The sequence below is a fragment of the Lonchura striata genome, chromosome 13 (assembly GCF_046129695.1).
Source record: "Lonchura striata isolate bLonStr1 chromosome 13, bLonStr1.mat, whole genome shotgun sequence".
NCBI lineage: Eukaryota > Metazoa > Chordata > Aves > Passeriformes > Estrildidae > Lonchura > Lonchura striata.
Window position 1 is genome coordinate 21985844 of NC_134615.1, and position 285618 is coordinate 22271461.

At 47.8% G+C, this 285618-nt stretch overlaps 1 protein-coding gene across 1 annotated transcript; it reads left to right on the forward strand.

Moving 5' to 3' along the window:
• The first annotated feature begins 6492 nt into the window (after positions 1-6492).
• Positions 6493-128773, forward strand: BANP (BTG3 associated nuclear protein). Its single transcript, XM_077786391.1, has 13 exons — positions 6493-6594; positions 17597-17737; positions 18540-18634; positions 19822-20021; positions 32846-32968; positions 34930-35105; positions 42500-42739; positions 66115-66282; positions 72587-72717; positions 74796-74858; positions 77163-77207; positions 123905-124048; positions 128002-128773. Exons 2-13 carry the CDS (start codon positions 17668-17670, stop codon positions 128071-128073), a joined length of 1527 nt encoding a protein of 508 aa, XP_077642517.1. The 5' UTR covers positions 6493-6594; positions 17597-17667; the 3' UTR covers positions 128074-128773.
• Positions 128774-285618: the final 156845 nt, after the last annotated feature.

Here is a 285618-nt window from a genome sequence, read left to right on the forward strand (position 1 = left end):
TCTTCCTCCAACTGAAAAAAAAATCCACATCAACGGCACAAACACATCCAAGTCAGAGCTGCAATTTTTCAGGCCAAGCACAGAAAGGAATTATTCCCATAAAATTTCCCAATATTATTATTGCCAGCCAAATAGGAATGAAAACAGGGAGCCATTGAAGATGGAATTATCCTTTCCAAGGACAGGGAGTCAATGATAACCAACACAGCAAAGGGTCCCTGTGAGTGGCAAAGTGAAAAATCACATCCAAGGTCCAACCCAGGAGCACAGGAAAGAGGAAAAGGAAAGAGCAGCAAAGTCAAGTAGCAAAAAACATCCCAATTCCTTCCCAGAAACAGAAATAAAAACAAACCTAAAACTAAGAGCCTCAGCAGCAGATCTGAGGCTTAAATGGGCTCCTGGCCCATCGTGGTGGGTGGAGGCTGCAGGTGAGGATTATGGAGGTCATTAAAATTTAATTTAAAAATCCCTCTGGCTCATGACAAAATTAAAGTATTTACACAACCCATGTGCTTATTTTTCTCTATTAAATACCTGAATGGGTATACTTCAAAAACTCCAGACTCCATCAATGCTAGAGCAAGGAGAGATAATGACAATGGTAACATTCTGCCATTAAATCCTCCTCTTTTTTTTAATTCATAAATTAAGAAAATGAACCCGTGAAATATTTTTCAATGGCTTTGATTTATGTTCTGTTGGTGTTTTTTTTTTCATTTATTTGCTTTTAGCAGATAGGTGTTTTGAATTAGAAACTTTTTTGGTGATATTTTCATGAAACATCTGCCTGTCTGCCATCTCTTATCACACAGGGTGTCAGGGCAGGGCTCGGGCTCAGGGAATCCTCTTTGGTAGCCTGAAGTGGCCAGCTGAGCTGTGCTATTTATTATTCCAACCCCTCCTGTTTAGCAGAGTCTTCCTTCCCGCTTGTCATTTATTCCCTAAGCTGTCAGCACTGCCTGTACTGTCAGCTCTGAGTTCTGCCCAAAAAACTGAAACATCAACTGTTCTTCATAATTGGGTAATGTGGGTGAGCAGTGTGACTGTACACAATGAAAATGGGCTTCTTTTTCTTCACGGAAATGAAACAAGGGAAAATTTAGAATTTTCTCGCTGTCACCCATCTGACTTTTGCTGTCAGTGCCTCCAGACTGAGCAGAGGGGATCAATAATTGAGGTTTTTTCACTAGAGCATTGCCAGCACTTAGTTGCTTTTATATTACCATTGTTCATATTAATTGTGTTATTGCAGAGGGAGAATCACCTCCTCACTGCAGTGTGTCCAAGGAATCTGATCCCCAGGCTTCCTGCTTGCAAGGGTGTTCCTGCCCTGGTTTGTAGGTCAAACCCAGCAATTCAGCAAAAAATACAGTGTTACAGCTTTACTGTAACTCGATATCATGGAAGTGATTTAATAATGAACATTTTCCTCACCTAATTATTGTCTAATTGGCAGGACACTCAGGTTGTGGGAAGCTGCTTGGGAGTTTTGCTGCTGAGGAGTGGAAACCTCTGTGGAGTGACTAAAAATGTCACTTATTGTGACAGGAGCCAGGCCATCCCTGGGTGGCTTTGCCCCTCGTTTCCCTGGGGATTGGCTCACACTTCCCATGGCCGATTTTTATTTGAGGAAAGCTTTTTTTTTTGATGTCCACGTTTTGCTGGGACAATTCATCCAGCTGAGCTCAGCAGCCTGGGAAGCACCTCTGTTTGTTCATTGTCTCTCCAAACAGGACAGAACATTCCAGATCCATTCCCATGAGTGCTCAGCAGGGGGAATTCCTGAGATGTGCTGGGAAGCTCTGTCTGATACAGCCCGTGGACCTTCATCCCTGCCAGGGAGCACTCCAGGATTTTCTGAGGAACACCTGGAGTGGGAGAAAAACTCTGTCTCCAGAGCTTTGCAGTGCCCAGCTTGTAGGGAAATGCAGGATTTCACCATCCCAAGGGTTGGAATTTGCCTCTGGATGAGGTTCTGGCTGACCTGGGTTGCCCCGAAGAGCAGCCCTGCCCTCCTGCCTCTGCCACGTGGAGCTGTGTGGAAACCTGCTCAGGGACATTCTGCCACCCTGGCCACAACTGGACATCTCCACTCAGTTTATTTTACCTCTCACACCTGCAATGGTAGAGCTAAAAATAATTTTGGATGTGTTGAAATGGATGCACGTCCAGAATGAGGAGACGGTCAAATTCCGCTTAGAATCATAGAAGGATAAAATCCTCTAAAATCTGTAGGTGGAATGAATACCCTTCAGGCTTTGACAATCCCCCCAGAAGTACTCAGCTATTAATACCTGACCAAGTAAACGTGGTCTGGGGCAAACATGAGCAGAGCTGGGCAAACCTCAGCTGTGTGGGGAGCTGTGAGAGATCCTGGAAGATCCCAGCCAGGCAAGTGTAAACACAGGGTTTGTGCCAGGGGGACATTTCTCAGAAGGGAAGGAGCCTCCCATCATTTGATTTTTTTTCCCAGGTTGTGTCCAGGGAGGTGGAGGAGTCTGTAAAAATAAATAAGAGAACATCAAGATCATGCCTGACCCTTCTCACCTTGTTCCTCAGACTGGCAGAAGGGACCCTACAGGACCATGGACTTTGACCAGACGGGTGGCAAAACGTGTCACAGCTTCTCTCTCTGCTGAGGGAATGCAGGCCCTTTTCTTCCATCCCTGTTCGTGAAAATTAGGAGTATTTTTATTGAACAAAATGGAGTTTACTCAGCAGAAACCAGAATGAGATCAGAGTACTGATACAGAGGTAGCTGAAGTAGGTCCAGGAGCAAAACCCACTTGGTGCTGCCTTGTTTTGTGTCATAAACCATAGAAAAATCTGAGGGGATTGAAAATGGCTGTGGCATCTGAAAATTAAATGATGAGCTTCTCCTCATATGCTGCTACAGCACATTTACAAATAATATAAATATTCTCTTGGTTAAAGAGGTGTTTTATATAAATTTTTCTTAAGCATCACTGTCACAACATAGGACAGGCTGTGTTCATAAGGCTGGGTTTGTTTCCCTTTCCAGTTACAAGAGATATTATAGAGAAAATTAACAAACCTAAGCAGAAAGAAAAGAATAAACAGGGGACCTTCAAGTACTCTTTTTACTTGGATGTAATTGAGGATTTTATCCTTTGGAAAGAAAATGATTCTTCCAGCAAATACTCTGGAGTGCCTTCTGTGCCCTGCTCACATCTTCCCCATCCCTTTTTCCTGTGTCCTCATGCTCAGCACTGAGGATAATTATGGATGTCTGTCACTTGTTTAAACAAAAGCTTTGTTTGGCAACCTTTATTTTTCTGCTGCAGCTGCAAAACTGTGTGCACAGTGTGTTAATTTTTTACCTTTGATGCTATGGGAAGGGTTTTTTTCCTTAATGAAAAAAAAACAAGGAAACCAATGAATGAGTTCCCAGTCTCTCCTGATCCACACAAAACATGTGAAAGCAGCAACTTCCTTAGAAAACAATAGTAAATGAATGCTGAGAGCAGGGTGAAATAAACTGGATACTTCCTGGAAGCAAATTACTCCTCCTAACATGGCAAAGCACAGACATAAAATGCAAGAGTTCAGAAAAAAAAGAGCACGAAAATGTGAGGAAATAAAACAACAAAGAAATCCCTTGTTTTATTTGGGACAACAGACTAACAGGGCAACAGGGGGTATTTTCTCCTGTAAAATTAAAAAATTAAATTATATATTAGCAGCCTGAAGTTTTCAGTTGCTTTTATATGAGGACAGGAAATTAAGAAAATTAGAATGGATTTGATGTAGGCATTTGAGCAAATTATCATGGTTTAAATCAGAATAAACCTTCCAGTGTATCAAGTTCTTCTTGGCATTTGCTCATAGGCAGACCTATCCCAGGGTAAAGTGAAACCCTCATTCACTAAATGGGGATTACAGTGAATTTCTTTCAATTATTGCAGAAATAGTCACAGGAGCTCAGTTTTGGCAGCAGCTGAAGCTCAGGAGATTGTGAAGGAAGCAATTACCCTTTGGTCAGTCACTCACTGGTACTGGGAATCAAAAACTGAAAAGCCAAATCTGGGCCTCCAGATTTAACAGAAAGATCCTTTTCCTCGTGTTTGCAGTCAGACTTTGTGCTGCACAAAGTGTTTATCACTTCTGGCTGTGCAGTCTCAAGGAAACACGAGGTAAACCATGATAAAAGAGTCTGTCTGTGATTTAGTGGTGTCATCCATAATTTAAAAAATAAATGCCTTCTGGTTTGGAAAAAAAAAAATCCAAATTAATTTCTCTGGTAAAGAGGGAAAAACTCTTCCAAGGGGTGAGGTAACTGTGGATTCTCAGCTGCTGGATCAGAGTGGATGGGCAGGAGGAGGTGCTGCAGCCTCCCTTGGGGATAAATTGTTTTATTTGTTTATTCTGCTGTTATCTCTGATCAGAGTCGCAGACATCAGTCGGATCCCGCCAGTATTTCCTGCAGTTAATTTGAGCCAAATTAACTTTGGGTAAATACCATAACTGGTTTATGACCATGCCAGCTTTTCTGTTTGTGTTGGGAAAGGATTCATGGCTCTCCAGGGCAGAAGCACCTCACACCTCCAGCAAACAGGAGTTTATAATCTTTGGGATGGTAATATGATGAAAATATGAGAAAGCAGGGCAGCTTTTACCATGGGCTGGTTTAGGGTGGCAAAAGCTTTTACCAGTAGCTCCCACAGCAGCTGGTAAATATTTGTATCCCTGTTTTTCCAGCTGGGACCTGCAATTGCTTGAGTCCAGCAGAAACCCTATGGCAAAACTGTTGCAGGGCAAATTGGTGTAGCAAAGCGTGAAATAATCTGGTGTGAAAAGTCAGATTCTAAGTAGTTTAACCTTTGAACTGCCTAATCTGCTTGTGAAGGGGGAGAACATGGTAAATAAATCAACAGCTGCATGAGGGAACAATTTCCCAACACACCAGGCCTGCAGGTGTCTGGAGAACCTCTTACAGCTGAACCAGAGTGGATCCAGCTGTGTGACATGGCACTGGAGAACCCCATTAAGCATCTCATTTAGGAATCTTTATTAATCTTATTTAGGGAATGCTTTAATGCAGAAGTCTGCAAGTCGCTGCTAGCTACGGTGAAGCTGAAAAGTGAAGCGTGGTTGGTCTTTATTGGGCAACACTGTGCTATAAAAAGACAGAAATTTGCCTAATCTTTGTCCTCTTTGCATATGCTTCCTCCGTGCTTCTTTTTTGGAGGCTCTTTGCATATTTTTATCGTGCCCAGAAGGTTCCCGGTGCATTCCCACCTTCACCCAGCCCTCCTGTTCTCGCAGCACGCACAGCAGTGACAGAAGAGCGAGGCTGACGAGCCAATTTAGCAAATTCCCACTTGCTGCCTGCTGCTCAGCCTGCTCCGGGCACGGTGACGTTTCTGTCCTTAGCACGACAGTGACATCCACGAGGAGTCTGATGGAAGCAGCAGATGATGGGGAAGGTGTGAATGATTTTGGAGGTGCAGATTCCTGTTCAATCTGCCGGCTCTGCTGGCTGAGCGCTGTGGACGTTGAGGGGCTGGAGCGTGTCCAGGGAAGGGAACGGAGAATTCCTAAGGGAGATGGGAAGGAAATGGAAAAAGGCTGGAGAATTCCTGGGGGAGCTGGGAAGGGGCTGGAGAATTCCTGAGGGAGCTGGGAAGGGGCTGGAGAATTCCTGAGGGAGCTGGGAAGGGGCTGGAAAATCCTGAGGGAGATGGAAAAGGGCTGGAGAATTCCTGAGGGAGCTGGGAAGGGGCTGGAGGATCCTGAGGGATTTGGGAAGGGCCTGGAGGATCCTGAGGGAGTGGGAAAGAGGCTGGAAAGTTCCTGAGGGAGATGGAAAGGGGATGGAGAATTCCTGAGGGATGTGGAGAATCCTGAGGGAGCTGGGAAGGGGCTGGAGGATCTTGAGGGATTTGGGAAGGGGATGGAGGATCCTGAGGGAGCTGGGAAGGCACTGGAGGATCCTGAGGGAGCTGGGGGGCTCAGCCCGGAGCAAAGGAGGCTCAGGGACCCTCCTGGCCCTGCTCAGCTCCTGCCAGGAGGGGACAGCCGGGGGGTCGGGCTCTGCTCCAGGAACAGGGACAGGAGCAGAGGGAACGGCCTCAGGGCCGGCTCAGGGTGGGCAGCAGCAGGAATTTCCCCATGGAAAGGGGCTCAGGGATTGGAAGTGCCCAGGGAGGGTTGGAGTGCCCATCCCTGGAGGTGTCCCAGGAATTCCTGGAGGCGGCACTCAGAGCTCGGGGATGGGGCACAGAGTGAATTCCACGATCCCGGAGCTCTTTTCCCCCCTCAACGCTCCCGGGATAAACCCTGCGATTCCATGATTCCCTGACTACACTTCCCGGCACGCCCCGCGCCACCCCCGCGCGTACTACAGGTCCCGGCGTGCTCCTGCGGGGGCGCGCGCGCTGCCCGCTGGGACTCGTAGTCCGTTCCCCCCCCCCCCGCTGCGGCGCCTCGGCGGCGGGGCAAGGGCGGGGGCAGCGCGCGGGCGCGCGGCGCGTGCGCGGCGCGGGGCCGCCGGCCGGATCTCTCGCGAGGAAGGACGCCATTATCGCAGCCGCCGCACAAAACACCACGAGAACTCGGCGCCCGCCTCACACGGTAACGCGGCGCCCCCGCGGGCGGCAGCTCCGCCGCGCCGCCGCCCCCCCCGGCCCCGCACGGCCCCGCACGGGGGGCACCGCGCACACACACACCGCGATCCCCACACCCCCACCCCCCCCGGGCCCTGAGCCGGCGGGGAGGGAGCGGCCGAGGCGGGGGGACCCCACTCCGCCTCACCCACCCCCCATCCCTCTGTTCATCCCCGCCGTGGTTCCATAGCGGGGAGAAATCCTGCCCTCAGTGAGGGTGCTGAGGCCATGGCACGGCGTGCCCGGAGAAGGTGTAGCTGCCCCCTGGCAGTGCCCAAGGCCAGGTTGGACAGGGCTTGGAGCAGCTGGGGTATGGTGGAAGGTGTCCCTGCCGTGGCAGGGGTGGAGCGGGATGAGCTTTAAATCCCTTCCACCCGAAGGTTTGGCTGTGCTCCTCCGCGGGGCTGTGTCCCCTGTCCCCCCGGGCTGGGCTGGGCTGGGAGCGCTCCTGGGAGCAGCAGCGTGTGCTCCTGGCAGGGTTTGCACATCCACAGCAGCGCTGCTGGCTTCTGTCCCCTTCACAGCAGCCAGCTGTGACACGGAGGGCTTCAGATGGGATGTGAGAAGGAATTCCTCCCTGTGTGCCTTTCCCTGGAGCTGCCTGGGATAGTGGAAGGTGTCCCTGCCGTGGCAGGGGTGGAACGAGATTTAAAATCCCTTCAAAATCCCTTCCCACCCAAACTCTTCCAGGATTCTCTCAACACACTCGTATCCCTATGCCCTTATTTGCAATTCAAGCGTTGCCTCCTTTTCCTCCCTCTCCTCCCCATTTTTTTTTTTTTTTGTTTTATTTTTAAATCCATCCACAGTGGCAAGTTGTGTACTTCACCAAATATAGTCATTTTATCCTGCTATGGCACGGATAGTTTATGGATCAGTTTATTTTTGGAGCTCTCCAGGGAAGACTTTTTGAAGTAAACAAGGGTTATTTGCAACTGAGAGATTCCTTTGGTGGAAGCAGCTTTAAAATGGTATTTTGGAGTGTTTTTTGGTACTTTCTTGCCTTCTGTGTGAGGATACCTGAGGTGTGGTGCCCTGTAGATTCCAAGAGAGGCAAATCTGACATCTGTGTGACTTCAAATATTTCAACCAAGATTTTAAAATATCAAACAAAAAAGTGTCTGAATTTCACAGAGAAAACCGAAAATTTTCTCTGCTAGGAAGTTTATATATATATATATGATTATATATTTTTAAAACAGTTGTTTACAGAAATTCACCAGAATAACAAGCCTTTGATTCTGAAACCCTGAGTAAATTTCCCCGCAATAAACGGAAGTAGTTTCATTTTCAGTAATAGATGTTAATAGGAAAGATTAATTAATTTATTGAGAGAATAAAAAGATGGAGGTTAGATTTGTGAAACATTCCATCTTCTCCAGAGGACAAAAAGATTTTATAACTTTGTTTTTTCAGTTTATGATCTCTTCTACAGCTGGGTGTTCTGTCTGAATCACCCAGCCATGTGAAAGCTGTGTGCTTCCAGAGCAGGTGTTAATTAAGGTTCTTTTAAAGGGCTAATTGATTAATAACATCCAGAGTAATTTAATAAAACCATTAAAGGTGTGCTGCTAATTAGCAATGCTCACAGCTGCAGCTTCCAGAGGCACCTGCTCCAAGAAATAAGTTTGGAAGAGGCTCTTTTCCTGCCTGTGCTGCTTTTACCCTGCTTTTTCTGGAATTTTGGGCAATCAGGTGAGGAAAAATGAGCATTTATTCAGAGCTGCTGCCTGTGGATTTACCTTGGCTTGGGAAGGAGTGGTGGTGTCCCATGGGATTCACACCCAGGGAATTCCAGGAGTTTGCCTCTGGATTTTCTCTTGAGCTTCCTCCCCATCTCATAAAACTCTGTAGGTGCAGGAACAGCACATATCTTTATTGTGTCAAAATTCCAGGATTTTCTTTTATTTTATCAGAATTCCAGGTTTTCCTTTATTGTGTCAAAATTCCAGGGTTTTCTTTTATCAGAATTCCAGGGTTTTTCTTTATTGTGTCAGAATTCCAGGGTTTTCCTTTACTTTTATCAGAATTCCAGGGTTTTCATCTCTTTCCTTGGAGGAACCCTGGAACTGGAAATGCTGGGATTGAGCCACTTGTAGGAGGAGACAGAGCAAAGCCAGTGGTTGGAAATAAACCACAAAATGTCTTTGTATGCAGAACTTTGCCAATAAAATTTTGGTCACAGGTCGATTTCCTTTAGTTTGAAACTCAATATTTAGTTATTGACAGTTGAAATAACCTTATTTTCTCCTTTATCCATACTTGTTGAAAGGTTAATTATCACTTCCCCCCCCCCCTCCACTTTCTTTCCCAAGTAAAATAAAAGGAATAAAATATCTTCACAGTCACATGAACTACTTGTTTCCTTGCAGGTTTAGGTTTTTAAAGTGCTGGAAAATAGTGAATTTTGCAACCAGTTAGACTGAAAAGCATACAAAAAGGTTTAACTTCATCACACCCTTGGTATGTGGGACTTGAAATAAAATAATTTGTGGTGGTGTCTGTTGAACAGAATCATTTGATGTTGCTTCCTGTTTGTAACCCCTGATTTAGAGCTCTGGGCTGGGGACAAGGTGGGGATGGGGCACAGGGTGAATTCCACGATCCCAGAGCTCTTTTCCACCCTCAACAATCCTATGAAAATAACTTGGATTTTGAAGAATTGCTCAGTTCGTGTTTCCCTACTGAAATGATGCTCCTCAGTTTATTTTCATTCCTACTTTTGGCAAGAATTTGAGAATCCTGCTGTCTCTCTGTTACACAGCAGTGCTAAGGTCTGGTTTGGCAGCTGGAATGGTTTCTTTTCCTTGATGCCTGCAGCAGGAAAATCCATTAGAAGACTTTGGAGTGAGCAGGTTGTATTTGATGTTGGCTTTTCTGCTTTTTTTTTTGTAGTAGCAGCAGCCTATGCCAACACCAGGGGCTGTCCTTGTCTCTCTCCTCTGGAATTGCTGGATCAGAAACTTTTTTTCCAGTGTATTGAGGACTAGTTGTGCACATATTAGGAAAAAACGAGGAAAAAAACCCTATAAATTATTATTATTAATCTCTTGTTGCTAAAGGTAAGCTGGCAGGCCAAGAGGGAATGGCCCTAAGCTGAAGGAGGGCAGGGATAAGTGGGATATTGGGAAGGAATTCCTCCCTGTGAGGATGGGGAGCCTTGGCAGAGGTGCCCAGAGCAGCTGTGGCTGCCCCTGGATCCCTGGCAGTGCCCAAGGCCAGGCTGGATGGGGCTGGGAGCACCCTGGGATGGTGGAAGCTGGATGAAACTAATCCTGGATGTTTGAATTTCCTGGAATAATGGAATTCCCTGAGCTGGAAGGGATCATCCAGTTCAGGACATTCCCAAAATCCCACCCTGGGCATCCCTGGCAGCGCTGTCCAACCTCTCCTGGAGCTCCTCACCCTCGGGCTGTGCCCATTCCCTGGGGAGCCTGAGGAAAAACCTTTTCGTAATATCCACCCTAAACCTGCCCTGGAAGTCCGTGCAGGATTTTTTGGAGCTGTTCCCAATAAAAATCCTCCATCTAGTGGCTGAAAACAAGAAAACAGCAGGACAGGATTTGCTCTCTGGGCAGCTCTGCTCTCACTTTTGCTGCTTTTCAGCAAATTCTACAAATTGTGCCTGGTGTGAATGATCCCTGTCGGGAATAATCCCACCAGGATCCCCAATTGCAGCCTCTGCTTTAAGACCTGCAATCTGCAAGCATTTAGCTCCTTCCCGGGCTGGGTTCAAGGGGATTAAATGGCTGTAAATTGAATTCAGGCCTCTGTGTGTGTGTGTGTGTGTGTGTGTGTGTGCTGGGACACGTGTGAACATTTCCTGCCCAGCTCCTGGGGAACAATCCCATCCAGGCTGTGCCACGGGGGGCTGGCACAGGGCACCGGGGTTTGGACAAGATCCACAGGGAATTTGGGCTGCAATTCCTGCTCTCCGTGACCACCCACTGCCCTTCCTCGTGCCTGGGAGGCACGGAAGGCATTCCTGGATTATTTGTTGGGTGTTGTGTTAGGATTGGTGCCAGGGTTAGGAGATTTGGGAAAAGACGTCCAAGCAAAACCGTGCCTTGTACCAGGTGGAATGAAAAAAAAAACCAAAAAAAAACAAACCCTAAAAAGCAAATATTTCTGAAGGGAAAACAATAAACCAACAATAATAATAGGAGCTTTTGTGGTAATACTTGAGAATTTCTGCCTGCCTGGTAGGTTTTCTACTCCAGAAAGTTTCCAGCTCCTTTATTCCTGGAGCAAACATTTCCTTTTTTTGATTGCTAGCTGAATTTTACCACTTGCACTGGAGTTTATCACCATAATACCACTGTGAGTGATATTTATTTGATATATCCATCTCCAGAATGTTGTGGCTGGTGTTCTGGTTTTCCCAGATAGGGAATATTTCTATCATTTTTTTGGGAGAATAGACATGTTGCCTGATCTTTAGCTGAATCAAGGTTGCTTGTCTACTATTACACTCATTTTTAAGCTGTTAAAACTGAAATGTTTGTGTGGTTTTACTATGAAGTTTAATTGAAACACTGTGTTTTTCCTTTTCTTTTAAGGTGGATTGAGGATAAGGCTGACAGCCAAACAGATGCTAAGAAAAAATTATTCTCTTTTGTTGTTTTGGGTAGCAAGAAGGAAGTGTAAATCCAATCTCTTCCTCCTAAAATGAGTTTTAATTCACATTGTGAAAGGCTGCAGAGAGCTGGGGCTCAAAGGAGGCTCTTGGATTTATGGTGCTCTTAAATTGTGTTTTATTGTGTTACATTTGCACTGGTGTGGCTTTTTTGGGAATTGGTGCAGGAAGGCTCTGTTCCAGCTGTCACCCAAAGTGATTTTATCATGGAGGAAAAGCCAGGCTCTGGGCTCGAGAATTGGTGCAAGTCACAGAGAGAGACTGAAAGGAGAATTGTTGTGTCCTGAGCTCTGCAGCTCCTGGGAATAACTTCATGGATGGAATTATCCCAACGTTCCCACTTGTGCCCTTGGAGCTGCTCCAGAGGTTGCTCCCCAGGACGCTCCAGAGGGGTCACAGCTGTGCCAGGGGTTTGGAGCCTCCAGAGGGGGATTCTTCTTCCTGGAGACCTTCCCAGGGACAATCCTGTCCTGCTTTGCTGGGGTTCCATAGTTTCCTTCCCAGCTGGAGTTAGTGGGGATAATTCCTTGTCCAGAGACAGCTCCGTGCCCCTCTGGGCTGTTTCCCTGCAGGGATGAGACCTCAGGGATTTAAATAAAAACCGAATTAATGAGTATTTTGTCCTCTGCATCGTCCCTGGAGAGCGTGGATGATGTTTGTACCATAATCCCTGTGCAGCCTGAAGTTATTTCTCTGCTCCTGGAGATCAGCCCTGGCCTGTGCTGGGTTTATTCCTGTCTCTGGGCTGGGCTTTGTGTTCACCTGCTTTGGAAAACCTTGGAAAGTCTCATTAAATCAGAGGTTTTGCAGAATAAGGACCTTTGGCTCAAAAAAAAAAAAAAAAAAAAAAAGGCAGCTGGGCTCAATTAATTAATTAATTAAATTCATTTGAGGGGAATGGCTTTCCATGGACAGGGGCAGGGAGAGATGGGCTATTGGGAAGGAATGAGGGTGGTGAGGCCCTGGGGTGGATTTCCCAGAGCAGCTGTGGCTGCTCCTGGATCCCTGAAGTGTCCAAGGCCAGGCTGGACAGGGCTTGGAGCACCCTGGGACAGTGGAAGGTGTCCCTGGGGTGAATGTTTGGATCCAAAATGTGAGGAACTCTCACAGGACTTTGGGCCTGTAAGCCAAAGCTTAGAATTAAACACAGGTTTCCAAACGGAGGTGCCAGAAGTGAGAATGTTGATTTATAGTTAAAAGCAGAGACACGTTGAGTAAAGGAAAGTTTAGAGTTTTAAAGTTTTAAGATACAGAAAAAAATAAAAGTAAAATAAAAAAATAAAAGTTCCAGAAGTAAACAAGGAGTTTAGAATGCAGCACTGTAGGTTTGTGTGTCTGAACATGATTAGCTAAGAAATCTTACAGTGTAACATGGGTCCATAAGGCAAAATATTTAAGGATTGGGTCAAAACCATAAACATCCTTGTTGGCAGTGTTTTATTGGTCAAAAAATCCTTAAAGGGTCTTGCAGCTGAGGGTCTTGTGGCCTTCTGAACCATGCAGTGAAGATGTGAGCTGAACTCACCCTTCCTGCCTGTGTAGAAGATAAAATAAACCACATAATCTAAAACAACTCAGAGGTCCCATCCCAAATTCCTTCCAAAATTCCCCACAAGTGAATTATCACAGGTGGAATGGGAGCATCCTCAAGGTCCCTTCCCACCCCAGCAATTCCATGATTCCAAATGTGGTTGGATAAAGATTTTTGGAACAGAGATTCCATATTTGAGCATTGCCTTTAATTGTTTAGAAGGAAGAGTGGGATGAAGAAGAGGAAGAATTTTTGAGGCTCTTGGGCTGGGCAGAGGGAAATGGCATTTTCCAGCTTTTCCCACACAGCCAGCAGGAATATTTGCCACAGTGCAAGCTGGAATCTGAGGAAATTTTTTTCATTTATCAATAGCCCTGCGAAAAGTCCAAGAGAGCTCAGCTGCTCCAGCCAGAGCAGTGCAATTCCACACTCCAAGCAGAACTTTGGAATGTGTTTGGATTTTTTAAAAGATGGTGTTTACCCTCGCTAATTAATGTGAGAGAAGGTTTCTGGTTTGTGTGTGTTCTCCTGTGTTAACGAGGCATTGGATGGGTTTGATTATCCACTTTGGAATGCTGCCCCGTGACTCAGGAAAGCCATCAGATATTTCAGTAAATAGCTTTGTTTACAAGGGACTGCTCAGAAGAATTATTTGGAATTAATGTTTTAAAATAGATTAATTAAATTACATTAAACTTGTGTGTGGAAAAGCTAATCTGGAATTCAGGTGAATTTAATTTAGTTGCTTACAAATATTAATTTACTTAATTAAACAAAGGCTGATTGAATTCTGTGTTAAGTGTATCAATTCTGAGCAAGAGTGTTGGCAGAGATATTTAATGTAATTTATCTAATCAGCTTTAAATTTATATCTTTGGTTGTCTGTGATGAGTTTTTTTGAGTATTCCAGTCCTGGAGCTGCTTCCAGACAAGTGCTTACAGGGATGCTCAAGGCTTTTTGCTCCTGTTTTTGAGGGAAAATGAGATGATTTTTAGTTGTAGTTTCATTTACCCAGCAGGAGCAGGTGTCTGCTGGGATTATTGGATCAGAGGAGCAAAGTGGGGTCTGACCTGGGGTGGGGAAAGGGGGACAGTGGAAGAGCTGCTCTGGTAATGGGCTGCTCTGAGGGGTTAGAAACGTTTGGGGAACCTGGGATTTGATTATTGAAACCACAAATTGATTCTTGAGGGTGGGAAGAAGCTCTGGGATCACCCAGCTGTGCCCAGTGCCCACCCTGTCCCCATCCCCGAGCTCTGAGTGCCACCTCAGGGATTCCTGGGACACTCCAGGGATGGGCACTCCAACCCTCCCTGGGCACTTCCAAGCCCTGAGCCCCTTTCCATGGGGAAATTCCTGCTGCTGCCCACCCTGAGCCTGCCCTGAGGCCATTCCCTCTGCTCCTGTCCCTGTTCCCTGGAGCAGAGCCCGACCCCCCGGCTGTCCCCTCCTGGCAGGAGCTGAGCAGGGCCAGGAGGGTCCCTGAGCCTCCTTTGCTCCGGGCTGAGCCCCCCCAGCTCCCTCAGGAATTCTCCAACCCCTTCCCAGCTCCCTCAGGATCCTCCAGACCCTTCCCAAATCCCTCAGGATTCTCCATCCATTTTCTATCTCCCTCAGGATTCTCCATCCCCTTTCCATGTCCCTCAGTAATTCTCCAGCCCCTTTCCAGCTCCCTCAGTAATTCTCCAGCCCTTTCCCATTGCCCTCAGGATTCTCCATCCCCTTCCCATCTCCCTCAGGAATTCTCCAGCCCCTTCCCAGCTCCCTCAGGTTCCTCCAGCCCCGTTCCATCTCCCTCAGGATCCTCCAAATCCCTCAGGATCCTCCAGCCCCTTCCCAGTTCCGTCCCCTTCCCTGGACACGCTCCAGCCCCTCCACGTCTGCTTTGGAGGACTCTCCAAACCTGACCAGAGCCCCAGGTGTGGTCTCAGCGGTGCCCAGCACAGGGGACAGTCCCTGCCCGGGGCTGTGGCCATGCCAGGGCTGGGGCCAGCCAGGTGCCAGTGGCACACCTGGGCTCCAGTTCAGCCACGGTCTCCAGCATCCCCAGTCCTTTCCCAGCTTTCCAGCCTGGAGCTCCAGGCTTGTTGTGGCCCAAGGGCCCTGTGGAACCTCATGGATCCAGCCTGGCTCCTTTTGAGGGAATTGGGAGTGGAGTGGGGAGGAAATCCCTCCAGGACACACCATAACCTGTTCCTCATGTTCAGAGTTGGAGGAGCCCCTGGAATTCTCTGGGAGAATCCAAAAGTGCAGCTTAGATCCACCAAAAACACTGGGCTGGAATTGGTGTGAGCCTGGCTGGCCAGGAACTCTTCTAATGGGATATTTTCCACTGCCTGGTAGAACCTTCCTCCCCATCCCCTGCCCCAGACAGGGGCAAAGTGACCCTAAAATAGTCTTGTGTTGATCCAACTTCCACGTGCTGCTTGGGGAGAAGTTCCTTGGCCTTGCTGTGGTTTATCCCCAGCTTCCTGGCTTTCTGCTAATATTTCTTTTTTTTAACTTAAAATTTGTTCCTGGGAATAGTTCAGCAGTGGTGGCTCGATGCCAATGTACATACACTTAATTTAGATTTAATGGGGACTAGAGTTTCAGACAGGAGGTGGAAAAAAGGGGGAATATAGAGGAAATTTCAAGAAAAGGAGTGTTTTACGTGAGGAAACGCTGGTAAATACTTCACTGAGTAAAGTACATGGAAACCATAATGGCAAAGTTACTCTGAATTTGTTGACTGAAGCTTTTTGAAGCTGATAAACTCCTCTAACTCTCATCCTGTTGAATTTTATCAGGCTTTTCCCCTTGGTTCTGAAAGCAAGGTCAGCCCACCAGTGGAATTTACTGTTAGAAATGGAAATGGTGAATTTTGGAGAGGGACTCTTTATTCAAGGTGTGAGAACTGCAGTGGCTGCAGCTTTCCTGGGCATTGGTTTCCTCATCAGGATTCCCAATCCTAACCTTGGGCATTGCTTTCCTAATCCCCAGGATTCATAATAAATTTATTTGTTTTCCCCTTTATATTTTGATCCAGGATGGCAGCAGAAGGGAATTTTATCCTGGCTTTGAAAAGGCAGAATTGTGGCTGATTTCTTCCAAGCTGTCTGACTTAGTGAGATTGGGATAAAATTTGTTTAAATGGAAATAAATATTGATGTTATGAGCACGTTTCTCTGTGTGTGTTGTTGGTGGTGGTTGTGCCCTTGTTTCAAGACTCTGGGACAGAATATTTGGGTATTCCTGAGGTGAAGCTGAACTTTCTCCCTCTTCACTTTCAGCTATGTCCCGTGAGAGGTGGACAGTGGGTGCTGGAAACAGGAAATCATTTGAAGAAAGGTTGAATTTAGTAATTTTTAAATTTAATCTTTAAGGCACGTGGTTGTATCTTGAGTTGTCTGTGCAGGGCCAGGAGTTGGATGATCCATGTGGGTCCCTTCAAACTCAGGATTTTTTGTGCTAAATCTGTGAAGTATAAAAGCGGATTTTATATATTTATTGCAATTTAATTGCAATACAATTTTTGCAATTCCTTCAGAGGAGAAATTTATTGCTATGAGTGGTTTCAATGCAACACGTGCAGCATCAATGAGCCCTGTAATAACAAAGCAAATTACAGTGAATCCTATAAATAATACGCTTTTTAACAGTTCTAATTTATTCTAACTTGGCCTTTTTTTTAGTGCTTGGGGTGGTGGATGTGTCCCCTCTCTGGTGCAGGCCATGTGTGACAGGCTGGAACAGCACAGCTGCTTTGTTCTGCTCAGCCTGGCCGGGCACCAGGACTTCTGAGAAATGGCAAATTTGATTTGCCAAAACGGCATCCACAAGCACGGAAGGACTGCCAGGTTTTTTGGGCTTGCTGCCACGCTCTGTGCTGGCCCAAAAGTCTTTCACCATGAGCAGAATTTCAAGTGACTCAGTGCTGGCAGTGCTGGTATTTTGGGTAAACAGTTTGGAGATGTGGAAGACTCCTCAGAATCCTTCTCTAGGTTGTGTTGCTCTCCTCAAAATTTATCCTCTCCAAGTCTGGCCTGATGGATTTCTTGGGCTCAAGTGGAAGAGGAAAATCATTGTGCATAGTTGGATTTGATTCCACGTTCGTGTTAATGGATGAATTATCATTTCCATCAGTAAATCTCCATTTATCTCTCCAACGTTTTTTACTCCAGGTTAAAAAAGGGGAAAAAAATATCCACTCATCTCTTGGTATTCCTTGTCCAGCCCTTTGTAAACTGGGAGAAAGCACAGTTAGGAGAGATTGTAGTGATTTTATTTCAATTTTACAGGTTGAAGATTTCTCTTAAAACACTAATAAAGAACCTGGACTGAGAATTCCAGGAGAGCAAGGCTGAGAAATATTTTGACTTTAAAATCAGGACCACATCCTGGAAAAGGTTTCATCGGAGCTGAGCTGTAGAAAAACTGGGCAAGTTCATCCTGAAGAAAAAAGTCAAGTTTTGCTTGAGTTGTAACAAGATGTGAGGAAATTCCTGTTTCTCGCTGAGTTTAGGAGGCCTGACACGATTCAGAATTTGCAGTTCTTGTGGACTGGAGCTTTGTGAGTGTGAAAATTCTTCTCCCTGGGAATGTGCAAGGAAAGTTTCAGCTCCTGCCTCAGCCCTGGGGCAGGGAGGTTCCTCTGGAGGGGCTGCAGGAGCTGAGCTGTGGATGCCACTGGACAATCCCTTTGTAGCTCGGTCATTTCTCTGAGAACTGAATCTTTCAATAAAAGGAGAATGAAAAGCACAAGGCCTTGATGCTGTCTGAGACATTTCACAAATATTAACCCTGTGCTTGCTGCTGTGTTGCAGGAGTGCATGCCGGGCCAGCTCTGCCCTGGGGAGCTGCAGTGGTGCCTGAAGGGTTTTGCTGCTGGTTCTGAATGATGTCAGAGCAGGATTTGGCAGATGTGGTTCAGATTGCTGTTGAGGACCTGACTCCTGATAATCCAGGTAGGAAGAGATTTACAGCAGCGCTCATTAACTGGAAATCACCGCTGAGCTTTTCTTTAAAATACAAACCAGGTTTTTATTCCAAAAGGTGCTTTTGAAGCCCATATCCCATGTTTTCCAGAGCTTTACTTGTGTATCTCCAAACCGTTTAGATCAGATTATTTTATTTATTTCACTTTTCTCTTAAAGGCTTTCTTGCCTGTTTGTTTTTTTGTGCAAGGGTAGACTAACTCCAAAACCAATTAAATATTCCTGCTGTCTTGTTTTTCTCCATGGTTTAGTCTTTTCCTTCAATGGGAACTGCTCCCCATGCATTAGGGATTGTTTATGTGTAAGACACTTTGTCTCATCCATTATTAAAATTCTTTGGACAGTCAAATTGAAAAACACTTCTGAAAGCAAATATTTGGATATCACTTGCTCAGAAATTGACTTCCTGAGTGAAAATATATTGAGATGTTGGTCCTCTGTGTCTATTGCAAGTAAGAACAGTAATGGAAATGAGAGACACAGGCCAAAAACTGCTTTTCTGATACAAAATGAAGAAGTTAATCAGAAATGAGTTGGAGGAGAAGCTGGGAACTGCCAGTGCTTCAAAAGTCTTTGCTTGGTAGAGGAACTCAAACCTGGTCCCATCACGACTGTCAGAGATTTGAGAGAAACCCTGAGCAAGTGTCAAAGAACACACTAAATATCTTAATTAAATGGACATGCTTTTGTTTTCTCCACTTACTGTATTTTTAATTTGAGCTTTGTCCTCTTGGGCTTTGAACTCTGGCAATGTTTTTTTTTTCCTTTGCAGTTGTGTTGGAGAACCATGAGGTGGCAGATGATGATGTGGAACCTGCCCTGAAACGTCAGAGGATAGAAATCAACTGCCAGGATCCCTCTATCAAGGTTATTTACTTCCCTTTCCTGGGTTTCATTTTAATGCCAATTCAATTTAGGGAAAGTTATGACAAGAATATAAAAGAAACTGTTTATACCTAATACCGGAATTATTCTGGTAGATACTTGTTCATTTTTAGGCATAAATTTATAAATCTGGATAATTGTGTAATTCTCTCCAATGTAGAAATAGTAGCAAGAATTTCAGATGCAATGTAAAATAAGAATGAATTGCACTGACCCAAAACATCACTGCTGGGGACATTTTTTTATAAAGTAAATGAAGCTGACCAAAAAGATAAACTTGAGGATGTATTTGTATTACAATGTGTAGATACTTTCAGCATATTTGCAGCTATTATTTGAAGCTAACAGCATTCTCCTGATAGATAATTAAAATTTAATTTTGGCTCAGGAGCTCAGCAATCACCCTGCTGTGATTTGGGGTTGGTTTTTGCCCTGGAGTGTGAGTAGCTGATGAGCATTTCAGTGCCACAGACACTGTCCTGTGTGATTCTGTATTTTTGGGGTGATCCCAGGGGCTGGAGCTGTGTGAAGGAGGGTTTGGGGTGCTCTGTGACTGCAGGGCCACAAGATGGCACAGCTGCTGTTTGCAAAGCACACAGAGAGCAGCTCTTCCCTCTCATGGCCTGTTTTCCCAGGAGAACCCAAGTGGAATATGTTTTCTTTTCAAAAAGATTGCTTAGCAAAACAGATTTTATTTATTTGCTTTTCTTGATTTGCTGTTCAGCAGGAAGCTGAAGTGAGTGGCATTAATTGTCTCTGAGATTTTTTGTGTTGATACAATTTCCACTGCAATTTATCTGTTCAGGCAGGAAAAAAAACTCGCTGACTTTATCCAGGAGGATGCATCCAGAGATTTATAATCCTTTTGTTTTCACATGTGGACTGGAAGGCTTTGGCAAGTCACTAGAAATGATTTTGCAGTGGATGAAATCATCCTGACAAAGTGCTTAGGTGCAAATGGCTTTGGCTGGGCTACTTTTGGCTCCCAAATAAAGATCTGGAAGAATCTGAGCCTGCTGAAACACTCCTGGATGTCATCAGGGGTGGATTTTGTCACTAGACAGGCTGTGAGTTCCTTTAGGATTGCTTCCCAGTCACGTTTCTCCAGAGCTTCCTCAGGAGTGGGGATGAACTCGGAGCGCTCAATGCTGGTTCTTCTCCCTCCCCAGTCGTTCCTGTACTCCATCAACCAGACCATATGCCTGAGGCTGGACAGCATCGAGGCCAAGCTGCTGGCCCTGGAGGCCACCTGCAAATCCCTGGAGGAGAAGCTGGACCTGGTCATGAACAAGCAGCACAGCCCCATCCAGGTGCCCATGGTGGCCGGGTCCCCGCTGGGCGCCACCCAGACCTGCAATAAAGTCCGATGGTAAGGACACAGCACTGCCACTGCCCCAAAATCCCCTAAATGCCCCTAAAGCTGGGCATTCCTCCTCTCTGTGCAGCTGGCAAGAGGCTGCTGGTGAAGGTAGAGTTCATTTCTCTTCTTGAAGGTGATTTTTGTAGCAGCTTTGTGATGTTACTCAGAAGCAGATGCTGGTTCAGGGACAGTTTGCAGCTCTTCCCACATTTCATCCTGACTTAAACCAGACTCTTTCATCCATCCCCTGGAAAAGCCTCAGCAGCTCTTTCAGACAGGTTTTTGAGACTTGCTCTGCTTTTATTTATAGCTGTTTTGACTTAATGAGTTCATCATCATTCTAATTGCTTCTCATTTTACTTCTCTTCACCAGAAGTACAATGGACTATGTTTTATGATCTTGTTTGCTAAAGAATCCAGCTAGAAAAATATCTCTGCTTATTTTGGAGTTAAAAGCTGGAGATGGAAAATCTGTTGAATAATCTAATGCACTCTGCTGAAAGAGCAGGCTTGACCTGCAGTCCCTTTGTGTCTCACTCCCTTAATGTGGTTTTAAATACCTAAATCTTGATGTATCTGTCATCTTATCATCGAGGTGATCCCAGCCAGAGAAATCTGCTTAACAAAAGACTCTTTTCTCTAACACTTCTTCCTCCTTTTTCATATTTTTATAGCTGCAACACACTTCATACTGCTCTGAATAACTGCTTTTTACTCTCCATTACAAAGGTGTGCAGGCATTTAATTTTTCTTTTAAGCAGGTGCCGTGTCTGCTTTTACCTCTGCTTTTGAGGGCTTCATACACTGAAAAGATAAATTATGGCTGTGTTGTGTAATAACAGAAACATGGAATAAGGACTTGGATCATAGAGGAACTGACCAGAGTTTTACACCAGGGCTTTTGCTAAATAACTCTTTTCTCAATAATTATTTCTTCAAGAACCTTCTTGAAATCTGGGCTGAATGTTTTTGTTGTTAATTTAGAGATCTTCAAGTTCTTGTGCACAAGCTGAACTTTTTGCTGTGGTTTGTGCACAAAAGGCTTCAGAAACCTTTTCAGGAACCCACGGTCCCTTTGGGACTCTATTAATTCATGCTCAGTGAATGCTTTCCTCTGTAAATTGTACTGTTTTCAGTTTCTGAAGGAATTTGTCAGACCTGGGCTTCTTGGTTTGGTTTGTTTTTAAATCTCTGCAGCCATCAGAAATCTGTCCTGGCTGTTGATGGTGCTTCATCTTTTGGTTTGGGTTACAAATTTTTGCTAACAGCTCCTCAGCCAGGCTGGCCATCATTTAGATAGAAGTCTTGAAGAAAGCAGGAATCTCTGCCCCAAATATTTGTTGCTGTTGGTCTGAAGTTGCACATTATCAAAGGTGTCATGCCAGGAGAGCACTGAGGGCTTTTTGTTCTGGAGCAGACTGTGGCCTGTGGGACTCAAGAGAAAATAGGGCTGGACGTGTTGAATTTGGCACTGGGGACACTCCAGTTGCACAGGGACAGAATGTTTCCCTGAATTCTCTGTCTTTCATCCATAAATCCCTTTATCACTTGTTGATTGTTTCCAGTTAAAGGCTGTTTCATTGTACCAGCTCTGTGTCCTTCTCTCTTCCCCATCCATCACAGAAGGCAGAGCTTCCCATAACTTTGGGATGGGGATTTTCAGATTCTCCACAGGAATGGGATTCTCCAGCCTCTTTCACCTCCTCCTGCCACCAGACTCATGCTGGGTTTGCTGCTGTAACAAAAAATCGTGGTTATTAAAGGCTGTCAGGGAAGATGGTGCTGCACTGGCAGGAGAGCAGCTCTTGGATAAAAAATGGGAATAAATCCAGTAAATACCTCAGGATCCTGGCTGAGAATTGGGCCTGGGGGAGTCCATGAGCTGGGGGTGCTGGTGGGTGGGGGACTGGCCTTGATTCTGTCCCTCAGGTGAGACCTCACCTGGCCCAGCCCAGGGAGGAGCTGGAGCTGCTGCAGAGAGCCCAGAGGAGGCTCCAGGAGGAGCAGAGGATGGAGCAGCTCTGCTGGGAGGAAAGGCTGGCACAGCTGGGAGTGTTCACCTGCACAGGAGAAGCTTTGGGGTGACCTCAGTGTGGCCTTCCAGGACCTGAAAGAGCTGCAGGAAAGATGGAGAAGGGCTTTGGACACGGGATGGAGGGACAGGACACAGGGAATGGCTCCCACTGCCAGATGGAAGGGCTAGGTGGGATAGTGGGAAGGAATTCCTCCCTGGGAGGGTGGGCAGGCCCTGGCACAGATTCCCAGAGCAGCTGTGGCTGCCCCTGTGTAGGCACAGAGTTTTTGGGGATTGGGATGGGGCTGGCCCAGCCTCGTCCCCAGTGGGTGCAGCTGTGAGGAGCAGGTGAGCAGCACTGACAGCAACGAGCCAGGGAGGGCCCAGGTGTGCTGGCAGGGACACAGGGAGCAGAGAGGACACAGTGGACAGAGGGCACACCAGGAGCAGCTCATGAGCCATGAGGGTATAAAAGTTAAAAGTTATGCTGAAGAACAAGCAGGGCAGATTCTTGCAGCTTTCTGAGGTTGCTCTGCATGGGCAGGCACCTGAGGCCTTCTGCTGAGGAATGGTGTCACTGTGTGTGGACCTTAATGCCTTCTGGAATTTTGTGGTGCCACTCTGTATATCATGGGACATGCTGTGCCATGTGCTCTGACACCTCTGGATCCCTGGAAGTGTCCAAGGCTGGGCTGGAGGTGTTCAGGTGTAAATGGAGGAAATCCAGAGGTAAATGGAGCTCAGGTGGTTTCCTGGACCCATTTTTTTTTGCTACAGGTGACCACAAACATCTGGTTCTGTTCCATATGCATTTGTGGCTAATTGACAACAAGTATAGAGATAAAAACATTTATATTTTTGTATTTAATGAGAGTGGGACAGTAGTAAATGGAACTGTGGATTAATTGCACTCAATTAACAAGCCGAAATCTATCCTGGTGTCCTTGAGCAAAACTTGTTGGGGGTTGAATGTTGGCTAATTAATGTGGCTAATTAATCCTCAGATGCAGTTTTGTACCAGATGGGATGTTTGAATTTGCTGTATTTTTGTAGGTGTGGATCATTGAAATGTTTGTTTTACCATTGAATTTAATCAGCAGAACGATTTAATTGAATTTGGAGAACAAGACTTGTCCACCCACTTTGCAATGTGCCATTTGGCAAAGCCTCCTTGGCTCCACATCCCCCAAATTGCAGAGCTGTGTTCCTGCTGATTGTTTCCTTGTTTACAAGTGGGTTTGGGGTCAAATAATGCAAAGCTGAGAGTCGAGATGATTTGAAATGAGGTTGTAAAGCAGAGAATGTGGTGTGGAATGAATTGTAGGGGGACTGTTCTAGATTTAGCAAAAATGCTGTTGCTCTTGCATAAAACCTTTAGGAAAACAAACAAACCTAAAGAAATATAATCAAGGTATTGGTGTATAAACCCTAAAATAGCCAGAATTCTATTTTTTAAATTTATATATAGCTATATATTTATTCTTTCTGTGAGTTACAAACCCCTTGGCCAACCTAATTGCATTTTTATCAGGAGGATTTTTACTGATTATAATAAAGTATCCCACTATGCTAATCCAGACTTTTAGAAGGAATAATAATTCCTCAGCCCTTATCAGTGAGCAGTGGCTGCTGAGTCTCTTCCCTGTGTTCACTGCAGTTGATATTATAACTCATTAGGGGATGTAAACCACTTTATATCCTTTTATTTCACTCAGTGATAAATAAATTAACATTGGGAACCTTCAGGATTTTTGCTGGTTTTAACTCAATTTAAGAGCTAATTGTTCCTTCTTGGAATTGCTTCTGAAGACCCTGAATTTGCAGGAAGATTTTAATTGATTTATTTGGAAACCAAGCATGGATTGAGGAGCAGAGGATCAGGCAAGGTGAAGAGTTTCTTTTCAAGATGCAGATCCATGAATCAGCCTGGAAAAAACATTTCCTGGAAGCAGATTCAGCCCTGGAGACAACCCAGCAGTGCCTGGGAGTGAGAGGGACTCGGATACAGAGTCAGGAATTTGGGGTGAGCTGTCAAGGTTTGATTTGGAGAAGCTTTGGAGTTGCCCAGGTTTGCAGGAATGCTGCAGCAATCCAGGTTTATTTCTCCTTTAATTATCCTTGGCTTTTCCTGAGGCTTCAGCCAGCAGCAAATGTGCAAACAGTGAATTCTGGACATGACCACAGCTGGACTTTTGTCCTTGCTTGGGATGGAACCTCTGGGATGCAGCAATTCCCAACCTTTCCCTGTCTGTCAGCAGTCTTTGGAATTGCACAAATAATTGCAAATAATTATTTGGAATATTTGAGTTCTGGGCTCACAGTTGGGATTCTCCCAGGTGGAATTCTGGGGCTGTTTTCCTGAAGGATTGAGGAGGAAGGGGCTGCAGGAAAATGGCACAATTGTTTGGGATCCGTTCTCACCACCTTCATTTTGGTTACACTCCCAGCTGGGAGACAGAGTCAATATTGACAATGAGAAAATCATCATTAACACTTCATGAATTAAAAGATTCTCTTTGGAATCACGAGATTTTTAAAGAGCGCAGAAGAATTGGAAGCAAAATTTGGATATTTTTGAGCAAAATAATTTGGTAAAGTGAAATTTCAGTTTAGGGGGTAAGAATTTGAATGCTTTTTCATAATTTTTTCATAATTTCATGGATTGGGCCACAAAATTTTTGCCTTTCCAGCCTTTTGAGGCCCATTTCCAGTTCTGATAAAGGGATCAAGGGTTTTCCACACGACATTTGTGCATGAACACTCTGTTTTCAGGTTGAGTTTGTGAATTGTGTTTTGTGTGGTTTTGTACATGAAGGAAGTCAGTGTTTGTCCCTTAATGCCAGCACTGAGCAGTGTTTCAGCCTGCAGGAATTGTTGTGCCTTGGGGTATGTGGTGAAAACCCCAAATTCCTTCTTGAGGTGTAGTAGAGAAATTTCTCTGAAAATTGCAGTTCTGTCATGCACTCAAAAATTGATTTTATAAGCAGAACAAATGAAATAAAGGCATTATTAGATTATCTGTCAGCTCCTTTTTCTTTATCCAGAGTTCTGTTGTTTCTTTGGCTGTGGAATGGAAAAAAAACCCAAAAAGCCTCCCAAAACTTGACATTTTTAATTCCTTGGAAAACATGACAGTGCTTTCCAAAAATCTCCTAATTTGTCAACAAAACTTGTCAGTCTCAACCTCTTGAGGTTTAATTTTATTTTGCCTTCCTGGCCACGTGGATTTCATGGAGAAGATTTCTGTGATCCATTCTATTTATCAGCAGCACAAGTTGGTTATTGAAAATAAGCTGATTATTGAAAATAAGGGTTGGGATTTTTATTAATTCCAAATAATTCAGGATTAGGAGGAAGTAGCACCTTGCATTAAAGAGCTCTCAGAGCAGAGTTCTTGTGGAATTTCACATTCCAGGGGTGGTGCTCTCAGATATTGGGGAGCCAGGTGCCCAGGAATTTGTTGATAAATTGGGAGGCAATGTCTGACCTGCAGCATTTCAGGGGAGAGGGAAAAGTCAGTTATGGAATGAAACCAACAATTTACCATCATCCTTTCAGCTGGGTTTTGGAGAGTTCAATAATTCCTGCACAGATGGGGTGGAATTCATTTATAAAACTTTTCAGACTGACCAAGATTTGAACTGTGGATTCCTTCTCCCCACTGCAATTTTTCTAAAGTTAATTGTTTCTGATGAAATATCATTTCTGAGAGTCCAATAATTCAAGTGAGAGCTGAGCAAGTAGCAGCTGATGATTTAATGCTGAGAAAAGGATGGAAAAAGTGTGCTTTGGATCTTTTTAATTGCAGTGGTGCTGTTTCAAATGTGCCTGTCAGGCTTGAACCACCAAAATGAACTTTTACAAAGAGGTGGTTTTGAATTCTTAAAGAGAATTTACACTGAAAATCAGATTTTAGGTGATAAAGCTCCTTCAGATTTCAGATGTGTTACTAGGTTTGATATTTTACTCTTTTGCTAGGAAATTGTACATTTTCCCCATTAATTTATTTCATTTGGGAGGTTTGCAGGATTGCTGTTCACTCTTAGCCACGTGTGGATAAACAATTTATTTATTCCCACTCAGCTGAAACACTTGCTTTGGGTCAGAGACCTCAGGGAATCCTTTTAGTTCCATTCAGAATCAACATCCTTTATTTGTAAGGGTTTCTAGGAATGGTAAAAAACAGGAATACATGAGAATCAAACAGGATTTGGACTTAGACACAGATTAGGGGGACATTTACCACTCTAATTACTGTCTAAGAACATTTAAAATCAATTATAACATACTAAAATGTGGGTTAAGCTTGCCAAATCCCATCGATGAGATGAATTCCAGGGAAAGCAGAACATTGAATTCCATGGCTCCATGAGCACAGCCAGGAAAATTAAAGTAAAACAAAGTAAAGTAGAATAAAGTAATAATATTATAAAATATAATATCATTATAATATAATATAATTCCAGGAATAAATGGAAAGGTGCAGGACATGGAGTTTGGTTCATGCCAAACACCTTTGTAGGGCTCATCTTTGCTTTCTGCCTAATGAAACAATTAAAAATTCATTATATTTCATGAAAGTGTGCAGGTTTTTACCTCTTGGATGTTGGAAAATGGGATCATGTTTAGTGAAACTCTACAAATCTTTATCAGTGTGAAGCAGAGCACTGGGTTGTGAAAGCCTGTGTTACACACAATATATTTAATTTATCGAGCAGACAATAAACAGAAGGGGGCAGAAAAGCTTTATTTATTCTTTTGGGTTCCAGCCTGGCAGAATTTAAATATTTTGAATGGTGGAGTCACTGGGAATTTGAAAATCCAGCAGTAAAAGCAGTCCCTGGAATCTTTTCCTGTAAGTTAGGGAGTTAATTCTGCCAGTGCAAATAAATGAATGAAGAGGAGAGCAGGTAATCAATTAGTGATCAAATCAATTAGTGACAAAGTTTGGAAATGTCAGGGATTTAGGTGTATAATTTGTGAACCAGTTTAGAGCAGTTTAGAATACCACTATCAAATTTTAAAATTGCAAAAACTACCAGTCTTGCTTTTGGAAAATCATATAATAATTGAAATTTAGTAATTTCAAACACTCGAGTTCAAGAAAAGAAAGAATTTATTTCTTTCAGTGGGTTTGGAGGGCCCCAGTTTTACTTGAAGCAGGATGGAAAGGAGGGATTCCCAAGGATGAACCACCCTAAAAGGTTGGAATTGCTGATCCTGGAGATCTTTTCCAACCTTTGTGGCTCCAGAACCTCTCCCAGATCTCACTGAGGTTGGAGCCTCTGTTCCATCTGCTCTCCTTGGCAGCAGCTGCCACTTAACTGCTGCATTTCCACCCTAAAAACCCCTAAATACCCTTGGAATGTCTTTCCAAACAGCATTTCCCCATTTTTTTTTAAGGAGCTGTACATTTTTGCATATCTTGAGCTCCATCTCTTTGTTCCATGAGCAGGAAATCTGCTCCCAATAACTCCCAAAATTGTGTTTTTCATACCAAGGGAAGAGCAGGATTTCAGGAGGGTGCCCTCAGGGTGTCTGGAAATTTAAGATTTAATCCCTAATTTCATTCCAAGCATCCTTGGAATGACTGGAAAATGTCTGTGGTGGTGGCAAGGGCACAGAGCTGGCTGGGAGCTTGGAAAAGCAGAGTTACCTGGTGGGAATTATTGACAAAACCCCCAGAAAGAACTCAGGGGTGTTTGCAGGAACCTGATATTGTATTTATTTGTTACCTGGTAATCGATGAGGCTTCACTTCCTTTAATTATTATCTTGAAATCCAATTTATAGCAATGCCTCCTCCACCCCCCAAGATTTTACTGCTTAAATTTAATTTAGTGCTTGGACTTCTGCTGATACCAGAATTTATCAAAAAATCAGGAAAATCATCTCAAAGTAACTAATTGCATAACGAAGGATTCCAAGTCTTTCCTCCTGATTCAACCTGTGTTTTCTAAACATCCAGAATTTCTGTTGGAATCAATAATTTCCCTCCTGGAACCTGCTGAGGATCAGGACAGCTGCCTCATTTCCCACCGAGCACAATCTCCACTTGCTGCTCCTTATCTGCCTCAGGAAGTTAAGGCTCAAAGAAGGGTAATAACTGTAAATTTCTTTCCAGACTGCCTGAAAACAAGATATCTCTGCTGTTGTATTTTTATGAGTACATTTATCTTCCAAAAGGGTGGTATTGACCTACTGGTTATGGCATGACCCGGCCTTTTCTTAGTCATAATCAAAAGTAAAAGATTGATAATTAATGTAATTTCTCACTTTTCAGTCCTGGTTATGTCACACATTTCCTGGATGGGTTTTCCCCCCTCATTTTTCCCCCTCATTTTCCCCCATTTCCCCCCATTTTTCCCCATTTTACCCCCATTTTATTTTTTTCTATTTTTCCTTTTTTTCTATTTTTATAAGTTTTTTCTATTTTAAAAAAAAAACATTTCTATATTTTTTTCTCTCTTTTCCCTTTTTTTTTTTTTTTTGTATTTTTTCTAATTTTTTGGGTATTTTTTCTGGTTTTTTCTGTTATTTTTCTTAGTTTTCTGTATTTCTTAAAAGCAAAACATTCTTTGGACCCTGTGTCTCCACGTTTAACTTTTACAGTTTCAGTTGTGTTCAAAATGAGATATTTTAAAATTTTGTTGTTAGTTTTTTTTTAAACCAAGATCTAAAATTATTTGTGTCCCTATTGAGGTGGTGGAAAATCTGTGGAGGAGCAAGCCTGGCTTGGGAGCAGGAGGGTTTGAGTTGATGAACTCCTTGGAAATGGGAGTTGTCCTTTTGGAATTTGGTTCTCCAGGTGGGTTCAGCTTTTCTCAGAGCACAATAATCCCCAGGAGAGTTTTAACAGCTTTAAAAATTGGATTAAAATTAAAATTAAATTTTAAAAAATTAAAATTAATCTTAAAGCTGGTAATTGATGTTTTCCTACCTCCAGCCAACCAGAGGCTCCTCTGCAGGTAAAGATGGATTTTGTAACTTGGAAAATCTCTGCTTTGTACTGAGATGAGTTGAAAATTCAATGTTGACTGTGTTCAAATTGTTCCTGAGGTTTTACTCTGGGGAAATCCAGAATCCAAAGAGAACTTTTAATCCTCAGCTCGCTGAAAATGATGGATGCCACTGGTGATTTTTTGGCAATTGCCTGTGACTGGACCATGAATTTGGGAATTGAAATTGTTGAGGTGCCTGTGCACAGTGTGCTTGTTGACAGGTTTGTTCTCTGCATTCATTTTGGGGCATAAATTCTTTGGAATTTGGATTCTTTGCCAGTTGGTGGCTTGGTTGCAGTGTGAGATCCTCAGTGGGTTTTTCTCTCTCCTTTTTGGACAGGGATCCTTAACTCTGCCAGCAGCAGGCCAAGGAAGCAGGTGGCCATCAGGAGGAAGGAGCTTTGTGACATTATCTTCCTAAATAATGATGAAAAGATGTAAAAAGGGGCTCTTGTTAAGGATGAACACGAGTGTTAGTGCAAGATAAGCTGGGGATAAAATAAGGAAAACAGCACATTGTACAAAAATATTTGTTATATTTAGATTTCTCCCTGCTAGGGATAATTGTGATATTCCTCCATGCGTGAACTGTGCATCTAAATTTTAATTTAAACTGGGAAATACCAGAGTTCAAGGGCTCGTTTTCAGCCTGGCTTTCCTTTAGGCTGGAGAGTTTTCCAGCAGGAATTCCAGCTCCTCTTCCCATTAATGCTTCTCTGTGAGCTGATCCATGGGAGTGAGGACAAAAGGAAGAATCTGTCTGAAAATCTCACTCCAAATAATTTTCAGTTATTTTAGAGAAACACTTTTGATCCTCATGGAAGAGAGAAATGTCAGTTCATTCCTCGTGCCTGATTTTTCTCTCTCTTCAAATGGAAAGCTCAGCTGGGGAGAGGAGGAGAGGATGGTCCTGGCATTGCCAAAAGTTCTTTTCAGTCTCTGGCTGCACTCTGGGTGATTGGCAGGTTATTGGCAATGGAACCCCAGCCTTTAAGATGAATGATCAGATCTGACTCACACATTTTCCATACTGAAAATGACCTTTGGCAGCAATTTCTTCATGCAAAATATAGACTGGCCTTTTGTATTTAAAAAGAAAATAAAAAAATCAGAGGCTAAATATGCAATCATTAGTTGGTACGTTTATTTTAAGGAGAATTTTCACCTGTAATTTGACAATTTATTCAGTAAACTGCTTTTAAAAATTCCCAAATATCTGCAGGTTGCATGCATTTAAATTTTTTTTAGAGAGTTGTGTCCAAGAAGAGGCAAATTGCTGCTCCAGTCTCTCCAAGTCTTAATGCTTGTGGGGAAAGGAATATGTGAGCACAAATGGAAAGTTCTGGGGCCTGTGCAGGCACTCTGGGTTTGTGAAACTCCCCCTGACCCCTGGAATATTTTCCTTCCATCTTCCCCCTGAGTACTGGCAGCACTCAAAATTGCTTCCCTTGGGGTCTGAGGGAATATCCAGAGCTTTCCTCCTCCTTCTCCTTTGTGTTTTCTGTGTTTTAGTACAAAAGGAATGGTTAAAGCTGTTTCATCTTCAGAAAGAGATGAAGAGATTGAAGAAAGGAATTGCAATAATCCAAGGATGCACTTGGCTGTAATGAATTTTAATGATTTTTTGTCAGCTTGGCCCAGTATTTTGACTTTATGTAGAATTCCATTTTTGATTTTGTGTCCGTTCGTCAGATTTCTAAATAAATCTGAAAACAGGGGCTGGAACATCTCACAGGGAAGCAAATTCTCTATCACCCTCCACAAGTCCCTGCCAGGAGGGTGCAGGCAGGTGGGAATTGGGCTCTGCTCCCAGGGAACAGGGGCAGGATGAGAGGGAGCAGCCTCAAGCTGCTCCAAGGGAGGTTCACATTGCACATCAGGAAGCATTTCAAGCATGTCCATAAAAATGAACATCCCTAAAACAAAGCAACCCCCCCTCAATTCCTTTTTTTATGCCAATTTTTAGTGCTAAGGCTTTTTTTTTTTTTCCAGATATAAACTTAATAAGAGCAAAATGCTAAGGACTTTCTAAATGTAATTTTATTGCATTTATCTCTCCAGTTGAAATTAATTATTCAGAGTCTTCATTAAAAAGAAGCTTTGGTAAGTGGCATTTTAAACAGGCCTTCAGAAGTGATTTCAAGGGAGATGCTGATAAAGAGCAGTGTCTGAAAGGAAGTGTAAAATACTTGGACATTTTAAAATGGAATGTGAGAACTTCCAGGGCAGCTGTTTGGATAATTTGGGACATGTAACGAGCACACACACGATGCTGCTGGCCTGGGAACTGCCAGCACTGCCACATCTCCCAGTTTTACCAAGTGTTTGGTGGGGTATTTCAATGTTGGTGCAGAGAAAAAGAGATGGAAGTTGTCTTTTTTTTTTTCAAAAATAAAAATGTGGCGGTCTTTCTCCTTGGACTGGAAGTGCCCTAAATCCTGATTCTCCAGAGAATAAGAGGAAAGCAACAGAAGCCCCCATTTCTTTTTTTCTTTCTGAAATCTGAGCTCCACGTGCACATGAAGAGCCTGGGATGAGCCAAAATCTCCCAGAGGCTCCCCAGGGATCCTTGGCTTCCCTGAGGAATCCCCTCTGCTGCCAGCAGCATGTGCAGTCCCTGGCAGTGGGAGGCAGGGCATTGCAGCCTGGGGCTTCTGGAGCCAAAAAATCCAGGGTCAAGCATTTTATTTATGCCAAAATTGGGATCCATTCATCCTCAGCTCCACGACAGGGCCTTATCTTTCCTTGGTGATGGATAATTCAGCACTTGAGACTTACACAGACACGAGAATGTTCAAGTGTGTGCTCTGCTGCAGCTGCAGGAAATACACTTGCTGTCAGCAGATTGGCTTAATTTGTGTTTCAGCAATTAGCCAGGGGAAAATAAATGACCCCCAGTCACGTTTGGGATGTTGGAGCAGTGACAGCAAGAACGAGCTGTCAAAGGGGAGCTAAACCAACATTTCTCTCCCTCAGTTCTCCCTGAGCACAGCTGGAGCAGTTTGAGTCTCAAATCCACACCTGGGAATGCTGAATGCTGGTGTGGCAGCATTGTGAATAATCCCTGCAAACTGGTCAGGTGCCCACCTGCAGGTGGAGGCAGCCATTTATTTAATATTTCCTTCTGCACTCCAGTGTAAACTTTGCATGGCTTGAGTTTTCCTTTTCCATTGTCATCAGGAGTGATAAGTGAAGCTTTTTCTGGTTTCTCACACATGTGAAATGATTTTGATGTTTGGTTTTAAGTTTTTTTAATGTGTGAAATGCACACAACAAGTAGTTTAGTCCTGTTTTTATTCAGTTACAGTCTGGTCCTGTTTGCTTTGATGCTTTGTGTGCTGCTTATCTCCCCACCCTGGAGGACAACACATGCCCTTTTACAGGCTCATCATCCACTTTTACAGTAAATCCTTTCAAATTCTCTTTTCCTAGGAAATACCCTACTGCAGCTGGGGCATTACCACGTAAATTGGCCACGGTACCTCTGCAAACACTCAGATTCTCCCAGAAAGACTTTGGTGGAGCTGTGATTTACAGACTTCCCCCTGTGTGTCCTGAATTGATGAATTCCTTATTGCTTCCCCAGGGGTCGTGGACTTTTATATAATTCCATTGGAGCCATCCATCCTCTGGAAAAATCAGAGTGCTCGAGGTGGTGTAGGTGTCAGCCTCGATGGATTGCTGGAGTCAGCGGTGCCAGGAGAGGGACGAGGCCCAGACCCTCCCTGGATTACTTAAACCAAAACCCTCTTCATGGATTATTGATAAGCTTTGCTCCTTTACATTCCCATTCCCTCTGTGGTTATTTTATTTTTGCAGTGTTGTCCCTCAGACCACAGTGATCCTCAACAACGACCGGCAGAACTCCATCGTGGCCAAGATGGTGGGGCAGGAGGAGCCGCTGAGCAGAGCTGCAGATTCCCTGGAGAACATCCTCAGCAAGTGAGTGCCATTCCCTGGAATCCTCCCTCCTTCCCTCCCTGGGCAGGGCCACTTCCAAGGGCAATTTGAAAGGAAAAACGAGGAATCCTCGAGGTAATAATGGGGGAAAGATTGAACCTGGGCTTGGATAGATTCTCTTGCTTCCCTCTTGATGGGAGAGAACATCCTGGAGGAGCTGGGATTATCTGTGTTTAGTTGAAGAAGGGTTTCCCATAGCTTCCCTTCCCGTAGGAGGGTTTCCCATAAAAATCCCATGGATTTTTACATGGATGCACAATCCCCTGGGAACAGGAGGAGGGTTTCCCATAAGAATCCCATGGATTTTTACATGGATGAACAATCCCTTGGGAACAGGCCAAAATCCTGTATTTAACCAGCTGAAGGAGGTCCACGGAAAACTTGGACTATCTAAAGTGAATTTTAAACAAGCACACCTGGAGATTCTGGGTGGAAAATGGTCATAATTAATATATTTTTATTAATTACTTGGATATTTCTTTTGTTTTGTACATGGAGCCTAGACTTTTCCATTGAGGCAGGTGTAGGAAGTTGATACCTAAGATTTTTTATATTCCTTCTGCTGTGTGTGATCCAAAGGACACAGTCTTAACCTGCACAAAGGGAAATTTAGGTTGGACGTTAGGAAAAAGTATTTTGTTGAAAGAGTGATGAAGTACTGGAGTTGTCTGCCTGGGAGGTGTTGGAGTCACCATCCCTGGATGTGTTTGAAAGAAGACTGGATGTGGCACTGGGTGCCATGGTTTAGTTGAGGTGATGTTAGGGCATGGTTTGGACCTGATGATCTTTCACGTCTCTTCCAACCTAGTGATTCTGTGTGATTTTTATTCTGCTGGATAGCTCCGAGTTCCACAGCAGCAGAGTGGTTTAAAGGAGCTGATTTTATCCAACACATTTATTTTGTCAATTAGCACTTTTAATTCTCTCACAACGTTGTGCAGGGCCATGAGCTGAACCAAGTGACGCTGGAATTTGGATATTCCATGCTCACGTTCCTGCTGAGGGGCTGTTCTCTGGAGGTGACCAGTGCTCCTTGCCCACAGTGTGTGATGTTTTTTTATTTTGCTGGATAGTTCTACAGGAGTGGAGTGGTTTAAAGGAGTCCATTTTATACAACACATTTATTTGGCCCTCACAACAACCTGCAGGGTCACAAGCTGAACTGAGTGATACTGGAATTTGTATATTCCTTGCTCATGTTTCTCCTGAAGGGATTTTCTCTGGAGGTGACCTGTGTTGGCCCTCACAATGAGGTGCAGGGCCATGAGCTGAACTCAGTAACTTTGGAATTTGGATATTCTTTGCTCACGTTCCTGCTGAGGGGTTTTCTCTGGAGATGACCTCAAAATAATGTGTAGGGCCACAGGATGATGTCAGTAACTCTGGAATTTGGATATTCCATGCTCGTGTTCCTTCTGAGGGGTTTTCTCTAGAAGTGACCCGTGTTGGCCCTCACAATGATGTGCAGGGCCATGAGCTGAATTGAGTAACTTTGGAATTTGGGTATTCCATGCTCATGTTCCTTCTGAGGGGTTTTCTTTGGAGGTGACCAGCGTTGGCCCTCACAGCAATGTGCAGGGCCACGAGCTGAATTGAGTGATGCTGGAATTTGGATATTCCATGCTTATATTCCTTCTGAGGGCTTTTCTCTGGAGGTGACCCATGTTGGCCCTCACAGCGATGTGCGGGGCCATGAGCTGAGCTGACACTGGAATTTGGATATTCCATGCTCATGTTCCTTTTGAGGGATAATTCTCTGGAGGTGACCCGTGTTGACCCTCACAGCCATGTGCAGGGCCATGAGCTGAGCTGACACCGGAATTTGGATAGCCCATGGAATTCAGATATCCCATGGAATTCGGATATCATGGAATTCGGCTATCCCGTGCTCACACCCCGCTGGGGGCCGTTCCCTGGAGGTGACCCGTGTTCCTCGCCCGCAGCGCGGTGCCGGGCCGCCGGCAGAACACCATCGTGGTGAAGGTGCCCGGGCACGACGACAGCCACAACGAGGACGGCGAGAGCGGCTCCGAGGCCAGCGACTCCGTGTCCAACAGCGGCCAGGTGGGCAGCCAGAGCATCGGCAACAACGTCACCCTCATCACCCTCAACTCCGAAGGTACGTCTGCTGCCAAGGGCGATTTTGCCTTTTCTGTCTATGTTAACTCGGTACTCCAACTGTGCATACTTGTGGTTCCTTGGGTTTGAGAATTTAGCGCAGTGCTGGTGTTCTGTTAGGCTTAACACCCTAAAGGCCTCGTCGTGTGAGGCTGCAAAGCCCTAAAACCATCTTGAGAAACCAATGGTGCCTTGAGAGGCTGCCTAGAGCAGAGTTAAAGGAATAAAGTAGGAATTTATTAAAAAGCCTTCAAAGGATACACCTTGTCTGGCCATGGGGTCGGGCTGTGCTCCAGGAACAGGGACAGGAGCAGAGGGAACGGCCTCAGGGCAGGCTCAGGGTGGGCAGCAGCAGGAATTTCCCCATGGAAAGGGGCTCAGGGCTTGGAAGTGCCCAGGGAGGGTTGGAGTGCCCATCCCTGGAAGTGTCCCAGGAATCCCTGAGGTGGCACTCAGAGCTCGGGGATGGGGACAAGGTGGGCACTGGGCACAGTTTGGACTTTGATCCTGGAGTTTTTTTCCAGCCTCAGTGATTCCCAAATTTTTACTGCTCTGTCAGCTGTGCCAGGAGCCAAGCTGCCAGCACCAGGAAGATGTTTGTTGTGTGATTCCTTTTCTGCCTTGGTCTGGCACAGATTTGCACAGACAAACGTGATGTTTGAGCCACTGATGTGCATGGAAATTCTGTAGAAACACCTAATCCATTAATGTCTGCAGATCTGATTTCCCTCAGACCTCTGGAACACTCATCCATTCAAAATCTCTGAGATTGATGAATGCTTTGAGGATCAGATCAGTGACCCCCCTCCACCTGCCCTTGCCCTTGCACGGGAGGGAATTGCTAAGTGACTTCACCTGCAGGGTGGCACAAATTCAATTATTAATAAAGGAAGAGATGGAGAATTGCAGGGCTGGGGTGCAGAGGGAGGCAAAGTCACAGCAGCCCTTGGCTTTCATCAGCTGGGACAGAATTCCAGGTGACTCTGAGGTGGAAAACCTGGCTGGACATCCCAAGACTGAGACCAAGCACCCAGTGTTCAGGACAGCTCCACTCTGTCATCCTGGCTCTGGAAAGCAAAACTAAACTTTGCTTAGAGTTGGGTTTATCTGACACTGAGCTGTGGCTATTTCCAGGATTTAGGGAATGGATTTCTGTAAAGGCGCTTGTTGCTTTCATGTAATTTGTGATAATTAAAAAAATAGTGTTATTGCCTTTATATCCCTGACAAATAATGATTCAGGAGCTTTGAGCCCAGTTCCAGTAATGTAGAACAAGGCTGTTTTTTTGCTGACTGAACACTGTGACTTCAATCCGTGTGTTTTTTAAAATCCAGTTAATTTTGGCATGCTTGTGTTCTTACTGGGAGTTTTGGAGTGCAGCATCTTCTCACTTCAAACACAGCAGTGCATTTTATTTAATTGTGAACATTCTAATTAGGCTTAAAAACAATGAGCTTTGTATAGTTCAGTGTCTTGTGCAGAACACAAGCACAGAGCACAGGAAGAGCTTTTTTAGTTTCACTGACACACTTTTGGAGCAGCAGATCCATTAAATGTAATACACTAAACATGAGGAAATTTCTTTTATTAAGGTTTATTTTATAATGGTTTATTTTATAATGGTTGTATGGGATGGGTGTGATGTTCCAGTGTTATTTTCCTCTTCAATTTTCACACACTGCCCTTGCACCTTCGGGGTGGTAAGAGAAGGAAAAGTTTGCTCTGTTCAGTCTTTTTAAGACTCTTTTTCTGTGCTTTCCAGAGTTCTTGTGCATTTTTAAAGTTCTGAAGATTCTGAATGCTGCAGCTGGTGCTTAGTGTCCTCCTTGCACAGAACTTCATTTGTGAATCAATTCTTTGGGCCTTCATAGCTGTGAAGAGATGGAATCATGGAATGTTTTGGGTGGGAAGGGACCTTAGAGCCCATCCAGTTTCAACCCTGACACCTTCCACCATCCCAGGCTGCTCCAAGCCCTGCCCAGCCTGGCCTTGGGCACTGCCAGGGATCCAGGGGCAGCCTCAGCTTCTCTGAGAAATCCATTCCAGGGCCAGCCCAACCTCACAGGGAGGAATTCCTTCCCAAAATCCCATCTAGCCCTGGTGTGAAACCATTCCCTGTGCCCTGTCCCTCCAGTTTCTCATGCAGAGAACCCCGAGCTGGAAATGTGAACATGCATTTTTGGAGCAGATAATGGACGCTGGGTGTTAATTAAGGGATGACTGATGTTTTTTCCAGAGAAAACTCCTCAGTCACGTCTTGTCTCCTCGACTTGGCATCTGAAGCAGTCATTTGATAATGGCAGCATTAAACAGCACTCAGGATTTGCTTTCCAAATGGGAATCCGAGCAGCCCTTTGTCCCAGACTTATCTGTGCACAGGATTTTCCAGCTCAGGGCAGGCTCAGATCTCACCCGTGGGATGAGCACTTGGAGCTCTTTCCTGCCAAGCTCCTCAGGACAGGCACAGACAGCGAGAGGAGCTGGAGCAGAGCAGGAGTGAACCTTTTGTACCCTAAAACAAAATGATGTGGTGCTGATGTGGAGACACTGATGAGGATTCGTGAAAGCCAAAGAAAATTATAAAAATTGAATTGCTTTGGGGGTTGTTTTTCAATTATTGGGAGCCAGCAGATGAACAAGTTTTCTTGCAGGTGTCTGCCACAAGGATATTTGGAGTTAACGCTCCAAATATAACAAAGATCTATTAAACAAGGAAAAAAGGGCAAAATCCACATTAGAAATCTGATTTTCTGACATGAAACACATTTTCCAAGGTTTTAAAAAGCCCTTTGAGTCCATGGGCTTTAGTTTTCTGAATTTTTTTCAGGTTTTGCTGAATGTGACTTTAAAGCTCTTTAACCTTTCTTTCAGCACAGCTTTCAATCCCACTGCTGGATCTGGAGGTGAATTTACAGCCTGGTTGTCCCTCCCTTCCACAGACTTAATGATTTTTAATTAATAAAGTCAGTGCTCTGGAGTCTCTGCCAATTAATCACTGCCCCTGTGAACTTCTGCTAATTGACAGGAGCTCATTAAAAGATCACAGACTCATGGAATGGTTTGGCTTGGAAGGGACCTTGAAGCTCATCTCGTTCCAACCCTCCACATGATGCTGGTGTTGAATCTTCTGTACATCAGCCAAAACATTATTTAATTTCTCTAGAAATGGAGGTTTATTTTTGTAGGTTAGGATTTGTTTTTTCGGGGTTTATTTTAATTTTTTAAAGATTAATTCATTTTTCTGCCTCTCTGCACCTACCAGTCTTTTGCTGCCACTGCCAACTTTGCACCCAGCCTTGAGAGTAAAATAAACACAACTTCTTGGAGTGATGGAACATGTTAACTCCAGTAATTCTGTGGGCAGGTGTTTCCTTTTGTTTTCCCTAGTTTTAAAGGAATGACTGACAGCTCCTGGGGATGGAGCAGAGCCTGGCTTTGCTTTTAGGCTCATGTCAGACCAGGGGAGCCTATCCCAATGGAAAAATGCAACAGTTCAGTGTCTGTCCCTTCCCTGGGTGGGAGAGCACGTCCAGAGCAGCCCCTGTCTGGTTTTTGTTCTCTTGACAGGGTTTTTTTTTGCTGCTGACCCCAAACTGGCTCCTCCTGTTCTCAGAGAATTCCTGCTTTGCGTAGCAGCCCTCAGCACGTCCCCAAACAGGGGTGGATGGTCAGCTGTGCTGGGAGATAAAAGAAATGCAGCAAAAAAGAGTCAAAAGCAGCACTGGAAAGCAAACTGGGTTCAGTAGAATGGAGATAAAGGCAAATTTTGAGATGTTGAAATAAAAACAGTGAAGAGGAATTAGAAATTGGTGTGTGGGGAAAATGAGTGCAGAGAGGGACTCGGATAAAGCTGGCAGGGCTTTCTGCACTGTGAGGAGAAATGATCAGGAGCCACTTCTGTGGTGATCTGCTATTTGGTGTAAAAAAGGGCAAGGGAGCTCCTTTCCCCTGGAAGGGCAGCAGGGTCCTCAGGAAAATTCCCAGAATTAGGGAATGTCTGGGGCTGGGAGGGAGCCCTGGAGATCACCCAGTGCCAGGCAGGTGACACAGGGACACATCCAGGTGGGTTTGGGATGGCTCCAGTGAAGGACACCCCACATTGTCCCTGGGCAGCTGTGCCAGGGCTCTGCCACCACCCAGGGAATGAAGTTTTTCCCCAGTTAATTAAAGAAAGAAAAATAGGATAGAATGAGAAGGTGTGTGATGAGCTGAGCTCCAGGTGAGTGTGTGCAGTTGTGCTTCAGTGAGCTGAAGGGAAGGGAGTTCTTTGAGTGTTCTCTTCCTCCCCAGCTCACACTGACTGAGTTTTTGGAAGTCTTTAAGGAGCAGCAGCAGCAGGTATGGCTGTGCAGTGCTGGGGGTGGAGTCTGGCTTTTAGAGTGCGTGTACCAAATAACCCACCTCCTCCAGATTCCACCCAGACATCACCTCTAGAGCCTGAAAATACACCTAAAGAACCATTCCACATGCATTCAAGGGTATTTCAGTGCTGCAAGACTCCAGTGATCCAGATTTAGTCCACAGTGTTTATGTATTTAATTGCTCAGAGGGAATTCCATCCAATTCCCAATCTGTTTTCTCCTTCCGTATCCATTCTCCTCCACACCAGAGCTCAGGGGACTTGTGCCTCATTCAGGACTGGCCCTGGATTTCCTCTTTCCACCAGATTTTTGGGTGCCAATCCTGTGTTTGCTCCCTGCGAAGTGCCAGATGTGTTGGCAGCCTGGCAGGAATGATTTTGATCTAAAATAAGGAATAATTCAGCTTTTGCGCCCTCACGGAGCTGCAGTGGATTCATGGTTAACTTCAGTCATGCTTAATGCAAAATAGTTATAAAATAAATTCCCTTTCTGTTTGAAAGGAGGAGGAAAATGCAAGAGATAATTTAGTGGGGGGATTGTGGTCATAGGTCAGAATAACAAGATAATGTCTTTTTTTCCAGGCTGGGAGCAATAAAAGAACAGTTGCATGTGGTAAAAACAGTATGTTCTGGACTCTGTGCCAGCAGAAAAAGGAGAGGATTTTGCAAATTGAACAAAATCTTTGGTTCATGTAGGTTAACAACGTTTGTTAAAAAAGTCTGCAGGCAAAAGGTGTTCCATAAGGAATGAAAAATTCCTATATCCAACAGCAGCTCTGTGAGCTGTAAGGCAGTAAGGCTGTGATAGGCTGCAGGATAATTTATTCAGGCTTCCTAGAATTTCTTTGAAAAACGTACACGTTGATCCAGAGATGTTTTTGCTTCGCCAGATCTGCCCAAATTTTTCTAACCCAGTCCATTTATCTTGAGGAGCAGCCTGTTGTTTTCCCTGATAATGGTAACCAGACTTGTGGTGAGGCCAGACACAGTGGCATGCAAAACAAGGCACAACTCATCCAAACCACTTTATTTTTCAGATGGCACCTGGTCCTGGGAGCAGAAAGCAGCCAGTGTGACCTATCCTGGCTGAGGATTAAAAAAGAAAGGATCAAATTAAGGAAAAAAATACAAACACTTTGCAAGTGTATAAAAATATATTCAGGACAGGGCATGAAGTTCTGATTTCAGCAGAAAAAAAAAATTGAGGGATGAGTTGCTACATATGTCAAAAATAGTTTTCTTTGCAAGTTACTGAATATAAGGAAGAAATTCTTCCCTGTGAGGGTGGGGAGGCACAGAGTGCCCAGAGCAGCTGTGGCTGCTCCTGCATCCCTGGCAGTGCCCAAGGCCAGGCTGGACAGGGCTTGGAGAAACCTGGGACAGTGGAAGATGTCCCTGCCATGGCAGGGGTGGAGGAGATGAATTTTCAGGTCCCTTCCAGCCCAAGGCATTCCCAGGTTGTGTGGCTGTGCTCTTGCTGATAATCTGCTGCTTCCAGTGATAAATCAGGATTGCACAACCCAATGTTTGCCTCATCCTGTCGTTACTCAGCGCTGCGAGCTCGGCCCTGACATGTGGCATGACTCAACCCAAAGGTCGTGCTGGAAAAGCAGTTTGGAGTGTTTGGAGTTGCTTTTATGTTATATTTTATTGAGTTCTTCTGGCTAGTAGTCTGATAAACCCCAGGGCAGGATTTGGAAATCCAGATGCTGCTTGCTCCGGGTCCTGCGCGGTGTGAAAAGGAAACGCTGTTTGACCTGAGCTCTGTCACCTTCTTTGGGGACTGGAAGGGTTATGGAAACCAGGAACTGGGGACTTTGTCTAGATCACAAAACTCTGCTCTAAGATCACTTAATGAAAGAAAAGTCATTAATGTAATTGTAACTGAACGTTGTTCACTATAAATTACTGTAAAGCTCTCTGTGGAAGGGCTGAGCAACTCCTCGGTCAGCAAACCCTGTTTTACTCCACAGTTGAGCAAACATGGAAATCAATCCAAATGTCCATGTCAGTGGACACTGAAATATTGCTGGAGTGTTTCCTACTCAGCTCCTGTTGGCAGTGTGAGGAATTCTGGAGGTTTGGTTTATGTCTGGAATGGGAGTCTCATCCTTGGCTGTGTGTTCCATCCTCCACGTGAGGTGGGGTTGGTCCTGAGCTCTGTTCCAGTTTCTGGTTAGTCTTGAGTCCATCAACTTTTGGCATTGTCTGCACAGGTTAATTGAAGTGAGTGCCTAATATTCCTTTGAATTTCATTTATTTATTTAATTAAATCCCTACTATTCCCTTTTTCCCCCTGAGAAACTGGGAAAGAAATAAAAAAGCTTCTTAATATATTGAGTGTGTGTGTAATTATGTATAGCTGTGGTACTGATGGTCTGATATTTGAATAAGAGGGAAGATGATTAGCGATTGAATAATTATCCTTCTGCTGTGCCTATTCCTTGGGAAACTATTATTTAGAAGATAATACAGCCAGTAAATATGAGGAAAAACCCAAATTATGTTTGGGATCTCTGGTTACATCCTAAATTATTGTAATTGGCTTGATGTACTCCTTTGAAATGGTTAAACAAGTTAGTGTTCACTATTGATTATAATTCCCTAAATCTATAATCTTGTTTAGCCTTGCTTTAATCTCATGGGTTTGAGGTTGGGGAAAAACAAGGTTCAAAGCTGTTGACTGCTTGAAATTTGCTTTGCTTTGAGAATATCCCAGAATTGCAGTAACCTTCATTTTTAGGGGATGAGAGCACTGGGCCTGGAGTGGTTTCTCAATGAAAGAGATCCCTGAGAGTGAGCTGGACACCTGGACTGGCTGCTGTGTAGGTCAGAACGTGACCAACAATAATTTTTGGTCACCGCTGGGGCGAATTTGGTTTTCTTCCTCTCAGCGGCCGCCGTCGCGATCCCGCTGCGCTCAGCCGGGAAAGCCCACGGCCGGCAGGAAGCAAAGCAGGGGGGGAACCATGCAAACTTGAGAAATTCCGAGCCTGCCTCCTTGCTGAGCCTTTGCCCCCGTGTGTGTGTTTCAGAGGATTACCCCAACGGGACGTGGCTGGGCGACGAGAACAACCCCGAGATGCGGGTGCGCTGCCCCATCACGCCCGCGGACATGCTGCACATCAGCACCAACTGCCGCACGGCCGAGAAGATGGCCCTGACCCTGCTGGACTACCTCTTCCACAGGGAGATCCAGGCCATCTCCAACCTCTCGGGCCAGGGCAAGCACGGCAAGAAGCAGCTGGATCCTCTCATGATCTACGGGATTCGCTGTGAGTGAGATGTGGGGGTTTAACGTGTGGGTAAGGCAGAAACGATGTGTTCAGTGGGATTTTAGAGTGTGTTTGATGTGTGGTGAGATGTGCTGGTGGCTTTATGAAGTAGGTTTAGGGCTTTCAGGAAGAAATCTTGATGGGCTGGTTTACTTCAGTTGGTGGGTATTCACCAGAAATTCCTCACTCTTTCACTCTGAATTCTGACATCTTCGCAACTGCCAGCTGTGAGTGTAGTAAATACTGCAGAAATAATTGGTAACACAAATTTCAGTACTGTTCCATGCTCAAATCAGCATGGTCTTGAACTGTAGTTTTGGGCTCCCCATTTATGTCTTTTTTTTCAAAAGTCTTGCTGAAGTTGTGATGGGAAAAGTTGGCAATCTCAGGATCATAAAATCTGGATTCACAGCAGGAATGGCAGGACGCTGTTGGATTTCTGTCTGCTCCATGCACACAAGTCTTTGGATTATTTAAGCTATTTTGGGGCTGTGAACTGATATTATTTGTGTTAAAGGCACGATATTTGTTAATTTAAAAGGAATCAAATGTGGTTTCATGTAGAACAAAGGCACAGCCACTGGTTTGAAATGAAAAGAGAAATCTGGACGTGAGCATCGTGTTCTGCTGTGGCGATTTCTAGTGAATACATTGAGGACAGCCAAGTCTGTTCCCTGTGCTTTATTTCCAAGAAACTAGCATAACCAGGATTTTGGGAGAAGTTTCCTCTGCCAGGTGGTGGTTCAGCACTGGAATCAGGGAATGGGCATGGCCCTGAGGCTGCCAGAGCTCCAGGATACTTGGAGAATGCTCCCAGGGACAGGCTGGGATCACTGGGGAGTCTGGGCAGGCCCAGGAGTGATCCTTGAACTGGATTCTAATAAACCTGGAGGCCTTGTTGTTACAGGATTCTTTATAGTCACATTTTGTTTAGTCACCAGTGGATCTGGAATTGGAGTAATTTGTTCTGTTGGTGAGTTTTCTATGGAATTGGCAATTTGAAACTCCAGGTAAGGCTTAAGAAGAGGTCAGCAAGGGATTATTTGGGGTGGTGTTTGGAGAAGTGGCTGTGGGATAGTTACAGGGAATGGATGTGGATGATGTTTGGTGTTGGCAGGAAACACGTTCCTCTTATCTGCTGCTGTTTCCAGTAGTTTTCAGGCTATTTTTGGGGATACTGAAACCAAATCTAACCCACTCAGGTGGCTGCACTAGGGCAATTTTTGCTTCATTATTTACCTGAAGCAGAAGACTTCAGGCTTCTTTTACAAACACATTAAATATGTATTTTTAAGAGAGACGGCAATTCAAATTAATGCTGATCTCCAAAGCCTTCTTGTCTGCTGATCTCATCAGCACCAATGATGCTTTTAAAACATGGATTTTTGTTAAAAGCTTTTAGAAATACTAAGAAATTGATCTTGGTCCAGTGTTAAAGCAATTCCCAGGCAGTTCTTTTCCCATCCCTCAAATCTGAGAGCACAAATCACATGGGTCAGCTTGTAACTGATTGTGGAGGAAGATGAGATGTTTGCCAATGTGAGCATGGGGAAGGAATGTGTCCATGTGAGCAAGTGCTCAAACTGGGGATTATGTCATTTCTGTGAGGCATTCTGACCATGAAAATGCTGGATTGTGGAAACGGTCCCTGCAGCTGGAGAAGGTCTGGAATGGCACAGATGTGAGAGCAGATCGTGAGCAGCAGTCAGTGTCTGACTTTGGTGGCATGAGCACGGTTTGGGATCCAGGTATCTGAAACAACTTCATTCCTTCCTACTGTTGGCCGCTGTGTTGTTTTCTTTTGGGAGCCAGGCCATAAAAAACTAGGGATTTCTGGAAAAAAATAGCCCCTGTGTGGATCTGGCCACAGAAGACTGGTTTGGGCAGTGAAATGTTGATCTGCTACCAGCAAGGACAAAGAATCCTGTGGCAACCAGCAAAGAAAACACACAAGAACTTGATGGAGCAGCAAATGTAACAGTGAGAACAGTGGTCCAGGAATGATGATTTCACTTAATAACCTCATGTTTCATCACTGGGAGTAATTAGGTGGGAGTGGAGTTGGATTCCAGCAGCCTGGTGAGGAATGTGGAGCACTCAGCTCTGGAGGATGGGACTGTGCCCACGCTCAGAGTCTGTGTGTGCCATGATTCCATCCCTGCATCCCTGCCTGGGAAGAGCCATCCCAAATCCCCCTTCCCAGGCCACACACATCTGCTTTTCATCCCTGAAGTGTTCTCCCAGAAAATCACCCCAAAGCCGACTTTCCCTGGCATGGGAACCCCCTCAGTGCTGGTCCCCACTGTGGGATTTGCTTCTGCTCTGAGCAAATGATGCTTTGATGACTTAATTCAACCAGAAATGAAAATTCCAATGTCATCAGCCTGGCCTGTGCCAGTCACAGCCAGAGGGGGCCAAGGAAAGAGAAAAGATTTTATTTTTCCTTTCGTTTCAAGTTTCTTGCAGTTTGTCAGTGGAAAGATATTCCATCTTTTTTTTTTTTTTTTTTTTCTTTCTATAAGAAAAACACCAAGCAAACCTGTATTTAATAGAGAAGGTATTTTGTGTAATATGCAGAAAGTATAGAAAATGAAGAGATGTGTTTATTAAAAATTCTTGATGCTCTGCACAAGGTTTACCACAAGAGGAGAGGAAAGTTTATCTTTGGAAGTCTAAATTTTCACTTGTGGTAGGAATTTGCTTGTGGGGTGGCAGTGGTACTGAGGGGAATTTTTGGGCAAAAAACCAGAATGATTTAAACACAATCTCTGTCATTAAATAGCTCATTACCTCAGCCCTGCTAAAAATGGAGAGTTTTGCTGGTGAAATACAATCCAAGTATATCCTCAGTTGTAATTTTCTTTGCCTAACAGAAAATACAGGTTTAGCTCTTTGGAGATTTTACAGCAATTTCCACGAGCCAGTTGAAAAAAAAAAAACAGATTCCCAAATTCAGAATTTTGCAGTTATAAGAAATGGTGTAAGTGAAAAGATGATTTTCCATGGCATGCTGGAAAAAACGGAGAGGGGATTTCTGAAGCTCAGAAAAGAAAATTTATCAGTAGTTCTTATTCTTCAAAATAATCAAAGTAACTAAATGAAAACAAAATATGATTAGTTACTTATAATATATATTTGTATATACACATATTTTATATATTATTGTGTGTAACTTTGTGTATTATTTCTGTGCAAGCCCCTTGCTCTGTGCATGGATTTTTGCAGACTCTCATTTTCCCACTTATTTGTCTGTTCTGGTTAATTATTCCAAGAGGATGGAAGATCAGAACCTGCAAATTTAATGCAGAATTTCTGGTTGTGTGGAGGAACGAGATCCAAACTCACGAATTGCATTAAGGGGAACCTGTGCCCTTGTGTTACTGGATCCCAAAATTCTTATTTTGGCTCCAGGCAGATCTGATGCTCAGGGAACAATTTATGCACATGGAAATAAATCTCTTGTTAGGGACAGGTTTGTTGCTGAGAAAAAAAAACAACTCAAAATCAGAAATCCCCCACCCAAACCCTCCAGTGCTCACAGAGGGAAGGAAACTGTGCTGAAAAAATTGGATGAATTTTCCCATGTGGTCCCAAGACTCCCATAGAGTGAATTTCCCATTTCCCTTTAATTTCATCCAGAATCCATCCTTGTCTTTTAAATACCATAAAACAAAGTGTTAGCTGAGAATACCTAATGATAAAATCAGATTTTTAGCTCTGAATGATGCATTTTAAAAATGCCAAACAACTTCACTTTTTAAGACATAAAAACCCAGCACAGAAAGAAACCCTTCATCAGAGCTTGGTGTTCCTGTTATACAAAACATTTCTTCCAGTAGGGATGGGAGCACTTCTCCTACTGCAGGAGTTGAAAGAGATGTTAATACACTCTGAAAGGACTTGTGTCCTCAGCAGAGGCCAAGTGGAATTAAACACTGGCTCTGCTTCCCAAAAATCCACACACCAGCTCTGGAGCTGCAGCCCACACACGGCTGCTTAATAGGAAACACATTTGGCTGTGGAATTGATGTCAGTGGCATGAGTTTATGTGTGGAGAGAGGAATAGAAATCGAAATATTGCTGCCCACAGCCACAGGTTGGGCTGGTTGAAGCTGCCACTGGTGGCGTGGAAAACGTGTGGGGGACCCAGCACTGCTGCTCCAGCTTTTCATGGGGAGTCTGAGCTTAATGACAACAGGATCAGCAGCAAATAGATCACATTTCTGTCCTTCTGGGGGATTATCCTGCTTGGAAATACTGCAGGAAGGGCAGGAAGTTCTCATGGAGGAGCTGAGCTCAGATGTTTCTCACCAGAGGATGTTTTGTGGGACACTCCAGGCTGGTGCTGTTTTTTAAGATGTTTATCATGGAATCCTGGAGTGGTTTGGGCCGTGTGCATCAATTATTTGTATTTATATTATTTATATCTATGGTTATATTTATATGATCCAGTGCCACCCCCTGCCATGGCAGGGATACCTTCCACTGTCCCAGGCTGCTCCAAGCTCCAGTGTCCATCCTGGCCTTGGACACTTCCAGGGATGCAGGGGCTGCCACAGCCTCTCTGGGAATCCATTCCAGGGCATCTTCACCCCTCCCAGGGAATGATTCCTTCCCAAAATCCCACCTAACGCTGTCCCTGGCAGCGGGAGCCATCCCTTGTGTCCTGTCTCTCCAGACCCTTGGGAATCATCTCTTTCCAGCTTCTGTCTCCTTCAGGTGCTCTAAACAAACATTGCAATTACTGAGGGCATGCACTATAAATACAGACTGTCATCAATATTTTCTATTCTTTCACTTTCCCGCTTCCAAAAGCCTTTTTTATTACTGCATTTTTATTAACTCGACGAATTTTCCCTTTTTTTCTTATTTCCTACCTAATATTTGTATGCTTTTTGGCATATTTTCTGTGTCTTCCTTTCATTTCCTGTTTATAATTTTGGGCTTCTCGTGTCTCATTTCTGAATAACCCACAAGTCTCTGGCTGTTAGGGTATTGAATAACATCCCATGGTTTAAAAGTGTCACACCAACATGCCACAATCCTGAACATCAGCAGCTGTAGAGACGCATCCAAACCTTGGATTCCATCTGGAGACTGCTGGAGAGCCTGAAGAAAAATGATCCAAATTGGCATTTTGTGCCGTGTCTTTAACATTTCAGCAGCAGCACAAACTGGTGATTTCTGTGATTTGGATATTGGTAATTGTTGTTTTAAACCCTCCCCAGCTCCCTCAGGAATCAGCCACGGATGCTCTGGAGGTTTGGGGTAGTGGCAGAGCTCAACTCAGCAATTTCCTGAGGATCCCTGAGCTGCTGCACCCAGCTCAGGCTCCCTCATGCTATAGGATAAGAACTCCTCTCCCCAGCCCTGGTAGCCTGAACAGGAGTCCTGTGGTTTGTGTCTGATGGATGAGCTAATCCTGTGGTCCCTGGAAATACTTTTTGCCAACATTTTCTTCTCCCAGTGTTAAATACCACGGGCTGTAGTTCTTGGGAAATAAAGAGTGACTTTGGGCAGTTCCTGTGGTGTTATCACAGCACCCTGGAATTGTTTGCTTTGGAAGGGACTCCAATCTGTCCTTTGCAGCTCCTGGCTGGGCAGGACACTCTGCAGGTTGCTCAGATCACCCAGTGGGACATTCCTGCTCCTCGGCATGGCTCAGATTTCGTTGAAGGCTGAAGGGTTGAGTTTGCCCAATTCTGCAGCAGCGTGCCCGGGGCAGATTGGGGGATTTGGGCAGGTCCTGCTGAGCTTTGTGCTGCCACAGCCTGAGCTCTGAGCCCTGCCAGGGGCTCTGCTCCCCCTGGCAAGCTGGGCTGGCTTGGCTGGGAAGGTCATGAGTGGTGTCACCTGCTGGGGACTGTGGCAAGCACATTGCTCTCCCTCTCAGGATTTTTTATAGAGGTGCACAAAAAGAAATGAAAGAGAAAACAATTTCTGTTTCTGCTCCTTGTTTTTCTATGTGGAATGTGTTTGGAGCATTGTTTACCTGGGGTGATGCTTGGTTGGATTCTGGTGAGGATTGTTTGAGCCTGGTGGCCAATCCAACCCACCTGGGGCTGGGCTCTCAGAGAGGGTCACGAGTTGTGTTAGAGTCAGAGAAAGTAGTATATAGTTTTAGTATCCTCCTTCTGTACAGTATATTAATGTATTTTAGCATAGTTATAATAAAGAAATCATTCAGCCTTCTAAATTAAGTCAGACATCATCATTTCTTCCCATTAAGTTCACCTCTGTTTACAATAGAGGACAAAACCAGGGAGAGGCTGCAGAGCTGTGGAGCTCTCTCCTCCTCAGGAGCAAAGTCTGAGAGTTCAGCACATCCTCAAAAAGCAAGAAGTGAAAGCAATCCTTTCTGCTGGGCTTTCCTCCTCTCTGAAGAGCTTTAATTTCTGTGGGCCTCGTGCTGCTGCTGCTGGCACACGTCGTGTCCCTCGGAGCTGCACGAGCCTGGCTCCAGCTCCACGGAGCTGCTGCTTTGTGAATCAATTAAATGCTGCCACATGCAGGGCACTGATAACCTCCTGTGGCTCTCGCTTGCTCCGTCACAGGGATTGTCTACGCCGGCTAGCTTATCCCCTTCAGGTGACCGGAGGGAGCCACGAGTGTGGCTGCCCCCAGCTCCTGTCTCAGAGCGCTGGGTGGCAGTGATTGCCTCGGCGTGGGTGACGAAGGCACGGCAAAGCCACGATGATCCAAAGCAAAGGAATAGGGAGCGGACACCTGTATGAGGTCTGCAGAGCTTTTATTCTCCCAAACCGGGACAGTGACAGATGTCCAACAACCTGGGGTCTGACAGGGGGTTATAAAGGGTGTGGGCGTGAGGGGGATGAACACAGAACAGCCAACAGGAAAGGATTACATCACTGCAGGGGGCCAATGAGGAGAATTTAGGGAGGGGAAAGGCTTCCAGGGACCAATACTGACAAGAACAGGGATGATTGACATTGAACTTTCTAGAAGAAAATGGGGGTGGTTTCAGGGATTGACAGGTAAAGAGGGCAGTACCACTTGGACTGACAGGGATATTCCTAGATACTGAGGGAGATTGACAACCCTGTGGCAGGAAAACTTTTGTGGCCAGCAGATAGGGAAAGACCATTCTAGGGAGGAATAGGGGACACATGGAACATACCAACATAACCTATCTAACAATTAATTTCTAACTTAATCACCAAAACCCTTATAAACCCTTGTGAAACTACCACGCCACCACATCTCCCCCTTTTTTATTTTTTAAATTTGAGGGGACGCTGGAGGTAGGTTTAAACTTCTGTTTCCGCCTGCCGGTCTCCTTCCCACCATTCTTCTTCTGTGGAGACTGCGGCGGCGACTACAATTTTTGGAGTTTTAGTTCTAGTCGAGGTCGTGGCGGAGGTGATGACGCGTTTAAGGATTCCAAATGATAGGGAGACTAAGAAAATTATTATAATAAGGTAGGCAATGTCTTTGATAATGGAAATCATCCACCCTGATAAATTCCAGTTTTTAAACATGTCTCTAAACCAGTCTTCATTTTCTTGTTGTACTGTCCCAATTAAGCTCTTCATCTCCTTGATGGATGCGTGGACGCTTTGGCTCTTAGATGACAAATTAAAGCAGCACAACCCCTCAAAATCTTGGCACCCATGCCCATGAGCCAGCAGCAGAAAATCAATGGCTGCCCGATTTTGCAGGGTAGCCTTCCGGGTTATTTCTTCGTCTTCTAGGAGGTTACTTAAGGCTGTCGATGTCAAATTTGCCTGCTTCGTAACCCAACATTCTAAATTGCCCAATTCACTCAATGCTTTGGCTGCTGCCACCCACGGTAAAAACACGGAGACAGCAATCCTTTTAGATTTGGCCCAATGATAAATCTCGGCGTCACAATGTTCGTCGAATTGGCTTGCACTCCGTTTTGAAATTTTAGTTACCCTTTTGGCATGCCGAATTGGAATTTGGGTCATGTTGGGAGAAGCCAGGGAAAGACGCCCCAGAGTGCAGGGACCTCCGAGGAGACGAGAGGGGATTCCAGGATATGCCCTATCTCCGCAGATTAGGAACATTCCCTTTTCCAATTTTCGTGCATATGAGTCATCAGTTGAAGGAGCCCCCATCTTAATAATAAACTGGCACCATTGTTTTGCTTGAAATTCGATCTTATGTTGTTTTACATCTTCATATAAGTCCCTACGAGAGCTGGGCTCATATTCAAAATGTATGCAGTATATTGCTTTTGCAGAACCCAATAGTTCAAATTCTTGAGGCTCCGCATACTCTTCCGTATAGGGAAGATCGTACACCCACTTCCTCCAGAGTTGTAAGGGATTGGTAATGGGCGTTTTGGCAGTATTGACGACTCCCCAATACCTAAAGATTTCAACCCATTTATTCGGAGGGTTTTCATTGTTAATCTGATTTTGGATGGTGCGCAGCGAGGTGGGATACTCCTCTAACTTAAATGGAATCCCCACCAGGCAGGTGGACATGGGATTCTCTGCTGCGGACGAAGAGAGACAAATATGATCTTGTTTGAGGGCATGGGCTAAGGTTACCCATACATTCTTCCGGGGTTGTGGAACGACCCACGCGTCCGAGGACTGGAATAGAGTCAGAGGGTAGAGCCAGAGAAAGACCAAAAGTCCGAAGGGTAACATAATTGTTGCCTGAGGGGAGAGAAGAGAAACATAACACATTAATGCATAAGAAAATAATTTCGCCTGCTGACCATCTGGGAAGGCTGAAAAAAGGTTAGGGAACTCTTCCCCCCTTGCGGCGCCTTCGGTTGGATGCAACACTATCATCGGTGGGGTCTTCCATCGTGTTGGGGGAATCACTCTGTATCTGTTTTTCTTGTTGTGTTGATGTGTATGGTTTGACCCATTTTTTGGGGACCCATTTGACACCTGAGGGCGTGGACACGCAGGCGTATCCACGTCCCCATGTGACCAGTTGGAACGGACCCTGGATTTTTCCAGAGTCTGGATCCCTTACCAGCACCGGAGGCCGTTCTTCTGGCCTCAGGTGATCACTTCTCCCAAAATGTCTCAGGATTGGTGGATCTGGCCTGTCGAAGGAACAATTGAGGAAATTGATGGTAAAGAGGGCCTTGCAGAGCCTAAGTTGTGGTGATAGCATCTTGGTATCTCCCCGCTGGCGCTGGAGGACTTTCTTCAAAGTTTGATGTGTTCTCTCTACCACAGCTTGGCCGGTGGGGGAGTATGCAATCCCTGTCCGATGTTGAATTCCCCACTCTTGTAAAAACTCACTGAACGCCTTAGAAGTATAAGTAGGGCCGTTGTCGGTCTTAATGGTATTAGGGACCCCCAAGACTGCAAATGCCTGCATAAGATGGTTCTTGGCATACGCAGTTTTCTGCCCTCTGTGGGCTGAGGCGAAGACTGCACCAGAGAAAGTGTCCACTGACACATGTACATGCTGGTACCTTCCAAACTCTTTTACATGTGTGATGTCAGTCTGCCACACTTCACAACTGCGGAGTCCCCTAGGGTTCACTCCGGAAACTACCGTTGGAAGTGAGGACTCCTGGCAGTTGGGGCAATTGGCCACAATTGCTCTGGCCTGGTCTCGCCGCAGGTGGAATTGGCGGACCAGACCCGGAGCATTTTGGTGGAACAACTGATGGCTCAGCTTGGCCTGTTCGACGATGTTGGGCCGACCAGCCAGCTGTAAAGGGGCGGCCAGAGCATCCGCCTTGCGATTGCCCTCAGCAATGAAGCCAGGGAGGTCGGTGTGCGATCTCACGTGCATCACGAAAAAGGGTTGCTCTCGGTGGGAAACCAGGTAAATTAATTTCGAGAGCAAGCCGAAGATCACAGGGTTTGAGACTTCCTTGAGCACTGCATGCTCAGCCCTGGACACCACACCTGCAACATATGCCGAATCAGTAACAATGTTGATGGGTTCTGGGAATTTTTCGAAGGCCCTGATGACTGCGTCCAACTCAGCAACTTGTGGAGAGCCCTCCACAACCTTAACATCGGCTTCCCACTGCTGAGTTTGAGGGTCTTTCCAAGTCATTACTGACTTGTGCGATCCTCCGGACGCGTCTGTGAAAATTGTCAGTCCCTCTAGGGGCTTTTCGCTTTGAATGCTTTTTGGAATTAGGTCGAATTGTGTTTCAAATAATTTGTGTCCTGGATGATTAATTAGAATTTGTCCAGTGTAACTGTCCAGAGCGAATTGTAAACATTCATTGGTATGAAGCAAATGCTCAAGGGTTTCCTTAGTTAATTTCCCCGTCGATGTTTTAATGGGAAGGTGTATGCACGTAAAATCACACCCCGCCAACACTCTCAGGCGAGCCCTGGCCCGCATAATCAGCTGAGCCATCAGCTCCTGCGGAGTTGTAATGCTCTTGGACATTTGGTGACCAAGGAACACCCACTCTATTATCAAGAGAGGGTCCCGTTGGTCTTTGTCCCATTGAAAAATGAGCCCGTGAAGGTGTGGCAGTTTTCCTAGAACAATAAATCTGAATGTGAGGTCTTCACGACAGCGATGGGCTTGTCTGCCCACTATGGTGGACTGAACTTTCTCTAATGCGGTCCTGGCCTCCTGGGTCAGCGCCCTCGGGGAATCTAGGTCTTCCCTCCCCTTCAATAAGTTGAAGAGAGGGGACAGGTCCCCCGTGGTGAGCCCCAGCCAGGGCCTGATCCAGTTCAAGGACCCACAGAGCTGGTGGAGGTCACGTAAGGTGTTTGGGTTATCACTAATGATAATTTTTTGAGGTGTTATGGTTCTCTTACTGATTTCTAGGCCCAGATACTTCCAAGGCGGCAGCCGTTGTACCTTTTCTTTTTGAAGCTCAAATCCGGCCACCGACAAGGCTGTGATAGTGTCCTCCAGTGCTTCTGCAAGTACGTTGTCACTGCGGGCACAAACAAGGACATCATCCATGTAGTGGTATATGATACAATTTTCCCACTTGGCGCGCACCGAGGACAGAACTTTGGCGACATACCACTGGCAGATGGTAGGGCTGTTCTTCATCCCTTGCGGGAGAACTCGCCAGTGGTAGCGCTTCATGGGAGCTTCTCGGTTGATGGAAGGCACCGAGAAAGCAAAACGTGGCGCGTCAGCTGGGTGTAAGGGAATATGGAAGAAACAATCTTTTATGTCTAAAATTGCCAATTTCCAATTTTGGGGGAGCATAGATGGGGATGGCATCCCTGGCTGGAGAGACCCCATGTCCTCGATGACATTATTGATTCTTCTCAGATCGTGAAGGAGGCGCCACTTGTCTTTCCCCGGCTTCTTGATAACGAAGACTGGAGAATTCCAAGGGCTATTAGTCTCGACAATGTGGCCTTTGGCCAGTTCCTCCTCCACGATGTGATTGAGCGCCTTTAATTTTTTCTTACTCAGCGGCCACTGCTCTACCCAGACAGGTGAATCTGTTAGCCAATTAAGTTTCTGGGTGAGGCGCTCCTCAGTGGCCGCTCCTAAAAATCCTGAGGGGCCGGCAGTTCCAATTTGGCCCCCCACTGGGACATGGCATCTCTCCCCCAGAGAGTAAACTTAGAATTTAACACGAATGGGCGTACAGAGGCTAATTGCCCATTCGGCCCCTTAATTTGTACTATGCTCTTTGACTGCCTTGCCAATTGCGTGCCCCCTACGCCTAGGACTGCGCTATCCACGTCCTGCAACTCCCATTGTGACGGCCACTTGTGTGGTGGAATGACCGTCACATCTGCTCCCGTGTCCATCATCCCCTGAAGTTGGATGGAATGCCCCTCGTTCTTAAGGCCACACCATACGAGGGGCTTCTCCTCTCCCAGAATTTCAGTGTAAAAAATTGAGAGGTCTAGGTCATCGCACAAAAACTGAGGCACTGGAATGGCCTGTGCAATGACCTGTCCCTCCGGCAGGAAGAGGGGGGGGTGGACACAGCGCGCCATGAGGTAGAAAGTCTTAGGATCCGATGTAAGGATTGCTGGAGGAATTTCTACCTCAAGCGGGGTGTGTTTGGTGTCCCCAATGACAAGGTACTTGCAGTTTAGAAGATCCTTGGCCCTCTGAGTCTCACAGTTGGTAATGCGGGGTAGAAGCTCTGGCGATGCAACGATGTAGTGCCAATCCTGATTGGAGAGATATACAGATTTCGTTATTTTAAGCAGGTAAGGTTCTACAGTACTGTCTGTATAAACTTGGCTGCTGATACTTGGAATGATGGAATGGATTGCAGCCCTAGCAGTGATGTCCTGATTACCGTGACCTGCCCCATTTGTGTCCTCACGCGGGGTAGGTCCGCGCTCCCCCTTTAGTTTTTTTGATGCTGTTTGTCAGATTTCCCCTCCCCTGTGTTCCCCCGTTGAGGCGGTGCCCTTCCAATGAAGGGACATTGAGCTATAAAATGTCCTTCCTGTTGACAATGGAAGCATCTACGCGGCTTTGGTGGTGTAGGTTCTGGAGGTAATGCCGTCGAAGCTACTACTTTGTCTCGCGATTTTTTTGCTAGATCTTCTGCGAATAAAATGGCTTTTCGTGTGCACTCCTCAATCAGTTGTTCTAGCGCTGGCGGAGGCGATGCTGGAAGTGCCAAGATGACTCGTCGGCACGCCTCATTTGCATTGGTAGTAACAATCTCTCGGATTAGTTGATCCTGTGCTTCTTGACCTTCCACCCTTTTTTCTACAACTTCTTTTACTCGGTCCACAAAATCAGTAAAGGGCTCTGTAACAGATTGCTTAAGAGAAATGTAAGAAATAGCAGGTTCCTTGGATGGCATGCTGAGAAAGGCCCGCTCAGCAGCATCTTTGGAGAGATCTAATACTGGCCTCGGGATCCCTGCTGCTTGTTTCTGTGCTTGGCTCCAATCACCCTCACCAACAAGGTGGTCTAAGGTAATAGGATTTTGTTCTATGTCGGTTGCATACTCGGGGCTCTGCAAAATTTCTGGAAGGAGGTCACCTGCTAATCTCTTCCAGGTTCTTTCCCACATTTTATATTCAGAGGATGGGAGCAGGCAACTGAATAAACGCTTTAAATCTGCAGGGACCATGATATTTGAATTGAACGTTGCCTTTAAAATGCTCCGGAAAAATTCACTTTTGGATCCAAATTCTCGCTTAGTTTTGCAGAGATCCTTGATGCAATCGTACGAGAGGGGTTCCCATCTTGGGTGTTGCCCTCTTCCATTATACGTGACTGGGGCCAGGAACGGAAACTCGTTGTTATCATCAGCTTTCTGCTTTTTAGGCCCATTACTCCCAGCCCCCACGTTATCGTGGGAACCGGAAGTGAGGGCGTGGGAAACAGGAAGCTGGAGGGCAGGGTCCTGGAGGGCGGAGCCCTGACCCGAGGTGACGTGGCTTGAGGGTGGTACTGATGGTGTTATGGGAAAAGGGGTGGGCGTAGATGACGTGGCCTCAAGGGGTGGTGCTGAGGGTGGAGCAGCATGAGAAATTGTGGGAGGGGCCTGACTGGCCGCCGCAAAGGAAGAGGAGGGGTCCGGAATAGGAAGGGAGGGGTAGGAAGGAAGGGGTAAAAATGGATTCTGGGGAGGAGAAGCACCCGCCACGAGGCGACAGCCATTTTGTGATGTTAGAGAGGGCGTTTCTACAGCGCCATTTTGTGGTGCTTCTCCAAAGGGACTAACATAGGGAGTAGGAGAGTCGAGGAAAGGATTTGGGGGAACAAAAACTCTTGGCAAGCTTTTAGGACTCGCAACTCGGTAAGAGGGACTAGGAGAAAGGGCAGGGACAGGATCTTCGACAGTGTGGCCAGCACTGCCAGAGCAAGGGTACCGGAGGGACCTGGGGGAGCCAGGGAGAAGGCGGCAGCTCTGTGGCTGCTGCAAACATTCTGCTCCCTGCGCCTGTTGCTGGCGGTCAGCTCCCCCCTGTATCTCCAGTCTAGGGGAAGCGGGAATCGGAGAATGCGGTAGGGAAACAGACCTAGGGAGAACTGGGGACTTTGCAGATGGATTTTTCACCGCACTGTTATCCTTAACGACATCCCAAATGAACACAAACAGCTTCATATACCCATTTTTGACTGAAGGGTCACCCCTCCTGGTGCCCTCAGTCAATAGTAAACCAACATTTCTCCAAAATTCCCGATCTCTAACGCTCTCGACAGAAACAGTGGGAAAACGAAAGAAAATCCATCTGACAAATTTTTTAACTAAATTTTTTGAAACACTTCTAATTCCCTCCCTCAACGAACATCCCTCCCTCAGGAGTCCCGCAACCTGGACATAAATCTCCCTTTGTTGTGTGGACAGCCTAACACCCATTCTGCCCACACAACTTAAAATTCCACCCACCTACTGCAGGAAATGTAAAACGTAAAAAATAGAAAGGGTCTAGAACGCCAGCGGCGGCAGTCTGCTCACGCTGTGCACAACGTGTCCCCTAACCTCGGGAGCGCAGCTGCCAACCTAAGGAGCCCCCCCCCGGTACCAAGGAGACTCACCAAAAACCGCCGACGCCTAGAAAGAAAGCTGCAGTAGGGGTCCTTGGATCAGGAGGCGTCCTCCCTGGTGCTGGAAGGATTGTGCTTCCTTCCCCTGGGAGCACCACCGGACAAAAATCGGCGTGCTCACACAGGGGCGATGGTGCAGCCAAACTGTAAAATCCCTGGGCCGATGCCCAAAGGCAACAGTCTTTTCGTGAGGCTAGCTCACGTGGAGTCCGACGTTCCTCGACGGTGTCCACGCTCTGGAAAAGCCGCACGTTGGCGCGCCACCTGTGGCTCTCGCTTGCTCCGTCACAGGGATTGTCTACGCCGGCTAGCTTATCCCCTTCAGGTGACCGGAGGGAGCCACGAGTGTGGCTGCCCCCAGCTCCTGTCTCAGAGCGCTGGGTGGCAGTGATTGCCTCGGCGTGGGTGACGAAGGCACGGCAAAGCCACGATGATCCAAAGCAAAGGAATAGGGAGCGGACACCTGTATGAGGTCTGCAGAGCTTTTATTCTCCCAAACCGGGACAGTGACAGATGTCCAACAACCTGGGGTCTGACAGGGGGTTATAAAGGGTGTGGGCGTGAGGGGGATGAACACAGAACAGCCAACAGGAAAGGATTACATCACTGCAGGGGGCCAATGAGGAGAATTTAGGGAGGGGAAAGGCTTCCAGGGACCAATACTGACAAGAACAGGGATGATTGACATTGAACTTTCTAGAAGAAAATGGGGGTGGTTTCAGGGATTGACAGGTAAAGAGGGCAGTACCACTTGGACTGACAGGGATATTCCTAGATACTGAGGGAGATTGACAACCCTGTGGCAGGAAAACTTTTGTGGCCAGCAGATAGGGAAAGACCATTCTAGGGAGGAATAGGGGACACATGGAACATACCAACATAACCTATCTAACAATTAATTTCTAACTTAATCACCAAAACCCTTATAAACCCTTGTGAAACTACCACGCCACCACACCTCCTTTGAGGCCAGGCAAGGAGATAATGGGAGAACCCATTGAGTTTATCTCAGCACCACAGTTCTCATCCATGGCATCAGTGCTGGCCTTGCTTTCAGCTGGAACTCGCTGCTGCCTGCAGTTTGCTTCTTTCCTGGGCACTTCTCTTGATTTCAATTATTTTCCTGGCTAGGCCATGTTAATAAAATGAAAAAAAAAAAAATAAAGGCAGCAATTTTAGGGAAAGAAAAGAAATGGTGTGTTTTCTCTCTCCTCCTCACACTTCTCTTGCTGTCCTTGCGTTGGACAAGTGAGGAATTCAATTTTCCATTCTTGGAAAAGCCGTGGTGGGGCTGTCAGTCCCCGCTGCTGTGTGGAACTCCACTGTGTGTGACGTGCTGCTGAGTGCTGGGCTCTCCAGAAACCAGCAAATGAATGTATGAGGTCACTTGGACCATCTGTTTCCCCACTCCTTCCATCCCTGAGTGCTTCTCCCTTTTGGCCAGACTCGGTTCAAGTACGTGCTGCAGTGTGCAGGTCTGCCCTGCTGGAGAGGCAGCTGAAACAAAGCTGAGTTTGGGGATGGAAAAGCAGATTTTTCAGGCCTTTGAGGGCTCTTTCAGGAGTGTCGAAAGAAGAACAGGGTAGCTTTGAAGATTGGCTCTTTGGGAAGGTTTCTGCTGCAGTTGTTGGCTTCCCTTTTAAAAATGGGGGATAAAATAGGAATAAATGCAGGATATATTTTTTTTTTAATTATGGAAAAAACTAGAAGCAAATGCCATTTGTCCAGTGTCATCACTCTGGTGTAACTTGGGACCTGGAGCAAGGCTGGAGTAGAGAACAGGAAGAGTTTTCTCTTTTCAGATTATAAACCCTCTGATTGGTCCAGAATTGCTTTCTTGTAGGGGTTGATGGATTAATTTATAATAATTGTACTCAGGTTATTAAACAGTGGATGTTTTGTCACCATCAGGAAAGGGATTGAAGGATGGGAATTCTGTAACACGTGGAATTCCAGGGACATCACAAATACTCTGTTCCTGCGGGGATTAATTAATTCTGCAGGGATTCATTAATTAATTCACCCCAGCCCCTCCCTGCTCCTGCAGCTCCATAATCTTTTGGAGCACTCACTGTGTCCTGTGGGGCGTTGGGATGGAGCAAAGCCAGGAACTGATAAAAATCCATCTTTTCCTGCCACACTGGGAATTTGACACCCCACTAGATGGCAATATTTGAATGCTGATGGCTCCTTCCATAAATCAGAATAAACCAGGGTCTGCTTGCTGTAAAATAGGTAAAAATAGCCTGGCTGGTTTTCCAGAGAGGTGCTGAGGTGTGACTGAGTGGAGGAGCTCTCCTGCTCTGGAACAGGATCCCTTGGTGGAATTTGGAGATTCTAGATCCAAATTAACATTAATTTTTCATTTTTAAAACTTCTGGTAGAGTTCTTTTAATTCGAAGAACGAAAGCTTTTAAAATAACTTAAATTTTCATGTCTCCTCTGAATCTGTGACTTGTTAAAGATGAAATATTCAGACAAATATCCTCAATAAATATTAATGAACAGAGTAATGACTTGGTAGCTGAATTTGCCTTCCCTCCTCCCTCTCTCCAAGGTCCCAGCAGCTCCTCCTGTCTCTTTTTTGGACGTTGTGGGTCAGAGCAATGTCATGGAAAGGGATTTTTTGGTGCCAGGATGGATTTTCCAGGCGTGTGACATTGGAGGAGCCTCCAAGGCTCTGGCACTCCTCCCCTCCTGCATCCCAAAGCTAAACATCCCAAACTGAGCAGGGGGAAGTGCCTCTCAGCTGTGCACATCATCCCCCAGCTGTGGAGGAGTAAACAATTCCTGCTTTCCAATGATTTCAATATGGGCAGGGCAAGCCCTGGATGAGCTCTGGGGAATCAAAGCCCGAGGCTCAAGGAGGAATTCCAGAGGTGCTTCAGCTTTTCCTCTGCTCCCTCCGTGTTCAGAGCAGCAGATTTTGCTGTCATGTGCTCTTGGTTTAATCAAAAAGACTCCAAATGGATGACCCTGCTGAGAAAAAATGAATTTTGGGAGCCAAAGCCCTCCAAAATCAGCCCCTTCTCCTCTCTGAGCAGGCAGGAGCTTGTTTCTTGTAGGATCCATCATGTTCCTGTCAATTTAAAAGGATTCTGTCCATCACTTTAATATTAATTCCCCACCCTGGTGCTTTTCTTTAGGTTTTAATAATTAGAGCAATTTGGAAAATGAAGGAGCAGTGACCCAAATCTGCTTGGATTCTGTATTTAATAGAAATATATTTGTATTTTATATATGTGGTATTGGATTCTCTGGTGCACTTTCCCTAATCTTTCCAGATGCACCAAATCCAGCAGGAATTTCTGGGCCAACTCAGCCTACTCTGCTGAGTCCACGAAAATATTGATTTACCTCAGAATTTTCCAAGGAAATCCGTGATTCCTGGAGAACGGGAAGCAGCAGAAACTCAGAGTGTGCAAATGAAACTCCTGCCAGGGAGTTTGATTTTTAGGGGCTGGTTCTGAATGTGGGATGAGGATGGAATATTTCATGTCTGGTTTTGATCTTTTCCTCCTCAATTTGTTCTTAATTTGATTTCTTTACAGTTTCATGTTCTGTGGGGATTGTTTTGTCTTTTGTTCCTTGACTTCTGACCTTTGAGAAGGAGAGGATTACTTCCTCAGGAACGTGATTTTCCTGGGATTTTCTTAGTTTATAATTAATTATGGTTTTTAGGAAACCCCAACCCTTTCTCTCCTTATTTTATACAGCAGATCTTCCAAAAAATTGTGAGTGTTGAATCATTTCAGACACCACCTCTGTGTTTTTACCAAATCAAATACTTTTTCCTTTGCGTTTTTGAGCTTGTTTTGCTTTGTATTCCCAAGCTTTTTTTCCCCATTTGCATTTCCTAGTTTTTATTTCCCTTAAAAACCACAGAAAGATTTATTTCTGCTTGTGTTGCTCTTTTTAATTTTAATTGAACTCCCCCAGATCTCTCTCTGTCTCTGAGCCATGCTGCACCTGTTGCCTTTCAAAGCTGACTTGAATTTTCCCGATTTTTGCCTTCTTCCTGAGCTTTTCCTTGCTAAGATTGGAATGTTGATCCTTGATTTCCCCTTTTCTCCCCTGTGGCTCCCTGAATCCTCTTTGCAGCCCTTTTTGTCTCCCAAGCTGCAGCCAGCATCTCTCTGTCTGTATAAATCACCCAAACTCCTGCAATTTATGAAATCACTGAATTATTTTTAAGTCTCTGGTGTGTTTTTCATAGAAAGCTTCCTTCAGGAAATGAGATTCCTCCCCCCAGAAAAGCAAACTTTGGGTTTTTATTGTTTTAAAATAAGGACTTTTTCTTTTGAGGCACCATTCATGAAAAGATCACTAAAAGCACACTCAGCCAGTCTTAAATCATCTAAATCCTGTATTTACTCTTCTTTTATGGGCATCTATCTTCCAAATCATTGTCTTTTGGTCCAAGTGCTGATTTATATTCCTGCCTGGATTTTTCTCTGTGATGTTCTGTGGCTCGTGGATGCTGTGCTGTGTAAAACGTCAGCGTCTGATACAGCTTTTGACAGTAAATGATCCAAAAAAAGGTCAAACCCTTCTCCCTGGAGCATTCCTGCCTTTTCTCTCCTCTGGATTTCCCCAAGTGAGAGGTCTCATTTCCAATATCCTGCTTTTCTGAGTGGGCTGGGTGTGGGACATGCTGAAATGAGGCAGCTGGGAGCTCTCCTGCCTGGAATCATTTGTGGATAGGGAACAGTCAGCACACTCCACCTCTCTGCTATTGTGTGCACATGGTTGGGGAATTTCTCTCTCTTCTGCAGGTAAATCATGTTTTTAATGCCACTGGCAACTTTTTATCTGCTTAAAAACTCCTCCAGTGCCTTTAGGTTGAGATTTTTCTTGGTAGGAAATTGTCTTGCTAAGGACCTGGTTGTAAAACAACATTTTAGATTGTGACAGCGATTGCACAGATTTTACGTCTGAAATTCATTTTGGTTTTTTATCAATTAGCTTTGTGCTTTAGGGTTAATTTTTCAGGCCTGTTTTCCACATGACCAGGTCTGCAGTTGTAAAAACCTCTGCAAACAGCACTGCTTGTCTGAAGCAGCTTGACACCCTGACAGCAACTGGGAATTTCATGAATTAAGGGAAAGAAATGAGGATGCCTGGCTAGGAAAATCTGTCCCTGGTGGTTTAGGGCTCTGTAGCCTAAATTTCTCCTGTCTGCCCCTGTCCTGGTGAGGCTGTTGTCTCTTTTCCATGGTTTCCTCTGGAGCTGCTCTCTCCATGGAGTTGGTGGTGTCTGCCAGCATTTCCTGGCCACTCCTTAGCACACTGATCATTAATTAGTGAGGATCAGGATCAGGGGGGTGAATTATGGAGTGGGTTGGGATGAAGTGAATTAAAATTTATTCAATCCCAACCTTGCAGTATGCCAGGTTATTCCAGCCTGGCCTTGGGCACTTCCAGGGATCCAGGGACAGCCACAGCTGCTCTGGGCACGTGCCAGGGCCTGCCCACCCTCACAGCCAAAAATTCCTTACCAAAATCCCATCTAAACCTCCTCCTTTTAAGTTTTCTGAAGATGTTTTCCTTCCTTCCCTCAATCAAGCACTTTTGGGGATGTTTTGTGTCCCAGCTCTGGTGCTCAGCCTGTTCCTCACGCTGCACCTGAGACTCCTGTCCTGAGTAATTGATATGACTTGGATTTCTCTGAGTCAAGTGGCACTCTGGAATATCCTGTGGATTAAATCCAGTGGCATCCTGGAATGTCCCATGGATTAAATCCAGTGGCACCCTGGAACATCCCAGGATTAAATCCAGTGGCACCCTGGAACATCCCAGGATTAAATCCAGTGGCACCCTGGAACATCTCAGGATTAAATCCAGTTGCACGCTGGAACATCCCAGGATTAAATCCAGTGGCACCCTGGACCATCCCCTGGATTTCAGTGGAACAGTTCCAATTCCCAGGCAGCTTTTCCCTGGGATTTTCTCTGCCTGCAGTGCAGCCATAACACAATAGGAAAGTCACTAAAATGCAGTTGTGAGTGAAATCTGGATTTTTTTCCTCCAAACTCAGCGTGAGGCTGTGCTGGTGTTCTCTGTGGGGCTGCTGGGGCAGCACTTCAGGCACTGCTGGCTCCGTTGGCTGTGGGAACCCAGGACACCCCTCTGGCTGCCTCCAGACCCTGGCACAAACTCAAAAATACCTGTGGCTTCCATTTTAGCCCATGGAAAAAACTGCCAGCTTTGTGTGAAGGTTTGAGTTAATGTAAAACAGGGTGAAAAAGTAGAATTTTGGGGTTTTTAGAATGGGGTTCAGGGGGTAAGATGGAGGAGTTTGGGTGTGTCTTGTCCTTCTTCTCCTTCTTGTCCTCCATCTTTCACTGTGATGGTGACACTTTTTATTGGTTTAGAGTAGAGACACACTGTCTAATGTAGGTGATAGGTATTGGGAATTAATTGTAAATAAAGTAGTTTTTGGTATAAAATGCAAACACTACCCTGAGGGCAGACAGAATGCCATGGCCAGCCTGCTGGACAGAGCGCAGCAGGTCAGAGAAAGAATGTTATAGATAAGGGAAAATAAACAGCCTTGAGAAGCAAAACTAGCTCATCTGGACTTCTTCTCTGGCTGTGGGGCTGGGAGGAAAAGACTTGATGATTTCAGGGATATCTTGACCACAGAACCCTGAGAATTGTCTCCCCTGCAAGCACTGCTGAGCATTCCTTGCTCTGGGAATGCACCTGGGGAACGGCTGAGGCCGAGCACTGTGCACTCAGGGGTTAATCCAGAATGTTCTCTGCTTTTGCTGACACCCGTGGGAAGGAACCTTTCACAGCAGCAAATGGGAATTTCAGCCCATTTTCCTCCTTTCGCAGTTTGGAGACACCACACAGGGCTGTAAACTTCTCTGGGTTCTCGCTGTCACTTAAAAGTGAGAAACCTTGGGGACTTTAAAGCACTTTTGAAGTAGATTTTGGGGTCCAGTGCTTTCTTCTTGTGTGTTCTCACCTTTATTTCAAATTGCTCCTCCCGCAAAAAAAAATTAAAGCATTGAACAAAAAAAAATATTTTAAAAATTGATGCCACGAGAGATCAAGTTCTCCACTTGGCTTTGCTAGAGCCTGCAGATTTCAGACTTTGAGGACTCTGGGCTCATTTGTAATGCAGAGGAAACAATGGAGCTTTTAGTTTGTGCAAACCTGGAATTTTGTGGCTCCAGGCTTCAAATCATTTGTCTTGCAGGAGCAGCCCATATCCTGTTCTTTAGGTTCTATATACAACAGCTTAAGCAAGTCCTTCACAGGATTAGGAGCCCATCTGAGAGGAAGATGGAAAGCCCAGTAAGTGGAAAAGTGGAAAAGATTATTTTACTTTGCAGGGTAGGAAAAGGAAAATGAGAATTTTAGAGATTCTTGAAGCTTTGTCCTGTAGAGTAAAAGCATCTCTGGCAGCCTTGGCTTGTTCAGTGTTGCACCTCTGAATTCTGAAGTTCTGAGGAGTATTAGAATATTAAATGTTCAGAGACTTCTGATTGAATTTAGGGAGTTTTGATGAGAGAATCCTGAGATGGTTTGGGTGGGAAGGACCTTAAAGTTCATTTAATTCCAGCCCTACCATGGGCAGAGACACCTTCCCCTGTCCAGGGTGCTCCAGCCTGGCCTTGGACACTCCCAAGGATCCAGAGGCTGCCCCAGCTGCTCTGGGAATTCCATCCCAGCCCCTCTCCACCCTCACAGGGAAAAATTCCCAATTCCCAATATCCCACCTAACCCTTTTCTTGGTCAGTTTAAAGCCATTCCCCTTGTCCTGTCCATGTAAAAATCCACCTCCCTCTTTTGTAGATGGGCAAATAATGGATTTTTCAGGTGATTTTTTTTCATTCTGCAGACGTGGGGGCTTGGAGTTTTTTTGCTCTCGAGTGTTGGTGCTTTAGGAAAATCCAAACCCCTCAGAAGCTCCACTGAAATGGTGAAAGTGTTGAATAATTCAAGCTGACAGTGCACAACATTCCCAGTTAAATTCCCAGTTTTAAAGCCACTCCTCGCCATGTTTATGGAACACTTTGGCAACTTAGCACCAGGGGCTGCAAAGTTCATCCTGAGGCTCTTAAAGTGCCTGAATTCTGGGAGCAGCTGTGAGAGGATCCTCATTTTGGGTTGTGTTTTTACTGGATTCCGATCAATTTTGAACTGAGCTTTAAAAGAGTTGTTTTTTTTTTTCTTTATATGGAGTTTGCTGCAGTTTCCTTCTTCAGCAGGAGGCAGTTTTGTACATCAGACTTCTTGTGGGGTACTGTCAGTGAGGAATAATCCTTGCTCCAGCTTGGGCTCTGGAGTGCTGGATCCTCCTCTTGGTTTGGCACATAAAATTCCATGCACTGCTGGCACTTTTACATCCAGACCTGTGCAGGTGAACAATTACTGACTTTTGGGAATAAGTTTTGTTGAAGTCCTGTCACTGCTCAGCTTTGGGGCTCTTTGCACAGGTGCAGAGCCTGGTCTGTGGGACTGCATGTGTCCTCTCTGTGTTTTCTGGAAAATACAGGTTTATGTTGATTGTTATTGTCAGATTAAGCCCTTTTCTGACCCAGAGACAGAGCAACTGAGAGGTGTTTTAAAAACTTTTCTTCCGTTTGCAGTCTCATGAGAAGGGTGGGACAATGCAGATGTCATAATTCACACCATCACAGTTAGAAGCTAATTATTTCCTAATTACAATATACTGTGAGTGTTTCTTGGCCTATCAGCTATAGATGCCTTAAAGACAATAATCTGAAATTACCCCTTATGGATCCTACTCCAATGCATCTTTCATAGTTTTATTTCTCCAAAATATCCAGTCTTATTTGCAAGGCCATTTGTTGAAACATTTTTCTAGTTCCATTTCTCCCTCAACAATGACTGTCCTATTCCATGATTTTTCCTATGGTATCTTTGACTGTATTTCTACAGTTATCTCTTTTCTTCCATCATTCCAGGCCACCTGTTTTACAAATTTGGCATCACAGAGTCAGACTGGTACCGCATCAAGCAGAGCATCGACTCCAAGTGCAGGACAGCCTGGAGGAGGAAGCAGCGAGGGCAGAGCCTGGCTGTGAAAAGCTTCTCCAGGAGAACCCCCTCATCCTCCTCCTACAATGGCTCAGGTACAAACCAAACCTTCCCCCTAAATCACAAATCCCTCTTGGGTTTCTGACGTGCCTGAATTTTAGTTTAGCTGCCTGGCTTTGCTGAAGTGCTGAGAATGTGGAATCCTGGAATGGTTTGGGTGGAAGGGACCTTGAAGATCATCTAATTCCACCCCTGCCATGGGCAGGGACACCTTCCACTGGCCCAGGTTATTCCAGCCTGGCCTTGGGCACTTCCAGGGATCCAGGGGCAGCCACAGCTCCTCTGGGAACCTCCCCCCCCTCACAGGGAATAATTCCCTCCCAAAATCCCACCTAACCCTGCTTTCTGTCCACGCCCACGGGTTCAGCTCCTGCAGCTTTGCGCTGTGTTTTTGTATTTTTACCACACTCAGTTCTTTGAGGAGAAAGTCCAAATATCCTTCCTTAGAGGAATCAAGTGACTAAATCCTTCCCAGTGTGTTCACACCGTTCAGTGGGACGTGCTAAATGCTGTTCCTGAAGTGTTTTCCTCCACAGACATGAAATGTGCTGTAGGTGATTCCATATTTCCATCTAGGTATGGAGGCCTGGATAACAAATGAAAAATCCTGACCTCAGGAGTGTTCTCTGAGGACATTTCTGGCTCATGCTTTTAATATAAAGCAGTGTTCTGGGACTTTTGTACATTAGATATTAAAACCAGGGCTTTGGAAGGCAGCCCAAAGAAAAGGAAGTCAGTTTATTTGCCTGCATAAAATTTTTGGTTGCATGTTAACACTAACCACTGTATCTCATGCAAAGAATGACAAAATCTGCTTTCAATGGAAAATTTTATGTGCTGGAACAGGGAATCCCATCCAAAAATCTCAAATTAAAACAACTAATCAATGTAATGATAACCATAAGCCCTCTATGTTGATGGGATTTTTACTTTCAGTCTTTCAGCAATCAGTATTTCAGGGTAAAAAGGCAGCAGTAGGTGGATATTACAGCCTGTGCTCATTAGCCTGTACTCCTTGAGTGGTGTTGAGTTTTATTATTCAAATTATTCATCTTCAGTCTGTTTTGGAGGTTTGGAGACACCTGTAGAGATGGAGAACTCAGAGTCAGTGGATTCCTGTCTCCTGAAGGCTGTAGGATCATGACTTTGGGTTGGTTTCTTGTGGTTATCCCATGGAATCCCAGCCTGCTTTGGGTGGGAAGGGCCTTAAAGCTCATCCCATCCCAGGGTGCTCCAAGCCCTGTCCAACCTGGAACACTTCCTGAGGTATTCCCAAATCCTGGGCACTGCAGTGCTGGGAACCCCTCCCTATGAATGGGAGGACTGGGATTTTCAGAATTGTTTTTAGCAGCAATTAATTTGCCTAATAAAAAAAAAAAATATATAAATATGGCATCCTGAAACTCACTCAGCTGTGCCCTGACTTTGGTTCCCCTGGCTCTGAGGAATTTTGGGGATAACTGAGCACAGTAAGAGGTTTCCACCACCCCTGGAGACATCAAAATCCACCTGGGTGCAGCCCAAAGCCACCACTCCTGTTGCCCATATTTTGAGGAAGGACATTGTGTTAGATCATCTCCAGAGGCCACTTCCAACCTCATTTATTTGGGATTTTAGTTTTTTTAATGAATTCCTGCACACACAATTAATAATTCTGAATTATTTGCATCACAGCGGGATCGTTGTTCAAACTCACTCCTCTTGCACTTGTTGGAAATGCCAAAGCTTTGAGGCTTTTCCTGCTTGTTGGGATCAGCAGTTCCTGGAGCACGTGGCTTTGATTGGAGCGTGGTGAAAAGTGACAACAGATTTCCTCCCTGCTCTCTTCATCACGTGGCAAAATTAACTCTGGAAACGACAGCAAAGCAGGAGGCTGAGCCCACAGACCCTCCAAGGCTTTGGAATTTGGTGTTCAAGAGGGATCAATCTGCAGGGAAAATCATGGCTGGGGAGCCTGGTGGGAAAACACAAATGGATTTTCTTTGTCCTTTGCCCCCAGAGATGTTAATTAAGATTTTTTTACACTTAACTGACTGTTAAATTCAGGCAGAAGTTGCTTTTCCTGATTTTCCCTGGCTGTTTGCTTGAATCCATTGATTTTTTTTTTGGAAAGGAGGTGTTGATTGCTGTGGTTGGCTCTGTTCTTGGAGCAAACATCTCAGTACCTAAAGGGTGTTTTCCCCATGATTTTTCCCAAGCAGAGACATCCACATGGCTGCCACGATAATTTCACTGGATGTTCCTTTGGAAATGTTGGAGTCTGTGCAGGGAATGCTGTAGGAAATGAGGGGTTTGGGAGGAGGATTAATTGAGAAGTGCCTTCTTGCTTTCTTTTCATTTCTCTTCAGATTGTTCAGGCTGTTATCACAATTTTCCATGTTGGAATTTTTTAATTAGTTCCCTGATTTTGGGATTTCTCTGTAGATTCAGGCCTATGCTGAGGTGTCATATTAAAAACTGGATGTGCAGCCAAATCTTCAAAGCTGTTCCACACAACTGGGGCTGAGGCAGGGGGGAGGTGATGGTTTACAGCTTTATTTCCACTGTTCTGGAATGGTTTTATCCTGCTTTTTTTGGGGTTTGGGGATGGTTAATCCATCCATTACCCTTCCCTTGCTGGGACTACAACGAGGGGATGCATCCCCCTGTCTGTGAGGAGACGTGTGAGGGTGGAGCTCTGGGCACCAGGGAAACAGTTTTTAATTCCAGAATTCCTAAGTGTGAATCCCTCCTGCTGTGGAATCTGTGCCTTCTCCCAGGGAACAAGGGGCAGGATGAGTGGAGATGTCCTTAAAGTTGCACCAGGAGAAGTTTAGGTTGGAACCAGGAAGAATTCCTTTGTGGAAAGGTTGTCCAGCATTGGAATAGTTTGTCCAGGGTGGTGGTGGAGTCTCCATCCCTGGAAGTGTCCAAAAATCCCATGGATGTGGCACTTGGGAACGTGGTCAGTGGTGACCATGGTGGTGGTGTTGGACCTGATGATCTTAAAGGTCTTTTCCACCCTTAACAGTTCCATGATTCCATGAAAATGAAAATCCTCAACAGATAAATAGGAACAGATGAGAAAGCACCAAAGATTCTGCCTTAAAAAGTGATTTTAGCTGAGAACTGAACCCATACATCCTTGAAGGTTCTTTGGGAATGTGCTGCAGGGTTCGTGTCCCAATTGCCCCTTGGGAACTCGTGGAAAATTCTGGAATTTAGCTGTGGCTCCTCCTTCCAGGAGTTCTCCAAGAATCCCAACTGGAAACGTGAGGCTCGATGGTTTCCAGGGATTTCTCACTGCTGACAGCTCCTCTCCCCAAGCTGGGTGTGCTCCTCATGGTTGTGTTTGTTTGGAGTGGGGAATGTTTATAAAAGTGGATAAATATTCCCTTTGTCTGCCCCGAGATGAAGAGAAGAAAAACAGGACTCATAATGGATGTTTTGTTTTCAGATATGGCTGAATCCTGTCTTTTCTTTCACAAAAAAATCCAACAAAATAGAGAAAAAAACCCTCAATTTTGGTTGTTGCAGTGAAGCCAATTTTAAATCTATTTATAGGTGAGAGGAGAGGTCTATCCAGGCTGTGGCTCCACATGCACCTTCAAAAAGCACAATAATTTCTGTCCTCTGAAGCCAAAAATGGCTTAAAAATCAAGACTTTTGGGCCTTTTAGTTAAAAACGCATTTTATTATGTGAATATCATAAATATATAAAAATACGTATTTCTCTGCTGCAGGTTTTATTTCTTTGATAATCTTTTATCGCATAACTTAATCAGAAAATAAATATTATAAATGAAGGATTCTGTATTTGGACACTGTGGTTTGGTAGAGGTTGAGTCGTAATTAGATCAGTTGAATTCCATAGGGAAAAACTGCGAAACACAAAGGAAAGACCAAGCCCGAGGGAAATTATCCCTCAGAATCCTGGAGGAATTTGTCCAACAAAATCTTGAGGGAATTTGTTCCTCAAAATCCTGAGGGAATTTATTCCCCAAAATCCTGAGGGAATTTGTTCCCCAAAATCCAGAGGGAATTTGTTCCTCAAAATCCTGAGGGAATTTGCTCCCAAAATCCTGAGGGAATTTATTCCTCAAAATCCTGAGGGAATTTGTTCCCCAAAATCCTGAGGGAATTTGTTCTTCAAAATCCTGAGGGAATTTGCTCCCAAAATCCTGAGGGAATTTATTCCTCAAAAATCCTGAGGGAATTTGTCCCACAAAATCCTGAGGGAATTTGTTCCTCAAAATCCTGAGGGAATTTATTCCTCAAAATCCTGAGGGAGTTTGTTCCCAAAATCCTGAGGGAATTTATTCCTCAAAATCCTGAGGGAATTTGTTCCTCAAAATCCTGAGGGAATTTCCTCTCAAAATCCTGAGAGAATTTGTTCTCAAAATCCTGAGGGAATTTGTTCTCAAAATCCTGAGGGGAATTTGTTCTCCAAAATCCTGAGAGAATTTGTACTCCAAAATCCTGAGCTGGGAGCCCTGAAGGAGCTCAGTCATCCCAAAAAAATGCTATTTCTAAATTAAAAAAAAATATATAGGGAAGTGAATTGCATCAAATATCATAAATAAATTAAAGGAAATTAGTGAAAAAGTGAAAGACAGAGGCTCAGATAAGGATTTTTTCAGGATCTCCATTTTTTCTGGTGGCCATGACAAAGCCAATGGTATCCCAGTTGGAAAAATCCCATTTTTATTTGGTTGATAAATGCCATTTATCAGTTATTTGGTTAAAAAATGCCATTTTTATTTGGTTGATGGGACAGTTTTTTTACAAAGTTCAGCACTTTTCATCCAGTTGCGATTCCTCAATCCCACCTGGAATTCCATGCAGCAAATTCCACCCTACAGCAGTTGAGGAAAAGCTGGAATTGCACAGGGAGCACCAAGGCTGCATGTAAGGAATTCTAAAAGCTCTGCAGTCCCTTGCTGAGATGTGAGGGATTAAAGGTGTGCCCAACAGGCAGAAAAAAATTGGATTTGTTGTGTTTCCCTGGGTTCCTGTGGAAATTTGTGGCTGGAATTCTGTGTTCCAGCTCGTTAACAGAGTCAGAGCTGCCTGAATTGTTAACCAACCCAACTTTTCAACAAATAAATAAATATTAACTTGGTGGTTTGGAGTTCCCATTCCCATGCTCAGACCTAAACCTCAAAATTATCTTCGTGCCCAAACATTTGCAGACAGGAGGGGAAAAAAACCCCTTAAATGGCTGATTTTATTAAAGAACATTCCCATTAAAATATTTGAGTGGATAAAGCTCATTCCTGCAGAACTAACAGTGTGTTTGCAAAATAAATCTTGGGAGTATTTAGTGGAGATATTAAAAATTAATGGTTTCTGTCATTTTTACTTGCCTTTTGCCTCTTCTGTTTAGAAGAATCCTTTCCCTGCAGCTGGAAAACCTCAAAATGGATCTATGATGTGTCCATTACAAGTTTTTACCCTCTGGAAATCCCACTGAGGTTTTCCTGGTGGTTTTTGTCCCTGTTACATGAAGATAACTCCCATTTTTTATGTTTAACCTTCCCTTTTCGGGGGCATTTCCACTCAGCAGTGTGAGTTGTGTTTAAATTTAATAAATCAAGATATCCACCTGTCATTTTGCGGTTCAGAAATACAATTCCAGACCTCACGTGTGTCAGTATGAATTGTAGGGGATGGATCTTGAAAAACAATTGTGAGATTCCCTTTATTTACTATGATAAATTATAAATAATTTATAATTATTTAGAATAATGATTATTAATTGGTATAATAAGTAAATATTAATTATTAAATAGAATTAATAGTTAAGAACTTTAACGATTAACTATTATTATAATATTATTATATAGTTAACTATTAACTATATTATAATAATATTGATATTATTATAATATTAACTATTATAATAATTAAATATAAGACTTAAACATAAATGATTATTATTTCTATTATAATTATAAATCATTATAATATTATATAATTTCAAAATTTCATTTCTCAAAATAGGCAGGACGGGTTTTTAAAGGTGTCCTTGGGGTGGTGGTGGCAGCAATTGTTCTCAGGTGAACAAAAACCATTGAATTGCTCAGGAAACCTCTGGGGTTTTGTTATGATGGGCTTTTTCCAGCTCCAGAATCTGGGATTTAGACCCCAAAAGGTGCTTTTTTTTTTTTTTATTTTCAGCAGGAGCTCTGCCAGCCTTTTTGGAGTTCTGTGGGCTCTGCAGCAAGCACCCACCGTGCCGGGGAACGTTGAATGATCTGTGCCCGGGGACTGGGTTTGGTTCCGTGGGGCTTTAGGAACGCTCTGGGGGAGGCACAGAGAACAAAGCTGGAATTTGCTTTATTTCCTGGTTTCTTGCAGAGGGGGCGCAGAGCTCGGTGGCAGCCTCCAGCGAGATGCAGCAGAACCAGCCCCAGGCCCTGCACTACGCCCTGGCCAACGCTCAGCAGGTCCAGATCCACCAGATCGGAGAGGATGGACAAGTCCAAGTAGTATGTCCTCACCTTTTCCTAAACCCTCCTCCCAAACCCGCCAGAACCCTGCTCCAGCTGCAGTGTGAAATCACAACCTGCCAGCGCTTAAGGTGTCCAGAAAACAAACACTGGAGGCTTATGGAAAAAAAAAAAAAAAAATTAGAGTTACGTGACAAAAAAATTCCACGCAGGATTTCCCCACGCAATCAATGGAAATCAATGCACTTTGGTTGTTATACAGAGAATTATCAGCCTTTTCCTGGCTGTGTTTACTTAGTGATTTATACTTCAGAGGTAGTTCTGGTGTGATTTCCACAACAGAATCACATTTATTTATTTGTTTTTCTGTAAAACTGCATTCTCAGGCACTTTTGAACATCTGGGAGCTGAATCTTTCCCATGTGTGTTTGTGGAGCTCTGTGTCTATCAGTGAAAGTTCTAAATATTGACATTTTTTAAGCCTAATACTCCCACCACCACTTAGGCCTGATGGTTTTTATCTGTGGTTTTAGTGTACTCTGAAAAAAAACCACCTTCACTTTAATTCCTGTGTCCCACTGGGCACTACAAGGATTATTTGAAATTCAAATTCTTTTTAAGAAGTGTCCTCAGTGAAACAATTCTCTTTGTGCAGGAGCCGGGTGGAAATCTTCCTTTTCCACTTCACTTTTGCCATAACTTTTCAATATTATCCTGGGAATTTCTTTGTCTTTTGAATCCCATGAATATTTTAAAAGTGGATTTTCCTGTGGATCTGGGGGTGAGATTTAACTGGTGACTGAAAAGTACTTTTCAAGTCTTGAAAGACAAGATAGAAAGGAAAATGACATAAAATAAATGACTTTAATAGAACAGATGGTTCATTTATAGATGGAAGTGATAAAAACTTGCCTCATTAAAAGACCTGGACATATTAATTATCCTTCAAATTGTGGAATCCAGGAAAAAACCTGCTATAAACGGATCTTCTAAACATTCCATCTTTTTCCTGGGAGCACTGAGAGTTGATGTGAAGGAGGGAAGGTGATTTTAATCTCCCCCTGGGCTGGGCAGTGCTATAATTTTCTCTCCAGCCCCTATTGTCAGAGGGACACTTTCAGTGTGGTTTTTCTCCCTATAAATAGGCAGTTTCCTTCCAAAGGAAATGAAACTGTTGGAAATAGAGGGATCTGTGTGTCTTTGAAAATCACAGGCAATTGTTCTTGTGTTATAAAATCAGAGGGGCCTTTGACAGAATTCCAAATGATTATCTTTCATCTCATGCAGGCATATTAAAATGAACACAAAGCTTTATAAAAACCTCTTGGAGGTTATTTAGAATCCAATCTCCCCTCAGGTAAATCACAGTGGCTGGCCTGGGCAGGATGCACAAGGAATTCCAGCCACTCTCCTCCTTGCTGGCAGCAAAGGGGACCAGGAGAGTGGTGGGAATGGGCAGCAATACCAAATATTACAGGATTCAAACCATCAGGGCAGATTCTCACCAATATAAATCAGGGGAATTGTTCAAATTAATGATTTCCTGCCAGATCCCAGCAGCTGAGAGTCCTTAGCGTGGTCTGTGCTCCAGTGAATGAGCAAAAATAGGTGGAAAATGAGATACCTTTGGAAACCTCACTCTTGGAGATATTTACTGTTGGTTATTATCTGTTCTAGAACGGTATTGCTTATTATCTGTTCTAAAAGTGAGTTTTCCAGATATTTAAATTGAATTAAACTTTCAGCCAACAAAGCAAATCAACCCCAAGCTTTGTGTACCAGTCAAAAAGGCAATAGAAAAACACACTTGTTAGAAGATGATGATGATGATGATGATGATGATTATTATCATTATTATTATTATTATTATTCCTGCTGTTTTCCTTCCCCTGTAGTGGAAGTGAAGCAGTCTTTGGTCCAAGTCCCTCTGCTTTTGCTCCCATCCAAAGCTGGGGCAGCCCAGGTGCACTTTGCATTTGAGAAGCTCCTCAATGGTTTCACTGCCCGTTTTGCTTCTCTCCATGGAACTCTGCTGCCTGCGAGGCAGGAGCTGCTTCCTGGAGCTGTGATTTTCCTCTGATGCTCCTTGGTGTTTTCTTTTGTTGTGGATCCCACAGGGCCATCTCCACATAGCCCAGGTGCCCCAGGGAGAGCAGGTGCAGATCACGCAGGACAGCGAGGTGAGCAAAGCCTGGGGCTCCCAGGAACCTGGCAGCTGAGGGGGAACGAGGCTGGAACCAGCAGAAAATGTGCTTTAGAACCTGCTGCTCCTGTCTCTGGGCTCTTGGGGGATTCTTTTTCAGTAGTATTATTGATATTTATTTTATTTTTTTTATTTTGGCTTATTTTTCCCTCCCCCCTTATTATTATTAATATTATTATTATTAGTAATAATAATAACAACAACAATATCGTTATTATCATTATTATTATTTGTATTCTTCTATTTTTCTATTTTTTCTATTTTTTTTATTTTGATGGTTTTCCCTCCTTCACCACCCAAAACAGCTCAGTGTGTGTTTATTGGATTTTGTCATAATTATTATTTCTATTTATTTTATTTTTATTATGTTGATTTATTTTCCCTCCCTCACCAGCCAAAACAGCTCAGTGTGTATTGTTTCTTTTTCATTTTTATTTTATTTTATTTTATTTTATTTTACTTTATTTTATTTTATTATTTTATTTTATTTTATTTTACTTTACTTTATTTTTTATTTTATTTTATTTTATTTTTTATTTTATTTTTATTTTTATTTTGACTTATTTTTCCCCCCCCTCACCAGCCAAAACAACTCAGTGTGTGTGTTAATTGTTGCATAAGGCTGATAAGCTTTGGCAATTTAGTACTGATGGAGTTTAATAGAAAACCAGGTGCTTGCACTGCTTAAAAATGAAATTATTCTGTTTAGGTTGATGAACTAAACATGGTCAGAACATTCAGGGCCTTTAATGGTTGAACAGGAATCGCAGAAACCTTCAGCCACCATCTAATAAAGGAATATTCCAGAATGAATTTACCCTTAATTCCTGACCAGTTTATCTGGCACTGCAGCATTTGCACTGCTTCGTTTGTTTTCCAGAAAAAGAATTCAGTGGAATGGGATGGATAAATGGATATGGATAACTGGAAATGGATAAATTCAATCCCAAACCCTCCAATTTTGGCTCAGCTCCCAAATCCAGGTGGATTTCCCTGTGTATTTGCTGCAGTTATTGGTTATTTAAAAATCTCCTGAGTGCTGAAACTGCTCTTGGATTTCTGCTGCACTTTGTTTAAATGCAGAAAGAATAGAAAAATCAGGTTAAACATTAATCCAGGCAACAATTTGAATCTGTCCCATTTCCCTGTCAAGGTTTTTCCCTCGCTGGGAAGTGGATCTGCCTGGCTTGGTTTAATCCCTGTCCAAAGAACCCAAATCACAGCTCATAAAACCACTTTGTGAAGGAATATTGTTAACACAGGCAGCTACTGGAGAATAAATATTATCATAAAAATTCTATAAATATTATAGTTAAAGGCTTGTCCTTTGAAGGGCCTGTCAGGCCTTGAGAGAGAGAAGAAAGGATTAAAATATCCTGGCTCTGGTGTGTGGTGCTGCCATAAAACGGAAGGGGTTTTTGGGTAAAGAACCACTGAAAAAGGGATGATTCAGCAGAGATTGCTGGAATGGATCCTGAGGTTCCAGCACACCCTGGATCCTTTGGCTCTTCTTGTCTGTGGGGCTTTCAAAGGCTGCATTTGTCCCTGACAGATGAAAACATCTGGTTTTAAATTGATGACAATGTACACAAGTGAGAGAGGAGCTGCCAGCAGGAGCAACTGCACAAAAATGGGGATTTTGTCCTCCAAAATGTGCTGTTTCACTGCACGGCTCTTTTGGGAAGCTGCCTCTCCTTAATCCAAGTGTACTTTTGGAAAGACATCTGTGAGCATGTGAATAAAAACTTCATGTCATAAAGATTTCCTGATTGGACTTTGGAGCTTAAAATACTTGGTTTTATTGAGAATTTTCTTTTTTTTTTTTTTTTTTTTTTTTTTTTTTTTTTTTTTAATAGATGTAATCCCTGTAATAGAACTGTGTTGGTTTTCAGTATGGAATGTGGATAAATAAAAAGCAAATAGTAAAAGTGTTAGATTGCTAGTTCTGGGATAGTAAGGGCTGGATTTCAATTTGCAAGTTTATATAAAGGAGGAAAACCAGAAGTTTTACCTCAAAATTTTTTGCACAAAACCAGATTACCTTTGAATTTATAATTAAAAAATGATGAATTTTGGAAGTTACTGAACTTCAAAAGCAAAACATTCTGGGTGGGAAAATTCCTTGCTTTTGAGGCTGAGTGGAGCTGGATTGCCTGAAGAACCTTCAGCAGAATTTCCTAAATTCACGGATTTCCTTCCTATTGAAACAGATTTTTTTTATTTTTTTTGCAGTTTTTGCAATGCCAAACTTGTGCTGACTGTCCCTTCTCTCCTTTTCCAGGGAAACCTGCAGATCCACCAAGTGCACGTGGGTCAGGACGGGCAGGTAGGAGCGGAACTGGGGTGAAGCAGCATTTTCCTTGCTCTTTGATGGAGATTGGGATAATCCCCATTTTTAGTGCCTGTTTTAAAGAGCCAAAACTGCTCTGGTGAAAGAAATAACTTGCAAAGGGATAAAACCCGATGGAAATATTTCATATTTGGCCCAGCTTGGTTCAGCATTCCTGCAGGGATGTTTTCTCCCTCTGTTTTTTCCCTCCTTTGGCCTCTCCCCTGCCCAGGGTGTTGTCTGCTCTCCTCCAGTCCCCAAAAACCCAACATTTATCCAAGCAGTTACTCTTTTTTTTTCCCATTTTATCCTTTTCCATGTCCTGAGGGAAGCAGATCTGTTCTTGTTCTTGCTGAGGAGCAGATTTTTTGAGGTGCTTCTGCAAACTCCAGGTGAGGAAAAGCAGCTTTTCCTTGGCTGAGGAGTCACTGACCATGGAGCTGAGCTCGGGATTCTCACGATTCCCAGAACTGCTCACGTTTGATCTCAGACACACTTGAAATGTTAAATTCTGCTAAAACAGAGCACAAAAACCCTCCTGCAAGGAGCTTCCAGGCCACAGGAATCAGAGTGTGATTATTATTATTATTATGTTTGCTGTTGTTATATCTCTTTTAAAACTGAGTTTTCCAGATATTTAAATGGAATTAAGTTTCAGTCAACAAAGCAAGTCAGGTTCACTAGGAAATTTTGGTTCCTGGTGATTCTGAATAAACTGGGAGACATTTGGGATCCTGCCTGGGATGGAGGCTCTGCCATAAGCAGGGTTTACATTGCTGGGAAATTTTAAAATTATGGTTATTTTTTAGTGAATTTTTAAAGTTATGGTTATTTTCTGGTGGATTTTTCATTACGGTTATTTTTTAGTGGATTGAAAAAAAAGGAGCAAGCAAATATTTAAGGGATTTTTAGCTCTGTTCTGCAATAATTACTGAATCAGAGTGTGAGGAATTGTTTGGTTTCTGGTGAATCTGAATAAATTGGGAGACATTTGGCTGCCTGGGATGGAGGTTCTGCCACCAGCAGGGTTTGGAGCCCCCAGCACTCTGAACTTGGCAGTATTTGCATTTCAACAAGAAAATAAACCCCTGGAAATGTTCTTTGCTCAGGGCTACATCAGAGGTGCTTTTGCAGAATTGAATCTTGGAAAGGTGATTTTTTGGAGATGTTATTTTGGTATTTATTGCTTTTTTTTTCCTTCTCTGTGAAATACTGTTGTCCAAATTACCCCTTGATATTGGGTGGTTTTATATCTCTCTGAGTGTGGCACGTAGATTAAATTGAATTTATTTGTAATTAAAACCTCAAAACATTCTTTTCCCCTTGCATTTTCTATTCCTGTGGAAATTTGTGTGTCCACATCTGTGCATGGCCAGGGCTGTGTCACAGATGTGAGCTAGGGAGGAAAACCATGATTAATTCTCTTTTTTTGGGATTTCAATGATGTTATCTATCTATCATTACTATCACTCAGATTTGGGATAATCTCTCTCCTGCCTCAGTGGTTGTTGGGTGTTCACTTACGGATGGGAAATCAGTTTGACATCCAGTTTTTAGGGAATTTTATTTAACCACCTGTGCCCTGAGCTTTTAAACTTTGCTTAAAACAAAGGACAAAGTGCTGGGATTTTGTTTTTTCCTCACTCACTCAGCTGCATTGTGGTGTGAAGGAATTTCAGTGCCTTGAGCATCACCAGGAACATTCCCAGGAACATTCCTCAGCTCCTCCAGAAGATTTTGCTGGGTATTTTTGAGCGGATTAAAAACCAGGAGCAAGCAGATATTTAGGGGATTTCTATCATTAATTACTGCGAGCTTCCACAGCAGCTGGAGCACTGGAGGGGGGTGAGCAGAGCTCTGGGGCTGCTGGGTGGGAGCTGTGAGCCCCCAAAATTCCCCAGGAGGAGTTAAACCAGCTCAGCTAAACCCTGCCGGTGGTTTAAGGCTGGGAGCTGGAGCTGATCCCTTTTCCTTGGGATGGGAGCAGGGAAACACAGCACAAAGCAGCAGCTTCCAGTCAGCTGCTCCAAGAAACTCCTGGAATTTTCCCACCTGTCCATTATTTTCCAGCCTTTTTCCTGGATCTTTTGAAGGCTAATACGGATACTCAGGAATATGGATAATCAGGGATAACGTGGGGGCTTCTGTGACTGAGTGTTTTCATCTGAATAATAAATACATCCTCACTAAAGGATATATTTATTGAATATGGATTTATGAATCTGAGCCTGGCTGCTGAATGCTCCCTGTGAATATTTCCCAGAGAAAAATTCCTTGGTTTTTCCATGATTTTCTGGGCACAGAGCAGCCTGCTGGGGGTTGCCCTGTGCAGGTGAGGTTTGGTGCTGCAGTTTCTCCATCTCCATCAATTCCAAGTGAAACGTTCACAGAGCAGGAACCTGGGAAGTTCTGGGAGCTGAGGCAGAAAACAGCACAAAACTCAATGAGATGGTAGCAAAGAAATCTCCCAGGTGTTCAGGTACCAAACTTTGGCTTTTCTGCAGGATTTTCCTGATGGGAACTTCTCCTCCCTCTTGCCTTCTGTGTCCTGGTGGTTGCTCTGAGCTCAGATTTTGTTTTTCTGGCATCCCTGTGCATGGAATGAATGAAATCATTCCAGAGGAGCTCTGTCTACCTCCACATGTGTTCTATTAGCTGCAAGTTTCAGATTTCAGTGCACGTTTAATAAAAACCCCGAACTGCAAAAATAATTAAGGCTTCACATTAGCTGAGCCTTGAAACCTCAGAAAAGTGGGAATTTCTTTTTTTTTGCTCTGTGCATTTTATCCTTAGGAATTACCAGAAATTTTCATTTATTTCTCCTCTGATTACCTGCCCTGCTTCTTTCTCCCCTCCATTCTTTATTTCCTTGGAGTTTTGATCACCCCAGGAAATGTTCATTGTGTCCTGTGCTTCAGGGACACACCTGGGATGTAAAAAACAGGACAATTCCAGGAGTTTCCCACTCCTTAATTCTGTTTTTTAGCCATTCTATGTTCTACACCCTCACTGCCAGTGTTTCTCCAATTTAGGGATTAATTAAATGGCACCAGAGAAATGGTCTTTAATTATTGCCTGGTTCTTAAATGGAAAAGTTGATGTCCTTTAAAATCTAAAATGGGATTTTGTGCGTTCAGGGAGAGCCAACGATTTGTTCTGCTGCAGGAATGAAAAACTGGGGACAATTGCATCATTTAATTCACTGTAGGGGAATGGGAAAAAGCAGGAAAATCCAGGATGGCTCTGGCAGGAAAAAGCCAGCGAGTGCAAAGAGCTTTGGTAGGAGATAAATCTGCAGGATTGCTTCTGCCACGTTGTTTTTCCAAGAAGAAAAGTTGGGATTTTCGGAGTTGTGGCCACAGGTGTGTCCCAGGTGAGCCTGGAATCAAAGGGATCCCATCCATCACTTCTGCTGATTGAGGAGCCTTTTGGATGGAGCAGGAATTGCATTTTCTTTTCCTGAACTTTGCCCCTCAGGACTTCAATAATACACTATTATCCAAAATGGAATATGTTATCCTAAAACTCCATATATAACCCCAAACTCAATATATTATCCCAAAAATCAATATTATTGACTTTTTAAATTCAAAGTGTTCCACTCCCACACCTGTTTATTCCCATGTTTTTATTCCAGTCTGGAGCAGGGATCCATAGGCACTCCCTTGAAGTAATTTAAACCTCTCGAAATTGAACTTTATTTCATTTACCAGGATGGGTAAATATTCTCAGAGAATTCTTTTCCAGATATTAAAATATTATTAAAATATGCCTATTTAAATGATCCAAAAATAAGACAAGAACCTCCTAATGCAATTTTTTGCACAAATTTAATTTGCACAAATGACATACAAATTTGATTTGTATATAATTCATTTAATTGTAATACTCTAGATTTAAATACACTTCAGTGCTTTATTTGAGCTGCTCAGTCACTAATTAATCCAAGGGAGGAATTTTTTCCCCATCCCTAATCCAGGAGCAGCAGAGGGCAGTAGCATTAAGATGATGCTCAGTTGTTTTCTGAAGGAATGGGAGGGAATTTGAAGAGGGAAAAAAAGAGCTGCTGGGATAATTTCTGTGGAATTCCAAAAGGTTTTCCCAATTCCAGCACAGCTCCTGGAGTAACACACACAGAGAAATGGTTCTTACAAGAAAAAAAAAAAATCAATTAAAACCTCGATACAGCTCAGCTGGAGCTTAAAAACTCCTTGATTGGTCTAGAAAAAATTAATTATTATTTGTAACTGATAGTTGTTCAGGAATTGTAGTAAATTCTCCTAAATTTAGGTTTTAGGAGTAAAAAGGAAAAGAATAGTTTGGAAACAATTGTGCTTTGTGCAAACTCCCTGTGACATCCCAGAGTATTTATGGATAAATAAAAGTGTTTAAGTATTTAATTATACTTAAATAGAAGCATTTTGCAGGCAGATTTTTGGGCTTGCTTTGGGGATTTTTGTGCACAAACTTTTTAATTTGATGTTTGTAGAGTTGGTCCCTATTTTGTCCCTCAGAGTAATTAATCCAACTGTATTTAGTTCTGAAAATTTAATTTTTAGGCAAAGTAGTATTTTAGCAAATGAAAACGGAGACGTTTTCTTTTAAAGCAATCCTAAAATTTAGGATTAAAAAAAGGCTTGAGGGAAAATTCTCTGACTTGGTGATCAATATCATCCAAAATATCTCCAGGAAAATTAATGTTGTAAAGAAAACAGGAATATTTCTGTTAGATCTGGCTTAAAAAAAGAAGTGTAATAAAATATTTATATATACTTATGTGCATGTAACACAGATTCCTGCATGATTAATTTGTAGCTTCACTGCAGAATTTAGGATGGGTTTGGAGAAAGTTTGCATTTAATTTGGAAGCTTAAAGCAGGACAAAACAGTGCCCAGGAGGATAAAAACTGAGCTCCAAAACTGAAACAAATTTGTCCCATTTTAAAACCTATTATTTGTTATTATTATTACTAGTAGTATTAATTCTTTTATTAGTTTATTTTATTATTGTATTTTATTTATTATTTAATATAATAATACCTATGATGTAATCTTTATGATTTATATATTTATTGTTTATAATATTTATTATTTAATAGAAGAATATAATAATATTTTGGCCTTTCTGGCAGGCAGCTTCTCCAGCTCCATTCCCCACCCGGAGTCCCTCTCAGCTCACAGACTCTCCTTTTTCTCTGCTTTTCTGATCAAAAGCAGCAGAATGTGCAGAGAGGTGGCAAAATCCGCTTTCATTTTCCTTTGCTATCAAACAGGAATTTATTTGATCCCCCCAATGACTTTTTTTTTTTTCCATTTGTGGAACGTTCAGGCTGCTGGGAAGGATGACCAGAGGTGATTTGTTAATCTGTTACAGGCAGTTCTTTGATAGTCCCTCAGTTCCCAGTGATCTGTGCTTGTAAAACAAGATTTTTTTAATGAAGCCTTTGGAAAAGGAGAATATTTTCTGCCTATTTTTTGATTTTTCTCCTCAGAGAAAATGGGTTTGTTCCATTAAAATTCCATTCAAGCAGACAGGAGCATTTATAATGCTCCAAAGAATACATTCTCTATTTTGGAGTATATTATGTTCTTTATTCACCCAAATCTTGTTTTAATATTGCTGTAAACTTAATAAGAAGAGATGAGATAGGAAGTGATAATCTTTTAAATATAAGGAAAAATCATTTTCTCCACCTTGATAGGAGGCAGAGGTCTAAGCTGCCTCTTATTAGAGCTGTTGCTAATAAAAATCTCTGCTTGTAGGCTGGCAGTGCTCACAAAGCTATCAGGGCTCATCTGGAGAAATCATTTCTTTTTTGTTTTGTTTATTTTTTTTTTTCCCTGCTCTTCATTTATGATTTTTCTCATCATGTGATGCCAGCCCTGTCCCGATGCTCCACGTTTCCCTCATCCCATTCCTGTGCTCCGCTCTCATTTATTTGAAATATTTGGGGTGTCTTGGAGCATCCCCTGCCTGGGAATCACTGCCCCGCATCCCAAATCCCAAGCCAGGCGGGATTTGGGAATTTTTAACCTGGAGAAAAGGAGTTCAGGGGAAATTCCCTCTCCCTTCCCACTCCAGGAGACCCCACAGGGAATCCTGAGGAGTTCAGGGTTCCCACATTTGGTGTGGCAGGGTTAAATGGGATTTTGGGGTGGTCACAGCTTTGGGAATCTGTGATGACCAAAAATGGGAAATGGCTCCTCTTTTTCATCTTCTCTCTCTTAAAACAGTGGATTTTTGCCAACTTTGGGCACCAAACTATCCCTTTTAAAAATTCAGCCCCAGCTGAAGGATCAGTTTCTCTTTCTCAAAGCAGACTTGGTGTGATTTACAGAGTTTTTTAACTAGGCAGTGTTAAATACACTGAAATTGGACAGTTGATTAACTTTTGTTTGTGTTCAGAGATTTAATCCTTCACGTAGTTCAGCTCCATTTCCAGGCCAACTTTATAGAATCCTTCAGATATTTCAAACTAGCTGAGCAATAAATAAATTTTATCTACAGAATTCTGATAAATGGAAGAAGGATGATCCAAGATCTGAATTTGGGATTAAGTTTGCACATCTATTAAAATAAAACCCTACCAGATGAGCACTGTAAGATGCTTAAAGATGATCCTCAGTTGTTTTCTGAAAGAGTGAGGAGGGAATTTGGAGTGGGAGAAATGAGCTGCTCCTTGATTTAGACATTAAAATCTCCCCTCAGCAGCCCAGTTTTAATTCCTGCCCTCAGCTGCTGTTTTAATTAGCTGGGATAGATTGCCTTTATTCAGGGGGGAACATTTGGAAAGTCTGCTTGGAAAACCATCCTCTGCAGCCATTTCTTTGGTGTCCTGTGCCCAGAATTCCCCTCGTGGAGCGAGGATTTGAAATGCTGAACTTGCTCTGTTTGATTCCCAGTCTGCTGGGATTAATTGGCTCCTGCTCCATCAATTATCCACTCAGAGCTATCAGTTCCTGCCTGGGCTGGAAGCAAAAGCAGAACTGCTTCAGCCACTTTGCCTTTGATACAAACTCTGCGCTTCCACCAGGCCTGGCTGAATGAATCTCTTGGAAAAAATTGCCTTTTGATTTTATTTTTAAATTTTTTTTATTTTTTTTAAGAACAACAATTTTTATTCCTGAAATCTGTCACTCTGGAATGCTGCTAAACGTTTGTGCTGAACAGCACGAGTGAGTTCAGCAGGAGGAAGTGTTGGGATTATTGAATTTCCAGTGAGCTGGCACTGCCCATGAGGGACTCATCCCACAGCATTGGCACAGGAGAGGTGCCAGGGGAACTTGGACAGGGTGACAGGACACAGGGAATGGCTTCAAACTAAAAGAGGAACAGCTTAGATGGGATATTTGGGATAAATCCTTCCCTGGGAGGGTGGGCAGGCCCTGGCACAGGTGCCCAGAGCAGCTGTGGCTGCCCCTGGATCCCTGGAAATGTCCCAGGCCAGGTTGGACACTGGAATTTGGAGCCCCTGGGATGGTGGAAGGTGTCTCTGCCCATGGCAGGGGTGGGGACAACATGGATTTTAAGGTCCCTTCCAACCCAAACCATGCTGGGATTGTCCGAAATCCAGCCCAGCCTGTCCTGCATGGAGTTTGTGATGCACCAGCGGGTGTAAGAGCTGGGAGGGGAAAATGCTGAGAGTGTAGGAAAAAGTCCTAAAAATGACTAGGACCTGGGAGATTTTTGGTCTGTGAGTTCAGGTCAAGGCCAGGAGATGGGTGAGGCTGGAAGTGTGAGCAGGGAGATGTTTGTGAACCACATCACTGCCTTTTGGGGTCAGCTCGCGTGGGGTCGTGTTCTCCTTGCAGGTGAACGGCATTTGTGATGGATCCGTGCATCAAAAGTGTTCTCAGAGCTTAAAATAGGAGCAGAGAGATCAGAATGAGTCTGCGTGAGGCCTCAGAGCCACCCCACAAGTCAAGAGAGAGAAATTATTTGAAATGAGTTTGTTTTTCTCCTGCCATCCCTGCGGGGTGAAGTCACCCCAGGAACGGCCCCTGAGCCCCTGGGTCTGTCCCAAGAGCAGGATGTGACCCCCCAAACCCCTGGGGTGTGTTTGTCCCTGGCCTGGGGATGTGACAAATCCCTCCTGAATCCCACAGTGGTCTTGCAGGACCATTTGTGGCAGGTTAGAAAAGCCCCAAACTCAGGGAACTTCTCTCCTTCTTCCATGGGGATTTTCCAAATTCAAATAATTTGGTCTCCCCTCATTTGGGTCCTTTTACTGTATTTGGAGTAGAGAAAAAGTAGTGGAGGAAATCTGGGATTATGGATGCTGGAAATCCAGGATTCTGGATGACCGACCTTGAAATGGGTGGATAAAACTGTCCAGGAGTGACTTTCTCCTGGTCTTTGTGAAAATATCATTATTTGGAGTAAGGGAAGTAGCAGCTGAGGAAATCCAGAATTCTGGGTGCTGGAAATCCAGAATTCTGAATGATGGACCTAAAAATGAACAGATAAAACTTCCCAGGAGTGACTTTCTCCTGTTCTTTTTGAAAATACCATTATACAGAACATTTTTGAGGTACTTCAGTTGTAAAAGTCTTCATTAGAGGTGCTTCATTGTGAAGATTTAATTTAGAGGCTTTTCTTTGAAGTCTTTTCAAAAGTTAAAGATTATTTTATTCAAGGTGGGGTTATTTTATTGAAAAAAAGAAAATCCTTTCATTTTCCATGTGTTGAGTAATGCCTTGTTTGTTTTAATGGGAAGCCAGTGGAATCCATTTGGAGTCTGCTGTCAAAGTTGATTTCTTTCAACCTCTGTCCCTGATCTTTAAAAAAGCAGAATTTGGTCTCACTGATGACAGTTGGATAATGAAAAAGGAATGACAGCCCTCCAGAGCCAGAGCTTTCCAGAGTGAACATTCCATGTTTTTAACAGTTTTAATCTTATTTCCTGTTCCATTAATCAGGCTCAGCCAGATTGTTTTGTAAGCATTTATTGTTAGGTTGTTTTTTCCTTGCCTGAAATATCAAATAGGAAGCGTTTTCCTTTCAGCCTCATCTCTCAGATAAATATAAATTATCAAATTACAGCAGTGGGATCCAACTTCCCAGACTTTTGTCAATACTGAGCTTTTGACATTCCTCATTTTCACTCCTTAAATTATTGACATTTCCAGGGAAATCTGTGGGTTTATCTCTTCAGAATTTCCTATAACAAAAAACTCAAATCCTTTTAACTGTGGATTAGTGCATAAGTGTAAAAAAGGGAAGTGAATTAATAAAGAAAATAAATTATATTTAAATTATTCTCAAGGAGTGACTGAGATCTCATTAAATCTGCTTTGCTTAGATGGGAAACCACAAATCAGAAATTGATTTTCCCGATGATTCTGCATCCATGGCATCCATCAGCCCTTAATCCAAATATTTCCAAGCAGATGCTGAAGAAAAGGACTTTAAAAGTCCCATTCTTGAGCCATTGGGCTGGGCTTTATTAGCCAGACCTCACTGTCAGTACAAAAAATGCCATTCCTTGTGAATTTTTTCTGAATTCACTCAAATGCCAGATGAATTCCAAATGTTGGTTTTGTGAGGGATGGTGTTTTCTGTGTCAAGGCAAACATTTTGTTAAAATCATAAATGGCTTTGTCATCTGTTTGCATTTTGCCTGTAATTATGATTAAAGCAGAAATTGGTGAAAAGTTTTTGAATCAATTAAAAATCACTGGGTTCTTTTCGACCCAACAGAGTGCAAAAAGGAAAAGCTACAAAAATTCCCAGACTTCCTTTTCTTTTTTTCCTAATTTGGAAAGTTATTTGTTTCAGGGAGGGAAAAACTGCAATATCATGGAATGGTTTGGGATGAGGTGATTTTAGGCAATCAAGTTCCACCCCTGCCATGGGCAGGGACACTTTCCATTATCCCAGATTTTTCCAGCCTGGTCTTGGACACTTTCAAGGATGGGACATCCACCACTTCTCTGGGAGGCAATAAAAGTAGGGAAAGAAGGCACCAAAACCACAAAAAAGAATTGATTTTTCAATATCCAACCCCAAACAGATGAGAATTAAATATTCTGTGAGGAGAAAAATGAAAGTAAAAATTATTTTCAGCATTAAAAAGAATTAAAAATCCAGTTGGCTTCAGAATCATCCTAAAAAAGGAGGAGGGATTTGGGAGCAGCTGCCTGGGATTAAATGGATTAAATTAAATGCATTGAATTTTCTGGCTGATCTGACATTATCTGCTCCAGGTATCCTGGCAGGAATCAGCCATTCCAGGCTCGTGGCCAGGAGTCTGTGTTGTTTTCTCCTTGGAGCTGGGATGCAGGTGGGCTCAGCTGTGTGGAGCTGGAGTGAAAATCCCAGGAAAACAGCAACACTTGTGGCATTTTCTGACCTATCCCTAGAGAAAATTGCTTTAAAATTCAACTTTTCTTCTCATCTCTGCAGTTTTGGGCAGTGCAATGGTGTAAGTGTAACAAAGAGAATTGTTGGGAGAATTGCTCCTTTGAAAGGAAAATTTGGGAGCAACAATTCCCATTGTTTTTCTGAGCAATAAACAGGTACTGCATGGAATTAAAAGGAGAATATTTGGTGTCAGGACTGCGTGTGCTGCTCCAATTAAACAGAAATATTTTGTCTCACTGAGCAAAGTTTGACAATTAATTAAATGAGCTGGAGGTCATCACAGACTGGGATCCTGGAGCATCCCAAGGAATTCACATTCCTCAGCAAGGGAGGTGATTCTGGCTGGGATATTTTGGAATGTAAACGTTTTCTAAGCACTCAAATATCAGAGTTCAACAGCAGCAATAGCAGAGTTCAGCCCAGCCCTTGTCAGTGATCAATAAAATGATGCTCCCTCCATTAGTAAATCCTGGAAATATGTAACACTTCAATAGATATTTGTAGATATAAGAGAATTTGAATTCCAAAGAAAAAGCCCAGGGTTTATTTTTGGGGTTGAACTCAGTGCTGACAGGCAGCAGGAGCCTTTGGGTTTGAGAGCTGACAGGGTTTTTTGGGTTGACAGAAGCCACTTCTTTGGTTTACTCAGATTTTTTGGGACTCCAGTATTTTTTTTTCTGTGTGAGTACCTTGTTCCGTATTCAATTTTTCAAGTTGGTTTAGAATTATTTTGATGCTGGAGTTGTTTTACCTGTGAAAAAACAGGTAAAAATGGATTTTATATTCTTAGGAATATCTAGAACTGCCTTGAGAAATGTGCTTGAATAAACCCTTCAGTTTTATCCCATTCTTTGACCTTTCTGAGCTGCTCATTTGAGATCAAACCTCAGACTCTCTCCACTCCTACATTTTATTTACAATATTCATCCATATGTTTAATCAGGGCTTGGTTTCTCCCTCGGGAGGTTCTTTGGCATCTTTTTTCTTGAGTTGCTCCAGGAAAAATTTGGCTCCTGAAGGATCTTTCTGTGTTCTTTACCCATCCCTGCCTCCCTGCCATTCCTCCTGGAATTCCTGCTGGAATTCCTGCTGCTTTTAGCTGGGAATTCCTGGCCGTGCTGGGTTTGGAATCTGCTCGTGCCATTTTTATGGGACACCTTGCAAAGACCTCACAGCTTTTTGTAAATTCACTGGGATTTGGGCAACTCCTGTCTGTGGTGATTCCAGGGAAAACCTTTGATCCCAGAAAGGTTCTGGCACAGCAGCACAGATGTGATCTCACACGATGACCTCATGTAAAAATCACCATGTTGGGAAGAGATCAGGAAACACCAGGATACCACTGGGATTTTTCCTGCTCATTTTCCACGTGCTGGTTTGATATTCCCGTGCTGGTGGCGTTTCCACTGAATTATTTGAGGTCATTTTCCTCATCAAGAACAGATTTTTTTATCATAAATCAGCCCTGTCATGTTCTATAATCAATCCTTCTCCCACAGCTTCATTTGGGAGCAATGTGAGACCTCTAAAATCTTTATTTCAGGAAAAATCTGCATTGTGCAAGCCACCCCCCTCCACCAGCAAGGTGCAATATTTTTAAAAGCTGAATTTTTGGGACAAAATAACCCAGAGAGAAGGTTATGTTGTGTTTTTCTTGTGAAGCCAATTTGGAAGAGGAAATACAATTTTAAAAAAGCCCAGCCCAAATGTGCACATGTGATTTTTCAAGGCTCTGATTGATGCCTGAATTCCATGTGGTCCAAGGCATCCAAGGCAAATCGAGGGATATCCTCAGTGGGAGAGCAGAGGATGTTGAAACATGCATTGGAGTGAAAATTTGGTGCAGGAGAAAGCTGAAAGAAGAATGGACTGAACCCAGCTCCAGGGAATAGAACTGGGCAGGTCTTTATGCTTTGGACACACTTGAACCACTTAATTTACTTTTAACTCTGAAAGGAGAAGGTAACTGGGAAATTGGGTCAAAGAAAGGGGAGCAGTGCTGATTCCAGGAGCATCTGAAACACCAGGAGATGCATTTTTACCCTCGAAGGCAGGAGGTGCTAAAAGTGGCTGAAACCGCAGAAAACCCCGGGACGAGCAAAATTCCACAAGTGTTTTTTCACTTCTGAAGGGTTTTTTTAATTGTTTCTGTGGGAAGAGATGAGGTTGTGATAACGAGCTCATGGGAGAGCCTCAGGAGCAAAATGCTTTTTAAAATATGGGGATTTTCCATCAAAACGAGGCACTGGGATAGGGATAAAACTGTGGCTGCAGCTCCAGAATCAGGGAATGCTTTGGGCTGGAAGGGACCTTAAAATTCATCTCATTCCACCCCTACCGTGGCAGGGACACCTCCCACTATCCCAGGCTGCTCCAAGCCCTGCCCAGCCTGGCCTTGGGCACTGCCAGGGATCCAGGAGCAGCCCAGCTGCTCTGGGAATTCCATCCCAACCCCTTCCCATCCTCACAGGGAGGAATTCCTTCCCAACATCCCATCTATCCCTGCATTCTTTCAGTTTAAACCCGTTTTCCCTCATCCTGTCATTCCATGCCCTTGTCCAAGCCCCTCTCCAGCTCTCTGGGAGCCCTTTAGGTGCTGGGAGGCTGCTGGGCTCAAGGAGGAATTCCAAATACTCCAGGGAAAAAGACCTGGAGCCACAAACCACGTGGATCAGAGAGCTGGAGCTGAGCAGAAATAGATTTGTGAAATAATTCATTTTGAATAATCCAGCAGCTCTTCCTCCTCACGAGGACAGAAGGGTCACAACAACATCCCCTGAGAGGCACAATTATATTTTTATTTGTGTTTTAATCGCTTTAGACCAGACAGTTTTGTCAGATTCTCATTGGAGCTCAGCTCAAGCCCTGTTGAGTTTTGCAGCCTGGTTTTGCTCACATGGAGCAGCCATGGCCAAGGGACAGCCCAGGGGGACAGCTGGGGCTGCCAAAAAGATTTCTGGGCTGGGTTCATGTTTGTTGGGATCTGTAGTGTTGGGTTAGAAAAATCTCCGTTGAGCCTGAGCAGCACTGTCACTATTTTGGAAGTGCTCTCAGATGGGAGGAGTGATAAATAATGCCCTGGAATGATGCTCAGTGCAGGAGCTGCTGTGGGGTTCCAAGGCAGGATGTCCAGGTTGGGACACGGGAGAGGTCTGGAAGCAGAAGGAAAGGGGGATCCTGGTGTGGGGTGAGCCTGGGGCAAAGAGTGAAAGCAGGGAGGAGCAAGGAAGGAGCACTGATTTTCCATTATTCAAAAGAGGTGTGAAATCTCTTCGGAAAGAACCTGAGTTTAAAGTTTCAAAAAGGGATCAGGAAGGAATCTCCATGGATTTCAGCAAATCCATGGGTTGGATCTGGAACCCCCTTGGAGAAGCTCAGCAGAGGGTGCAGAAAGGTCACCCTGGAGGTGTAGCTGCCACTCCTGGGCTGGCCTAGACAGGGGAGAGATGCAGAAGAGATTCCTATGTCTGGATCAGCAGCCAAGGAATGTGAGGGATAAAGATAACTTGTGGGATAATTATAAATCCACAAATTCTTCACCCTGCTCCCCTCAAAGCACTGAAACACAGGAAGCACCCAGACTGAGACAGGACCAGAATGGTTTAAAATTTCTGCCTTTTTTGTATTTTGTCTTGGTGTAATCAGGAGCCAGAGCTCAGGAACTGGGGTGTGGAGTTGGTATAATTTCAGGAGCTGGGGTGTGAAGTTGGTATAAAATCAGGAACTGCCGTGTGGAGCTGGTATAAAATCAGGAACTGGGATGTGGAGCTGATATAAATTCAGGAGCTGGGGTGTGAAGTTGGTATAAATTCAGGAGCTGGGGTGTGAAGTTGGTATAAAATCAGGAACTGGGATATGGAGCTGGTATAAAATCAGGAACTGCCATGTGGAATTGGTATAAATTTAGGAGCTGGGATGTGGAGCTGGTATAAATTCAGGAACTGGGGTATGGATTTGGTATAAAATCAGGAACTGGGATGTGGAGCTGGTATAAATTCAGGAGCTGGGGTGTGGAGTTGGTATAAAATCAGGAACTGCCATGTGGAGTTGGTATAAAATAATTGTTCAGCAGTGCAGTGAAGAGGAGAAGGAGGGTTTGGCTGTGCTGCAGCTCTGGAAAAGTCTCCCTGCTGCACTGGGAGAGTCCAGCTGAGGGCTGGCCATGAAGAGCAGATGGGTGATACCCCAGTGGGATATGGGGGTTGCTGTTTTGACTGCTTCTCCAAGATTCCCAGTGAAGCACAGAACTGGGAGACGCTGGATGTTTGCAGACATTGTTCCCGGAGCTTTTGCCAAGGGCTCAGTGGAACAAAGAGCAGAGTTAAATTTAGTCCATGACAATCTGATCAAAACCAACCCCACAAATGCAAATCCTGTCCAGCTCCAGGCCCAGCGTGGCCTCCGGAGCTGCCAGAGCTACCACAGGGTTGGGATCTTGTGGAAAATCTTTCCAACTCTTGCAGCAGGAGGCTCAAGGCAGCTGCTCTGCTGCTCTCCAGTGTCAGTGTGAGCTCAGGAATGGGAATGCCTAAAGATTTTATTTAAGGTAGAAACCCAGAGGTTTTGTGGAATGGTTTGGTTGGAAAGAACATTAAAATTCATCTCATTCCACCTCTACCATGGCAGGGACACCTGCCATTATCCCAGGGTGCTCCAAACCTCATCCAGCCTGGATTTGGACACTTCAGGGATCCAGGGGCAGCCACGGCCACTCTGGGCACCTCTGCCAGGGCCTCAGCACCCTCCCAGGGAACAATCCCTTCCCAAAATCCCACCTAACCCTGCCCTCTGGCAGTTTAAAGCCACCCTTTCCATGGGGAAATTCCTGCTGCTGCCCACCCTGAGCCTGCCCTGAGGCCGTTCCCTCTGCTCCTGTCCCTGTTCCTGGAGCAGAGCCCGACCCCCCGGCTGTCCCCTCCTGGCAGGAATCTTTAGGGAGCAGAAAGCCCCTCCAGAGTCCCATTTTCCCTTCATGGCTGCAGCGGTGGCACAGAACATTTTCCTTCTCAGACGGCGAATATTCCACGTTGTGTTCGTGTCGGGGCTGAAATCAGCTGGAAGTGCCTGGGAGGGGGGACGTGATGTTCAGGGCCTGGAACAGCTGGGCTGGAGCCTGGGCAAGGTGCTGGGAAAGGCTTCCTTGGACACAGAGCCAGCTGGAAAGGCCAGCCCTCGCTCCAGCAGCGCTGTCAGCACCGAGGGAACACAAAACCACCATTTTCCTCCCATTTCCCCCTCGAGCCGATCCTTTCATCCAGGAGAACCAGCACCTGTGCTATGCTGGCCCTTCCGAGCGCTGCCTGCCTCTCCTCAGGAGGAGAGGATGACACTTCTGGAGGTCTTCAGCCTCTAAACGAGTTCAAGCTGCTGCTGAAATATTTCCCCTTGTTTTGTGTCAATTAACACCGGGAGGCTGCTCTCCGAGACAGCCTTTATCTCCTGCATCTCCAGGGCCGTGTTTGTGCATCAGGATTTGTCAGGAATTGTCTTCCCCACAGCCTGGGCATCATCTCTGGAGCAGATTTTCTTCATTAGGCCCAGAAGTGCTGGGAGATGCAGGATTCCACAGGGGAGTAAACAAAGGCGGGTTTGTGGCGAGCTCTGGCCCCACGTTCCTGTCAATGCTGCGGTTCCCATTCCTCACTGCAGCGGGCACGGTGAGCATGGCAGACACCACAAATGGCTCAGCTTTTCAGTGGCAATCATTCCTGTCTTGGAATAACTTTAATGGAAAAGCAGCATCCAACCCGATGAAAAAAACGTGTGAAAAAAAAACTTTTCTTCCTTTTCTTGTTTGCCTCGTTGAATTTTTTTTTTTTTTTTTTTTCCAGACTATTTTTAGCCGTGAGTGCTTTGAGAAAACTTTGAAACTTTGGAGTTGTAGCATTTGTGGAATTAGAGCACTTGGAGGAGGTTTTTTTTTTAAGGAGCAGTAAAGTTCCAGCCAATTAGAAAAGAAAATTATTTGTGTCTGGGATAGTTTGCTTTAGATTTTAAACAATTTTTGCAGCTTATGGAGGGTTAGGAAGTGGTTGGATTTCCTTCTGAAGAGATAGAACATCTTTTTTAATAATTTCCCAGCAACATCAGATGTTAAAAACCTAAGAGGGTTTCTAGCTCAGCAGTGCAGTCAGTAATTCCCTGGTTTTGCCTGAAGCACTGGATTATTTTCCCTCACATCTTCCCCAGTTACTCTGTCATTCCTTGGACGTTTGCTCTTGATGATTTCAAAACATTGAACAAGTGAAAACCACGAGTTTTTCACCAGTTCAGTAAAGATCAATTTAGTGACTCCCATTTGTAAGAGGAATATTGACACACTTTGTTGTTTTAGGACTTGGATTTATGGTTCTTGGGGATGGACTCCATTCCTTAATGCCATATAATCCATGGAGCGTTGGTCACAAAGCCAAAAATTGCTTCTGCTGCCACTGCAAAGTGTAACTTGAGAGAAGTCCCCTCACTGATGGTCTGAGGGAGAACAGCCACCAAAAGTGGTCACAAAAAGAAAAAAAAAAAAGTAAAAAAAAAAAGAGGTCTTGGAGCTTCTTAATATGTGATACTTTATCAGTTTAAAAGCTGAGTGTGTCAAAAAGTGTACATGTAAAACATGAGCCCACACAAAGTGCAGCCTATGGCAGGGAGTGAGGGTTTAGTTTGGATTTTAGGAAGATTTCCATATGGAGAAGGTTGTAAAACAGCTTCTGTGGGCAACCCCAGGCAGTGGAGGATTCCCCATCCCTGGAAGTGTGGAAAAAGCATGGATGTGGCACATGGGACAGGGTTAGTGCTGCTGGGTGATGGTTGGTCTTTTCCAGCCCGAACAATTCCACAATTCTCTGATTATTGTCCTTGAATTCATTTTGCCAGGTGGGATTATTCTGGCCATTTGAAGGAATTGGGAGCAAAGCTGATACTTCATAGAAAAACTGAAATGCTAACACTCCTGACTCTGGAAAGGACCTTGATGCTGCTCTACCCCAAATATCTGGGCTTCCCTGGTGCTTTGAGTTTGGTGATGTGACCCTGTTAATAACCAGGAGATTGTTCATCTGAATTCCACTTTTGAGTGTTTTTTTTTCTCTCTGAGTGTCCATAACCAGTTTTTAACTCCATGGGATTATCCATGGATTTTATGCAGCAGTGAAAAGAGAGCTGGAGGTTGTCCTGTGCCAGCTGAGTTCCAGGGAAGGACAAATTTTGGCCCTTCAGGCATTTTTTGTGGGAATTTCCTGTGGCTCCCCCATTTACTCCCAGTTTTTTTGGCCTCTCAGGTTGCCCGGTGCAAACCCCACTGCAGAAAGACCTTGGAAAAGGCTTCCCTGCACCGTCCCATTTTTAGGGCACCTCAAGATGTGTAGAAAAAATCAGGAAATACCCAATGTAGGAATTCATAAAGACCAAAGAAAACGGAGCAAAAATTCCCTTTGATTCACAGGTTTACAATGATTTTCCCCACACAATCTTTTACTCCTCCGTGTCAGGCACTCGAGACAAAATCCTGTCTTTGCTGATGAGACTTGGCCAAAAGTCAGCTGGAAAACTCTGCTATTTATCCACTGAGGAAGCAGCTTTTACAAACTTTCCTGAAGGAATTCAGCTAAGTGTTTTCTTTAAATGAATATATTTCCAGAGCCACGTTGTTACAACATCTCGGGCTTCTGGAGCTGCTCCTTCCAGCTCCTTGAAGATCTCCAGCAATTAGGCTGCACTGATAAAGCCAGGGGGGCTTATCTTGTCTCTTCTTTTAGCTCAGAGGAAATAATTTGTGCATTTTATCAAGGATAAGAAGTGGGAATTGTGAAATCTGATCCCACTCCTGCCACTTGGTGACCCGGAGGAAATTGGTTCCCCAGAGCATTTCAGCCCTGCCTGTGTGATAGGTGCTGCTGGGCTCATTTTCCAGGGAATTCTGCAGCTCCTCCAGGATTTCAAACCAATCCCAACCCTTTTTGTGCATCACTTTTATTGAAATAAACTAAAAATGAGGTTATCTGGAGCTTACAATAACTGTGAAATCTTTCTTCTGGAAATCTGTGTGTCCCATTTGTTTGGAAAGATTTTCTCTTCCATTATTCATTACAGGGGCCTTAAAATTATACTCCAGTGACAAAGCCTCTATTTATTTTTAGACAATTGGCATCCACTTCTGGCTGACCTAGAATGTTTCTTTGATGACAATGCCTGTGATCCAGCTGGGTTTGCTGAATGGTTGCATAAACAAAGGCAGATAGTAAAATGTGGGAAAGAAAAGGCTATTTTTATTGTATTAGAGACTGTCCAGCCAGCTCCAGGCCCAGTTTTAAATGTCATGTCTGTAGCACAGCACTTCAACTAAATGCCCTGATCATCTCCAGAATATCTCTGGAATTTTATCATTATTGGATTGCAGGGTTAGGAGGAGGCTAAGAGGAAAAAAGTTCAGAGTGGAGGTGATGCACAGAAAAAGACAATCACTTTGGTATCCGGCCTCTTCCTTCCTGAAGAATGTAGGTTAAATACATGGAACTGGGAGGGAAAGTCTGAGCTTGATGTTCTCTCCAGCCCCGTTTATTCATTTGTTGGCCAATTCATGTTTCATTGCAGCAGCTTCATTTTTAATGAATAATGACACTGCCTGTGGGCAAAGAATTCCAGGTAGGAGAACAAAGAGAAGTCTCATTTTAACTTAAATCATGGAATCACAGAATAACTGGGGCTGGGAGGAGTATTAAAGCTCATCCCATTCCACCTTGCACTGTCCCAGGTGGCTCCAAGCCCTGTCCAAGCTGGCTTTGGGCACTGCCAGGGTCTGGGTGCCAGGGCCTCTCCACATCCCAGTAAATCCAAAGAAGAGCCTGAAATAGTTACTGGGACAAGAAGGTGTCAGAGGGCAAAATCTGGCCACAATTCAAATCCCAGTGTAAATTTAGGGGAAATGCCTGTGTTAATGAGACTTTGAGACCAAGTGGCAGAGAACTTCCTTCCATGGATTTAAATCTGTGTTTCACATTATAGATAATAGTACTGGGAAGAACATCCTGATATTCCAGTTCTAGTCTCTCAATTGTCAGGGTTAACCTGTGTCAAGGGGAGATTGGTTGGATTTTAGGAACACATTCTTCCCTCAGGGAAACTGGAACAGCTGCCCAGGGAATGGTCAGGTACCAGAGCTCAAGAAGTGTTTGGAATTTTGGGATTGTCCAGAAGTTGGACTCGGTGATTCCTTTCCAGCTCAGGGTATTCCATGAGCACCTCCAGGTTCTCCCTGGAGCTGCCAGCAGAGGAGACCCAGCAAATCCCGGCCTCCTCCAGGTTCTGGCCACACCTTGGGCCAAGGAAAACCATTGCTGCCACTGGAAAAACCAATGGCACAGCCCAGGAGTTCCAGCAGGACTTTCAAAAGCAGGAAAAACCAGTTGGTTTCCCTGGTTTTTACACGTTTGGATAGGGATGTTTGTAGGATGTGTGGATTCCCCAGAAGTGCCCCAGCTTTAACCGCGACCCATCAGCAGAGATTTATTCCTACCCCATAAAACAATGAAAGCACCCAACAATGCTCTGCAGGAGCATCCTAAAATCAGAATGATCCTGTTTGTCTTGGATTGGGGACTTTGCAGGATTTATTTAGGAGCCTTTTTGTTTATCTGTTAAAAACAGCCTTTCAGTCAATGCTAAGCTCGATGGCTTCGGTGTAATTTTCCATGGTTCAGACTTGCTGAAGTAATAAATAAAATGTAATAAGAATAAATTATAAATATTTATAAGGCTATTTTCGGCTTTTATGAGGTTCTTAGGATTTTGAATTTAATATCCCAGCCAAAGCTGCACTCAGAGCTCTTCTCTTCCACATCCAAATGCCTGCTCAGGGTTTTGCAGCCGGATGGAGTTTGGCTGCCAAAGCTTCACCTGTGGGGATGCCAAGGAAAGCATCCAGTGGGACAGAGCAAACCTGGCACCCACACCAGGGCACCGAGTTCACCTCCCCCAGCCCTCACTCCCACAGACCTGGGCACACCAGGTGTGTCAGAGAAGGTTTCCTGAAAAACAGAAGGGGAGAAAAAAGCAAAAAATAATTGTAAGCTTTCTAGAAAAGTTGTTTTTATAAATGATTTTTTTCTGTGCTTGTGTTTTAATCACGAATAATTCCACACAATGTGCTCTAACCAAAATTTTCTGTGTTTTTCATTTAAATTTGGGCTTGATTTAGCTGGAGAAAAATGCGGGGGGTGGTGCTAAAAAAGCAAAAAGCACAATCTCCATTTTGGCTTAATTGAAGGACCCAGTCCTTGCAGAAGGACTCTTGAAGAAGATGATTGCATTCACTGTTAATTAATAATAAGCAGAGGGTTTAAGGTGAGGAGTGGCCATGAGGCAGGTCCTGGTTGGAAGGGGCTGAGCTCTGAGCTCCCAAATCCAAACCATTCCCTGAGATGTTTGGTGATGGATCCCAGCAGAGCTCCCACCTCCCCCTCCACTTGGGCAAACAAGATCCTGTCCCACGGATGGAAAAACAGAATTCTCATGTTCCAGAATTCTCCTGGAAAAAGAGATTGCTGGAGTTCAGTCCATCATTAAACCCCAAATCTAACAAACAGCTGATTTTTCATGTTAACCTTTATTTGGGGAAAATAACATCCCACAGCCTACGTGGAAAAAAAGGAACCCTTGGCAATACCCTCATTAAAGCTGATTTTTTGCAAAGCTTCAATGAATTCCTGCCAAAGAAGAGAGCAGGTTGGATGCTTTTTATTGTTAAGAAATGGGAAAATAACAAATGTTTCCCTGATCCCTGAAGTAATTCATTTTCTGGGTAACATTCTTCATTGATAACTGCATTTTTTATTTTGAAGAATGATCCCAAACCAAGCCAGAAGTTAATAGATGAAAGGAAATTTGCAGAAATACCCTACTGAATACATGGTCTCTGTTAGGATTTGCCTGTTTGTTCATATTGTGCATAAAAGTTTTTAAACCCACGTGGGTGGAAATAGGATTTTAGTGTATTGGTAAAAGCCATGGAGTTACATAAAAATACTCTCTAATTTACTACCAGGGTTCTATTGCTGTATCTAAGCTGAAGGATTTTGAATTCTTGATGTCAAACAGATGTGTTAAAAACATTTTTAAAATTATTTTTTCTGTGGATTTTACTGATAGAGGGGATTTTTTGATATGGATTGAACTTTGTGATTTTATCTGATATTGATACTTGTCAAATATGGGGGTTATGGGCTTTGAAAAAGTGTTATCTGGATATTTCTTCAAAAAATCATGACATAGAGGAGGAATGAAATAGTTTTATTCAACTTGATGTGATTTTTCTAATCTTTTTCTCTTTTAGGGAGTGATTAGAAAATTAGATTTTCCCCTGTAGCCACTTTGCAAGGAGAGTCCTCTTGGTGCAAACAGCTTTGAACACTGAAAGTTTAAGTCTTTAATGTGTCAGTTGTGTGGGAGCTGCGTTTCCAGCTGGGTCTGCTTTATTTCAGTGACAATGTTCAGCTCTGCTCAGCAATGCAGGGAGAAATATGGATTTGGAAGGAGCAGCCTGCAAATTTGAGCAGCAGATAGAGAATTGCCGTGAAGAGGGTGCTCACATTTCAGGGGGAATGTTCAGGATGAGCCATTTTACAGTGAGGAATCCTCCTTACACTTAGTTTAGCTCCTGCATCACACCCTGAGATAGTGGAGAGCATGAAAGGGGTAAGAATTTATTTTTTAATATTTAATACTTGTGGTTTAGTCTCAGTTCTCCCAGTTTTTTTTTGCTGCGGGGGCAACAAATTCATCTGGCAGGCTGTGAAATCCATATTAGCAGTTTTTAATAGCCTCAGCATTTACCAAAAAGAATAATTTGGGGGTTCTTTTTGTTGATGAATTTGGGTTTTAATGGGTTTTCATTAATTCTGTCAGTCCCTTCAGCTGTCAGCAGACATCGTGTGCTGAAGAGCTCCGTGGCACCAGCATCAGGAGTTTGGTCACTTCTAACCAAAACTGGGGGGCAGTGCTTAGATGTGGCTTTCAGTTCTACAATGAAACCTTTCACTTCCAAACTCATCTTCGTGCTGCTCGAATTCCTCTTGGAATTCTTCTTAATTTGCAACAGCAACGCAGAACAGTTGAGTGTTCCGGGAGCCTTTTGCAGTCGTTTCAATGCCTTCATCTAAAGAATATTCCACTCTTTATCCATGTTTTTTTCCCCTTGCCTCTCTCACCCCCTGCATCCTCAGCTGGCCCACCTTGCTCAGGTGGCTCCTGATGTGGATTTTGGAGCCAGGGGATTTCTGCAGCTCAGGACGAGCGCGAGAGCCACGGTGGAAATTGGGATGCGGGAGCGGAGCGGTGCTGGGGGATACACGAGCCAGCTGTGCTGCCAGAGCTGAGAAATGTCCCCTTGCATTGGGGAAGGCTTCACATGCTGCTCAAAAAAACAAAAAAAAAGGCAGCAAAGCTGAAAAGTCTCTCGTGATGCTGAATTCAATCAGGGAGGTGTGAGGAGATGGTTTTGTTTGGCATCGCCGTGCCTGTTTGTCCCGGGAATCCTTCGAATTCCCAACCTCCCTGCCACAGCAAAGAACTTGCAGGTCTCTCATATATTTTACTGCTTTTCTCCGGGCCAATTCCTCTATTTTCTTTGGTTTGTTTCGAAGGTTGAAGCTGAAAGTTGGACGCGTATTTATTTATATGCATAACACTAAATTCTGTTTTCCAAAATGGCATTTCCTTGTTTCCCAAGCCTTTCACATCGGTTTAGGCTGACGTTACAAACCTGTTCTTGGTTTCTTTTCTACAAATTTACATAATTCGTTTGGAAATCGTTGTAGCATTAACGTGTGCTCGTTGGGGATGAATTTCACCTGCCTTTGGGATGATTTTTAGTGTTCCTGACTTGGTTTGGGTTCGGTATCTCCCAGGATGTGCTCCTTGCACTGGGATCTGCTTTTCTGAGGATTAAGGTTAAAAAAAATGCCTGACAGTTTAAAAATCTTGAAGTGTTTCTCTTCACGTTTTTGATTCAGCGTTTTGGACTAAAGATTTGCCGTCTCACAGAAAAGCTAACTCCCATTCTCAGCAGAACTTGTAGTTATACTGGTATTAAATTATATTTAAGAAGAAAAGCATTCTGCAAACAGTATATTTTAAGTCAAAATATTGTGAATTACTTCACCATATTCTCTTTTTCACCAGTAAATATGATACAGCTGAAACAATGACTGTTTCCCCCCTTTAAGTTGTTAAACAGATACACTCTGTGCCTGCTAAATTGTGTGTAAATTCGGATTTCTGTCATTTCTTATTTTGGGGGAGGGAAAATCATTCCAAACACCCCACAGAAATTAATTTTGTGAAATCACTCGAGGGGAATTAGGTCCATCTGCTGAGAGAGTTCAGCCTTTCGAAATTCACTTAGAGAAGAAAAGAAGAAGGAGTCATTGTTTGACTCGAGAGATGCTCGTGCTGTGAGCTGGGCTGTGTTTTTGTAGCACTGGCTGTGAGCTTTTGGAGGAAGGGGATTGTTTTTGGAAGTGCCTTTTATTTCCTTGCAGATAAAAATGGGTAATTAATACATTTTAATGAGGTGTGTAAAGTAATGAGTGCAGCTATGGACAGATGATGTGCAAGCTCAGAGCTGGAGATAGAATTCCAAGTGAGGCGACACAGAATTCCAAGGAAAGAGACCTAAGTTCTGCTCATGTCTGTAATTATTCCCATGCACTTACTGAAACGGGAATTTAAAAAGATATAGATACTTTTTGCCTCAGTCAGTTCATATAAAACATAGAGTTGAACTAAAATCTGATTTGTGGGTCCCACCTGAACCCAGAGGTTTTTTTGAGACAGAATTAGGACTGAATCCCTTCAAAATGTCTTGCATTCATGATAAAAAAACCAAGGAACCTGCTAAAAAAATTATGTCTATTATATAAACCAAACTCTAGCTTTGTCCCAGCACTTTCAGGCTGATTTTCAACCTGTGCTTGAACTCTGGTGAAAGAGAAAGATTTGGGGAGTTAGAAGTTTTGCCAGTGAATTTTCCTATTTCAAATCCTGCATTTCCAACTCCAGGAAGTTTCCAATGAAACCCCTGTTTCCCTGAACCATCAGTGCAGAGACAAAATCCAAAATACTCCAAAACCACCCTGATTTCACGTCCAGATTTCAAGGCCTAATTAAGTAATGACTGCAGGGGGTTTCAGATCCTTTGCTTGCAGCTGGATTTCCAAGGGCAGAATAACAGTAGCAGGGTGCTAAAGAACTGCTAAAGATTTATTTTTGTGGCTTTGGGTGGCTGCTCTGCTGAACTGACAGTTCCAAACTTGGCACCAAATGAAAAGATGAACTTTGGAGTTTATCCAGAGTCACCAAGGCCTTGTGTTCAGCCTTTGAACAAGGCTTTGCTAAAAGGGCCTACGTGGGGCCTAAAGAACTCCAATTTATCTGTGGGGATTTTTTTTTTTTTTCTTAAATCTTTTGTTTTCAAAATTGTTGAGTATTTTTTTCTCAGGATAGTTTTTCCCTTTTTTTTTCCCCGAGGTGTTATGTTCAGCCTTTGAACAAATACTTTCTAAAAGGGTCTATGTGGGACCTAAAGAAAATTCAATATATCTGTGCTGATATGGTTTTTTGCCTTAACCCTTTTGTTTTCAAAATTGTTGAGGGTTTTCTTCTATGTAGTTTTTTTTTTCCTTTTTTTTTTTCCCCCCATATTTTTTTCCTTTTATTTCAAGGCCTTGGGTTCACCCTTTAAACAAGGCCTGGCTAAAAGGGCCTGCATGGTACCTAAAGGAACATGAATTTATTTGTGGTGATTTTTCTTCCTTAATCTTTTGTTTTCAAAGTTGTTAAATAGGTTCTTATCTTTGTAGCTTTTTTGCTTTTTTTCCCCCTCCCAAAATCCTTTTTTTCCTTTTATTTGAAGGTCTTGGGTTCACCCTTTAAACAAGGCCTTGCTAAAAGGGCCTGCATGGTACCTAAAGGAACATGAATTTATTTGTGATGATTTTTCTTCCTTAATCTTTTGTTTTCAAAGTTGTTAAATAAGTTTTTCTCTATGTAGCTTTTTTTCCCCAAAATCCTTTTTTTCCTTTTGTTTGAAGGGCTTGGGTTCAGTCTTTGAACAAGGCCTTGCTAAAAGGGCCTATTTGGGACCTAAAGGAACTTGAATTATCTGTGGTGATTTTTCTTCCTTAATCTTTTGTTTTCAAAGTTGTTAGGTAGGGTTTTTTTCTATGTAGCTTTCTTGCTTTTTTTTCCCCCCAAATAGTTTTTTTCCTCCTTTTTTCCAAGGCTCTGGGTTCAGCCTTTGAACAAGACCTTGCTACAAATGCATCCGTGGGACCTAAAGGAACATGAATTTTTCTGTGGTGATTTTCCTTCCTTCAGTCTCTAATTTTCAAAATGGTTGTATTTTTTCTGTGCAGAGACTTCTATACTGTTATCTCTGATTTCATTTGGGTCTTTTTATGGAAAAAAAAATCATATATGTGAAGCTTTTTTTCCCTGTGAGAACACTTGCCAAGGAAATCTTTCTTGCAGTTATCCAAAGGAAAGGTCATTTTTACAGCGAGACTTCAGATCTGTGTTTTCAGACAACTCACAAACACCCAGCCAGCAATAGCAGGGGCATCTTTCAACTTTAACCTTGTGTTCTTTAAAATTTGTTTAACCAAAAAAAAAAAAAAAAAAAAAAAAAGAAAGAAATTGGAAGAACTTTCATCTTTTCCACTGAGTGATTCTTTGGAAAACTCAGATAACTAAGAGGGGGAGAAATGGGAATGTTCAGCATTTTATTTTGAATTTAGATAAAAACATTAAATTAAAATCCCCATGAAATATTTAACTGGCTCCTGGTTTTTCAGCCATGTGACTTTAATTGGTGTTTATTTCTGTAGATTAAGGCATTAAAAACTTCAGCAGGTTTTATTCCAGTTTCTATTGAAACAAAACCCAAATGTTTCTTTACGAAAACCATAAAACCAATATTTCAGTGCAGCTTTTCCCGTAAATATTTTATTTCCCTGAGTTACTTCTTGCTGCCTTTCGCTACAAGGATTTAAAACAAGAAACAGAGCTCAGGAATCTCCTTGAAAACAATTCTTCATCGGGGACAGGCAGCAGCTTCCACAGAGAAAAGGAAACCTGAACCACTTAATGGCTCTGTTAATTAAATTTTCAGTGATTTCTCAGGCTGTTGAGAGTGTGGAGGTGCACGTGATGGATATTTAGGGGTACTCAAGCCAGGAAGCTTCCAGGTGAGGGAGAGGTGACTCCCATTTGTCTTTGGCTGCCTTTGAGAAGGGATTTTAGGGGGATTAATGGAAAACCCAACACAAACTCCACGCAGAGGTTGTGCTCCTGCAGGAGCTGCAGGGGCTCGTGGCTGCCTTTGTTTTTAACACCCGAAAAGCTGATTTGTGCTAAATAAAAAAGAGGATTTGGGATTCATGGGCTAATTTATTGCTGTATATTGTGCTTTTCTGTTAATGATGATTTATGGAGCAGATGGATGATATTTGTGGTGTATGACCACGGACGTGGCCAAATTCTCTGGTTGTTGAAGGGGAACATCACAAATTTAAATTATAATTCTAATATTTCTAGAATCCCTTCTGCCTTTCCCTTCTCCTTTATTAAACCTGACATCTCAGAGGTGTGAGAGATGAGGGAGGAGTCAGGGTCTCCCAGCGGGGTCTGGGGAACATTTTCCATTATTTCTCCCCAAGCAGAGGCTCCAGACCTGGACCTGCTTTTGGCATCAGTCCCCACATTCCAGGAACATTCCCCCAGAGCCAGGGGAATAGCTGAGGAGTTTTGTTTGGATGTTGGGATTGTGCAGCATGGACGGAGTTGGAGCTGAGACTGAGAGTGATGTTTGGGTGTTCCCAAAGCTTGGGAGTCCTTTTCCATGGAAATTCCAGGGAAGGACAGAGCCAAAGTGAGGATTAGAGCCAACAGACAGGGCATTGCTGTACCCAGTCAATGAAACTCCTAATTAAAAGGAAATATAATTGAGTTAGAGAGGAAAATATAAGTAGAGGATATTGATTATAATAACCTTTAGGGTTATGTTCTGAAGGGCAGATTTATTACAAAAAAAAAAAGGGGGTTTTGTATAATTTTCAGGTTGTTGGGACTCCTTTGGTGACGTGGGGGAGTGAAGGATAATGGGGGAAGAGTGAAATTGTGTGAAGGGCATTTGTGGGTGGGTGTTACATCCAAAACACTGAATTGTCATTGCCAGCACTAAGCACAAACTGGAGCCAGTTAAAAATGCATTAAAATGTGAATACATTAAATTTGTGTGATGCCTTAAAAGCATCATGCAAAAATTGCCATAATAACGGGAATAACTTCCATAATTCTAAACCCATCCTTCAGAGAGAACACAGGTTCTTTTGGGCTGCTCACTGCAAGAATATTCCCCAAAACTTCTCTAAGTTAACAAAGTTCTGTGGATTGTTTTAAACCAAATAAACCCCCGTGTGGGCAATATTTGACAGAATCTCAGAGGATTTAATTTATAGATCTTAATTCACTTTTGAGCCTAATTAGATTGAATTTAATAAAATCACTTGAATTATGAGTGAGAGTGTTGAGAGTTTTAATGGAGTTTATCCCTATATTTTTATAAATATCCCTGTGTTTTATAGGGAAAACTGATATATATATCTATATTTTATCTCTATATGTATGTATATTTATCCCAGTATTTTTCCCTATTTCTGTTATGGATAGCCACCTTGAAATATTTACTTTTCCATGGAACAGAACAATCCCTGATAAGAACAGGATTTTTTTGATCTCTGACTATAATTCCAGCAGATCAGAAGCACCACACAATTCTTTAGTTTGCTCAGTCCATGTAAAATCAACTAAATATTCCATAGATGCTCACTCTTTGCAGGAGTGCAGCTGGAAAAGGAAATATCCAGGATTTTGTGGGGATATTTTGTATCTGTATTTTATCTTTACTCATCCGTGGTCCACTTTTCCACTTTTCTACTTTTCAGTAATGTTCTCTGGGGTTGGGGATTCAGGAGGCAGAGGAGAAATTAAGGAATGAAGGGATTAAGAAGGAATTCTGAGGAATTAAGGAATATGGAGCCACACATTTGCAGGAAAAGCTGCTCAGGGCTTGGACACAACTTTCCATTTTTACCTTAATTCCAGAGCTTCCAGAGAACTTTTGGGAAGGACACCTTGTGTTTCCCTGTCTTATCTCATGTGCCTGTTCCTCATTTTCTCAGCTGAATTATTTTTTGGGGGTGAACTTCAGCTCCTCACACTCTCCACACTTTTGTTCCATGTTGTTCCCTTTCAAACATTTGGGAATGTTGCCATCAGTTTGACAGGACCTGGATCAGACCTTGGAGTTTTCAGCTCCAGCTCCAAAACTCATCCCTGCAGGGATTTAAAAGTGGATGCAGAGCTTGGGGACTTGGCAGTGCTGGGAATGTTGGACTCCATAGCTTTGGAGGGGCTTTTCCAACCTAAAGCCATTTAGGATTTGGGGATTATTTGAGTTCCTTGGTATTTTCTACTTTATGGGCTCCAGAGTCATTGATAGATCCAGCGTTGTGTGACGTGGAGGGAGCAGAGCTGGGAAGGGTTTGGAGCACCAGGAGCAGCTGGGGGGGCTCAGCCTGGGGAAAAGGAGGTTCAGGAGGGACCTGAATTCCCTGGAGCTGGGTGGGAATCGGGCTCTGCTCCCAAGGAACAGGGACAGGGTGAGAGGAACCAGCTGGAACTTGTAGAGGATGTGTAGGTTGGATATTGGGGAAATTCCTGCCTGGAAAGGGCTGCCCAGCCTGGCACAGTGCCCAGGGCAGTGCTGGAATCCCCCATTGCTGCAGGGATCTAAATCCATGTGGATGTGGCATTTGGGGTCCTGGATCCATTCCCTTGGCAGCATTGGGAACAGTTGGATTCGATGATCTCGGAGGGCTTCTCCAGCCTGGGTGGTTCCATGATTCCATGTCAGATCAGGGTTGCATTTTCCAAGGTCCAAATCCCTGGATTGTGTTTCACTGGAATTTTTCTTGTGCATTTGGAGCAACACAACCCTTATTTCCATGGGATTTTCCATGGGATTTCCATGGGGGTTTTGATGGCATCTTTTGTCCTTCATTTGGAGCAACACAACCCTTATTTCCATGGGATTTCCATGGGGTTTCCATGGGATTACCATGGGGTTTTGATGGGATCACCTTCATGTGCTTCCCTCTGGAGCTGCCAGGGTCCCTCAGTCCCGCTCTAGCCCGAGCTCATGCTGCCTTATCAGTTCAACCTGTCAGCATTCCCAAATATTCCCTGAAAACCCTCCTGTCCTTCTCTCAGGAGCCAGAGGAATGAAATCCCTGGGAAATTCCCCGGGATTTGGGAGGAGGAAGAAAACCCTTCAAATTGGCAAAACGCGCTCATCTGACACCACCAGGGCTCCCAGATTTATTTTTGTTTTCCTTCAAAAGAGAAATTAAGGAGCATCTTGAATCACTTGTCCTAATTGGCCGAGCCAGTGAAATCCATATGGATGTGCATTATCCATAGAAGAAGTGGAGGATTGGAAATATTTTCCCTTTCTGACAAATGGAACCATTTGTTGCTCATTTTTCCCTATCTAAACAGAGCTCCCGAGGCTGGGAGAGCCCGGGGGGAGAGGAGGGGATTTCTTGGCATGAGATCGGCTCTGCCTGGAGATTTTCCCCCTTTTTTCTTGCTGTTCCTATAAATCTCCTCGAAAAAAAGGGGGGAAAATCCACTGGATAAATCAAGAAAGTGAAACCCCTTTAATTCTTACAAGAGTTTTTGTTCATCAAGCTGTGGAATACATGGAAAAATGCTGGATAAACCCTCCTGTGTTGGTTCCTGGAGAGATTTTGTCGGGGGGGAAAGTGGGAAATTTGTAGAAAACATTTTAAAAATACAGATAATAGCAATTCTTACAGACCAGTTTCTGTGAGCAGAGCAAGGAGGGTAAAAATGAAGTTTTAACAACAATAATTTGAATTAAGCAAGGATTCCACAAGCAAAACTGATCTTTTGGCTTTAAAAACACGGATTTTTTTTTTTTTCCTGTGGAATTAATTCCATGAAGGTAAAAGTTTTGTGCTTTTCAGGAACATTTTAGGATTAATTTTAAAAACTATTGCTTTGTGTATGTGCTGATTTGTCCCATAATATTCACAAATATCTGGAATTTAAGCGTATCTGAAAGAGAGCAACTTGTGGCTTGTGGTTATTTCCCTTTGGGTCAAATTTTGGTGTCAAACACAGATTTTGGGTTGATGATTTTTTATTCATTACAGGTACAAATGAAACAATCATAATTAGCAGATCAAAATTGATTTGCTTTCAGCTGAATGGAGAATTTACATTTTATGGAACTTTTTAATAACAGCAAAGAACATTTGAGGTGCAGTGTTAGAGTATAAAATTGCCAATTTTAAAGCAGAACTGTTTTTGCTCAGTGCTGCAGGATTTAAAATCCATAAATTTGCAGTTACACATTAATTAAAGTGTATCCCATTAATTATATTTTTAGTCCATTAATAATTTTTACTCCCTGAATGTTTTTTTACTCCATAAGTTATTTTTACTCCATTACTGATTTTAACTCCTCCTTTTGCACTTTAACAAACGTCAAAGAAACAATCTTGAATTATCACAGATATTCCTCATTAATGTGAGATCCTAATTCCAGAGGTGAATCAATTAATGAGGAATTGTTTAATTAAAGTTCCTTCCCAATATAGTTCTGTGACTGTAAATTTGGATTTGTAGTGGGAACAACAATTATTTTCAAAAAAAATGGTCAAATTTGGATGCACTCAGGTTCACAGGATCCTGCAAAAACGGAGGGGACATGAAATGTTCCAGGACATAAAAACTCATCCTGGATAAATTTCCCCATAGTGAGGAACTGAGATAAGAAATCAGAAATCCTGGATTTTTTTTGCCCACGTTTTTGGGTGTTTTCTCTGATTTTGAAAGGATTTTCTCCTGCTTTTCCCAAGGAAGGAGCCCAGGAGGTTTCTGCTTTTTGGGGAAGCTGCTGATCCCGTTTGGCTTTGCTGTGATCCCACCTGATCCCACATTCCCCGAGGAACAGGAGTGAGCTCTGAACCCTCTTCCCCTCTTCCCCCTCTTCAATTAGCAGGGAATGATCAGGAGAAAAATTTCCTTTGCTTTGCAGGAAAAAAAAATGCCAAATCCACAGTTCCCCGAGCTGTCAGTAGCAGGAAAATTTGTGATTTTCAGCTTTCCTCGGTTTGGAGCTCTCTGCTCCCAGGGCTGCTCCTCTTCTCCAGGCTCTGTTCAAATATTTGGGATTCAAAAGGATCTCAGTGTATTTGTGACAGTTCTTCCCTCAGAATCTTCGGGATGGATTTGATTTTGCTGCTCCATTTCAGCTAAACAAATTCTCCTTTGTTCTGGTGAAAATGAACAGGAAACTTGTAATTGAATTTTAACTTCACCATTTTAACTTTTTAATTTAATTGACACAACAAACAGATTTGGTTTTTGCGGCGGAAAATTTGGCATTTTACGATTTCTGTGTTTAATTTCCACACTGAACAATATAATTTTTATGCCCCTTGTACCCTTTTAATAGATGAGGTTTTACTGTTGATTTTTGATGTGCAAATTCCTGAAAGCTGCAGCGAGCTCAAACCTCATCGAGAGAAACTCGTTCGTGATGAACCCAAGTCCAAAGATTTTAAAAAATATTTCATGGATTCTTGGCAGCTCTTCTGAAGTGAGAAGCAAATGAGAGCAGGGATAGCCCCAGGTCAGCTCTGGGTGTCTTTTAATGAGTTTTGGGTTTAATCTCAATATCTCAACTCGAAACATTTGCTTCTTGAAAGCAGAATATTTAATACACTGAGCAGTTGCTGACAGCTGCGTGGAAAATTAAAAAAAAAAAGGGGAATTTGTTTCCAGCTAAAAAAGAAATGCTTCAAAATGTTTTTATTAAAAAAAAAAAAACCAAATCTCCACAACAGCTTTGGAATATCTTCATCCTGGGATTTTATTCGCTCTGTCACAGCCGGGATTTACAAGCTCATGAAAAGGTTACAATCCCAATAAAGCCACACGGAGCAGGGAATTAGGGAATTACAGAGTCTGTAAAACCTTGGCAGCGTTTAGTGAGGTGTGAGGTGAGGTTAAAAAATAAAAAACCAGGGAGTAAGGACAGGGGAAACCCTTGGAGTTGAAGGAGCAGGTGGCAAAGGTCGGGGTTAAACTCGTTCGGGGTTAAGCAAACTCGGCTTTGTTAGGTCTGGGTTAAACAGATCCTTCCTGGCAGGGAAGTGCAAGGAATGCAGGGAATCCCAATTATCTGACAAATATTAGCCAAACCTGCTCCTGGTGCTGCTGAAACATGCGTTTACCACGGAATTCCAACGGTGGAAATTTCCCTCTTAAAAGTTTTCTCTTCATTTTTGCCTCTAAGGAATTCTGGGAGTGGGATTTGCAGTGTCTTTCCTTTGGAATATCTGCTCAAGGCTTTCAAACTTCTCTCGTTTTATTTGCTTTGCATTTGTCCTTGTGATGTTTTCCCAGCTTTCCACAAAATTCTTCATTTCCGCGGGATCGCTCTGGAAAACAAAACCCCACCACCCTCATTTAGATTTGTTTAAAATTCGGCATTTTCCGTTCAAAATCCAGGTGGATTCGTTACATAAGGGATCTTTCATAACCTTTGAGCTTTCCTCGAGCTCAGCTTCTCCCTGAAGGATCCTTCCCCACGTCCTTGCTCGGCCTCGTGTCTCCACAAACACGCAGCTCATCCTGAGCCAGCTTCCCAAATCTTGGACATTTCCCGGGAACATTCCGTGTCTGGGCAGTTCCTGTTATTTACCTGCGACTGCAGGGATGGGAGCCATGGAATTACTCAACAATTAAATCACTCATTAGGCAGATATCTCAAAATCCCCGTCAGTTTTCAACACATTTTGGGGTCGTTTTGCCACCCCATAAATAAAAAATTAACGGCGGCGGTGTGAGATGAATTCCCTGAAAATATTCCTTGTTGGAAATTCCTGGCTTTTGATAAAAACTGCCAATAGTGCTGGGAAGGGATTTGAAAACAGGACTTTCACAGGCAGAAAAAAATCCCCTAAAATTGTTCATCTGATCTTTTTAGCACTTAAAGTCATAAGTGACCAACAGACGCAATAATTTAGTAAAGAAATTCGGGAACCATTCCCTTTTGTTAGCACTCAGAGAGTAAAAACTTGGAAAAACCGAGGGAATTAACAGCTTATTACTCATTTTTCTTCCTGCTTTTGAGATCTGTGAGAGATTTTATTGAATTAAACTTGAAAACAAAATCACCCACCCTACCCAAATATCCTAAATCAGGATTTTAACCCTGTCTTGGCTCTCCAGGGTGCCTGGCACTGCTCCCTTTGACTCCTTGGTGGCCAAAATCCACTTGTGCTCCGGCTCGGAGCGGGATCGGGGCCAGAAATGTTGAAAATGTGGGATGAGCGTGAGAAATGTTGGGTTGTAAAAGCAATAATTTCTTTATTTCCAGGGAATTTCACATGATTTGTACCCTCAGTATCACCCAGGCTCGAGGCTTCCTCACCCTTTGGCTTGGTAGGATTTTGTTTTCTTTGGATAAAATCCTTCCCCAGTTCCCAAGCAGCGAACAAACAGATTTAGACAGAAAACCCGCAATTGTTTGTTCTTTTCAGGCTCAAATCTCATTTCCAGCCGCAGGAAAAACAATAAAATGGATGTTTGCTTTCTTTTTTTGCCCCTCTGGTGATAAATATGATTTATTTAGAATTTTCTTGGGCTATCTCAGCTATTCCAGTGGAAGCTTTGGAAGGAAAACGTTGCTTTCCCTGCACTATTGGCTGCTGCTCAACTGCTTTAAGTTTGTGCAGGAATAAGGATTTTAATTTTTAAATTAGTTACTTTTCTTAATAATTTCCTTTTAGAACTAAATGTAATTCTTCAAATTTTTAATTATTGTAATTCTTTTAATTGTTTCTCCCTACAGAACTTTTCCTCCCCTCTGCTTTAAGCCTTAATAACTCCAGCACACCAAAAATAAATTGCAGAATTATTTTACACTAATCTTTCCCTCCCGTCACATCTGTGGATTTTCTCAGATATTTATCAGGACAGAAATCCCATCCCTTGGGTAGAAACCCTGGATTTACCTTGCCATGGAATCAGAGGGTTTTTTTATGCTTGGCAGCGCAGTCTCCGAGCTTTTCTTTTTCCTGGAGTGCTCCGTATTCCACTGGAATTTTTATCCTGAAGATTGCCTTCAAACTTTTCATTTTCTCCCTTAATCCCTTTGGTGGAATCTCTGTCCCTGCTCTCATCTTCACTCTTTGGATTCCTCGGGGAAATTGCAGTCCGTGTGAGCACCGGGATCCACTCTTCCCACGTGTTGTGTGGAAACATTCCCAGATTTTGTGCCATTATTAGAATTATTAGGGATTTATCCACGTTAAGTATTTCCACGTGCACCTTCCTCCCCTTCAGGCTTTTATTTGCAGCATCCAAATGATTCCAAACTTCCCTTGTTGGTAAAAAAAACATCCAGAAATTCCAGACGGGTTTTTCCGAGGTCAAACTGGATTTTTATTATTTCATCCTTGCGCTGATTGGTTTGAAGAAGGAATGTTTATTAGTCATAATAAGCTCGTTAATTTATGGTTTTGCTAATTATTGGTGCAAACCTCAGGAGGAATTTTCTCCTGATTTACTCCTTCCCAACACAGGGTCAGGTACAGAAGGAGCAAAGGGACCCCTCTGTTTCCCTCTCCTGGTTTCTTATTAATTAAAATCCCTATAAGAACATTATATTGTATAATATAGATGGCATATTAAATTATATATTAGAATTTCTTATAGAAAAAAAATCATGTCTTCCTATATATAACATTGTTATCTATTATTTCTATATAAAAATAGTTTTCTATCAGGTATATGCTACAATAAATTATATTATGATTTTATATTTTATGTATAATAAATTATAAATTTTTATATAACTTTAATATAATTTTATAAAAATGTAATATAATTTTATAATTTTTAATATAATTTTATAAAAATTTATTATAATTTTATAAAATTTTAATATAATTTTATATAAGGCACTATATATTCTATTATTATATATATACTGTATTAATAAATAAAACAAAATTAAAATTTAAAAATAAAAGACAAAATAAATAAAATACAAATAAAATAAAATAAACATAAGATGATATATAATATATACCAATAGAATAATAACCTTATTGTATCATACAATAATATATCATATATTTTATACAATAAGCATTTCCCTGTGGCCCAACACTTCAGGAATCCCTGTGTAACCCAAGTGGGAATGGCTGCGGGGACTCTGGGAATGTCCCCAGCTTTGGGAATGGCAGCACAAATGGAAAATGCTGCACGGAATTGTCAGAGGTTCAGAGGAGATCATTCCCCTTGGAAGTGGCGCTGAGCTCACCCAGCACAGCTGAGTTTTCCCTGGAATTGCCCCCTGACTTTTGGGATGTGTTCATGCAAGGCTCAGCAGAATCTGGGGGGTGGATCCGCCGGGATTTGCTGCTGCTGAGCAGGAATTCCAGCAGGGAAAACAGGGAAAAGCACGAGGGGGAAAGTGGGAATGGGATTGTTCTGATTTATTAAAAAAATATGGATATTGATCTAGTAGCGATATCTAATTGTGATGGACTTCCTAACAATATAAAGTTAGAAATTGTGTGTTTATTGTGTGTGGGGTCACTCCCAAATCCACACCGCAGCTTCCAGGTGATGACAGAGCCCTTTTATCCATACAGGTATTGAATATTTAAAATACAAATCCATATTCATCATTTTGGTACAGCCCATTCCCAAATCCACACTGCTCCTCCCAGGTGATGACAGAGCCCTTTTATCCATCCAGGTATTGAACACCCAAAATACCATATCCATATTCATCATTTTGGTACATCCCATTCCTCACTTTGTGTATTTGTTCCTTGAAATGGGTCGGTGTCCCTGTCATGGGGAGGGGTCCCAAAATGAGGAAATCAATGAAGTTTTTCCCTCGTTCTAACCTTTTTACCTTTTCAATGCAAATTTGACAAATGAACTCTTGGTAGAACTCCCATTCCTTGTCTTCAGTTGGTTTCAGAACAGAGGAGGCCACAATTGTCTTATGTTCCTAAAAGCAATTTATCAATTATATTCTTCATTATAAACCCAGCTAACTCAACATTGTGCTGACAAGCAATCAGTTGTTAGTTAACTCCTAACTCTTAACTTTATTAAGGCCTACTTATTTATTTTAATTAACTCTAGTAAGGCTTATCTCTAACTAAAATGGTAGCTCCTCTGAAATCTCTAAATTCTTTAAAATTTATGTTTCAGTTCAGAGGGTGAAAATAGTCAGAAATTTTCATTTCCATGGATTTGGAACGTGAAATTTCTCACAATCGGACGATCCCAAACCTTTTAAAAGTTCCCCTGTTCACTCTTTGTCTGCTGTGTTCTGGGTGCCATTTAAACTTTAAAATCTCATTTAAAATGTAATTTTTAACTCTTATTGCTCTTCTTATAACACTGCCCAACCATACTCTGGGATGTCCACTACTTTAATATTTATTTCCAGTTTTAGGATGGATTATTCTTAAAGATTTTTTAATCTGACTGCACATAAAAAGGAGGAAAAAAAATTGAAATTGATCTTTTTCAGTGCTGTTTCATGCCTTATCTCCTCTGTGGTTTATTTACTGTACAGTGGCTTTCTTTGTGCTTTGTGTGATCCAATTCCTAAGCGATATATTCAGGAAAAACTCCAAGTAGGTAAATAAAAGGATCAGAGGGAATTCTTGGTCAGCTGCAAATCTCCTTGGAGAGTCTTTTATCCCTTTCTTTCCTGTGCTTTTATCTCCTTGTTATGACAAAAGCTTAAATAGCACTTATTGCTCCTTCTCCTTAAATCCCATTTCTCCTTTCTCCTTGAAAAGTGTGAAACTTGGATTTAAAGGGGGTTGGGGAGTGATTTTTGAAGGATAAAGTTCGGAGTTGCTGGGACTGTTCCATCCTGGCAAGATCCAGCCCCAGATTGCTCCAGAGGAAAATGCTGGTACCAGGAGGAGAACAGGCTGCAAAAACACCTCGTGGTCAGCCAGAAATTGTGAATTAAGGGGGGAAACAGTCCCAGAATTTCCTGAGGAACTGTAAATTTAGGAGGGAAATATTCCCAGAATTTCCTTAGGAACTGGGAACTCAGTGGGGAAATATTCCCAAAATTTCCTTAGGAACTGGGAACTCAGTGGGGAAATAGTCCCAGAATTTCCTTAGGAACTGAGAATTCAGTGGGGAAATAGTCCAAAAATTTCCTTGGGAGCTGGGAATTAATGAGGGAAATAGTCCCAGAATTTCCTTAGGAACCGGGAATTAAGAGGGGAAATAATTTCCATATGAACTGGGAATTAAGAGGGGAAATATTCCCAGAATTTCCATATGAGCTGGGCATTCAGTGGGGAAATATTCCCAGAATTTCCTTAGGAACTGGGAATTCAGTGGGAAAATTGTCCCAGAATTTCCTTAGGAACTGGGAATTCAGTGGGGAAATATTCCCAGAATTTCTTTAGGGAATTTAGTGTGGAAATATTCCCAGAATTCCTGTAGGAGCTGGGAATTGGGGATTGCCTGTGCTTCCAGCTGGGGGAATTCATTGTGAGGGAGCTCAGTGGCACCAGGGTCATTCTGGGTCTCTCCAGGAGCTGCTTTTGCTGAACTTCCCCACTTTTTGCAGGATTTTTAAGGGAAAAAAAAAAAAACAAAAAACCGACCCCAGCATGTTCTGTGTTAGATATGAAAAACTGCTTTTTACGAGCGCGAGCTCGATGGAATCTTACATTAAGGGGATTTTGGCATTTTGCACTCCCAGGGAGCGTCTGGATCCTTGTGAGGGCTGGAAATTCTCTCGTTTGTATCAGCCCCAGACTCGAGCAAGGCCAAATGTGGGTGGGTTTTGATTTTTCCTCCAGTGCTGAACCCATTTTCAGCCCTTCCTCATCCCCACAAACAGCCAGAGGCAGTCAGGCTCAGACTGGAGGGTGTGTGAAGAAAAAACTGCTCGTCTAAATCAAAATAATTCATCCCTTAATGGGCTGGGAGGAGGAAGAACTTTCCCTGACACTCTTAAAACTCCTTCCCCATCCCACAAATCCCTGTCAGCCGCAGCTTGTGCTCCTTCCCTCTGCACTGCTTTTGGGATAACCTTATCAGGTTATCACTTTTATTGCTGCCTGGCTCCTGATGGATGTTTGAGCCACCAAAGCTGCCAAAAAAATGATGGTTTATGTAAAATTAATCCATTGATTTAGCTCTCTTTGTCTAGCATTTTTCTCTCTACTCCAATAACTGCAGCGTCCTAAGAATGAAAAAATTTCCTACCAGACTTCCCACGGATTAGAGGAAAGTTTGGAGTTGTGGAGGCAGAAGATTCCCGGCAGCCCAGGGAAACACTCTGTGTTCACTACTTGGAGAAAACCACATTTTTGCTCTCGTGACTGAGGGGTTGATTGTAAAAATAAGGCACTTTAACCTTCTAAAGGTGGATTTTACACAGCTCTGGTGAGCTTTAGTTCCACTTCCACTCGTGTGGCCAAACACAAGGGGTTGTTTTGGGGTGGGACTTTCCCCCGTTTTCCCTCCGCTGAGCCAAAATTTCAGTGGGTAGAACACGAGTGAAGCTGAACTGGCTGCACACAACTACTCCTGAGCACAACTATGTGCTCCCAGCCTTTCTTTGAGGTTCTATCCTCGTTTTACATTGTCCCAGCTGGGTATTAAAGTGAGCTCCAGAACTGGCAATGGCTTGGGGAAAAGCAGATGTGGACTCGGAGCAAGCAACACTTCTGGGTCCAGAGCTCTCCTTGATGTCTGCTTCAAACTCCAGGAAAAAAAAATAAAATAAAATGGAGAGGCCTTCCAAAATGTCTTTTCAAACATGCAAATGACGCTGGGAAAGTTTAACATGTATGCAAATGTGATCTGGAGAGGGGAATTAAAGACCTTTGGCTGGCCTGGAGGCTCAGCTGGTAGCAAAATAGAAATTTCTTGCTGGATGGGAGAGCGAGGTTCAAGCGCAGGCCAGGGATGGCTGGGAGCTCCACGTAGGTGAAACTTGGAGCTCTACAGCAAAGCCAGGGGTTCAGAGATGTTCTGGTTCCTGTAATTCCATCCCCTGGATGTGGCCGGAGTGGAAAATGAACGCAAAGGGTAAACAGAGGGGTGAGGAGAGCACAGAGCCTCGGAGAGCCCCGGCAAGGGTAAAACTGCCCTGACAACTCACATATGGTTGGAGTTTAATCCACGGGGGAGAACAGGCACTCCACGCCTGTGCCAATTGTTTTCCACCCCCAAAGCAAAGAGATTTTAATGATTTATAGCAGAGCAGGGTGGATGTGTTACCTAATGGCTTTAGAATGACTCGATGCAGTTTTCGAAGCGATGCAGGAAGTGCAGTGGATAAACAAATCCCTTCTTATTCCTCTTTGTTCCCGTTTGAAACAGAGCTTTGGTTCTCTGCTAAAATCCCAGTTTCTCTGGGAGCGCTTTCCATGCAAGCAGAAAAAAAATTAAAGATCCCTCCCAGAAAAAGGATTTTATTTGCGGGCTCAACGCGGCATGTAATTGGCAAATCCCGTTTTTGAAGGATTTGTACAATTCATACATGTCAGGCTACTGGCTTCAAACTGAGACAAGTCCATAAAGGAGGAAATTAATTCAAGGAATCACAAATTCATTTGCAAAATGGGAAGGCATCATGGGCAGCCCCAGAACTTGTAGTACATGACTTAGTCAAACAAACTGAAACTCTCTGAGGATTCATTTCTGTTTTATGGCTGGAAATTAGAAAAAGAACATTTGCATCATTGCAAATGCTTGATGTGAAAGAAGCACCAATTCCCGAGCTTTTCTCCAGGGGATTGGAAACATTTGTCCACTTAGTGCCTTGGCAAAAGGGAAACACCTGTGGAATTTCAGCAGAAATGTGGCCTCAGGTGGAGAAAACTGAGATAATTCATGGTTTATCTGTGCGCCCTGCTGGGAAGCTGAGGGTGCTGATTTGTGCAGCTCTGAGCTTATTAAATCCGTCAAAACCCGATATTTTAAAATCAACAGCGGCTGTGTGGAAGAACATCCACCTCCATGGAGGAAATCCATCAGCTTTCCTAATTGCTTTTCTTCAGGAGAAGGCTTTGGACATCAGAGATGATTTTCTGGGGTGGGAGATGATGGATGACTTTTAATATCCAGCCCATCTGCTCCAAGTTCTGGTCACTTCCAGAGCCACACTCACCTTGCCCAGTGCCAGTAATTGAAATAAAATAGATAAAACTTCTGTTCCTTTGCACTCCTTGGACGTGAACTTTCCTAGGAGATAAAAACCAGGATTAGAGCTGGAGGTGGGTGTTTTAATTCCTTTCCTACCAGTATCCTGTAGCTTTTGTAGGAGTGTTTGGAGAAGTGCAGGTGTTCTCTCATATGGTTTTCATTCCAAACCCCATATGTTTATTTTTAGCCGAAATTCTGGGATTCATATTCCCCCTGCACATGGAAGTAGCCCCTATAACACGGAGAACTCCTCATTTTCAGTGAGCTCTGTCACTCCTGTCAGGAGATTTGGGTGGGAAAGGAAAACCAAGGACAGCAGACAGCTCCAGGTTCTGGATTCCTTCCCTGTCCAGGAAATCAGGGAGCATCTTCCCAAAGGAGTGGGGCTGTTAAAGAGAACAAACCCTGAGGGACCGAGTCTGCTCTTTAACTTGGGTCAAGTTTCCACTTTTCCTTGTCCTTGGGAATTTTTTCCCATGAATTCTATCCACAGCAGGGTTTTTTTGGTGCGAGTTTCTGTTAGAAACTCATTATTGTAATTCAGGTAATTCTCCAGAGCACTCTTTGCTCCTTTAAGTGCTCTTTAATTGACAAGCACTGGCTCAGAACTTTCTCCAGCTCCTGATTTATAGCTCGGGCTCCTCACTCTGGTTTTCCCTGCCATCCTCCTCCTGCTTTTCCTTTGAAGCCACCACAAACTTCTGATCCTGATGGATGGAACTCCAGGTGGTGACATCATTCCACAATTCAAGTGGAGGAGGGAGAAGATTCATTTTCTTAGGCCTTTTCCTCAGCTGTGCAATCCTAGAACTTCTCTGTGTCTCCGTGCTCGTTTTCCCCATCCATATTTCTCCTGGTTAATGGGATCCTGTCGGGGACAGTAGGAGCAGTGTTTCGTTACTCTGGCAACAAGAGCCAAACTTTCAGATGTTATTTTGCTTCTATTAAAAAAAACCAAAAAACCACTGCCAGTTATGATGTAAACATTTGCAGCTCCCCCTAAATCTCTTTTCTTTCTGGAATTGAAGTGAAATGATCCTTCCGAGGGCAAAGTGAGGGATTGGAGCAGACATTTCCCAGCTGTGTGGGATTTGGGGAGACCCTCAGTGATCTCTCAGACTCTTTTTAAGTGGCATATTTACTGCCAGCCTCATTGGAGGGGATGGAGCTTCTCAGCAGCACTGAGAGGCCAAATCCTCCTCTGAATTTATTTAGGAAAAGATTGGATGCTCTTCCTGCTGCAACTGTCTGAAGCCTTCAGCAGAATTTCATGGGAAGTGCTGAAAATAGCCCAGCATTTCTCCCGACCCTTTGTTTCTAGCAGAACTAATCCCACCAGGAACTGGAGACCAGGGTGCCATTTCAAGCCAGGTTTATCTTTTTCAGACAAGCAGGGATTTGTCACATTTGGATGGAAAGGGAGCCATTCCTTCAGAAATGGGGGATTCTGCCCCTCTTGGCTGGGTCGTGGCACTAACAGATTTCCCACCAGGCAGATGCTGCGTGAGTCACCCTCAGTTATTCCTTGAAATTACTTTTCCTGTGCTGGTCACTTGTAGAAATCTGCATCACCCATCTTTGCCTCCTTCCTTGAGCTCTTGCACTCGGCAGCTCCAGTTTAGGAAGATTTCCCTGACTCTGGAGCATTTTTCTCTGGATTGTCCAGCCATTACTCAGTTGTACATTGAATAAAACCCAACAATAACATTCTGCTGAAAAAAAAAAACCCAAAAACATTTAAGCCAAAGGCTTCTTTAATAGTGCTCAGGACAGTGAATTATTGTAGAGATCTGGAATTGCCCACTCCTGAAAACTCTTCCTTTGGGAGGCAGCTCTGTGGATTTTGCTGTGCTCGCTGCTGGCACTGAACCATTTCTTCAGAAACTCTTGCAGTTGTGTAAATCTGGGGATTCCTGAGGGACCTTAAAGCTCACCCAGATCCACCCCTGCCATGGGATACCTTCCACCATCCCAGGTGGCTCCAAGCCCCATCCAGGGGACACTTCAGGGATGGGGAAGCCAGAAATTCTCTTGGAATTCCATGCCAGCACCTCAGTACCCTCACAGAGAGGAATTCCTTCCCAAAATTCCATCCATCCCTGCCCTCTGGCAGTGGGAGCCATTCCCTGTGTCCTGTCCCTCCATCCCTTGTCCAGAGTCTCTCCCATCTTTCTTGGAGCCCCTTTCAGGCAGTGCAAAGTCACAGTTTGGTGCCCCTGAAGCTTCTCCAAGCTGAACAATCCCAGTTCTCTCAGGCTTTCCCTGTGGGAGAGGGGCTCCGTCCCTCTGAAGCACTGGTTGGTTTTGGGAAGAGCCATCAGGTAACTCCAGAGCCATCCTGAGAAGTTTTGGAGCACAATTCCCTGGGAGGATCTTGGAGCAGGAGATGAGTCAGAGGAACCATCCAGATTTCCTTTCTTCCCAATATCCCCTTGAATTTGATACAGGGAATGAGAGAATTCCTCTTTCCATAACCAGTCATTTCTACTGAAATTCCATCCGCACTCAAAGTGCCAATTAATTATAATTATAATTGTAATTAACCTTTGTACGTGTGCTGGTTCCAAGTGGATTTTCAGGGGAAATCTGTGCTTGGATTTGATGCATTTGACATCATTGTTCAGGGCCTGAACCCATCCCTGCCAGAAATCAAAGCAAAGCCACACTTTGCCATCACTCCTCTGACTCCACCTGAGCACGGCAGGCAGGAAAAGGGACATTTTGGGGACATTCAGGTGGCTGCAGGTTGTGTTCCCACCTTTCTCCAGGACGGGAAGGGAATCTGGAGCTGGGATCACCGGGCAAGAGCTGGGATGGTTTATTCTTGTTATACAGTGAAATAATGCCCCTGCTAAAAACACACTCTGGGCTTCTCCTTTTGGTTTCTCCCCACTCCGTGGAGCTGAAATCAGTTTCCTTTTCCATGCCTGTGATTTTGGGGAATTTCCAGGAGGTGCTCCCTGTTCTATGGCCCTGCAGGGGGTTCCCTAATGAAGCTCTGACAGATTTAAGGTCACTTTTTGCAGGGTTTTTCATGTGAGAAAGAAATAACACATTTAGGTACAAGTTGTTGTTGGGGAAGGGAAGGTCTCCAAGGAAGCAGCTCACGAAATTCCCTCATTTTAACAGCAGTGGATGCTTTTTATTTTCTTTTACTTTAACCCAACACACATTTATTTTCAGAGCAATTCATTGGGATATTAATGGGAATAAAGCACCTGAAAGCACTTGCAGTGGGATTTTCTGCAAGGCCCTTATCCCACAACCCTGCATTTCCTTTGTAGTGGAATATTTGAAGATGGGAGCCACTAAATGAATGTTTTGCTGGCACTAAATGCAGGAGATGGTTTTAGTTTAAGGCTCCAAAAGTTTCAGACTGAAAAGAATCAGCGAGAGGGAGTTATCTTTTTGAAGAGAACTCTTATCAGCAGAGCTTCTTATCATTTGGAGGAGCTGTGTTTGTCATTTGAATGTGTTTGGCCATCAGTGTCCCAAGATTTTCAGCTCCCAGAAACATCCACTCCTTCTGGGATTCCAAACCTCACTTTGGTTTAAAGAAACATCACCTTTTCCTGCATTCCTGCTGTAGAAATGGGGAAAAAAACGTGGGGAGAAGGCACCAGAATCCCAGTATATCTTGTTTTTGAGAATTTTAGAGGTAGGCAAACGCGTGTGCTTGCTCAGATTAATAAAAGAGCTCACAGCAGTAGCAAGAATGGTTCAAAAATGGGGTTGAGAAGGTTCAAAATGTTTTTAAAAGGTTCAAAAATGGGGTTTAGAAGGTTCAAAATGTGTTTTAGAAGGTTCAGGAAGGGGGTTTAGAAGGTTCAAAATGAGGTTTAGCAGGTTTGAAAGATATTACAGGAACTGAACATGTTTGAATAATTCTGGAAGAAGTTAAACTAAAATTTCTTATATTTTATTCTTTAAAAAAAAAAATCCCTTTCATGCCTTGGCAGTTGAATGTTAAATGGGAATTATTTATGTTATGGGATAAAATGGATTTGACATGGACAGAAAGAGAGCAGAGAAAGTAACTGGTTTTCATTATTAATATTCATTTTATTATGTTTTATGTGGCAAATATCTCACTGAAGAAGGGTCAAAACAGAGAAATTCAGGAGATTTTTTTTTTTTCTTCATGTCCCAGATCACCAAGACTTTGAAGAGAGTATGATAGAGGGAAAAAAAAAAGGGGAGAAGAGAGGGAAAAACCTGAAAAGGAAAGCAGAGATTGATGTCAGTGGGATGGCACAGGGGGAGAATCCCAGAACGTTGGCTTGGAAGGGAATTAAGGGAATTTGGGATCATCCCACCCCCCTCCATGTCATGGTCAGGGACATCTCCACTCTTCCAGGTGCTCCAACCCAAACTGCTCCAGGACTCTGCTCATGGGGCTGCTCAGTCACTCCCAGCCCTTCAGAATTTTCCAGCTGAGACAGAAAATGAGGAAAAATTCATTTCCAGCCTGCAGGGGATCAGTGGGACAAATGATCCTGACAGCCTCGGGCGTGTTCCAAAACTAATACTGTGGGATGGGAGAATTCTGCTCATTCCTCGAAAGCAGCCTGGGACATCCTTGAGCAGCTCGGTGCTGGTGCTGCCTCAGAACACCCGAGATCCCCAAAAAAATCCTGACAACACCCTGGAGGACATTCCTGGAGGTCACCTCCTCTTCCTCCCACGCTCCCCAGGGAAATTCGGCTCCAGCCCCTCGTCCACGGCCACCCACCCACAGATCAGCTGAGAAATCATTCCTTGGTCAGCAGAACCTTTGTGAGCAATGTTATTTTTTGCTCTTTGTTCTCTTCTTTTGGTTTGAAAGATTCCTTTTGTTCGTTGTGTTCAAATGTTTAGAAATCCCTCATTTGCGGCTCATAAAAATTAAACCTGAATGTGGGGCTGGGTTTGAGAAATGCGAGGGGGTCTTGTTGTTTTTTGTATACATTTATTTTATTCTGATTTTTGTTTCAAGAAAGGGACTTAAATGAGTTTATCTCAATCCTATTTTTAAGTGCTTTGAGATAGATCAGTTCTTCTGTAGGTTTGAAGACTGGGAGGGACTTGTCTTCTCCAGTCAAATGTGGATGGATAAACATAAGCATTAATTAGGAATTCCTAAATCTACACCGTCCTATTGATAGGAATATAAAAAGTGCTGTAATAAATGTCTTGGCTGTGGGAAGGAATATCTTGGGTTTGGGTGTTCATGCAGGAAAACCTTGCTTATTAAAAGGCCTCAAAGGATACACCTTGGGCAGTACAAGAGCCTGGCCAAGGCTGCACCCAAGATGGACCCAAGATGGACAGCAGATCATGAATTTTCACACTTTTATAAGTTTTGGTCCATTTCCATGTTGGGGTTAATTATCCAATCACAGCTCCGGGTGATGCAGTCCCATTCTCCCAGATTACTCTCATCAATTCCCTGGTGTTTGGATTTTTTGGGCCTTTTTGTTGTTTGCACTTTTTGAGGCTGAAGCTGCAGCAGTGTCCTTGGTTCTTGGGTTGGAAAAGGATTGTTCAGTGTGCCTGAGCTGGTTCTGGGCTGGGAAAGGATTGTTCTGTGTGCCTGAGCTGGTTCTGGGGCTGGTTCAGGATTGTTCTGTGTGCCTGAGCTGGTTCTGGGGCTGGAAAAGGATTGTTCTGTGTGCCTGAGCTGGTTCTGGGGCTGGTTCAGGATTGTTCTGTGTGCCTGAGCTGGTTCTGGGGCTGGTTCAGGATTGTTCTGTGTGCCTGAGCTGGTTCTGGGGCTGGTTCAGGATTGTTCTGTGTGCCTGAGCTGGTTCTGGGCTGGGAAAGGATTGTTCTGTGTGCCTGAGCTGTGAGGAGAGCTGCTGGCACTTCGCGTGGTGTCCAGAGTTATTTCCCAGTCTGAAAATACAAATGCTCAAACTTCAGCGTCACTGCCAGCCTGCCTTGGTGGCATTCCCAGCTCTCACCTGTCTCTGCTGCCGTCCCACAGGTGCTGCAGGGGGCTCAGCTGATCGCCGTGGCCTCGGCCGAGCCCGCGGCCGGCGGCGTGGACGGCTCCCCGCTGCAGGGCAGCGACATCCAGGTGCAGTACGTGCAGCTGACCCCCGTGCCAGACCACGCTGCCAGCAGCCAGGTATGGAGCCAGCTCCCCTTCCCTTCCCTTCCCTTCCCTTCCCTTCCCTTCCCTTCCCTTCCCTTCCCTTCCCTTCCCTTCCCTTCCCTTCCCTTCCCTTCCCTTCCCTTCCCTTCCCTTCCCTTCCCTTCCCTTCCCTTCCCTTCCCTTCCCTTCCCTTCCCTTCCCTTCCCTTCCCTTCCCTTCCCTTCCCTTCCCTTCCCTTCCCTTCCCTTCCCTTCCCTCCCCTCCCCTCCCCTCCCCTCCCCTCCCCTCCCCTCCCCTCCCCTCCCCTCCCCTCCCCTCCCCTTCCCTCCCCTTTCCCCTTTCCCCTTTCCCCTTTCCCCTTTCCCCTTTCCCCTTTCCCCTTTCCCCTTTCCCCTTTCCCATTTCCCCTTTCCCCTTTCCCCTCCTTCTCCTTCTCCTTCTCCTTCTCCTTCTCCTTCTCCTTCTCCTTCTCCTTCTCCTTCTCCTTCTCCTTCTCCTTCTCCTTCTCCTTCTCCTTCTCCTTCTCCTTCTCCTTCTCCTCCTTCTCCTTCTCCTTCTCCTTCTCCTTCTCCTTCTCCTTCTCCTTCTTTCTCCCTCTCCTTCTCCTTCTCCTTCTCCTTCTCCTTCTCCTTCTCCTTCTCCTTCTCCTTCTCCTTCTCCTTCTCCTTCTCCTTCTTTCTCCCTCTCCTCTCCCATACTTTGAACAGCTGTCAGATCTGTTTTCTATCTACCCACAAATACAAGCAGCTCATCATCTTCTTTCCAAACCATAAAAACTATCATTTATAATAAGAAACTTTTTTTTGTTTGTTTTTTTGAAAGTAGAAATGATCTTTGCCTGCTCCTGCTTCTCTGTCCTTGCTCAGTGCCTCTGGAGAAGTTATTTTGGTCACTGGTGTGTCCTTGAAGGCTGAGAGCCATCGCAAAGGACAGCACCAAAAAGGGGGCTGCAATCAGCCAAAAAGTATTTTCAGGCTGAGGTTTCCCTCAGAAAAGTTATTCCTGTCCTGACAGCAGTTTTCCAGTTGTTTTGATCAACAGAAAGTCCAGTTGGAAGTGAACACTTGATCCTCTCTGCTTGAGGAGGAGTTATTGGGGTTTTTTTGGTCGTTTTTAATCAGTTTGAACAGCCGTGAATCTGATCCTAGGAGAAGTCTGTCATCAGCTTGAAGCTTTGGTGACAGCACCACAAAGTTTATTTAAAACACTTGGAACACGTTTTCTGCATTTGGTCACACGTGGTTTTGAAAATCTTCTTCAAGTGGTTATGGAATTCTTTTTGCCTCTCCATTGCCCTTGTCAATATTTTATTTTTAACAGTGCTGTGGACTCTGAGGGTGTTCTGCAGGGATTGTGCCTTGTTTTTTATGGATCCTCCATCATTGCAGCTCCTGTGGATTTCATAAATCCAAAAAAAACAGGGAGACCCTGACTTGGGAAGGACCCAGATGGATATGACCCCAAATAAGAGTGAGGGGTGCTCCTCATGCTGCTGTCCCCTCTCCAAGCCTGGACAATTCCCATTTTCCCTCCCATTCCTCGTGCTCCCTCCTCATCCAGCACCTCCTCAGGCAGGAATTCTGGAGCAAATAATGGAATTCTGGAGCAAATCATGGAATTCTGGAGCAAATAATAGAATTCTGGAGCAAATAATGGAATTTTGGAGCAAAATCTCCCAGGAGTTCTCCCTCTTCAGGGCCACTTTGCAGCGTGTTGGTTTTTGTGCTGTGGTTAACCCCAGAGGTTTTCAGGGAAAGCAGGGAAGGAATGTGGCAGGAAAAGGGGATAAAAGGAAAAACAGACAAGCCCCAGAACAAGTCAGCCATAAATATTTCCTCCCTTTGCACCAAGTGAAAACAGGATCTGGAGCGAAGCTGGAGAAACCAACTTGGTGTTTGCACTGCTCTGAGTTTATCCATAGTTCAGGAGCTTTTTGTGTGGGTAAAAATATGGAATTTTCCTGTGGAGAAGGATGTCTCATCTGAAGGGAAAAGTCTTATCTTCAGGAAGGGAAAAACCAAGTGAGGCTGCACTGCCACTCCCACCTGGTTCTTTGTCAAGGTGGTGAGATGTTCCCAAGGATTTTGCAGCTGTTAATCAATCTAAGCTCATTAAAGTGGAATTTATTTTCCACCTGAGTTGGATTCTGTGCCAATTCCCTGTTAGAAACAGCACAAATGTGGATTTATTTCATGTCTCACAACAAGGTACCAGTTTTCTGCCCTTTTTTTTTCCCTGAAATGAATCCCTGCTCTGAGTTCAGCTGGAGCAGAGCAAAATCCACTTTAGTTTTGTATTTTCAGTCTATTCATGAATGATTTTTGCTTGGCTTCTTTTCATGTTTTGACAGCAGTTTGCAAAGTCTAGAAATACAGAATATTTGGGTCCAAATTCTGTGCTCAATTGCAATGCTGGTGGTAAATTGTGTTAGATTTGGAAAAAAACCCCACCATCATTCCAAATGTAAATTCTTGTAATCCGTTCAGGTCTGAGGTTGGATCAATATTTGGTGTTGCTGTTGTGCTGATATTTGATAATTCTATTTACTCAGTACACTTTTCCTCTAAACAGGAAAAAAAACTTTGAGGATTATTTAAATTTTTTTGTGCTATCCAATTTAGCAATCTCATAGATTTATTCAGCCCCTTGGCATGAATTTATTGAACTTTTATGCAAACACAAAATAGCCTTCAAATTAAACAGGGAAAAATTGCTGTAGCCAAATGCAATTACTGGCAACAAAGCGGAGAGAAATAAATTAATTTAGGAGCAGCACTTTAGGATTTTGAACTTCTGGTGTTTAAATTTGAATAAAAAGTAAGCTGGGACTGTGTAATAGAACCTAAGAGCTGGGAATTCTGGTGGATTTTCCTCCTTGTGGATCTTTGGGCAGGTTCAAGGCTGGGAGCACAAAGCAGGACCTCAAATGAGGCTTTTTTATCACCAAAATCCTCTCAGAGAGAGAGGGAGAATTCTGTGGCCAGGGTGTTGCACAGAGCATCCTTTAGAGGTGTTGATGAGAGAAAATCCAGCAAGGGCAGATCTCTGGATGAGGGGGAGTTTAGAGGGGAAAAAATCCCCAGATCCTTGCCCTGTGCTTGGAATTTTATCCGTGCTGTGATGGCTCCTGGGCAGGAGAAGCTTTTTTTGGGTGTGAGGGGCTGCGTGCAGGCCAGTGCAGCTGCTCTGGATGCTGCTCCTCTCACAGCTCTGCAGGTGCTTTCCTGGCTCCCAGAAATTTGGATTTTTTTCCCCTCCCCAGTGGTTCCTGGTAGGCAGCGAGTTGGTTTGTGAAGAGATTTTTCCTTTGGAGGTTTCAGTCTGTTGTGCTCACTGGTAATTCTTCCTGGATTTCCCTGGGAAGTGAGGAGAGGCACCTGCAGGAGGAATTTCCTCTGAGGAAAAGCTGCCTGGAGTCGTGCTGCTCTCACTTCACCCTAAACAGGGAAAGGCTGCAGTGGGGAAAATCAGCATTTTTAGACCTTATCCTATTCCAATTGGGAAATTCTGATTTCACTGCCCTCACCCCCAGCAGCTCTGGCACCCCAGAACTCCCTCCTGTGTTTTCCATGCTCATCCTTTCCATCTCCCTATTCCCAAAGTCTCTCTGTTGGGATGAGCCTTCCACAGCTTCAGCTTGCTGCCAGACTCTGTATTTATTTCCTTTATTTGGAGCTGGTTCTTTTCCTGGGAAGAGAGAGGGAATAATTGCCTTGGTGCCACTCATGATTTTGTAGATGTTTATCATAATTGCATTATTTCAGCTTCCTCATTAGGCTTCATGGAGGCTTTTGATGTTATTTTTGGTGCCTCTGTGAGTGCGTTCCCATTCCCACTGTCACAGAGCCCGCATCCATGCGGATTTTGCTCTGGAATTTTTTCCACTGGCATTCACAGGAACTTTCTATTTGTACAATAAGCTCTCATTCTCTTGGCTACACCAATAAAAAGCACTTTTGGATTGATTTGCTGCTGTCCCTTTGCAGGGCACCGATTCCCTTCAATCAGCAATGCAGCCAGAAATGCAGATAGAACACGGAGCCATCCAGATCCAGTGAGAGGATTGAGGAATGTTGGGGAGCTGGCAGTGAACTCCAGCCACAGGTGGAGTGGCAAGGGCTGGAAAAACCTCCCAGACCTCAGAACCTCCAGCCATGCCCTGCTCTGCCACACCTGGGATAATTCCAGCTTCACTCAGAGCTGCATCACGACACCAACCCAAGTCCTGGCCTTCAAAACCAAACCCCGTGGGCTGCACTTAAATCCACTGAGAGAGGACAAAACGAATCTTTCATGGGGAGAGGAAGAACTCTCCTGCATCCAAACTGTGAGACTCCATCCCTGCCCGTCCCGTTGGTCCCTCCTGTGAAAATGGAATGTCTGCAGATGTTTGGGGTATTGCTGCCCTGCAGTACCTGCTTTGCCACGTAGAGAAAGTTCCAGAGATCAGATATTTTTCACTGGTGGAACAGCCTTTTTTTTTTTTTTTTTTTTTTTTTTAATTTGCTATGGTGTTTATAACAAAAACAAACAAACAAACAAAAAAAGGAAAATATTTAAAAAAAAGGAAAAATCCCTTGACAGCAAGTCTTGGCCTTTTGCTGGTGTTTTCTGTTCAGTGTCATGAAAACTGTATTTGCAGAAGACTAACACTTTTGTTTGTACCGTTGCTTAACTACTTTTCTAGGGGAAAATGCTTTAAAAATGCTGTAATTACGCATTTCTAATGAAAATAAATGTGTATTTATGAATAGTGCAGCTCTCAGTTGCTCTGCCTTGGGAATGAGTCCGGGTTGGCTGGGCAGGAATGTTGTCCTGGAGGAGCTGGGGATGGATCCACATTCAGCCTCTCAGGAAGAACCCAATCTCAGACCATTTTATTTTCTAAATTCCCAATCTCAGACCATTATATTTTCTAAATTCCTAATCTCAGACTGTTTTATTTTCTAAATTCCCTATCTCAGACCATTATATTTTCTAAATTCCCAATCTCAGACCATTTTATTTTGTAAATTCCCAATCCCAGTCCATTTTATTTTCTAAATTCCCTATCTCAGACCATTATATTTTCTAAATTCCCAATCTCAGACCATTTTATTTTGTAAATTCCCAATCCCAGTCCATTTTATTTTCTAAATTCCCAATCTCAGACCGTTATATTTTCTAAATTCCCAATCCCAGACTGTTATATTTTCTAAATTCCCAATCTCAGACCATTTTATTTTCTAAATTCCCAATCTCAGACCGTTTTATTTTCTAAATTCCCAATCCCACACCATTTTGTTATCTAAATTCCCAACGCAAGAAAAATGGGATAGCTGAGTTTTTGAGTGTGTGAAATGTAATGAGTTTATGAAATAATTTTATGTAATGTGAACAATTCTGAGCTCTCTCCCTTTCAGTTCCTCCTGCCTCCTTTGTCCAGCAATTCCCCAGAGTGGGATTCATCCATCTGAATCCAACATCCAAGATCCAGGTGAAATCCCCTTTCCTCTGAATATTCTGGGAAATTTAATACAGAATTTGACAAAGCACCATTGTCCTATTTGCTAATCCTGAGTGCAAAGGAAACCTGTTTGTTGTCACCTGGTTATTTTAATGATGCATGTTTTGGAAAACAGGGTTTGGAAAACAGGGCTTGGAAAATAGGAGTTTGATAAATAAGGTTTGGAAAACAAGAGTTTGGAAAATAAGAGAGGGAGGTGTTGCTTTGTATTTGATTTCCAGCTGATTTCCCACAGGGTCATTCCCAATATTTGGCTCATAATGCACTTAATGAATTGATAAATGAGGTATGGCCACAAATCCCACATGTGGAATCCGGGAGAACTTAAAATTTTATTTTTTTTTATTACCAAAGGAAGGGTTAAGAACCCCCAGCTTCTGAGAATGTTGTCCCTGGTAAGTGTTACACTTTTCTATAAATTCCTCCTTCTCTTTAGGACATTTCTTGACACAGAAGCTCAATGCAGACAGCCACAGCTTGTGGAGCTGGGGGTCTGCAGCAGGCCAGGAATTTGGCTGCTCCTCAGCTCCTTCTGCAGTGTGTTCCTCAGCCTGGGGGAACTTTGAGGGGCTTGGCACCCAAAGAAAGGCCTAAAAATAAAGTCAGGCCTGGAAATTTTAATAATCATGGAATGGTTTGGGTGAGAAGGATCTTAAGGATCATCCATTCCCTGTGTGCTGTCAGCTAGAGTTGGGAATTCCTCTGGTTTGGGAACTCAGAATTTTGTCCTCTTTGCATTTTCCAGCTGAAGTTCAGGAGGAGGTTGAGCTCAGGAGACTTCAGCACTGAGCCAGGGATTCTGGTGAGTATTCCCTGTCCCTGCTCCCTCTCTGGGGGCTGGATCTCCCTGTCCTGACAGGAAATGTCTCCAGGAATGCTGGATTGATCTACTTGTCCTGGTAGGAAATGTCTCCAGGAATGCTGGATTGATCTACTTGTCCTGGTAGGAAATGTCTCCAGGAATGCTGGATTGATCTCCTTGTCCTGGTAGGAAATGTCTCCAGGAATGCTGGATTGATCTCCTTGTCCTGGCAGGAAATGTCTCCAGGAATGCTGGATTGATCTCCTTGTCCTGGTTGGAAATGTCTCCAGGAATGCTGGATTGATCTCCTTGTCCTGGTAGGAAATGTCTCCAGGAATGCTGGATCTGTTTTCCAGGCATCACAGGCTGTGCCACCAACAAATAATTCATTCCCCAAATGAGTAATTCTGGGATGGATTCCCTCCTGGGAATGTTCTGAGCAGGGTGAAGGCACCTTCACCTCCAGGTTGTACCAAAACCATCCACAATCCAGGAAGAAATCCTGAAAGTTTTGGAAGATAAGGCAGCAGGAGCTCCTGAGGGTCTGCCTGGCTCTGAGTTTGGGAGGGTTGGTGTTGGTTCACCACAGATGTGGATCCATCCTTGAAGACAATTTTTAGTAAATCCCCTAGAAACACTCGATTTACATCTCCTCTTACTCCCAGTCTCTGCTTTTCTACCCATAACAATCTTTTTCCCTCACCATCCTCATTTTCACTGTTCTTTTCCTCACGCTGCTTCTGTCCAAGAGAGATGGAGACCAGGATTGTTCAGAGGACATTTCCTGTGGGGTTAGAATTGGATCATCTGCTTCTTTTATTCGAATTCACCTCATTCCCTGCAGAATCCAGTTTTCCTGGGATGATTTTGGTGAGAGCAATATTTTGGTGTTCAGTTTTGGGTTTTTTTTGAGGGGGGAAGAGCTTCTGGTTGCCCTACTTGGCCTTGGCCTTTAGTAAAAATCAGCATAAATGGTCGTGGCTTTAGTGAACTGAATATTAATAAAAGTAATATTCAGTTCACTAAAGCCACAACCATTTATGCTGATTTTTACTAAAATTCTCTTAGTGGACCATTATTAAGACCCTTCAGATCATTTAATCTTGAATCCTGCCTAAAAAAGAAGAATCCTTAAGGGTTTCCTGATTAAAGCTAAAATATTCTGGTTTGATGGATTGTGCAGCAAGAAATCGGTCTCAGAAAAGTGAGGGATGTGGGGAATTTCTTTCCTGGTTTTCTTCCCTGTTAGTTTAATGCATTTTGTCCTGCAAAACAAATCTATAAAATAGATTTGTGTGTGACCCAAATAAACAAGAATGTCCTCGTGAGCTGCATTTTCAGCCATTTCAGCACTGACACTTTGCCTGTAAAGCAAAGAACTCCATCCAAAAAATAAAAATGTCGCTCTGGTGCTCATCTCCGTGGTGGAGCTCCTGCTGTGTGGAGATCCTCTGCTGGCTCTGGATTTTATGGTGCAATTCCATGGATGTGGAGTTTCCTGTTAGAAAAACACTGGGAGAAAACAAATCCCTACCAAAAAAAAAAACCCAAAACCAACCCAAACCCTAAATTGCTGCGGGATCTCAAACTCCTGTTAGCAATTCCTGCCCAATTCCCAGTTATCCCAGCTGCAGATTTGGACAAAGAATATTCCTTTAATTCCTGGTGATCCCAAAGCTCCTGAGCTGGGCTGGTTCAGAGGAGCGCTGCTGTGTCTCGTACAAAGTTTAATCCAGCAGCAAATGTCTCCTTTGTTTTACTTTTTTTACCTTTTTTAAAACTGAATTCTACTTTTCTAAGTTTTCTCCTCTTTTTTTTCCTATTCAATTTTTTCCTTTTTGTGCAAAGGGAAAAAATATCGTCTAGTATAATATAGTATATATAATATATACACTATATAATATACATACTATATAATTTATATATACACACCATATATACAATATCTATATTTATTTTTATATATGCACCTTGGATAGTATGTATATTTATTTTTATGTTAATACACCTTATATATTTATATATTTATATATTTATATATTTATATATTTATATATTTATAGTTATAGTTATAGTTATAGTTATATACATATACATATACATACACATACACAAATACATATATATACTTTGTATTTTATAATAATTTGGTGTTTATTATTATTTTTATATTTATTATATTGTATTTCTGTTTAATTTCTATTTCTATTTTATATATTTATTTTTATATATTTTTATTCTATAATTTATATATAGAATATATGAAATCGTTTATTTTATGTATTTATATTTATATATTTGTATATTTACATAGCCTGTTTCACATATTTATATATTTCTATTTATTTCTAGATATATTTCTAGATTTATAAACCCCATGCTCTGCTGCATTCTGAATGCCATTAATCAGGAAAAAGGACAGCAATTTCAGCCCTTCATTTCATGCAGGGGGAAGTTGGTTTTTATTGGGCCGATTTAACAGCTCCCAAACCCCGCCCTTGGAAATTCCAGCTGATGCCAATTAGGAACACTTTCAGTCCATATCCCGATTTTCCCTGCAGCTCCCACGTGGCGCTGGAAGCAAAGCTCCCTTTGGAATCCCTCAGGTGATTCACTGGGAATTCTGCTGCTTCCCACTTTGGGTGGAACAGCAAACTCCCATTTTGGTGCTTTTTCTCCCCAAAATTCCCACTCCCAGCTCCTCTGGGGGGCTTCAATCAGCCCCATCCTTTGGGATTGTCCAGGGAGCTCCGCGCTCTCCCTGGGGCCATCTGCCTTGCACAATTCCTGGGATTTTACAGCCCTTGCATTACTCAATCCTCCCTCAACTCTCTTCATCCCCCCGCTCTAATGGGCGCCCTGCTCTCCTCAGCAAAACCAGCAGAGAAATTAAAAACAAAAAAAAAAAAATCCAAATGTTCAGAAAAGAGGAGGAGGGAGGGATCCAAGGAAAAGCGAGGCAAAAAAAAAAAAAAAAACAAGGAGCAGTTTGTGGGTTTGGTTGGATCCCTCCCTCCTTTTCCACGCTCAGGTTGCCTTTCCCTCCTCTCTGCAGCCCAGGGAGGGGGTTCCTGGGGAATTCCTCATTTTCTGGCAGGAAAGAGTTCCCCAAATTTCCTCACTCACCCCAGGAGCAGCAGCACTGGAGGTAGGCAGGGGCGAGGCGGTGGGGAGAGGCTTGGAGGGGATTTTCCATCTTTTTTTTTTCCTTTCCCATTTTGTTTATCCCTCGCCGGGTTTTGAAGGAGTCTGTAAACATCTGGGGGGATTACATCTGGTTTGGGTTCTGCCTGAAACTCCTGGGAGCTTCGTTCAGTTGAGCGTTAGAACGAAAGCAGCGGCTCCTCTGGCAGGTTCTGCCTCAGGATTTTCCAAAAATAAACTCTGCATCCCAACACTTCCCCCTCTGACACTTCCCTGAGCTTTCATGGAAGTTTTCTTGTGTGGCAAAGAGCTCACTGAGCCTGGAGTTCAGCGACAAGAATGATTCACTTTTATTTTCCATATTGTAAAAAGTGGAATGTCTTATTTTCCCCGCCAGAAAATCGAGTTCGTAGGATTATTCCCTTAAAAACTTTGGAATGTCTTTGCATGGACTGACAGTTTTCCATGCAAACACAACACTCCTGACACTGATAAAACTCATTGATGGGAAGTGGTTGAACATTTGGAGGGGAGGTTTTCGTGTTTGGTTGTGGTTTTGTTTTGGGATTCACCTGTGTCATTCCCTGCTCCAATCCCGCTGGAATCCCAGCTCTGTGCTGCACAGGTGTCCTTGGATTTGGGGTCCCTCAGGCTCTGGGCTCCAAATCCAGATTTTGGCAGCTTTAATCCATGTGCAAATCCATCCAGTCGAGGGTCAATTGAAAAGCTCATGATTGGAGTTTTGCTGTTGGGAAGGAAAATTGGGGAAAAGCTGTTCAGTTTGGGCAGGGAAGGAGCTGCAGGAACTGCAAGCCAGGAAATCCAGGTGGGAATTGAGGCAGAGGGATTGGCAGGAGGAGGAGGAAGAGCAGTGCCCAAACAGCTCAGGAGTGGGGGATTCCTCATCTTCCTCTGCCACTGCCAAGTGTCACCAAATGCAGCCCCACGGGGCCGTCAGTGCCTTGGGATGGGAATGGGAATGGGAATGGGAATGGGAATGGGAACTGGAACAGGAACAGGAACAGGAACAGGAATAGGAATATGAACAGGAATAGGAATAGGAATGGGAATGGGAACAGGAACAGGAACAGGAACAGGAACAGGAACAGGAATAGGAATGGGAATGGGAATGGGAATGGGAATGGGAATAGGAATAGGAATAGGAATAGGAATAGGAATAGGAATAGGAATAGGAACAGGAATGGTGTGTGGCAGCCTGGGATGGGTGTGCAAGGCTGATCCCAAGGGATGTCCCTGGATCCACACGGTCCAGAGTCACTGGATCCATTCCCAGGCTTTGTCCCAATAAGCACCACCCAATAATGTGGGAAATATCCTGAATTTAGAGAATCAGGAATCATTCAGGTTGGAAAAGACCTTTAGGGCCATCAAGTCCAACCATCCCCCAGCACTGCCAAGGCCAGGACTGGACAGCCCTTCCAGGGAAGAAATTGTTCCTAAATGTCCTGATCACGTGAAGTTCTCAAAGTAGGAGGGTTGAGTTGGGCTAAAAGTGCTTTTTCCTGGTTTCTGACCAGAGGAACGATGGATTCTTGTCCCCCTTGTTTGTGGGGAACAGCAAATTCCTGGCTGGAAACCCATGGACTGATCAACGGTGTAATAAAAAAAAATTGACATAAAATCAATTTTTAAAAAGCCTTGAAACATTTAATCCTTTGGGGCTGGTTTCTGAAAGTCCAGAATTTAAAATATCGTAACTAAAAAGCGCTTTCTTACAACAGAGTTAGTAAGCAGAGAACACCCAAGAAAACACTGATTTTTCTCTTAAAATGCCCCCTTCCCTCTTCTTTTTGTCCCTGAGATTTTGGTGGGTGCTGACCAGACAGACCCTTCCAGCAAAAGGAGGGTTAAGTCCTGGAGAAAGGGGGTGGAGAGGGAATCCCAGCTTGGAACTTGAGACTTTCCAGCTGAGGAAGAAAGATTTGGAGATGCAGACGTAATCCCAGACCTCTGCAATCAGCTCCCTGTCAAAGGAAAAGCACATAAAAAACTGCCCAGGAGCAGCACTGCCACCACCTCCAGGGTGAGTAGGGAAAAACTTCCCATCTAAACTCTTGGAAAATGGTTGAAATATTGGGAAGGGCTGGGTGGGGAGGTCAGGAGCAGGAGTGAGTTGGGATTCTTTGGTACCAGATGCAATAGGTGGTTTCTTAATTCAGGTTTTCCTGAGCTGGGGGGGGGCTGGAGCAGAATCTCTGCTCTTTCCTGCTCTAAATCCAAAAGTCCCCATGAGCTGCCAAGGACTGCAAACAAACTCATGGAGTGGGAATGCAAATTTGAGTGGATTTCATCTCGAAATGGGAGCATTTTGATTTGCGTGGGTTTAACTCCTTCAGCTTGAGCTGCTTTCCTTATCTGCCTGCTCCAGCTGCAGGATTCCAGGTAATCCCTGCCTTCAGGCTGGGCTTTCCTGAACTTTGGAGCATCCTGGTGGAGCTCCACACTTTGTTTGCTGCCTGTGGGATGCTGCACAGCTGCTGCACTGAGCGTGGGGGGTTTGTGCTCCGGAGCATCCCAGGATTTTCGGATTGATCCAGGCAGCACCAAGGATAGGAAGAAGGAAGAGATGCTGCAGCTTTGGTTTCCAAGGCTGCCAGGTGCATGGGGATGGGGTGCTGCAGGTGCCGTGTGATTTATTGCAGCATTATTGTTGACATTATTATGAAGAATAACGTTGATATTTATGGAGCAGTTCATGGTTAACGCGCTCGGCCCCCCGAACCCTTTCACGCTGGGTTTTGTGGGGATGTGCTTGTGAAATGCCTGTTTTCCATTACAAAACTGGGAGATAAACGAAGATGACAGTCACATTTTCCTAACATAAATTTCTCCCTTTCCCCCGTGCTCCTTGGAAGCCATAAATTCCAGCAGCCTGGCTGCCTGCTCCAGACATCAAAAGGCCCTGGGTTTACAAGCCCTGCTTGCCTGGGTCAGGCCCTGTGCAGGAGAGACACAGATGATCCAAGTCATCCACATGACAACACAAAGCTGGGATGGGGAGCAGAGTCAAAGGAGGAAGCTGGACATTGTGGGAGGGGAAGGAAAATCTCCTGAGAGGACTTGTCTCAGCTGATGCAGTTCAGGTGCTGGGGAGAGATTTTCCTGCTTTCTCTGGCCAGTCGACATCTTCCTGTTTTTCTGCTCCTGCCCTAAATGTTTTCAGCCCTAAGAGCTCAAGCTTTTGAGCTGAAACTCGTGGCCAAGTTGTTGTCTCATCACATCTCTGTGAGTGCAACATCCTTTGCTCTTGGCCTCGCTGGCCGCTGCCTTTTGCCCAGATCACATCCATTCACAATAATAATAATAACAGTAAATGTAAGAAGAAAAATTATTTGCTTCCACACAGAACCAAGGTGTAAAACCCACTCTTTTCTCTCAGCCATCTTTTTTAAATCCAGACATAAAATTCACTTTTTCCTCAGTCCCCTCTCTTAAACCACGTCTAAAATCCACTCTTCTCCAATCCCTCATCCTCCTCTGTTAAACCAGATGTAAAATCCCATTTTTCCCTCACCTGTGGGTGCTCCCCTTCCCTCAGTGCTCAGCCCTGGGGTGGGGATTTGGCTGCTGTGCTGCTCTCAGCCCGTGGCTCAGCATTCCCAGCTCCTGCTCTGCTCCTCCCAAATCTGGATTAGGAACTCTCTGTGTCCTGAGCCTGGTTTCGGTCCTGTCCTAAGGAGCTGTCTTATTCCTGAGCCTGGATTAGGACTCTCCAAGGAACTCTCTGTGTCCTGAGCCTGGTTTAGGACTCTCCTAAGGAACTCTCTGATTCCTGAGCCTGGTTTAGGACTCTCCTAAGGAACTCTCTGATTCCTGAGCCTGGTTTAGGACTCTCCTAAGGAACTCTCTGATTCCTGAGCCTGGTTTAGGACTCTCCTAAGGAACTCTCTGATTCCTGAGCCTGGTTTAGGACTCTCCTAAGGAACTCTCTGTGTCCTGAGCCTGGTTTAGGACTCTCCTAAGGAACTCTCTGATTCCTGAGCCTGGATTAGGACTCTCCTAAGGAACTCTCTGATTCCTGAGCCTGGATTAGGACTCTCCTAAGGAACTCTCTGATTTCTGAGCCTGCCAAGAGCCGAGGCAGCTCCTGCCTGGGCCACACGGAGCGTGGCAGTGTCTGACCTTTGCAGTTCTCTCTTGGGAAAGGGGAGACAAAAAGGCAAAGAATTAAAAGCAAACAAAACAAGGAACAGCTCTGCAAGTGCCAGAAGCAAAAGTCATACAGATAGCAAGTTGTTTGGGTTTTATTTCTTTTTTCCCCTCTTCTATTTTTAATCTGCTCACTTTCATTTTTCTCTGGAACTCGTGGAAAGGAGGAGTTTCTGGATAAGGAGAAGTGACTGAACTTGTACTGAGACAGAAATAATCTGGGTAATCAGTGCAGGGAAGGGGGAGACACAAATCTACGTGACCACTGAGCTGAACTTTGGGCAAATCTCTCTTTGTCTGGGACATTTTCCTGCTTTTGCAGAGAGCTCCAGCCCCAAATCCAATCTCAGGGCAGTGTTATTGCAAGAATTCATCTCTGAAACCCCAGCAGAATTTGTTTGGATTGCTAATTTCTGCGAGGCCTCGGGATCTGCTGAAGTGGAGGAAATCCACGGGTTAGCACTCAGGGTATCCAGTTGCAGGGTCTCTGAGGGGTGGGAAATCACTTCCCAAACGTGCCTAATAGTCCTGGGGTGGAGAAATTATTAGTGCTGATTACACCCTGAACCAACAAACCTTCAAAGCAGACCCCAGCCAGGGAGGTGGGCGCTGAAAGAGCAGGAAAATGGATGGGACAGTGGGGAGATAAAGGCTCCACGCTGCTCCTGCTGCGTCTTGTCCCTGGGTAGAGCCACATCAGTGGCTAAATTACATTTCTTTCAGCAAAGCTCTTAACGAGGAGCTTGTAATTGCCAGGAGTCATGCATGGCTTTCATCCAGTTCTGTGCTTTTTGGGACCCTTGGAAAGATGGAAACCAGCTTGTTTTTTTTACCCTCAGACTGACCTGGGATGTGCTGGCTGGTAGAATTAAAGGGACTCTGGACGTGACGGGTCCAGTCCTTGCTGTCCCCTCCAGAGGTGACACTGCTGCTCATCCCCCCCGAAGTCCTGGGGAGAGCTTCAGCTGCCCTTGGGCACTTCCAGAGATCCACAGCTTCTCTGGGAAATCCATTCCAGGGCCTCCCTGCCCTCCCTGATAGGAATTTATAATGGCTCTTCCCTCAGAGACCCCAAATCACCACCTCTGGTCACTTAAATCGAAAATACCGCAGGAGAAACAGGGAAACTCAGCAAAGCCTGAACTCCCTGACACAACCAGGGGGATTTTCCTGGAGAATTGGAACTGAATCCCTGCAGGACACCTGCCCTGAGTACTGCCCCTGCCCTGGGGTGTTGGAATCTGAGGTATTGATGATTCTGAGATTGTAAAAGTCTCTGTCTGTCAGCCCCACTGCCAAAGCAGAAGCCATAATTGGTCTGTGCTGGTTTCCAGGTTGTTTATTCTGTTGATCTCTCACATGTTCTGCTGCCCTGCCCAGCTCTGTCCTGCAGGGCAGCGTGTGGGGCTCTGCCCTCAGTGGGATGTGACAAACATTAAATACCAGAAACTCCCTGGGCTGCATTTACAAGAACGTGCCAATATCTGTCACCTACGTTGGACAGTGTGTCCCCAGCCTGAACCAACAGAAAAATGCCAACACCACAGTGAGACATGGAGGGCATGAAGAAGGAGAAAAAGGACAAGGCACACCCAATTTCCTCCAGCTTGTCCCCTTTGGACCCCTCATCTAGAATCCTAGAATTTTACTTTTGCACCCGTGCCACACTTAATTATTACTGATATCAAACACTCAGAGCTGGAAATTCATCCTGTAAGATTGAAAACTCTTTTCCATGGCCAGAGATCACAGCCAGTGTCTCTGGGGCTCTGTCCAGGGGGGTTCTGACCCCTGCCAGGGTCCCAGAGGGATTCCCTGGATTCCCACACTGGGGGATGCAGGAGCTGCTGACACCTCCAGGACAGCTCCAGCCCCTGGGGTCTCACAGGGAGCTGGGCTCCTGTGCCTGCAGGGACGCTCTGGTGTCCTCCTGGGGACTGTCCCTGGGAGCAGCAGCACCCCCGAGCTGGGGCATTCCCAGAGGAAAGGCATGTCCCCTGGAAAACCCTGGGAATGGCATTTCCCCTGGAAAACCCTGCTTTTCCAAGGGTGGAGATGTGGAACAGTTATTGTAAATGTAGGTGAACCTAATGGGAAGAAATGACGATGTTTGACTTAATTTAGAAGGTTGAATTATTTATTTATCATAACTATGTTAACATACATTAATATGTTATATAAAAGGAGGATACTAAATCTACATATTACTTTGACTCTAACTCTAACACAACTTGTGACTCTCTCTTGAGAGTCTAGATATAGGTGGATTGGATTGGCCATCAGGTTCAAACAATCTTCACTAGAATCTAATTAAGTATTCACTTTAGGTAAATAATTTTCTAAATACATTCCACATAAAAAAAACCAAAGAGTAAAAGTAGAAATGGTTTTCTTTTTCATTTCTCTCTGTGTACTTCTATAAAAAAATAAAAAACATATATACTTACCACAAACAGTCATGAGGAGGTGACACCTGTGGCTGACCCAAGGATCATGAAATTCCACGTCTTAAAAACAACAACCTGGAGAAATTGATCTTAGAAATCTTAGAAACAAAATCCTGGGGAAATCCTGGAGAATTGAACAGACATCTGTTCCCGCTTTTTTCCCAATCCTCCTGTGCTGATTTAATGTTTGAGGTGCAAGCTTTGTCCCAGACCAACCACGTTAACACACAACCCAATTCTGATCCTTCTCCCCAGGAATTTGTGCTGTTCCACCTGGAAAAACAGGATTCCCTTCAGGAAACCCCTTCAGGAGTGAGAGATCTGCAGAGCTCCCAGCCCCCCAGGGCCTCAAGGTTAGTGGATTTTCTGTTGCATCCTTTTAAAAACCATTGGAACTGCAGCAGGATGGGGAATTATTGTGGAGGATAAATATCCCCTGCAAGGAACCTCACAAGGATATGGAAAAGTGGTTCCAAAAGCAAGGTAAGCAGAGGAATCTGTATTTTCCCTAATTTATTCTCTTTCATCATCCATCCTGGATGGAAGAGGAGCCTAGGTTTGTTTGCACCTTGCATGAGAAATAATTTTTTTTTTTCCTAATGATTGGAATTTGTGTAAACTGACAACATCACAAAGGGTGAGAAAGAGCAGCTCCAGAGCTGGTTGCTAATTATTCTCCTGGTAAAATTGGCTGTTGAGCTCATGTTAATTGTGTTTAATCACTGGTTTAAGGACAGGTTTCAGCCCTCCCAGGAATGAGGGAATTCCCTGAGTCTCTTCCCAGTGCTGGGTTTTCCTTGCTCAGATCATCAGAGTTTGGATTTTCTCTTATTCCCTATTTTATCCACATTATTTTAGAAGATGCAGTGCAGAAAAAGGAGAATTCCATGCAAATTAAGGGTTGAGGAGGAGAAAATCCAAACTTTTGGCTCTGGGAACTCCCAGGGTTTCCCTGTGGAGACAGGGAAGTGAAAAGAAGCAGGAAAGGAAAACCCAAGGCAGGGAAGGCACTTGAAGGCTTTTCCCACCCATCCCTCCCCTCTTGTGCAGCACCTCCCACTCCAGGGTAGGAAAAGCACAAAAAGCCAGGAGATGGTGAGGACAGAAATCGTTTTTAATTTGCTTTCCCTAAGTTTTAATAATCCCCAGTGCTGTTAACAATACATTTCCATTCCTCTAAAGAACAGAACTATTAAACCTCCTTTTTTCTAAGGTAGTGCTTGTTCAGGGGGTTAAACTTCCTCCCAGGTGCTGTTCCAAGAAAAAAAGAGCAGGGATTTAAACCCCAGGAATTTCAGTCTTCAGGAAAAAAAAAAAAAAAAAAAAAAACTTATTTGAAGCTTGGGTAGGTCTGGATTTTCAGTTTCTACAACCTCCCTCCCCCCTGAAATAACACTTCAACCATGGTGAGGGAAACCTTGGGCCAAGAGTTTTACAACTTAACCACATGCAGAAGTGCTTATGCAACTGCTGCCTTAAAAATGAACTCAGATTTCAGGCAAAAAAGGAAAGTTTTGGGACACTGAGGGTGTCAGACTGGTCTGGAGATGTGCTGGCACCTTTGGGGGCTCACACCTTGGCTTCTGGGATCTGTGGTGGTGCCAGGAGGGAGCTCAGAGGGATTTCTGTGTCTCCCTAGATGTCATTTAAGGTTGGGCAGGAGGGAACTTTAGGAGATGAGCAGCACCTCCTCGAGTTACTGTCTACAGGTTAAAGCAACACCAGACAAAACTGAGAGATATAAAAACTAAAAAAAATAGAGAGATATAAAAAATCCAGGCCCTTTTTCTCCAGCCGGTTCCATCTGTGTGGTCTGCTCTGCTGGGGAATTGCTGCTTTGGGAGATCTCCACAGCTCCCAGAGGGCTGAGGGAGATGTGCTGCAGGGGTTCATCAGCTTCTTTCTTCTGGTACACTTTAAAATTCGGTTCCTTTGAGGTTCAGGTGGCCTTTGGATGTGCCTTTGCCACAGAGTCCCCCAAAAGGAGCAGGACCAGCACAAAGAGTGAAAGCAGAGGCCTGGAGCTGGAGTTTTGGCTGTTCCCCAGCCTAATGGATATTCAGGGCTGGCCTGGAGCCTCTGGGATTAGCAGAGAGTTGTTTTCCTCAGGGATTTGGGGAAATCTCCAGCTTGGCTTCTCCAAGGTCAGTTCTTGCCCCATCTCGTGACGGGTTCATCCCGTGAGCAAGAGCAGATGATAAATCCATCACCCCCTGAGGTTCCTCACTTGCTGATCCTTGTTTTTTTTCCCTTTTTCCCTTTCACACAATGGCACCAGGGCCTTCCAGAGGGAGTCTGCAGCTCTGGGCCTCCAAAGGAAAAGGATGGAGCTCATGGGAGTGCTCCCCTCAGCAGCAGCGAGTTAAAAATCATTGATTTCAATCAGTTGGGAGGCTCCAGAGGCCTCCGTGGGGCTGGGCAGGGATGGGCACAAGCTCTTCCTGATGGCCAGGATCCTGGGAATGCCCCCAGTGTCACTTTGGGATCTTTTGGAAGAGCTTTTGGAGGATCCAACACAGAGCTCCACGCAGGGATGTTGTTTTCCTGCAGAGAGCGAGCTGGATTTGGACAGCTCAGCCCTCAGGGGATGGATGAGCTGCTCCCTCTGAGTGCTCTGCACATCAGCCTCCCTCAGCTGGGCCCGAGCAGGGCAAAACTGGCAGGATTAATTTGGTTTTTTGCCTTTGGCATCGGCTGGAGTGGCTCTGTGGTTGTCTCTGTCCAGGCAGGAAAGGCCTGGGCATTCCAGGAGGAACCTGAGGGAAGGGGCAGCTCCAGCACTGCATCCACATAATGTCTTGGATTTGTGCTTCTCTGCTTGGGGCCTTCTGGAAAATCATTTGCTTCCAGCAAGTGGGAATGAAGGGAAGGATTTATGGGATAAAAAGAGGCAGATGGATCTAGGGAGATGGATCCTGTGGAACAGCCTCACGTGTGCCATGAGGATACCAGGGGCTGGATGAAGGCTTTCATGTAAAACCTTGGTTTTTTGGTGAATCATTGAGGCCAATTCCTTCCAAGTTCCCCCTCTGCCCTCTCCCAGCAGCCATTCCCTGCCCTTTGGGATCATTCCTGGCACGTGCCAGCACAGGAAACCTGGGCACAATACTGAGGGAATGGTGGTGAGGAAATCCCACCCCATTTCCAGCCTGGCACAACACTGAGGGAATGGTGGTGAGGAAATCCCACCCCATTTCCAGCCTGGCACAACACTGAGGGAATGGTGGTGAGGAAATCCATCCCATTTCCAGCCTGGACACAAAACTTGGAATGGTGGTGAGGAAATCCCACCCCATTTCCAGCCTGGGCACAAAACTCAGGGAATGGTGGTGAGGAAATCCATCCCATTTCCAGCCTGGACACAAAACTCGGAATGGTGGTGAGGAAATCCATCCCATTTCCAGCCTGGCACAACACTGAGGGAATGGTGGTGAGGAAATCCATCCCATTTCCAGCCTGGGCTTCCCAGAGAGCCTCTGGAAGGCTGTGGGCAGGGAAGGGCTGTGAGCAGCCCCCGAGGTGGTGCTGACATCACCAATAAAGCTCAGGGAGCTCTCTCCAACTCCTGAGCCTCAGAGCTGGGATTTAATCATCTCCAGAGCTCCAGCACGACCCCGCTGCTCTCCCAGAGCTCCCAGGTCGTGCAGAACCAAGGATTTCTTTCAACACCCCAGGAAAACCATGAAAAACAATCTCCAGCTCATCCAGAGCCCACCCTGGCTTCCAACCCAGCCTTCCTGCCTGGGAGTGTTTGCCAGGAACCTCCTGGAAGGGAAAACCAGGCTGCTGAGCAGGCTTTGCAGGAGCTGGGGATGGATGGATCTCGCATCCCCCTGGATCCTTTTGGGATCCAGCCTTTGGGGGCTCCAAACACAATTTCCTGGGAGTTTCCCTTGGCCTCCAGGCCTTGGTCTGCTCCCCACTCTTGGGGCAAAGCTCTGTTTTGCTGCACCGCTCCGAGTTGTACTTTTCTCCTGTTAATTCCTGGCGAAACAAAGCCCAGCCAGCTCCAAGCAGAGCTGGATGTCAGCACGTGCCACCAGCTGCTCCTGCCACCTGCAGCAACACCTCCTCTCTACTCCCCCCTTCCCCCCTTTCTCTCACCTTTCCCTCTCCCCCCCTTTTCTCCCCTTTTTCTCACATTTCCCCCCTTTCCTCCCCTTTTTTCTCCCCTTTTTCCCCCTTTTTTCCTGCCTTCTTCCTCCTTTTCCCCCCATTTTCCCTCCTCTTTTCCTCCCCTTTCCCCCTTTTCCCTCCCTTTTCCTTCCCCTCTTTTCCCCCCTTTTTCCTCCCCTTTTTTTCTCCCCTTTTTTCCTCCCCTTTTCCTCCCCCCTTTTCTCCCCCTTTTCCCCCCCTTTCTTCCCCCCTTTTTCCCTATTTTTTTCTCCCTTTTCCCTCCTTTTCCCACCCCTTTTCCTCCCCTATTCCCCCTCCTTTCCCCTCCTTTTCCTTCCCTCATTTTTCCCCCTTTTTCTCACCTTTCCCCTGCCTTCCACCCTTTTCTCCCCTTTTTTCCTCCCTTTTTTCCTGCCCTTTTTTCCTCACCTTTTTTCTGCCCTTTTTTCCTCCCCTATTTCCTCCCCTTTATTCCCCTGGTTCCTTCCAGGTCCCAGCCTGTTCATTTCCCTCAGTTTACTGTTTTAAATAATATTTTATTATGTATAACGATATTTAAAACAACAATATTGCAGATTTTAAAACAATAATGTTGTTTAAAATCATATCTTCTTATTTACAACAATATTTACAAATATATAAATATATTTGTAAATAATAACATTTTAAACTAACAATACTTATAAATATATAAATATATTTGTAAATAATAACATTTTACAATATTAACAACAATATTTACAACAATATTGCAGATTTTAAAACAATAATATTGTTTTAAACAACATTTTATTATTTATAAATCTATAATGGATGCTGCACTTTTAGGGAGAGCAGGATCCCACTGGGAGTCAGTTTGGCTTCTGCAGCAGGGGATGGCAACTGCTGCCTTTTGTGTGCAATTGTCTTGTCCAACTTTTATTCCAGGGCAGCAGCTCCTTCCTTCCCCCACGGAATTCCCTCCAGAGATGCAACCTGGCTGGCTGGAGGGAATTTTCACGGGGTGGGATTGAAGGGCTGTGAGTCTTTGCTGGCAAAGCTGGAATTCCTGCCCATGTGGGGATGCCTGGAGCAGGGAGCTGAGCTGGCTTCTCCCGGGGAAGGGACCAAAGGCAGGGGCAGGTCTGTGGCATCAGGGACCAGCAGAGCTGAAACCAAGCCTGGGCTCAGTGCATTGCACTGAGGGATTTCAGGTCACCCTGAGGAAAACCAGCTCCTAATCTGGGGAGTTAAGTCAGGCTTTAAGAGTGTGGGGAGCTCCCAGGGTTTGAAGTTGTCCACTTTGGAACCATTCCAAGGGGCAGTTCCTCAGGCTGGGACTTCAGCTGCCTCTCCACTGGAAGATGCTCATGGACAATTCCAGTTTCTTGGATTTAGGGGGTTGTGATGGTTGACTTGGAAGGATGGGGGAGAAGGAGCCTTGGTCCTGATTGCTGGAATTTCAGAGGTTGGACTCTGGGTTGTTACTTGCCTTGACCTCAGTGAGAGGTGCAGCAGGGAGGGGAGCATCCCTTGCTGGGCCAGCTGGGATTTTCCATGGAGCTCGAGCTGTTCTTGCACATCATTCTGCAGTTTATGAGCCTTGGGTGCCTGCTCCTTTGCAGATCCTGGCAAAACTACTGCCAAAACCCAAATGTTCTGCTACCCAAAATCCTGCCAGGGGTGAGGAGCAGCTGAGGAAAATCCCCATGGAGTGAATGATCCCAGAGCTCTTGGATCATTTAATCCCAAAGAAAGCCTCTCTGTGGGGCAGGGAGCAGCTCCTGCCTGGGAGGCCCCTGGATGACTGGACTGGGAGGGAGCTGAGCTCAGCCAGAGGCAGAAACGCTTCAGTTCTGCTGAATTCCACGTGCCAAATCTCCAGGTGCCTCTGCAGGCTTGGATTTGGCTGGTAGGGAGGGTGATCCATGTGTGCACCTGCCCTTGGGATAATCCCAGCCTTGGGCAGCTCCAACTGGCTCCGCTGAAGGGCTTGGAAGCTTCTCCTTTAAAACCAGGGCAGCCTTGTTGGTTGTTTCCATGGGATTTGGTTCCACCAGCTCCCAGGACCTGCTTTCCACGGGGCTGGCAAGCTCTGTCTGGAATCTTGGTCTCAGAATGATGGGAGCAGAGCCTGTGCTGAGCCTGTCAGCTCGGGGGAACCATAAAAAAGGAGCAGAGAGTTCAAGCAAATAAAACCTGGAAGCCTGGAGAGGAGAAGGTCATGCAGACACCCTCTCCATGGCAGGACACTGTGTTTTTTGGGGCTGGGCTGCTCTGCCTGGCTGCAGATCTCTGGCACGTCCCAGATGGACTCTGTGGAGCTGCAGGAAGCAGCTCGAACTCAGGGTAAACCAGGAAGATGCTTCTGAAGCAAAACCAGGTGTTAATCAAGGCTCAGGGAATGTTTCAGGTGCCTCCTCCCTCCCTGTCCAGAATCCATCTCCAGCAGGATGGAGGGCTCCTCAGGAAATTCCAGCCTGCAAACCCAGGATCTCCATCCCAGGCAGGGAATTTGCTTTGATTCCCTCTGTCCTGGAGCAGCTGCCACACTTCCCCCACAGAGGGGGAGATTCCAGCTCTGCCCAAATCCTGATTTGTGTGTCCCAGCTGCTGGATGTGTCTGGAGCCCGTGGTGCCCAGCAGGGGATCGGTTTCCTTCCTGCAAACCAGTTTGGGACTGGAGCTGGCAGCCAAGGAGCTGCTGGAAACCTGGTGGAAACAATTCCCAAAACCTTCCCCCGCAGGGCACAGCGGGCCGGGGGCTTTAGGGAGCTGCTCCAGCCTTCCTGTGGCACTTCCCACCTTGCCCAGGGCACAAACCCCATTCCTGGCAGTGGCCAAGGCCAGGCTGGATGGGGCTTGGAGCACCCTGGGATAGTGGAAGGTGTCAGGGTTGGACCAAGATGAGCTTTGAGGTCCCTTCGTCCCAAAGCTTTGGGCAGAAGGTTCTGTCCAGGTTTACCAGGTGGGAATGGGCTGGGAACCATTTCTCCAGCCTGGAATGGGGCAAGGGCTCTTTCATCTCCTTCCCACGCCTTCCCACTGAGCCAATCCAAAGATTATTTCATCCCTGTCCTGTGGCCCAGCCAGCCCTGGAGCCAACAGGAACGTGGCTTCAGGAGCTGGGAAGGGCCCCCAGGATCCCAAATATCCCCAAAATCCATCAGGATCTGTGCTCTGTGTGGGAGCTGGGATCTGCTCCGGCTCCAGTGCGCTGGATCCATCCCGGAGCTGCAGGTGCAGAAAACTGGGAACAAACCCCCCCTTTCCAGGAGTTCACCCTCAGCTGCAGCAGCTGGAACAGTCCAGGCCCTCCTGAGGCTCGTGGCTTTTCCTTTCTCTCCGTGCTGGGGAATCAAGCTGATTGCTGTCAGGAAGATAAATGTCGTCTCCGAAGCTGCGATAAGAAACTTTGAAATCGTTTTGAAATCTGCCCTTTGCCAAAGGCTCTGCAGAGCTTTGGGGGGGGATGCAGCTGGAAAATCAGCATTAGGCTCACCAAGAGCATGGAGGCTGATCCAGAGGGGTGGATTTTTGGGAGGGAAGTGGATGTGAACCCTTTATTTGGAGGTCATCTCGCCATTCTCATCCCATTTCCATCCTGGTGGAGCGGTGTTTCTGGGGCATCACTTAAACTCAGGCACATTCTGGTCAGGAGGGTCTTGGAAGCAGAAGGGCAGAGCCCAAAAAATCTGTTTTTCCCTGGATATGGGGAAGCTGAGCCTGCTGGCCTCCATCCCATTCCCACAGCTGGTGTCCACCTGAGGAAACACCACCAACATCTGGGGGGTGTCAAGTGGGGTGCAGGTTGTGGCACCTCTGCTCCCCAGTCTGGCAGAATCCAGCCTGGATTTACCCCCTCGGCCACTTAAGCAAAGAAATTTCCTTAAAACTCATGGTGAGCCCTTTTTAGTGAGTGCAGGTGGTGAGAAACACAAAATTTCCCAAATAAAATCAGCAAAATGCTGGGTGGCAGCCCTGGTTCCCTTGGCTTCCTTAAAAAACCAGCTCTTAATGGATCTGCTGGAAAGTTTTTGAGATGCTGTTTGAAGTCTGGGCCGGTTTTATGTTTTATGCAGGAATTTGGCTACAGGAAGTCTCGGTTCTTTCACGTATTTTGTATCAAAATCCCTTTATAGACCAAATAATCCCTTTTCCATGGCAGAGCCTGTGCCCAGATTGCTGCAACCTGCTCATGCTGCTGAGATGATTTCTGTCTAAAAGACAAATCTGTAGCTCTTTTAACAAATTATTTTGTTGCATGTCCAGGCTTTTGCCGTTTTCCAGGGACATTTTCACGGGGTTTTTTCATGGGAAAACCCCCAGGAATTTCGAGGGCTGGAACTGCTGGGGAAGTTGGGGTTCATGAGAAGCTGGGAATGCACTGACCACAAGTGAGCTGAGCTGATGGGGAAGAGAGCTTTGGCTTCTCTTCCAGTGGTGTGTAAGGAACTAAATACAGGGGGAAAAAATATTCCGTGTGATCAGGGAAGAGGAACAGGAGAGGAGAAAGAGGAGAGGAGACGCTCGCAGAGCTGGAGCATCCCCGAGTTCAGCGCCCGGAGCCGCTGACCTGGCGTCACCTCCGCTGGCACCGCCGGCAAAGCCTCGCCAAAACATTCCTGTGGTTTCCCAGCTCCTGCGCTGCCGGGGCTCCGCAGCATTCCCAAAAGCAGCCGTGCCTTCGGGAATCCCCCTCTGGAGCAGCTGCATCCCGCCCCGCACACGCCGATAACGAGCCGGGCGAGGCTCCTCTCAGCATCCCGCTGCCATCCCGGCGCGGCACCGGGAGCCTCCCGGGACACGCGGCATGGATTCGGGATGGCTGCAGCGGGAATGTGCCGGACAAGGAGCGCTGCCCTCCCGGCAGGAGCCAGGGAAACGGGGGATGAGCTGCGGGAGGTGGGATGACAGCGCCGGCCAGATAAGGATGGGGTTTTCATTTCAGCATCCCATTAAACGGGACGGGAATGTTCCTGAGCCGGCAGGGCCCCAGATGTAGCCGGGAATGAGATCCCAGGGATTGCAAATCCCGGCTGGATTTGTCTCCTGAGCCTTGCACGGGAGTTGTGTGCATGGAAAGAGGGGAAGGTCCCAGCGTGGCTTTGCAGGGCTGGAAAATCAGGAGAAGGCAAATTCCAGACTGTTTCTCAGTGAGAATTTGGCTCTTCCCGTGCTGGAGTCCAGGCTCTGGTGTAAGAGCAGGAATTTGCTGCTTCAGTGGGAGCAGGCAGAAATCAAACTCTCGGCGATGACATTTAGTGAAGCGGCAGGGAAGGCACCAGGGAAATCCCCGGCATCAGCCTGGATTTTCCATGGGGCAGGATGTTGGGAAAATCCCCTGGACACCCAGCTTGAGGGGTGGGATCAGTATTCCCAGTATATCCCAGTACAGTGCCAGGCTGGACTGGTCATCCCTGGATCTTGTAGCCTCTGCCCAGCCACTGCAAGGCTCTCCAGGAGGAAACTCTGCATCCCCTTTATCCTTTGCCCATTCCCAACTGTGTGGTTCAACCTCGGATTCCAACCAGGAAAATCCCTCCAAGGCTAGCCCAGGGTGCAGAGTGGAGCATCCCTGTCCTCTGCTCCAGCTTTCCCAGTCACAGCCTGGCCTGCCAGGACACAGGAGCTGCTGGACAGACCCATCCCTAATTTCACAGAACGACGGGATCGGGATCACTGAGGGGGGAAAGGAGCTCTGGGATCACCCAGCTGTGCCCCATCCCCAAGCTCTGAGTGCCACCTCAGGAGCTCCTGGGACACTCCAGGGATGGGCACTCCAACCCTCCCTGGGCAGTGCCAACCCCTGAGCCCCTTTCCATGGGGAAATTCCTGCTGCTGCCCACCCTGAGCCTGCCCTGAGGCCATTCCCTCTGCTCCTGTCCCTGTTCCTGGAGCAGAGCCCGACCCCCCGGCTGTCCCCTCCTGGCAGGAGCCAAGCAGAGCCACAAGATCCCCCTTGATCCCCCTTTTCTCCAGGCTGAGCCCTCCCTCAGCTTCTCCAGAATTCCAAATGAAGCCAAACTGAGCTTCCGTCGGGCACAAACCTCTTGAAACTCAATTTGATTTCCCAAACAGCACAACGCTGCTCCCCTTGACCAATCCTTTGTCCCAAGGCCGGGCTGAGGAGGCAGGTTCAGCTTTGCTTGAGCTCTTGGAAAGGCAGCCCTTGGAGCCAGGGCCTCTCCCGACCTTCCTGGAGCGCTCACATGTGCGGAGCAGAGCCGGAGCCTCGCCCGCTCCGAGTGCATCATGACCTCAGTTAAGCAAACACTTGCTGTAATCGCCTCCAGATCTGCCCTGGCTTTGATCAGCTGCAGGATCACTTTAGCTTATGATATAAATATGTAAAACATCCATTTGTTTTCGGGCAGGATGCAAATAAATCATTGCATAAGTTCGGGCCCGAGCGAGGAGTGCGGCCACGGCTCCGGAGCTCCTCACGCTCCACCTCCCTGAAGGTCATTCCTGCAGGGACACAGCGCTTCTCTTCCCCACTCTGCTTTATTCCAGTGGCTCCTGTCACTCCTGGCTGTCCTCGGTGGCTCCTGTCACTCCTGAATGTCCCTCGGTGGCTCCTGTCACTCCTGGGTGTCCCTGAGTGGCTCCTGTCACTCCTGGGTGTCCCTCGGTGGCTCCTGTCACTCCTGGGTGTCCTTCAGTAGCTCCTGTCACTCCTGAATGTCCCTTGGTGGCTCCTGTAACTCCTGGGTGTCCCTGAGTGGCTCCTGTCACTCCTGGGTGTCCCTCGGTGGCTCCTGTCACTCCTGGGTGTCCCTCGGTGGCTCCTCTCACTCCTGGGTGTCCCTTGGTGGCTCCTCTCACTCCTGGGTGTTCCCAGCAGAGCGGTGACACCGATGTGGACGTGGTGCCACTGCTGTCCCATGGAACAGTGATCCCAATCCCACCCAGTGATCCCCAGTGCTCCAAAACCAGCTTCAGACCCCTGCTGGGATCACTCAGAAGGTCTGGTGGTCATCACTGTGGTGGTCATCACTGTGGTGGTCATCATTTTGGGTGGAGCTGCTCCCAGCTGGAGCGAAGCCTCCTGCACAATTCCCAGTGGGAAGCTGCTGGGAGCGCTGTCAGGGTGGTTTCACAGAGGTTAAGCTGAGCCCAGAGCTCAGCAGCTCCTCTGTGCTGTCAGCCAGGCTTAAGTGCTTGGTTGGTTGATGGGAAATTGGGATTTGGGCTTTCCCCAGCTGAGATTCCTCAAAATCGGCTTCCCCTGCCTGTTCCCAACCCAGGCACGAGCACAGCCCCTGTTTAGGATGTCAGGGAAGGGGATCTCTTGCCAAGAGATTGAGGAAAAATTATAAAAAACAACAGCTGATGGCTGGGGAATCTCATCTGCTGAGCCAGGAGAGGCAGATGAATATTCCCATTTTTCCAGAGCTAAGGAAGGATCAGGGTCTCCACCAGCTGTGTTCTCCAAGGGTCTGGCAGCACCTTCCCAAGAGAGAAGGGATTTGGGGCAGTTCTGGCTTCATTCCTACTTGTGGCTTATGTCCCACCTTCCTGCAGGCCCTGCAGGATTTGAACAGAAACGTGGATTCCTCATCCCTGGAAAGTTCCAGGCCAGACTGGAGGGGCTCGGAGCTCCCAAGGTGTCCCATGGCAGGGGTGGGACTGGATGAGCTTTAAGGTCCCTTCCCACCCATCCCACGATTGTGAGATTTTCCCCCATGACTGAAAGGATTTTCCAGTCCTTGCCCCAAATGCTGGGCTGCATTTTGGGGCAGAGCCGTGCCCGTGCTCCCTGAACAACCCAGCAATTCCAGAGAAGGAGATGGATGCAAGAACAGGAATCAATATTCCAGTGCTGCTCCAGGGTGTCCTGGAAGGGGAGCACGGGGAGCTTTGGGAAGATAAGATTGGGTGCATGAAGCAGAGCCAGATGATTAATGAACCTTTGTCCTGGCGAGGGAGATAAAACCCCTGCAGCTGCTGCCCCCTGCTAACAGCTTTTCCATCACACTGGAAGTATTTTTCCTCGTTCCAGAGGTATTTCATTATCTGCCTTTATCCAAGGGCAGATGGAATTGGAAATCTCCCCCAGCCCCGTTCTGCTCTCACCCCAGAGCTCCTCCCGTTGCTGTTTGTTGTGTTTCCTCACCCCTGCAGCTCCAGAGCTGGGAGAAACCCACACCAGTTTCTGCTGTCCCCCTTCTCCTCCTTCCCAAACTTGGCGTTTTGTCTCCTGGCTGCCACTGCTGATGGGTCCCTGATGGATCCACACCAGAGCTTTGTCATTCCACAGATTTTCACCTGGGAAGGAGAGGGGGAACGAGGCACCCAGGGCACCTCCAGGGGGTTCAGCTGGGATGGACTGGGAGAAGACACCGGGATTTGCAAGGGCAGAGCTCTGGAGCCTTTGGAGCTTGGAAAATCCCTGGTGCCTGAAAAAGCTTTTTCTCCTCCTCTTCCTCCTCAGCTTCCTCCTCTCTTCCTTTCAGTTTTGCCCCAGCTGATCCAAGGAAAAGCCTCATGCCAGAGACAGGCTGGGAATTCTCCAGGGAGGCAGCAGGGATGGAAGGTTGAGGACACTGCTGAGAAGTTGGGAGTGGGATGGTTTGGATGCTGAAAACCTCCATTTTTTCCATGGAATTCCCCTGGAATTCTTGTGACACGATCAGCACAGTCCGTGGCACTGTCCCTGTGAGGTGAAGCTGTTCACACATTAAAAAAAAAATTGTATTTTCTCAGTTTGGAACTTCGTCTCCAAACTTTTGGTTGCAGAGCAGGTTGTGTTTTGTAACTTTATCCAACAACATTCCAGCAAACCTGCGGATGCTGCAAATGCCATTTCCCTCATTTTGGGCAGATTTTAGAGAGTCCAATCCCTCCCAGCACAGAAATGAGGAGCTCAGGTTCCCTGTAAGGATTTCAGCTGGGACAATCCACAGGGATATTCCCTGCTGGAATGAGTGGTGTTACTTTTATCCCCATGAAATTCCTGCATTCCAGCAAGTTTACTCCAAATTTATTTCCAGGACAGTGCTTGGAGCAGCCTGGGATGGTGGAAGGTGCCCCTGCCTGTGGAATGGGATGAGTTTTAAGCTCTTTTCCAGCCCAAACCAGCTTGGAATTCTCCAATTCCACACCGTGTGAGGCACAGCCAGGCTGCTGAATAAATATCTTTAAATGTTTGCTGCCTGCTTGGATGAAAACAATGTCAGGGCTAGAAATAAATTCCAAGGGAAAAAAAAAAAAAAAAGACTATTTTGGGAAAGATGGGAAGGACACAACAAATCCAGGGACAAAGGTGTGGCAGCAAAGGGGAGCAAGTGCAGGGACAGGGGGGCTGTGGGGAGAAAAACAGGGATTTGATAGCTGGAATGGCTCCCACTGCCAGAGGGCAGGGATGGGTGGGATTTTGGGAAGGAATCCTTCCCTGGCAGGGTGAGGAGACCCTGGAATGGATTTTACAGGCCCCTGCATCCCTGGCAGTGCCCAAGGCCAGGCTGGGCAGGGCTGGGAGCAGCCTGGCATGGTGGGAGGTGTCCCTGCCATGGCAGGGGTGGGATGGGATGATCCTTTTCCCCTTCTTATGAAGAAAACCCCTGGAAAATGGGATAATTCCAGTGAGAACCTGGCTCTGGGGGATTCTCAGAGCAAGGCTGGGAGGAGCAGAGTATTGGAGATGCAGGTGAAGCTGGTGGGAAGAAATGATGATGTCTGACTCCAGCTCAGAAGGGTGAATGATTTCTTTATTATAACTATACTATAATACATTAATATACTACTTAAAGGAGATAAAAAAACTACAAATTTACTTTTTCTAACTACCAAATCTGACTCACAACTCCTGACCCTCTCTGGGAGTCCAGAACAGGTGGGTTGGATTGGCCATCAGCTCAAACAATCCTCACCTGAATCCAATTAAGCAATCACCCCAGAGGAACAATTCTCCAAACACATTCCACATAGAAAAACAAGGAGCAGAAATAAATTTTTTTCCCTTTCTTCTCTCTGTGCTCCTCTATGAAAAATCCTGAGAGAGAAGAATGGGCCTGGCACAGCAGAGCATCCCTTGAGCTGCTCAGCTCCCTGAGGGAGGAACCCATCCATGGAGAGAACAGCTCTGGGCTCTCCCTCAGGGCAGGGATCCACCGGGGTGGGAGCTGCCAGTGCCCTTCCCCGGCTGCCCTCCAGGTGCTCTGCGTGCCCAGGTGGGGCCGTCAGCGCCCAGGAGCAGCTGCGGGCAATTATTGGGATAATTGCCCCGCCCAGCCCATTTCCCACCTGGCTGCGGTTAAAACCGCCCAGAAATTCGGGTACCGCTGCAGGGAGCTGGCGTTTATTCCTCCTTTTTGAGGTTTTTAGGGACAGTAAGTGAATTAGAGGAGGATTGTCCCCTTCTTGAGGGGCTGAAGAGGTCTTGGCGACCACCTGGATTTTGGGGATGAGGCACCGTGGAAATTTTGTCGCCTCTTTTGGAACACCGGGCATCTTCCAGCGCCGGAGCTCGGCACTGAGGTGTGTGTCCCCAGCAGGTCAGTGAGCTCTGTGTGTCCCCTGTGTCCTCAGCAGGTCACAGAGCTCTGTGTGTTCCTTGTGTCCCCAGCAGGTCACAGAGCTCTGTGTGTTCCTTGTGTCCCCAGCAGGTCAGGGAGGTCTCTGTCCCTGTGTGTCCCCAGCAGGTCACAGAGCTCTGTGTCCCCTCTGTGTCCCCAGAAAGTCAGTGAGGGCTCTGTCCCCAGAAGGTCGGTGAGCTCTGTGTGTCCTTAGCAGGTCACTGAGGTCTCTGTCCCCTCTGTGTCCCCAGCAGGTCAAGGAGGTCTCTGTCCCCTCTGTGTCCCCATGGGTCAGTGAGGTCTGCGTCCCCAGTGTGTCCCCAGCAGGTCACAGAGCTCTGTGTCCCCAGCAGGTCACAGAGCTCTGTGTCCCTCTGTCCCCAGCAGGTCACAGAGCTCTGTGTCCCCATGGGTCAGTGAGGTCTGTGTCCCCTCTGTGTCCCCAGCAGGTCACAGAGCTCTGTGTGTCCCTCTGTCCCCAGCAGGTCACAGAGCTCTGTGTCCCCTCTGTGTCCCCAGCAGGTCACAGAGCTGTGTCCCTCTGTCCCCAGCAGGTCACAGAGCTGTGTCCCTCTGTGTCCCCAGTCCTCCCCGCTGGAGCTGAACCCATCGGGATTTCCCGGCGTTGCGGGGTGCGGAGCTCGCCCCGCTCCGCCCGGAGCAGGGTTCGCTGCCAGCCCCTCAGCCCTGGGGCTGGGCAGTCTCAGGATATGGAAACCATTCCTCCTTCACGGGATGTTCCCTGCTCCGCTCTGTTTTCCTCTCCTTTTGTCCCAAGCCTCATCCCCGGTGCTCCTGTGCTCCGCTGGCACCCCAAGGTACGGCTGGTATTTCTCCTAATCCCCCCCTTTTTTTATCGATTTTCGCTGTAATGAATATTTGGCTTTTGTTGGGCTGAGTTTTGCTGTTTTCCTCTTTTATTCCTCTCCTTGTGTCCCGTGTGTTCCACCCGAGCTGCGTCCCTGAAATCTGAATTTTGGGGTGTCTCTGCTACCCCTCTGCTCCCCTTGGAACGACACAACATTTTGCCGTTAGAAAACTTTATTTTTTTTATTATCGTTGTTGCAATAAGACCCCAAATTCAAACCCTTCCTGCTCTCTGGACACGGCTGGGTTCGGTTGGATGCTTCCCCTGCAGGCTGGAATTTTTGGGGGGCGCAGGAGCGGCCCCATCCCAGGCTGTGCCACCCTGCCCTGCTCCAGCTCTCCTCGCATCTGGGACAGAGCAACAAAAGCGCTTTGTGCTCCCTCTGCAGCGAAGTCCTTGTGAGTTGTGCAGGAAAAGCAGCGGCTGCCAGAGCCTTGGGAAGCTGCCTGCGAGATTTCCATGGATTTCCCGGCCGTCGGAGGCGATGCTGGGATGCTTTTCCTCCCTTTTGTTCCAAAGTCGCTTTTGCTTTCCTCGCCCAGCTGCGCGTCCTGCGCTCCCAGCTGGAACCACTCGCGCTCATCAGCGGCCGGCCCCGCCCAGCTAATTAATTAATTAATCCCCCCGAGGGCGCAGGTGCCGCCGCTTTGGGGTTAATTAAGGGAAAAACGGCCGCGTGCCTTGCCAGGGATCCTTCCCGGGCTGCTCCAGCTCCGGAGGGAATGGTGGTGCCTGGCAGCAGGGCAGGGCTGTGGAGCAGCGCATCCAGGAGTTTCTCATTCGGGATTTTGGCCTCGGCAGGAGAGCGGGATCCGCTTCCCCGCGTGTCCCCTGGGATCGCATTCAAGCTGGAAACACGGCTTGAGCTGCAGGTGTCTCCCAAATAAATCCAGCCTGCCCGACTGGAAGTGGAATATTGGATACCTGGAGAGCTTTAAAGCTCCTTTACGTGTCCACAGGGTCTGAATATTTCTAGTATTAAAGAGCAGATGAGCCTTTTAAATTCCTTCTCTCTTTTTTTGAGAGATTCTGCTTCAGTTGTGGGCTTGCCTTCACCTGTCAGGTGTGTGAAGACTCCATAAAGCTGATTTAGAGGTCCTGGAATTTTTGGCTGCACTCTTGAACTTCTTCAGCAAGTTCTTGTATCCGTGCTTTTCCTAGGGGGGGAAAAAAAAAAAAAATCTGTTTTCTCAGGGACTCCTTTCCTGTTCCTGCAGGGGCTGCTGGTGGGAAGAGGGTGCTGATTTGGGAATTAGCACTGGGGGAAACTGGGATGGTGAGCTGCTGGTTTCTGCTTTAGGAAGTGGGAATGGTTTTTCTTAACTGGGAAATTTTGCCCCTTTATCCCAAGGCACCCATTTCCTTCTTGACTGAAAATTTAAAAAAAAAAAAAAAAAAAAAGGGAAAAAAATAAAACTCCTATGTTTGGTGAAGGACTTTGCTGCTGGATGCAGAGATTTGGGGATGTCCCCGAGGGAGGGGCGATGTCCCTGCTCAGGTGGCACTGCCGGGTGAAAGGAGTCCAGGACTGGAGCCCATCCTTGGCTGGCAGGGTGCAGTGCCCTCCCTGGAAGCTGAGGAATGAATTTATTGACACCTGGAGTGCCAGGGGATCCCAGTCCTGGCAGCTTCTCCAAAGCCCTCCAGTGCTCCCTGCTGAGACCAAATTTCCCCTGGGATGTGCAGGAAGAGTCCCCAAAAATGCCCAGGTGGCAGCAGGGGCAGCGTGGGCACTGCCAGGGCTGCAGGAGCAGCACATCTGCAGCACATCTGGCTCAGCATCCTGGGCTCAGCTGCAGCAAACGTGGGAGTAAATGGATTTTCTTTAGGATCGAGTTGCAGCACAGCCCTGATAAACGAGCATCCCATTTTCCCCAAATGGAGGGAGCCAGTCCTGGAGGTATCGGTGCATCTTTTAATGGCCTTGCTCTGAGAAACACAAGGATTCTGTTGAAATGGGGTTCTAATGGCTCCTCCTCTTTTCCTGCTTCTCCTCCAAAGCCTTTTGAGCTGGGAAGGAGGCAGGGGATGGTTGGAATGCTGGTTCTTTGTGGGCAGCCCAGTTAAAATCTAATTATCCTGGTTATCAGTCAGTAAAAGGCTCTCCCAGAGAAAAGGGGGTTTTATCTCTCTTTGTTTGACAGCAAACCTGAAATGCATCACTTGATACCATAACTGAGCTCCATTCACCCATTTCTGCCATTCCAACAAAAAAAGGGAAGTTCGATGCTCCCTTTAATGCCAAGAACTACAAAAAAAGGTCAATTTAAGTTTTACCGGCTCGTTAATTCGAGCTGCTCACTCAAAGTGCATCTTTCCCATGCAGTTGCCCAGCAGAAAATGTGCTTTATTTGGGTTTGGAGATAAATGGCTCATCCAGGCAGACTGCAGGCTCTGGAGAAGATGCTGGATCAGAGAGATGTGGAATAAAATGAGCATGGAATGATGCAAATGGGGAAAATTTGCTAAATCCAGGGTGGGAGTGTGGATGCAGCCACTTGATGCCTGGTTTTGGTGGGCTGGGGGAAGGTTCCCCTTCAGGATTTGTTTTTTTGCTCACAGGAGGTGAAACTTCCCCTCAGTCAGGCTCTGCTCCCGGGAACCAAGGGACAGGACAAGGGGAACCTGTCCCAGGCTGTGCCAGGGAGGTTTAGGTTGGATTTTGGGATGAATTCTTGCCTGGGAGGGTCGGCCAGGCTGGCACAGCTGCCCAGGGCAGTGCTGGAGTTCCCATTCCTGGAGGGATTTAAAAGCCACGCTTCCGAAATAGCAGAATTTACCAATTTACACTGCCAGCTGCCATAAAATGTCTAAAATCAGGGAATATTGTCCTTCTCTTCCCGCCCCATCCCCATTTTCCTTTGGCTGCCCAGGTCCCATGGCTGCTGTGGCACGGGCAGCACCTCACCAGGGTCCAAACCTGCATTTCCCAAATCCACCCAAAACCTCTGGCCCTGGGACGGGGAGGAGAGTGGGAAGCTCTGATGGGTTGGAGCTGGATCCCAGTTTTGCCAGGAGAGGAGAAGGTTCTCCTGGAATGCTTTTTGTCCTTATGAGGCTAAAATTCAGGAATTGTCTTTAGAAGCAGAGGGTTTTATATCCCTGTGGGAAACGGGTGCCTCATCCCTGGGGCTGGAGGGCTCCAGAGCCTTCCTGCCTCTGCAATCCTCCTGCTGGGAGCTCCTCCTGTGCCTTGGGATGGGAATTCTGGTGGAGGGAAAGTCAAAAATGCCCAGAAAACAAAATCTGGGCTGTGTATGGAGTTTCACACAGGAATGAAAACAAGACCTTGGAGGCTGAGGGTTTGTTCCTTTGGTGTTGGAGGGGTGTTTTTCCCCCTTTTTGGAATGGAATGGAGTCAAAACATGAAGTTTTTAGATAGGAAAGGCTCCCCCTCCCACCACTCTGCCTCCCTGCATCCCTCTGGAGGCAGCTACGGGATCGTGCTGGACCTGGGATTCTGTTCCACCAAATATTGTCAGAATTAATCCCAGTCCCTGTGGATTGTTTGGGCAAAAATCATCAAGTTCCTTCCGTGCAGCCAAGAGGAACCATGTCCTGAGCCCTAATCCCAAAAATGCTGGGATGAAAAGCTCCACTCCCAGCCAGCAAAGATGGTCCTGCTTAAATCGAGTGCCGCAGAAAACTCCCCGGGCCTGATTCCCTGCCTGCAATAGGGATGGTGGAAGCACAGCTGGTGGCTCCTGGCTCTGCAGCACCTGGAGGGGCTGGAATCCCTCTGGAATCCCTCTGGAATCCCTCTGGAATCCCTCTGGAATCCCTCCCTCTGCCAGGAGGATCCCCGGGGAGGTGCTGAGGATAATCCTGTGCTCTGCCTTCCCTCTGGATGAGGGCACAGCCTCATTTTCCCAAGGGACTCAAAGTTTTCCAAGTGCAGCTCTTGGCTCCTCGTGGAGGCTTTGGGAGAGGATGGAGCTGCAGGAGGTGGTGGCTGCTCTCTGAAAACGCTGCCTTGATCCACAATCCCTTGGGAAGTGCCCCTGGCTCATCCCAGAGCTCCCAGGGGATCAGGCTGACCTAGATTCTGCTGGAGCCTCCACGGAATGTCACTAAATGTGGCTTTGATCTGTTCCCAGAGTGCATCCAGAGCACGTGGAATGTGCAGAGAGCTTTGATTTCCTTGGAAAGCCCTCGTGGCCAGACCTGCTGCCACATGGTCGGGTTGTGTGTTTTTTTTTCTTGTGATCTCACTCCCTGATCCTTTTGGAGGAGTCCAGGAGGAGCTTATCCAGCTAGGGATGGCTGGGAGAATCCAGGAATTTATCAGACACCTGGGAGATTCTGGAGGCAGGAGCTGGAGCAAATATTGGCTGGGATGAGCAGCTTTTCCTCTTTGAGGTTCCCGTGGGTTCGAGGCAGACAGTTCCTATCGAGGTTGTTTTTGGAGGGGGATGTGCTGCCATGGGAAAGGCGTTTCCAGGGAATTCCTGGGGTAACACTGGACAGGCTGGGAAGAGCAGGATGTCTGCAGGAGTTCCCTGGGTGAGTTTGCAGCTGAGGGCTGGTGCTGCTCACAGCTGGAATTCCTGCACTCAGGAGTCTCCAGAGTCTGGGGGGGGGTTTGGATTCCTGAAGGTGCCACCTCCCCATCCTGGAACCGGGATGAAAAATCGGGCACGGGAATTATTGTGGGCTTGATCAGGAGATCCCCAATGGCTCAGTCGTGGAATGGCTTGGGTGGGAAGGGATCTCTGAGGGTTCTCAAGCCCAGCTCCTGCCATGAGGATTCCCAACTTTCCACCATGCCAGGCTGCTCCAAGCTCCATCCAGCCTGGCCTTGGGCACTGCCAGGGATCCAGGGGCAGCCACAGCTGTGCCAGGCCTGCCCACCCTGCCAGGGAGGAATTCCTTCCCAAAATCCCATCTAAATGCACCCTCTGGCAGTGGGAGCCATTCCCTGTGTCCCATCCCTCCATCCCTTGTCCCCAGTCCCTCTCCAGCTCTCCTGGAGCCCCTTCAGGCCCTGGCAGGGCTCTGAGCTCTCCCTGGGTCAGCTGAACACCCCCAGCCTGGCTCCAGAGGGGCTCCAACCTTCAGAACATCTCCTTGGCCTCCTCTGGACTCGCTCCAGCAGCTCCACGTCCTGATGCTGGAGTTCCCAGAGCTGGAGCTCCCGTGGGGTCTCACTGAGCAGGACAGAAGGGAAGAATCCCCTCCTGTCCCCACCACTGTCCCCGTGCAGGAGGATTCCCTGTGCTCACCTCTTCCCAGAAGGGTTTTCCTCCCTGTCTGTGACTTGGACAAGGTTCAAACCAAGGGAAGTGGGGTTGGAATCCAGCTGTGCTCGGGATTAGCCCAGTCCAGGTGTTCTGGTGACATCTGCACACCTGGGCACTGCTGGCCCAGGCTTGGCCGAGTTCCCTCTGCAGCTCCAGGAGAGGATTCCCTGCTGTTGATGTGCTGGCCCTGCCATGGGGCAGGAATTGTTTCATGGAGCAGGAATTGTTTCATGGATCAGGAATATTTACCCCCCAGTCCTCCCCCTTTTTGGGCAGAGGACAGTCCAGGCCCGTTTCTCCAGCCTTGCTTTCATTAGTGCAGGGCTGCAGCTCATCAAGCCCCATAAATATTTCCATAAATATTTATATCCTGAGCATTCCTTGGAGCATTCCAAACCCTGGCCCCGATTTCACGGGGATGCTTTGTGTCCGTTTGTTGTGCAACAGCTTTGCCATGGATGCTGTGACAGGGAATTCCCGAATTCCCTGGTGGGCAGCAGGGCCAGGGAGGCACGTTCCCCTCTGGATGTGTTTGAGAGCCTGGCAGGAGCTGCCTCGGAGCTCCCTGAGGGGGTGTGGAGCAAAGATCAGCTGGGGATTCCCCCATGGATGCTCCGAGTCCCGAGGATTCACAGCTCTGCCAGCCCTGAACGCTCAGAAATCGGGAGCGGTTTCCAAAAAATCACGGATTTGTGATAAATGAAGGAACGGAGGGGGATTCGGGCTCGTTTCCCAAGAGCTGTGGTTCTGGGTGAGATCATGGAATGGGCTGGTGGGAATGGGGAGGGACCTTCAGACTCCTCCAGTGCCAGCCCTGCCGTGGCAGGGACACCTTCCACCATCCCAGGTGCTCCAAGCCCGTCCAACCTGGCCTGGGACATTCCAGGGATGTGTCCCCTCACTCCAGAGACAGGAAATGCCAAATTGGCTCTAATGGATAAGGATTTATTGGGATTTTAGTGGCATTTTGGATTTTGTTGCTTGCTGCTCTAATGAACCTGGTTGGTTGTTAAGCCATCAGTGCCAGTGGAGATCACTGGGAATGACAAGAATGGAATTACAGAATCATTTAGGTTGGAAAAGACCTTCAGGATCATTGAGGCCAAGCATGTCCTGAAGTTTTGGGTGTCTAACTGTTAATTTTATTTTTTCAACTGTGAAAATTAAAATAAAATGGTCTTTCCTGAAGGTTTTTCCAAAGCTTTGCGGAGTAAATGGGATGTGTGGCCATTCCTAATATTTATACTCCCAAAAAATTCCCTGATTTGGTGCCTGAAGGCATCAGCTGCTGGAGGAACCTGTCCATGTAACCTCCATATGAAAGGATTCCTTTGGGACTGTTCCATATTTTTCTTCCAAGCTTTTTATTTGTTAGAATAAACTATTTTTGGAGATGAAAAGGAGGCAGAATTATTAATAATTATTAACAATCATTAACTATTAACAATAATTCAAAATTATTACTATCAGAAATTCCTGGTGTAAAGAAAAACACAACCCCAAAGTCTCTACTACTTAATCAATAAATCTAAGTGTTGACAGCTTTAATAAATTATCTTTATTTTATTCAATTAGAAAATATCTTGATTTTAAATTTCAACAGAATATTAATTTTCCTTCTCTCTTTTTCCAGGCAGGATTATTGACTCCACACTGTGGGAATTCACCTCCGGAACACCTGCACCAGGTACTGCATTTATTTCATTGCATTTCTGTGCTGTTTTCCCATTGAATGCCATTTCCAAATGTTTTAATGCTGGAATTTTTGTGCCGTGCTCGCATTTGAATTTTACTTCTGGCGGTCTGGGCTCCATATTTTGCGCCCTGGCATCTCAGATTTGAATTGCAGGAAGAGGTGATGGAGCCTTGGAAACAGGGATATTGTGCAGAGTGGATTGAGATTCTGGAAGGCCTTGGAAAACCCAAGATTCCCTGTTGCTCCTGGATAATGTGGTGAGGGCCCTTGGAAACAGAGATATTGTTGTGCAGGTGAATCAAGGTTTGTGGAGGCCTTGGAAAACCTGGGAATTTTATTCCAGTTGTTCCCAAAACTCATGGTGAGGGTCCTTGGAAACAGGGATATTGTAGAGAGTGAATTGAGGGTTTCATGGAGGTCTTGGAAAATCCGTAATCTTTATTCCAGTTGTTCCCAAAGCTCATGGTAAGAGACCTTGGAAACAGGGATTTTGTTGTGCAGGGTGAATCAAGGTTCATGGAGGCCTTGGAAAATCCAGGAATTTTATTCCAGCTGTTCCCAAAGCCCATGGTGAGAGTTCTTGGGAACAGGGATATTTTACAGAGTGAATTGGAGGGTTCATGGAGGCCTTGGAAAACCTGGGAATTTTATTCCATTTGTTCCCAAAGCTCATAGTGAGGGTCTTTGAAAATGGGGATATTTTACAGAGTGAATGGAGGGGTTCATGGAGGCCTTGGAAAATCCGGGAATCTTTGTTCCAATTGTTCCCAAAGCTCATGGTGAGGAACCTTGGAAACAGGGATATTGTAGAGAGTGAATTGAGGGGTTCATGGAGGCCTTGGAAAACCTGGGAATTTTATTCCAGCTGTTCCCAAAGCTCATGGTGAGAGCACTTGGAAACAGGGATTTATTTTGTTGTGCAGAGGGACTCGAGGCTCATGGAGGCCTTGGAAAACCTGGGAATTTTATTCCATTTGTTCCCAAAACTCACGGTGAAACAGGGATTTTGTTGTGCAGAGGGACTCGAGGCTCATGGAGGCCTTGGAAAACCTGGGAATTCTATTCCACTTGTTCCCAAAGCTCATAGTGAGGGTCCTCGAAAATGGGGATATTGTACAGAGTGAATGGAGGGATTCATGGAGGCCTTGGAAAACCTGGGAATTTTATTCCAGCTGTTCCCAAAGCTCATGGTGAGAGCACTTGGAAACAGGGATTTATTTTGTTGTGCAGAGGGACTCGAGGCTCATGGAGGCCTTGGAAAACCTGGGAATTTTATTCCAGCTGTTCCCAAAGCTCATGGTGAGAGCACTTGGAAACAGGGATTTATTTTGTTGTGCAGAGGGACTCGAGGCTCATGGAGGCCTTGGAAAACCTGGGAATTTTATTCCATTTGTTCCCAAAACTCACGGTGAAACAGGGATTTTGTTGTGCAGAGGGACTCGAGGCTCATGGAGGCCTTGGAAAACCTGGGATCTCTGTCCTGGAGCACATGGTGAGGCTGGATGAGCACCCGGGCGTCTCCGCCGCTCGGGTTGTGCTCTCCCCGCGTAACTCAATCCTCTTCCCAGCTGTTCCCCATCCCAGCTGGAGGCTGTCGGGAGGAGCAGCCCCACGTGTGACCCGAGCCACCCCCGTGGCTGGAGCATCTGAAATCCTTTCCTGCTCCTGTCAGCCCGAGCCCCCCGCCCGTTTCATCACCTCGCAGCTCTGGCGTGTGCCGGCACCGCAGCGCCCGAGGCCGACCGGGAAACTTCTTGACCAATTTCTGGGATGGTTTTCAGATGGGGTTTTATTGGTTTATGAATTGTTACCTCCGTTTCCCCTGCAGAAGTAGACAGGGAATGAAGGCCAACTCTCCCTCTTTTCCCAACACCGGGAAGCCGATCCCGTGCATCGGCCCCGCTCCCATCACGTGCTCGCGCTGCGCGGATATTTTCCAATCCCAAACCCAGTGCTGTGCTTTGCTGGTGTGTTTTTTTTTGCTCCTTTGTTTATTCCCCAGCCGCCGGGGATGAGCGCAGAATCCCGCTGGCAGGAACATTTGTGGGAAATCGCATCACGTTGCACGTTTGCGCGAGGCCAAATCCACCAGAGAGCCCCCGGCGAGCGCTCGCGCGGCCACGGAGCAGATTCTGTTCCCATTACTCACCAGAGAGGCTCGCTGGATGTTTATAGCTGTTGGGTGGGCAAGAAAGTTGGGAAGAGCCAGGATTTGTCGGAGCCTTTGGTGGTTGAGGCTGGGTGGGAATGAGAGCAGCTGGCCTGGGCTGAGTAATGGGGTGGCACTGGTGGCCCCGAGTCGTGGTAACTCATTTCTGTCTGTGGTGACTGGGATTTGCCTGCTCAGCCTGCAGGAGTTGCTGGAAGGCTCCGAGTCACTTTTATGGATTGTTATGACTCGGCCTAAGAGCCGGATTTGCTGGGCGAAGGAGCCAAGAGTTCTTTGTTAGGGAAACGTGAGGACTTTGTTTAGCAGTTCCCACTTAGTGCCTGTGCTCCTGGAGAGCAATGGTTGGTCCCAAATTCTCTGCTCCCAGTGCCCTGCACTAATGGATAATTTTGTGTTTTCCTGCTTCTCTGCTTGGAAAACACTGCGAAGAGCAGCTGTGGCTTCAGTGCTCGGATTGGACTTCACAGCTGAGTAAAGCATCCCTTGATGGCTCTGTTTTCCTGCAGGGGAGGAGAAAGCCCCAATAAACTGTTCCAGTTGTGGTTCTGGAGACAAATGTGGGCTCTGATGGACACTTCTTAAATGGAGGTCAAGCAAAAGTTGCCTCATCCTTGAAGGATTTGCCTGACAAAGGTAGCTGGAATAAAGCCGGATGTTTTTCCGGAGGGCTGGCCGTGCATCTGAGGAGAACAATTAGTGTTTTACGGGCTGAAGCCACGCCAAAGGGATCCAAAACTGGCCGAGACATCTGAAATAAAAATATTCCTCATCAGGGAAGTTGGTGCTCGGGCTCGGTGAGCTTGGCCCGCTCTTGTTCCATCCCCTCATCGGTGACCCCAGGTCCTGATAAAATTCCCGCTCAGCCTTGGCCGGGAAGTGCAGGGTGGTGGTGATGGAGGAGCTGTGCTCTGGGAGCTTTGGAAAGCTCAGCCCTCGGGAATGAAACGGGCTGGGATGCAGCTGGAGCTGGGGTTGAGGCAGGGTGCTCCCGGTGGCACTGCCAAGGGAATAAATAAATCCTTTGGGAAGGGCAGGATGAGCTCCCAAAAAGTCAGTTGGGGTGCTGGGATGGGTGTGAAGAGAAGCCTCGTGTCCCTCATCAGACCAAGGGAGATTGGTCCTATTTTTCTTTTCCAAAGGATGTCAAAAATTAGAAGTTAGTATAAAAAAAAAAGGGAGCTAAAAAAAATAAGAGAGCAAGAGATGGAAAAGCTCTTAATCTACTGCATTTCTGAAGAAAAAACTGAAATAAATGGAGTGACTTGTTATTTATGCCCTGGGATCGTTTTGAAAGAGAAAACTTTGGAAACAAAAGGATAAGATAGAGTGAGAATCCGAGCTGGAAGCTAAACCTCAGCACTTTTTGCCTTGGCCACGGCCCAGCGTTTGTGATGGAAGTGCCACGGAGGATTTGCTGTCCCCTGCTGCTCCTCAAACCAGCCCCGCACAGGAGGGTGCTCAGCCAGCACCCTCATTTTAGGATTTTATGTACTTTTGGGGTTTTATGGAGCTGGGCGAGTGGGGGAATGGGATTGTTGGGGTGGTGCAGGAGGTCAGCACAGATGAGTTCATGGTCCCTTCAGGAATCACAGCTTTGTGAAGAAATGCACTTGAAAATCCTCTTGTATTGCAGAGGAAGGGATTGTTGTTCCTGGAGATTTGCAGGAGATTGAGGCCTGGAGCCACGAGGAGGTCCTGGTTGGCTGCAGTGTCCCACCACGAGGTGCTGGCTCCCGTGTCCCTGGTGTGGTCCTCAAGGGAGTGAAGTTCTTGGAGCTGATGATGCTCGTTGCTCTAACAATTTTTCTCTCATTAGACATCTCAAAATAATATTTAGAGGACAGACTGGTCAAGGAAAGCAGTTGATTTTTGGATTTTTTTAGGTGTCTATTTATTATGAATTTTTGGAGTTGAGGGTGGTTTGGTGCTTTGCTCTGGGAACTCTGAAATAAGCAATGACTTTTAAGGAAAAGGAAACTGTGTCTCCTTTTCCTTCCTTTCCTTTCAATCTGATTTATCTCCAGACATCTCCATAGGTACCATTCCATTTTTCATGCTCAGAGTTCCATCAGGACAGACATCTGAGACAGAGGGTAGTGATAGATCCCCTCACCTTAAACCCCATTTATTCGCTTCCCGAAATAAATAATTCAGGGAAAACAAATATTTGATTTTGTGTAGCAAAACCAGGGGTAAAAAAAATTATTTCCAGGTCAGCTGTGTGACTGGTGATCAGTTCTGTTCTAATCCTGTGCTGGGGGATTGATCCCAGTGATTCTGTGCTCCCTGAAATCCCATTTTTCCTCCAGGCTGCGCCGTGCCTGTCCTGCCTCTCAGTCCAATTGCATTTTGCTGCTTTAATCATAAACCTGAGCGAGTTTAATGGGCTGTGTTGTGCTGAATTGCTTCCAGACTGGAGCTGAGGTAAATAATGTTCTCCGTGTGATCCCATAGGGATGGGACTGAGGGATGATGAGGAGTCGTTGCCTCTCCTGTGGGTGCCGAGCTAGTGACTTGGGACGAGGAGTCTGGGGGTGTTCCACCTGGTTTTGTTGTTGTTTCAGCTGGAAAGGAACACCCCTGGTTGTCCCCTGGAGTGTAAACAATGCCCATCGTGGATTGGGGTTGTTGGGACTCATCTGCTCTGGCCTGCCTTAGCAGCAGAGCAGAGAGAAATCAGGTTCAGAGCCCTCAGAGCTGAGCAGATGTTCCAAGATCCCCGTGAAGCACAGCTGAGGGTGGGACTGGGAGGATGAATATCCCTCAGTGGGATGGGGATGAGCTCCTGAGTCCTGTGAGGAGCTCAGGAAGTTCTCAGGCTGCCCAAAGACGAAGGATTGGTGTTCCAGGGGTGCACTGTGGCCCTGGGGACACAGCTCTGCTGGCCTGGCAGCATCTCCAGGGTGTGGAAGTTGGGACAACTCCACACCCATCAGCTTCGAACCTCCAGGAGGGGTTTAAGCACAACATTTATTTGGCTGTGAAGCTTCTTTGGGGGCAAAGCAGTTCCTGGGGATGTTGTGGAAAACCAAACCTGGCAGAAGCGTTCCCGGAGTCGTCCTGAAAAACAAAAAAATGGCAAAGTCATTCCTGGGGGTGTCCTGAAAAAAACCAAGAATTAGCTGAGTGGATCTTGAGGATGTTCTGAAAAACCAAACTGGGGCTGAGTGGTTCCTGGGTTTGCCCTGAGCTGGCTGTGGCCACTGGGGTGGCAGTGCCAGCCTGCCACAGTGGTGATGCCCAATTCCAAATAACATCCAGCCCAGAAAGAGGAAAAAGCCCCCCAAAAGCAGCCAGGATGACTGGACTGATCAATTTTTTGGCCAGGTAGCACCAAGATTTGAGAAGCTTTCATGGCAATGGGAGGGAAATCAGCTGCTCTGGGGTGCAGAAAATCGAATCTGGAGGCTCAGCTCCCTGTGCCTCAGTGGGAACACTGCTGTCCTCGGAGGAGCCGTGCAGACGTTTCTTTTTATCCCAAATAAAGCAATTTTCTGCCTTCCTCCTGTTCATGTCTGCCTGTGCTTCCCCAGGAACCCCGCAGCAGCAGGAATGTGGCATCTGTCAGCACATGCTGCAGGAGAAGCACAGGAGCTGAGAGCGGGGCCTGACAGGAGGGGCTGAAATCAATGAAATAATTTCATTATTTACGTGCTGCTCCCTGAGCTGCAGGAGCAGGGAGGGTGTGAGGAACACCAGGATTTTGGGCTCAGGGGGCAGAGGAGGTGGCACAAATGCAGGTGAGGAGTGTGGCAGCCTGTGGTGGCACAAAGTGGAATTAGTAAAAGGAGCAGATTTCAGCAGGGTTTAGTCTGGGACAGCTTCAGCTCTGTGGGACTTGGGAGCTCTCCTACACCTGTTTGTTAATTTGCTTTTTTGGCCAAAACCCTTCTCCTGTCCCATCTGCTCCTGCTGCATCCTGAAGTGTTGGCACCTCTTGGAATCACAGATTGGAGGCCCTGGAGTGTCACTTGAATATCCAACTGGTTACTTTCCAGTGGATTTAATCCAATTTTTCTTTTTTTTTGGGCTTGTTTGTTTAAACTTTAAATACTGGGCTGAATCTGAATGAATTCTGTCTCCTGGAGGTTTTTATGCCATGTAAAATCTCCATCACGCTTGATTTATCCAATGCAGGTGCCACCAGCAAAAAAAAACCTTGCCCTGAATGGAGTCCTCCCTTGTAATGCTGAGTTTATTAATCAATTTGTTTAAACCTGAAATATTGGGCTAAATTTGAATAACTTTCCCAGGGATTCCTTTCAGGAGCAGAGGATGTGTTGGAACTCAAAATGTCCCTCAGACATTTTTAGATGTTCTGGGTCCAGGTCAGAAGCATTTGAGACCATGGCAGGCAGCTGGAAACAGCTGTGTTTTTAAATTTAAACCATGAAATAATTTACCAACCTTACAAGAAAAATAAAAAATCACAAAAGTTTAAATATTATAATAAAAAGTCACAAAGTAAAGAGTTTTTGAGTGCTGTACAGAGAGGTTTTAAGTCCTGCACAGGGGGGTTTTAGTTTTATACAGAAAAGTCAAAAGTTTTAAAATAAAAAAAAATTAAGCTTATCCTGTCTTCCCTTTTTCTTCTTCCTTACCTCCATGTTCTTAGTAATGTTAGCACTTACAAATTAGTTTAAAATAAAAAAATTACCACTTAATATAAATAATAAGCATTAGAAAAAACCTATAAACATTTAACACATAATGTACCATACGAAAAATAACAACAACCCTAAGCAGAGAAAGGAAAAAAAAAAATAGTCAAAAAAAAGTCAAAAATGTGTGTGCCTTTACCTAAGCTACTAAACAAACCACAGCAACCCAAAAAGATAACTTACAATAAACTACCTTAAAACCAAACAACAAAAAACTGCTAAGCTTTTTTTTTTTTTTTAAAAACCACAAATTAAAAAATAAGTTTTTCCACCACACAAAGCCACCCACAACCTAGAATAAACTCCAGCAAGGCTGGTTTGTGCTGAGCCTACAGAACAGTGCCCTCTCGTGTGCTGGGAGCTGCAATCCTCCCAGACTCAGCTTTGGAGTGTGCCTGAGGAATTCAGCCTGGCCTGTGCGCTCAGGTCGTTATTTGAATTTTCTCCTCTCTGTGGCACGACAGCCCTAAAAGGCTTTTGTGACTGAGATTTGAAATTATGTAAATGAATGAGGGTTTTTTTTATACTTTATAGTTCAATACACTGTTGTTTTTTGTTTTGTTTTGTTTTTAATTCTACTAGGGAAAGAGTTTAACAGCTTTATTTTATTTTGATGATGAAGCTGGCAGAGGTTGCTCTGTCTGGCAGCAGCTGAGCTCAGGTTTCAGGTGTAGATCCCAATTTCACAATGAACCCAAAAGAGAAAGCCCAACATTCATATTTGCATTTCTGGGTGGTTTTGGTTTGGTTTTTCCCATCGTTGTTTGTCTCTGCAGTGGGACTGAAGTGCTTGGTGAGGTTCAAATCCTTGTTTAGCCAGGGATTTTGTAGATTCCAAACCTGGAGCTTCTCTGCTGTGCTGTTCCTCCCAGTCCAGCCCAGTTGCTCCATCATTTCACTGGCTGGGGATAATAAAAATCACATTCCTGCTCTCCTGGGATCACTGAGCTCCAGGATCACCCCTTCCAACCCTGCAGCCTGAGGCAGTGCTGGTCCTCGTGGTGCTCTCCCCATTTATTCTCATGTTTTGCTCTTGGCTACCCCTTGCACGATCTAAATTTGGGATTTATCTGGGTGAAGTTATCCAGTCTGGAGTTTCATCTGCTCTGTGGACAGATGTTATTTTATATCTGGGTAAATATGGAGAAATCAGCTTCGTTCCAGGCCCATATGTGAAATAAAAATGCTGCAGTGCTTTTAGGCTGGTCCTATAATAAACAGACCTACAAATTAATATTCTTTGGGATTGTGGCGGAACCTGTGCTGGGAATTAACTTGATTTGGGGGTGTGTTTTCTGAGCAGATTTAAAAAGAATTACTCTGGTAAAACTTAGACTTTTGATGAGCTTTATCAGGCTGCTTTGCCCATGCCTCCTCTGCTTCAGGAGAGCGATTTTTGCCTGATTTTCCCTGTGATGTGGGAGTGTTTTCCAGCAGGGTGGATGCAGTCTGTTCAAGAAGCAGCCAGTGCGGGCCCTGCTCCTGCTGGGTGTGTTTGCCTGGTTTTTAGGAAGGGGGATGTGTTTGGATGGAGGATTTCCATCTTGCACTCGGGCTCCCTTTGCGCTGGCTCCAAGGGCTGAGATCCCGCGTTTGGATCCAGCCAAGGGATGTCAGGAGGGGACTGGAGTTGCATAAACCAGAGATGCTGTCTATGTGCATGAGCTTGGAGCCGGGTCCTGCCCGACATCTGTAGGATCTTGCTGTCAAGGCTTGGCCTAGATGGCCTTTAATGTCCCTCCCAACCCCAATTATCCCAAATTTCTGTGGGATCCGGGTTGTCCTCGGTGGCATTTCTCTATGGTTGGTCCTGTTTTGCTTCCAGCACTATTCCTGAGCAGTTCCTGGCTGTGAGGATGGAGATTCCAGAGTGAACCTCATGGAGGCTCCTCTGCTCACAGCCCCAGCGGGGTGGGGGAAGCAACCAAACCTTTTTTGGTTCTTGGCCAGGATTAGTGGGACAATGGGAATTCCCATCCCAAGGGCTGGGTCCCTCCAACCCAAAGCAACCTGTGGAAGCTCTGGCCTTGCAGAGGAGCTGAATCCAAACCAGCTCTGGGAAATTTGCAGGGTTTTCCCAGAGAGTGGCTGTGGGTGGGGTTGGAACACCAGCTGGCTTGGGGAATCTGGGTCAGGAGGGGCAAATGGACCAGGAAAAATCCCTGGGAATGCTGGTGCCGTGCACCAGGATGATGCTGAGAAAACAAGAGGCTGCTCAGGCAGAGGGTTGGATTTAACCTGGGAGGGAATTTTCCTTCTGTTCCTGCTCAGGTCAGGGAAAATGACATTGAACATTTTTCAGTTTGAGTCAAGTAGCTTCCCGTTTTTCTCTTGGAAGGCAGGCAGGAAGATCCTGGGCATTGGCAAACCTGGGTGGGAAGGGCTGGTGCTGCACTCCTGCTTCTCTTGTTAGCTGATTACAAAAGTCTTTGCTCTGAGCTTGGTGCTGACTCCAGGGTGGAAAGGCAGCACTAATCCCACTGTCCCGACCAAGGGAGATGCCAAATTTGGGATATTCTGTTCGGGGAAGCCCAGCTGATGCCACGGGGTGCAGGACTGGGCTGTGGTGGTCCATGCTGGGCTGGGCTGGCCCAGCAGCTGCTGAGGCCTCAGAGCTCTGAATTTCTCACCTCAATTTCTTGTGACACCAGAATTATCTCCCTGACATTGTGCCTGCACGCAAAGGCTGCACCAGCAATTCCATGTTCTTATAATCCCCCTGCTCGGATAAAAATCAGATGGGAACAAATGTGCTGCACATGAGGACTAAAGACTTTTATTACAGTATCTTTTTAATTATCAAGGTGGGGAATCACGTTTTACAAAGTCCAGTAAATTGAATTTTATTATGGTTTGTGTGAGGACTTATTTAATAGCAGACTACATGAGATGCTGACACAATTCCTCTTTCTTTCTGGAGGTTTATTTGTTGCTTGTTGAACTCTGGGAAAACGAGCTGGGACTGGAAGCAGAGGGTTGCAGATCTAATCCAAGGGATGGTTCACGTTCATGGTTTAGATTAGCTCCGTTGAATTCCAGATTGTGTGCACTTGGAGCAGCTGGGAAACCCAGACCAGGCAGTTGGGCTTTATTAGGAAAGAGCTCCTGCTCTTTTCAATCGGTGCTTTGGGAAGTCTCAAATCCTGAATTATGGCTGTTTGTTTTGGAAGGAGCTCCAGTTCTGCTCTCTGCTCCTTGGTGTTGGAATTTGGGGCTTCTGTGGAGCCTCCTGCCCGGGGCAGGTGTGGAGAGGGGATGGATTTGGTTTCCTAAGCTGGGAATTGCTGGGTTATCCATGGAATCATGGAAAGGTTTGTGTTGGAAGGGACCTTAAAGCTCGTCCAGTTCCACCTTCTGCTGTCCCAGGCTGCTCCAAGCCCTGTCCAACCTGGCCTGGGACACTTCCAGGGATCCAGGACAGCCCCAGCTGCTCTGGGAATTCCATCCCAGCTTCTCCCCACCTTCCCAGGGAAGTTTTCCTTCCCAGCATCCCACCTAACCCTACTCTGGTGGAAATCCCAGTGTTCTGTGGGTTTGTGCTTTGTTGGGAATTTTTTCATTAACACCGAGGTTCGTTCACCATGTATTCAGCTCTGGGTGGTGAAAAGTTCCCCTCTTGGATTTTGGATTTATTATTTGGATTTATTTGGTTGTCCTCCCTGTTTCTGACAGTTTGCAGTCCCTGGGAGGGTCAGTCTATACAAAAACCCCTTTCAGTCCTGGATGCTGCTGCAAGCAAAAGTTATTTTGGATATTCTGCGTGTTGAGGAAATGCCAGTTTGAGGGAATTGCACATGGATCCCCTTTCCCAAATTTGTGCTTGGAAATGCAACAGACAAAACTGATCCCTGAGCTGAGTAAATGGGCTGCAACTTGCACACTGAACTTCCAACATGATCAGGTTTATATTCCCATTTTAACTCCTCAGAAAGCTTTTGGAAATGAAAATCAATCCTATAAACCCACAGAAGACCTTTCTGGCCCCATGGCTACAGCGAGCAAAGACGTTTAAGAGATGATTTTCATATGCATGGAGTCATCTTAGAATTCTGGAAGGGAACAGTTTGTCTGGGATTCATAATAAATTATTCATCCTTTTATTACCATAATAATCGCTTTTTATGGTTACCCAAGTGAATGTTATTATGAAAGCATAGAAAAATCTATTAATTATTTTCCAGGTTTTTATAGTATTTCTTTTTTTTTTTTCTCTATTTTTTTTCCCATTCTGGGAGTTATTTTGATGTTATCAGAAATCAAAGTTATTTTTTTCCAGAGATAAAAGTCTCTCAGCACACTTGTTTTGTATATCAGAGCTGGAAGAACATGAGATCAACTTATCCAGAGAAAATGCCAGTCTGGAGGTATCTTCCCTGCTTTTTGGTCCCTACGGATCCCAGGGTGTTTCCTTTAACCTTGTGTAGGTACATAATTTACTTATAAAAAAATCACAAACATGGGGTGGGGTCTTAAAAATAAGAAATGCTGCCTTGTGCCAGGAACAACTGGAAACAGCCTGGAATGGAGGATTTTCCCCCTTTAATAGGTGGAGGGTTTAGTGCTGATTAATAGGAGCCTCCAGGGCCTAAATTTGTCCAAAGTTTAACAGGGATTTGTGATGAATTTGTAAATTCTTGTTCACAAACTGGTTGTTGGAGGGGTGGACATTTGTTGGTTGGTTTTTCCCCAAATAAATGATTCCTGTGTGGATCAGCAGGTCTCAGTTATATTTATTTCCATGGTTTTGACCAGCCTGGTCTGTGGAAGCTCAGCAGGGCTTGGAATGAGGGGAGGTTTAAGGTCCTTTCCAACCCAAAGCACTCCAGGATCTTCTGGAAGTTTCCCCGAGAGCATGGACTGGGTTGTTTCTATGGGGTTTGTAATAATTCTGGCTTTGGAGGGAAAAGTTTTGTGGATTGTTGTCAAACCAGGATATTTGGTGGTGCTAGAGGCTGAGGGAGTGTGAAAAGGACAGATGAATCTTGATTTTTGTGTCTCTTTTGATGGGCTGGGTCACATGTAATGCAAAGTTCAAGCTTGCCTGTGATGCTCTTTGGGTCTGCAAGTGATGTTCAGCACTGAACATTAGGGAATCTTGGAATAACCGAGGGAAAAGCTTGGAATTCTTCGGTGAGATCAGCTCTGTTGGTCAGGGTATGGTTCTGATAACGCCAAGGTCGTGGTTCAGCGCCTGGGTGAGCCTCACTTAAGAGTTGGACTTGACCCCTTCGCACTCAGAATATCCTGTGACCTGGAAATAAAGTGGGAACCAGTAACACTTCCAGAGCTTCCAAAGCGCTTCAAGAAAATCAGTTTTGCATGTTGGAGCTCCTGAGGGAATCCTGCTGGACATGTCCACGTGGTTCTCGTGTGATCCCACACGTGAGGGAGTTTTGAGCGGGGGATGATGATAAAAGCCCAGCATGGCTGGGAGGCTGATCCTGGCTCATCCCACGTCCCTGATTTCCTGCTTGTGACCCCAGGTGGGTCCGAGAGGAGAGGGTTCAGCAGCAGAATTCAGAACATTCCTAAGCTGAGGCACGGGCCTGACCCTGTGGAGCAGCATCCCGGCCTGGGCACCTCAGGAGAAATGTTCTCCAGGAAACCTTATCTTTGGAGCTGGCTTTGTTCCGAGCATCCATTTGGCCTCTGGGTGCTGGAAGGGTTGGAGAAGTGTCCCTTTTTGGGGCCTGGGGTCCCTTTTTGGGGCCTGGGGTCCCCTTTTGGGACCTGTGCGGGGCCCAGCCCAGTGCACACCCTTCCCATGGTGTTCAAACCCTTCCTACACCCAGAAAATCCTGGATAAGTGCACTCCAGGATGTTTTATGGTGCTTCCCTCATGGTCCTGCTTCATCCACAGACCAGCAGATCCAGTAGCCCTTTGGCCACCTGGTTTTGGTGTTGGCTTCTTGTCAACTGGGACGTGGCACTGGGAGAAGCTGCTGGGAGCTGAATTCTTCCCTGCCAAATGCCAAGGAGCTGCTTCTCCAATTTTTTTTCCTGCTCTGAGTTTATTATATTAATAGAGAAGAAGTGCTTAAAGCCCTCAGTGGTTGCTCAATGTAGCCTTTGGCACCACACACAGCAGTGGTGGAAAAAAAGCAAACAGAAGTGTGAAGAGCCCGACAAAACACATGGAAAATATCTTGTATTATATAAATAGGCTCAATGCCTGTGCTTCAAGTGCTGCCTCTCATTTGAGTAAATTCCTCCCACCAAGGAGGCAGAAAAATCAGAAATTCAGAGGCAGGAGCAATGAAAGGGGGGGGAGCAGTTGGGTATTTTGGAGGTGTTTTGCCCACAGTGGGTTTTTAGAGTGGTTGGAAGGAGTGTAAAGGAAGGTGCAATGGTTTGAGGGTTCTTTCTGAGAACACACAACAAAAGAGGTGCTTGAACAGGAAAATCACCACTCTGGGTTGTCAGATGTTGGGGGTGTTGCAGAGTCAGGCTGGGACCATGAGTTCCACAGCTTGACACTGAGATAAGAGCTAAATGAGGTTACAAAACCCAAAATCTCCAAAAATAAAATGCCAAACAACAGCCAAAAAAACCAAAACAAAACAAAAAACCAACAAAAATCCTAAACAACATCCAGGAGTAGAAATCCCAAGGTAATTGGAATGGGAATGTTTTAGCTGTGAACATAGTGCTGCTGGGTTAACGGTTGGATTTCATGTTCTGAGAGATCTTTTCCAGCACTGAGGATTCCAATCACACAAGATGGACACGGGGATTTATAACTGAGTAGAAATTATTTGGTTGTTTTTTTTTTTTTTTTTTTTGCTGTCATAATTTGAGGGAGTTCCTCTCCATGTGCTGGTGGTGCACAGCTGAGGATGCTGTCCAGGAGATCTGGTGGCACCTCTGGTATTTCCAGGTAATTTCAGGAAAATTACCTTTGTAATTCTTTCTGTGATGCAGGGTTTTGGGGAAGAAGAACCCTGTGGGCTCTCAATGCAACCTCCCCTCTCCATCCTCCAAGGAACATCCTGCCTCTTATCCACCCCCTCTTCTCCATTCTCTGCTTCCATCATCTTTCATCTGCCCCTAATTAACTTTTCCAATTCTGCTGAGCGTACAACGTCCCAAGATTAACCTAAGAGAGAGTGCAAGCTTCCCAGAGAATTGAAAATCAATTTCTCTGTCTTTGTCTACCTGTCAAGGATTGAGTGCCAAGGCTGGAATTCATCCTCTGGTAGCTGATGGTATCGTGTCCACCTAAATCACCTTTTTAGCAGTGCTTGAGATGTGTTAGGCTGAATTCCCTGGCTGCCATCCTGTTCTTGGTGGGATAGGGAAGAAGAGGAGTTGGAGTCAGCACTGACTGCTCCATGTCTGGCAAAAATCTGGTTGTGGAGCAAGAGGGAAATGCTGGCTGGTCAAAATTCCTGGGTGTCCTCATCCCTGACAACAGCTGAGCTCTGCTGTTTATAAAAAGGATTGAGGGCCTTAAGTTGGGCTTAGTCAGCTGCTGATCCCTGGGAACGAGGAAAGGGGGGTGTTGTTTCTCCATCTAATCACTTGCAGGCTTGTGATTACAACATTTAATGATGATGGCCGAGGTCAGTTTTTAATTAGCTGAGCCACATGATGGGCTCTCGCCGTGCCAGCAAAGCCTTTCCTCATTGATGTCTGGCGTGATGTTCCAGAAGAGCAGCTGTGCCAGTGAAATCCTGGATTTATGGGTTAAATCACGCTGTGTATTTCCCAATCCCGAGCTGTTTTGCTCTGATCTGGATGGGACACGGTGGGTCCAGATTGCAGCGTGCAGCAAGTCCCTGTCTTTGTTCAACATGTTGAGGAGTGAGCAACAAATAGGAAAAATAATACTCCAGAAGTCTTGAGAAGTTGGCAGACGCGGCTGTTACCAGGACTCACATGATGCCGTGGCCCGGTGGAACCGAGCTGTTGCCGATTGAATCACATGTTTTTGTCCTGGTAACAACCAATAACACCCCGCTCCTTCCCAAAAATCCTAAATATAGTCCCGAGAACCTCCAACCAGGGGGGATTGGCACGGGGCTGTGCCTTTTCCACAAGCCCGGCGTGCTGGCCGGGACCCAGCGGGGCCGTGCCAGGAGCAGATGGCAGAGCAGGCTGCACATTCCTGAGTCCCTCAGCCTCTCCTCTCCCCGGCCCTGCGAGGAGGGATGGATGGATGGATTCACGCATGGCTTCGCCTCCAGCACGGCTGGAAAGGTGTTGGAAAGGGATGACTTGGGTTTTCCTGGCCCACACGTGGATGATAACAATCCCCCCAACTCCCTCCCTGCCGTGGGATGGGGTGGAGGAGATGATTCCCTCAGGGATGAGCCAGCCCCTTCCTTCCAGGCTGAACGCACACATTTGTTTGCCTGAACGTACATCTCGACAGGCTCCGTGCACGCTCTGCCCTTGACCCTGCTTGCATGTGAGTTATAAAATTTTCCATTGATTTCCTGGAGGTCTGGAGCTTTCAGGCGAGGCTGGGTCCCTTTGAGCCATCCAGGTCTGGAGTGTGTTTAGGGGATGAGGTTTAGCCAAGTCTGAGGTCGCTCAGAGCTCCACACGTGAGCACAGCTTTCCTTATCGTGCTGCTCTGCCGAGCCAGGGACGCATCCCTGGGCTGCTGCTCCTCACCCTGAGGTGAATTCTGGGGGGTTTCATCTCCCCTCAAAGGCTGGGGCTGGTCCCTGGGGAAGGCAGAGCTTCCAACCTGGTGCATTGTTCATGAATTCATCCAATTTGGCTCTCAGACATCACCACTGGGATTATTTTTTAAGTTTCCCTCTAACGTCACTGTCAAATTATGGTTCCTTGTTTTATCTTTACCTCATTTTTGTAATCAGGTTTAGCCCAGTTTGTGATTTTTCCCCCTCAGTTTTGTCCCCAGGTTTAGCCCAGTTTGTATTTTTCCCTCACTTTTGTAATTTGGTTTAGCCCAGTTTGTGAATTTTTCCCCTCACTTTTGTCACCAGGCTTAGCCCAGTTTGTGAAAATTTTCCCCCTCAGTTTTGTCACCAGGCTGAGCCCAGTTTGTATTTTTCCCTCACTTTTGTAATTGGGTTTAGCCCAGTTTGTGAATTTTCCCCCTCACTTTTGTCACCAGGCTTAGCCCAGTTTGTATTTTTCCCTCACTTTTGCAATCAGGTTTAGCCCAGTTTGTGAATTTTTCCCCTCAGTTTTGTCCCCAGATTTAGCCCAGTTTGTGATTTTCCCCCTCACTTTTGTCACCAGGCTTAGCCCAGTTTGTATTTTTCCCTCACTTTTGCAATCAGGTTTAGCCCAGTTTGTGAATTTTCCCCCTCAGTTTTGTCCCCAGGTTTAGCCCAGTTTGTGATTTTTTCCCCTCACTTTTGCAATCAGGTTTAGCCCAGTTTGTATTTTTCCCTCACTTTTGCAATCAGGTTTAGCCCAGTTTGTATTTTTCCCTCACTTTTGCAATCAGGTTTAGCCCAGTTTGTGAATTTTCCCCCTCAGTTTTGTCCCCAGGTTTAGCCCAGTTTGTGATTTTCCCCCTCACTTTTGTCACCAGGCTTAGCCCAGTTTGTATTTTTCCCTCACTTTTGTAATCGGGTTTAGTCTAGTTTGTGGATTTTCCCCCTCAGTTTTGTCCCCAGGTTTAGCCCAGTTTATTTTCTCCCTTCCCTGATTCCACCAGGAATCTCCAGCCCTGACCTCAGGCACTTTCCTGCTCCAAAGAGAAAAGAAGGAATCTCCTAGAAACCTTTTTGCTCCCCACTCTGACCAGTTCCTGACACCCACAGGTCCCATTCCAGAGGAGATGTGCTGAGTGAACTCTCTCCAGTTCCCTCACATTTAACTTCGAGCCGTGCACAACACCCAAGATTCCCAGTAAGAAAAAATTGGAATGTGTGAAAGTTGGTCCCACATCTCTGTTCATTCCATAGTTGAGGGTTTTTCTGCTGAAGTTTTGGTTTATGCAGAGCTGAGTTAAACTAAGGCTGGGTTTTGCCTCAAGGATTAACGTTGTGTTTTAGGATGTTGAGCAATGTTTTGTCCTCTGAGCCTGACCTGGAATTGTAGTTCTGAGCGAGGTTGGAGGGAAGAGCTGTTGGAATTACAGGAGCAGCAGAGGACTGAGGTGAGGGTTCTTGCTGGAATGTCCCCCATGTGTTGGGTGGGAGCTGTTCCTCCTTTTTTCTTTGCACCCAGGAAATGAGAACGGCTGGAAAATCCTCCAGAAAACTCAGAAGTGAACCTGGATAATCTGAGATTTGTTCTGTCACTTTGGAGCTGTCTGTTTGACAGGGTTGGCACAATTTTTGCTCTTAAAATTCCTCAGGATCCCTGTGAAAATGAGGATGAATCCGTTTCCTTGCATTTTTATCTGGAAAGATGTTTGCTCAATCCAAGTATATCCAGTTCTGCCCTTGGGGAAGAATGAAGAGCAGAATTTGGTGATCTTTGGGGTTTTTTTTCCAGGCCATTTTGGGTTAAGCTTTGGCATTAATGGCTGTTCTGCTGGAAAACTCTCGAGGAGATTCCAGGGAAGTGTTAAATCCAGCTGGGTCTGAAACAGGATATGGCTCCCACCAGGAGGTTTGCTTGTGTCTGGACAATGCCAGTGGCTTTCATGAGGATCTCATCTTTTCACCATGCTGACTTCCTGCTCTTATCACTACTGGCTTTACACACAAATTCCCATCACCAGGCGGGGGCTTGGAAGCTCTGATCCCAGCCGGATCCATTCCAAGGCCTTCCGAACGTGCCAGTCAGGAAGGCACTGTAGCGTAGCCCGATACGAAATATTTTGAGTGTCCTGCTGTAGGTCTTGCCTTTATAAACAAGAGCCAGTCCAGAAGTTTAGTGAGGATTGATAGGATCAGGATGTATTTGCAGGGAGGACTGGCTCAGATGGAGCAGCTGCAACTTGCCCTCAGTGGGAAGTGGAATCTTGCTGCTCTCCCTGTGTGGCTGTGAGAGGGGGGAAAAAAGGCCCAAAAATAAGGAGAAACTTCTTGAGTTGAGATGTATTTTCAGAATGAAGTGTTACAGGAGGGATTTGGGATGTTCCAGGGGTGTGCTAAATTAATTCCAGTCTTAATTAAAAGGATGTACTCAACTCTTAATGAGTGCAAGCACACAGCTGGGGTGTGAAGTGCAATGGAACATTTGGGATTTTTGGGTGAAATCCTTTCCTGTGAGGGTGGGGTGGCTCTGGTAGAGGTTCCCAAAGAAAGTATGGCTGCCCCATCCCTGAGAGTGTCCAAGGCCGGGTTGGACATGGTTTGAAGCAACCTGGGACAGTGGAAGGTATCCCTGCCCATGGCAGGGGTGGAATGGGATGAACTTCAATGTCCATTCCCAAGCCATTCCACGACTCCTTCAGTGCTGGGTGTGCTCTCTGTGGTCCCAGCATCCAGAACCTTGGGATCAGCTGCTGTAGGAGCCTTTGGGAGGCTGGAGGAAGCCCTGGAAGGTGTGGTGTGGGCAGGTCTGTTGGAACGACAACAATATTGGAGGAGCTCCATCCAGGGGCATCATTCCCTGGGCTCAGCCCCGGAGCCGTGCGAGGGCGAGCGCGGTTCTCCCGCGTTCCACGGAGCTCCACGGCGTAACGCCGCCGCGCCCTTCTGCAACCACGCGGGATCCTTGGGGAGAGGAGCGGTGGATGGGGTGGGGAGCCCTTGGTGGAGCTCCACACCCGCCCTTCAGCTGCTCTGCTGGCCATCCCCACGCTGGGGAGCACCGGAGGGATCGCTGCAGGGCTGCTCCATGCCTGGCTGCGCGGCCCCGCAGCTGGGCCGGAGTTACAACACAAACACCCGCAGTGATCCCAGTTGGACGCGAAAGCGGCCGCGCGTTCCATGGGAAGCGGCGATGCCAGAACGGGGAGGTCAAGGCTGTGCAGTGTTTTTCTGGCAAAGGAAAAACCCGTCGGATGGAAGGCGGTGCCTGGGGAATCTCCGCAGCGGTGGGATGAGCTCCGAGCACGACTGGAGATAATGGGGCTCGGGGAGGGGATCGAGCCAGGGAATATTGGAGAGAATCCAGTCCCCCAAGCCCAATGGCCACCCTTCTTCAGGATGAAGTCATTGGAAGCAGCACAACCGCTTATCCACAGGGCCAACCTGCTTCCAGGAGTCATGGGATCGTGGTTTAAACAGGTTTTTGTGTTCCCAGCCCTCCATGCCCACAAGTGCTGCTGGTGCTGCCTCATTTCCCCCTCGGAGCAGCTCCAGCTCATGAGATTCCCTGTCTGTTTTTTTATCCAGGGGATAAAAAGAGCTTTTAGCTCTTCTTTCCTGCAGAATGAGGTGCTCAGAACTGTCAGCACCATATGATCCATCGCTCCAGGAATATCCAAGGGGATGGAGGCAATGTGTCAGAACATGTGGAAAAATCCCCCAGAGCTTCCAGTTGATGCTGGAATTATTAAAAACAAAAAAGCAGAGAAAGCGTTCATGGAGCTCTGGAAAATGCCACTGATAAGGATCTTTTCAACTTCTCCCGTGAAAAGATGAGCTCAAAGTACCAAGGTTTGGGTCTGGATTTGCAGTTTTCCAGACTCTGGGGACTTGGAGCTTGGAATAATCTTTTGGCTTCTTGCACAGTGTAAGAGAGACCAAAGCTCCAGCAGCAGGAGGCACCTGGAAGCTGCTGGAGATGAGTGTGGAGCTGGTCCTCTTTTCCTGGACAAGGATGAAACCAGTGTCCCAACGATGGTCACAGCCCCTGGAATGGGCTCTGATGAGCTTTGGATGAGTTTTGGTTTTGCTCTGCAGAAATCCATAGCTTTTCCTCACTGCTCCCAGAACTGGATCCATTCTGAAGAGCAACAATACATGGAAAATGGAATATTTTGCTTATTAAAGTCACTTGGAGAATCGCAGTTCCGAGGTTGGCAACCAGAGCTCGGAGAAGCTGAAGGAGCTGGAGAGTTCATTGTTCCCCTTTTCCAAGAGAAACTTCCACATGTGCCAGCAATTTTATTTATAATGCTCAAATAAATGGAGTCCATTTAAAGGTATTATTGAGGGAGCAGCACTTCAAATATATCATTTTTATGTTATTAGACTGCTTGGAGTGAGGTGTCCTACTGCAGGCAGATAATCCATCCCCCTGCCTGGATTCCAGGCTGGAACTTACTGGAAGCTTTGCGCCACAAGAATCTGAGCGAAGGGATTATTTTCAAGGAAAGAAAAAGGAGCTTGAGGAAAATAAGGCTGGAAGGCAGAACCTCAAACCACGGTGGAGAAATTTCCTGACAGCAGCTCCACGTCTCGTGACCACCTGATGGCTCCTGAGCTTTTTGGGGATTTTAGCAGATGCCCAAAGGGGAGCTCAGCTGGCTGGGAAGAGTTTGGGGTAGGTTGCACCTGGAGTTTGGGCCGGCTGTCCCCCTTCCTTCATTCCATCCATTCTTTTTTTGCTGGAACATGGGAAATCCTGAAGGAATCCAGACGTTCTGAGAACATCAAATGACGGCTCTGACCTTTGCAGGCTGTCCTGGTGTCCTGCGCTGGGGTCCGTGGAGTGAGGGAACAGGAGTGGGGCAGGGAGAGCCAGGAGAAGCAGGCAGATATTCCAAGGAAGAGGAAAGAGCTGAATTCCCTGCAGCCAGCAATTCCCAGGAGCTGACTCTGCACTGTGAAATCCCTGAAGTTCAGGAACACTGGGGTTGTGCACATGCCCTGTGAATTCCTGCTGGAAAAGTGCTGTGGCACGTGAGCAGGTGGAGGATAAAGGGGGATGATTCCCTGTGCGTTTCCCCATTCTCACAGGCGCAAAAATCAGGATTCAGCCATGCTCAGAACTATCCCAATAACTGTTGGAATCTGGCAGGAAAAGCTTTAAAAAAGTGGGAAGAGAACTAATGTTTTACTTGATTTTGTCAGAGGGGAGCTGAACTGTAACCCAAGGGAGCCCACAGAGTTAAGGAGTAAAACAAGATGCAAATGTGTGGCGTGCAGGGGGATTGGAAAATCCATTTAATTCCCAAGTCTTTGGGAGCAGGGGGGATCTGAGGAGCTTGGTTGGGGTTTTCATCTGCTCCTGGTGCAGCCTTGTCCAACTTCCTCCAACTTTTCCACCTATCTCAGTCCCTCAGGAGCCAAGAGCAAGCCCAAAGGTTTTTTAGCTGAAAAGGGGTTTTCATGTGAACATTGGAAGCTTAGGAAGGAACTCTTTTATCAGGAGCTGTGCCTTTTGGTGTGAGGCTTCCAGGGAACTCCAGGGCTGCACCAGTTGGATCCTGGAGGGGGAAAGGGCTTGGGAGATGGAGGAGAAAAACTGCTCAGGAGATGGATGGGGGGAAAGCTTCCCCTGGAGGCTCTTGGATGAGTTCTGTGTTGTTAAAAGAGTCATTTATTGCTATCAAGGAAGTGCCTGGAGGCCGGGGCTGGGATCTGTCATTCCCAGTGTGGTGCCCAGGCAGAACAAGAACCAGAGGAAAGAGCAAATGAGGTGAAGGAGAGGAGGAGGCAGAATCCCAGATTCAGGATCAGTGTATCCAACCCCACGATTTTCCAGGACTTTTTTTTTCCCCCTGCAGCTGCAGGAAGGACCTATCCTTGTGGCAAGGCTCCTGTCTGATGTTTGTCAGTTCCAATCTCAGTGTTCTTGACAGCAAATGTTTAATTTTTGGGGAATATCAGAGCCTGGTGGCCGTGCCTGGGTGGTTGGAGCGAGATGGGAATCAGGGCTTTGCAGCTGGGAATAAATGGATTGGGGGACTGCAGGTCAAGGGAAGCCATGAGCGTGGCTGAGAAGCCAAGAGGAATTTATCCATGGAGATTTGTCTGCAAGGGTTTCTACAGAGAGGATTTGTGAGCTTTTGGCTGAATCCCCCTTTCCCACAGCAGCTTCCTCAGCAAACCCCAGGCTGTGAGCTTGGGGTGAGGACCAGGATCCCTGGGAGAGTTCTGGAGCTCCCTTGATTTGGTGGAACTCTTTTCCCTGGACCTGAGGCTGCTTCCAGCTCATTCCCAGAGCAGCTGCTGCCCCAGTGGAAGTTGTTTGGAGCTGCTTGGCCGTGCTGTGGGCTTGGAGCAATGTGTGTGTATGTGTGAAACGGGGCTTTGCAGGAGGAATTCCCTGGATTCAGCTCTCCTGAGGGGAAAACTGGAGCTTTCCATAGGTCTGGGACCTCTTCCCAGTGCTGAACCCCAGCACAGGAGCGGGGATGGGGAATGCTGACGAGCCCCAAACCTCGAGGCTTTGGGATCAAAAGCCAAGGACCAGCCTTGGGTTTGGCTCTGGCTGCCTCCACCTCTTGTGCCCAGGGAATCTGTCCCAAAAAGCTGCAGCTGATTCCCAGGGGGATTGGAAAAACCTTCCTGGTGTCCCCCAGGTGAGTCCTCCCAAGGATTTCAGCTGGAGATGTGGCATTTCTTCCCTCTTTCCCAGCATCTGGGACCTTCTGGGAGCTCAGTTTCCCTCTGGGGCTGCAGCTCCTGCTGATTCTCCTTAGCCACGCAAAGAATAATTAATGAATGAGTTTTCCATCAATCCTGGAAGGGCCGTGGCTTTTATCCTCAAGTATCCTGAGGCTCAGGTGTTTTTTTTTTTTCCACGGAGGATAAAAATAACCATTTTTTCCTGAAGTGTTACGGATTTCTGGTATATCTTAGTGCCTATTCTCTCCTTCCTGTGATAACAGCAGAGCACTCCATTGCATTTTCCTTTTCTCCTCGAGGGTTTGCTGGAATTTCAAGTTTTTATGGCACCACTGCTGTCCTTGCCATCTCATCCTCTCTTTTTCTTCCTTGTTTTTGGCCTCAGCAGCTGTATGTCCCCAAAATCCTTGTGAAAGCTTCACCTGAGCCAAGTGGGAGCATTCACTGAGGACCACATTCCTTGGGGACTGATATAATCGATATAAACTTCAAATTTGGTGCATATTGGATGGATATTCCCAAGCAAATGGTTAAAATAAGGAAAAGGTGAAGGAACAGAAGTTTGCTTTCCGTGTTACTATTTTTATTTTCCTTTTACTGTGTGGTCACAGTAAAAATTCTCCTTCTGGAATCCCAGAGTTTTCTTTTCCTCTCACCCTGATTTAGGGCAAAAGTTTGAGCTTCCCCCCTCCTCCTGGCTCCTTTGAATGTGGGAAATGAGGAGGTTTCTTAGGAATATTCTGTTCCCTCCCTGTTTTCTGCCAGTTGGCATCTCTGCAGCCCCTCCACGGCTGCATATTTGGGGATGCAGGAGATTTCTCCTGCTCTTTGAGGTTTGCTGGAATTTCTGTCAGCTCCTCTGGGCAAAACCACCCGGATTTAAATTGGGAAAAGCCAACATGGAGCTGGAGTGCCTCTGGTTGCGTTGGCTTGGGAAGGAGCAGCCTCTGCCTTGGGTTTGTCGGGATCAGCCGTGTTTTGTCTGGGAATTGCAGCAAACAGAATGATTTGGGGTTTTATTTGCATTCTGCACCCCCAGCCCCGTGGAGTGCTCCAGGGTGGCATTTGTATCCCAATCCAGCTGTTTGCAGCTGTTTGTCCTGCTGCCCAGATGTGCTCAGCAGCTGCATCCAGCCCCAGTGGTGGTTCCATGGAGCTCGCTCGGGCCGTGGCAGGGAGAGGAGGTGGCAGATGCCTGAGGAACCTTCTGAGGTGTCCCCTCCAAGCTGGATTCCTGGAGAAATCCCCTGGGGTGATCTCGCAGCTCCTGGGATCCCTCAGGAATGGCTGGGGAGGGATGCCAGTGTTGGTGGTCCTTTCCTGGGCTGGGCATCTGCCAAACATCCATGGATTTACTGATGTGGGTTGGGGTTGGAGCGTTAGCTCCAAATGCCATTCCCAGCTCCCAAAGCCTGGACAAACCCCAAATTCCTGCTCTGCTGAGTCACATTCCACAGGGATCCTGCCCTGAGGTGATTCCTGCCTTGGGAGAGAGCATTTGAATGCTCCTGACTCCTCAGATTAACTGAGAGGATGAATATTCCTGACCCAGGCTCTAGGGAATCAAACAACCAACACATTCCACCTGGTGGATTCCCACGAGGATTTCAGCACCTGATTCCAGCCTCCAAACCATCCAGAGCTGCTGTGGGCAGGGAAAAGGGGAGGAACAAACACTTCCTTAAGGAAGTGTCAGATCCAGAGCATGGATCCAGCTCCAGAAGAAGTCTTTCCTGCGGGAAGCCTGGAGGATTTGTTTAGATGTTGCCTGTGGATCTGAGCTCCTTTTTTGGTTCAATTTTCCTTCCCTGGGAAAGATGGATCTCCTGATTCACCCCTACAAGGTTTGGGCACCTGAAAGCACAAAGATCATGGAATGGTTTGGGTGGGAAGGGACCTTAAAGCCCATCCAGTTCCAATCCCAACACCTTCCACTATCCCAGGCTGCTCCCAGCCCCAGTGTCCAGCCTGGCCTTGGGCACTGCCAGGGATCAAAGGCAGCCCCAGCCTCTGGGAAATCCATTCCAGAGCCACCCCACCCTCACAGGAAGAACAAAGGGACACTTTGGAATTGGAAATTGGCTTTTTTTTTCTGTTTTTAACCCATCTGGGGGTGCTCTGGGTTTTCCCCTGGCACTGCTGATCCACACTCCACGTGTCCAGCTGATGGAAAGCAGGAGGTGGCGTGACATCATCCCACCCCGCAGGAGTTTAATCCCACTTGACAGGAGCAAACCTTTTCCTTTTGTTTTCCCTTCTTTTCCCCTTTACACAGAATCCTTGTCCTTTTCCAGAACGGGCAGAGGATGAAACCAGCTTGGAAAGTCCTAAAAGAGCCTCACTGTCACTTCTCCAGCTTTTATTTCCCTCTGGCCTCAGCTCCATCCTTTTCCAATTGCATCCTGTCTATTCCCTATCTTTGATTAGAAACAGGACCTTTTCCAAATCCTACTTAGGGTTTTAATAACCCTGAATGCATCCTCTGAGCACAAAACAAATCCTTGTGGGAAGATCCCAGGTGAATCCTGGGTTGTTGAGAGCCAGATATTCCGAGCTGCTGGCTGGCCATTGGGATGAGGGGTGCAAAAAGATGGAAAAAGGAATTATCTTCTTTGGAAACTGCCTGTTTTAGGGAAAAAAAGAAAAAAAAATATAGGTGGAATGGCTCCTCAGTGACAGAGAAATTGTGGCTGCCCCAATCCTGGAAGTGTCCAGGGCCAGGTTGGATGGGGCTTGGAGCAGCCTGGGACAGTGGAAGGTGTCCCAGGGATAGGATGGATGATCCCGAAGGTCCCTTCCAAGCCAAAGCATTCCATGATTTTCTCTGGAGGAAACGACGATGCCCTTGAGGAAAAACTGATGTGGAGTGGTGTCCATGCAAAAGATTGCTGGGAAAGGGGCAATTTTTGGTTTCATGCCAGAAATGTAAATTATTACATTTTGAAATTCAAATTAATTCAATTATTACAGAAATGTAAATTATTAAATTATTTTATATATAATTCTGTGAAAAATTGAAGCAGTGAAATTCCTCCCGTCAACTTTTAAATAATTTTGACGAGAAAACCCAATTTTTCAATGGAATAGTCTCCATTTAAAACTGTTTGCTCCTCCTGAGGGCATCCACAAACCTTCCTGTTAAAATGTTATCAATTCTGGGAAAAAATTATTCCTTCAGTCTTGCCTTCGCCTGGAGCTGGGTGTTGTTTGTTGGGAATTTTAGTGTGTTTTCTCCCCTTCACATTGACTGAATAATCCACGTTTTTGCCTGAGCTGCCTAAATTTGGAGCAGGCTCAGGTTTTGTCTTTTGGAGCAAATTCCCAGCAGGAGTTGGTTGGATCCTGGATTGGATCCGATTTCTTTCCATAGCCCCAGCACCTCCTGCTTTGGGGCAGGGCTGCCCATGGGCTGCAGCAGAATCTCTCTTTCTTCCAGACTTTCCCGAGCTCTCTTCCCACCTGGAATTCCGAGCCACAGGAAGGCCAGAAAATGTCTGCTCCTGTAACTCCTCCTGTCAGACCTCCATGGTTTGAACGGGACCTTTTCCCCAATAATTCACATTTCCGCCACTTGTGGTCACGCTGGGATTTGCCCACAGGACCCATGAGCTGGTTTTATTTTTCCTGGATAAATTGTGCTGCACTTCCCTGTGCTTTTCCCAAATCCTTGGCATGGCCAAGATTTCTCTGGGAAATCTTTGTGCTGCTCAGCCCTGTGTGGTTGTGTGAAAAACGCCAATCGCTTGGCTTTTAAAATTTTAAAAGTTTAATAATAATAAAATGGTTATAAAAATAGTAATATAATTAGAGTAATAAAATTTAGAGCTAGGACAATTACAAGACAATAAGAAGCAAAGAATTACAGATGTTTGGATGCTTTCAGACACTAGGTTAGGAAAAGCATCTCTTGTGAACAAAGGAATAACCTTAAAAGCAACAGCCTGTTGTATATTCATATATCTCATACATGCTGTGTAAATTCTTTGCAAATTAAGAACTTTTTGGTTTTTCTTAATTTCGTCTCCTTAATCCTGTTGGTTCCACAAAGATGGAGAGAAGGTGGAAGAATGTTTGTTTTTTCTGATAAGGAGGCTGTAACTTTTTATCAACCCCCTTCGCTGTCATCTCTGTGTGAAGAGTTTCTTGATCATCTCATCTTCCTGCGTGAGCTTGTAACAAATTCTATATCACAGAGTTTCTATTTTAACATTATGCTGTAACTTAAAACTGTATTTAACACACTGCATAAGAGAATCAATGCAGCATAACTTTCTAACATTACACATATAATATTTATTGTAATATTTGCAAAAAGCCAATCATAAAATCTGCATTTTTCACATGGATCAGGACTGCCAGGTTCAGAGGGAGCTGGGTCATCCTCCAGGAATCCCAGAGCTCTGGAGCTCGCCCACAAAACTCCTGGGGTCCCCCTGAGGTCTCAGCACAGCCCCCAGGCCCTGGGGTTGAAATGTTGGCCATAAAAGATTTTCAGGGCGTGGGTTCCTCTCCTGAACTCCCTGCCCATCCCTAGGAGTTGTGTCAAAAAAAAAAGTGGAATTTTGAGCAGGAAAAAAAAGAAACCAAGCAGGGAGAGGAGCTGCTGCTCTCTTCTTCCAGTTGATCCATTTGTGCCAAGTTCCCAAATATTTTTGAAGGGTAACAACCCCTAAAAGTTGGGAAGAGCCCAGCACGTGAACAAATGGCTCTTTATTCTGTGTGTTTTTAATCAAACTGGTTTCATGGATCTCCAAAACCCATTTCTGGGCACAGGAATGGGATTTTTCCCCACAAATTCTGTGGAGAAAAGCCAGGGCAGTGCCCAGGCTGGTGTTGGGCTGCAGGGCTGGGCCTGGTGGGGCTCAAAGCCTGGCAGGAATTGGCCACTCGGAGTTTTCAGCTCTTTTTGCCGTAATCTAACTCTGATTCCAGTGCAGAATTCCATCTGTGCCTGCTGCTTGGAGCAGGGAGGGAGCACATCTGGCCAGATGTGCTGGGAAAGGCTTTGCAGTGCAAGCCCAGCTGTGAGGGCTGCGATGATCTCGCTGCCTTCGTGGTGGTGATACCCAAAATATCCCAAAATTCTGCTTAAAATAGCCCAGGAGCTCTCCCCTTCCTCCTGTTATGGCCAGAGTCCCTACAAATGGATTTTCAGGGAAAGGTTTTTGGTGTGGAACGGGGAGAATTAGGGAGAAAAGTTACTCTGTGCTTTGTGTTCTGCTTTGGCTTAATCGTGTGGTGAATGAAGCCTCCAAGTGTCTCTTTTGGGATCTGGAGGGAACATTTGTAAGGAAAATGGGAATTTCTGAACTCGAGGATTATTAGGAATCCTGGATGATGGAAATGTGCTGGGTACCAAATAATCTAATGCATCAATCACTGAGTAACATAAGTCTGTGTAAATCTTTATCCTCACTTTCACAGATCCTTTCAGACTGGCTTTGAATTTGACTTTTTCCACTGGATTCACTTGGAAAACCCATTTAAACCCATTTTCCCAGGTGCCAGACATCTTTGTGCATGCTTTTTTTTTTTTTTTTTTTTTTTTTTAAAGGATAACTCAATATTTTCTGAGTAAGTTGTAGTGCTCTGAGTGAAGAACTGAACACAGTGGAAGGTTCAGTGCTGGCAGGGGCTTGGAAATGAGCTGAGCTTTGTTCCCTTCCAAACCAAACCATTCCACTGTTCTGTGGAGGTGAGGTCATAAAAAGAGCCTGGACTTTGATCTCTTTACATTTGGCTGCAATCTGTAAATCCTGAGGAGGTTCAACTTTTCCAGAGCGATCCCGAGCCTCTGGAGCAAAGGCTGGTGGTGACACTGGGAGGGAGCAGAGATGGACCTGCCTATTTAAGTGGCTTTCCTTAAATATTGTGGCAGAGGATTTTTAGGATCCCCGGGGTTGTGTGGCACCAAACTGCTGCCCAAAGTTGGGGGCTTGGAGGTGACTTTTTGGCCTCATCCCACTCTCCTCCAGCACATCCATACGGTGTCCACAGCACTCAGATGTTCCCCTCCAGTCCTGCCAAATTTCCAGCTGCTGCAAATGAATGTTGAAAGTTGCTCTGAGCTCATTGTCGAGGCAAACAGCTGGCGCTGCTGGAATATAGGTTTGGATGGGGTTGCTTGGGATGGGAATGTCATTAATGCCTCTGTGTGAAATGAAATGAAATTCCTCCCGTGCGCCCCGCAGGATTGCAGCGCTCGGAGTTCAAGGGAAACGGGAAAAATCCCTTTGGTGGAGCTCTCAAAGTTTAGCTCCCACCAGGGGCGAGACCTGGGCATGCCGAGTGTCTGAAAATCCTCCTGAAATTCCAATTTCCTGCTCTTTATTGCTCGGGGAACGTTCAGCCTAATTGCAGTCGGTAGGGAAAAGGCAGAGTTAAAGTGATGATGATGATGGAGCTGCTGGGATATTGCAGCTTTTCTGGGAGTTTCCCTCCCACGTGTGAAAATGAGGCATTTCCTGCTGTCTCCTGGGCTGTCAGCGGGCTCTGAGAGCTGCAATGGGTCGGGATAAATTCGGGATCCTCTTTGCTGGACAGGCTCTCCTCACCTTCCCACGGGGAGCAGTGGAAGGGGAATTGCACCAGGAGGAAAAATCCTCTCCTGGTTACAGCCAGAAGGAGGAATCTGGATCTCCAAACTCTGTTCAACCCTGGCCATGGTGCTCACCACTCCCAAAATGCTTTCCCTAAAACACAGGTGCCAACAGCTTCCCCCTGAGCAGCAGGGAGAGTCCCAGGTGGGAATTCTGCTGGCAGGATGGGCTGCGGGATGTGCTGGGCCCTGTAACAAATATTGGGGTGTGCAAAATAAAAAGCAAAAAGGAGGGGGAAGGAAGGAAAAGCCCACCTGCCGTGTTTTCAGCAGCCCTGATTCCATTGTCTCTCCTCAGAACATCCTGCTTGGCAGCTGAGCCCTCTCCCCAGAGCTTTTCCACACCCCCTCTCCTTCCTGCAGGAGAACGTGGCTCTGCAGATGGAGGTTGTTTGCTTTGTGGTTACAGATCCGTGGAGAAATTAAAAAGGGAGGGAAAAAAAATCCCCGACTTTTCCTTTTTTTAGGTTTGGGGGTGGAGTCACTCGGTCTGTTCATCTTGGGTTTCACCAAACTCCAGGGCTGGGATGGGAGGTGAACTCCCAGCATGGAATCCCAGACTGGATTGGGTGGGAAGGGGCCTTAGAGCTCCTCCAGTTCCAACCCCTGCCATGGGTTGTTCCAGATTGCTCCAAGCCCCATCCTTGAGCTCTTCCAGGGATGGGGAATTCCCAGCTGTGAGCATCCAGGTGTGGGGAAGGAATGTGGGCAGGCAGGGAGGAACTGGGAGATGATTCCAAGGGAGGAATTGCCCTCCGTGACCTTCCCAGGGCTGGCAGTGCTGTGCCTGCTGCCTCCAAGGATAACGCACCCAATGAGGACTTTTGGGATGGGAAGGAGCAGGATAAGCTTCCAATCTACACCCAGAGTTTCCATTTCCTGACACACGAGTGGTCTCCCAGCTCCCCTTGGAGTCTGTCGTTGATCCACGCTGGGATTTGGCATTCAGGGATCGCAGCACCTGGAGCACTGAGCATCCAGAGGCTCGGGAAGGCTGGGCAGGAGCAGCCAACTGTGCCAACCTCGCCTTTGCTTCTCCTCACCCTGGCCCAGCGGTGGAAGGGGATGTGGAATTGCCGCTCTCCGCGCTGGGAGCGTTCCTTTGGGAACGGGACGGACGGGAGAGCCTGGGCATGGCCGCAGCACGGCACAGCCCCACTGGTTTTATGGATGTGCTTGAAGTTCAGGGCGTCCATTGGAAGTGGGCGAGTGGAGGAGCGTGGGGACCACCCAGGCTCGCTCCGGCTTCCGGCAGATGTGGCTGGAGATCCCCACGGCCGCCCGTGGCCCGAGGATGAGTGGGAGCATCCCGGGGGCCGGAGCTCACGTCACAGGGATGTCGGGATAAATAGGGATGGAGCCAGGAGCTGCCGTGGGAGCCGTGGCCAGGAGCGGAGCTGCCGCTGCCGGGGGGGATCTCTGGGAATTTCCCGTGGGATCCCGGCGCTGCGAGGGAGCGTGCAGGCACTGACCTTCCAGGTGAGGGTCTTGCCCAGTTTTCTCCTTGTTTGCAAGCCCTGCCACCCACGTGCAGCTGGGATTCCTCAGGAGGGACCTTGGGGTGAGCCCTGGGCCCTCGGGGTGGTTCTCTGTGGAGTTTTCCCAGCGCTCTCCCCATCCCACCCTTTCCTCCTGAAAGGAGGGCTCATCCTCCTTCCTCCCATCCCGGCGTCTCCAAGGCCATTCCTGAAGGGAAAAGGGGGAGTTGGGATGGGATTGGCACTTTGCTGGCTTGCTTGGTTTGTTTGTTTGTTTGCTCCGAATGGTTTTCCTCTGGTTTTCCTCTGGTTCCAGCCCCGAGCTCCAGGGGGTGTTTTTGGGCAATCAAAGGACCTTTATGCTGTGAAATGCAAATGTGAGGGTGCCGTGCAAGGCAGGCTTTGAGGGCTTTGTAAATTTATATATTTGTATTTATAAAAGCCCTTTTATTTCCTTGGAATTCTGTGGCTGTGCTGCTCTAACAAAGTCAGCTCTGATTCAATTTGTGGTTCTTATCCAACCTGAAAACAAGGCTGACTTCTGGAAGTGCTTTAAAACCCATCAATTCCGGCAGGCTTTTCCTCTCAGAACTCATTACAGCATTTTCCTCCTTCGTTTCTTCCTGAGTCCCACACTGTAACTCAAGTATCCTGCCCTGGGATGCACCTCAGAGGTGAAATCCCTGGAATTCTGCTTGGCTTTCACCACAGGATTCCTGTTTTGTTGCACTAAATGAACCAAACCCTCGGTTCTTTGGGGATTTTTATTTCAGTTGTTGTGACTAATTTTGCATTTTTCACATCCCTTTTGTCGCCTGGCTTTCCGTCTTTTACCTTTGCAGAGGTAAAGTCATGGGCAGTATCATTCTTGCTGGAATGAGCTTGAAGGTTCATTATGGCACCAGGAAAACGAGCTGGGTTTTATCCTCTGATTTATTGTTGCACCTGTCTCGGCTTTAAAACAAATTAATAGGGAAAAATTTAATAAAAGGTGGAAATCCAGGGCAATATTTTAGTCTGGGGTGTTGTGGGGCCCGCAGTGGCTGTGAGGCAGGGCAGGAGCTGTAATTCCAGGGCGAGTTGGAGAAATCCTTCCCTGTGAGGGTGAGGAGAGCCTGGAATGGAATTCCCAGAGCAGCTGGGGCTGTCCTGGATCCCTGGAAGTGTCCCAGGCCAGGTTGGACAGGGCTTGGAGCAGCCTGGGATGGTGGGAGGTGTCCCTGCCATGGCAGGGCTGGGATGAGGTGAGTTTTGGGATCCTTCCAACCCAAACCATTCTGTGTGAGGCCTCTGAACTGGAGACAACTGGTCTGTGCTCAGAGCTGCTGGCTGGAAGCTGGAATTGGGAATTCCAGGCTCACAAACCAAAGCAGGCTGACAAGAAGGGGTGGCTGGCTGCACTGGGAGCTGTGGAAAGCTCCTGCTGGGAGCAGTGGGATGCTGGGGAGCAGATGCAGCCAAGATGCTGCTCAGGCCCTCAGACACGTTTTCCCAATCCCATTTCCCTCCCCTCTGGCTGGAAGGGCCATTGCCTGGAAATGAGGAATGCCAGGGATCTTCCTGAGGGATGTTGTGTCTGCAGGCAGAGCTTTTCCACCAAGCTTTGTTTTCCCACTGTGAGTTTTGTTTTGGTCTCCCTGCTCCTGGTAGCTGCTGTTTGCTGGATTAGCAGTGAGTCTGATAAAATCTGGATGGGTTGGAGAAATCCAAGGGATTTTCTCTCCTCGGGAAAAGCCTGGCTCAGATTTAGGTGCTGTTTTTATCCCTAATGCAAAGGTACTCGTGCTCCATCTCAAACTGGGACAGCTCCTCACGTTCTCTGCATCCCAGGGAAAGGTTTTTGCACAAAATGCTGCTCTCGTGGGGTTTTCCTTTAAGGGCAAATCTTCCACCAGAAAATTCCTCAAAAACTTCTCAGGGTTGGAATGAAAAGGGCCAGCCTTGCAGTTCCAAACTCTGCTGGCAAAGTGGGAATTTGTGCTGGTGAGTTCCTGATTCACCTGGATGGGAGGGAACGGGAAGGAGCTCCAGAAATAATCCCAGAGTGTGGAATGAGCCCTTTTGGGGCAGGATCCCTCCAAGCACCCACGGCTGGAAGTTGCTCAGAGTTGGATTTATCATCTTTGAACTTTGCTTTTTAAAATCAAAACCCCCCCAGCCCTGTCCTCCACCCTGCCTGGCTGGAAAAGCAGCTCCTTTTTGTTCCATCCAGTGCTTAAATCCCTTTTTCTGTGTGTGCAGAGGAGGATTTTGTCTGGGTTTGGGAGGAAATTTGGAGACCCTTTGCCTGAGGAGATGCTGTAATCCTGAGTCATCCGGAGCATCCCAAGGACTCCATGTGCTTGCCTGGAGCTCCAGCCTAGCTCTGAGTTATGGTTTGGAGTTACAGCTTTGAGTTTTAGCAGATGGATTCATCCTGCTTAGATCCCAGAGCAATAAACACAACAAATAATTCACGGATGCACAAAGTCCCCAGGGTCCTCCCAAAGCCCTTAATCACTGCCTGGGGCTTTTCTCCCTCCATGCTAATGAGCCTTTCTTTTTTTTCCATGGATATTTCTCCTCTGCAAGGGTGCTTTAACTCAAAAATCCCGGATTTAAAGTGATTCAGAGTGAGGCTTTGAGGCCGCAGAGCGAGTGCTGCTCCTGTCCCAAAAAATTTCCTCGGGAAGTGTGAAAGGGATTTTTCTCAGCAGCTGTTTGTGTCTCTGGGGGTGAAATTAGGTGACCTATATTCCATGGAAGGGCTGCAGGACAGGGCTCATCCCGAGGCAGGAATTTCACTCCTGATAAATAATAATCAAATCAAAAAGGAGGAAACCACATCTGACTCTCGATCCCGCTCAGCCTCTGCCCGTTCCCAGGAGCCAGCGTGACTAATGGGATTGCTCCAGGGCAAGCTGGATGTTTCACTGGAGTAAAAATAAAATCCAGAAGCCCAGACTGGCGTGTGTGACGTGAATCATCCTCAGGCTTCTGCAGCTCCATCCTCTCTCCGTGGGATCAGACAGCAGATCCCTGCTGAGCTCCGTGCCAGGGGCAGGAAGGACACGGAAAGTCCTGAAAAAATAACGGGGAGGTGGCTCTGCCATGCTTGGAATTGCTCTGACTCCCTGGCTGGAGTATTGGGGTGTCATCCAAATTTTGGCATGGGCTACAGAGCACTGCTCGGCCTCTTTGTATCCCGGTTTTGGGGTTTTCCAGCTGGGATTGCTCCTTGCACGGCCACGGGCAATATTGTAAACATAGATGAACCTGGTGGGAAGAAATGCTGATGTCTGACTGCAGCTCAGAAGGGTGAATGATTTCTTTATTGTAACTATTCTATAATACATTAATATACTGTTTAAAGGAGATGCTAAAACTACAAACCTGCTTTTTCTAACTACCAAATCTAACTCCTCACAACTCCTGACCCTCTGTTGAGAGCCAGGCCCAGGTGGGTTGGACTGGCCATCAGCTCAAACAATCCTCACCAGAATCCAACCAAGCAATCACCCCCAGGGAAACAATTCTCCAAACACATTCCACATGGGAAAAACAAGGAGCAGAAATAGAAATTGTTTTCTCTTTCTTTCCTCTGTGTTGCTCTATGAAAAATCTTGAAAGAAAGAAGGATGTCCCTGCGACAGGGACGTTCCCACTTTTCCAGGAGGTGCTGGGGCTTGGAGCAAGCTGGGAGAGGGGAGGTGACCCTGCCCGTGGAACAGGATGAGCTTTGAGGTCTTTTCCAACCCAAACCATTCCATGGTGGCCACAGGAACGGCCAAAGGGAGCTGGGCTGCCCAAGGTGTGATGTCTCTGTGGGGAATGGTGGAATTGGCCAGTGGGGCTTGAACTGGGAATGGGAAGGGCAGGGAAGGGCAGGGAAGCACTTTTCCCTCTCTCCGTGCTCTCCATGAGCAGCAATGGCTGATGGAAACATGGAGGCACCTCCGAGACCTTGGCTCGTTCTCCAGAGGTGTCCTGGGTCTGCTCCAGGAAGGATTTCACCCAAAATCGACCCAATCTGCTCCAAACGGAGTGGGAGCCCTCCCGAGCTGGGGCTTTGAAGGTGCTCAGGTCATTTCACACCTGGGGGTGAGAACTGCGCCAAGGAAGGGAAAATATCCCAGATTTCCACCCAAAAGCAAGCAGGAGTTGATATCTTGGACCGTGCTGGGGTTGAGTCATTGAGTTTGGCTCCAGCAGAAATTAGTTGGAATCGCAATCGGTGCAAACCAAACTGGATGAAGGCACAGAGATGATGCCAAAAGTGGAAAAAGGTGCCAAGGTTGGAAGGGGTTGGGCCAAATTCCTGCTGGGATGGAGCTCCCCTCCATGAGGGACAGGGGACAGTGACCTTGAGGGTGCCACAATTCAAATATCCTTAGGGAACACCATATCCTCCTATTCTTTACACAAAACCAGAATAAAATCCTCCCAATAACTCTGCTGGGGAAATGTGTCTCATGCTAGATAAAAATGAAGTTTAAAAAAAAAAAAATCTTCCAGTAGTTTTTGGTTGTATAACACTGAAGGCATCACTTATTTCTTGCCAAACCCCCTGATAAGACCCCCTCTGTGTTTTTCCTTTTAATTAAAACAAGGCTTTTTATGTACAAATAAAACATTGGTGCCATATTTTTCTTTTATGGAATATTATGTCATGGCAGGATTTGTGGCTGCTCCAGACACTGAATTCCCAGCAGGAGGGAAGTAAATCTCTACTGCATTCTCCAGTTGTACCCTCCACCACTCCTTGCTGATAGAGAGAGGCTCGATGCCTGCTCATAAATATTCCCAACTTTCCAGAGGATCCTGGATGCCTCTGCTGCTTTAATGCTTTGGATTAAGAGTTGCAAGAGGAACATAAATTTAATCTCTGGACCTACAGAAAGGAAAGGGCTCTCTAAGTTTAAAAATGTTTTTCTTTGCAATAAAACCAGCAGAATTATTGATTGGAGTTCTTGGGGCTTGTAGAGAGGCTTTTTCTTTTTTTTCTTTCCACTTTAATTTTATTTTAGTTATAAATGCCCAGGAGCAGGACCTGTTTATTATGTGCCAGCATAACCCCAGCCAGGGCTGCTCCATTTGGATTTGTTGTCCCAGAAATGAGGAGAAGAGGAAGAAATATGGGAATGTGTGGGTGACACTTGGGGCTGGATCTGCAGCAGGAGGCCTGGAATGATCCAGCTCTTCTTGGTGGCCTTCCCCAGGGAGAGAAAAGAGAAAACCACTGGACAGGAGTGAGAAATCTGTGGGATTTGGGGAATTGCAAGGACATGGAGTCAGCGGCCCTGGAAGTGTTTATTAGATTAAAGGGAGTTGTGACTCAGTTTTGGGGACATTTGGGAAATTCCTGTCTGGTTCAAGATGTTCATCCCTTGGTGGGGAACCCCCCAGCCTGCCAGGGAGGGAGAACAGAAATCCTGGGAGTTTGTGGATGTGATTCCCACAGGTTTGTGAGGAAAAGTTCACATTGGAGAGGGGCTGGTGCCAGTTCCTGCTGGAACCTGGGCTTTGGGATCTCGGGGGGTTCCCTCCCAACCCATGGATTTGTTGCGTTACTGGAATTTATTTGGTGGGGGTTCCTGCTGTGCCTTGTGGAGAGGGAATGGGGTCTGCTGCTGGAATCATCCCATCCATCCAGAGGAGAACACACTCCTAAATATCCTAATGCCTGATCCGGGCATTCCTGGGCTGGAATTCCAGCCAGTTTGCTGCAATGATGTCATTTGGAGAGCTGGCACGAGGAGAGCTCTCCTGACTCGCAATCCTAAACCACTTTCCACCTGCCTTTCCATCTTGGCTGCTCATGGAAGGAAGGAAAATCCATTTTTTCCCATCCCCCTCGATGTTTTGGGGCTGGAATATGAAGGGTCCTGGTTTCCCCCTCAGGAAAGGTGAACTTGGAGTGTTTCTTGTGTGGTTTTTGGGGTGTCTCTGTGCATGATTCCCCCCTCTGCTGCTGGCAGGGTCTGGCTCCTGCCCAGAGGAGCTGCTCTGGCCCCTCTGCCCTTTCTCCAGGAGCTTTTTCCAAGGGAAAACTCATAAAACACAAACTCCTTCTTCCCTGCTCCCCTCATCTCCTGGCTCCCCCTGGCTCTCTCCCCAGAACGCGTTCTTGGATTTTGGTGGAAATGTTCTGGGAGCCCCTCGGAGTTCCCAAGGGGTCTCTCACCCTCTCAGCTCCCTGATGCTGCCTGGGCTTCCTCTCCTTGGATTCTTTTTCTGGACTCTTCCCTTGTCCAGCCCCTCTTATCCCTCATCTCTTTACTTTTCCTCTCTCAGCCTCTTCCTCCATCAGTATTTCTGTCACCATCTTCTCCTTTCTCTGAGTTCCTCTTTGGAGATTTTCTTTATTCACTTTTCACCTTTTTTTTTTTTTTTTTTTTTTTTTTTTTTTGTTCTTGCCTCTCCAATTTAAGGAAAATCTCTACAAAAACCTTTGAAGTTGTTTCATCTTCCCTGCTCTGATGGCTGCAGCCAGGACTGGGGCAGTGCCAAGCAAACTTCCCAGAACTTCTCCATGGCATTCTTTAACCCTGAAGTCCTTTGTTGTCTCCTCATCAAACTTCCCATGATACAGAATCCCAGAATTATTTGGGTTGGGAAGGACCTTAAAGCCCATCCAGTCCCACCCCCTGCCATGGGCAGGGACACCTTCCATTATCCCAGGTTATTCCAAGCTGGCCTTGGACACTTCCAGGGGTCCAGGGGCAGCCACAGCTGCTCTGGGCACCTGTGCGCATCCCTCCCCACCTTCCCAGCCAAGAATTCCTCCCCAATATCCCATCTAGCCCTGCCCTGCTTCTTGGACTGCTTCGCGTTGGCCAAGCTCTTGCCTCCTGGAGCCCTCTCAAAGTGAAAATTTTCCTTTTCCTTATGAAAAATCCACATTATTGTCAAGGAGCTACGGCCAGGGAGAAGCTGGGGGTGAGGGAGAGTGTGCAAGTTCTGGGATTAACATCAGGCAAGGGAAGGGAAAGGGGAAAAAAGGAGAACAGTTCCACACCGAGCACGTGCTTGCTCTTTTGCCTCATTGTGCATTATCAGCCCAGTGATTTACAGAGGCTGAAATCCATTCCAGAGCGTGAGAGCAGATTAATAAATATGGGATTTTGGACCTGCTTGAACAGATATTTGTCTCTAGGATGGCTCCCTGAAGGTGTGGCCCGTGTTTTGTGGATCAGCCCCTTTCCACAAAAGCAATGTGCTCCATCCCTGACATGGATTTGTGGCATCAGCAATTCCTAAAGCAGCTTCAGAGCAGGGAAAATGTTTGGTTTGGAGGTTTTTTTTCTGGCTCAGTCCTTTTCAGTGTCTATTTTTTAACCTAAAGTACATTCTTGGCTCGGCCAGGAAGGCCAACCAGCTTTTCTTTTTATGATCCTTCATTCGCCAAAGATATCAAAATGTATGTATTTATATATATTTCTATATTCCTAGAGGAAGTTGCCAAAGCAAACTGTCCTCACTGTGTGTCTGCTCCCGGGTAGCTCTGCCAAGGAGCAGGTCTGGATTTTCCTGCCAATCCAGCCTCCATCTGGGACAGAAGCAAAGGAATGGGAGCAAAATCCATGTGCTCCCAAATTGCTGAGCTGGTACCTGCCCATCTCATCCTGGGGCAGGGAAAAGTGGGACTCTGGGATTGATGTTCTACCAACGTAGAATTGGAAATATTCCCAATCTTCTTGGGAATAGCCGAAGTTGAGCATTCCCAATGAATTTGTGCCAAACTTTGGAACATCTCAGTGGTCAATATCTCAAATCAACCCCGTGAGGATGAGGGATGGACCTGCTGCAGGGGATGAGGGGATGGAGCTCCGGGGATGAGGGGATGGAGCTCCAGCAATGAGGGGATGGAGCTCAGGGAATGAGGGGATGAAGTTCCAGCAATGAGGGGATGGAGCTGCGCCAGTGCTCAGGCGGGTGAGTCACGGCCCCTCTGAGTCACATCCCAAATCCATGATTTCATCGCTGGAGGTTCAGGCTGAAAGTGCCCCAAGGAGGGAGATTGATGACCCTGGAAGTCCAGAGGAGTGGGAGTGGGATGTTGGAGGGGAGTGGAGTGAAGCTCCGAGCTGGATGAGGCCCGCACGTATCGGGATGTGCTGATGTCATCGTGTTGACAGTGTGTGTTGGAAAGAAAAGCTCCAGCCCGCAATCTCCAGGTTCCTGGAAACTCTGAGGAGGATTTATTGTTCTGTGCTGCTGAATGGGGCTCTGCATCCGCCTTGCCCTGCCCTATCCCAAGGTTTGGGCGTGAGGTTTCAGTGCTGGAAGAGCGCGTGGCTGCTCCGTGCAGCTCCGGTCCCTGTGGAAGGAGGGAAGGCTGAGAACTCCCAGGAACAAAATCCCCTCCTCGGTTCAGCCTCCTGAACTCCCCGAGCCCGTCCTGACCCTTCCAATTCCCCGTGCCTGCAGCCAATTAATGAGCCTTTGGAAGCTCATCCCATTAATTGTTTTGCGGGATGGGTTTCCGCCGCTCGCCGCTGCTCCTGACGTTTTCCTCGGCTCTTCCTGCTGGGAACACCTTGAGGCAGGCACAGCACCACGCTCCAGCCCGATGCCTTTTGCAGCGAGGATTTCCAAAGAAATCCAGGCTGTGAAATCCCATCACCGTGCACCTGCTGTCCAGGCTGGAATAATCACAGGGAGGTGGTAACCAAACAGTAAAAACAAGGACTGGGACAAAGACCAGAAGGTTCTTTGTGGCTTTTCCTGGGATCTGAGGGTTTCTCCATGTTGGGAGGGAATTTGAGCTGCCTCATCATTAACCTTGCTCAAAAATCAGGGATGAGCTCGAAATGAGATACCTGTGGTTTCCCCAAACCTTCCCAAGGGTGGGAATCTGGGATTGCCTCTGTTTCTGCTCCATGGACAATTCCAAGAGTTCAGTCCCTCTGCCCCGAGACCCCGTTCTGGCCTCCAAAGCAGAAAAGCAATTACACAAAAGTAATGAAGCTTTGGGGAGCTGTTGTGGGGAGATCTCTCTGGTTTGTGTCAGAGACTGAGAGCTGGGCCTGGGGGTCTGCTTTCAACCTGATACAATCAGAAACAGCCCCACAAAAAGGCTGCTTAATTAAAGCACTCCTTTGTGCAACTCAAATAAAACCCAGCAGCTCCAAGCCAGGGGATCCTGGGAGGAGATAAAGGCACGGGGAGAGGTGGATGCTCCGTGGCCTCGGGCATGAGCAAAGCCAGATGTGGGCTGGGCTCCAGATGTGTGCTCTGAACTCTGCCTACCTGGGGCTGCAGCTGGGAGGGCTGCTGGGATCTGGGGAGTGTGGCCAGGCGGATTTCCAGGGAGATTGGGATCAGAGTGGGCAGTGCTGGGCTCGCCAGCTGCAGTTCCTGAGAGAGGGATGAGAGCATGGAGTTTGGTCCCGCTCTTTTCTCTTGGGTGATGCTTCTCCCTCTGTTCCTGTCACTGATTTCTCCTCCAGGACCCGGTGGCTGTGAGGATCTGGCACCTGCAGATCCCAGATCCTGCTCACTCTGTGTGCTGGGGATCCCTGCTGATGGATGTGGCCTTGCCTCTGGGTAGTTTCACTTCACAAAAAAAGTTCTGGAGCAAGAGGGGCTGCACATCCCTTCCAAACTCCAGGGTTTGTTAGTTTGGGTTTTTTTTCAATATTTTACTAAAGAACTCCCAATATTCCTATTTTATATGTTCCTACACAATCCTTTAGAATCCCACTGCCTCAGGTTTTTTCCTGCAGTAACTCCCTGTCCTTTGAATCCAAAGGTTCGCAGTGGCTCCTCAATCACTTTGGAAGCTGGGTGAAAACTCCTGTGCCCCTTCCCATCTTTCCTGGCCTTTGGATACTCCCGTGGCCCTGCTGGAAAGCTGCCCCCAGCTCTTCTGCCCTTTGCTCCGGGCAAGATTGTTGGCGTTCAGAAACACAAATAATCATGGGATATGATTATCTGCAGGTGCTTTTATTGAGAGCTCTGGGAATCAGGGATGCAGACCCAAATCTGACTCACACACGGCTTTCGAGCTGAACGTATTTTATATTCTATCATTACATAACTCACATATTAATTATTAAACTTATATTGTTCTATTGTATACATTGGCATGAGTTTCTCGTGATCTTTCTTCGGTCACTGACCAGAGTTTCTCGTGATTATTCTTATGATTAAACAGTAATTATATTTAATTACTAAACAACCATCACATCTAACAAGTATATCATTTATCATGTACCAGCTACACAGGTGCAGTTCTAGCAAGTACGAGTTCTCCATGTGCTTAGGGTGTTCATTTTTCCAGGGCCTACTAAGCTCATTTTTCCTTTTAACCCTTAATCCCCATGATTTTAAAACCCTTTTACTATCAAGATGTGCTCCGTTGTGTTCATCCTGAGCTTGCATTTCCTTCCTCACTCTCCATCCCTGACCCTGAAGCTTTTGGAACTCCCTCCTGGGAAGGAGAATCCTTTGTGGAGCGTGAAGTGATGGGAATGCCGAGGAGCTGTGGACAAACCTGGCTGGAGCAGCAGCCAGAGCCCAGCAGGTACCAAGCCCCACCTGGCATTCCCAGCTCCCACTCCTGGCACGGATGGATCAGGAGCAGCTGCCAGGGAAAAAGGCAGGAGGAGGAGGATGAAAAAGCCCATTTGGATGCGAAAGCTGAGGAGTTGTGCAGCTCTTCCCTCAAAACAAAAATAGCAGCTCCAAGAGCATTCAGAGGAGCTCTGGCAGGGCTCATCCGTGGATGGGAAGCACATTAGGAATGGAGCCTGCTCTGGAGCAGCTGCTGCTTTGTGTCCACTGGAACCGTGGCAGGGAGCAGCGAGCACAGCTCCCCTGCTGCCCTGGCGTGGATTTGGATCTCTCTGGAGTAAATCAGACTCCAGGAAGGGCAGTGCTGTTGCTCTGTTTACGCCAGGCCTGGCCTGGCTTTTCCAAGTCCTGTGGGTGGGTTTTGATATCCAGAAAACGAATCCTCGACATGGATCTGACCCAGTCCCCTGGATTTGAACTCTTTGCAAGCTGAGATCGGGATGCAAAGTTCCCAGCTGCACCCTCTCGTCCCTGAGCCCCATCAGAGCCTGTCTCTGAACCACCCACAGCTCCAGGAGAAGGGGACCGAGCTCAGCTCAGCAGCTCAGGACCTGACCTGGCCCCTCTTCCCTGCTCCCCGTGGTGAGAACTCAGCAGTTGATGGAAATCTGATGGATTTCCCCAGCGTGGGCTCGGCTGGAAGCGTGAGCAGGAGCAGACCTGGCAGAGTTTTGGGGTTGGTTTGCCTTGAGGAGGGAGAGAACTCCCATCTCTGGCCGGGTTCTGGAGGAGCTGGCCTGGATCAGCCCTGCTCACCCAGGACATTGCTGGCAGTGTGCTGTCAAATCCGGGCTGTTTTTACTCCTCAGCCCTCTCAGCTCCTTGGGAAAGCTGATGAGGAGTCAGGAAGTCCACAGGGAGAAAGGAGAAGGAGAAGGAAGGATGGAGCAGAGCAGTGTGGGGGGATTTTATAAAGGAAACAGCAGCATAAAACTCCTGAGAAAACTTTTCCCTTCAGTTCCTGCTGAAGTGGGAATCTTCTGCCATCTCTCAGTCCAGGGATGTGCAAAATGCTCAGACTGACCAGGTTAAGTGGAATATTTCTGTGGTGGTTCCAACTGAGAGTGGTTCTTGCTGCCTCAGCCTGAGCTGGGTGGGTGTGATTTAAGTTTCCCTGGGCAGATTTTCCCACCCAGAACAGGAATATTTCATTTCTTTGACATTCAGAAGACCCAATCCTTAGCTATAACCTTTTTCTATTCCTATTTAATCATTAGTTTTTCAAAGTTTAGGGGTTTGGGGCAATTATTTTATTTGATGTGTTTCTTCTGGGCAATATTTTTGTGATAAAAACTTGCTGTGTGCAGGTCAAGCCTATCCTTGGGTGGCAGGAGTTGTGCTGGATTTAATTTTTGAATATTATTCCCCATGGAATGTGCAAGTTTCTGAGATCTCCCTTCCCATAGAAGCAGATCTTTGCCAGGTGTGGTGCCTGTGTTTATTTTGCTGTTTGATAGGGGAAATTTGGCTGCTGCTTCACCTCTTCTGTGACTCTCCTGGAGCAGCAGCAGTTCTGGGAACAGAGGAGAAGCCTTGGCTTGCAGGGAGCAGAATTTGGAGCACTTTAATTCCCAAGGTCACGGCTTTGCTGTTTTATGGGAGCCCATGTGCTGCTTTCCCAGCAGATGAAAGGATTTTGCTGTCAGCACTTTGAAAAAAAAACCAAACCCAAGAGGGACTCTGGGTCTGCCTTTGGCATCTCTTGGGGCTTTTTGGGTCAAGCCACCACTGGAAAAATCCCCCAGTTCTTTCCACTGGGAAAACCCACAAAATGTGCTGGCAAAGGGAGGACATTGCAGATTAACAGCCAGGTTAATTTTTAGGGATGCTTCCATGGATCATTTAATCAGTTTAAGCACCCGGTGGAGCAAAATTCCCATCTCATAAACTTTATTTTTTTCCCTGTATAAAGGAAAAAAAAAAATCACATTATTTCTCTATTTTCCCCTTAAGAACAGAGCTGAACACCATTAAAACACTTTTATCAAAGTCCTTCTTAAAATGTTTCCACGCCATGGCTTGGGAACTTTCGGAGAGGATCCAAACCTGGATGTGGTGATGGAGATTTGAGCTGAGCTCAAATCCTGGAGCTTTGTTTTCGGAATCCGCGGAGATTTGGGCAACTTTTTCCAGGATGAGGAGTTTATTTGCTGAGAAATGCAATTTTGGGGTTGACTGCAGCTCTTTTCTGAGTTGGCACTGGGAGCTCATCTTTTTGTAAAGGGCAGCTCAGTTTTGTTCCTGCATTTTTCAGAGCTCAACATTCCAATTCTTCCATTTCCCAGTAATATTTTAAAACCTTCCTGCAAAAGGCAAGAATGATCAGGAGCACCAAACCAAAACGAAGGGATTGGTCATGCTTTGGGGTTGACCTGAACTTAGAGGATTATTTGGGGTTTTTCTTTTGCCGAGTGGAAAAATAAATCCGGAGCTTTTCACTCCAAGTGCAAACATAACCTTCCCTCACCCTTGGAACGAGCCAGGGAATCTCACTGTGGGATTGGCCTGGTTGGGAGTGCAGAGCCAGTCTCCACATCCCGGGTGCTTTCGCAGCTTTCTCATCAAGAGGATGAATTAGGATTTAATTAATGCTTTGATCTCGGGCGTTCCCAGGTCCTCATTCCCTGTGCCCGCTCCCAGGCAAATCCCTGTCCTTGTCCGTGGTCACTTGGTCCTTGAACCAACCAGGTTCAATTCTTGTGAATGCCAGGAGGGCAGATTCAGACCTGAATTAACTTGGCTAATTAAGTAAAGTGAATTAAAAGGTCAGGGTGTTGCGCTTCAGGATCCAGGAGGATCCCTGCCGGGGTTTGGGAGTTCCTGCTCCATGCTGTTGATCTGGAATTGATCTGTGCTGCTCTGGAATTGGAAGAGTTATGGAATAGAATCACAGGGTGGGCTGGATCGAGAGGAATAATATATGATATAATATGATATAATGTGATATAATACTATATAATATGAAATATAATATAACATAATCATATAATATCATATCATATCACATCATATCATATCATATATAAATAATATCAACATAATATAACATAAATAATATAATATAATATAATATAATATAATATAATATAATATAATATAATATAATATAATATAATATAATATAATATAATATAATATAACGTAACGTAACGTAACGTAACGTAACGTAACGTAACGTAACGTAACGTAATTAATATATAATAATAATAGTTTCTCTGTGACATGCCGAGGCCTGCCTGGTACAGAAGCCATGGCAGTCTGGCCAGTGTCTCAGGCAGCGTTTATTACCTTTTACATTAAAAGTTACATACAGTCAATTTATAGCAAAGCACCAATATCTGACATCTGTGCTGGACAGTGTGTCCCCATCCCAAACCCATAGAAAAGTGTCACCATCCCAGCAAGACATGGAGGGCAAGAAGAAAGGAAAGAAGGCCAGGACACACCCAAATCCCTCCATCTTGTACCCCTGAATTACATTCTGAAAAACCCAAAATTCTACTTTTTCACCCTGTGTGGATTCACCTATCACACTACTCAAACCCTTTTGGCTTGTAACTCCTCACACAGAGTTGGCAGCTTTTTCCATGGGCTAAAATCGAAGCCAGAGGTGTTTGTGACTTCCAGGGTGGCCAGTGGGAGGTCCTGACTGCGACAGGGAGGGTGCAGTGGGACACGGGGCACTCAGCTCTGCCAATGGCCCCCAGGAGCCCCCGAGGGTCCCTGCAGTTGCTGTCACCCCGTGTTCCTGGGTGTTGTAAATGCAGGCGAACCCTGCAAGAAATGAGGGTGTCTGAGTCAATTCAGAAGGCTGAATGATTTCTTTATTATAACTATGCTAAAATACATTAATATACTATATAAAAAGGAAGATACTAAAGCTATATACTACTTTATCTAACTCTAACACAATTCGTGACTCTCTCTGAGAGTCCAGCCCCAGGTGGGTTGGATTGGATTGGATTGGATTGGATTGGATTGGATTGGATTGGATTGGATTGGATTGGATTGGATTGGATTGGATTGGGTTGGGTAGGACTGGACTGGACTGGGTTGGGTTGGATTGGATTGGATTGGATTGGATTGGATTGGATTGGATTGGATTGGATTGGATTGGATTGGACTGGACTGGGTTGGGTTGGGTTGGACTGGGTTGGGTTGGATTGGATTGGATTGGATTGGATTGGATTGGATTGGATTGGATTGGATTGGATTGGATTGGATTGGATTGGATTGGCCACCAGGCTCAAACAATCCTCACCAGAATCCAACCAAGCATCACCCCAGGTAAACAATTCTCCAAACACATTCCACATGGGAAAAACAAGGAGCAGAAATAGAAATTGTTTTCTCTTTCTTTTTGTGCACCTCTATGAAAAATCCTGAGAGGGAGAGAAATGTGCTTCCACACCTGGGGGGCTCAGTGCTCTGAGGAGCCAGAGGAATGGAAGGATTTCTTCACTGCTGTCAGCACCTCCCTGTGGGAATCCAGAGCTTCCCTCTGGCTGCCCTGGGACCCTGGCAGGGGTCAGAACCCCCCTGGACAGAGCCCCAGAGACACTGGCTGTGATCTCTGGCCATGGAAAAGAGTTTTCAGTCTTACAGGATCAATTACCAGCTCTGAGTGTTTGATATAAGTGATAATTAAGTGTGGCACGGGTGCAAAAGTAAAATTTTAGGATTCTAGATGAGGGGTCCAAAGGGGACAAGATGGAGGAAATTGGGTGTGCCTTGTCCTTTTCTCCTTCTTCATGCCCTCCATGTCTCACTGAGGTGTTGGCATTTTTCTGTTGGTTCAGGCTGGGGACACACTGTCCAACGTAGGTGACAGATATTGGCACGTTCTTGTAAATGCAGCCCAGGGAGTTTCTGGTATTTAATGTTTGTCACATCCCACTGAGGGCAGAGCCCCACACGCTGCCCTGCAGGACAGAGCTGGGCAGGGCAGCAGAACATGTGAGAGATAAACAGAATAAACAACCTGGAAACCAGCACAGACCAATTCTGGCTTCTGCTTTGGCAGCGGGGCTGAAAGACAGAGACTTTCTACAATCTGAGAATCATCAATACCACAGATTCCAACACCTTCCCAAGCCTCCTGGAGCAGGAATCTCATCCCTGGCTGGGCAGGAGCTGGAGCTGAGCTGGTGGTGTCACAGCCCAGGAGCTCCAGCAGGGCTGTGCTGACAATGAGGGCTCTCCTGGAGGTGCTGACAGATTCCAGGGGAGATCCTGGGGCCAGGTTCTGTTCCTGGATGTATGGAAAGCCAGGACACTCCCATCTCCTCCATCTTCCAGCTCCTTCCCTGCTGCTTTTCGTTTTATTGCCCATCTCTCTTCATTTAGAGACTCCCTTTTGGGAGATGTCTCTCTTCCATCTTCCTCCTGCTCCTCCCTCCTGCTGCCTCTTCCTTGCTTCTCCAGCTTTGCTGTCGGAAGCAGTTTGTCCAGGATTGTCCATGTTTATTAATGACACATCTGTTATCCTGGGGGCTGATATTTCTGTGGATCTCCCAAATTCCTGCTGCAGTTGCATCTCCCAACTTTCCTTGCTGTTTTATGGAGCTGGGGAGCCGAGGGAAGCTGGGGAATGTGGCTGAGGGGGGTTCCTGTGTGACAACCTTGAAGCTTCCCGGCCTCCTGCCTCTTCTCAAATACATGCAAAGCAAGATAAATATTCCCTGTCCTGCCCTCAGACGGATTGGAAATGTGCAAACCTCACTCAAACTGAAAGACAAAACCACTCCTGGGTTTGCTCAAGTGTCCCCCCACGTGTAGAAAGTAAATGTTCCAATTATTCCTGAGGGCAACTCCCTCACGTCAGCAGAGAGTTTTAGGTGGCTTTAAGGGCAGGAAGCTGCATCAGGGGAGAGTTAGGTTGGATTTTAGGGAAAGGTTCTTCCCCAGAGGGTGGAAGAGGCACCCCAGGGAATGGTCACAGCTCCAGGAGCGTTTGGACACTGCTCTCAGGGATGCACAGGGTGGGGTTGTTTGGGTGGCCGTGCAGGGCCAGGAGCTGGATTTGGATGATCCGTGCGGTTCCAACTCATTTAATTGCATTTATTTCAGTATTTTTGCAAAAATGCTTCTAAAAGCAGCTGTGGGTGATCCCCCTGTTCCTGTGGAGCTCGAGATCCCTCTGGGAATTAGGGACACACACACTGCAGCCCTGCAGTCGGGAATGTGCCTCTGTGGATGCTCCTCTCCACTGCAAGGCCCCAAAATCGAGATGTCTGTGGCAGGGAGGCTCTGCAGACATCAAACCCTTTTTCATATTCCCCTTTCAGGTCAGCTTTGCCTTTCCTTGGATGGAGTGAAAACAAACAGATGTTCCCAGAGAGCTGGGCTGACCTGGAAACCATTAATTAGGGAGAGAGGGAAGGAGCAGAGTGCAGGGTTTGGATTTCCTTTGAGGAGAACTATTTTTAGGCTCAGGACAAGTTAACAGCAACCTGCTGCTGGGGCCAGTGGGGAAAACGAGGAATAATGGTTTCCTTTCAGAGAGGGATGGTTCCTGGAGTGCTGTGATTCCTGGGATTAGTTAGGTGAAGTTTGGATATATTAATTTGGGCGGGGGGGGGGAAGAAAGCATGGATGTGTGTCCCTCACCTTGGTCTGGAAGAATCGTAGGATCGTGGAATGGTTTGGGTGGGAAGGAGACTCAAAGCTCCTCTCATTCCAGCCCCTGCCATGGGCAGGGACACCTTCCACTCCCCCAGGTTACTCCAAGCCCTGTCCAGCCTGGAACACTTCCAGGGATCCAGGGGCAGCCCCATCTCCTCTGTGCCAGGGCCTCCCCACCCTCCCTGTAACACCTTCACCTGCTTCGGATCCCAGTCCTTCTGTGGGATTATTTCTGTGGGATTGTCTTTTCCCACCAGCTACACCAAGCCTATTTCTGATCTCTGGGTTGGTTGCATGTTTTGGGGCCAGCCTGGCAGGTTTGCAGAGCCGTGCCACCCCTCTGCCTCCCTGCAGGGCGGGGAAGGGGCGTTAATCCCAGCCTTGCTCCCCTCGGCTGCGCTCCCGAGGCTCAGCTGGACTGGGAAGTTTAAGTGGGAAGGACTCCAGGAAGGACTCCAGGAAGGACTCCAGGAAGGAAGGAAGGAAGGAAGGAAGGAAGGAAGGAAGGAAGGAAGGGAGGGAGGGAGGGAGGGAGGGAGGAAGGGAGGAAGGAAGGAAGGAAGGAAGGAAAGACTCCAGAAAGGAAGGACTCCAGGACAACAGGACTCCAGGAAGGAAGGAAAGAAGACTCCAGAAAGGAAAGACTCCAGGAAGGAAGGAAGCAAGGAAATAAGTGGGAAGTTTAGCTAACATATCAAGCTTAGATACCCTATGTCTGTCAAACACAACCCAGAAAAACCATTTTCACTTATCTAGTAAGTGTACTGGCAGATGCTTGGCCGATTCCAAAAGAAATTAAGGAAGCTGTACGGAGTCCATTCGCAAAATCAACCGAGCCCAGCTCGGTTTGTCCTGTCCTGCTCAGCCCTGGCAGGCCAAAGGCCACTGGAGCTGCTGTAGCTTCGTCCTGAGCTCCCAAGCACCTGGTCCCAGCTCCTAGAAACCTGAGAGCCGTGGAAGCAGCACATGGAAGGGCAGGGCTGGAGCAGCCCTGGAGAACGTGTGGGAGTCCTGGTGTCGTGTTCAGCCCTGGAGCCTCCCCAGCTCCATCCTCGGGGAGGGATCTGTGCTGTCCTGGAGAACTGGCCAAGGAGCAGTGAGCTGAGAGCAGCACAAAGCCAGCAATGCAGAGCAGGCTGGGAATAGTGGGAATGGCAATCCCTGGGCATCCAGGGCTTGGCCATGGCTTGGCACTGCCCTCCCGATGTCATCGGTGCTGCCCAGGGAGCTTTGCCAGCCTGAGGATGCAGGGAATTGTGTGGCAGCACCGAGGATATCCAGGCAGGTGTTAAAGCCTGGCTCTGCGTGCTCACAGATGTTTCCCAGCACAAAGCCAGGGCCTGGGGTAGGTTCCCATCCTCTGGGAGGTTTTTTTGTGTGAGATTTTTCTCCTCTCTCCATTTTTTGGGGGTGTAATTGCCACAGTCCCTGTGCCACGTCGTGGGGGGAGCAGTGCAGGTCAGGATTTGCTGTCACCTTGCCCCTGAGTATCCCTTGAGTAGCTCCCTGTCCCCTGCGAGGCTGAGCCCCGAGCGCTGCACTTCCCTGCTGAGGGGGAGAACTTCTCTAAGTGGATCTGACTCCTCCTAAGCATCACATTCCTGCCTCGTCTGGAAATCAATCATCCCTCTGTCTGAACCTCCCCTCTCCCCCAGCCCGGGCCTGCAAGGCTGCAGTTCCATGGAATTCAAGAGCATTTCTGGGAGCAGGACTTGACTTGCTGCTCTGGGAAGGAGGCGATGGACGGGGCTGGTTTTGTGCTGTCATGGAAGCGCTGTGGGTTCACCCAGGTTTCATCCTTGCAGGGACAAAGAATTCCCTTCTGGAGCTTGATCCATGGCAGGCCTGGCAGGAGGAGAGGGGCTGTTCCCTCTGTTGTGGGTAGGGAGTTGGAAGATGTTTTCCCTTGGAAAGGCTCCTGCCCTGTGTGTGTGTGTGTTGCATTAAAAGGTGTTTAATCCTATAAAGCTCCTGCTTGTAGCACTGCCATAATCCCATCCCTGGGTCATCACAGTCCCTGCATCATCACAGTCCCTGGGTTGTCACAATTTCTGGATCATCACAATCCCTGCATCATCACAATCCTTGGATTATCACAATCCCTGCATCATCACAGTCCCTGGGTTATCACAATCCCAGGATCATCACAATCCTTCAATAATCCGTGGATCATCACGATCCCTGGATCATCACAATCTGTGGGTCATCACAATTCTTGGATCATCACAATTCCTGGATCATCACAATCCCTGGGTCATCACAATCCTTGGATCATGATAATCCCTGGGTCATCACAACTCCTGGGTCATCACAATCCCTGGATCATCCTAATCCCTGCATCATCACAATCCCTGCATTGTCACAATCCATGGATCATCACAATTCCTGGATCATCACAATCCCTGGGTCATCCGAATCCCTGGGTCATCACAATCCCTGGATCATCCCTGGATCATCACAATCCTTGGATCATCACAATCCTTGGATCGTCCCTGGATCATCGCAGTCCTTGGATCATCCCAATCCCTGGATCATCCCAATCCCTGGGTCACCACCCCTGCAGTGCTGGTTTGGGGTGGGGAGGCAGCTGAGCCAGTGGGACAAGGTGCTCTCAGCTGCTTCTTCTTCCTGTGCAGCCAAGAAAAACATCAGGGAGGACGGGACTGTGGAGCCCAGGGGGAGAGCAGAGCTGTGCCTTCCAGCACATCCTTAAAACTGTAGGATCGTGGAATGGTTTGGGTTGGAAGGAGCCTTAAAGATCCTCTTATTCCTGCCCTGCCATGGGGACACCTTCCACTAGCCCAGGCTGCTCTAACCTGGCCTGGAAACCTTGCAGGGGTGGGGCAGCCGCAGCTTCTCTGGACACCCTGTGCCAGTGCTTGGCCACCCTCAGAACAAATCTCAGATCCCACTCCCGTTGTGGGATTATTTTTGTAGCACTGAATTATCTCCCAGCTAAGACAAACTTATTTTGGGGCTTGGGGTTGCTTATATTTCTTGGGAACAACCTGGCAGATGTCCAGACACCCTCTGCAGGTGAAATACCTGCAGCAGGGCTTAGATCTTGTGTCCAAGGCATTTTTTTGTTGCTGCAGTGAGGATTTGTTGGGAGAGGCTTGGAATTTTTGGTGTCATCTCCTGTGAGTGAGGAAAATTCACGGCACAATCACAGCTGCTGAGCACGAATTGTGTTATTCTGCCTGTTGTCTCTTTTTTAATAAAAGATGGGTTGGCTGAATAATGTGAACAATTTGAGCATTCTCTATAGGACTAAATCACAGGGATGTTTGTTTAACCTACAGCAGCAGCCCCCAAATCTGTGGGGTTTAATTTGAACGCATATTTTACATAGGTGAGATGACAAGGTTATTAAAAATGAAGCCATTGTGGATGTAAAGCATAAAGAGACATCAGCAGTGAATTTTCCTTCCCCTCGGCAGAACCCTCCACCCCTGGAGCCAAAAGCTGAGATCCCAGAATCATGGAATGGTGTGGGTGGGAAGGGATCTTCAAGATTCTCCAGTCCCACAGTCCCAGGTTGCTCCAAGCCCTGTCCAGCCTGGCCTTGGACACGTCCAGGGATGGGGCAGCCACAGCTGCTCTGGGAATCTGGGAATCTTTGCATTTCCAGGGATTGCGTTTCCTTAGGGAAAAGAAACAAGGGCTGGGTGTATCAGTGACTCTGCCTCGGTGTTTTGGTTGCTCTGGGGGATAAGTCAGACTGAATTCCCTACAAATATGGGGTTGTCCGTGTGGGAATGGATTTGGGGCTGGGCCCCAGCAGCAGCTCCAGGCAGGAGCTGTTTGTGAGGTGGGACAACGCCAGCTCTGGAAGCATTTGGGACAAAGGACAGGGGGAGGATGCCTGGGGAGGGATTCATTTATGTTCACCTTTAATCAAGCTGCCCAGAGCTCTCAGTGCTGTGATTTTGAGCCGTGTCCATCATCCTGGAAGTCAATCAAATCCCAGCAGCTTTCCCTCAGAGCAAGACCCAGCTGAGCAGGAGCACGAGCAGGGCGGTGCTGCAGCTCCACATCTCCCCTGTCCTCACCTTGGGGAGGAGAACAAGGAATCACTCAGCAAAGTGGCTGCAGGGGCTGCCCCTGCTCACTGCCAGTCAGGTTTTGTCCTTTCCCTGCGTTTCTCAGCACCCTCTGCCCCGTTAATGCTGAGGATAATCCGTGCTCAGGCTGCAGGAATGCTCTTGGAGCAAGTCTGGTGTGGGTTTTTGGGGTATGATGCACTTGCGGTTCCTCGTGCCTCGGTGCTGATGGAGATTCCCAGCAGCTTGGAAAACTGGCTCCGTGGTTAAAGACCTTTAAAGGAATTTGAAATACGTGGGATGAGGCAGTGAGGGCTGGGAGAGGGAGGTGCTGCTGGAGAGCCCCAGCCAGCAGCGCTGAGGATGGGCTGCAGGACACAGGGAGTGTGCCAGGAACACATCCAGGTGCACATCCCAAAATTCAGCTGCTTCTGGCCCTCAGAAGAAAGTGGGAACACCGGGACTTGTCCTTTCCAAGGTGTGTAATTTGTGCTTCCAAAGTATAAAGGAAAGAGAAGTAAATCAATTGCTGGATTTCAGTTTGGCTGCAATAAAAGCCGAATGTGGCATCATCCGGTTAATTAATAATTAATATTCTCCTTTAATTAATAATTACTCTTCTCCCTCTACCTTCTTTGGAGGCCAGTGTTTGGTTTGAGGCATCTCTGTTGCGTGTGTGAGAGAAATCGTAGGAGCAGCCCGAGCATTCCTGCAAATCTGGGGGGATTCCTGATTGCTTCCCATCCCAACAGCAGAACCACTTGGAAAAGTGCCCTGTGGCCCCCTGCCCTCCCCCAGGCACTGTGTGATGACATGCTCTGAGTCCCATCCCAAAATCCCAAATAATCCTGCTTTATGGCGGTTGGAAGCCATTCCCTCTTGTCTGTCACTACCTGCCTGTGCAAAAGGTCACTTTCCCAATTTTCCAATTCTCTTTAAGCACTGGAACGGGCTCCAAGCTCTCCTTGGAGCTTTCCCTTCTCCATGCTGAGCGTCTTTGCGCTCTCCTCTGGCCCTGCCCCAACAGGTCCTTGTGCTTCTCGTGCTCGGGACCCCAGACCTGGACTCAGGATTGGATTTGAGTTAATTTTTCCAACAAGACAACATTTCCACAGCGCAGATCCGCTGGGGAAAAAAAAAAAAATCTGTGGAAAATTGAAGGCACCTCCTGTTGGAATTGTCACTGAGCTGATGAGTGCCACCAAATTGTGACCAGGTCACCAGTGCTGGTGGGGACAGCTCTGTCCCAGGGCTCCTCAGCTGCCCTGGCACTCATTCCAAAGCATCCTTGGAGAGGAGGATGAGTGGATCCTCCTTCCAGATGCAGTGAGGGGCATCCTCCTTCCATTCCTGGAGGAAAATCCGGGAGATGGGAAACCAGCAGCTCCCACCCTCCTTGGCTGTCCATTTTGGGGGGTTTTTTTTGTCCCTATCTCAGGAGCTCTTTGGTACTCCTGGAAGATCTGAGAGCTCGTGGAGCCCCCGAGCTCCTGGGTGTTACCAGCTGGCCGCCGGTTCCGAGTTCTCCTGGGATTTCTGCCCCGAGCTCCGAGGAGGGGAATCCTGCTGTCCCGGCAGCTTTGCGTGCGGAGCAGCTTGTCCGGAGGCCTTGGCTGCTGCCAGGGAATCCAGAGGCTTCCCTGGGGCCCTGGGATTAGCACAACTCCCTCCTCCCCCGCCACGGCTGGCTTGGGAAGAGGAGGAGGAGGGAAGAGAAATCCGTGAGGGGAAGGGGTTGTCCCACCCTGTGTCCCTAATCCTGGGTGGTGTTGGGGGCAGGATGTGCCGGAGCGCTGCATCCCAGCCAGCCCACGTAGCACCTCCAGACATCCCTGGAATGCTCATCCCTGCAAGCAGCTGGACGAGGCTCCGAGTGAAGATATCCCTGCTTATTTCAGGGCCTGGAAGTTTCCTTTCCAACCCGGATTATTCCGTGATCCACACCTGATGTGGATCCTGTGGTTTCGTACCCAAAGCGCTGCTGGGAGGGAGACTGGGAGCCCGAAATCCTGATGGATTTGGGAGCACAGCTGGGCTGAGCGGTGCTCAGGGAGCCACTGATCCTGTAAAGCAGCTGGTGCTGAGCTCTGCCAGGGCTGGATTCACATCTGGACACCTGATCCAGGCTTTTCCTGCTCATCCCATCGTCAGCGGGGTGGGAGGAGCGGGAAGTTCTCCCAGGGAACTGAGACAACACGAGCTTTGCTCTGGAGGCAACACCTTGTCCTGAAGTTAATCTGTGGGAATGCTCTGGGAAAAGAGGTGTTCTAAACAAAATTCCAGCTTGGTGCTACTGCTTCCATGCCCTTTGTCAGGATCCCTTCAATTCCCGCTGCAGTTTGGTGATGGCACAAGCAGGGGACTGGAGCTACAGGAAAAGGGAGCTTGCCCAAGAGAAAACTTGGATTTTCTCCTGGAGAGAATGAAATGCAACGGAGAAATCTGTTCCCAAACTGCTGATATCTTCTGGGAAAAGGGATCATTTGAAAGAATTCATTAAATCTCCATTTGTCATCCCAGCACAGCCCTGACAGGGCTTTGATCAGCTCCCACACCTGACTCGCGTGCAGCAGCTCCATTTCCAAACATCCACAGCTGTTTGCTGGAGCTTGGAAGCAGTGCCAAGAGATTGGAAGGTGCTGCCAGGAAAAACTCAAGTTGACGAATGGGAATTACCCTTCCTGGGATGGCTGGGAGTGTTTTTAGGAAATCCAAATCTCTCTTGCTGGTCTCTGGCAAGTCGTTTGTATTCCAGGCAGGATCAGGCAGTCACCTCCCATTTTAGTTTATTTTAGTTTAGTTGATTTGATTTTAGTGGAGCACCCTCAGCTCCGTGTTTTCCTTGAGCAGGTGAGTGGGAATTGTGTCCATATCCTGACGTGGGAGCTGGAGCTGGAGCTGAGGGGAGGTGGGAAGGAGGAAATTGCTGTGTGTGTCAGCTCTTAATTCCTGTTCCTTCATTTATCCCGCCCTCCCAGCCTGAAATCCTTCCCTTCCCATCTCCCTGTAAGCGTGACAGGTCCTTGGAAGTGCTCCGAGCTTTTGTTTGGAATGTCACCTTTCCGTGTCACCTCTGTGGCTCCTCATGGGGAGCAGAGCCCCTTGTGGTTTTCAGGGAATGTGGAGAGATGAGGAGATGGATTTTCCATCCCCATCCTCAAATCAGTCACCCAGGCTGTGATTTCTCCCTCCTTTCCCTTTTGGCCCTCATTCCCTTGGGATGAGCTGCCTGGCACTGCCTCTCCACATCTGCTGCTGCCAGGAGGAGCTGCCCTGGAACTGGGTCTGGAATGGCCCAAATCCCTTTGAGTGGGGTCTGGAATGGTCCAGATCCCTGGAACTGGGTCTGGAATGGCCCAGATCCCTGGAACTGGGTCTGGAATGGCCCAAACCCCTTTGAGTGGGGTCTGGAATGGCCCAGATCCCTGGAACTGGGTCTGGAATGGCCCAAATCCCTGGAGCTGGGTCTGGAATGCTGGTGTGCTCCTCCTGCTAGTGCAAGATCCTGATTTTTGTTATCTTGTTGTGCACACACATTAAAAAACAAAATTTTTTTTTTCACTCCATTGAGCCCAAGAGCCAAGGAAAGGAAAAGTGCAAGGAAAAGAGCAGTCCAGGCAGTTGTCAGCCCTCCCCCCTGCCAGAAGGATTTGGAGATGTCTGCAGAAAAAAAAATGGTCTTTTAATCTGCCATGGATATGTGCAGAGAGCAGGACGTGGAACCGTGATCCTGGGTCCGGATGGCGTTCCTGAAATAACAGAAATGTGGGAAGAGGGCTCCTGAACCTCCCACAGAGCCTCGGCGAGGGCTGGGTTAGCAGAGCAGCAGTAGCTGCAGGGAGGATGGAATTTGTCTCTGTGGCATTCTCTGCTCCTGGAGCTGGGGATGGAGAGGCCCGGACAGCCAAGGACGAGCGTGCTCCTCTCTCTGTGAATTTTAAAGGATATGCTACTGGAAGTGTGGAAAAAGGCTCTGACTGGAGCTGGAATTCTTCACAGAGCTGCTCAGGGCCCTGTCTGGAATTAGGAAACTCGTGGGTTTTTTTCTTTTGTTGAAGAATTAATTCAAAGTCTGAGGGTTTTTCCCTTTCCCTCGGCCCTGTTGTAGCTGGAGTCTCCAACACTTTCCCTGGTGATACTCCCTGATTTCTCCAACCTCATTCCCGGTGCTCCAGGTCCCTGCCCCGGTTCTGTGCGTGTTTCAGAACCATAAACATGATGGATCCCTGTTTCTTAGCGAGCTGTTGAATTATTTATGGATCTGCTGGGATGCGGGAGCTGCCAGCTACCGGCACACAGCCAGCAGGGAACGGAGCCAGGCTGGGAAAGGGAAAAGCCTTCCTCACTGCGAGCTGAACTCGGGGAACGCTGGGGGTGGGTGGGATCCTCGGGTGAACGTCCTCCAGAAGGTCTGGAGCATCCCTCAGGAGCAGCATCCTGCTCCGAAGCCGTGGAAGTGCCCGCGGTGGGAAGGGCCGGCCTCGCGACGCGGCGGAATTCCATGCGCTGTGCAATAAGATGGATTTAGTTCCTGACCTTTTAAAATCCCGGGAAAAGGCTCGCTGTCTGGGCTGAAGCGTTTTCCAGCTGTTCCCTGTCTGGGGGTGCCACAAGCCAAGGCTGAGGTTTCCGAGGAGGAGCTGAGACTTCCAATGTCAGGGTGACACGCAGGGATCACGCCCGGGGCTCCAGGACAGCTGGGATGTGGGATGTGGGATGTGGGATTTGGGATTTGGGGCTGGGCGAGGAGCAGGAGGGCTGGGAAAGCCACATGTGGATGTGGGAGGTCTGTGCCGAGGTCTGGGCAGCGTGGATGGGATCCAGGCTGGAGGAGGAGGAGGGTGAGGGATCTGGAGCACGTTCCTCTGGCAGGGCGCTGTGGGACACCCGGCAGAGCAGCTGCTCCTCCTCATCCTCCTCTTCCCATGGGATCAGCCCTTTGGGATCAGCCCTTTGGGATCTCTCTCCCCAAAGGATCTTTTGGGATCAGCTTTTTGGGATCCCTCTCCCATGGGATCAGCCCTTTGGGATCAGCTCTTTGGGATCTCTCTCTCCCCACAGAAAAGTTTCTTTGGGATCACTGTCCCCATGGGATCAGCCATTTGGGATCAGCCCTTTGGGATCTCTCTCCCCATGGGATCAGCCCTTTGGGAATCAGCCCTTTGGGATCCCTCTCCCCATGGGATCAGCCCTTTGGGATCACTGTCCCCACAGATTCAGCCCTTTGGGATTCCTCTCCCCATGGGATCAGCCCTTTGGGATCTCTCACAGCAGGAATTCTCCTCACTGTTGGTTGATTTTTCTTGGAGATCTCCCTGAAAACCTTTTGGGAGAGCAGCTTTGTTCAGCCCCAGGTGGAGGTGGGAAGATATTTGGGAATGTGCTCCCAGACCTGTTCTAAGGGATGGTGTCAAACGGGGATGGAGAGCGTTGTAACCTCCTGCCTGCTCCAGGCTTTGCAGTGAATCCACGGCCATCCAGGGATTTTGGGGCTGGAGCAAACCTGGGTGAAGCAAGAACACCCCGAGACAAACTTGGGGTGCAATCCACCTCAACGACACGAAAGGTGGGCACAGGTGGGGTTGGCAGAGGGGGTTTTCCAGCCAAACCTGGAGCCAGGAGCCGATGGGCGCAGGGAATAGCCTTGGAAAGGAGTCTGGGAATGGGAGCTGTAGGTAGGGCTGCATTCCGGGTGCATCACAGGGATAAAAGTGCATTTTTGAGCTGAGCTCAGCCCCTGCCAAGGGACACGGGGCCAGTTCCAGATGCCTGCCCTGAACCTCCAAACAGTCCCACATTGTTGGGCCCGTGAGTCACCCTTGTGTCAACAGCAGGACAAGCCAAGCATATTATTCCTTGGGAGGGAAACGGCTGGAGAAGACAATTCCTGCCTTTTTAAATTCCCGTTTCACCTCCAGGTTTGGCACCCAGGAGCCAGCGGTGCCTTTGCTCAGCCGTGGGGTTGTGTGAGGGAAAGGGAACCACACCAGAGCTGGGCTGGGGACAAAGCTGCCTTCCTAAAATATCCTCTGATGTCACAGCTCCTGGGTGTGGGTTTTTGGAAGAGGGAGAGAACAGACTGGGACTTCTGCTGAGAAAAAAATAAACAGAGAGGAGAAGTCTCCCATTGATTTGGTCTCCCGAGGAATTAGGCAGGAATTTGCTGCACATCCCTGCATATTTTTCTCCTTACCTCTCCTGAGGTTGAGGGAGGAATTTTAGGCTTCCCAAAAACTCAGCCCTGTTTTTTTGAGGAGCACAAGGAAGAACCAGACTGAGGGTGGGAATCTCAGCGGGCAGAGGCTTATTGGAAACTCCGGGCAGCTTTAAGGGCTGGGGAGAAGCTTCAGAATTAAAATAAATAAAAGCCAGTGCTGGCTGGGGGCTGGCAGTGGTGGCAGGGTAGGAAAACCTTGGACATGATCCACCTGGAAAACACAGCTTGATCCACCCCTGCAGCAGGACTGAGGGCAAGAATCATGGAATGGTTTGGGTTGGAAGGGACCTTAAGGATCATCCAGTTCTGTCCGTGGGCAGGGACACCTTCCACTATCCCAGGTTGCTCCAGCCTGGCCGTGGACACTGCCAGGGATGGGGCAGCCACAGTTTCTCCTCTTCCCTCCCAGGGAACAATTCCTTCCCAGTATCCCATCTCACCCTGCCCTCTGGCGCTGGCAAGACATCCCCCTTGTCCTGGCACTCCGTGCTCTTGTCACCCTCTCCAGCTCTCTTGGAGAGGGGCACTGGAAGGGGCTCCAAGGTCTCCCTGGAGTCTCCAGGCTGGACAGCAGCTTCATCCCTGCTCCATGCACAAACCCCATCCTGCTCTAATGTTTGCTTGGGAGAAGTGGGTGTTTCCCTGCACCTCCAGTGAGGAGCTCCGAGCTCCTTCCCACGTGGCCTCACCTTGGAAAAATGCTCCTGACTCCATCTTCCCAGCCGTGTCCCTGCTGTGGAGCAAACTTGGCCCATGGAACGCATGGAAGAACTCTTCCCATGGGGCTGGAGCTGCCTGTGGGAGCTCAGGACTCAGGGATGTGCTGGGCTGGAGCTTCCTCCTGCTCCTTTTGGAAGCAAAGTTCTCCAGGAATGTTCAAGGGAGGGGTTCAGAGCATGCTGGGATGAGATGGAATCAGGATGGGCCATTCCAGGATGTGGATTATGCCCTGCTGGGGGTCGGGAAGCAGATCTAAAGTGACACCTCCAGCATTCCAAACCTTGTGGAGCACATCCCTGCTCCAGGTCCAGCATTGCTCCTGCCCTGGGAGTCTCCCAAGGTGCTGCTGTGCTCCATGGGAGCATCCATGGAGCAAATCCCACTGTTCCTGCTGGGAATTGTCAGGAGATGGTGCTGGAAGAGCTGACAGATCCTTCCTCATCCAAGGGTGGCCCCACAAATCTGGGGTGAGCACACCCAGTTCCTTTGACAGCATCCAAGGGAATGGGGAATGTCCTCCTGAGGGAGGTGAGCTCAGGGCTCCAACACAAACGGGAGAGGAGACAGGGAGGGCGTTTCAGGAAAGCTGGAATGGCTCTGGGATTCAGGCTGGTGGCGTCTGGGTGGGAGGGAATCCATGGCAAGGGCGGGCAGGGAGGGTAAAGCCTTGGTGGCATTAGGAAATTCCATTAAAAATTCATATTTTCTCCTGACCTTTCAGTCTCTGGAAATGCAGACACAATAAACAAATGTGAAAGGGAGGAGCTGGTGCTGGAATATGGGGCTGGAGCAGAGTGGAAAGTGGAAAGCAAACAAGGAAGCAATTAAGGGCACAATGAAGGGAATTAAGCACCATGCACTTCATTCTGGAGTTATTTATACTCCGAGGCAGAACTAAAAATAAACATAGGATTTCCACAAGGAAAACAAGCTCAGTTCCCTCTTTTAAACAACTTTATGGAGCTGTGATGGTTATAGATGGAGAAATTCCTTGGATCTCCTTCTCCATGTCTCGGTTTTTGCCTGCAGCAGGGATTTTATAGCTGGGACTCTGGGATTGCAGAGCTCTGGGAAGGCTCTGCCGAGGCTCCTGCAGCATTCCAGAGCAGGGCAATCACTGCTTTCCAAGTGGAAGCTCCACTCTGGATCTTCTGGGTGCCACCAGGCTCTAAAGATTAAAGAATCATCCTTGTGATCTTTGCCTTGGAGCCGGGACAGTGGTGGGGTCGGCCCAAAACTCCTGGAGGAGGTTCCAGGGTGGCAAAGAGCAGCTCCCAGTGGGGTTTGGTGGAGGGAATCTGGGAAGAGCAGAGATTTCTCTGGGATACCCGCAGGTGGGGAGTCTGAGCCACCTCAGGGATCTCCTCCAGTGCTTGTCGTGGGTTTGCTGAATTGGGATTTCTGGGGGGGAAGTGGGATTTGGAGGCTGTGAATACCCACAAAAGTTTGGGGGTTTGTAGTGCAGGGAGATGTGTGAGGAGATCCAGGTGGATTTACCTCCTTGTGGAATTGTCCTGGATGGGATAATGTTGGTCCTTCCACTGTGAGTCCTTCTCGTGGGTGCTCCTGGCGTGAGGCAGGATCCCTCTGAGCAGGCAGGAATCCTGGGTTGGAATGGGCTGGGTTTGATGAGCAGGGCCACCTTCCTGAGGATCCAGCAGCATTCCCATCTCCCTGTAAACACTGGGGTGTGTTCCTGTTGGGAACCTTTCCAAATCCCGGTTTTCCAACCTCTGGGGTCACAGAAAAGTGGTCCAAGGTGCTTTTCCCATTCCTTGTTCCCACTTTGTGGGCAGTGCCTGTATCCGTGCTGGGATGGGGACTGTCACCATAATCTTGGGTCATTTATGGATCCAATTTCAGCTGTTAAACCCCTCTTTTGGAAGTAGAATTCCCTCCTGGCATGAAGGGTTGGCACTGTCCTTTTGGATCATTCCCTTTGATGCCCACGGACACGGAGAGCTTGGAATCTCCTCCCTGCTGAGCTGCCACGTTCTCCAGGGGAAAACGGGGGTGACAAGGCTTTGCAAATTCATTCCTTCTGCTCCAGGATTGCCCAGGATCCTTCGGGATCATCCGAAATTGGCGTTGCTTGCGGGAATTGTTAATTTGCATAAAGCCTGGGAGATGTTACGGATGGGCTCGTTAGTGGTAGACATTGTTATTAATTCCCTCAGATTTGGGTTGCTGTTGTTTTGTCTGAGGGCAGGATTGTGATTCCCAGTGATCCCAGGAGGAGCACAGTTAATGGAGTTGTGCTCAGGAACATGTGAGGGAAGTGGCCGGGAGCGGATTTGCCTCATTTGCCAATTAGTAAAACGTCTCTGTGGATATTTCTGGAATGTTTATGCTTTTGCTCTTCCGAGTTTAGATGAAGGATGGGAAACATTCCGGGCCAGTTGCTTTGGAGCCATTAGAAAGGAGTGGAAATGAGGGGGGATAAAAAGATCAAGTGTGTCGAGTGCTACTTGTTCTAAATCCTTCACTCCTCGAGTATCCAGACCCTGGATACTTGATCAGGCACTTCAGCCTCTTATTAATTAATAATTCATTTATTTATTTATTACCTTCCTGCTGCTTTTCTCAGGCTTCCACTTTAAGGGCAGAGATGTCCCAAAGAAAGGGAAAAAAATAAAAAAATCTCTTGTTTAGCAAGTTAAGGGAGGTGGGATTCCAAATCCCAGGTGAACTTCTTATCCCTCAGGATCAATTCAGCTCCTGCTGGCATTCCCCTGGTTCTGTGGTACCCAAAATGCGTCTCAGGCCTCTCTCCTACTTGAAGAGTTTGGTGTGGGGTTCACTGAGCTTGAGGTCCCCTTTTTCCAGGAAGGTGAGATCCTTCCTAGGGATGACCAGCAGCTGTCCCTTGATCCACAGCCTCCACTGGTGATTCCCAGTGTCCCTGTCCCGTGGCAGCTCCCTGGAACCAGCACGGACCCCCCTGGACTCACTCAGTTCTCCCTCCTTGAAAACCACCGTGAATTTCCACTCAAATGTGTTTTGGTTTTTCTCCTCTTCTGCACTGTTGGATTGTCTCGTTTGGGCTGTGAAAAACTCCAGATTATCTCCAGGATGGAATTGTTCCCTGTGAGGCTGGGGAGGTCCAGGGTTCCCAGAGCAGCTGTGGCTGCCCCTGGATCCCTGGAAGTGTCCAAGGCCAGGCTGGACAGGGCTTGGAGCACCCTGGGACAGGGGAAGGTATTGGGGTTGGAAGTGGATGATCTTTAAGGCCCTTCCAAACCAAATTCCATGATTCCATAAATCCAATCATAGCTAAAAAGCCCCTGAGGTGCTGAGGAGTGCTGGGATCTGTGCTGGCCCTGGACAATGGCAAAATGAGCCCATTTTCCTTGGATTTCCTTTGCTGTTGTCCCAAACACGCGTTCACTGAGACTTTTGAGGAATGTGACACTGCCATGGAGCTGATTCCTTGCTTAGACTGTGGTGGTGATGCACAGGGATGTGGAACAGATTTATTCCTTTCCTCTGGAGTTTGCTGTTGCATTTTCCTCGGCTGTGATCTTTTCCTTCTGGTCTTTCCCTCAGTCCTTCCCTCGCCAGCCACATCCTTGCCCTCTGCTCCGCATCTTTGAAGGCTGGAAAAGCCCGAAGAGGTGATTTATTGTCCTGTACAGACGGGATTGCATCTCATTACCTCCCACTTGGAAGTGATTTTTCCACTGGATGTCCTTGAGCTGTTGCACAACCCCCCTGGCAAAGGCACGGTGCTGGGCAGGGATGAGGGATGTGCTGGGAATTCCTGCTGGGAGCAGCCTTTGGAGCCTCCTGATGACCAGAATGGGTTTTGTGGGAAAAGAGGGGAAAGGGGGGCTGGGTTAGGGTTGGTTATTTCTATACCATGAGGATTTTGGAGGCTGCTGTGTCCCCCTGTAAAATGTGTCCTTTGGGGACTGAGGAGGGAAAATCCATAGGGAGCAAGGCACCATTGGTGGGGGAATGCCATCCCAACCAAGCTAAGGCTGAGCCTGAGACCATTTTCCACAATTCCCTGCATGGGCTGGCGTCACAGTCACCAGTTGGGCCTGTCAGGATTGATTTAAACCCAACCCAAACACTGGCAGGATCCAAAACTGCGACGGGAACCACGGGAAAAGGCAGGAAAGGGATGCTCTGCCTCTGGCAAGCCCTGCTCCTTGCTGGCTCCTGCTTTGCATTAAGCTGGGACTTACAAAACCAAACAAACAACTCTCCCTGCTGAGGGGAGCAGGGAGGAGGGCGATGGAAGAGGGGCTGTGTCTCGGAGTCGGGGTTTTCATGGATCACAGTCCGTGGCAAAGCCGAGCTGCTCCAGCGTGGTTTGTGTGAAATGTTCTTTTCATCCCCTGCAGGAGCCACGGATGTGCAGGGAGCTCATCATACACACTGGGTTTGTTCCTTTCTTTTCATTTATATCTCATTTTTTAGCGTTTAAGGTTTTCGGGGTTTGGCAGGGGAGAATTATTACAATGGTTAGAACTGCTTCTTCCTTGGAAATTCTCCTAAATCCCTCTCAGAAATGCACGTGGGAGAATCCAATGGTTGAAAGCAAAGCAGACCATTTGTAGCAATACCAGATGAATTTGTACCATTTTTTTGCGAGCTGAAAATTCGGAGGGCAATGGTTTCCAGTCACTCAACATTTTTAAGAGGATGATTTCAAGTGGTTGTCAACAAATAGTAGCTCTTGTCCTGCATTCCCTATGGGAATTTCCAGCCCCAAAAGTTTGAGATGTGATTCAGTCCAAGCTTTAATTTTCTGGTGCTTTTTGTGTTTAATGCGAGGCGTTTCTGGAGTCCCACCACAATTGTTCTCTCATTAGCAGTGGAACCCAGCTCCTTCTCCGAGACAGCCAAACGTGGGGATGTGGGACTGGGAATGGGTGTGGGACTGGGAATGGAGGTGGGACTGGGAATGGAGGTGGGACTGGGAATGGCTGTGGAATTGGGAATGGGTGTGGGACTGGGAATGGGTGTGGGACTGGGAATGGAGGTGGGACTGGGAATGGAGGTGGGATTGGGAATGGAGGTGGGATTGGGAATGGGTGTGGGACTGGGAATGGGTGTGGGACTGGGAATGGGTGTGGGACTGGGAATGGAGGTGGGACTGGGAATGGAGGTGGGATTGGGATCGAGAATGGGTGTGGGTGTAGGATTGGGAATGAATTTGGAATTGGGAATGGATTTGGGACTGGGATTGGAGGTGGGATCAGGAATGGATTTGGGACTGGGATTGGAGGTGGGATCGGGAATGGCTGTGGGTCTGGGATTGGAGGTGGGATCAGGAGTGGATTTGGGACTGGGATTGGAGGTGGGATCAGGAGTGGATTTGGAACTGGGATTGGAGGTGGGATCGGGAATGGCTGTGGGTCTGGGATTGGAGGTGGGATCAGGAGTGGATTTGGGACTGGGATTGGAGGTGGGATCGGGAATGGCTGTGGTGCCGGTTGGTGGTGGGGGGGTGGTGTGAGCTCAGGTCGGATTGAGCTTGGTCCCACCTCAAGTGACACCAGAGGGACATCAGGCAGAGTCGTGCAGCAAAACCAGTTTGTGTCTGACCCAGATTTGGGATCTGGGGGGGAGAAGGAAATCCTGGAGGTGTTGTCTCCATCTCCATTCGCAGGGTTTCGGTGCCTGCCCGGTGGGATGAGCTGAGTGTGGCCAGCCCAGGTTTGCAGCCCTCCAGGATCAACTCCAGCTCACGAATCTCAGGCTCAGCGGGGAGCACTTGTGCCATGAACTAATCAGGGACAGCTTCAATTCCCACAAACACCCTCCCCCTCATTAGGGACCCCTCAGGATCCCAGGAGGTGCCGAAATTCCTCATTAACAGGGAGCAGGGCCTCGGGACTGCGCTGCAGCCCAAGGGGGCAGGAATTCCTGCCACTCCTTTGTGCCCTGCTAATGATTGAAATGGCAATTAGCCAGGCCAGTGCTGTGTCCATGGCCAGGATCACACAGCCAAGGCGTGGGGATGAACTGGTATTTGCCATGGAAATGAGGAATTTGGAAGGTTTGTGTAGGAAGAGCTTCTTCCCCTTCTCTTCACCTGCCCTGCTGCTGTGTTGGTTTAGTGCTGCTCTCCTCCTTTTTTCCAAAATCCCCTTCCCTCCTCCCTTTTGGATACATTCTCTTCCACTTACTCCGTGTTGTCCTCAAGGTCCTCAGTGCTGCAGCCCTGGGTTTTGTTGGATTTGGGTGGAAACGGAGTCAGGTCACATTTTACAGCAGAAAATGGAGTTTGTGCCCAGTGGTGTCGTTGTGGGATGTGGAGGTGCCAGGCAGAAATTCCTGGTTTGGGAATTGGGCTGTGGCAGGTCCTCCAGGCCCAGCCTTCTGCCCAGGCTTGTCCTGCTGAGCACACTGAGGGCTCCTCCAGGGAGCAGAAAGCTCCAGCAGCATTCCTGGGATGCCATCCAGGAGGGATGTGTGGAAGGGCAGAGCCTCTGTGTTTGCCCAGGTTGTGGCAGTGGGAGCAACGCAACAAATTCCTTTGGAAAATGGGATTGTGGTGGTGCAAAACGTGCAGCTGGAGCCCCTTCCAGATGTGTGAGGAGGAGAGGCATGCAAATGCCTTAAAATACCATTTAAATACCATTTAAATAGCATTTAAACACCATTAAATACCATTTAAATTCCATTTATTCCCCAGTGCTGGGGTTCACCCCAAAAGACCCTTTAACACTTCCACCCAGATGTGTTTGGGTGCTGATGGGTCCCCACTCATTTGCTTTAAAAGCCAAAACTCGCTCGCAGCTGCTTGAAAAATCAAGAAGGACATTTTGCAGCAGGAATAATAACCTTGAAGGAAGGAATCCCTGGTGGGTTTTCCCAACCTTTTCTGCTTAATGAACCAACTGATTGAGCCTGTGGGGTTGAAATAATCCTTCCAAGGACCTTGGAGCCGTCCCATTAAGTCAGGGGAAAGATTTTACAGCACAATTTTTGTTAATGAACCCAGACTTTGTTGTCAGAGGGAGAATTGGGACTTTCTCCGAACCGACTTGAGGTGCAGGTGAGGAAATTTAATTTCTTGCCCTGCATTTTCAGCTGACACCTCATCATCTGTAAAAGTTGTAATGTTTCTTTCTCGTCTTTCCTTATGAACTGAGGGACAATGGAGAGGCTTGTAGGAGGAAAATCCCCCAAGCTCTGTTTAATGCAAAGATAACTCCTCCTTCAGCTCAGGAAATCCCTCAGCTGCTGACTGGTTTAGGCTGGGGGAGAGAAAAAAAAAATCACAGTGTGTTTATGTTATTCTTAAACCCTTCCTCAAAACCTGCCTTTGGCCACTTCCAGGGACAAAAATCTGAGCTGGATGGACCTTGGAAAGTCATTATCACCCTTGGTGTGGTCAGGGTGCTGCTGTGTGTAATTAATGCTGTGGAAGTGTTGAGGGATGGCTGCACAGAGGGGCTTTGTTGTCATCATCCTCACCCTGCTTTTCTTCCCACCTTTCCTCGGCTGCTCCCTGGCTTTTCCTCCGGCTGTGGTTCTCCCAGCCTTTCTCAAGAGGTCAGTCTTGGCTGGCTTTCGTGGGTTTGCTCTCCCACCTCGCTCTCCTGAGGGTGGAATTTCTTTCCCCCTGGATACCGGAGCAGGGTCAGCTCCATCGTGGAGCACAGCGAATCTTCCCCACGTTTCCAGAGGAAGGGTTTCCTGTCTGCGTGCCCTTTAATATTGTTGATCCTCTTCCCAAATCCAAGGAAAGGGAATTCAGTGAATGATTTTATGTGGAAGGAACTGACTCATATCAGGGAACCCCCACCACACACCAGAGTGAGGGCAAAGCACTGGTGGGATTTGAGTTCCCCAAAAATTCAACAGCTCTGAATCCACTCAAACCCTTGGAATACCCACAGATCTACTTCACTCCTCACCAGAGATCCCTCTCAAAATACAAATGAGGGTCTGAGTTCAAAATCCTTCCCTTGTTGTGGAAGCCAAGGACAAAACTCCCCTTTCCTTCGGTGGGACCGGGATTCCCAGCCCTGCCGGAGCCTGTTTGAGCTTGGAGCAGGCAGGGGATGAGGAAAGCTGCTCCACGGTGACCCAGACGGGCTGTGGGTGAAGCCTGTGAGGAGAGAGCCCCTCGGGAGGAGGCAGCACCATCCTCATTCCCACCGAAGCCATTTGGCTCCCAGTTGCCAAAGCAGCGCCAAGCCCCGGTGACCTTTCAGCCTCCTCGCTGTGCTGCGAAGATTTACAGTGGAAAAAAGCTCCTTCTTGTGAGGGAATCTTGCTCCTTCCTCCCAGGGGAGCCTCCAGCCGTGGTGACTCAGCCCTCCAGCATCCCGGCTTCCCGGATCCCCCCGGGAGAATCCTCGGAGCCCGCCTGATGTCACCTCCTGCTCTGGCTTCCCTCCGCTTCCCAAGCTGCCCAGAGTTCACAGCTTTGATCTCAGCTCTCCGTCACCACTCCTGGCTCAGGCTCCGACTGGCTTCTCCTGGAATGATGACATTTAAAAAAGGCTTTGGAATGACAGAGGTCCCAAAGTCCCAGAGGAGGTGGAGGTGAAGCTTGCTGGAAGTCAGGACCTGGCTTTCCAGAAGATCCAAGTCACTGCCTGCCTGTTTCAGGCAGAGCTGCAAACCACAGCCAGCATTTGGAATGGGAATTTTCATTTCCAAACTTTCTCTACAAGGTACCCTGCAGGGCAAACCCTTGGAGGAGGAGTGGAAAAAGAAGTACACTGAAGTTGGGAAGGACACTGCTGCTCCTCAGTGAAAGAGGAGCTGGAAAACAAACTGGAAGATGGGTCTGAGTCCTGAAGGGGAATTTGGGACAGATTTCCAGCACCTTAGTCAGGTGCTGATTTTACTTGGGATGAAGGGATTGCCAGGTGGCTGCCACAGACTGGATGGATCCCAGTGAGGACCAGTGCTCTGGGAATCAGGGAGGTGTTGATCACCTCTGGCTGCTCCATGCCAGCAGAATTGTTGGGACCTTTAGGGTGGAAAGCTGCACCAGCAGAGCATGTGGGAGCAGAGCTGGGCTTTTCCTTCCCACCAGATCTCTCCTTGATTTGTGCTGTGCCTGTTCAGCCTGGAGGAATTCCAGCACTGGAGGATGGGGTTCTCTGGGCCGTGCTGTTAATGAGGCCACCGTGATGATCAAACCTCAGCCTGGAACTTTATCCCAGACAAATCCCTCTCTCCCTCTGCCCTGACCGAGTGGACAGGCCAGAGAAAGTCCTCCAGGCTCATTTTTTTGGGATTCAAGTAGAGGTGGAGCAGGGCTGGTGCCAGAGATTGCACAACTCTGCCCGATTCAAACCAGCTCCAGACAGAGCAGTGGATGCCTGGTGAGGGCTCGTTAGGGATAATGAATAATTAGGTGTGAAATTTTCAGGAATGGCAACTCCAGGGCTGCAGAGGAGTGTGGGAACGAAGGGAGGAGTGGAGAGGAATCCCATTTAACACTGGTGCAATCTGCAGGCTGGGTTTTCCGTAGGAAACTGGCAGCGCTGGCATAAGGAAAACAGGTGACTTGGGAAATGCTTGGATTTCCTTCCCTTCCCCTCCAGCTTTTCCCCAGCGGTGCTGATCTGCCAGCTCAGCTCCGAGGAGAAGAGCCACATCCAGCACTCCCAGCCAGGAGCTCCAGCCCAAATCCCCGGGCTTTGCTAAGAGCTCAGTGTTGTGTCATACTCGGGGCCACCCGCGGACCTCGGAGAAGTCCGAAATGCCAGGAAACCTCCGTGTCCAGCTCTTCCAGAGGGATCCAGAGCTGGTCACAAGCTGCAGCTTGCAAGCTGTTGGGTTTGTGGTGGAGTGTCCCTCTCTGGAGATGCTCCAGAACCATCTGGACACAGCCCAGTGTTCTGGGGTGACCCACTGGAGCAGAGAGGTTGGACCAGATGACCCAGCGTGGTCCTTTCCAGACTGGCCCATCCTGGGATTCTGTGATGTAGCTCCTGATGGTGGAGGAGTTTTCTGGGAAGGATGGAGACAGGCTGATCCAGGATCATTTTTTCCATGGCTTTTTGCTGCTCTCAGGGCTGGAAGGAGGGTGTGATCTGTGTGGGAATCTCAGCAGATACCTGAGAATTATCCCGACAAATCCCTCTACTCCAAATATTTCAGACTGCTGCTTCCCAAACCAACATCCAGGAAGGGATGCTGCTGCTCCATGGGGCTTCTTCCATGGCTTCTGTCAGCCACAAGTTGAAGGGAAAACCCAAAAATTCCTCTTCATTGGAAATCTCCCCAGTCTCCAAACTATTTTTGTTGCCTGCACTCATCAGACAATTGCAGGGGTCAAAGAGGTTTCACATTTGTTGTTGTTGTTCAGTTTTGGGAACTTTTCCCCCTGCAATTTATTAAGTCCCTAAAGCCAGAGCATTTGAAATTGCTGAGTGAGGGAATTGTTTAGAGCAGCTCCTTGGAGGGGCTCTTGTTTTACGTAGAAAATGTGTTGATTTGGGCAGGTGCCAACCAGGAAATTCCAAAAAGCTGGAGATGGCCCCGTTACAAACAGTTTAACCAACCTCAGATGTCCCTTTGCTGTTGGAATAGGGAGCACACGGCCCGGGAAAAAATGAGATAATTAACAAATACACAGAAATTAAACCCTCTGGCTGCCCCTGGGAAACACTGAACCCAGTGGTTCCAGCTGAAATCTCCCAGTTGCCCCCATTTGCCCTGGAATGGGCGTTTTCCCTGTCAAGATCCGAGGCTGGGTTTTGCATCTCGTGCACGTCACGCTTGAATCCTGCGCTTTCCTCCTGAGGAAAGGCTGGATGACAGGCTGAGGCAAAACAGGGATGCTCTGAGGCACAAGGAGTTGGCAGGAGGAGGGATGTGGTTGGAAAAAGTGGGAGAGACGAGCACCCATCCAAGGAGAGCTGCACTTCCCTCTTCTCTTGCCTGACCCCTGTCCTGCTGCTTCATTCCTGGAGGCTAAAAGCCGAGAGAAGAAGGAATTGAGGCAGGGAAGTGTCGGGAAGACTCACAGCTCTCAAAGCAGGGAGCTGGAGTTGGGTTTTCCTTCTCTCCTGTGGTATTCCAGTAGTTGTGACCCCACGGAAGGAGCAGACTGCTGGGAGCTCTCGTGTTTCTTTTTGTAAAGAAATGGGGTCACTTGTTCCCATGCCAAAAGATGGATCCAGGAGTCCCACTCTGGGCATCCACCTATGGGAATGTTGTCCCAGGTTTTCATTCTTGTGTCTTTATTCCTGGGGCTGGGATCAACACGTGGATGCTGGACATGTGTTTTTAGAGGAAGGAGGAAGGAGAACAGTGTCCAAAGGAGGTGCCTTCAAGGTCAGGAGGATTGGGAAAGGTCTTCTGCCACCTTCCGTGGTGTGGGAAGGATTGGAGATGTCAGGGGTGAGGGATGTCCCCTATCCATAGCTTGGTGCTGAGGTCTTGGGGTGGAATTATCTGGGGTCTGGAGAGGATTCCGACAGCGTTCTGCACTTCAGGATCTCCACCCTTGGAGCATCCATCAGCCTTGGAGCACAGACTGGGAGCACTGCATTCCCTGAGCCTGGCAGGGAGCAGAGCACATCTTCAGCCCTTTCCTTGTGGAGCTCCAGCATCACTGTTCAACCTCCAGCGTTTTGGGGAGTTTGAGGCCATTTTTAGCTGCCAGAGAGAGAGAAATTCCAGGAGGTTGGAATGACATGCCCGACACAATGGGAACTTTTCTTAGCAATTTTCCACTGTGCTGCAAATGGCAAAGATCATGGATATATTTGCATGTCTCAGACTGTCCTGGGGAGTTTACGTTCCCTGTGCTGGGGTGATGATTTTCACATCACAATAATTTCAGTGTTGGGAGTGGATAAAAAAATCTCCAGCTGAGGAGAGGCCTTTGTTCTTACCTGGTGACCAACCTCAAGAGAAAAAAAGGTTTAAGAAACTTGATCTGTGTGGGATGAAGAGGAGGTGGCAGGTGGGCCGTGCCTGTGCTCCGGGGTTGATTGCACTGCTCAGCCCAGTGGAACCACGTGCATTCCTGTCTGGAGTGACAATAAGGACGTTTTTTGCTCTGGGATAAGTCAGGATTGGACCAGACTTAGGCTTGGCTCTGTGGAGGACAGCCTGAAAGCAATTAGCCCAAGAAGACGAAGCAGAGCCACTGGGAGTTGGTGCAGCTTCCAGCACCATTGGACCAGGCTCTCCTTGACTCTGGGCCAGGGTCCTGCTGGGTTTTCCCCCCCAGTTTGAGATTTTGCCCAGTGCTTGCTGCTGGGGGAGTTGTGTGGTCTGGCTGGAGCTGCCACGGGCGTCTTCCCCGCCGTGGGACCTGCGGGAGTCCCCAGAGCAGCGGCTGAGGGCAGGATGGAGGCTCAGAGGGTTCTGCCTCTCCTTGGCTTCACAGGAGGTGGGATTTGCCCCTTTGAGGGCTTTGTGAAGGTGCTCAAGCTCTAGGATGAGCTTCCTTGGGCTTGTAAACGGAACAAAAGTTGTTTTAGATGGGATATTGGGAAGGAATCCTTCCCTGTGAGGATGGGCAGGTCCTGGCACAGGTGCCCAGAGCAGCTGTGGCTGCCCCTGGATCTCTGGCAGTGCCCAAGGCCAGGCTGGACGGGGCTGGGAGCACCCTGGGATGGTAGAACGTGTCCCTGCCCACAGATCAGAGTTGGAACAGATGATCTTTTAGATCTTTTTCCAATCCAAACCATTCCATGACTCCACGATTAGTACAGAGCAGGTGCTGTATGAATAAGACACCTCCCTGCACTCTGCTGGTCCCAAATCCCATCCCTGATGCATGAGCCCAAGGGAAAAGACACATTCCCAACAGCGGGGAGGTGGGAATGGCGCAGGGGCTGCAGAGCATCTGTCTGTCCAGTCCCAGAAAAGTCCTGCACGTTCCTCACATCTGGACAACAAATGGGCCCTCCTGGGGGAGCCCAGCTTTGACCTTTGCTCCTTTTATCAAAGAACAAATCGAAGACAAACGTGGAACATTTGCTCCGGGAGCCTCCTGTCAGCGCCACGGAGAGGTCGGGAGCTGGCTTGGATGTCCTGATCCTGTCACAGAATCACAGAATCACAGAATCACAGAATGACAGAATGACAGAATCACAGAGTCACAGAGTCACAGAATCACAGAATCACAGAATAATGAAGCTGTAAGAGACCTCTAAGGTCATCAAGTCCAACCCATGCCCCAACACCTCAACTATAGCACCAAGTGCCAAGTCCAGTCTTTTTTGAACACATCCAGAGATGGTGATTCCACCACCTCCCTAGGAAGACAATTCCAGCACTTTATTATTCTTTCAGTGAAGAATTTTTTCCTAATATCCAACCTAAACCTTCCCTGATGTAGCTGAGGCTGTGTCCCTTTGTTCTGCCAGTGCTGCAGGTGGGAGAGCCCAACCCCACCTGTCTGCACCTCCCTTCAGGAGCTGTGGAGAGCAATGAGGGCACCTCTGAGCCTCCTCTTCTCCAGGCTGAACAACCCCAGCTCCCTCAAACGTTCCTCACAGGGTTTGTGTGCCCCTCACCACCTCGTTGCCTCCTCTGGACGTTCTCGAGCATCCCAACGTCCTTCCCAAACTGAGGGGCCCAGAAGTGGACACAGTCACGGATTTAGGGAGGTGTGGGTGGAGATACACGGCCTGGAGAACCTTCCTTGTGTTTGGCTGAGGCTGGGGAAGGCAGAGCCTCTCTTGGAAGCAGGGGAATTGAGGATGTTGTTGTTTCAGATCCGTGATTTTGGGTGTTAACGAAACAGCGAGTCCCACCCCGTGCCAGGACAGTGTGCTCCTTCATGGCATGTTCACCACTGGGATCTGCCAGGGGTCCTTGTGTTGCTGAGATGATGGAAATTAATCAAATTGCACAATTAATGGTATTTATTAAATAATTGGATGCTTTATCCTCCTTTTGCCTTGCACCCATGGGGCTGATGCTGAGCTCTGCACAGACTCTTGCACAGGCAAGGCCTGGATCCAGCATTTTCTTTGGATTATGGATTTGGAACAGCCAGTTTCACTTTTTTGGGTTTATCCATGGTTTTCTTCCAGTTCCTGTCAGACAAACATGGGGGCCTTTCCCTTTGTGCCAAAAAATGGAGCTTTAACAGTCAACTAAAACAACCCCATCCCTCTTTCCCTGGATAATCAAGGAATGCCTCTTCTTTTTTTGTTATTATTTGTGACTTTGGTTTCGAACACAAAGCTCGGGCTGCATCCTGCCACTCCAATGCTGTCCCAGATTTTGGCAGCAGATTTGGCAGCAGATGGTCCCAAGCAGATGGGTTCAGTTAGGCCAGACTCATGGCAGATCTCTGGGATGCCCAGTCCCTGCCTCCTTCCCTCCTTTCTTCGGTCATCAATGAAGCCATTGAGAGAACCTTAAATAAATAAACAACAAAAAAGCATTTTTGGACAGACAGCGGGATGGAAAATGACTCACAGGAAAACAGGGATAAAGTCCACTCTAGGATTAGGCATTCCATGTGTCGAGTTTCTGCTGGGGCTCCAGGAATGTTGTGGTTTTTCTCTCAGGATGATGCCAGTGTGCAATGATGTCACTGTGGAGTATTTGGTCAGGAGGAGCAGATGGAGTCTGGTGGTTACTCACAAATATAGGCCTTTCAGCATCTGGAAAATCCATGGCCAGCGTTTTTCGGGAGGCTCCAGGCAATAATTGCCATCAGTGTTTCCAGCCTGGCTGAATTCCATGAAAACTGCTGGAGTCATGCTTGCTGTCCTCCTTTATTTGTGTGAGGACCTGCTTCTTTCCCTGGGGATTGGATGCAAACAAACTGAGCAGGATCCTTTGTGTTGGTTTCATCCTACCAAAGGGTGGATCCAGTCCTGGAGGATCCAGTCCTGGGAAGAACGTGCAGGATATTGATGGGAACAAAGAGGAAAATCCTTAAGGGATGCAGGAAAAGCAGGAGAAAGACCCTGCACAGTTCAAGTTGGGCACCCAGTGGGTGGTGATCAACCAAAAGGCTTTGAGAGGAAAAACCTGAATCCCTCAACCCTTGATCCTCTTCTGTGAATTTTATTGGAAAAAGGGACAATTTCAGGGACACTTGCACTTGTTCCAGAGACTCTTTTCAGAGCTAAGGCAATTCCAGAGGGGGATGGTGCCCCGTTTCCCTTTCCTTGCACCCTGTGATCCTTGCTTTCAACACCATAATCCCTAAACCCACTGCTGTATCCACTTTTTTAGGAGGTTCTTCCTTCCCATAATTCATGGGAACTGATCATTAGAAAGGGGGGATTGAAAAACCCTCTTGCAGTTTTCTTTCCAGCCTCTGCGTGCAAAAATTTCTCCATTGCAATGATCCCAACTCTAGGAATTGCAATTCCGTGATCCATTAGGTGGTTTCATCACTTCTCCCTCCCTGGCTGATGCCTCGTGTAAAATACAGATATAAACCCGCAGAATGTATTTATAAAGTTTATAAATCAATTATTGGAGAATCCTGGAGTGGTTTGGGATGGAAGGGACCTTAAATCTCATCCCATCCCACCCCTTGCCATGGGAAGGGACAATTTCCACTATCCCAGGTTACACAATTTCCACTATCCCAGGTTGCTGTTAGCACATAAATGTGGATTTCTGGGAAAAGGAGGGGAGAGCCACCAGCTGGGCTCATTTCCAGAGGCTCCCAGTGCTGGGATGAGCTGCTGCATTCCCGGGATGGGGCAGCATCCAGGTGGTGCAGGAATAACGTGGCCCAAGGGCAGCATCAGCTGGGAAAAGCCCTTCTGGCCACATCCCATCATGGGAATGGCATGTGCCATTCCTTCCATCCAGTTGCTCTTCATGGGCTCGTTGACCTGGAACGAAACTCCAGGAGAAGCCAGAATTCCAGCCAGGTGTCCATTCCTGTCCGGCTCTGAGCAGGGAGCGAGGAGGCTCCAGGGCAAGGGCCAGACGTGCCGGGGAAGCCAACTTGCCATTCCCATGGATGTTTTCTGGGGATTAAGGAGGGACTGATCGCTCTCCAGGCCTGTCTCAAGTTGAGGAATTACCTGGAGGGCCTGCTGGAATCCACTTTTGGGTGAGTGGAGGTTTTTTCCAATCTGCAGTGACAGGAGGCGAGTCCAGCGGGCTGGAAACGGCCCCGGAGCTGTCGGAGGAGTGGTGGCAGCTCCCTGTGGCTCCATGGAAAGCTGATCCATGGCTGGCTGCACTGGGAGCCCCTTGCCAGGGACAGACCTTCCACGGGGAGCCTGGGGACAGGGGACACCCAGCCCGTGCCTCAAACTTGGCCTCCACCACTTGGGTGTGGAGAGGAACAGAGGGAGGGGAGGAATTAGTGAAAATTCCTGCTTTTCCTGGGGCTCAGTGTTGCCTGATCTCTGGGAAATGCCCACGTGGAGCACAGGGAAGATGGTCTGGAGTGGGACCATTTGGGTCTCCACCTCGTGAGTCTGGAGGAACCTCTCCTCCCACGGGCCTGGCAGAGAACTGGAATGATGGGAAGTGTTTGGGGAAAGAACTGGAATTTGGGGGGCTCTGAGGAGCCCTGATTCCATCCACAGCATCATCCCAGACCTGTAACTTCCTGGGAAACCCTTCCCAGCCCCATTCCTGGAGGACAGGGATCAGTTCCACTGTCACAATGGATTTTTGCTCTGCCTTGCAGCTTTTTCTCCTCAAGTTCCTCAGGGGCTTTGCCTTGTTGCTGTCCCATTGCTGATATCCCTGGATAAAGAGAAAAGTGGGAAAACAGAGGAGCAGCAGCACAGATCTTCCTGTTTGCTAAAAAAAATTAAATGGCTTAATGGTTGTTTTTTTTTTTTAATTTATCCCAAAGGTGTCCAGGGGCAGATGAGGGGCTGGGACTGGAGCAGGACTGGATTAACACCGAGGCCATCCTAGACAGCTCTGATCCCCACCAGAGCGTGGATCCAGCCAAGGAAGGTAAGGAAACAGCTCCTTATTTTTTCCTGGATTGGTAAATCAAATAACACAGTGGAGAAAGTTTTCCATGTTGTGGACTTTGCTTGTGAGGTTTTGGTTGCTGCCAGCCCCCCTGGCTGCTCCCTGGTTGCTGCATCCATAAGGATTGAGCCGTCCTTTGCCCATGGATCTGTTGGGTTGTGTGTTCTTGGGATGTGATGCCTTTCACAGGGTGAGCCCAAATTATCCTGCTCCTTCCCAAACAATTCCTCTGTAGGAACCTGTGAAATGCAACGCTCCTATCCCGCATTTGGGAAGCAGGGAATATCTCAGGTGGAATCTTGGCCCTTGAGGGTGGATGTGTGACTCTGTTTCCATGTTTCCCTGGGTGCTCCGGGAGAGAGCCGAGCTCAAGGTCCCGTGCGTGGGACACTCGCCGTGGTTTTGGGTGGAAGGATGTGTTTGCAGCCCATAATCTGACCTAATTTTTCCTTGTGCTGTATCATTCCCAATCCAGCATCCCAGGCTGTCTGTTTTCCTAATCCAGGATGTTATGGCAGTTCTTTCCTGCAGGAAAAATAAACTTGGTGGGAGAGAAACAAAATCATTTTAGAAGCTGAGCAACACGGAGCAACCTCCAAATAAAGGGGTGCTCCTCCTCAAGGTGTTACAGGGGAGGTTTAGGTTGGATTTTAGGGAAAATCTCTGCCTGGAAAGGGTTGTCCAAGCCAGGGTGGAATCCCCATCCTGAAGGGATTTGAGAACCGTGTGGATGTGACACTTGGGGACACGGTCAGTGGTGGCCTTGGCAGCGCTGAGAGAACGATGGGTTGGACTCAATCTTAGGGGGCTATTCCAATTTGATTCCATGATTTTAAGAAAATATGGGAGTGAGATGGCCACTATTGGAGGATCCTGTGCTGTGCAGAGGTTTTGGACCTGGGCAGGTCTCGTGGGCCACCCTATAAAAACCCCAAACCCGGGGCGTGCTCGGGAACAGGCAACAAAAACCGTGAAAAAGAACCATTTCCCTTTCCAGCTCCTCAGGAGCTGGAACTGGTGTGGAAAAAGATGTTGTGAGTTACTGGTGATGAATGAGCCTCTAACAGCCCCATTAATCAACGCTAATCATCGGGGTTGTTTGGGGAGCGGGAATTTGTCCACGCCGGGGTTGATTCCTGTGTGGAACAAGCGCCTTTATGGGATCAGCTCAGGAGTTGGACAGGAATCCTGTGCCTGATGTTTGCTTGACCGTCTGATGACTCAGGAAAATCAGGAGGGCCCAGCAGAGCTTTTGCTGGCATGGGGAGCTCCGGGGAACCCTTCCAAAAGCAGCTCCAGAGGCGGATTCACATCCCTGTTGGTTCTTGGGGGGATTTTTTCCCGGGATTTTTAGCTCTGGTTTTGATTTCTTTACTTCTGCTGAGTGTGTGCATTGGCATCTGGGTATCTCTGTGGTGTAGAGCTGTGATTCCAAGAGGGTGATTTATTCCAAGTGGTTGTTCCATGAAAATCCTCTCTCCAGAGGCTCCACAGCAATTCTGCGTCGTTCCGCTCCTAAATCCAAGTAAAGGATCTTTGCTTGTTCAGGAAAATCCCTCTCCTGCTTTGCAGAACATAGGTGTGACAGAAAAGACCATTCCAAAGGTTTTACCCGGCTTTATTCCTATAAAACCAGTGAAATTCCCCGTCCAGGAGACTGGGGAGGGATTCAAGGTCGATAGCACCGGGTGAATTCCCATTTGTTGGTCCCACAAGTTTCAGGGACAACTTCCATGTGCAGAACTCCCATCAAGCCCAGTGTAAGGATCCCACCATGCCAATTAGAGACTTCCAGGGTACTGGATTTATGGAAAAGCTGAACTTTTTGTGCCCTTCCTGCACAGATTTTCTTGTGCCAGCAAAAGGAACAGGAAACTCCTCAGTGAGCCCTGATCCCTGGATCATCTGTTCTGAAAGCAGAGCTGGAGAGGAAGGAAAACAGGAGGAGGAGGAGAATAAAAAGTTACATCCCAGGATTTACCACAGGGAAAAGGTTGAGGAGGTCACTGGAGTGGCCGAGCCACCGGGAATCACAATTTTAGGGAAGCAGCAGCCCAGGAGCTGCTCTTGGCCAGGGATGGTTCCACCAACCACAATCCACATCAACATTTTTTTACGGTGGAATTGGGACTCTGGTGCAGAAAAATAAGGAATCAGGGAAGAAAAATGCCCATAAAGTGCCGTTGGAAATCCCCATTCCCTTCCCAGCCCTGCCTCCATCCCTGTGAAAGATCCTTTCTGGGCCTCGTGTGTCAGCAAAGGCTCGGGTTTGGGTTTTTCCCTTCGTCTCAGCGCTCCAGGGACCTTTGTGCCGTGCAGTTCCCGAGGTTTATTTGCTCTCCCGAAGAGCTGATAGCTGGATGTATCCCCAAAATCAACACTTTGGATTGTGCTGTTTATTTAATGACCTTCCCGCACTTCGGAGTGATTAAGTCCGTCTGCAGCCGGGTGTTTTGCTTAGCGTTAAATTCCCGTTATTTTGGGAAGTTCATTTCCACACTGCGTCCTCCCAGTTGCCTTCCTGTAAGTGAGGAGGGTGGCTTTGGATCCAGGTTTTCCTCCCCTCCTCCCTGGATTGCAATTTTCCCTCCCTGGCTTGCGAGCAGCTTCCAAATTCTGCCTCTCGGAGCGTGAAAATCCACCTTGGAAGGAGAGCCTGGAAAGCCCCAGATCTTCATCCTGCCGTGAGAAAAATGCTCCAAACCTGCCTCCCCTCATGGCATTGGGGTGTCCCAAAGTCCAATCCCTTGCAGAACCTCCCGGGATGGCGGTGGGCACCAAGGTTCAAGGACCTCACGTCCTCTGTCCGTCTGTCCCAACAAAGGATGGCTCCAGCGGTGACATTTGGGATCCAGGGGAGGGATTTTCCCGCTGTGGGATCCAGTGGAGGCTGAATTCAGGGAGGGACAGCAGGACCGAGCCCTGCCACAGCAGCCCTGCTCCACCTGGAGGTGAAAGCAAATTCCAGCAGAGCTCGGGGCCAGCTGGGATTTGTAGGGCAGCAGCTCATCCCAAAAATCCCAAAGGGGAGGGATCTCCCTGGTGGGGTTTTACTGAGGGAAAGAATCCATGGTGGAAGAGCAGAGGGATGTGGAAGTGTGAGGAGCTGCTCTGCTGCTCTCCAGGGTCTGTCCCAATCCCTGCTCCTTCTGCAGGAGACTGCTGAGATCATGGGCACAGCTCTGGGGGTTGGAATTAGGGATCGTTCCTGGTTGGAATTTGGATCTGCCCTGGTTGGAATTAGGGATCTTTCCTGATTGGAATTAGGGATCTCCCCCGGTTGGAATTAGGAATTTTTCCTGGTTGGAATTAGGGATCTTTCCTGGCTGGAATTAAGGATCTTTCCTGATTGGAATTAGGGGTCTCCCCTGGTTGGAATTAGGAATCTTTCCTGATTGGAATTTGGGATCTGCCCTGATTGGAATTAGGGATCTCTCCTGATTGGAATTAGGGATCTCCTCTGACTGGAATTAGGGATCTTTCCTGGCTGGAATTAAGGATCTCTCCTGGTTGGAATTAGGGATCTCCCCTGATTGGAATTAGGGATCTCCTCTGGTTGGAATTAGAGCTCTCTCCTGATTGGAATTTGGGATCTTCCCTGGTTGGAATTAAGGATCTCCCCCGGCAGGAATTAAGAATCTCCCCTGACTGAAATTAGGGATCTCCTCTGGCTGGAATTAAGGATCTCCTCTGGCTGGAATTGGGATCTCTCCTGATTGGAATTGGGGATCTCCCTTCCCAGGGCACAGTTTCCCTTTGGGTTTGGAATTTTCCTGCTCCTGCTCTGCAGCTCTGTCTGAGCTGTTCCTTCCCAGAGCTGCCTTTCCCCTTTTGGAGCATTTATCCTAAATCTCCCTAATTAACCCGTCCTGAATATCTGATATTCACCCTTTACCCTTCCCACAGCTTGTGGGTGATTTATAGAATCCCCATTTTTCAGTTCGGGGCAATTTATGGGAAGGAAGTCGCCCAGATTAATTGGAATTACAACTCCGGGTGCTCAGGATTTCAGGGGAAGTTGGGACTGTTGATTTAGGTGTTTTTTGGGATAACAGCCCCCTGTTAGCTCCAAAACACAGCAATGGATGAGCCCAGGATTTGATCCACAGAATGGTTTGGATTGGAATTTGTTTAAAATTGATTTATTCCAATCCACCTTCCACGTTGTTCCTGCAATCAAAAAAAGAAAATAAAAAAAAAAAAACACCCTCTCTCTGGAGATATTTTACACTTAAATATTTCACAGAGAAATTAATCCTGAATTTATGTGCAAGAACACCCAAAAATGGAGTCGTGTATCCTGCGAGGCTTCCAGGAAATTAGCACAAGTGAATTACCCCAAACAAAATTACCCTGCCCAGAGCACGTGTGTTCCAGGGGAGGGTTTGGAAATCAGCAGAGAAGGCTTGGAGGCTTTTTTTTCCCCTTGGAAATTTAATGGATCTCATCATTTTGCACAGCCCTATTGGAAATAGCAAAGAGCCTGCCGAGTCCAATTAGGAATTAGAAAGAGAGCGGCAACAGGGAGAAAGATTTCTATTTATGTTTTTTAAAAAAATGATACAAAGAAAGAAGAATTAACTTGTTCTTGAGCTCCATGAAATCCTGCTGAATTGGGAGTTCTCTCCTGCTGAATTGGGAATTCTCTCCAATACCGCAGTATTTGCTGATACCAAAAAATTGCTGGGAATTTGTTGCCAAAATGAATTTCAAGTGTACCAGGGTGAGGATGGAGGGAAAACCAGGAGGGATGAGATGGTGATGGGGGCAGCCCTTGCAGAATGCAGGCACGCATTCCCCAAAAGTGGGATATTTGGGATATTTAAGTCCTCATTGCTCTCTCAGGAAGCAGAAAATCCCTCCTGCCATGGGGGGAGCACAAAGTTCAGCGGGACAAACAGGGAGGATGGAAGAGGTTTGGGAAATGTGCTCTGTGGGAATCCAGAGCTTCCCTCTGGGACCCTGGCAGGGGTCAGGAACCCCCCTGGACAGAGCCCCCAGAGACACTGGCTGTGATCTCTGCCCATGGAAAAGAGTTTTCAGTCTTACAGGATTAATTACCAGCTCTGAGGGTTTGATATCAGTAATAATTAAGTGTGGCACGGGTGCAAAAGTAAAATTTTAGGATTCTAGATGAGGGGTCCAAAGGGGACAAGATGGAGGAAATTGGGTGTGCCTTGTCCTTTTTCTCCTTCTTCATGCCCTCCATGTCTCACTGTGGTGTTGGCATTTTTCTGTTGGTTCAGGCTGGGGACACACTGTCCAACGTAGGTGACAGATATTGGCATGTTATTGTAAATCCAGCCCAGGGAGTTTCTGGTATTGAATGTTTGTCACATCCCACTGAGGGCAGAGCCCCACACGCTGCCCTGCAGGACAGAGCTGGGCAGGGCAGCAGAACATGTGAGAGATAAACAGAATAAACAACCTGGAACCAGCACAGACCAATTATGGCTTCTGCTTTGGCAGGGGGCTGACAGACAGAGACTTTTTGCAATTTTGGGATCATCAATACCTCAGATTCCGACAGTGCTTGATCCTGGGGGGATGGAGCAGCCTCTGGGCCATGGTTGATCATCCCAAGGTTTTGCAGCAGGGATATCCCATGGCCCAGGGAAAACTGCTCCAGCTGGTGGGGCTGGAGGTGCCAGCGGCAGCTCCAAAGCCCATCCCGGAGCTCTTCCCAAAAAATGCTTTGGATTATGGTAAAAATCGCAGAGCTGGCTCTGGATGGGCTCAGCCTCTGGAGTTTCTGAGCTGTGTTTTCCAGCTGGGCTCCAGTTCCTCCCATGGAATGTGCCCCTGCTGTCCCTGCCGTGTCCTGCTGGCTCTGGGGAGGGGAGAGAAGCAAAGGGAAAACTCCTGCAGCAGGTGCAGGGAAAACAGATCCCCGTTCTCCTGGCAGCCATGGCACAGCCCTGGAATGGCAGCCCTGGGATGGCAATCCTGGAATGGCAGCCCTGGGATGGCAATCCTGGAATAACAATCCTGGAATATCAGCCCTGGAATGGCAATCCTGGAATGACAGCCCTGGGATGGCAATCCTGGAATGGCAGCCCTGGGATGGCAATCCTGGGATGGCAATCCTGGAATAACAATCCTGGAATGGCAGCCCTGGAATGGCAATCCTGGAATAACAATCCTGGAATGGCAGCCCTGGAATGGCAATCCTGGTGAGATCTCTCATCTCCACCACGCAGGTACGGCTGAGGGAGCAGCAGCTCCCAACTCCTGGAATGTTTTTTCTCCCTGTAAAGTTCACAGTGAGGTCAATGCCCTCCAGAGGGTTTTTTTTGTTGCTGTCACAGTGGGGAATTCTCTGGCTCAGCCTCTCTTTGCTCCCAGTGGAAACTCCTTGGCAGGTGAAGCATGGATTCACCTGCCTCACCTCAGGCAGCTGGGGCGGATGCCAAACCTGAGCTGATCATTGCAGAATAACCATGGAAAGGCACCTGGAATGTCCTAAAACAGGTGGCTGTGGGATCTGTGAGAGCATCAGGAGTCCCCAGGACATGGGGCACGAGAGGATGCAAATTCCAGGCTCTCCTGGATGTGTCTGAGCAGCCTCTGGGTCCCCAGGGATCAGTGCTGGGGTCCCTGCAGGGACTCAGGACTTCATGGGGGCCTCCTTAAGCTTCCCAAGGAAAATCCCTCTGGATGAGGCAGGAAGATTTCCCTGTCTCAGGACATTCTGATGCTCCAGCACCATCCCAGTGAAGCTCCCAGCACTTGGAATCAGCTGCTCCAGGACTTTGGCTGGACGGGCTGTTTTCTGCACCAAAATGTGGTCGTTGGATATGAAAAATTTTTGGCTTCCTCTGAATTATTGGAGTGCTGGATTGGATGTGGGATGGACTAAAATTCCCCCCACGCCCTGTCCAGCCTTCTCCCCTCTTCCCTAAAGAAATCCCGCTCCCAAACAAAGCTTTGTTATGTCTCATTGTCTTCTCTGGCACTTGGAATTGTGAGTTTTTCCCGTCTCTCTCTTTGGCACCTTTCCACGCTCTCCAAGGCTTTGTTGGTTTTGCAGTGATTCCCACTCTGGGACTTGACTCCAGGACCATGGGAAAGGCTCCGTGGCTGGGATGGGGCTGAGGAGAGGCACCTCTGACCCTGCAGGGGCTGGGCTGGGTGAGGAACACGCAGGAGGTGCTGCTGGAAGGAATCGAAATTTTATTCCTCTTTTTATTTGTCAGGCACATCAATCCCCGCTTTGGCACAGCTGATGTGGCCATCAGGCACACGTGTCCTTCCCTTGGGGACAAAACTCTCTGGGGCTGGGCTGGGCACTGGTTGTGTCCAGTAATTCCAGAGAATTATCCGAATTTTACAGCATTATCATGGAATCGTGGAAAGTTTGGGGTGGTCTCAGGGTCTGCTTTGTCAGGATGAGCTCAATATTTTAAAAGTCCTCGTTTCCCAGCCCGTGCTGCCAAGGAAGGAGTCTGAATGTGCAGGATCAGCTTCTCAAGGCTGTTTATTTTCCCTTATCTAGAACATTCTTTCTCTGACCTGCTGAGCTCTGGCCAGCAGGTCGGCCATGGCATTCTTCATGTCGCCTCAGGTGGCATTTACATTTTATACCAAAAACTACCTGTATTATGTTTACCATAATGTGTCAATATCTATCTATGTTGGACAGTGTGTCTCTCTACCTTAAACCAATAGAAAAGTGTCACCATCACAGCAAGACATGGAGGGCAAGAAGAATGAGAAGAAGGTCAGGACACAACCAAATCCCTCCATCTTGACCCCCTGAATCCTCGTCTAAAAAAACCCTGAAATTCTACTTTTCCACCCTGTGCTAACTCAACTATCACACTACTTAAACCCTTGTGGCTTGTAATTCTTCACACAGACTCGGCAGCTTTTTCCACGGGCTGAAATGGAAGCCACAGGTGGTTTTGACTTTGTGCCAAGGTCTGGAGCAAGCCAGAGGGACGTCCTGGAATCCCACAGGATGGGAGGGGACTTTAAAGTTCACCTGGTCCTGCAAGGAGCAGGGACTCTTCACCTGGGTTGAACATTCCCAGGGAAACACGGAGCATTCCAGCCTGGGAACTGCAGTGGATGGAAAAGGTCCCAGGGCAGAGCCAGGAGCCGTGGGAGTGACATTTCCCGTGGCGCCAGGAGACACCAGGGCAGCTTCCTCGGGAGAGGGGGGTTGGGAAAACACCTTGCAGCCTTTGGTCCAGCTGGGAATCTTCCCCTGGAGCTGGAATAAAGTGAGATTTCCCAAAATCCACGGATATCCCCGCGTGATGCTGGTCCTGCTGTGCCTCCATCCCGCTGGAATCGGCAGGGCTGCAAACCTGGGCACGACGAGGCTTCTCTTGGCTCTGCCACTCCCTCTGGAGGTTATTCCCAATCCGGTGCAATTTTTTTTTTTTTTGCAGCAAACGAGGTTTCCCAATCCCTGGATAAGATCTGCCTTGCCCTCAGAGGAGTCATTAATTCAATCTGCTGCAATAGCACTTTAATTGGGTTAAATTAGTGCTCACCAGTCCCTGGAGCAGTGGAATAAAGTTCTTTATTGTGCGAGGATGCCGAGTGCTGGGTGGGATCCTGGTCCTTATCTCTTATCTCTTATCTGTCTCCCAGTGCAGCCTGTCTCCCAGTCATTCCCGGTGCCAGCATTCCAGCAATTCCCAGTTCAATGCTCCAGTCGGTTAAAACCTCGTGGCTGTGGCTGGACTGCCAGAAAAAGCAGAGTTAAAATTAATCCGGGTTTAATCAGAGTTGATCAGGTTCAAATCAGAGTTTGGTTGCTTGTGTTGTGCCAGGTGTGGTGACGATCCCAAATTCTGGGTGATGTCCCTTATCCTTCCTCCCCATGTCGCATATTCTTGTCCCCCCCTGAGCTCTGCTCTTTGTAGGACCAAGCTGAGCTTTGCCAGGAGCGGCTGATCCGAGGGAAAGCTGGCTCTGTGCACGGGGATGGATGAAGGGATTCACTCAGGTGCTCTGCAGCGAGCAGGGAACGCAGGCAGGACGATCCCAGATCCAGCCCTGCCTTGGAGAGCACCAGCAATCCCAAAGAAACGCCGGTGCTTTACTCCAGCTAAGCCAAGACGCAGATTTAGACAAAATAATAAACGTCCAAATCCATTCTCCTGCTTCTTTTCCTCTAATGCATCGTGAAAGGTCTTTGAACACAATTCCAAGCCCTCTGAACAATCCCATATCCCCCATCCTCCCGCTCCGATGCACCTGAGCTCCCCTCCAGGAGCCGCCTTGGCGTCATTCCCAAAAAACGGCGGCTGGGAAATCTTCCCTTTCACAACCTCGCCGTCCTTTTCCAGAGGATCCTTGCTCAGGCCCACCATGGGATCCAGGCATCCCCCAGCTCTGCTCCTTCCTTCTTCCAGCGCCGGAATTCAGCTTTGAAAACCACTTTGTCTGAGTGATCCGGGTGTTTCTGGCTGTGCAGCTTCCAGAGGCTCATCTGTGGAAAACAGCAATGGGAAAAACAGATCCAGGAGGTTTTCAGTCATAAAACACAGACACAAAACGCCCTCGGTGAGCAGAGTTCACAGGCAGGACGTAGGCTCCCAAAACCGTCCGGCTTTTCCTGGGTTTTGCAGGATAATAACGTTTTTCATGGATTATTGGGATATGATCGAGAAACAAAGCCAAAAAGGAAAAAAATCTCCAGTTTTTAAGATTCTGGCATCCCACCTTCCCGGCATCCCAGGATAGCTGGAGCTCGGGCTTGGAGATGCTGTTCCTGCACAGCAGATTTAAGGAATTGTGGCAGTGCCGGGAGGGAAGGAGGGAATTCCCGGCTGTGCTGGGATCCAATCACCCCAGGAGCAGCGCTAATTGCAGCTGCACTAATGAGCTTTTCCCGAGCACCGCATCCCAGCTCTCGCTCTCCTTCCCCCCATCCCTTTCCTGCTTCCAGCATTGTTGTGTTTTCCTCGATGACAATCCCTAATTAAGGAGCGAGGTGCCGGAGCTGGTGGAGCATCCCTGGCTGCGGAAACCTCCCAGGAATATTTGCCCTGGACAGGCTCTGGGATTGTTTATTTGTGGGAAGCAACAGCTTCTCGCTCCACGCTTCCCATTTGTCTCAATCAGGGAGCTTTTCCACACCTCGGCATTCCTGGCAACCGGGGAGTTCCCTCTGGAGCTTTCCTGCCGTTTTCCTGCCTCTCCGCATCTTTTGAGGGAAGTTTCTGCCTCTTCTCCCACTGTGTCACCTCTGGGCAGGGACACAGGGCTGGCTCCAAGCCTCTGGATCCATCCTCTGCTCCAGCAGCAATTCCTGTCCCACTGTTCCATGGCCAGCTCCAGGAAAAAGCAGGAAAGCAGGACAACATCTCCCTGTGGATATTTTCATTTATAAGAGTTCAAACCCTTTAATTCATTGATTTTGGGGGGCAGATTTGGTTTAAATCTCAATTGTGGTTCATTCCGGCTGCTGCCGCCGAAGAGTAAATTATGGATTCCAGGACTTTTTCCCAATTTTTGGAGCCTTAATATGGGATTTGACATCCTCAGGCAGCTTTGGGGACAGCTTTGACGGCTTTGAGCTGCCGTGGCAGGAAATAGAGGGAAAATCAGGATTAGAATCCATCAGCACTGGGAAAAGGGGGACAAAAGCTGTCTTTTCTTTTTTCCAGTTTGGAGCGTTTGATTTACAGGGATGGGAGAGGGTTTTCCATCAGTTTTCTGGGATTGGGTTGGTTTTGAGGGCTAGGATGTGGATTCAAGGATTTATTGCCAAAACCTGTCGTGTTTAGAACCCAGCCTGCCTCAGCCTGGAGCATCCAACCCCTCCCATCCATGGGGCAGAGCCGCGATTCCCGGGATGGATGGAGGATTTTAGGGACAGGAGGGATCTCAGGGATGCGCTGAGCTCCAGCCAGGCTGGGTTGAAATTCCAGGATTTTTGAGCCGGGAAATGCTGAGTTCTGCTTTTCCCGTTCCTCGGGAGATTGGGATGGAAAAGAGAACTGGAGCTGCCCCCGGAGCTCCCGGGCTCGCTCCTGCTGGAGCGGCGGGAGGGGGAATGGAAATTGGGGAATGGGAATTGGGGAATGGGAATTGGGGAATGGGAATTGGGGGAATGGGAACTGGGGAATGGGAATTGAGGAAATGGAAATTGGGGAATGGGAACTGGGGAATGGGAACTGGGGAATGGGAATTGGGGAATGGGAACTGGGGAATGGGAATTGGGGAATGGGAACTGGGGGAATGGGAACTGGGGAATGGGAATTGAGGAAATGGAAATTGGGGAATGGGAACTGGGGAATGGGAACTGGGGAATGGGAATTGGGGAATGGGAACTGGGGAATGGGAATTGGGGAATGGGAATTGGAGAAATGGGAATTGGGGAATGGGAACTGGGGAATGGGAATTGGGGGAAGAGGAATTGGGGAATGGGAACTGGGGAATGGGAATTGGGGAATGGGAATTGGGGAATGGGAACTGGGGAATGGGAATTGGGGAATGAGAATTGGGAAATGGGAATTGGGGAATGGGAATTGGGGAATGGGAACTGGGGAATGGGAATTGGGGAATGGGAATTGGGGAATGGGAATTGGGGAATGGGAATTGGGGTTCCCTGCGGATTCCCTCTTTTCCATGGCAAAGGCAGCGGCTGCCCCCGGGCCGTCCCTGCCAAAGCCATTCCCGAGCTCCCTTCCAGCCCCTCGTGCTCCGAGGTTTTCCATAGGAAATTTCGCTCCAGAGCCCAGCGTTCGCTCCCGGTTTTATGGCATTGCACAATCCAAGGGCTGCTCCCAAAGCTTCATGCTCAAGTCTTGCTCAAAGTCCTTCCAAGCCCCAGCAATTGGAATTTGGGATATTCCCTCCACAGGTTGAGGGATTTGTGCTAAGAGGGCCTTGAGAAAGTGAATGGGAAATGGAATTTTCCCATGAAAACGGGAGTGGAAGTCCCCGGGAAGCTTCAGGAACAGCACAGGGCGCCTTTGGAACGCTGTGCCAGAAAATAGAGGAAAAATCATCCACATGGATCTGGGGAAAAGGGTCAGGAAAGCTCTTTAGCACTTTGGCTTTGCAGGACATCAAATGCTTTTCCTTCTGTCGGGTGGAATTTGCTTCCAGGGGGGAATTTTGACATTCCCTCCCCCTCTCCTGCCCTTTTTTTTGCCGGAGCATCCAAGGAAGCTCCTGGCTTCTGCAAGGTTTCCAGATTTTCTTTTTCCACAACGTAACCTTTTAAAAATTCTTCTCCCCTTAGGAATCTTGGGATGTTTCAGGTTTCCTTGGCCAGTCTGGAGCTTTGTGGAGCTCAAGCTGTTCCTTTGAAGCCACAAAAGGCTCAAATGCAACCTAAGGAATTTGCTACCAGAAAGGGTGGAAAATTCCCCCTCCTCCGGGAGGTTCCCTGCCGGATTCGGTGGCAAGAAAAGGGGAGGGAAATAAAAAGGGCAGGAAAATAAAAGTGAGGGATAACTCAGCATTTGGGGCCTAATAAAAACAGGGAATCTTAAAGCAAAATGAGAAAAATTGAGGAGGTTTGCAGGTGTTTGAGGAAAGGTCAGATTTTACTGTATTTCCTCCCGGAATTTCAGAAGGTTGATCAAGAAATGGTCCCTGCCTGGTTCTGCTGAGCAAAAAGTGGAAGTTGTGGGGTGGAAGTGGTGACAAATCCCATGAAATTTGAATTTCCTGCAACTCATTCATTTCTCTTTCGTTGGCTGGAGATAAAGCTTTGCTCAGATCCACGGTGGGGATGTTGGGATGGGGCTCCAGCTCGGGGCTGTCTCAAGACACCCATAAATAATTGGAATTAGGAGTGGATTTTCCAGTACCAGCTCCTTGGGTTCAATGGGGATGTGATGGAAAAATGGAAACACCAGTTTGGGGACAGGACCTGCAACAATTCCTCATCCCAAACGTTCCTGAGGGGGATTGTTCCTGCTGTTGTCTGGATTCTCCAATTGGAGATCCTCGTGTCTTCAACAGAAAAACAATTTCAATCTGATCCAGCTTGTTCTGGATCCCTCCAAACCAAATTCAGAAATCCCATCTCACGTGGAATGATTTGGGTTGGAAGGGACCCCAAAGCTCATCTCATTCCACCCCCCGCCACATCAGGGACACCTCCCACTGTCCCAGGCTGCTCCAAGCCCTGTCCAGCCTGGCCTTGGACACTTCCAGGGATCCAGGGGCAGCCACAGCTGCTCTGGGAATTCCGGAATCCTCTCCCTTCTGTCAAAGCCCTGGTGAGCTCAAACACCTGGCCCGACACATCCCAGCAGCTCCAGGAGCCCCTCCGGGCAAACCTTGGCACAAGGAGAGGCAGGAGAGGCAATTCTGGGCTGCTAAAAATATTCCTGGGGGGAAAATCCCACCTCAGCTCCCTGTGGTGACAATATCCCAACTCTGCACTTGGCCGTGGCGGCGGCTCCTGCCAAAGGCTGAGCTGGAGCTCCCGCTTCGTGCTCGGCCTCTGGCTTTTGCCGGTTTTCCTTGGGAGCAATCGGGATTTGCACGTTCAGACAACCTCCTGATGCTCGTCTGGCAGCAGGCAGGCCTGGATGCGGCGTAGGAAAGTTCCTTTGTCTCCCGTTTCCATTTTTCTTGGAAGGGAGGGCAGCGCGAGAGGCGGCGGCCGAGGAAGGACGGGCTCGGATCCGCCGGTCGGGTTCCTGCATCCAGCAGCTGAGAGCAGGGAAAGGGATTTATCCCTGCTTGGGGCTTTGGTGCTGGGCTGGAAAACGCCAGGGAGGATTCCCCTCCAGGGGCTGGATCCACACCAGGATGGAGGAGAGGGATGGAGCAGTGGGATGAGCATGGGAAGCAGCCCCCCAGCAGGAATTCAGGTGCCCAGCTGGGACAGTGGCACCCAAATCCTGGGACAGTGGCACCCAAATCCTGGAGCAGTCACACCCCAAATCCTGGAGCAGTCACACCCCAAATCCTGGGACAGTGGCACCCAAATCCTGGGACAGTGGCACCCAAATCCTGGGACAGTGGCACCCAAATCCTGGAGCAGTCACACCCCAAATCCTGGAGCAGTCACACCCCAAATCCTGGAGCAGTCACACCCCAAATCCTGGAGCAGTGGCACCCAAATCTTGGGACAGTGGCACCCAAATCCTGGAGCAGTGGCACCCAAATCTTGGGACAGTGGCACCCCAATCCTGGGAGAGTGGTACCCCAAATTCTGGGAAAGTAACACCCAAATCCTGGGGCAGTGGCACCCCAAATCCTGGAGCAGTGGCACCCCAAATCCTGGAGCATGGCACCCCAAATCCCACGGTGCTCACTGACTCCCTCAAATCCCCAGCTGCTAGGGAATCCTGGAGATTCCCAGGTTCATTTGGAGTAAAAATGGTGGAACGGGAAGCCCAGGGAAACGTCACCAGAGCGAGGAGAGAATAGAAAATCCACCCTTTTCCCCCCAGTGGAATTATTTTGAAGGCAGCATCACTTTGCCTGGCGAAACCTGACTCAGGAATTTTGCCTCCTTGAGGCTGGCAGGGCTGGCAGCGGGACAGAAACGTTTGCTCCAAGAAAACTTGGCAGAAAGCAGGATTTCCATTAAAAAAAAACCCAACCCAAACATGAAATCGAGTTAATCCCTTCATTTTCTCTGTAGCTTTTCCCTCCCGAGCTGCCTTTCTACGGCCTGCCTGGGTGTGTTTCGGATCCCAGGTGCCTCCCAGCAATTAAGTGGAGTTAAAATTCCTTCCTGACCTTGGGTTTATCAAGCGCTGCGCTCAGGTTTGGCATCTGTCAGGCTGCTAAAAACAACATCCCGCGTGTCGGGGCTCGCTCCCGAGGCCGGGGGGCGCAGGGGGATCGGGAGCAGGTGGGACCGGGAACAATGTTGGAGGCGGGAGATGCTCCCGGGAAAACGCGGAGCCGCGGGCTGCTGGAGAATCCAGCGGGAGCAGGAGGAGGGCTTGGCAGGCGGCCACAGCGACAGACACCCCCGGGAGGTGCCTGTCCTTCTGCCTCTGCCTTTGGAACCCTTCGTCCATGCGTGGATGAAGAGTTTGGCTCTTCCTCTCCGCTCCTCCCGAGGGAGCGTGGAGAAGTCCGTAGGTGGGGCAGCCATGGAATCATGGAATGCTTTGGGATCTTAAAGCTCATCCCATTCCACCTTCCATGGGACGCCTTCCACCCTCCCAGGTTGCTCCAAGCTCTGTCCAGCCTGGCCTTGGACACCTCCAGGGACAGCCACAGCTTCTCTGGAAAACTTCTGCCGGGGCCTCCCCACCCTCACAGGGAAGAAGGTATCCATTGGTCCTGGGAGACAAATCTTCATCCCAAATATTCCCCTGGTGCTATTTCTGATGGTGACAGGGACTGGTTCGCCCATGTGGGGAAGTGGAAAACAGGATTTTCCAGCTGCCTGTGGTCAATGTCCATGTCAATCCCAGCGGGATGGCATCCAGAGGCTTGGGTGGGATGAACATCTCAGCTTTGTATGGCTCAAAAAATCTTTAGATCCTTAGAAAAAGTTAAAGAGACTGGGACAGTGCCCTGGGATTTGGCTGTAAAATCAAGGAGTTGCTTTGGGTCCCTGGGTCCCACCTGATCCTCATGGCAGGTGGATTCTTGTAAGGGAAGAGGGAGAGATTTATCAGGAATAAAATAACCAGGCAGCAGAAGATGCAAAATTGGCCCAGATTCCTGGGATCCATTTAAACATGGCATTTTTAAAACTGTGTGTGTGGGGAATGTCCTCTGCCCACGTGAGGGAGTGGACCCTCTTCTCCCACTCCACAAAACCCAGGTTAGGTGGGATTTGTAAGTGAAAACCTCCTCTGACCAAACTTTACGTTTTCATTTCCTCTGTAAAACTGGGAAATCGCCACATTTTTTTGGGGGGGAATCAACTGTTCTGCCCCAGCTCGGAGCGGCGAGTTCTCCCTCGGCAGAGCTGCTGCTCCATCTGTCCAAAGGGAGCAAAAATTCCAACCCAAACCTTTCAAAAATATCCCAGAAATGGCTTGTTTTGGCCGGGTTGCTCCCGTGAACTTGCTCCAAGCTGGCAGGGAAGCGGGGAAGATCTGCTGGAGCAGGCTGGATGTGGGCGAGCGCTGGAGCAAGGAGAAGCCCTGGAAAGTTTGGGTGGATTTGGAGGAGAGCGGCGTTTTGGGGCGGTGTGTGGAGGGAAAAGTGACTTTTCCATGGATCCAGCTGGAAATGAAGGCTTCTAAAGCCAGCAGGTCAAGATGCCACTTAAGGAATTCTCAAATCTCTCCTGCTTTAGTGGATAATAATCCCATAAATAAACCCCTTTCCTTCCATGGGAAGGAAAGAAAATATCTTGAAAAAACACATTTTGTGCTGAAAGATTTCAATTTTCCAGCTTGGGCCGCTCCCAGAAAATCCTTTTTTTTCCCCGTTTTTCCTTGATTTCTGTTCTTCCACAACTCCTTGAAATGAAATGATACCAGCAGCGGGAGAGGAGCCGAGAGGATCGTGCCAAGTTGTCCTGTCCAAAGAACCCCGCAGCCTGGAGCTGCTCCCGGCTGGATCCTGGAATTCTGTCCCGCTGGCTGATGAGGTGAGCGTGGTTCACGCCCCAGCAGATCGGTGTCAGCTCCACTCGCGCCCTCACAGCTCCTTTCCCTTGGGTTTTCACGGGAAAGCTGCTGGAAAAAGAGGAATGGGAGGGCAAGAGAGGCTCGTGAGGGCTGGAAATGCTCCAGGGTCACTTTTTGGGGTCACGTTTTGCTACCCAGGGTCCCTGGGACAGCGCTGGGATGCAGGAATGATGCTTTGGATGGAGCTGCCCTGCAGCACTTCCCTGCACAGCGGCTTTCCCACCTGGCAAGGACAGATTTTCCTTGGATATCGTGGTTAGGAAGAACTGTTAAAGCCGTGCAGGGATGGAGGAACCACAAAAATTGGCTTTTCCCAAGGTGTTGCTGCTGTGCTCTGCTGGCTCCGGTGACTCCAGCAGGAATTTTGCACCCTTTCAGTGCCGTGGCTTTGCAAAGCTGGGGCTGGCTGGCACCAGGGTCCCTTCTGCTTCCAAGGAAATGGATTTTGGAATGCAGAGTTGGGAATGGAGGTGCTCCCTGGGCTGTTTCACGGAGGTCACATGGCTCCGGCCGCCTGCAGGAAATTATTGTGCCCCAACTCCAGGAGTTAAGACAGGGGAAGGAGAAATCCCTGGGAAACAAAACAAAGGGAAAGATGAGAGTCCTGAGAAATCCAGCTGTCCCTGAGCGAGGCAGCGTGGATGGAAGGGAAATTCTGGTCAGAACAGTTTTGTTGAAGTGAAAAAGGAGGACACGGATCCTGTGCTGCTTCCCTTGGGCACTGAAGCGAAAAACATCCTAAAATACCTGGAACTTCACAAAATTCCACTGGGGAAGGGGAGCACCCTCGATTTCCTTTGAAAAGGTCAAAATGCCACAATGATTGAGATGGATTAGGTCTAGGTGAGGCTCTGTGTCCCCCAAAACAGGTTTTTCCCACAGCTTTTCAGCTCATCCAGCCTCCAGGATTTTTTGGAGCTTCCCTTGGAGCATTGCCCCCTCCAAGTTCACTGCAATTTGCAAAGTTGAACCAAAAAAAATCAGTTTTTCCAGCCCCCCACCTGAGACTGGGATGATTTACTGGGAGTTTGGATTTGCAAAGTGCTGAGTGGTGATTCTTGTTCTGGAAAACAGAATTCCCTTTTTCCATGGGAATTGGGCTTCTAAGCAGGAATCGTTGGGAACAGCAAATCTTCCGTGGTTTATTGGTCTTTGCTGGGTTTGGCATCTCCGTGGCTGCTCCTGGGGGTTGTGCTGGGTCCCAGAGCTTGGAGATGATATTTTCTTGATTAAGGCATAAATAAAGTAAAATTTTAGAAACTAAAATAGAATAAAATAGCCGAAGCAAATCTAGAACTCTACTGTGCAAAACAAAACCTACAATTTTTCCAAGCTTTTCCCCACTCCAGACTGATGAAATCCCAGGCAAACTTCAGCAGCATCCCTACATCTTAGAATATGGGAGAAAGCAAACACTGGCATGGAAAAAGGAGGAGGGAAAAGGCATTTCCAGCTTCCAAAGGCTGATGGATATCCAAAGAAAATTGGACTGTGGCTGCTGAAGTCATGCTGGGAACGATGACGTGACCTGGCTGGGTCGTGGTTGAATCCTGTCCTTTCTCAGCCCGCAGTGGAGGAATTGGAGATGCTTGGACAACATCCTGGGAAGGGGCTGGATCTGTCCCTCCGTGGGGTTTGTTTACTTTAGTCTGGAGAGAAGCTCCTGGAGCGCTTTGGAAGCGTTTCCCAGCGCGTCCTTCCGCCGGCTGCTCCTCACGGGATCTGCATTTCTCCCGGTGACCCTCTGTCCTGCCCGTGGCCTCTCCCCATTCCCTCATCCCCCTCTCCTTGGCAGCAGCAGTGTCAACAGAACTCTGCTCCCAAAAATGCAGCCTGACCCTTTTCTGCCCAATTTTGGGGACGGTTTTCCCCCCATTGCTGTCCCAAGTCAGTGGATGGATGGATGGATGGATGGATGGATGGATGGATGGATGATGGATGGATGATGGATGGATGGATGGATGGATGGATGGATGATGGATGGATGGATGGATGGATGGATGGATGATGGATGGATGATGGATGGATGGATGGATGGATGGATGGATGGATGGATGGATGATGGATGGATGATGGATGGATGGATGGATGGATGGATGGATGGATGGATGATGGATGATGGATGGATGGATGGATGGATGGATGGATGGATGGATGGATGGATGATGGATGGATGGATGGGTGGATGGATGGATGGATGGATGGATGGATGATGGATGATGGATGGATGATGGATGGATGGATGATGGATGGATGGATGGATGGATGGATGGATGGATGGATGGATGGATGATGGATGGATGGATGGATGGATGATGGATGGATGGATGATGGATGGATGGATGGATGGATGATGGATGGATGGATGGATGGATGATGGATGATGGATGGATGGATGATGGATGATGGATGATGGATCTTGGCTTTGTTGTTGAGTTTTCCTGGCTGGTGCCGGCCTTGGAGCTGGGGACGGAGGGAGGTTTGTTCTGGGAGCACAGTGGGGTTTCCTGGGAGCCTGGTGGATCCCACTGGAGAAAGTTGGGGTCAACAACTGGGGCTGCTCCCCCTCAGCAGGGCTCTGCCACGTGTGGGGAGAAGGGAGCTGCTGCTGGAAAAATTCCTCAAGGAATTCTCTCTGAGATGCAGAGAACAAGGTTAGGAGGACTGCGCTTTGAGGTCGGATCCCTGGCTTTGGGGTGGATTACGTGGGAATGCTCCTGGATTTTGTGGGAATGCTCCATGTGTTGCTCCAGCCTGTTCTTCTCTACGTGCTTGGATGATGTTGGAGCATTCCTGCAGGGATTTCCTCGGAGAAGCAAAGCTCAGCCTCCTAGTGATGGGCTCCCTGTCCATGTCCAAGGTTCCATCATCTCCTTTTGGCTGCTCTGGGAGGCATCTCCACCACGGCATTCCAGGAGGATCCTTCCATCAATCCAAGAATAAGGAGAACGGACGAGGGGCAGAGGCAGCGGATCCAGGCTCTCTCCTCTCTGGAATGACGGCATCAGTTGTGGGATTGAGAGGATGAGAACTGGGATGAGCTCTCTGCAAGAGGGTGGAGGGAGCACCCAGGGGATGGTGGCAGAGACTTGGCTTTCCCCAAACAGCTGGAGCAGCCGGCTCCACACACTCCGAATTATCCTGCTGGGCAACTTCCAGCACTCGGTTCCCATTGAATTCCTGGCCCGGGGGTGTTATTGTCAGGATGCTTTCGTCTGATTCAGGCCACTCCAGTCCCACCCCAAAGTGTCTCCCAGTCTCCTCCCAGGTGGGAGCACAGTGGCTGCTGGGTCTTGAGGAAGCCTCCTGCTTCCCTGTCCCTTCTCCGTTGGCTTTTCCTCACCCTCCCACTTTTGGGGCAGGCTGGAGCCCATCCATAGGGTCTTGGAGCACATCCCTGGGATCTGCTGGTCTATTGTTTGACTGCTTCCTAACCAGCTTTTGTCTGGTTGCTTTTTGGAGGTGGCTCAGTGAGAGCTGTTCTCAAGGAGACACCCAGAAAAATCAGGAGAATGCGGCTGCTGGAAGTGTCAGAGCCCATTAAGAGTGCCAGACATGCCCTTTCTGCTCCCTCTCCTTCGCCATTCTGCTTGCTCTGGGTTGGTTTTTCCAGGAATTCTCAAGGCTTTAAATAGCAATTCCAGAATGGCAGCAGCTGGTGAGGAGCTGAGTCCACCCCCCGTCACCCAGCCCAGCCACGCTCCGTGGGAATCCCTGCAACTCGGCCACTGAGGCACTTCGGGAAGGGCAGAGCTGCTGGAGAGCCACCAAGGAGCCACCCAAAGCCACCCCAGCCTTCCCCATCCACCCAGTGCTTCCCAGCTTTAAAACTGGGAACGGGCTTGGGATGGGAGGGTTGGTGGTCCCAAAAATCCCCACGTGACCTTGGCAGAGGCTGTAGATCCATAAGATCATGGCTTCATCAATGTTAGGAAAGCTCCAAGGTCATTGGATCCAGCCTGGGACTGATCCCTCACCAGGAGAGGCCACGGAAGGAATTCCTGTGGGAATGACTAGACCATGAAGTCCTCACAAGTGGCAGCAGAGAAAATTGCTCCTGGCCCCTCATGCCTGCCCCTGTCCATCTTCTCCCCTTGGAGATGGGACACTGGTCCTGCTGGGACAGCGGCTGTGTCCAGGAGGGAGCCAGGATCCATAATTTCCCAGCTTTGGGAACGAGCAGAGGGCTCACAGCTCCTCTGCAGGCAGCCCTTTGGAACCCAGGGTTGAAAGGAGACACGAGGAGAACGTGCTGTGTGAGGTCTCCTGCAGCCAGGCTGGATTCATTCCATAAATTTCCACGTGGACAGAGCCCTTTTTGAAGTGCTGGCACCACTGCAGAGCTCTGGGGGAGCTGCAGAGGCAGCAACAAGACCAAGACCCCTCTGCAAGGTGTGTTCAGCTCGTTGGGACACCCTGGAAGTTGTCCCTAAAACATCCCTGAGGATGGATTTTACGGAAAAGGGTGGAAGTGCTCCAAGACCTTGCTACTGCCAGAAGGGATTTCAGCTCGTGCTGCCCCGTGCTCGCACATCTGGAGGGACCAACCCCAAACTGCAGGAGCCCTTCACCCTCCCAGGTGCCACCTTGCCCTTTTTTGGGCTTATCCACCCCAAATTCCAAGGCTGGGAATTTGGAGGGATGAAGCTCCAGACTTTTCCTGCGGTTTTCCAGCGCCACTGGGAGGCTGTGGCCGCCCAAAAGGAGCGGCCAGCATCAAACATCTGGGTCTGATATCTCTGTTTACCACAGGCTCGTTGGGAGCCACATTCGTGGCACGTGAAGTCATCTGGAGATGCTTCCCTGCAGCACAAAGTGGCTCCCTCGGATCCGCAGCGCTCCCGCCCCTCATCCCACTCTCCATCCCTCTGGCTGCGAGGAGACGGAGGGGGGAAAAAAATCTGTGTTGATTCGAGCGTTGTGTGAAAGTATTTTCCCATCGTTTTCCATGAAAAGCATGATTTAATTAACATTTTTAGATGTTTATTATTGAAGAAAGCCTGTGCTGCTGCCGCTGCCTGGGTTGGGCTATTTTCTTTTTTTTTTTTTTTTCTTTTCTCTTGGTTTTCCCCAATTTGTGTTTGTTATGAAAGAGTTGAGGCACATTCCATAGGATAGCTGGGAAGGAGGGGGATGGATGGATGGATGATGGATGGGGGGATGGATGGATGGATGGATGGATGGATGGATGGATGGATGGATGGATGATGGATGGGGGGATGGATGGATGGATGGATGGATGGATGGATGGATGGATGATGGATGGATGGATGGATGGATGGGTGGATGATGGATGGATGGGTGGAGAGCACCCAGGCATCCCAACTTGCTCCACCTGGGATTTTGTGGGGTGTCAGCTTGCTGTGGTTGGTGTCCATTCATGGAGTAAGTCAGCAATAAATGGCCTTCAAATTCCCAGATTTTTTTTTTTTTTTTGGTGGTTAGACTATCATTGTGAGAAGCTCCATCGACTTTCTTCCCATGGTTATCATGGAATCTGAGAATAGTTGTGGCTGGAAGAGACTTTCTGATCTGACACCTCTGGTTTAAGCTGCATTTCTTGGGATTTATGGCTTTTAAATCACTGATTCTTGACTTCAGGAAAAGGAATTGTTGGGATACATGTTTCCAAAGGGACATCACCCAAACCCAGGAGAGGAATAGAGGTCATGGTGAGGATCTGATGTCCTGATCTCTGCAGAGCTGCTGGGAAAAGGAGATTTTTAAGATACTTGGGACTGTAAGGGGGAATGTCAGCCTGGTTCCTAATGGAATGTGAAAATCCCAGTGGACAAACTCCCTCCATCCATCCCAGCAGGGTGGACTGAGGTGTCACCAGTGGCTTGGCAGTGGTGGTGGATCTCAGAATGCCAAGAGATCTGCCCTAACTCCTAGGAGTTATTTTCCAATTTTACAAAGGAAATGAAAATGTAAACTTTGGTCTCACCTAAAAATCCCACCTAACCCGGCTTCCTGGGAAAGCTCCTGTGGGTTTCATGGAGTGGGAGAAGGGGGTCCATTCCTAATCCTCTAAGCATGACTTGACCAGATTTTTGAGGGTCCTCAAAACTCTGTTCAGGTTCCTGTTGAGGATCCAGCAATCCCTGTCCGGGTTCCTGACTCAGTTCTCCTGGAGACCCCTTTGTCTCCGAGGAGGTTGGTGACAGATTTATGTCAGTGTCTGGCCTAAAAGGCACAAAATTGAGTGCTGGCTCTTGAAACCAAGTAACACCTTCAGGTGAAAGGTTTCAGGTCTGGATCAGGGCTGTTTAGGGCCAAAAAAATCCCAAATTGAGGTCCAAAGTCCATTTTTGTCTCCGGGGCTCTGCCCAAGGAGGGGGTGGTGGTGGTTGCAGGTCTCATGTACCAGTCTCAAGGATGGGTTTTTTACTGCTTTGTGGCTTTGCTTAAAAAAAAAAACTGAGAAAAGAGAAAGAAATAAAATCCATTTTTAGCCCTTTAAGCACATCCTTAACCTCACACCAGCTCCGGAGGCTCCCCCGCACCAGCGCCGGGGCTTTACTCATCAGGAAAGTAAACATGGGCTTTAGGGCTCTGAAACGGCTGAAATCCCAAAAAACCCGCCCTGGAGGACAGGGATAAACAGTGCTCCAATGTTATCGTTTGTGCAGGGGGTGCTGGACGCGGCCACGACCGCAAGAGTTCCTCCCCAGCCCGGGAAAGTGCCTGGGAGTTTGGCCGGGAGCAGCTGGAGCAGGGAACGGATTTGTTTGGCATCGTCTTCCCATAAAAACAGCCCCCCCATCTTCTGGGGGGGCCCATCTCAGGGGTGGCTGCAGGGTGGGAGCACCAGCAAGATAAATTTGGAAAAATCCCTCTCCCGATGCCCTAGTCCTCCGCAGCCGGCGCCGTTTCCAGAGGGTCCCAAAATGGGTCGCAATCAGCTCTGGCTGGGTGGGAGCTGATCCTGAGGAGGTCCTGGGACTCCATGTGGGATTTTGTGCAGGTTAATGGAAGGGCTGGATGATTCTGGAGTTCTTTCCCAGCCGGAATGATTCTGGGATTCTCCTCCGTGCATCGAACCTTGCGCCGCTCTGCTCCGGGAGACGCTGTAGGAAGCGGGGAAGGTGTGTGCACATATTTATATCCCAGAAAAATCCCAGCCCTTGGAGGCTGGAATTGCAGAGGGGCCCTCTCCTCGTCTCTCTCTGGGGCTAAAGATAGCCCTGAGTGCAGCTGTGAATCAGGAGGAAAAAATGTGGGTCAGCTCCTGAACGGAGCAGGGATCGCTCCGGGACTCGGCTGCTCCTGACCTCCCTGTGCCGGGCAGGAACCCGGGCTCAGCCCAGCAGACCCCACAGCTGCTCCCAGTCCTGCTCCAGAGGCTTCAGGAAAGATCCCCAAACCCCCGGGACTGATGGATTGTGGGGCTGGGGGCTGTTTCCTGGGGGTGCAATTGGTGCTGGGAGCAGACATCCAAGAGGTTGAACCCGGAATTCCCAACCCATGGATGTGCACACGCATGTGCTTGGAGTGACATCTGCGTGTGCTGGGACAGGGTGACCACAGGCATGTGTCTGTGGACACAGTGATGGTCACTCATGTCCGTGGACACATTGATGGTCATTCATATCCATGGACACACTGATGGACACACTGACGGTCACTCATGTCCATGGACACACTGATGGACACATTGATGGTCACTCATGTCCATGGACACACTGATGGTCACTCATGTCCATGGACACACTGATGGACACTCGTGTCCTGTGCACATGGATGGACACACATGTCCCTGTGTGCCCCCTGGCCGTGGGAGTGAGTCCCTCTTTTAAATCAGTGTTTTTCCTGTCTCGCTGTTGTGAATCCACTCCTGTTTTTCCTTGTCAGGGAAGAACCTGCCCTGGACTCGGGGGCAGCAGAATCCCAAAGCACAGGCAGGAGGCTGGAGCTGGGAGCCCCGGGACGTGTCCCTGTCCCTGTCACACACTCCAGGGGTGCTCAAGAGCAGTTGTTCTATTTTTCCATGCTTTGCTTCCCCCTTTGCTGTCCCAGGAGTGGGTTTCCCTCTTGAAGGCAGCTCTGCTCCCGAAATACATGAGGAGGAGGATGAAGGCAGCGATGGCTTTTCTGGAGGGTGGCATCACCTGGGACCCGGCTGGGTCACAAAATCATGGAATGGGTCGGGTTGGAAGGGACCTGAAGCTCGTCCCATTCCATGAGCCACGGGCAGGGACACGTCCCACCACCCCAGGTCGTTCCAAGCCCCTGGAATCACACGTCCCCTTGTGGAAGGGACATTCGGTGAATCCGCGCCTGAACCGCTTCACCCTCTCCCCAAACACAAGGATCGCGGGCTGGGAATGCCATCCCCGCTCTCCCGCTCCCTCCGTCGCCGCTGGAAGGTCCCGGCAGAGCTCGGAGGTTGAGGAGACAAAACTGGGACGTGCTCGGAGGCATGAGCTGCCAATCCTGCGAGCAGGAATTGCCGTGGGCGAGCCGGTGCCTCTCTGCTCTGCTCCAGCCCGGCCACCGCTGTCCCGAGGATTTCCATCCTCCCGCAGCCCCGGCGCCAGGAAATAGTTAAACCACTCCAGGATTTTGATTAGCAGAGCCTTAAAGTCAGTGAAAAAGACAGTCGGGGAGAACTCTCAGGAGCATGCTAATGAAGTGAAGTCATCCGCACGCAGCAGAGGAGATCCATGCGTGCTCCACGCCGGAGGATTCCCGCAGCATTCCCGGCGCAGGTGGAGCGGGGACCCGCGGCTCGGCCGTCCCGGCACCTTCGCTCCCCTCCCTTTGGATATTGCCACGCTTTCCCTGGGATTTTTTCCTTTTTTTTTTTTCCGCCTCACTGGAGCTTAATGATATTTCCAGCTCGGCGGGAGCTGCGGGAAGAGCGGAGATAGCGCGGAGAGAGGCTTGGAAAGGCAGCAAAGGCAGCTCTGCGGGAAAGGTGAGGGAATTCTCTTGGAAAATCCCTTCTTTTCTTGGAAAATCCTTTGGGTTTCTGTCTCTCGCCGGCGCTTGGGCTGTGGCACTGCTGGGGTTGGGGAAAGGGGGAAGCTGTGCAGCTGGAAAGTTTGGGAAGCGGGGTCTGGGGGATGGAGATGTCCCGGCGAGTCCGGCGGTGTCCAGGTACGGAGCTGGAGCAGCCGCCTTGATCCCACTTGGAAAAATCCCTGGGCAGTTTTTAGAGCGCTAAAAAAACATCCTTCTCCTCTTGTGGGACTTTGCAGAGAAACTGTGCAGAGGCTGGATCGTTTTCCTCGGGATCGGCGCCTCACAGGTCCTACCTTTGCTGTAAAAGTTGGATTTTTGAGAATAATTCAGAAACTTAGGACAGAGCAAAGTTTTGGTTAAGCCTGAGGGTTAAACCCAGTAACTCCAGTGTGGCCAAATCCACGGTGGAGCTGATGAGTCGCCGGGGCTGTTTAATTTATAAGAAGTCCCCCCACGAAAACACTGCAGTTTTGTTTATGGGAAATGCAAGAAAAATATGCAGACGAGGTTTTGCTCCCAAACAGCCGAGGTTAACCCGTTCAGGATGATGGTTCCAGGATTGCTCCTGGGATAAGCTGGGCACAGATCACTTTCCAGCGGTTAGAAACGAGCTGGTGACTCAGTGGCTGCCTCGGGTTTAGCACTGTGCAGATCCTCAGTCTGGCTGTTCCCAAATTTTGCGTTTTCTGCCTCATGGAATTTTAATTTTCCTCTCGGAGAAGTGTCCAAGCCTGTGGCACTGCGAGGATTTCGAGGCAGGCAGAGAGGCAGCTCCTGGGTTTCGGAGATCTCCTGGAATACCCCGCTTCTTGCTGCAAAAATGCATCTGTGAAAAACAAAATCTCCCGATTTTATCCATGTGGGGTTAGCAGGATGTCAGCTGGATTTTTGGGCCTAGGGACTCCCAGCAGGGCTGGTGACAGGATTGCATTTTTAATCCTCTGTGGAAGCATCATTTCCTCAGATCCCAAAAAGTGAGTTACTCTAAAAGCAACATCTCTGTCCCAAAGCAGAGCCCTGCACACCCCATCCCTGGAAAACAGCTCCGTGTTCCTCTGCTGTCCCATGGAATCACTTCCTGGGAAGTTTTTCCCTTTTCAAGGTCCCAGGAAAGGCACTTTAAGGTGACATCTCTGCAGCCCTGAGGTGGCAAGCCCAGGTGACCGAATTTGGGGAAGGAATTGTTCCCTGTGAGGCTGGGCAGGCCCTGGCACAGGTGCCCAGAGCAGCTGTGGCTGCCCCTGGATCCCTGGAAATGTCCCAGGCCAGGCTGGACGGGGCTTGGAGCAGCCTGGGACAGTGAAGGTGTCCAGGGTGGGACTGGATAATCCTCAGTGTCCCTGGCAATCCCATTCTGGGATTCTGGAATTCCCTGACTCTTGGTGATGTGTGCCATCTCCGTGCCACCTTCCCAGCCCAGCTTCCCTCTCCCAGCTCTTGGGGTGACCCTGGCATTCCCCAAATCTGGGATTCCCCTGGTACGTCCTGCCTGATCTGCACCGAGCTGCCCAAGGAATGAGGGAAAATTCCCAATTCCTCCTTTTTTCCTGTGGGTAGGGTCTGGTCTCCACACTCAGCAGCAGGTCCAGATGTGGCCAGCTGTGGGTGGCAAAGCCTGAGCCCTGGGTCAGCTCTGGCTGCCTTTGGAGGGAGATGGGAGCACGTTTCAGAACCTGGAATGCTGGAATGCTCCTCTTCCCAACCAGCACATGGATTTTGTCCATCTCCCAAGCCCCGTTTCAGCTGGAGCTGCTCCAGAACCTCCTGGTTGTTCATCCCGTGCAAACAATCCCGGTCACTCCTCATGCCCTTGGGATTTCTCCTGCAGGTTTCAGGGGGGTTGCAGTGCTCTGAGACCCAAAAAATCATCCAGGGGGAGTTTCTCGTGGGCTTCAAAGCCTCTTGGAATATCCCCCATCCCTTTTGGCTGGCGGGGCTTGGAGCAGAAAGGTGTGAAAAGGGCCCGTGGCCACTACTGAGCAACAGTTACCAACAACCTCAGGCAAATAAAGTGCAGGAGATGATGGAAACAGGGAACGGCGGGCCGGGTGAGTCAGGAGCGGGTGGCTGCTGCTCCCTGCTCCTTCCTCGATGACAGCATCCCCCCTTGCAGCCCCTGGAGGCCGCAGATCCTGGGATATTTATGATGCTTTCGCATAACGAGCGTTTCTCTGGCTGCCGGCAGAGCGGGAGTGAGGAGCTGGGATTTGCACGTTCCCCTCCTTCGGGCTGGGTTTTTAGGGCTGTCACGGGATGTTCCTGATGCCCTGTGCTCTTTTCCTGGGAATTTTGGGCTCCTTGAAGGGCATCAAGGCACTGTCCAAGAGGGAAATGCAGGTGTGGAAGGAAGGGCGTTATCCCCACGGTGTTTGGCGCGGATTCTCAAGGAATGGATTGCTCTGGGATAATTTTGGGGAGGTTTTGGGGCATTTTTTCCAGAGAAGCTGTGGCTGCCCCATCCCTGAAAGTGTCCTAGGCCAGACTGGAGCAACCTGGGCTAGTGGGAGTGTCCCTGCCCATGGCAGGGGTGGGATGGGATGAGCTTTAAGGTCCCTTCCCACCCAAACCATTCCATGATTCTGTTCCATAGAGTTCCCCTCAAAGGGCTGAGTATTCCCAGGGAAATGCCTGGGCTGTATCCAAAGGCGAGGAAACCAGGAATCACTTTTGGAGGTGCCCATCCCACCGCTGATTCCCAGTCCAGGGAATACCAAGAGAACACAAAACTGACATTTACTCAAAACTTCTAAAAATCCGCGATTTTATCCCAAGGCAGCTTTCCCAGGATGGCCCTGCTGCTGCTGGAAGGGCTGGAAGCCACTGGAAGGGCATTTTCCATGGGCAGGTGGATTTATTTCAGCTCTGAGCTGCCAATTCCTGGCTCCATATGGATTAACACCCACGGACATTTGTCCGTCTGTCCGAGCCCATTTGCAGAGGCGTTCCCTGGATCCCATGGTATGTTCTTCTCCCAGAATCTCCCAAGATTTGGGGACAGCAAAGAAAAGTTGCTGCAGGAAAAGTGTCCATGCCAGGGACACTTCACCATCCCACGGGCTGTGCTGCAGGCTCTGACTTCCCAGTGATCCTGGCTGTGGGAAAAGGATGGATTTGGGTTGGTGGAGAGGACCTGGCTCCTGCAGTGGTGTGGCTGTGGCCTCCCATGACTCCCGTGCCCTTTCCGAGATGGAAATTTTGGGCTGTGCAGCGTGGGTGAGGCAGCAGAGCCCAGCTCTTGCGGGAGAGGCACGGAACAGCAGCGGGAGTCGGGAAATCCCTGCGGCAGGAGGTGCAGCTGCTTTTCCCAGCACCCTTAAACACATCCCAGCGCAGAGCCCGCTCCTCCTCGCCCTGGGCATTGCTTTCACCGCTGCTGCATTCCCATCCTGCAGCTCTTCACCATTCCTGGGGATGCTCCCTCGCCTTCCCAGCCTCTGCCATCCCAAGAGCTGCCAAGGAACCCCTGGAATTCGTGGCTGCCACCTCCAGCTCTTCCCAGGCAGGTGACACTGGTGAAAAGGGTGGAGAGCTTTATCCAGGTGCCTCTGGAGCCGTTGTCCCTTTGTCCCCCATCAGTGGCAGTCGGGAGGGTTTGGCTGAGCTGTGGCATCACCACAGGACGTGGCACTGCCCGGTGTGGGTGTGGGCAAGGCTTGGAGGAGCCTCTCCTGAGCTTCCACCTTTCCCTGGGAAGGACGGGGAGTGGGAGACAGATCCAGCACAGGGGCTGGCTTCAGGTGTGCTGCTCTGGGAAATCAGGATGAAGCCTTTGGAAGCACCTGGTTTTGTGGGAATTTGGGCTGGCATCGCTCCGGGTGCTCCGCAGGGAATGTGGGGGCAGAGGTGGCACCAGCACGGCCCTGTCCCCTGTGTGCTGCATCCCTCGGGATCGCACGTGGAGCAATCCCTGGGAACGTCCAGCACGTCACAGGAGCTTCCTTTCCTCGGAGATGATGCCACGGGGAGATTCCCCCATCCCGCTCACATTCCTGCTGCTCCGGTGCCCACAGATCCTGCACAATTCCAGCCTGGCATTCCAGCTCCATGCTGTGGATGGGATCATCTCAGAGGACGGATCTCTGCTTCCCTGTGGGAGTTCTTCCCTCTGCTCCACAGCCTCGTGTGTGCCATCCTTGCATCCTAAACACAATTCCTGTGTCTGCATCCATGGGATGTGCACCTTTCCCAAAGCACCCCGACTTTCCTCTTCACTTCCAGGCTCCAGGGAAAAGTGCCCTTGCAGGAGATGGAGTTCTGTCCCATGCCTTGGTTAAAAGGGAATGGAAGGAGAGGCTTTAGCCTGAGTTTATCCTAATTAAAGTGCAGGAAAAAGCTTGGGATCACCGCGGCACCGCTCTCCTTGGTTCCCAAAGGATTCCTGGAGGGGGGACACGGGCCGGGGAGGCTCCCGAGCAGGTTTTGGACAGCAGCCGGCGTTTTGGGGCGGGAAGCTGAAATCCCGGAGTACAACATCGCCACCTGTTTGCCACAGGCGAACGTACAGCGGGAAAAATCCCGGCTGGATGGATCCCACCGGGATGCACAGCGGGCGCGACGATCCCAGTGATCCCAGCCGGGGGCGACTGCACGGGGATGGATCCCAGCAGGATGAACTCCAGCGGGAAGAGCCCATCAGGACACAGCCCAGCGGGATAAATCCCTTTGGACAGCCCCAAATCAGGACGAGTCTTATCAGGATGCAAAAATCGGGATATCTTCCATCGGGATGCACCCCATCGAGCAACCCTCTGCCAGGATGCATCATCAGGATATATCACACCAGGAATCAACCCCATTGAGATATATCCCACCAGGATTCATCCCATCAGGATTCAGCCCCATCAGGATTCATCCCACCAGGATTCAACCCCATCAGGATTCATCCCATCAGGATTCATCCCATCAGGATATATCCCAGCAGGATTCATCCCATTGGGATATATCCTACCAGGATTCATCCCACCAGGATTCATCCCACCAGGATTCAACCCCATCAGGATTCATCCCACCAGGATTCATCTCATCAGGATATATCCCACCAGGATTCAACCCCATTGGGATATATCACACCAGGAATCAACCCCATTGAGATATATCCCATCAGGATTCATCCCACCAGGATTCAATCCATCAGGATATATCCCACCAGGATTCAATCCATCAGGATTCATCCCACCAGGATTCAGCCCCATCAGGATTCATCCCACCAGGATTCAAACCCATTGAGATATATCCCACCAGGATTCATCCCATTGAAATATATCCCACCAGGATTCATCCCACCAGGATTCAATCCATCAGGATATATCCCACCAGGATTCAACCCCATTGGGATATATCCCACCAGGATTCAATCCATCAGGATATATCCCACCAGGACACAACCCCACTGGGATAAATCCCACCAGGGTGGGTTCCATGGGACAGCTGTCCGTCAGGAGGGCATCAGGATGAGAACCCAAAGTTCGGGGTCACCCTCGTGCCATGGGGAGTCACTGAAAGCTCTTAGAGCTTCCAGATAAAATCCCAGAATTATTTGGGTTGGAAGGACCTCAAAGCCCATCCGGTGCCACCCCGGCCATGGCAGGGACAGCTTCCATTATCCCAGGCTGCTCCCAGCCCTGTCCAGCCCTTGGACACATCCAGGGATCCAGGAGCAGCCACAGCTTTTCTGGGCACCCTGTGCCAGGGCCTGCCCACCCTCACAGGGTGGAATTCCTTCCCAAAATCCCATCTATCCCTGCCTTCAGGCACTGGGAAGCCATTCCCTGTGTCCTATTGCAACAGGCCCTGCTAAAAAGTTGGGATATTTTGGATATGTGGCAATAAGAGAGGATTTCCCCCCCCACTGGCTCTGCCCTCCTTCCCTCCGGAGCTCAAAGCTGCTCCGTGCCGACACAGCACGTGCAGGATATTCCAACCCTTGGGATAAACCCCCCGTGCTCCCCCCGTTTCCATGGATAACGTGCTCATGGATTAAGTGTCAGGCTTTTGTTTGAAAGAAACCTTCAGGAAAACGACGCCACGAGACCTCTGTGTGTTCAGATTTGTCAGGGTGTGAAATATTTGGATTCCGTGGATGAGCCCGGACGTTTAATGGACAGCCCTTGAATGGCTGCTGCAGGAGGGAGCTGAGTGCTCACTCCCACAGACCTCTCCCCCTCTGGAAAATGGGAATGAGCCATGGAGGTTGTTCATTAGTGGGGATTTATGGCACAAATCCGCTGCTGTTTGGTGGGGACAAACAGCCCGAAGTGGGATTTTAGTGCTGGGAATGCGGCCCTGGGGCTGGGGCTGCTCACAGAGGGCAGAATTCCCCTTCAGGGGAGCACTGGGAATATTGAGCTGAGAGCAGCGGGATTTGGTGTAGGAAGCAGAAATAAGGTCAGGTTTGCAGACTGGGGTCCTTCACCTGCGCTGTGTTTTCTCCCGGGAAGTTTTGGTTGGGAATTCAGCTCACAGAGGGCAGAATTCCCCTTCAGGAGAACACTGGGAATATTGAGCTGAGAAGCTGCAGGATTTGGTGTAGGAAGCAGAAATAAGGTCAGGTTCATGGATTGGGGTCCTTCACCTGCACTGTGTTTTGGAAGTTTTGGTTGGGGAAGTCGCTCCTGGTGTTCCCTTTGTTCCCTTTGTTGTTTTTGTGTCAATGTTTATCCAAATACAAATAACTCCATGTCTGGGCTGCTGAGGGATGGAGGTCCCACTCCCCCGGGCTCTGGAGCTGTGCTGGATTCTCCTGGTGCTCTGCAGGAACATCTCAGAAGGGTCTGGCACTCGGAGCTGGGTGGCCCAGGCTGGTGGCACCGTGGGGGAGGACAGGGCAGGCTGGGGTCGTGCAGGGGCATGGCCACAGAGAGACTTTTTGGGGCAGTAGAGCCCAAAAGTGGCTCAGTGTCCACCTCCAGATTCCAGATTTGGGAGGCTGAGACAACCTCGTCTCCATCCATTTGGATGGATCCATAGATTTGATCTCTCGTGGTTTGGAACTCCAGGAATGTTGGCCAAAGCCATGCTCCAAATGGTTTTCCTACATTTCTGCTGGGATTTGGTCTGTGCCAGTGGAAACGGGGCATTTCTGGGCAAAGCAGCCCCAAATCCCTTCCTCTTCCCACCACCAAGGTGAGAGGTCTTTCCTCTCACCCCTGAGGGTGTCCTCATTCTTTTCCCCATCCCCATCCCAAATTAAAACCATGGAATGGGTCGAGTTGGGTTGGGTTGGGTTAGGTTAGGTTGGGTTGGGTTGGGTTGGGTTGGATTGGATTGGTTGGGTTGGGTTGGGATGGGTTGGGATGGGTTGGGTGGGGTCGGGTCGGGTCGGGTTGGGTTGGGTTGGGTTGCATTGGGTTGGGTTGGGTTGGGTTGGGTTGGGTTGGGTTGCGTTGGGTTGGGTTGGGTTGGGTTGGGTTGAGTTGGGTTGCATTGGGTTGGGTTGGGTTGGGTTGCATTGGGTTGGGTTGGGTTGGGTTGCGTTGGGTTGGGTTGGGTTGGGTTGCATTGGGTTGGGTTGGGTTGGGTCGGGTTGGGTTGGGTTGGGTTGGGTTGGGTCGGGTTGGGTCGGGTTGGAAGGGACCTTAAAGCTCATCCAGTCCCAACCCTGGCACCTTCCCCTATCCCAGGTTCCTCCAAGTCCCATCCAGCCTGGCCTGGGACACCTCTGGGGATGGGAACCCCAAACCTCCCTGAGCACTTCCAAGGCCTGAGCTCCCTTTCCATGCAGAAACTCCTCCTGATGTCCGCCCTGACCCTCCCCTGGCACAGCTTGAGGCCCCATCCTTTTGTCCTGTCAGATCTTTGTCACCTTCTGCCTCCCACAGCATCCGGGCGGCCCTGGCACCGTGTGCTGGCACTGCAGGTGACAGCAGGGGACAAAGATCCGACAGGAGCTGTTTGTGTGGAGCTGGAATTGTTCTCTCCACACTGGTTGTTGTTATGCAAAGCCAAGTCCTAAAAAAATATTGAATTTCCTCTGCCGTAATTTGGAGGAAAAGCACTTCTCTGGAATTCTGCAGCAATTGGGGGTGTCCCTCCATCCCGAGCACCTCAGGGTGGGAGTGAGGTCTGTGTAGAGCAAAGACCCAGACCAGGGCAGAAACCTCTTCCTCCTCCTCCTCTTTTTATGAATTTTTAACCCTCCAGCAGCTCAAAACTCTCTGAAAAGCTGCTTTTGATTCACATATCCAAAAAAATTCAGGCTGAGCCACTGTGGCTCCAATAAAACTTTAAAGAGGGTCTGGGCTTGTTGGTGGGAAGGAGTCGGGAGGGAAATGGGAATGAAGGAAAGCCTGGTTGGTGTTAGGAGAAATTTGGGCAAGCTCTGGCTGTGGTGACATTGGGGGATGCAGCAGGACAGGATGGAATGTCCCAGGTCCCCAGAGCATCCCTGATCCAGCTCTGGATCAGCCATGATCCATCCAGAGGGGCTCTGGGATGATCCTGCAGGGCTGGGGCACGGCAGCTCCAGGACAGGAGGAAGAGGAAGGTGCTGTTCCCTCCTCATTGCTCCTGTTCAACTCCAAATGCCTAAAAAAAGAAAGGAGAAGGATGGAATTCCATCCAGCTTTGGGGACTGGGTGCCAGGCTCCAGGGGGAGGTGCTGCCTCACTCCTGGACCATTCCCAGCTTTTCTTTTCCACGGAGATCTCCCTCAGGAATCCCAGAGCGCAGACAGAAACCCCGGAGCAGGGACAGCTCTGCCATGGAAGCGATGCCAAACCCTTGGCAAAGGTGGCTCCTGCTCCTGCCGTGCCAGCAGACACCCTGGAGCCACGAGTGGCACAGATCTGCACCCCAGGGACACGGGGAGGGAGCAGGAGCCGGCTCTGGCTGAGCCCCATCCTGCCTGGATGCTCCAGAGCATCCCTTAATCCCGAGGGCACAGGAAAGGGATCGGCGCGGTGCCGATTTTGGCACCATCCCAACCCTTCCTGTGCCTATTTTGGCACCATCCCAACCCTTCCTGCACCTTAGGGCTGGGAAATGGAGCCCTGGGGTTTCACATCTGCGGGGTCAGAGCGGTACCGAGCCCGGGATGCCCGGGGGATTCCTGGAGGGAAGGGGAGGCAGCCTGGGAGCCAGGAACCTGCACTGGCATTCTCCCCCCCACCCCGATGCCATCGGGGCACCAGCGGGATCCCACATCCCTCCAAACCAAACAGGAGCCTCGGGAATGGGGCAGAGCTCTGGGGCCACCCCCCAGTGACCCCCGCAGTGCCCCCAAATCCCCAGAGCCGCATTTCCCTCCTGCCCGTTCCCAGCTTTGCTCCGATTCCCGCTCCCGGGCACGGGGTTGGAGATTTTTTGGCTCAGCAGGAGCAGAGGCCGGGTGAGCTTTGGTTGTTTTGACTCCAGTTCAAAAGGAAGCTCGAAAGCAGCCGTGGCTCCGTGTCCCGATCCCAAATCCGCACGTCCCAGCCGGGCCGGCGCAGCCAACAGCAAAATCCTCACGTCGGAGGAGCAGCTCCAGCTGGGGAGAGCCCGGGGCAGCAGCCAGATCCCAATCCCAGTCACAGCCAGATCCCAATCCCAGTCACACCCAGCAGCCACATCCCAATCCCAGTCAGATCCAGCAGCCAGATCCCAATCCCAGTCACAGCCACATCCCAATCCGAGTCACAGCCAGATCCCAATCCCAGTCACAGCCACATCCCAACCCCAGTCACACCCAGCAGCCAGATCCCAATCCCAGTCACAGCCACATCCCAATCCCAGTCACAGCCAGATCCCAATCCCAGTCACAGACACATCCCAATCCCAGTCACACCCAGCAGCCACATCCCAATCCCAGTCACAGCCACATCCCAATCCCAGTCACACCCAGCAGCCACATCCCAATCCCAATCCATGGTATCCAGCAGCCAGATCCCAATACTGGGGAATCCAGGAGCAGATCCCAGTCCCATGTTATCTAGCAGCTGGATCCCCATTTGGATCCCAATTCCATGGTATCCAGGAGAAGATCCCAGTCTCATCCAGCAGCCAAATCCCAACCCCAGTCTCCTCCAACAGCAGATCCCAGTCCTGTGTTTTCCAGCAGCTGATCCCAATCCTGTGAAATCCAGGTGAAAATCCCAATCCTGGGTATCCAGCAACAGATCCCAACCCTGTGTTTTCCAGCAGCAGAAGCAGATCCCAATCCCAGTCTCCTCCAGCAGCCAGATCCCAATCCCGTGTTTCCCAGCAGCAGATCCCAGCCCCAGTCTCCTCCAGCAGCAGATCCCAATCCCGTGTTTTCAGCAGCAGATCCCAATCCCATGTTTCCCAGCAGCAGATCCCAATCCCGTGTTTTCAGCAGCAGATCCCAATCCCATGTTTTTCAGCATCAGATCCCAATCCCGTGCTTCCCAGCAGCAGATCCCAGTCCTGTGCCGAGGCCAGGGGGAATTTGGGAGCAGCCCCAGCCTGGAGGTGTCTCACCCCTTTTTCCTGGGATGGGAAGCTGTGCAGGGATTGTCCTGGCTCCATGTCCTGGGACACGTGGGCTGATCCCAGGGTCTGGAAGCAGCAGCAGGAATTTGCCCCCGTTCAATCCCACAGCCCAGGCAGGAGGGAGATCCCAGCCAGCTCCGGGAGGGCTTTGGTGGCTCTGGGTTGGCAGAGGTGTTGTGGATCCATCTTTCACCAATCCACCCCTTTTTCCATGGAAATGTGCCCGTTTCCAGAGGGATGTGGGGATGGGAAGCCATGGGCCTGTCCACATCTGGCCCCAGAAAACATCTTGCACACAGCAGCTGCAGATGTTGAGCAGGGAGAAACATCTGGGCTGCTTTGAGAGGGGGAGCCAGAAATTCCTGGAATGGGAGCCAGTGCCCAGCAGAGCCAGGGAGCTTCCATGGGGAAAATCCCAACCCAAAGCCAGCCTGGGTGGCACATCCTTGGCCTCGTGCCTCAGTTTCCCCATCCATAAATTGGGAATGTTGGGTCTGGCAGATCCTTGGCCTCATGCCTCAGTTTCCCCATCCATAAATTGGGAATGTTGAGTCTGGCAGATCCTTGGCCTCGTGCCTCAGTTTCCCCATCCATAAATTGGGAATGTTGGGTCTGGCGCATCCTTGGCCTCATGCCTCAGTTTCTCCATCCATAAATTGGGAATGCTGGGCTCATGCCCAGCCAAGCTGGCACATCCCTGGCCTCGTGCCTCAGTTTCCCCACCCGTGAAGCTGCTGCCAGGCTGGCACATTCCCGGCCCTGCTGCTCCATCCAGGACTGACCCACTTCCCTCCAGCAGAACTCTCTGCTCCGCTCTCTTTTCCCAGCTCCTTTCTGTTTGCCTGAAGCCGGGAACGCTCCCCCTCGGCCAGGCTGGAGCCCCAACCCGCTGCTCTGTGCCTCCCTGCGGGAACCCAGACCCCTTCCCCAGGGCAAAACCCACCCTGGCTTGCTGCCCCGTGCGCCTTTGCCCCCTTTTCCCCATCCCTCTGGCCGTGCCGGGGACAGGGAGGAGAAAGGTGACATTGTTCCCTCCTGGAAGCAGCAGCAGCATCCCAGCTCCTGGCCTCTGTGGCCGCCTCAGTCATGGATGTTTGCATATGTTAAAAATATTTAGTCCGGTGCTAAAAAAAATATTATCCCCGAGCTTTTGGGGCCAGCCGAGCATAATGGCACCTATGTGTCCGTGGGGCGGCGTTCCGGAGGCACACAGGGCTCCTCTTGGCCTCGGGAGCCACCCTGGGCTGCAGCAGGGAGCGATCCCGGGGCTGGCAATGCTGCCCTCCCCCTTGGAGAGGGGTTTGGGGCTGGGGGAGCTCCGTGGGGTGTGCGGGGCGGGGGGGATGGATGCTCAAACAGAGGCGCTGGCTCCAGGAAAAAGTGATAAAAGCTGGGGTGGGAGCTGTGCTCTCAGCTGGGATGAGTCCAGCTCGGGTTTGGGAAGGGCGTTGGGATGCTCAAGAACGTCCAGAGGAGGCAACGAGGTGGTGAGGGGCACACAAACCCTGTGAGGAACGTTTGAGGGAGCTGGGGTTGTTCAGCCTGGAGAAGAGGAGGCTCAGAGGTGCCCTCATTGCTCTCCACAGCTCCTGAAGGGAGGTGCAGACAGGTGGGGTTGGGCTCTCCCACCTGCAGCACTGACAGAACAAGAGGACACAGCCTCAGCTACATCAGGGAAGGTTTAGGTTGGATATTAGGAAAAAATTCTTCACTGAAAGAATAATAAAGTGCTGGAATTGTCTTCCCAGGGAGGTGGTGGAATCACCATCTCTGGATGTGTTTAAAGAAAGACTGGACTTGGCACTTGGTGCTATAGTCTGCTTGAGGTGTTGGAGCATGGGTTGGACTTGATGATCTTAGAGGTCTCTTCCAACCTCATTATTCTGTGATTCTGTCATTCTGTCATTCTGTCATTCTGTGATTTTTCTGTGATTCTCTGTGATTCTGTGTAAATTATTCTGTTTAAATTATTCTGTGATTCCGTGTGATTCTGTGATTCTCTGTGATTCTGTGATTCTGTGATTCTCTGATTCTCTGATTCTCTGATTCTGAGATTCTCTGTGATTCTGTGATTCTCTGTGATTCTGTGATTCTGTGACTCTGTGATTCTGTGTGAATTATTCTGTGATTCTGTGACTCTGTGTGATTCTGTGAGCTGGGATGAGCAGGGAACAGCCCTGCTCCCCAAAATCCATGGATGCAGGCCATGGAGGGGAGGGCTGAGACCTCCCCCCACCTCCTGCCAGCCTCACCCAGCCTTTCTGGAGGTACCCAGAACTTCTGGGGACGGGGAGAAGCTTCCAGCTGAGTTTCACAGGAAGAATTCCAAGGCAGCTGGGAGTGTGGGAGGGAAAACATTTCCCTGTAGTAATCTCCCCGTGAGGAGCAGGAGAAAGGAGTGTGGAGTTTGTTCTGGCTGCAGGAGGAGGACAGCAGCGAGCCAGGCCACGGGATTTTTGTGCAGCAGCACTAAGGAATCATTTCCTCGGCTTTTTTCCCCCCTTATATATTTATTTTTCAAGCGGGGGAAAGGAGCTGGAGGAGGGCGTGGAGGTGAAATAATCCTGTCTGGAGAGCGTGAAGGGATCATTATACCCCGTCCTTTGGCTTTTTTGGAGTTTTTCCCCCTTTTCCGAGGGTTCTGGGAGCAGCCCGCGGACACTGTGGCCATTCATGGCTCGGCTGGGGGTGTGTGGGGCGCGTGGCCGGGCGGGAGTCGGGAATAATTCCTGCACAATATGGAGCGGGGAAAAATGGGCCGGTTGTCTGGGGTGGATGGAGCTGGATGTATGGAAGTGTGAGAGCATCAATGCAGCCATTTATGAGCACAGCTTTTCCCCCTGAATAAACTCCACAGCTCCGAGAAAAATGTAAATGCTCGGGAGCCCTCGGAGGCAGAATTTCAGGGAGAAATAAGAGCAGCTTTCAGGGCTGGGAGAACAGCCCCCTGCAGCCCCCCATTGCTGCTCCAGGGGGGTTTTCCCCCTTCCTGCAGCTCCTCCGTGGTTCTCCCTGTCCCCACTTTGCAGGAATTGTGTCCCCGATGTCCCAGGGAGCTCGGGAATTCCTTCCTGAAAGGTTCCATTCATCCCTGCCCTGCTTCCTTCCCTCTGCAGCCACCACACCCCGGGCTCGGCTCTCCTTCCCACAGCAGCATTCCCGGACGGAACGCTGGGAAGGGCTGGGAAGGGCTGGGAAGGGCTGGGAAGGGCTGGGAAGGGCTGGGAAGGGATGCTCCAGCACTGTCCTGGCATGGGGATAATCCCCCCGGCCTTGGTCCTGATTTCCAGCCTGGAGCCGGGAATACTCTGGGAGTATCCCAGGAATACTCTGGGAATACTCTGGGAATACTCTGGGAATATCCCAAGAATGCTCTGGGAATACTCCAGGAATACCCAGGGAATAGTCTGGGAATACCTCAAGAAGACTCTGGGAATACCCTGGGAATACTCTGGGAATACTCTGGGAATACTCTAGTGATAACCCAGGAATACTCTGGTAATATCCTGGGAATACCCCAGGAATACTCTGGGGATACCTGGGAATACTCTGGGAACACTCTGGGAACACTCCGGGAATACTCCAGGGATCTCCTGGAATACTCTGGGAATACCCTGGGAATACTCTGACAATACTCTGGGAATATCCCAAGAATACTCTGGGAATACTCCAGAAATACCCGGGGAATACTCTGGGAATATCCCAGCAATACTCTGAGAATACCCCAGGAATAGTCTGGGAATACCCTGGGAATACCCTGGGAATACTCTAGGAACACTCCAGGAATACCCCGGGAATACCCTGGGAAAGCGGCACTGGGGTAGATGCGCTGAGCCCGGGCTCCAATATTCCATGATTTCAGAATTATCCCATCCATTCATTGATGGAATAATCTGGGAAAGCTCCCAGATGCTCCTGGCTGGCCCGGGAGCGTTTCCCGGAGTTTCCCAAGGCGGGATCGCTCCCAGGGGTGCTCCGGAGTGACTCCGGAGCTGCGGGAGCGCGGGATCAGCTCCTTTGATATCGGAGGCGGCGCTGGCAGCGCTCCCCGCTCTGGCAGCGCTTTGGAAGCGGTGCCAGCGGAGCCGCGCTTCCAGAGGGGCCTGGAAATGCAATCCACGATCTGATAGTCGGGAGCAGCTTTTTTAATTAAGGCTCTGGCCAAGGGCTGCTCGGGGGGATGGGCAGAGGGATTGTCCCGGGGGTTTTGGCACATCCCGGCCTCTGGCACCCTGGGCAGCTCCAGGGCTCTTTTCCTCTGGTGTCACATTTGGAATGAAGCCTTTTTGCCCCCTTCTATCCACTTTTCCCCCCGTTTCTGTCCCCTGTTTTCACACTTTTCTATCTTCCTCCCCCCTCTCCTTCCTATGCCCTTTTTATCCCACTTCCATTTCCCCTTTCTGTACCATTTCCCCCCCTTCTATTCCTTCCCTCCTTTCTATCATTTCCCTTTCGCCCTCGTATCCCACTTCCCTCCCTTTCTGTCACCTTTATTTCCCTTTCCATTCTTTTCCCTGGCTATCCCCATTTCCTCTTCCCCCTTTTCCTCCTTTGCTTTTTCCCCTTTCTATCCCTCTTTCTTCCTTTCCCCCTCATATCCCTTTTTCCCTCCTTTTCCTCCCTCTCTATCCCCTTTTTCACCCCTTTCCATCCTTCCCACCCTTTTCCACTCTTTTTTCCTCTTTCCCTTTCCATCCTTTTCCTCCTTTCCCTTTTTCTTCCCTCCCCATCCCCTTTTTCACCTCTATCCATTTTCCTTTCCCTTTTCCACCTTTCCTACTCTTGTTCCCCTTTCCCTTTTCCCCTTTCCTATTTTTCTTTCCCTTCCCCCTTTCTACCCTTTCCCATTTTCCTTTTCTCCATTTCCCCCCCTTTTTCCTTTTTTACCCATTTTTTTCTTTCCCATTCCCTTCTCCCCCCTTTCTACTCTTTCCTTTTTTTCCCTTTTTTCCCTTTTCTACGCATTTATTCTTTCCCTTTCCCTTTCCCTTTCCCTTTCCCTTTCCCTTTCCCTTTCCTCTTTCCCTTTTTTACCCACTTCTTTCACTTCTCCCTCCTTATTCTACCCCTTTCCCTCTTTCCCCTTTCCCTTTTCCCCACATTTCTTCTTTCCCTCTTTCCTTTCCTCCCCGACTTTTCTTTCCCCCTTTCCCCTTTCCCTTTTCTCCCCATTTTTTCTTCCCCTCTTACCCTTTTCTCCCCATGTTTTTCTTTCCCCCTTTCCCCCCATTTATTTCTTTCCTTCTTTCCCTTTTCTCCCCGTTTTTTCTTCCCTTCTTCCCCTTTCCTCCCCGTTTTTTCCCTCCCTTTCCCTTCTCCCGCTCTGCCCCTCTCCGGTGCCGGAGCATTCCCGGTCTCCTGCGCTCCTTCTCCCGTATCCCGAATTTCTGCGCGCTACTGGCTGGTGCCGCGGGAGGGGCGTGAGCAGCTCCGTGCCTGCGGTCAGTGATGAAGACTTTCTGCTCTTTTCATCCCCGCAGCACGGAGCCACCGCTCAGGGCCAGCCGGCAGCTCCTCATTCCCGATTTTCGCCTTTTCCAGCCCCTTTCCAGCCGAGCGCAGCCTTCCCCTCCGGCCGCCTGATGATGAGGTGAGTGAATTCCCTTTTCCAGCGCCGCTTTGCTGCCTGATGTCATAAAAGTGGTTTTTTTTTTCCTCGGGGGAAGCCTGGGGGGAAGGGGAATGTGCTGTTTGCCACACGTCGCTGCTGGGGGTTCACTCCAGCTCTTTCCCAGGGTTTGTTCCCCTCGGCATTCCCGGCTGGAAGCTCCCGCATTTCCCTCTGCAGACACAACTTTCCCCCTCTTTTCCTCCCCCCCCTCTCCGCCTCATTCAGTGACTCAACGAGGTTTGTCAGAGTTAAAAAATGATGCTCTTTGCTCAAACTATTCGGGATATTCGTGTCATCCCAGAACTTTCAGAGGGAAGTCGTTGCCATTCCCATTCCTCCCTCCCGAGGCCGGAGCTGCCCCCGGGCCCCCGCTCGGGGCTGCTGCTGCTCCCGAGCCCCCCCGGCCGCTCTCGGCTGCTGTCACCGCCCGGGACGGGGCCACCCCTGCCCGGAAAGTGTCGCCTGTGCCCCGGCGGAGCCACCCCCGGCACAGCAGGGGTTAATCCAACCCCCCCCTTTCCCCCCTCCCTCGAATTCAGCTGCAAAAAATATGAAGTGAGGATGGATCCGCTCATCTGCGGGGCAGAGAAGTTGCTTTGATGTCGGTCCTGCTGTCGGTCCTTCCTTCCCTCCTTCCCTTCCTTCCCCCCTTAACCCTTCTGCCGGTGCCTGCCTGGAGTCGCGGCCCCCCCAGCCCCGGGAATCCCGTGTGCGTGGCAGGGGGGACACGCGGGGGGCTGGAATTCTGGATTTTCCTTTTTATTTGTGCCCCATTCCCGGGATGCGCATCCCCCCCGGGAGCGCTGCAGGGCTGGGGGGACACCGGGGAGGGGGTGGCGAGCTCCTCGTCACCTGTGGTGGCCCGGGAGGGCTGAGCTTGGAGGCGTTGGGTGTTGTTGGAATGGGATTTTTCCTTTGTGGGGGGATTGAAAGGGGTTTTAACCCCATTTTTGCGCCGCTGGAGAAAAGCGCCGCTGCCGCTTTAAGGCAGAAGTGTCCCTTTAAGTGACTTTCCATTTGCTGTTTTGGAGAGCCGAGAATTCGGTTTCCCAGATTTCCTCTGAATTGTGTGCAGGAGGCAGAGGGAGTTAAAAATGACTCGGGGAACCTTCAGCAACTGCAAGGCAGAGGGGGAAAAAAGGGGGGAGTGAAATGATGTGTATGGCATAAAGTGAGATTTGAGGGGGAAAAGATTTAGGAAAAAAAAATATATTTAGGGAAGAAAATAAACGAGATCTAGGGAAGAAAAAAGGTATCTGCTACTGTTTCCATGTGGCTTCCTGATGTTGTTCCCAAATCCCTGCCTGGGATCGTGGGGAATACAGGGAGCTGGGAGGATGCAGCACCCCGGGTACCCAGGGGTTAACAGCCCTCACCAGTTGGGCAGCATCATAAATTGCAGCCGTTCCCCCCCAAATTAATTCGCACTTTCTTTTCCTGGTGTTTGCCCTAGGAAGAGTGAAAAAAAAAAAACTAAAATTAAGAAAGGAGGAAAAAGAAGAGGAAAGGGGGGGGAAAGCCTTAAATAAATAATGGGGCTGGAAGGGGCTGGGGAAGGCTCTGGTTCCTCAATTAGCCGGGAATTGCCTTCTCCCGACCGACGGAAGGCAGCGTTCGAGCCTCTGGATTTGTGGAGCTCTCTCGCAGTGCCAAGTCTGGTTGTACGGGACTTTGGAGGGGTAGGTGGAGGAATCCGAGCGGCTCCGCTCCCTTAACCCCTTCGCAGCCGAGCGGCTTTGGGAAGCCGGCGGGGCTCGGCAGGGAGGGAGGGTTCGGGCAGCGCAGAGCTCGGGGGGCGATTCCTGCGGCCGGGAGGGGTGAGCCGGGCCGGCTCGGCACCGCCGTTCACCGGGGACACGCGGGGCTGTGGGCACAGAGGGGTTTTGGAGGTGTGCTGAGGGTCGGGGGGGTCCATGATGCTCGTGTCTGGAGAAGCTCTGGGTTTTGGGGATGTGCAGAAGGTCAGGGGTATCCATGATCCCTTGTGCATGGAGGAGAAGCTCAGGGGTATCCATGATCCTCGTGCATGGAGGAGAAGCTCAGGGGTATCCATGATCCTCGTGCATGGAGGAGAAGCTGAGCGATTTTGGGGATGTGCAGAAGTCAGGTAGTATCTATGATCCTTGTGCATGGAGGAGAAGCTGAGCGATTTTGGGGATGTGCAGAAGGTCAGGGGTATCCATGATCCTCACCTGGAAGAGAATTTCAGGGACTTTGGGAAGATGCAGAAGGTCAGGAGTATCCATGATCCTCGTGCATGGAGGAGAAGCTCAGGGATTTTGGGAAGATGCAGAAGCTCAAGGGTATCCATGATCCTTGCACATGGAGGAGAAGCTCAGGGGTATCCATGATCCTTGTGCATGGAGAAGAAGCTGAGTGATTTTGGGGATGAACAGAAGGTCAGGGGTATCCATGATCCTCATGCCTGGAGGAGAAGCTCAGGGATTTGGGAAGATGCAGAAGCTCAAGGGTATCCATGATCCTTGTGCATGGAGGAGAAGCTCAGGGGTATCCATGATCCTGTCTGGAGAAACTCAGGGAATTTTGGGGATGTGCAGAAGGTCACAGATATCCATGATCCTCACCTGGAAGAGAAGCTCAGGGATTTTGGGAAGATGCAGAAGTTCAGGGGTATCCATGATCCTCGTGTCTGGAGAAGCTCAGGGATTTTGGGGATGTGCAGAAGGCCAGGAGTTATCCATGATCCTCATGACTGGGAGGGGAAAGCTCAGGGATTTTGGGGATGTGAAGAAGGTCAGGAGCTATCCATGATCCTCATGCCTGGAGGAGAAGCTCAGGGATTTGGGAAGATGCAGATGCTCAGGGGTATCAATGATCCTTATGCCTGGGAGGAGAAAGCTCAGCGATTTTGGGGATGTGCAGAAGTCAGGTAGTATCTATGATCCTTGTGCATGGAGAAGAAGCTCAGGGATTTTGGGAAGATGCAGAAGCTCAAGGGTATCCATGATCCTTGCACATGGAGGAGAAGCTCAGGGGTATCCATGATCCTTGTGCATGGAGAAGAAGCTGAGTGATTTTGGGGATGAACAGAAGGTCAGGGGTATCCATGATCCTCATGCCTGGAGGAGAAGCACATGGATTTTGGGGATGTGCAGAAGGTCAGGCAGTATCCATGATCCTCACCTGGAAGAGAAGCTCAGGGATTTTGGGGATGATCAGAAGTCAGGTAATATCCATGATCCCTGTGTCTGGAGGAGAAGCTCAGGGATTTTGGGGATGTGCAGAAGGTCAGGGGTATCCATGATCCTTGTGCATGAGGAGAAGCTCAGGGGTATCCATGATCCTGTCTGGAGAAACTCAGGGATTTTGGGGATGTGCAGAAGCTCAGGGGGTATCCATGATCCTCGTGCATGGAGAAGAAGCTGAGCGATTTTGGGGATGTGCAGAAGGTCAGGGGTATCCATGATCCTCATGCCTGGAGGAGAAGCTCAGGGATTTTGGGGATGATCAGAAGTCAGGTAGTATCCATGATCCCTGTGTCTGGAGGAGAAGCTCAGGGATTTTGGGGATGTGCAGAAGCTCAGGGGTATCCATGATCCTTGTGCATGAGGAGAAGCTCAGGGGTATCCATGATCCTGTCTGGAGAAACTCAGGGATTTTGGGGATGTGCAGAAGCTCAGGGGGTATCCATGATCCTTGTGCATGGAGAAGAAGCTGAGGGATTTTGGGCATGTGCAGGAGGTCAGGGGGTATCCATGATCCTCATGCCTGGAGGAGAAGCTCAGGGATTTGGGAAGATGCAGAAGCTCAAGGGTAGCCATGATCCTTGTGCATGGAGGAGAAGCTCAGGGGTATCCATGATCCTGTCTGGAGAAACTCAGGGAATTTTGGGGATGTGCAGAAGGTCACGGATATCCATGATCCTCACCTGGAAGAGAAGCTCAGGGATTTTGGGAAGATGCAGAAGTTCAGGGGTATCCATGATCCTCGTGTCTGGAGAAGCTCAGGGATTTTGGGGATGTGAAGAAGGTCAGGAGCTATCCATGATCCTCATGCCTGGAGGAGAAGCTCAGGGATTTGGGAAGATGCAGATGCTCAGGGGTATCAATGATCCTTATGCCTGGGAGGAGAAAGCTCAGCGATTTTGGGGATGTGCAGAAGTCAGGTAGTATCTATGATCCTTGTGCATGGAGAAGAAGCTCAGGGATTTTGGGAAGATGCAGAAGCTCAGGGGTGTCCATGATCCCTGTGCCTGGGGATTTTGCTGTCACATCCCAACTGTTGGCAAACGTGGGACAATCCCAGCAGGAATTGCTTTGGGCACCAGTTTGAATTCCCACTCGGGCATGGGAAGGGAGGCTGCAGTCCCTGCCGAGGAAGGGCAGATGGGAAGGGGAGCTGGGTGGGTCCTGCAGGGAATGGCCGGTGCTGTTCCTTGTCACTCAACACCCCTGTGAGGATGCGGCTTCCCGGGAAGCCTGAGCCCCTCTGCAACCCCAACCACAGCAGGGATTGGTGCCTGTGGAGAGGAGCAGCCTGGCCACGAGACCCCACGGGGCTGTTTGGGGTTTCCCTCTGAATCCCAGCGGCTGGAATGTGGCAATTCCTACAACAATCGCTGCGTGTGGCCAGGGAGATCCACATCCCAGAGGAGCCCCAAAAACAACATTCGAGGTGGGTGGTGATGCAGAGGCAGGGTTCTGGGAAACACGGGCAGCAGAATGGCTGGGACGTGCTTTGGATGGGGAGGCACAGGGTTTTTGGGGATTGGGATGGGGCTGGCCCAGCCTCGTCCCCAGTGGGTGCAGCTGTGAGGAGCAGGTGAGCAGCACTGACAGCAACGAGCCAGGGAGGGCCCAGGTGTGCTGGGCAGGGACACAGGGAGCTGAGGGGACACAGGGAGCAGAGGGGACAGAGGGGACAGAGGGGACAGAGGGCACAGAGGGCACCCAGGTGTTGCAGAGTTAGATAAATACGATTATCCATAGATAATACAGCCAGGATGAGAACAGTCCTCCCTGCTAGCCCGACAATGCCCCTGCCTATGGATGGGTCCTGGGGTCAGGTAGACTTTTCCATCTCACCCCCCAAAAGATGTATGGGTCACCCCACACCTCTATCCCTCCTCTAAAACATCAAGTGCCTGTAACCCCATTGGCCCGAGCCTTGTTCCAGCCCACCTTGAAGCCCCTTGAAAAGGGGGCTCCGAGGGGCCACACGTTCTCTTGGAACCTCCTTCCCTCTCTTGGAACTTCCTCTCTCTTGGAACTTCCTTCCCTCTCTTGGAGGTTCCCCTCTCCTAGAGCATCCTTTTGTCTCTCCCCTCCATCACCCTCTCAAGCCCGGCCACGTGCTGTGTCTGGGAGCTCGAGGCAGGACCTTTCTGCACCCCCAATAAACCTGATCCCCAAGAGCAAACTTCAGAGATCTCTTACCTCTATCCACCTACACCGTGCTGGAGCCTGATATTTTCTACAAACTGGCGCCCAACGTGGGGCACGAACCCAGGGCACACAGTGGACAGAGGGCACACCAGGAGCAGCGCATGAGCCATGAGGGTATAAAAGTTAAAGTTACGCTGAAGAACAAGCAGGGCAGATTCTTGCAGCTTTCTGAGGTTGCTCTGCATGGGCAGGCACCTGAGGCCTTCTGGAATTGCGTGGTGACACTCTGTGTGTCACGGCCATCTGGGCTGTGACACAGGCCAGCAGCCACCAGGGATGGGTTTCCCTTTGGAGCATCTCCTGAGGGTACCAGGATCCGCTGCCTCGGACTTTGGAACAGAGAATTCACGGATCAAACCGCTGTGCCTGAAGTATCCCAGAAGAGGATGGGCCATTGATGTCCAAGAAAGCAATCTGGATTTATCCCAGCTCCAGCTGCAAAGGGAATTTCCAGCCCAGAGCCTTGGGATGCAGTTAGTGCTGAGCAGGGGAATGCCTGGGGCTGTTCCCCCACCAGACAAAGCCGACGTGGGATGAACTCTGCTCTGTGAGGACGTTCATCCCCCTTCTCCTGCTCCATGGGGACGGAATCCAGCAGGGCCTGGCCCTGCCCCTGTGTTTTCCTGTGGGTTGGGATCTGTTTTCTTTGGGTGGAAGCGTTGGTTCCTGGCCAGCTGTGGGGAATGGGGTTGGGAATGTGGCACGGGAGCGCCCGGGGCTGGCAGGGCCATGGGCAGGTGTTTGCTCTGGCTTCCTCCAGCTGCTCCCATGCCAACCCTCCCTGCATTCCCACCTGCATTCCAGGCTGGCATGGGCCTGGCACCGGCTCCTGCCCGTCTCCTGCTGTTTTCCAGCCCTGTGTCCTGTGTGTGTCCCCAGCCAAAAGCAGCTCCT

What these genes read in the sequence shown, in the direction of transcription:
- BANP (XM_077786391.1), top strand. Translation starts at nt 17,668, where the DNA reads ATGATGTCAGAGCAGGATTTGGCAGATGTGGTTCAGATTGCTGTTGAG. An exon ending in AGATCACGCAGGACAGCGAG is followed by an intron (nt 74,859 to 77,162) that starts GTGAGCAAAGCC and finishes CTCCTTTTCCAG; the next exon opens with GGAAACCTGCAGATCCACCA. An exon ending in ACGTGGGTCAGGACGGGCAG is followed by an intron (nt 77,208 to 123,904) that starts GTAGGAGCGGAA and finishes GCCGTCCCACAG; the next exon opens with GTGCTGCAGGGGGCTCAGCT.